This window comes from Channa argus, chromosome 6, assembly GCF_033026475.1.
Source record: "Channa argus isolate prfri chromosome 6, Channa argus male v1.0, whole genome shotgun sequence".
In the NCBI taxonomy this organism is placed as follows: domain Eukaryota; kingdom Metazoa; phylum Chordata; class Actinopteri; order Anabantiformes; family Channidae; genus Channa; species Channa argus.
This window is the reverse complement of record NC_090202.1, coordinates 12,317,198-12,605,555: the sequence shown is the minus strand read 5'-3', so window position 1 is coordinate 12,605,555 and position 288,358 is coordinate 12,317,198. Positions and strand designations below refer to the sequence as shown.

General features: G+C 38.4%; 1 protein-coding gene across 7 annotated transcripts; it reads right to left on the bottom strand.

Annotated features, from left to right (window-relative positions):
• Positions 1 to 58,389: 58,389 nt before the first annotated feature.
• On the bottom strand, positions 58,390 to 216,375 carry zgc:172282 (leucine-rich repeat and fibronectin type III domain-containing protein 1-like protein). Of its 7 annotated transcripts, XM_067508341.1 has the most exons (14): positions 216,048 to 216,375; positions 215,122 to 215,978; positions 153,125 to 153,227; positions 131,688 to 131,904; positions 130,748 to 130,899; positions 130,318 to 130,571; positions 129,945 to 130,188; positions 129,650 to 129,807; positions 128,207 to 128,587; positions 83,887 to 84,536; positions 76,420 to 76,514; positions 75,413 to 75,576; positions 73,455 to 74,527; positions 58,390 to 59,206 (listed from the first exon to the last, which is right to left on the bottom strand). In XM_067508341.1, the coding sequence occupies exons 4-11, from the start codon at positions 131,878 to 131,880 to the stop codon at positions 76,462 to 76,464; spliced, it is 2,085 nt and encodes a 694-aa protein (XP_067364442.1). In that variant the 5' UTR covers positions 131,881 to 131,904; positions 153,125 to 153,227; positions 215,122 to 215,978; positions 216,048 to 216,375; the 3' UTR covers positions 58,390 to 59,206; positions 73,455 to 74,527; positions 75,413 to 75,576; positions 76,420 to 76,461. The 7 variants fall into 7 exon arrangements, with proteins under 7 accessions (XP_067364442.1, XP_067364440.1, XP_067364444.1 ...); XM_067508339.1 differs by having other exon boundaries at positions 215,122 to 216,375; XM_067508343.1 differs by having other exon boundaries at positions 76,420 to 76,511; positions 215,122 to 216,374.
• Positions 216,376 to 288,358: the final 71,983 nt, after the last annotated feature.

Below are 288,358 nucleotides of genomic sequence, written 5' to 3'. Positions count from 1 at the left end.
CCTAGAATTGTTTGCTTGTGTTGTGGTCTTATTGAGGCCGTTTGTGCTGTTTGATGCAAGCAGTGCTTTAGAAAAGACTTGCTACTGTATGTTCTTCGATCAGAGGCTGGAATAAAATACTTGGGTTCAAAAGTTGTGTTTACTATAGAGCAACCAGTTCTGAGTCACACAAATCAAATGCCTGTGTTTCTTTGTCACACTTGAGGGATGCACACAGGGCTAAAATCTGACATAGCAAGAGCAGTTCTTCCTCAAAACCAGGCAGACCAACAAAAGGACAGAGGTAAAAAACAAAAAGCCAAACAACAAACATAATGAAAAGAAAGAAAAGAGTTTCTGCCTGGAGGTGAGAACAGCAGACAAATCCATAAGCCAAAAGGGACGTGTCCAATCAAATCTGCTAGTCTGGAGGACTTGACTAACTGTTTTGCAGGCTACTTCAGACTCCTGCTGCGGTGTCCAGGTTTCTTCTGCTTCCGAATGAGACTGTACAGCGTTCCTCCACTTCTTTAACTGTAACTATTACACTAATGGCTCAATGTGAAATTATTAAAGGATGGAGGGATGAGCACTCTGTATAGTGTTATCACACCATTCATCAGACTATAACAGTCATTTGGACAGTTGACTAGTTACTGGTTATCTTGGTCAGCTCCATGGTACTGATGAGCGCACTTACCCTGGGGATTTCTGCTTGCTTGCTCACCAAGACAATTTAGACTTTGTCACAGGCTGTTGTCAGTCACTCTCACGCCCTGAGAGATAAGTGATAGGTACTGATTTAAAGATAATTTAAATAATAACACCCAACTACCTAATGTCGAGTTTCATCACATTCACATTATATTCAACCTAAAATTCTTATCTCACGGTCTGCATCTGCACTTTGCTGCAGCTGGATCACCTACGCTCCGCATGTGTTTGTTTTCCCCCCTCCCTGGAAACCGTACTTACTAGTCATCTCCCCATCCTATTAATGTTGCTTAGCAACCACTCTCCTCCTCTTCTCAATTACTATTATCAATATATTCCCCCTAATTTCTTGTAATTTTGTGGGGGTTTTTTTAGGTTAAAATTACTTCTTTCCAAGTTTAGCCTCACAATTGCAAACTTCTATAACCAAAACGTACATGTAAGGTAATCTACATGACTAGTTGAAGTAGACGAGTCAAATAGTGTATTAGATACTTTTACCACTAAAGGGACAGATTTCATAGAAACCTAAATTTCATCTGAACATAAAAAAGCACTGAGATTGTTTAACACTGGAGTCCACAGTACAACCATAATTATTAATTAATAAATGGAATGAAAGGTCTACTAGAGTTAAAAGAGTCATACTCTTAATGTCAACCAGTATGCCTCCAGATTATATGACTCTATCCTGCAACTATTCCTCTGATGAACAGAGACACCTTTGTACACAGTAGTGTGGAGGTATTTGGTGGTAATTTTGTGCTTTTGTACAATATTTCAAATATTCTGAACAATACATATTTATATTTAATATCAACCCTTTAAAATACCTCAGAAATACCAATACATGTTGTTGGTATAATAAATACTGCAACCTCTAGGTGCGCCTTGCTATGCTTAGACATTCAGTATTTTTTTTTTTTTCAGAGGTTCAACAAAAAAAACAAATTTCATGACAGGAGCTCACAGGTATCTGCACAGAGTTTAAGTGTGGATAAGTCTAAAATCACTTGGAATACCATCTTGTTTATGGTCAGCATTAGTCATTTTTTAGCTCAACTCCACTTTTGCTTTTGGTACATTATGCATCTGCCACAATGTGTCATAATGTGTGATATGACTTGCTGTGTTGTCTCATTACTGTGAGCTGCAGGAGCCTTCTACTCGATAAAGCTTTAGATGTCGGTGTGAGGTAACCCTGGCCAGCTGGGACAAACAGTCAGTGAAAGGGAAAGAAGCTAATCAGCTCGTCCAGTCAGAAAAAAGGACATCAAAGAACGTGATGTCCGTAACTGCACATACAATCACAGAAAGTATTCAGACCTCTTGACTTTTTATGTACTTTATGGAACATAACCCATAACAGAGTTGTACATCCAAGAGTATTTTTCATTACACTGGAAACACACAGCTCCAGAGGGGCCTTCAGAAAGGTCCTGAGAGAGGAGGAAACACAATTATGGGAGAAAGAAGAACAAAGTGTAATGTCATACTGTGGTGACATATACATGCAAGGGGAAGAAATGAGAAGGGAAGAAAGGAGCTCAGTGCACATGGGTGTAGATGTGAGTGTGAACGGTTGTATACATGCAGTGTATGTCTCTCTGTGTTGGCTGGTGACCTCACTCAATGACAACTGGGATAAACTTAAACTGCTATGTAGCCTACTTCTTTAGCCTAATTCCCATCTAAGGTCCTCTGGACTTAGTTAAAAATACAGATTACAGTAAATTATAATGAATGAGACTCTGTTGAATGCACATGTGTTAAGTACTGCAAATTTAATATCCTTCCAAATTAGTTCAGTGATTGACAAAGACCACCAAGTAATCAATTTCCTTCGTGGCCATGGTTTTAAAATAAACTGGACCATACAGTGTATCCAGAAAGTATTCACAGCACTTAACTTTTTCCAGATTTTGAATGTTACAGCCTTATTCCAAAATGGATCAAATTCTTTATTTTTCTCAAAGTTCTGCTTTTTCTCAAAGTTTACCAAATATAAATGGTCAAACTCAAAAGTGTTATTAATTTTAGGAATGAGACCAATTTACAGTTTCTGCTGTTTGTTGTTGGTGTCTAGTTTTTTTCTCTCCACACTTTCTATGGTTTCATATCACTCTGACTAATTTTAGGCTATGACTACTTGTCAGTACTATTAATGTCAACACTGTGCTCCATAATCAGGTCATTAATCATGCTCTATAGCATAATGCTCTATAGATCAGGCGAGAACACACTTTACCACCAGATTTACTGGCTATATTTACAACTGTATTTGTTGCTATAATTGTAATCAAGCAGCTCCAATTACTCAGATAGACAAGCACGTGCTTTAATTTGTCAGTAAACGCAGTGTGGCAGAAACAATGCACTGCAGTTTTAAACACAGACAGTGTAAAAAGTGAAAAACTATTTAACACTATTTTTGTGGAGGCAGATAAACAATATTAACAGTGAGGGCAAAATCTGCACCAACCACACAATATGGATTTTAGACAAAATATGTGCATCTGAGCCTTTTGGGTAACCAGGTCCTTAAATAAGTTATTTTCTTTATAATTCTTTACCAGTTTAAAGGTACAAACCTTCTCGACCCTCTTGGCTAAAGGATCTGTTGAGAGACCCTACTAAAAGTAATTTTTTTACAGCTCCTTTCTCTGCAGCACAGCAACAATCTTCTTGTTGCAGACATATTTATTGCCACTGCCGAGTGAGCATGAGTAACATTACTAACTTTAAATGAGACCGGAGGTCTATCTGGATAGAAATAGAACATTTATAAAGTTTGTGCACATTCCTGTTACGCAATGAGCGAGTGGTTGCAAGTGTTTGCACAATTGGTGAAACTTTAATCATCTTAAATGTCAAATTGATTAATAACAAATTACTTTACAGTGTAGCTGCAATTGAGTAAAAAATGCAATTCAGGGGCTGATTTAATCGTTGTAGAGGGAAGACAGAAACACATCATCCAAACACACACGTCCATTGGGTGATATATTTCTTCAGTCCAAACTGTGTGATTGAGAGATTTTTTTTGGTATTGGTGTTGCTTCACAATAAGAGCAACTGAGTATCTACTTTTGTTGGCCTTGCACCTTTACTACAAGACCTTAATTCAAAGCTGTTGCACAATGATTACGATCGCAATAGATTTTTACAAGCAACCTGGTTGTGGATAAGAAAAAAAAAGACTTTCTAGAGACTGGGCTATAAAGATAATAAATAGACAAAGGTCACTGGTTATCAAAAAGTAGCTGACCACCTCAGCTGCCTTTATTCAACCTATTGCATGTTGTAGCAGTGTTTCCTTTTTTAATGTGTGATTACATCAGACAGTTGAACAAAACATGTAATCAAAACACAATGATTAATTTGTACACAGTACAAATTATACATTGCAGTACATGTATACATTTTAATAGAAAATCTGTACTTGCTGCTCCTTATGTTTTTAAAACATGCTGGTTACTTTAGTCTTAATGCATTTGAGTGGAATTATCAACTATTTTCATTTTGCATCAATGTGCAGCTGTTAAACCAATTGCATGGACAGAGATACAGTTTTTTTGTTTGTTTGTTTGTTTGTTTGTCCTTTCGGTTTTATCCCGTGAGTTCAGGGTCACCACAGCGGATCATTGTCCGCATGTTGATTTGGCACAGTATTCCTGACGCAACCCTCCCCAATTTCTACCGGGCTTGGATGAGCACTGCACAGCTGGGAATGGGCTATTACAGGTACAGTGCCTTGTCCAGAGACACTTCGACTTATAGACGACTTAAGTCTATAAGGGCGACTGCCTTTACCAACTGAGCTCCAGCCGCCCCTAGGGACAGAGATACTGTAATGTTTGTTGAACGTCTCTGTCTCTGATTGACAGCCTGTGTTTCCAATGCATGTCTGAGTATCTGCATGCAGCCAAGGACATATTTGGGGTTGGGTATTTTAAATAATATTTGGTAAAGTTAGATGGTTTGTTAATCTTCTAATTATATAATTATTACATCCATTTAAATCCATTTAGTATTTAGGGGGAAAAAAAGGGTTAAAAACATGTTTTGTTTCCTTTCTTTTTGCACAGACAAGAAAGGCAGCCTAAACAAGTTGCAGTCGGGGATGATTTGTCACTGACACTGTACAGTAAACGGCACAAGGAAGTCTCATGTAATAGCTGTGGCATTTAGAACAGGAACCTTATTATCTGACCAATCATGTTGAGTAAAGTTCAAGCTATTCTTTAAAGTAACTGAAGCACGCAGTTTTTTTTACTCTTGCACAATTGAGGAATTAATTTAATTGAAGTAATTGAAATCATAATGTTATTTTGACGTTATCTTCCTCAAATAAATACATTTATAGCCATATCTTTTGTTAGGCCGGAACAGTAATGGAGTGGTTAGTCTCTTAGCTAAAAGGTCCTCAGTGCAAATCTACTAGTCCAGCTCAGTTTTTTGTCCCTTTGGAAAAAACTAAACTACTATGGTTACTAGGTTACTATGAAACCTTTCATTTGAAAGTCTTCAAATCCAGTTAAAAAATCACTCCTCTTTGTAAGAATCATGTCCAATGTAAAGTGGATTTATGTTCATAACTTTTCTCATATACAGTATTGTCTAAACTAGCACAGGAAAGGCTTTCATCTTGTTCATTATGCTTTTCACTTTCTATGTTTGATAACCAGGCATCACAATAGTCGCAGTAGGGCTGAGCTCCAACAGTTGTTACAACCACTGGGCATGTCAGTAGTCATTTATTAGTCATTTAGGAAAGATAAACAGGAACAAATCATGCACATACAAAGACAGCACAGATAGCAAAACACAGAGAGATGGCAATGCACAAGTTCCTAAATCAAAGTAAAATAAGGGCATTAATGAAGATGCTGAGTTAATGCTGATCTTCATCAGCTGATAAACAATGAATGATCACTTGAGCAAAGTGTTGGTAGCGGTACTTGTTGAGTTTGTCTGTAGTTTTGATTTGCACACAGAGAATGACTTTAAATGTTAACAGTTTTATTGAACAGGCACTATCGTGTCAGATATGATTATATGAAACGATTTAATTCCATCATGACTTTACACAGTGTTCCAAAAATGCTACAGAATATTCTCAACTGCATATTTCTAGTCAAATATTTTGTGTTCAGATTCACACAGTCAGCAAGCACCTTCTCACCATCAGTCTCTCTGTTTTGCTATGAAATGCAACATAAATTATGGCACTTTACTAACGGTTTTGGCTGTGTGAGCATATGCATAATACGTATATTGTTTTTCTTTACTGTGATTAAAAACAACTAACTAATCTGTGTGCCCTCTGAAGTGTAATGGGCAACCTCTCACACTCACTCACCATCATCAAGTGTTGGATGTTCTGTGGACACAAACTTTTGAAAATTCAACAAAAGCTATCTAGAAATTAAGAAAAGTTTAATCATATTTCTAGTTTAAAAAAATGAAAAGCGTTCACTCAAACTGTGTCTTTAAGTGGGACTTGGCATATGTATAAAACCCTCAGCTTTAGAGGGGGCTGTTCAAAAGTAATTTGATGTTAAAATGCAAAAGAAAAAAAAAGTTTTACAATAGAAATAAAGTTATTTTCTCCTTAAACATTTACTGAGACATCTGACACGTAAGGTGAAAATCCAACACCAAGTGTGAATAATAAATGTATACAGTGATGCTGACACTTTAAAGTGCTATTTTCTTTATTTCGATGGGAACACTGCTCCCTGATCCCACAGAGCAACCATCATAACATGATCCTTACAGCCTCAAATTTGCACACTTGCACACGACTGAAACGGTTCCCCTACATTTAAAAATGCCAAAAATCAACTCTTTTGTTGTTTGTCAAATCCATTTGAAATTCAGTGGAAGGCAGCTCACCCACACCCTGCACTTACTTCCTCGAGCTCAGAGCAGTGTCACAGCTACCATGCAGGCTGTTTCGAGTATAGAAGGGCGTGTTTCTGATTTTCTATCTAGTTCAGTTACGTTTACTGAACTGGGTTGACAGCTTGAATGCTGTTACTGTCAGCTTATTAGCTTGTTACTGTTTAGCCCACCACTAAGCACAAACTCTTATGTTCATGTGTAAAAGTGGATCCAGACGTTCTTTAACCTGTGTGTGTTTTAAAAAAAACAATGGTGTTTGGGTGCAGTGCTTGATCTGTAAATATGAAAAATAAGATCTTCAAGGAAAGGACAAAGCCCTGCATGAACATCAGTGCCACCTTCCAGAGACTCCTGAGAGCTGAAAGGGCTTTGAGCAGAAGGCCTGTGTGTTAGTGGCCAAAACATTTGTGTTCACTTTCTTTATACGTGGAAATTGGACAGTTTTCTTTTCTTTTTCTTTTCTCTTCAATTTGGCATTTGTTTAGAAGGTCAGGTGACTTGTTAAGCGACTTAGTGTCTGTTAGAAATGGTTATTGAAAGTTGCTGCTGCTAAATTGCAGCTGGCAAAGCAAAATGAAACTCTGAAGATGCTACATTTATCATGAATGAAACCCTAAGGTGTAATGAATAAAATGACCAAAAATTATGAGGTGTGTGTTTTATGGAAACATGATCTTGTTCAACACTGACCACTAATAATATAACTGCCCTTTTAAAATGCTCTTCAGAACATATTTTGGGCCCACAGAGACGTTTTTTTGAAAGAGCGATGCTTGAATTTCCTAGATTTCCAGTGTTCATTTAATTTTTAATTATCCAACACATCTAGTGCCCATCTAGAATACAGTGGACTGACAGACACACACACACACACACACACACACACACACACACACACACACACACACACACTTTCTTTACTATTGACAACTCTAAATGTTTTAAAGGCGTTTCAATAACTATTACACCCCTCTCCCCCCTCTCAACTTCCGCAATTCTTTCCCCCCTTTTTCCACCTTTAAAGCCCACTCTGTCCCACAAATTCTCCCTTGCCCTGCCTCTAACACCTATCCCTCTTTCTCTTTTTCACAAGTTGTCTTTCACTCTCACCCATATACACAATCACATGCAGTTACACTCAGATTTTCGGCTTTATTCAAATGCTGAATTATTAAGGAAGCAAGTTTTAAATAGGTCTTCTCTGCATTGCTGTGAAAACACAATCTACATTTCAACCGCAAGTGTGGGAAGAGTTGCGGGCGAGTGAGCCAGAGAAGGAAAGAAGAGGGAAAAGAAATTAGGGCAGTGATTTGAAATTCCATTTTGAATATTAAGAAAGTTTAGAAAGTTGTTCATAGGCATTAAATATTCTAAGTGTGTGGATTTTTGGCACTGCTGTGTCGCTGACTGAGTATTACAGTATGTTTGCATGTGTGTGTTTGCCTCTGTTTGCTGTTGTCTATATACATGCATGTGTGTGTAAGAGCATTAACACTATTTATCTTCCAGCATAAAATATGTGTCACTAAGTCTTTAAAGTACTCTGACTTTACTTTGCATATTAAGACATTTACTTCTGTGTTTCTCAAGCCTGGACACAGTCTTTGACATTCTGTGGAAACATGTCACTATATACTGGGTTTTAGTTTTGTGAATCAGTAGTAAAGTGTACTTTTAATACTTGTGGGACTCCAAAATACATGCAGTGCCTATGTAGTGTAAATTATTATAAGTTGTCATTGTCTGCTGACAATTATGAACTGTATAAAGACTTTGTATTTGTTAATCAAAATAAATGCCTTTCATCATACTACTCTGGCAATTGCTTGATACACCAATTGAAATGTTTATCTGCCATTTATGGGTAATTTAGAGACTGTTCTAGTGTAAATTAAGACTCAGTAGATCACTTGTAGCAGCAGGCAAAAAGATAAACATTACTGTTTTTGGCAAAACCTAGTGGCTTTTTCGAAAGTAAGAATATGACACAATATTAGCAGAATGCTGGGATGGTAAGCTGGGTCACAAAACACTCCCCATAGAAGAGTGGTGTTCGAGTCCAGCATCAAACTATTGCTGTTTTTGTAACCAGTCACACGACACAAAATATGTCAACCTGTGTTGTGACATTAAGGAAGATAAACGCATAAAGGTTTGAGATAAACCCAAACCTTTATACTAAATCTAGATATTATTTAGTGCCCAAACCAACATGATATGCTTGGAGGTAATTTCAAACAAACCACTCTTATGAACAGCTGTAAACCAGCTTTAGTGACAGTTTAAGGTGAAAGCCGCCATTTTCAAGCTATTGTAAGAAATGGCATTTGCCAATTTTCAGGCTTAAACAGATGCCATGCTCCCTACATGGGGGCGCTGTTTCAACCCACGGTCCTGTTGGTCGTGTGAGAGGGTAGGGTAAAAGGACTTCTGTAGGCATAAAGGTTGGAGAACTTTTTAATAATTCATAGTTAATTAGACTTGTGAATGGTTTCACTTAAGTTATTTCCTTTAGTCTTTTGACTTTAAGACAAACTGAGCTAAGTTCTAAAACGATGGTTTTAGACCTATAGCTTCATTGAGTCATTTGTTGTAGAGCAGTTATAGTATCCGAAGGTGGACAGACACGTGGCAAAAAATCTAGGAAGAAATACACACATACACACACCGAGCACAATGGCTCTGTGAAATATGGGCAGAGGAAGAAAAGCTTAAAGCAGTTATCAAACAGAACAGGCATGTCTATCCCATTATCATATCCCTTACAGCTCACCCTTAACCCTATTCCCTGCCTCCTCAAAAACCTTTTTAGAAATGCGTAGATGCTTAGAAATGGCAACATTGCCGGTAGGATGGCTTTCATGCAGGGATGGTGGGTTTAAGCCATTGTGATCATACAGATCACCTAAGAAACAAACAAGCTATTAGAATCTATTCTGGCACCTGTAAGGGGAGCACTATAAATGATTTGAAGCTGTATTATGTAAGACATATATGAGACACTGCCAGGGATACTTACCTTTGAAAATATATTATACCATTTTAAGATGGCTCATACCAAAAGGATGGAGAGAACATGTGCTCTTTGTTGCTTTAATGTCTTTATCAAGAATATAACACAGAAATGACATAGACTGAGTGGTCATGTGGTCAAGTGAGAAACAACTGTGGCCATGCAGTGTCCCACAATCTATCAACCTTGCAGAGAAAAATAGACAGTAGCTCTGATCCTATAGAACAAAAACATAAACCCTGATCATTAATTTAAGACACGTCTGTATAATTAAATACAGTTGGATTTTATTTTCACCTCTCTTATAACAGTAATCGGGATTCAAGTACCTTCTTTTAATGGAAATGTGCCTGGAAGCACTTGTGCTGGTACTCATAATCATCTGTTTTTAAAACAGCATCATCAGTGGCATTAATGTTAGCCAGCTGGTTTGGATATGTACAAATGATATGTCGGAAACACAGCCCTGTAAGTACAACTGTGCAGTAAATGTTTATTTATAACAGTGTATGCTTGAATAATGTTAAAATACTTAAGTGGAATGGGTGATTGCCTAGAATAGTTTTTTTTTCTATCTAGTCACCGAGGCTGAAATGAAAGACTATTTTAAGTCCAGTGCATATCCCCAATTACCTGGTATGCTTCATATCATATTATATTTTGTGCATTGCAAAAATAGAATCAGTACAATCCCTTGACTTTGTGTTAAGTACAGACAATATTTAAAGCATTTAACCAAAAACCTATTCAAAAAACCCACAGACTCCAGAGAGATGGGGGAACAGGATGAGGGGAAAATGCTGATTTCTGGCTTTTAGGACTTATTCCCATAGCACTTCATTGTGGAATCAGTCAAGAGCACTGGGTTCTTAGCTGTACACTTTACCGAAGCCTTCACACAAACCCTAAACACCTCCTCTCTGAACAAAAAAAGCCCAACTGTGGCTGCACTTCCTGCAGATGGGGAGAGCTAACCTCCTCCCTTCCATATTACAGAGACTGCACAGAGAACATACTCACCAGTTGCATCTCCTTCTGTATGGAGGCTGCAGCGCCTCAAACCAAAAGTCTCTACAGTGAGTGCAGAGGAGAGGGATCAAAGACAATGAGTACTTCCTTTCCATCAATTGAGGACCTATTTAAGAAACGCTGAATAAACAGAGACATAGCATCCTCATAGTCTCCACCCACCAAACAAGTCAGATTCTGCAAAAGCTTCCTCCCCCAGGCCACTTAACTCCCACCATACTTTATGTTATGCCAGTTGTGTGTCTGCTCACAAATACCCACACAACTGTCATAACTGTGACATGTACTCTTTATTTTGACATAATGTTTCTATTACTTTTTAAATTGTATTAAGAATAAATGCACTTTTGTTCTGCTATGCACCTTATGAAAACCATTAATATGGCCACTAATAGTCTGTTTTTTCTACCAACCAGCCAGGTGATTACTTGCAGATCTGTTTAACATCTGTCCACTTGAATTTTTATACCTTTTTACCTATTCCTACTTAAATGCACTTTTTAATGTTACATTACATTTCTTTAAGCTGTCACAAGCATCAAAAATGTGTTCTACCCACTTACAATTTTTTTTTTTTTTTTGCTGTGTCTACTTCTCATCAAAAAGGGAAAGGAAAGACTTCCAAGTTAAGAAACTTCAACGACAAAATTGAAGACTGATTTAAAATGCTGACTGAAGATCTCTCAGGAGAAACTGGTTACTGCGTCCATGATGTAAAACTACCATTCCAAACAAGTTTTTCAAATATGTGTCCCCTCAATCAATGTCAAAAGTATGCCAAAAGTCAAGTAATACATAATCGGATTTACGGTTTGTCATCATCACAAACCAAGTGTAAAAAATACCCACATAAGTAGTCGACAGTACATATATGCATGTGCATTTGGTCTTCTCCCTTTGGCCAATAAACATTTCATCAGTGTGTCAAAAGACAAACTCAGCATCATCAAACATTCACCCTCACATCCCAGTGCATTCCTGCTTTTACTCATGCAAGTACATACGCGTTTCATATTCAGGATGTGAAATTAAATGTACCTTTTCCCTGAGGCTGGGCTACCGAGAGGAGGAGAGTCCTTGGATAATACTCCCTTTGCTTCATGTGTGCTTGGGACAACACTTACAGCATAAGTCCACATAAATATTAAAATGCACACACATATACACACACATACATACATTCACGGATCTGCATCGACCACAGCAGTCACATGTCCAGACACAACTGAACACACGGTAGTAGTGAGATGCATTGATGCACTTCATGTGTAGGAGTTTTATTTACCTCCACTTCCTCTTTGTCGCCCTCTCAACTTGTGTGTGTGTGTTAGCACCGTTCTGTGCATTGTTAGAGCTTTGTTATGCAACATGAAGTTCAGGCATTTTTTAAAGAATATCAATATACGCTTGAGATTTTGGTGTGATGCAGGGGGATAACCAGGGGGGCAGCAAATTAAACAGAATGGTGTATTAAGACAGGAAACAAAAGAGTGACAGAGAAAAGAAGGCAGAAGAAGAAAAATCAGTAAACAAGTTCAGAGGTGAAAGAATAAAAAGGAAAGAGAGTCAACCGAGAAACAACAGTGTAAATGTTGGCTTTCTATGAGCAGCAGCTTTTATCTAACACTCTGCAAATACACACATTTCTTTCTCTTTACTGTTAGATAATACAACAGAATAATCAACAGGTATCTGCCTCCTCTCACTGGCCTCTGGATGAGAATAAAACAATGCATGACATAGTCTTCCTCCTCCATCCTTCCCACTGTAGTTCCCCCCTCCCTCGCTCTCTCTCCTTCTTCTCTCTTTACTCCCACCATCCTTTATCATTTCTCCTTCTCTCCATCCATCTTCACCCGGCCTCCTTCCTCCCTCCCACCTGCCATCATCACTCACCTCGCCTTCCTGTTACTCTGTGTTGGTCACCTCCGTCACTGTCTCTGTAGCCCTTTCTTTCTTCCTTCTTGTAACCCTCTGCCTCCATGTTTTCCTCTATTCCACTTTAGCTTTAGATGTTCACATTTCATCACTGAACCATTTACACACACACACACAAACAGTACAACAGAGCAAACGAGAAAACAAAAACATCTTCCCACTGGTGATTCTACGTTATATAAATGATAAATGTTCTGCTGGATTTCTTGACATTTGCTGTGTATTTTCCTTATTATTTCACACTGATTCTACAATAAGAAAATTGATGTGGTTTAACAAAATATACTGTCAAGAGAAAGAAATTTCCTTTAGATAAAATTAATGACAGAATGTTACAGCTTCAGCTTTCAAATGGCTTTTCATTGATTTAATTGTTTGTGCACAACCAGAAAACAACTTCACGTAGTTACACAAATCTAACTAACTTTTTTTTTTTCAACCAATGTGTTTCAAAGAAATTTGGGACATGGACATTTTTTCACTGTATTGCATCACCCCTTCTTTTTGACAACACTTGTACTTTTGGGAACTGAGAAGACTAATTGCTTTACCCCGCAATTCCACCAGGGGCTAGCTACATCGTGATCTGGCTCCAACTCAGTCGCTGGATCACTGCATGTTTCAGAAGTGTCCCAGAAGCAGCTCTCCTCTGCTGAAGACACACACCCGGTCTGTTGATAATGGTCCGCTTCTGAAAACAGTTCAACACACCAATTGCTTTCCTCTTTTTACTCTCTTCTGTAGCTTTTTTTTTTTTTTTCAGTAGAAGGGGAAGGGTCTTATATACCATCCTGGATGCAAGCTGCAATAATAAGCAATAATATACTGTAAAACCTGATGCAGTGCCAACGGCCATTCACTTTGGGTTTTCAGCTTTGTCTCTCGCGTACACATTTTTCTCCACAGTTAATTAAATTGCACAATTTTAAAACAAATACAGGTATTATAAATAAATAAGAGCTTGAACATTCTCACTTACAAACTCTCTAAAAATCTGTCATAAAGTTACACATTCTAAATCTTCAGTCCTAGACAAAGAAATCACTGTTGCCTGTAATCAGGCAAAACTAAACTGTCAGAAGATCACTCTTTTTCTCAGAGAGCAGATAAAATTATTAGTGCATGGTAGATTTACATTGCATTCACCTGGGACTGCTAAAGTCTACATACATTGCAAAATGTTAAAACGTTTTCAGATTTTTTTTCTATAAAATAACAAATTGAATACATGGCTTGGAAAGATAAAAGTAATTTAAAACTTTAACAAGTGATTTGGTTCCAAACTGCTGCATTTACTAAAAAGTGAAAGTTAGATCAGACAATTTAGTAAAATGTAATAACACAAAGAGATGCTGTATTATACTTTAACTGAAAATACAATGCTATGTTGCTTTAGGACAGAAACTCTTCAATTTTATATTACTTGGTACAGATATTAATTGATTAACAACAACAAAAAAATCTGTTCTAAAAATCTAAAAGTCTCTTAATGTGCTAATCAACGTTTGAAGAAGAACTAAAACATACACTCAGATTTTTATCTGTTAGCCATGGCCTGTGTTGGCTGATTGAATCCTCAGTTTAATGGAACTGCCCAACTAGGCCAAAATTGACAATTTTTGATTTGCTGCAGTGAGTTGTAGAGTATTGTGTCATATTCAGCACTTAATATCTGAAGCATTTAATTTAATGCAGGTAGATACTATTTATTGCACTCTTTAAGTGCAATAAAAATCATGTTTGTTTGTCTATGGCTAAACTGTGGAGCTAATGCTTTTGTAGAACCAGTGATTGAACTAAACACACAGTCACATGTGAGGTTTATACTTATCATCTGCCCTGCCAGGCCTCCATTGACTAGGTCACTACACACACACACACACACACACATACATACACACACAACCCATTCATCTTTAACTGGGAGCTTGTCAGATATAGTACTGAGCTTCTCTGAGCCCTGGCAGATTACTTCCAGTAGCTGATTGTGCTATTTTTTTTAAATAACACAAACATCCTACAGATGCTCTGCCATGCTCTGCCATATATATATACTATGGTCTATTGACTATGGTCTATATATATATGTATATATATATATATATATATATATATATATATATATATATATATATATATATATATATATATATATATATATATATATATATATATATATATATATATATATATATATATATATATATATATATATATATATATATATATATATATATATAAAGAGAGAAAGAGAGAGAGAGAGAGAGAGAGAGAGAGAGAGAGAAAATGAAGACTTTGTAACATTAACTTCTTGCTGCATATACACTATGCCTTTATAGACACTGACTTTTTCTACATGTACAAAATGATGAGACTGCACTTCAGCAGAGTTGTTACACTCTTAGGTGTGTACTATAAATATCGCCAGGATAGTCTTCAGTAAAGCAGGGTCCCAGTAATCTATAGCCCTGCCTTGTCAATGTCTCATTGTTTGCTCATTCTCATCAATTGAAGAAACAAAAACAGAAATTGATTTTGCTCCGATAGTTAAGAGCAGAGTTTTAATTACATATTTTAAGTTAAACTACAAATTATCTGCCAAATGGCTTCCTGCTGAGTCGATCGTCTGCCGTATTCTCTTGGGACTATCACAATTTTGTATTCAGATGAACACAAGCAAGGCTGCCGTTTACCTACGGTGCTATAATGACTCCTTAAAGCAATGTTGCAATACTTACAACAATAACTGCTGATAAAGTCCCTCAGAGTTAATTACATTGTAAAAGCATTTGAAGAGCTCGGTGTCTGCTGAAAAGCATGCACTTAGTATTAAAAGTATGCTTGCCCTTGAAGGAAAATCCTGTTGTGTTCAAAGCTCTGCAGCTGGTGCATTTCATTGTGGTTAAAAATGTGATTTTATGGCATCCAGTGGACTATAGAAATGTTACTCCAAAAAATCAATCAGTGGAGCACAGTACAGCGTGGTCCTGGGCACCTATGAGACCATTACATTGTCAGAGGCATTTGTTTGAGCTCCATACAAATAGGGACATTGTTCAATCATATGTCAGTGCTTGTGTTTTCACTGCACCTAAAAATCTAATTTTTACCGCGAGTGCTGAGGAACACTGTGGGCTGCTGAATGTTACACCAATACGTTGCAAATGTTTGTGTGTGTTTCTGTGTGTGTATGTATCCGTGCTTACCAATGCTTTTTTTTCAATTTACTGTATCAAAACTGTCTACATCCTGACTTGCTGCCCACTAGAAACTTTGAACAGCAGGGTGTACTGCTGGCATTTCCATTGTCACAAATGGACCAAAGCATTTAGAAGGAAATGCTGTTTACTGCCAAGGTGGCAAAAAAAAAGAAAAATGTATGTGAGAAATACTGTAATAATTAAATGGCTTAGGCTTGATTGCAATAGCCGCTGACCGTTATCACTTAACCAGCCCTGTCCTTCATCAGTGAGCTGGTTAAAATAGGATGGCAAGTGAAACATAACAACATAATAACATGTCATAATCTCAGCACAGCTTATGAATTTCTGATTACTGTTATGGTGTCTAATGTATCAATTGTCTTTTTTATGAAATAAAGACAAAATATGTGGGATATGTGAAAATGTTCATTGTAAACCCTGATTTGTAAAAAAAAAACATCAAGTGTACATTTGCAATCCTGGCCTAGTCAACCTGGAAAGGCAAATTAAATCAAGTGTGAGAGGGAGGATGCGATTAACAAAACCTTTTTTTGTAGATAGAAGCTCACCCATAACCCAAGCATACTTATAAGGGTAGCCACCCTCACTAGTGAAGTCCTTTTTAATGATGGTTCAAATAATACTGTCAGACCATGAAATTACAGAATTGACAATGTGTGTGTCTCTGTGTGTGTGTGTGTGTGTGGGAAAGGGCTGGTGGTGGCCAAATAACAGTCACTCTGCTTGATCTTAAATTAGGACCCCGTCCATGAACAAGCCTGCCCTTCAGCTCCAACACAGTCTGAAGCAGCAGGAGGAGCACTAGATTTCTTGTCTACCCCACCACGTACGGTATATAGTAACCTCACTTCTCCATCAAATTGTCAGCCATATCAGCTCCTCAGCACCAGCCACCAGAGCCAAGAGACTCATCAGGGAGAGGAGGAGTTTACTGCCTCTCTGTGAATTGGGTCTTATAGTTTGACCTTCTGTCAAACTGCCAAATTCAGCACTGGGGGGTTGAGGAAACTTGAGGAAATTTAGTGACTGGTTTTCATGGAATAGAAACATTTAACAGCTCTTTAACAGAGCTGAAGTCTCTGATTGTTTTGGAAGAGAAATCAGTTATCAGCTATCGTGTTTTGGAAACAGTGGAGTACATTGCATGCTTTGTTTTGTTAAGCTTACTGGCAATTTTCTGCATGTAGGAGGAATTGCCAGATATAATTATGACAAATGTGTGTTATTTCACACTAAAAAGGTGAACAAAGCTTTCTTGATTAGCTGATTATGTTGTTTTTTGAAGAAGGCAGAGTCAAGATACAACAAAGCACACAGGCAGTGCCAACACATATTCGTTGTGTTGTACCAGGGTACTGCTGAAGAAGTAGAGGCCATTCTACAAATACAAGGTGACAGCAGTTCACTCCTTATGTTCCCATGTCCTCTGTCTGACTCTGCGCAGTGATTTAAAGTCGTCAGCATCAGGCTAATCAACCAAATCAGCTGATCAGCTTCTCTCTGCTTCACTCCTCCTAATCACTGGATTTAGGTCACAATTACACCCTCGTCTTGATTCTTGTTCTTTCTTGTCGAGGTCTCTGTAGGTATGCATATGAAGGTGTGTGACTGCAAATTGCATTGTGTGCATATCTGTGTGCACATGCTTAACTGAGGCTTATTTTTCACAAAGTACGGGCTAAGAGAAGATAAAGTTTCTGCAGCTAAAGTTAACTATGTCATTTTGGTTAGTGTAGCAATAGCTATGTGATAGTCATATATGCTATTTTAATTCCTGTTTTTAAAATTATCATTTTCATGCACTAAGGGTTTCATATGCAAGATAGTGCAAAAAAATCAATTTAAAAAATGCCCAAGATAATATCAACACGCTTGTTCATTTGTCACCACTTCAAATCTGGACTGATATTTGTACAGCTGTTTAGCTGTAGCTGGCCAGCGACATACATTGAAGTAGTTGTTCACACTGTGATCAGGACTGATCAGTGGGGCTTAGTGGCTAATGGTTAATATAGGCAGCTGATATCCACATTTCTTTCAGGCTGAAAATACGCTTTTTTATGCGCATTCAATAAGATAAATGTGAATTTCAAATGCAGCTTTGCAGTTCAGGAAAGCTTTATCTTTTCCACCAGCCCTCTGCTCTTCTCTTACAGCTACATTCACACCTGGAAGCTGCCCAGTACAACCACAGGCTGATCCGAGCAGCTCTGCATGAACAGCTGGGGGTTGAGTGCCTTGTTCAAGGGCATCTTAGCAAGCAGCAGCATTTTTATATTCCCCACCCACATTTATCCTGCAGGTCCTGTCTGGAGAAAATCGACAGCTTTCAACTCACAAGTATTAGCACTGCTATAAAAGTGGGTTAGACAACCTGGCCTTAAAACACGACTCTTGATTTTTCAAATATTTGCTGTTGCATCTAAAAAAAAACAATTTTCAAAAAACAAATATACTCCATTTTAAACTAAAAACATTAAGTTCACCTAGTACTTCCAACCAGTGCGGACTGAAGGTTATACAGTTGTAAAGAATGTCCCAGCAGCAGTGCCAGAGAGAGTGAAACTTGGTTTACTGCTGCTTGATTGAAACAGCAGCCAGGTGGAGTTGAAAGACGTGACCCCAACTCAACCCTCCATATGAAGGCCTTAGGGGAGCTTCAGATACTGGTACAACTTCACTAATGATGGGTGAAATGTTTCATCTCTACATCACATCCCACCCATCAAACTGCCTCTTACTTTCTGTGTGTCTATCGCCGTTTTCTCGTGTTGTCTGTCTTCCACTCTGTCCTTCGTCCTACCCTCTCATCCTGTCTCTCCCTAACTCCACTTCTCTCTCTCTCATCCGGTCCTAGCACTGTTATCTCATCTACCTTGTCATCTTGTCTCACGCCGCGGTAACTTAAGGACCCAATGATGCAGGTAGAAAGAAAGATTTTCTGGTCTGCTTCTCTCTTGCCTACTTCACCAGAGGCAAAAAGTAGCTTAAATTAAATCTCAGCTCAGTTTGCCAGAAGGCATGTGAGAAATTCTAAAGTCAACCAAAACTGGGCTTTCTGACTATCAGACAAGATTCTATGTTTGGTTAAAACCAGACACTCGCATCATGAGACCGTGAAGCATGGTGGTGGCAGCATCATGTGGGGATGTTATTCTACAGCATGGCCTTGGGAGCTCCCTAAATTACAGGGTAAAATAATGCAGTAAAATCTCATGAAACCTTGGAGGATGACCTGATGCAGGATAGAGGATGGTCTGTGGCCTACAGAGCTACAGTCTTTAAGGAAACCTTGAATTAAAGAAACAAAAATAATTGTTTTTTTTTATATTTTTGAAGTCATTCTCTGCCCAAATCTGTACATAATTTAAATTTAAAAAAGGCCAGACATTTAGATTTCTGCAGAAAGATAATTTACGTAGAAAAAAATTGGAAATAAGCTTCAATTTACATCCATATATCAGTACATACAGTACACACACACATGCACAAACACACACACAACAAACACAAACACACATGTTGGTCCCTAGGTTTTCACTTAAAATGGCAGCATGTCACGCTCAATATTTTGATAAGATCAGATCAGATTAAATTTGTACTGTTGCTAAGATTGTGTGTGACACTGACTGACAACAACACTAATGTGACATGACAAAACTTGAATGAATTCCTATCTGACAGCTGTCACATTTCCTGAGATTGGATAAAAGCTGGAGATAAGTATACAGCATTCGCAAAAAGTTGGCAAGATTGTACACTGAATAAAAAACACCTAAAAAAAGCCACAACCCTCACTTGTTGCTGTTGTATATTGTTTATAATCTCCTAATCCCTGTTTGCCCTGGTGAAAGACCTGCGAGTCTCTCTGTCATTCTCCTCCTTGGGCTAAAGAATGCTTTTCCCCTGACGACCCCTCCTTAGATCATCGCTCAGCACCTTTTACAGTGAAGGATGAGCTGTTGATAACACACAGAAGAGTCTGTACGTGTTTTAGCACTGTGCCAGGTGGTGAAAGCTGAGAACTTTTTAGATAAAAATAGAGACTACAGTGGCCTCCCGAAGCAGCTGCTCACGTAAAGGTGATTGGTGGACAAAAATCCACAGGGTTTATATTTCAGCAAGTGGTTTGTTGCCTGTTGGGAAGTGTGTTAGTCATTTCTCCTTTGTCATATCTCCGTGTTAGTCATGTCTCCTTTGGTGCTATTATGTAATCATCTTCAGACTATCTGGGTGTCCCCACTTTAATGCAGCTATAAGCTGTGCCATAATGTTGCCATAAACAGGGAATGTTGATATTATTGCATTACTCGGAGTCCTTTAAAGGCCATTTTGTGCATTTTTATAGACTCACTGTTGGTCTTTTTCATTTACAGTATGGGTATATATGCAATGAGTTTAGCAAATCAAGTACTGACATTAAATACTGTAATTGATACGTACAAAAATTGGTGTGGCAGGAATTTGCATCTCATACCACCCAGTCAAGCTAATAATAATATTAATAACAATAATACAGTTGTAATCCAGTGAAATGACATCCATTTTTAAAATTGAATGAATACTTTGAATGAATACTTTGAATGAATACAATTACCAATTGTGACGAAGAGGATGAAGTGCTGTAGGCATGTTGACTACATTTTGATCTACATAGTTAGAAGGAGAAGCTGTGTTAAAGCAGAAATCCTGAGTAATCATTTAGCTGAGCTTACTCTACAGCTTATATGAACATACAGCTGGTAATGTCTTCCCTTACATTTCTCTTAGACATGTATTTAAAGTTCTGTTTTGTTCTCATTTAATTATTTGTGGCTTGTCATATACTCAGCCTCTATTTAAAAGGCTGTATTGCTATATTTATATACATGCAAATTACTCCGACACAAGTCACACTGATAGCTAGACTTCTCTTTACCATATATCCAGAGGGAAACAAGATTTCTGTTTTCCATAATTTAGAAAATGTATGTACTCTTCATCAATAATAACACAGAAAATATCAACATCTGAGCACCACTCCTGTAATCAAAAAAAGGATAAAGAAAAAAGTAATCTGGGAAGCATCACATTATCACTGGGTCTGTGTTTGATAAATGCAGACAGAGAAAAGCCCCAAAGAATTTACAAGTGATGTTTGACTGGGCTTTTTTTCTCATTTCCGAGTAGGTGAACTATGTTTTATCAAAGTCTAGCCACTCAATGACTCGCTGTCGGGAGAGTATTCATGCTGTTTCAGTGCTTGGCATAACCATGACGGTGCATGAAATTCATTCATTCATGTGTGAATGTAATATGCACATTATTTTACCCTTCAGGAGGCAAGTAGATGGCCATCGTGGGTCTTGGCCTTTTGTTGAAATAGTAGTGGTTCACACTGTACATACATCTGCTTTTTAAAACATGAAGGTTACAGTTTTAGAACATTTGAGATCAACACGAAAATATATGACCAAATGTGCCACATACTATTTGTCATCAGTTGTTACTGCTTGTCGTAAGCTGCTGGGAACCACCCATGGGTGCCAGGCTCCACCTGCTTTAAGCAGGCTCACTGTATATGATTTGTGAATACATTTCAGTCCAAAACTTCTTATCGGAGGTGGTTTTACACATGACAGGAGTTCCAATGTGTTTATTATATTTATCACTGCTTTTTAGCTTGGGTTACTAGAAGACATGGAAAATAGGTTAACATACAGTAGGATGTGGGTTGAAATGTTTTAAATATCTAAAATTTAACCCCCCCCAAAAAAGCATGTTTCAAGTATATGTATTAAGAAAACTGGCAAAAATGTATACTAAAGCTAGGAGGATTGGATATTATTGATCCATTACTAGAAAGACAGAAATAATTGTGATTATTTCCGGATTCAACATGTGCTTCACTCCATGGTGACATAAATACAGTAGGTGTCCAATACAGCAGACTTTTGCACATAAATTCTACCGTTAGGGCATTTTTTGTTCACTTTCCTGATTTTGTAGTAATTTTGTAAAGAAAAGTCACTCCGGGCTTCCATTTTGAAAGAGTCATAAGTAATGGCTTTTTGGATTTCAAGAGGATAAGATTTTCACATGAAGTTGAAGCAGCGTGCAGTAATGTCCACTGCACCATTACCTGACTCACAAGTATAATGAATGTGTAATATTATAGTCACACAATTTAAATTCCTTTAACATCTTTAGTTTTATGCTTAACAAATAGAGATGTATGTGTCAGGATCAGATGGTACTGAAGAACAAATAATGATCCAGTAACTAGTTTATATTAATGTACATTCCTGTCCCCTTGGGTTTCCATTATGTCTATAGTCATTCAGAATAATTCTCTGTTCATAACCACCTGAATTTTCTTCCTTATTTTATTCTTTCTTTCTTTTTTTACACTGATACATCTTAAAAATAAATGCTAAATAAAAATAAGTGTACTGTAATATGAAATTGTTGTCTACATCAATACACACACTATTGTAGCTGTTTCTGGATACTAAGAGTTAAAGGTGGCAGCTAATTCAGGCACTTATTGCAGACAAGACAGATTTCTGGAACAGCTGAACAATCAGCTGTTCCAGAAAGAAAAGGTCATTAAATTGAGAATGTGCTGTTGTACAGAACATTTATGGATCTCATATGGGGTCCCAAATTATTCCTAATAGGTCACATCCACAAGTTTGCAACCAGCCTGCAGAAAGAGTGCACTTTCATCACTGAGGTCCCACGAGTATGTTTTAGTTTTAAAACAGTAAAATTAAGCATTCAGGTCCAAGCAGCAGTTTAAAGAATTGTGGGTGTTGGCTACATGAAAGCAGCAGTAGTTTAAAGAGTTGGATCAACACTGACTTTCATAAAAGTGTTTCTACATAAACCTACATGCCTTCTTATGCCTTAGCATTACCAAGTATTACAAACAAAGACATGATTTGGGCTCTTTCTCATATGCCATCTGTTTCTTACTCTGGCCCTCTTGCTTTCTGCTTACTTTATGGCTTGTTTTGTCTGCTCTGTCTTTACTACAAAAGAGATGTGGAATTTTGAGCACTCCCGTAGAACTTGGGCAATGTAAGAGGTACTTCATTATTTATCGTGTGCCGTCATGAACTACACAAGAGGACTCAGAGTGGTTTAAAAAGCTGGGCGGACCTGTCATTGAAATAGCATTAAGCTACTCCCCAGGGCCAATTGTATCATAGTGGTAAAGAATTTTAGATCTCAGCATTAAAATGCCTGCTGTAATATTTTGCTAAATTCTCTTTTTGCACCACTGACCCAAGCTGCCCCTGGAGTTTTCTATCCTAAGACCAAGCCTAAAAATAAGACATTTCTCAGTACCAAAATACTACAGCTATGACTTGGAGAAAACCTCTAGGCACCAGGAATCAGACAGTGGAAAATATGTGCTGCAATCAGCAAAAAAGCATGAAGAAACATGCACCAAGCACATACGATGAACATTCGACCATAAAATATTTAGGCAACATACAACATTCAATTTTCATTTATGGATCAGGAAGCAAATTTATTATTCACTATGAGTTTTGTTCCTTCGTCCAGCCACAACCTGCATTTTAGGTCACCGAAAAGTGACCTTTTGGAAAATTCCTTCCAGACTGAAGATAATTCAGAAACTTCTTTTTCAGTGTTGACTGAGACTGAGAAAACAAGTTTTTGGTTTGTAACATCAGGGGTGGTGTCATCTCCTTTGTTTAAGATGAGAGGGACTGATGTTGTCTCCTGTCTGTATCATGAACAATGGCTGAAACTACGCACAAATGTGAGTGAACAATTTCGTGTAAATGTTGCTTTTTTAAGGCTTGTGATTGGCCAGCATGATTTTATCAACATGTTCTCATCCCACAGCGTCAGATATGGATTCTTCCTAAGGTTTCAAATTGTGCGGCATTGTACGGCCTTTGGGATATCATATTGACGCCACAGCTACCCTTTGCTGTTACTATTGGATGCTCTAGGACAGCCACTATTTGATGTCCTGGGAACAACTGCGTTCGGCATTGAAACTGCAGGTACACTTTGTCGTATTCTATGCTCCAGGAGCATAAACTTTTGAGGCCAAAGGAAAGACTTTATATAAACAAAAATCAAAAAACTGCATTAGGGTGAGGGAAAACATTTTCACGGCAATGTTACGTGACTGGACAAAGCAGAGATTTTTGACACCTCGGGCATGAGAACAGCCTGGATTTTACACATGTGCTTTTTTTAAAAAAATGTGTTAACATGTCTTGAGATTTGCTTAAGTAGCTTACCTCATCGCCGAAATCACCCGTTGGGTTCCAAATTTTTCATATAAAATGCATAACAACATCTTTCCATCCACCCGCCATTTTCACAAACTATATTAAGTAGTTTTATTTGCTCTTCTTTACACAATGAATGTTGTTGTCTTTTATCATACATATGTAAAACTGTAGCTCCCAATATAGAGCTGTATAAACTAAGGGCTGAGGTCACTTTACTTAGTTGGATTGCTCTCGTGTTTAACCTTGACCCACCTTGTACGTTCCGGAGTCTCACTGCTGTCTTTCTCAACTCCTGCCTCATCTGTTATTTCTGACATCATCCCAACTCTCAGTCCTCTGTACCTGCCTCCATTTGTCACTTTCTCACAACTCCTAAATCACTTTGATCACCCCACCTTCCTGTTTTTTAGACTCCTGTCTTGCTTGCATTTAAAATGCAAGATAGATGGACAAAACAAATCTATCTATCCTTCATCCCGTCCTATATTCCTCCTTCTTCCTTTCCATCTCTGCTTTACTCTCTCCATGGGGAGTCGAATAGCTGTTTTCCATTCATTATTTATTTCCATCCCTTTGTCCAGCTGATCTGCCGTCACGCATGTGCACACAGACACATGCTCATTCAAATGAATAAATCTAGAGTCTCCTATGTTTTTTTTTATTATCTTTATTGATTTGTTTATTTATTTATTTATTTATTTAGAAGAAAGCAATAGTAGCATTAGATAGAGTTTGAGCTGTATTTTGATTAGCCCCTCTTAGGATACAGTTACTGTATAAAGTGACTAAATCACTACAAAAACAAGATCACAATAGAAATAAACTAAAATAATAAAGGATAAATACAAAAGAAGCACAAGGAAAAGGAGCATTTATTGAGAGGCTACATGAGAATGAACAGCTGGACTGGAAAACAGAAGAGAAGGAGAGTAAAGCCTTTGTCACACTAAATGGGTGCCAACTGGAAAACTGACAGGACCATTTGAACCATCAAGTCGACAAACAGTTTGTTGGGTGAATGTTGGGGCCTGAAATAAAGTGGTTTGTTTAGAGACTGGCTCTTCCTTCTGACTCCAGTCAAAATCCAACCACAATTTTTTAAACTTGTCTCACCAGATCAGGCCCAGAGTTAGAGAGTGGGTGTTCATCATCCTAAAATGTTTCACAGCAAAAAACGTTGGTTCCAGTTTACTACTGTACATCTTTTTCTGTCATCCTGTAAGATACTGCATTGACCGGGGTGACAATCAATACGAAGAAAGCCATGTGAGGAAGACAACCATAAGCAATGTAGCATTGATCTATATATCAACAATCCGTGAATAAAATAGAAAATAAGGAGTGCACAGCTGTGCAGTCACCTGTGTACATGTCTGGGTCAGTGCTGATGACTATGACTAACCAAAGACACAAATAAGATGTCTTACTTTAATATATCTTACACTGTCTCCAATTCAGCCCTTGAGCACAGTTAAAAATGTAATACCACTCAAACCTATTATTCATTGGAAGCATTTTTTAGAGGTCTACACATTCAATATTCAGATTTTTGTCTTATGATTATTGATTTGTTTTCTAGTGTGGCACTAAAATGCAGTGTTACTATCATATAGTGTATGTTTATGTCATAGTTTATATAGTGTAAAACATGTCATAAAACACATCTGCTTATTAACTTGTCATTTTACACAAATGTCCTCCCACAGTCTAAAGACATGCTTGTTATGTTAATTGGTGATTTCCCGTGTGTGTGAATTTGAGTTGTTGTCTGTCTGTGTATGTCTCTCTGTCTTGGCCCTGAGATGGACTGCTGACCTGTTCAGGGTGTACATCGCCTCTCTCCCAGTGTCAGCTGGAATAGGCTCTACCCCACCATTCCCCCCCCCCCCTCCTCCTCCTCAATCCTGAGCAGGATAAGTGGTTAAGCTAATGGATGGATGGATGGATGAATGTTTTAGCCTAAAAGGAAGGGGGAAAAATCTGTCAGGTTTATGAAAAAAAGATGATGGTCAAATACATCTTGTTCAGTTCTGGATGAGGGATTGTGTTTTCAGAAGACATATTGAGACAGGATGGTGAGAAAAAAGTGGTGGAAGAATTGTATTCATTTTTTCATTGATTAAAAGCATAACACATGAATTGAACATGAACCTTTTTTGCATTATAATTGCTAACCTTTGTTACATAAAAAGCAGTAATCCACTTGAGGCCAAACTAAAGTGATTTTCGAATAACTCAGAGGGTTTCTAACTGCAGAGCCTACAAACAGCTCTTAGCTGTCGTAAAATCAATGTAAAAATACCCTCTTGTGGTTTATTGCTTACAGAAAGAATTCTGCTAGCACTCTGAAATATAAACACTCTTTTGTGCCACTCTTATTCTGAGAATGCCAATTTGCAAATGCATGTGGGTTGTGTGAAGAAGTATTCTGATGTCAAATCATTTTATTGAGTGATTTAAGTAAATCTATCCCTGCTCAATTTAGTAGAAAGGAAAGCCCAGGAGAAAAGGTCCTGGCAGGGTTGGATTCTGGAGCAGTAGGGGCACTAATGAAGTTCCAGATCCAGCGAGAGTTTGAACTCAAATCATCTTCAAACACATTTAGTAAGTACAGTTTGGACAAGTACAACAGAGGAAAACATAAGAGCATGCACTTGAGAACAGTGACAGCCCTGTGTTAGCCCTGAAAGAAATACAAGCTAAAGAAAGAGATTGGATGAAAGATGTAAGAAACAAATATCAACACAAACAAAGCTAAAGCCTGTTTTAACTGTCATGTATACAATTGTTTATTTTTATGCTGTGCAGTGCAATTCTTTATTCACTAAAACCGATAACAAAACACAGCCAAGAAAAGTAATTGAAGCTAGTTTCCTAAAATGTGTGGTGATGGTGTGCGTTTGTTTGAGCCGAATCTTCGACGTCTTTCAATTATCTGGAAGTCAAACTGTTCTGATGACGATAACACATTCTGCTGCCCAAGTGACTGAACAGGGGTAAAAACTACATTTTGCCTTCATTACACACACAATGAGGTGCTTGTTTATTCTCCATGTGCACTGTGTGTTATGTTTTTTTTTAACTGTGTGGATGTGTGTTCTACACTGTTATTGTAGTAGTAGGCAAATGCAACCTCAGACGAATAACATGTAACTTTTGACATCGTGCCATTATTGATTTAAGGTGTGTGGTAACACAATGCTATGTGGGAAAGACACGACATGTCTTAGAGAAGGCAGGTAAAACTGTTCAATGTTCTACAGTGAGAAAGATTATTCATTAATGGAAAGCATTCACGTCAGTTGCTGATCTTCCCTGGACTGGACATCCCAGGACATTTACCCCAAGGTCAGAGCGTGCAAGGCTCAGAGAAATACAAAAAACCCAAGAGCTGCATCTCAGACCCTAGAGGCCTCACTGAGCATGTTAAATTTTGCTGTCTATGACAGCACAGATAAAAAAGACTGAACACATAGGCTTTGTCTTGAAGGGTTGGCAGGAGAAAGCCTTTTTTGTCTAAAAAGAGCATGAAAACAAAGCTGAGGTTCACATAACTGCATTTACAAAACACACAAAACCTCTTAAAACAATGTCCTATGGACAGATGAGACTTAAGTGGAGTTGTTTGGTCTTAATCCCAGCACAAGGTTTGGTGAAAATCCAAACACAGCAGCGGTGATAATTTGGGCCTGTTTTGCAGCCACACCAGTAAATCTACATGAGAATGGCTAAAAAAGAATCATGGCTTTGGAACGACCCAGTCACATTCTACAAATCAACCTAATGGAAATGCTGTGGCAGGATGTTAAAAGAGCTGTGAATGAGCAAATGCCCCCAAACCTTAATATACTGAAGCAATGTTAGAAACAAGAATGGGCTGATATTCCTCCACAGTAATGTGAGAGACAGGAAAGGATTACTTCAAGTTATCACTGCTAAAGGTGGATCTGCAAGCTATTGAATCATCAGGGGTTACCATGTTGAATCTTAAAAATCACTATGGGTCTTGGACATAAAACAATTTGGAATGTCCTGAAAAAGAACAAACCCCCCACAGAGCAAAGGTGAAGGTGTCAGAAACAACTTACCGCAAAATACAAACTCCAGAGATGAGCAACAAAAGTTCTAGAAAAAAAAGATCTGATTAAATTAACCTGTACCAAAGTGATGGAAATATAAGAAGGAAGGATCCGTACAAGCTGATCTGTCAAGTATGGCAGAGGAAATGGCCTCAGCTGGCAGGGCTGCTTCTGGAACAGGCTCACGGATCTTAACTTGTGGTTTGGCAGTTTTAGACTGGACACGTTTATCTGTCACAAAATGTCTTATGTTTTACATATGTATGCTTTTTTCTTATATCACTTTTTTTCTTTACCCAAATGTCTGGAGGGACTGTGAATGATCTACCAACATGCCTCCATCAGTTACAGTAGGACAATGTATCAAATGTGTAAATGTGAGGCAACCTTTCAACCCTGCTCCCTCTCACTGGAGCCTATGGGATAGAGGTGAAACCCAGTTTTGAGTGTTGGTCAGTGTCTAGTTACATCTGTGCTAGACTGCAGCAAGTCAGAGTGATTCAGTCCATCAGGTGAATCAACCTGGTGTGCAGCAACTACCTGCGCGCCTTTGTTGTTAACTGCATGACCAGTCACACAGAAGCACGGGGAAGAAAATGAGGAGAGGATGAGAGTAGTAAAAGGCGACAAACAGGGAAAAAGAAGAAAGAAGCTAAAAATAAAGTGAGTGGGTTGATGGACAAGGAAGTAAAGGGAGAGAGAAAGGAACAGGGAAGAAAGTATCAGAGAGAACGACAGGTTTGTTGGTTGCTACATGACTGAACGCAGATACAAAAAAGAGAGGTTGGAGGTGGGAGGGAAAAAGTCAGCAAATGGAAGAAAACAGTGTGAAGAAAGGAAGCACTCTGGTTAACTTCATTACTACACTTCTACACACACTGAAAGTGAGGACGGGATAGAAAGATGAATGAGGGCAAAGATAAATAGAGCAGATGCAGGTGTGCTTCAGTCTTTTAACCCATTTTTACCACCTGAGTGGTGAAGGTACAGTCATGTATGATTTAACATGAGATGTTTTTAGAAAAGAAGGTTAAAAGATTCAAAGGGACAGGACACCGAGCAGGAGCTGGAGTTTGTGCATTCATGCTCCTTGCACCTCATAAAATGAATAGTACACTCTGCAGTGAAAGTTGAATGTAGAGAAGGAGAATAGGTCAAGGAAAAGGAGGTCAGACAGGTACAGATAAAGGGCCGTATTTAGAGTCGGAGACTGAAGGCGGCCACCCAAGTTTATTAAAGTCAAGTCAAAAGACAAAAGTTACAGGTGCTTAAAAAATCCACTGTTTCTTATATTAACAAATTACTGTATGTCACTACTATCTGTTAATACTGTAATTAAATAGGACTGTAGTATTTAGTATTTAGTTTTCAATAGTTTTAGAAATATGTAATAGTATTACGTCAATGTATTTTTTCAAAACACTAAAAACACCATATGCTTCATGCATTATAGTCTTGAATACAGTGTATTACTAATCTCATCACTATACAGCAACATCACAACACTGCAGTGTGTCAGTGCAAAGCTAATAATCAAACTAATGTGGCAAAATAGAACATAAACCTTATGGTTCTACAGTTTACCTGAAGAACTGTAGGAAAACAGGAGGCAGCTGAGAATTGTAAAGAATAAGTCAAAGAAGGGGGTAACAAGAAACAGGAAAGAGTAAAGCCATAGTTATCGTGCCCATTCACCTGAAGGGGCCTGTGCCCACAGAGTTTGTACAGTATCAATGCATGGCTATGTAAACTGTTTTCGAAATGATATTAACACTGAGCATAAAATCATGACTCTGTAAAATTTGGACCTTTGTTTTCATTATTTTCATTTAGGTATATAATTGTATTAGCTGCAGGAAACTCTGCCAACTCTGTCAATTAGTTACAGACCACACAGCAGGCACATTTCACTTTGTAGGTTTTTCCTGTAAAGATGTACACAGGCTAGAAAATGTTGGTGATGTTGCATAATTTGATGATGTTGATCTGAATTAAAAAAATAAATGCAATTTCTCTTAGTATAACTAAAGGGATCATGCAGATATCTCTAAATGAACCTACAGACATAATGTATGCTGCAAGTAACTGTTGTATGATAAGTGTTGTATGATAAAAACATTGCCATGGAAAATATGAAACTGCTCTCCCTCCAAAACCTTTTATGCATGATGCCCCAGAGTATAGTGTGAAAGTGAAAAAGCCAGTAGGTTTAGATTAGTTTCCACCTGAGAGATCTGTCCAGAACCTTGGTTTAAAAGTCATCAAGGGCACAGTGATTTGCATTTCCACCTGCTGATGTATCAAAAACTGCTTTTACACCTGCACTGCAACCCTAGACATTACCTGGAGGAGCTGCATGTAAGAATGCAAATGTCCGAGTCTGTCCATTACGTGGACTTTATCCTGTGAGACCCCATTACATAGTCTGGGTGGTGTCCAAGTGAGCTCGTATGTGGGTAGCACAGTGAAGGAAGATTTAAAACAGGCAAGTGGGCATGTTGACATTTGGATCAAATATCAAAAAACAAAATTCATTCCAAATATCAATGAAAACATAATAATTTATATAAAACTCCAAAATTCCTAAAACAGTATTAAGAATCTAACAATTTCCTCCTGCATCAAAGAGCTAATGATGTAATAAAATACAATGTAACTGAATAATGATGAAAATACTGGAATTGTAGGGGAAAATGGGATAAATGTCTCTGCAATGGTTAAATTATGTTGTGATTTTTTTTTTATCTTTTTTTTTAATCCACATTCAACATTTTTGATTTGTTGGAACAAATACAAACATTTCCTATAAACTATTTTTTCTTAAATGGCAGGTATAATGATATCCTGTGTGTGTGTTTGTGTCTGTGTCCGTGTCTGTGTGTGTGTGTGTGTGTGTAAGCTTAAGTTTCAGTATATGCTTAAGTTGTATTTGAACTAAATTAACTGGATATTAAAATGCAGTGGATGAGTTTGCTCTTTTACCTTTCTCGTACAAAGTACAAAGTACATAATAATCAGTAAGTGCAGACAATTTGTGAGTTATGTGAAGGAAGACAGACAGGGCTATAGGAGGACAACAAAGGATATGGTGATGAATAAGGAGAAAGATGAAGATAGAGAATTATTATCAGACAGCAACACAGTGATGTACTGTAGAAGCATAAAAAAGTGGGGTAAAGTGAGGTAATTGAAGCAAAATTAAAAACTGAGTGAACAGCCTGTTCTTCATATCCTGAAAAGGAAACTAAATCCAGCCTGATCCCATTCCCGTGGTAATCTGCCAACAAAACCAAGATGATGGAGAGAATAATGAGATAAACAGAATGCAGAGTGAGTAAAGGGACACACATCTAGAAATTCAGACACATTAGTGTGGGTTTTCAGCTGGTGGCCCACAACTAAATAACTGAGACGAGCGGTTGATAATTAATGGACTATTATCCTGTGTTGTCACTGTTGTCAATAGTAAAAATACTGCAGAAACACCATGGAAAATCAATTTAATTACTTTGCAAATGCAAATGTGTCTCAATGCTAGAAAAATGCTGAACATTAAATCCTGATTTGTCAAAGACACAGGATGTGTTATATAAAAGTAATAAATCCAAACAGCATCGCATTACGCCATTCATTGCATCTCAAAAATGTCAGTTTTGAATTGCAAGTGTATTACCTTTTTTCTCATTATGGACAAAAATGTGCTCAGTAACACCAAAAAGGGTATTAGGTAAGGGAAAGTAAAAAATTATATTTAGGATTGAAACAAGATTTGAGATAAAAACTAGCAGTGAAAGTTGTCAGAAGCTGATGTGCAGGTTTCTTGATTCTTCGGTTGTGCTCCCCGTACTGTGAGCGTGTGTCTGATGCACCATTTCCAGTCAGCATCCAATCAAAAACAATCACATACTTACTTGTAGCAACCCTGCTTCTGAATTAAAAAAAACTTTCTCAGGGTGCAAAAATTATGTCAAATTTAGATTTCAGCATTAACAAATGAATGAACAACTGCAATGGGCAACACATGAAGTGCCAGCATCAAATAGGAACGTAACACTGCCTTAAATCTGGGAAAGAAGAAAACCAGATGGTCACAGTGATGCAGCAGAACCAGTCGGCTGGAGGAGGGTAAAGACAACTAAAACTTAGATAAGATAAAATTACTCTAAAGTATATAAAAGGACATTTCATGATTAAAATGCAGGCTTTAGATTAATGATCCTTACTCTTAAACTGAGAAGTGTGGGAGAGATTTTCTACAAATGCTTGTTCATGGTGACCAAATGCATCCTTTGAACTCTGCTTGTCTTTAGAGCAGTGCTTCCTCAGGAGGCTTTCCCAGCAGGGAACGCACAGAAGATGAGTAGTCACGAGGACTTGCTAATAAGGTTCCTTAGCACTGTGTATTCACCTGTATGTAAGTTCTGTTAGATCATTTGCATTGACTCATTCCTTTGTCCTTTAGTTTGAACTGTGAGCTGAGTGGTTAAAGGGCCAAAGACAATCTGTAAAGGGTTGTCAATCTGATTGGCCCACTCGGAGGGTCCACTCAGAGTTTATTTGCTAAATAGCTAAACACCTAAATAGAATTTGTAAGCTTTGCCTAATAACTTGCCTTGCAGTTTTTGCCATGACAATAGGCAGTCTGTAACTTTTTCACTGAAAACCTCTTACGTATAAGGTGAAGCAGCAGACTGACTGATAAGAGTAGTTTCTTATTGGGTTTGGCTTAACACATGACTAAACACAAAATTTTAATTGTTATGATGTAAATACCAGTGGTGGGAGAAGTACTGCTTGGAGATCATTTGTCTAACCACTGTTGATCACCATTTAGTCCTGGATTGGATAATTTGCATAGGTATGTAATTGATATTCCCGGATTACAAATATTGATGCATTACTGTGTAAACTGTTGGAGCAGGTGAAGGTGGAGCTGATTTTAACCACTTTATGTACTGACAGATGGGTCATCGTCATGATACATCATCATTTATTAGCAGATTCAAAACGCGGCTGGCTTTCAGCTTGTCCGTTTTGTTGGTCCTACAGTGGAACATGTTCCGCACATTGATTTAGCATTTTTTAGCAGTTTTTTAACCGGACGCCCTTCCTGCAACAACCCTCCCATTTTTTTTGGGATTCGAACCAGCGGCCTTCTGCATCCCTACCCAATTCTCTACCACTGAATTACCAGGCTCCCTCTATTTATTAGCAGATTACATTTTGTGAGAAAAAAGTGTGCATCTTCGAATATAGAGAGTTTGTAAAAAGCACTTTTTCCCTATGAAGTGTAGTTTTTTTTTTTTTGGCTTTTCCCTTGTAAGTTAGATTTTCCCCCACTGTTACTCCTTGAAAATGTCCTTGAGAGAAACCAAAGACCGAAGCAAATTCCTTGTAAGTGTTAGCATTCTTAGCCAATAAATCTCATTTTGATTCTGATTGAAGTACTTCACAAACTGTAAGTAGCACTTGAGTAAATTTGTTTAGTTTCTTAACTGCAAAACATAAGTAGTTTAAATCATGTAGTTATCAAATAGCAGTAAATTACAGTTGTACACATTATAATGATAAATACTGTGTCAAATGGGGCAAGGGATTTTAGTACTGGGGTGATCAGAATTATTCTCCTTTATGGGGCCCAAAATCTCTAGCAGCTTCTTTCAGTAGTGATGGGAAATATCATACATACTAAAAACACAGGAATGGAACACGGGTAAATGTTTGGAGATTTATAAAATGACTTCATTAGTTCAACCATGTGTTTTAGTATTTATGTGCATGTGGCATGTGTGTGGATGGTAATATGCGTGCACATGTATCAGCTGATGAAAGTGGGTGTCAGACTAAGGAGGGTGTAATAACAAGACTGCTGAGCACAGACCCAGCAGCAGGAGAGAGAGAGAGAACTAGAGAGTGTGTGTGTCCTGTACTAGTGGGAGATGAGAGTGAAATGTCAAAGAAATGAGAAGAAACAGGGAGATGGACAGAGAACAAGCACATACGAGGAAACTGAAAATACGTTAGAGGAGACAGTCATTAAAGGTTAACCCAAAGTGTTTTAATCAAAGAAACGTTTAAGATAAGATTAAATAAGATAAACCTTTATTCGACCAAAAGTCAATATAAAAAATTCTATATAAATAAAAAATGTAAATGAAAAAAACAATACAAATAAGTACAATTTTACAATCGTACAGTACAGATCAGCATACAATCACCAAACTAACATTTGCACCAGGGTTCATGTTATTGCGCAGTTTTTACAATCAGTAGTAGAAATGTCTGTTTTAGTAAATATTGGTACAATGGGAGCAGCTCTGGTTGTAAAGTCTGACATCAGCAGAGAGAAAATACCTACAATATCGCTCCTTCAGGCACTTAGGATGTAACAGTCTGTCACTGAAGGACCTGCTCGGAGATGTCACTGTGTCACACAGGGGGTGAGATTTGCAGGCAAGCAGGGATGATAGCTTGCCTACCATTCTCCTTTCTGCCACCTCCTGTACTGTGTCCAGGAGCATCCCCAGGACTGAGCTGGTCTTTCTGATCGACTTATCCAGTCTCTTCCTGTCTGCTGTAGAGATCCTGCTGCACCAGGAAACTACACCGTAAAAGATGGCTGAGGTCACCACAGAGTCAAAGAAGGTCAAAGTAGTGCTCCTTGCACTCCAAAAGACTTTAGTCTCCTCAGCAGAAAGAGTCTGCTCTGCCTTTTCCTATAAAATGTGTCTGTGTTAACTGCATTCCAGTTTATGTTTTAGGTGAACACCTAGGTATTTGTAACAGTCCACTTTCTCAATGTCTTAAGAGTGAGGGTGCAGAAGTCCACCACCAGCTCTTTAGTTTATCTGGAGGCAGCTCCGCTGGCCCCAGTCCACAAAGTCCCGGATCAGTTCTCTGTCCTCACCGTCTGTGATCCGACCGATGATGGCAGATTCATCAGATAACTTCTGCAGGTGACAGGTCACTGAGCTGAACATGAAGTCTGCGGTGTAGATGGTAAAGAGGAGCCAGAAAATTTCCTTGCGGGGCTCCGGTGTTGTGGACAACCATGTCCAACTCGCAGTCACAAGCCCTCTTTTGGTTTGTGAGGTAATCCAGCCTCTAGGTGGACAGGTGTTGGTTCACGCCCATGTGCTCCAGCTTATCCCACAGAAGCACATGCTTGATTGTATTAGAAGCACTGCAGAAGTCAAAAAGCATGACCCTCACTGAGCTCCCAGTATTCTCCAGGGGAGAGAGAGCCCTGTTCAGGAGGAATATAACAGCATCTTCAATCTCAATGCCTGGCTGGTAGGCAAACGGAAGTGGGTCCGTTGATTGGCTCAACAGAGGTCAGAGATGGTTAAGCACCAGCCTCTTAAGCGTCATCAGATGTGAGGTCTGTAGTCCCCAAAATCTTGTGGGCAAGATTTCTTTTGTACTGGTACCAAAATGGATGTCCTATACAGCTGTGGCACTTTCCCAAGCTATAGGTTCAAAACCAATATCTGCAGCATTATGCTGAAAGGCTGTTCTGCACAGGAATTAAGGGGCCTAGAGTCCTTGCCTTGGTCCTTCCGAGCTACCTCCTCACCTGGGCTCCTGTGAGGGGCAATACAAGGTGCGGGCAGTGGGAGTTGGGGGAGCTGTGCAGTGTTTTGGCTGTGAGCTGAGGGCAGTGCAGAGAGAGGTGGGGCCAGAGAACTTTCTGCGTGTGCAGAGAGAGGGGGTTGCAGTTGAGGACTGGGTGAATGCAGAGGTGGGCATCTGATCAAACTTACTGAACAATAGAAGGGTTTATCCATGGCTTGTTGTTAGTGGAACAGTCCTTTTGGCCCGGCACAGAGCACCGACTCGATTGAAATTTTTGGTTTATTGATTTATTTGATATTTGGGTCATCTGCTCACACAAAATACCTGTCTCTGCTTCATTATTTTTCTTTGGCGGTCTCTGTGTATACACTGGTCTCTTTTTGTAGGAGCCTGATGAAAATATCGCAAAGGCCAATTTAATTGATTCCATTTAAGATAATTGCACATGAATCAGTCAGGATTTAAAATGACAGATATGTACCCTAAATAAAAATAATAGGGAGCCACAGAGCTATTATCCGTAAGGCAATTGTAAAGATTGTCCTGCAGACAGCACTGAAACTTTTCTTAGCACACTTATTTCTGAAAGTTCACTGAACGCATCACATTAATTGCTGCCCTGCAACTACAAAAGGAACTGCAAGAGCTGAGTACAACTGAGTTGGTGTTTGTAAAATTGTTTTCACTGTAAAATCATTGTATCTGTCTGTGAATCTGTAGTACAGCAGTGCACTTTTAAAAAGAACCATCTCTTTTTTTCATGTTTGTCAGCATAGCAACAACAGACACTATGAAAAGTGTGCAGATCATCTGTTGTCATCTGTGATACTCATCCTATCACTTTTCTGTGAAAGAGTCATTAATTGTATCATTCTACCTAAGTAACATAATGTTAAGGAGAACAAATATAAGACCCTAGTTTTTATGGAAGTCTGGCTTGATGTCAGGTTTACTTAATGTTTATCTACAGGATCATTGCATGATTAATTTTATATGCAGGGTGGTCGTCGTCTTACACATTAACAATAACTCATTAAAGGTTTTTAAAAAGTATTAGTTTCACATATGAACTTCAGATAATGTCAGGAGAAATCAGACATGGACATTGTTGCATTTTACACATGTAGCATGAAGCAGGAAATTGTCCAAGTCAGACGTTTCCTCACGGGAAAGACAGAGTGAAATTTATCTCTAGATGTCTTTACTATAAGAACCAAGAAGAAAATCTGTCTGTCCGTCAAAATGAATGCAGTCATGGATGAGGAGCATTGAGAACATCTGATTTCCTCTGATTTCCAATGGAGATTATACTGGTAATTTGAGTTTATGGTCATTTTCTAGTTTATGCCTGAACATCACATATCAAAACAGCTGGCTAATAAATTTAACATAGGGAATATATAAACTTATGCCCTTCTCTTATTTCATACTAGCCTTTAATGAACACCATTTCCCATAAGCCCTAGATGGGGAATGGCTATAACCCTTTACACTGTTTCTGAAGCTAATAGGACAGAGGGTATATAGTGTGGTAAACACTAATTTTTTTTGGGCTGTATGTCTTTCTTTTTTTTTTGAGGCAGGGGAGGAGGTGGCTTCTTCTCCCTCACTGTGGGTAAAAAAAATTATTTCCTGTAAACATCACAGACAGCAAGGTGCATTTGATTATACACATTTGTGTTTTTCAGTGAGTGCACACTAGTATGCATCAGTAGGTAGCACTAAGTCACGGCTGATTGTCTGCAAATTAACACACATGCACATACAATTACATTGTGAGAGCAAGGCAGATTGAATGTCTTGGTGCAGAGCACACACACAGATACACAGACAGACAGACTGGGGCTTATTAGACACCTTGATATCAAAAGCACACAGAGCTCACACATCAAAGAGAAGCAGAGACCTGAGGCACACAACACAACTTAGAACACACTAGCTTACACACACCCGTGCGCGGGCACACACACAAATGTCTGCAGACAGTCTTTAAAACTCTCATTTCTTAGCCTAGACTTGACCCTCATCATTACATGTCAAACATAACCACAAGAATTGAATGCACAGTACACAATAAATCTTGTTTTTATTTGTTATATAGTGAGCACAGCAAACACACATTCATATTGCTAAAGAATTTGCAACAAGCCAGAATTCAGCAACACACAGAAATCACTCCTCTTTTTTAAATCTGCTTTTACACGAGTGTTGCAGCTTAAGCAGAGAGCAGATGCTATAAAGAATTTTAAGATATTCGACTTTGGTTGTTCTCTTTACTTCAGTGGACTAAAAGCAGATTAAAACAAAAGGCTTCAGATTCAAAAGTAGCCTTTACTGACTATTTGGGTGGCAAATAATCTTGCAAAATGATTTATGCATATTAATAGCCAACTTTATCACTGTGTGGAAAAATAACCAAGCAGGCTGGCCCCTGCATAATGAGGTGGAGGTGAAGATTTCTGACTATTTGTCACTTGGATGTAAACTTAGTAAATTAAGCCATTCAGTACAATGATCTGTAAAAGGATCTGCAAACTTTCTAATCTGCAAACTTTAAATAAATATGTTGAAAATATGAGAAAACAGTGACCCAAAAATAAAGAGATGTGAACATAAAGAAGATGACATTTTGGCAAAAGGCCGAGCGAATCGCCAGTATTCCTCTGGAGACCTACTCCATCCATCATTGGTAGAATGCAAATTTGGCTGCTGCACCAAGCTGTCATTACAATACACACCAATTAAAGGAGAGATGACGAAAACTGCTGAAGAAATTGTACTCAGAGACAGACGCTACTTCCTCCACACAGACACACTGTCTCACACACCTACTAATATAAATATGCACACAGTTACACACACACAAACACAGCAGGAGGTGGTAAACACCCTCTAATTGGATTGGTAACAAGCTGCCTGTCAATCAAAGCCCTCAGTGCACCTTGGTATTCTGTTCATTCTGGTCTAACTCTGTAGCACTTTAATCAGCCACAATTGGGATTTGACTTTTCTTCTTGGGCCATCTTTTGAATATTTACCTTTGTACAAGTTTGACCATGAAAAGGGGTGGTAAACACAGCAGTGGGGTTTTGGATTTGGTCATTGGATTTAGAAGAGGTGAGGGCATGTACTAATATTCATATGGCTGAATAATGAATGAATTAAAAGCAGTGTTGAGGCAGTTACTGTAAGCATCTACATGAATGTTAAAGTCACCTACTAAAATGATTTTATTTGTACTAGGCACTAAACCGGATAGAAAAGTTTGCCTCTGGTTTTGCCTCTGTATGAGTAATAGTCTTAATTTTTATTAGGTTATTATGATTAACTCCCCCTGGGTTCGTTTTTGGTTTCAATAGTTTAGGTTGTCAGGGAACAGACATACTCTCTATTGGGCGAAGAGCAATGTGGTTAAGATCATAAAATTCATTAAAATAATACAATTCCCTGGGTGAAAAATTTGAATCCATAGGAGCAGCACTTTGTCTGTTGGCAACATCAGATTCTCTAAACATCTCATGCTGTTCATACCTGTGGATGCTGTTGGGGGCTGGAGCAGAGGATGCAGGAGAGGTGAGCACATCAGAGCCCAAGGTGTTTCCAATGGTCAGTCAGTCACCAGAGACTGAGACGCTGTGGACAATGTTCTCAGTCCAGCCTGGGGTTCGATCTGAACAAAGCAAAAACTGAACTTAAAGTAACAAAAAAAAGTGCAATAAACAAAGAAAAAGTAATTGGGAGAGTAATTTTGAAACAACATGAATCAAAGCACAGTCCTTGTTATTTTAAAATCTGTAAAAATAACAAATGGTAAGTGGTTACAGATAATGGATGGATGGAAAATGTGTGAACCGCAAAGGCACAGGTCCACAATCACATCACAGTAGTTTGATGTGAACCAGCTTGGAACCAAGCTGTCTAACAATAGTAATCTTTCTGTACCCAGCTGCCTTCCTCGATATCTTTCAGTACTTGTCTTTCAGTACTTGTTTGGGAACCAGCAGGCCATAACAACTCCAGGGTCTGATTACTGTACATTAAAATGGGATCTTTTGATGGATCTTTTTAACAACTTTGTGCATGTTGTGTTCCACCAATCCCGCAGTTGTTGGTTCGATCCCCAGCTCCTCCGGTCACATGTTGAAGTGTCCTTAACAGTCCAGACATTGCTGGCCAGCTGCATTGCAGCTCCCCCATTGGTGTATGAGTGTGTGTGATTGTGACTGCGAATGTGCAAATAAGAAGCAGTGTAAAGTGCTTTGAGTGCCAATAGGTAGAAAAGCACAATATAAGTGCCGACCATTTAAGACCTTTCTATTCCCATACCAACATGTAGTCCAGACGATCTGTGCCATTAATAGAAGCCTATAGTTTCTTAAGACTCTAAAGAGATGCTTCATTGCATGTGGCTGTTTTTCCACAGGTTATAAATATCTTTTTCAATTGGGAACTGGTGCCAAGCACATATAGAGACCATCCATGAATCCATTAACTGTTAGCAGTTATACTGTTCAGGGTCTTTGGGGGGACTGGCTGTCATTGGATGAGATGCAGCATACATCCTTAACAGGTCACCAGTCTATCTGAGGGCCAACGCAGAGAGACATACACAGGCAGACATTCACACTCACTTTTACATCTACGGGCAATTTAAGGAGGAAACCCATGCAAGCACTGGTAGAAGATGGAAACTTCACACAGAAAGGCCACAGTCAGCCAAAGACTCTTCTAGCTGTGAGACGGCGGTGCAAAGTAACTCCACCACCATAGTGGCCACAATTTATTTTCAGTGTGGGTACATTTCCTCATGGTTCTTCCACCGCTGTAATCGGATTCAGTGTCAGAACCAACAGATTGCGTAGTAGGCTGACAACTCTGTGTTAATCTGCTTTCTCTGCGATGGTGTGGCAGAGGATGTTCCCTTTTGAAGAAGCTTTCTAAAGTTTTCTTTTTTGGTGGCTCTTTCTCTGATACTGTCGGTGCTTCATGTGGCTGTGAAGCATTTAGCTCAGTTGTGCCCTAGTTGGACAGTTCTGCCTCCATCTTTGATATAGCTTTCACTTGATTTTCTATATACTTCCTTCCTTTATACCTGGTATTCAGTAATAACACCATGTTCAACAAGTATTTGGTGGCAGGGTGTGCAAATTAATCCCTTAATTCAGGATAGAGACTTTTACCAAAAATAAAAATGATTGTTTTTTACCTAGGTTCCACCGTATCACCACAGTAACTGGGGCCTTGGCGATGTAGTTGGGTACAGTGGCTGTAATTTAAATACATTTTAGACTTTTGTTTGTTTGTTTGATAGAATTGATTTAGAAAACAAGGAAGCCTTCTTACCTGGTTGCTTTGGGATTTTATTTGGTGTGGAAGATGTGGACATGCAGAGTTTCCTCTTGTGTTAATGGTTTTGCTGCATGTCTTGCAAGTAACCATTGTTTGCTGTACATCTTCCTTTGGAATAACCAAATCACTGCCAGACGGTGGATCTAATACTCTTCCTTTTTGGAGCCAGTTGGCCTCCCACCATCTTCTCTTACTGAACTTGACTTGGATAAACTCGATTTTACACTGCATTTCTTTTCACTCCCCCCTCGCTCTTTATTTATCTCCCTTTGCTCCGTAACATGTCTTATCTATGTAAGTTACACACACTTGTCCAGGTGACTTTTATGGTTTCTGAGAGGGAGAGAGGTCATAACGCCAAACCAGATCACATACCGGTGGTTTAAAAACATCATTGTTCGTGTACATATCAGGGACATTGCAATACATCAAGAATATCTCCAAGCACTACTGGAAAATATTAAAAGCATACAATTGAGTCATGTTTCATTAGTTTTTCTTTATTTAAAAAAAGAGATCCAAAGTTTTTTACAGCTTCTGAAATGGATTTTTACAGAAAGAGCCAAGCATGCAAATGACATCTGCTTGATGGGTTTATACTTGTTTAGTAGCTGATGGAAATTCCTGGTGCGTCTGTTTTACTTTTCTCCTTTAGTACAGTATAATCTTTAGTATCAGTATAATGTCAGTCTTTCCCTTTTAAAATCAGATCTAAGATGACCATGAGTAGATCAGGCCTATGTGCCCTGATAATGAAGAAGAACATCATGAGTGCCTGTCTAAACCCTGACTTAAGAGCCTTTTTCAAAGGGGCTGTCTGCCAGCAAACTGTTAGAGAGCATCTATAGGAGGCTGCACTAATGTAAGCCTTTGTTATAGTGTAAGTGTGTTTAATGATGTGATGATAATATTCAAAAGGAAAAATCTTATTAAATTGGCAAACTGCCAGCTAACTACCCAGCTGTATTTAGAAAATTAAGACTTAGTTTATCTTCAGTTTTTGGAATATTGGTGTCTCTGAATTCTTAATGAGTGCAGTGATAGTGTGATACTATCTGTCACAAGCATCCAGTGAAAGCAGAATGCTAGTGCACAACCCATCTGGGGAGAGGAAATATCTTGTCTCTTGCTCTTTGTTTTAATTTAGTTTTGATCTGTCCCTCTACCTCCATCTGTTTCAAAAATTCAGCTGTAGAAGTCTATGAAACAAACTAAATGCTTATTTTTTTTCGTAATACCAGATTTTGCTTGAAGAAAACACAACACCTGACTTCATCGTTTGAACACATTAATAAAATAACAATCATCTTCATTATCACCATCATCATAAAAATTATTAAGTACATTTTATACAAAAAGATGCAACAAAAGGACAAAATAATTAAATAGTTAAAATATTAGAAACAAAGTAGGTGTTTTTTAAATACAACTAAAGATGAGAACAGGTATTTTGTTGCTATGGCAGGAGTGTAATTTTATAAGAAAATTTGTAAGATTGAACAAAAGATATTAGATGTTTTTTTTTTTTTCTAAAACCTATCATCCTTTGTCTAGATACTTGAAGCAAACTTACTGAGACAGGCTCCAAGGCTGAATTTTTTACAAATATCAAATGTCTGAGATTTTGAAGCAGTTGACTCTGACTCTCTCTTGCAACTTTAAATAATAGTAAAATAAATTCACATTTACAGTGCATCTAGTAATTTTTCAGAAAAGTAAAGATTAGATTTTTTTTTACTTACAGCATAACTTTTGGTCACCAAACTTTTTCTTAGAGGATAAATTGGGAGTTTATATATTGTGAGTTTGTTATGTGCCCACTCATCTTTGGCACTGTGTGTGTATTAATTGCCATGATTTAGCTGGTATGTGTATGTAAGATAAGCTAAACTGCCATGTGCCTGATCACTTGCTGGGCCTCACTCTGCATCACTGAATCTGCACACATGTGCACACATTAAATGTTCTTACAGTATTTAGCATACACTGTTTGCATATTTAACTGACTTATACATATATATTTGCTAATTATCCAGGTATCCAGCTATTAAAAGACAATTCCACTTCTCAGTGGATCTCAACTTGTGCAAATCAGTCCTGTATATTGGGGAGCTGCACGCATCTTTTTTTAATATGATTTTGGTGCATAAACACATAATCTCCTTTATTTGTCTAGAACTGAACATCTTTATCAGTCTAAACTGCTTACTTTCTTTTATTGTTTCTTTCTTTTTTTCTGAGTAATGAGAGGGCAACGGATTAAGACAAGAAAAGGAAGGGATGATGAATGTGATATTTAGGCTGAGAGATTGAGGGAAAGAAATGAGGAATAACAAAGACGAACAAGAAAAAGGAAAAAGGATAAAGGAAGAAGAAAAAGAAGAATAGGTTGGGAAGTAAAGCTGATATGAAGGTCAAAGGAGGAAAGATGGAGGATAAGACATTAATTTCTTCCCACTTCAGCATTTCCTTAACTTATAGTTAGGACACATCCTTTGGGACAGTGATTGTATACAAGGAGGGTATAGGCGAGGCATATGTGAAGACAAATTGGAAAGTGATATATTGTAAATAAAACTAATATAACTAAAAGTTTGAGAGAAATGCAAAAATAAAATGATGAATGAATGACAGAAAAGGTCAACAAAAGGGCACAAATACAAAGCCATTGCACTCCATCTGTGTGTGGACAGCTGTGCACACGGATAACACAGAGCTGACTTCTCATTACCATCCCCTCTGCCCTCCGTCATTCCCACCACTCCTCTTTCCTTTCCTCCACCATTTTAATCCCTCTTTCATCTTGACTATTCATCTTTCATGTGTTTCATCTACTGTGTGAAAAAACTATATCATGTTGCTCTTTAAAACAACAGCAGCTGGATAATCAACTGACAAGGCAATATTTTCTCAGCATGGGTTGATTGTGTACTCGGTCCAATCTGTTGTGTTTTAATGGGTAGGGAGAATTGATAAACCACATAATGTACAACAGCGCTAGTCATGAACTGGTTGTTTGTCCAGGAACATAGTTTCTTAGATGTAAAACAATACAAGTCTATGATTGTTATTCATTACTTACTAAGCTTTATCAAACCTATCATGTTCGTCTACTTCATGTTAGAGTAACAGTGAATAAGTGTGCTGGTATTATGGAGGGACAGCAACAGTGAAGATAAAGAGCTGCAGTAGATATATTTGTGTAACTACCACCAAGGACTTTAATGATCCATTTGTCTGAAGTACATTGCGTGTGACATCTTAATAAGATGATCAATATTTCTAAAAGCACAATGCAGTGATCACCACAGAGAAATTATTCAGTAATATTACTTAAATGATTATCTTTCTACTTCTTGAAAGCCATTGAAATAGACTTGTCATAAAACATTAAAGTACTGCTTTACCTTACCTCCAGGATCAAACTCCTTTTCCTTTTCCTTTTCTGCTCTACTTAGAGAGACAGTGTTATTTTTAAATACAGGAAGAGGAGGGTGGGAGGTGCAATTTGGCAGCAAAGGTGTGAAGATGTATAATTAATGTTAATTTTTCTATGATTATTTTTCAATGATTTATATAAATGTATTTTCTAAAGTGTTTCTTAAGTGAATATGTGTACCAGACTAGAGAGAGGAATGCTTTCAAGTACGAACTTGCTTCCTGATTAAGACAGCTTCACACAATTATAAGACACAGTATGCTTTATATAGATATGAATACAGTGTGATATAAGATTTAATAATTTGCAAAATCTCTTCTTGTGTCCCCTTCTTGTGCAGTAAAATCAGGTCATTTCTGTGGACCAAGAGAAGGATTGGTCAAATTCTCTCTATAATGACAATTATGGAAGTTACTTATGACTTATTTTTACTATATACTGTATATATAGACAACTCAATATAAGTCCTATCAATAGATCATAAATGTTTCACAAATGTTTGTGTGTATATATATATATATATATATATATATATATATATATATATATATATATATATATATTCACAATAGAACATAAACAACATACGTTGAAACAGATGTTGAAAACAAATGTTGAAAATGTTGAAACTTGAAAATGTATAAATATTAGCTCATTTTGAATTTGATGGCAACAACACATCTCAAAAAAGTTGTAATGGGGGCAACAAAAAGCTGAAAAAATTATTCAAATCAAAAACAAATAAGTCAAAACTGGATTTGTTTGATATTCAGACCCTCGTGTGCTTCTGCATTAAAAACAGGCATGATTCTCCACTGGACATCACTGCATGGGCTCAGAACAACTTCCAGAAATTACTGTCGGTGAACACAGTTCACTCTGTGATCCACAAATATTAGTTAAAGCTGTATGATGCAAAGAAGACATATGTGAACACGATCATGAAGCACTGCCGTGTTCTCTGTGCCAAAGCTCATTTAAAATGGTCTGAGGTGAAATGAACTGTTCTTTGGTCAGATTTGACATTCTTTGTGAAAATCATGGACACCGTGTCCTGCAGATTAAAGAGGAGAGAGCTTGTTATCAACGCACAGTTCAAAAGCCTGCATCTCTGATGGTATGGGGGTGCATTAGTGCCTATTGTTTGGGCAGTTTACACATCTGGAAAAGCATCATCAATGCTTTTTGCTACAGCGGATCATTGTCTGCATGTTGATTTGGCACAGTTTTTATGCCGGATGCCCTTCCTGATGCAACCCTCCCGAATTTCTGCCGGGCTTGGACCGGCACTGCACAGCTTGGGAGGGGAATGGGTGTTAGGGGTTCAGTGTCCTGCCCAGAGACACTTTGACATATAGCCGGGACCGGAGATCGAAACACTGACCCTGTGGTCCGAGGACGACTGCCTTTACCAACTGAGCTACATAAAACAAATAATCCAGCAACAACTGCCCAGGACTGTTGAGCAAATAGAATCCTGCATCAGACCAGAATGGGACAACATTCATCTCCTAACACTCCAGCAACTGGTCTCTTCACTTCCCAGACATTTACAGACAGTTGTTAAATGAAGAGGGGAAGCTACACAATGGTAAACATTACACTGTTACAACTTTTCTGAATTGGGTTGAATATATTTATTTTAGTAAACAAATTGTCTTTACCACACAATTAGAAACCCTTTGCTATCATTTTTCTGTATGCTGTATATAAGAGTTCGTTCTTCATTTAAGATAAGAAGTGAAGCTCTTGGAGCCATTCTGGAGTCAGCACAAAGACTGAGGCAGCTCCCAGCATTAATGTTATATTGTAAATGTTTGGGTTGGGGGTAGGCACTGAATTCAACACTAAGCTTTATCACGGTTAGCATTGTTATTACTGTGAAACTTAAAAAATTAATATAAACTAAAAAGTTTCCATCATCAATGCTTTTCAAACTACAAATAAATAATAAATAAATAAAATTCTCTAAAGTATTTCACATCTCAAACAATGCATGCTGGAAACTCTTCTTGTTTAGTTTCTTTAAAAGTCACCGTCAGAAAGTTAGAAAAACATATATAATATTAACATAAGCTCTGACAATAAAGTCAATGATGTTAGTAAAGCCAAAAATCTGCTCAGTATTGTATACTAAAGTAAGTAATACATTTAAATATACACTTTTGTAGATACACTTTTTTTTCACATCAGGCTACAATAGTCCTTGTATTCACACCACTGAAAATATGAAATTCTTCCATGTAGACCTACTCTATACTTACAGTATTTAACGTGTTTTCGCACATCTTTAACTTGTTTGTAAAGCCTTGGTCCTCTGTGTGAGAAGAGTTATTTAATCACCAAGGCAACTATTTTATTCTAGTCAATCTGGGTAAGTGTCCTTGAAGTCAAGATAGACTCAATGGCTCTATGATTCTCTTTGTGATTTCAGCAACCCCAAAAACTTCTTCTTCTCTTTTATTATTTTCAAAAATCTTTACTTCTGTCTCTTTAAAACCTCATAACGCTCCTCTCAACCATCATTTATTTTCCTGTGCAAGAAATTTTTTGCAACATCTTTACTGGATTTCTTCTTTCTTGCAACACTGGATTGATTCAGGATGTCTTGGTAATGTTGCACTTGGGAAAACACATCAGTTGGTCCAGCTCCCCCTTTCTACATTTGTGAGACATATGAAGAGACTTTTTTTAGCTAAATGTTTGCCGTTGTTACGCTGTTGGGTGTACGCAATAGGTTGGGTGGGTATTTAGGCATTTGACAACTATTGTGCACATGCACAACAATTACAAAACAGGAACTGCAATGTTTTTGATGCATGATACAACAGAAAAAGTCACTGTTCTCATTTTCAATGACTAATCTACAAAAGAAGCTTTTGTAGACAACTCTACTTCAGGACTGCTGTATCATCACTATAGGAAATTAAAGTATGCTTAAATCTGCCTAGAGCAGGCCTTAAAAAAGTCCCACGAAGTGCAAGGATGTGACTAATGGGAGAGGCCACCAAGACACCTATGAGTCCTCTACAGGAGTTACAAGCTACAGCAGCTCAGTTCACAGACTTTGGGATGTAAAAAAGTTACTTTTTATATTTGCAGATATGAAACATCCATGGATTAAAAATTTTACATTTTAGAAAAGGTAAACATAAAAAGTGTCTCAATTCGGGGGCTGCATCTTTCAAATGCTGCGTTTAAAGACCAGTTGCATTACATTGTTGTCCCAAAGCTGCCCCATTTCAAAGGCTCCATCAAATGCTGAAAAATAAACCTTGAAAAAAAAAGATACTGAATGGTATAAAACATACACAAAAAGGGTGCAAGTGCCTTCTGCCATGCGACGGGTTGCTGACCCAGAGAGCAGCAGGTGCTCAGACTGAAGCAGGAGGAAAATGTCACTGATATGGGTGATATGTCGGTCTGAAATCCAAATGCAACTGCAGCCAAACACACGCTATAAATGTCTTATCAGAGAGAACAATCGGCATAGTGCTGTAGCAGCTCGCTCAACATAGAGTTAATTCAACACATATCATGGTGATAAAAGGTCAGACTGTGCTCTCTTTATCTTTTAAACAAATTCAGTTCAAAAGAAGAGTTCAGTGGACTCAAATAAAACAATGTCAAGAGGTAATTTAAAATAAAACCAAATAAAACAAAGTGGCAAATTTGTCTTGTCTGCAACAAAATTCTGAATTCAATTCAACTATGCTTAACTAAACACTGTAAATGAAGACATTAGAACAAGAAGAATGTCCCCATCCCAAATTAGCAAAATGCAGTTTCACTCAATGTTGTCAACCTGAAAGCTCGGACACATTCTGTGTATGTAAAAAAAAAAAAAAAGAATCGAGCGAAAATTCAAAAGTAAATGGGACATTTTTCATTTGAAAAATCCTATTTTCAATTTCCCTTCATAACATACAGCCTGCTAGAAATTAACAAAGACAACAGCACTAAAAAAACGCATCACTCTTTATCTAACTAGCAACATACTGCCCAGCAGAGCAGAACACCAGCAGAAAGAGGAAGTTTAGAGGTGTTTATTGCCTAAAGAAGCAAGCCAATAAACTGATAGGATTCTGTGGATTTCTATGGGCAGGGTTATGGGTAATTTGTCACTTTGTTTATCTGAGTGAATACTACACAGTACAGTGACGCACTGAACAGTGGTCAGTTCACATGCCTTCATGTCAGTAGCCAGTCTGTTGCAGGTGAGAGCATCATCTGTATGAGCTACGCTGTTGGATGAGAACTACTCAGTCTCTTAAAAATTATGTTCCTATACAATTAATGGCAAATGCAATTACATCCTGAGCAACGTAATCACAACCACATTTCATTTCCTGTGAACATAATGAGAATATGTTGACTTGTATGGCGAGCTGCAAATACAGTTTTACTGCTGTAAAATATCGTGTTTTCTTCTCTACTGAAATATGTTCTTCAGTACAATGCCCAGTCTAAGTGACTATAGCATTATATAAGCATTTTATGATTGTGTCTAGACAATTACATGTACAGAAGCTAGTAAAAAAGATTGAGGACTGGCTTAATAGTGGAATATGCCATGTACGATCTGTCTCCAACCCTAACGTTAGTGGTTTATAGACATTAATCAGACAAAGGACTCAGGAATCATTCTTGGGTCTGTGGCTTGACAGTCCTGCACTTTGTAAACCCCCCCCTCCAAGCCACCTTCTTCACTCCCCTTTCCCTTGATAAAAGTACAGTTTTTTTGATTTAAAAAATCGGTTGCTTTGGAATACAATGATTAACTTATGTGCTAGAAAAACGCGACCGTATTTGTGGTGTACTTGTGTAGAAATGTAAATTTCGTGAGACAGGGTTGAAGAAAACAAAGATTCATAACTCAGAAAGAAGGTAAAAACTACTCACTCATATTACTGTACAGTGCACACTATGTGGAGCTCTACAATTTGCATATTTTCACACATCAGTGTATCTATAGTTGTAAGCCATTTATTTGCAGCAGTGAGGGTTCATTGTTCCAGGTAAGTAATTCACATTTTGGTTGGGCTCTCTTGGCTTTTCTTTTTAACAAAACGTTTTCTGCAGTGTCTTTTATATCCACCTGTTCACTTTGAACCTTTAAGACAACATTTGATTAATGGAGGACTGTGTGAGGATGTGTCGTGTAATTACACAGCATGGGTTTCAGCCTGCTGTACATTTGCAAACTAATTATCACTGTATCACAATACTGTATATGACAATGAATCTGTGAAAATTGTAAAAAAAAAACAAACAAACATGAAATTACTACGTTTTTCATCATGTATCAGCAAAAAAGTGTGTGATCAGCGTGCATTTTGTGTTTGCTTTCCAAATTGTCAAATTAGGATGATTTATAATTTATCAGTAAGTTTCCACGTTTTTTGTATTCATTCCCAGTGGGTTGACTCGACACATAACAGCTCATTTGAGTGGGAGTGGAAAAGAACCCCTGTCTGTTCAGCATCTGTCTAATGCACAATTCAAAAGAGGGTTAGTACTGTAGCAGCAGATCACACAGTGAAGCTCAATGTCTTCTTAATTTCCTATTTGCAGATGCATATCCCATTTATAAAGAATTAGAAACTGAAATATAGATTATTTAAAAAATTAATATTTCACATTTCACACCTTGTATTTTACATTTTAAAATTGCAAATTCAAAGTTACAATTTAAAGCGAAAAGCTTAAAATTCATGTTTTTTTAGCATAATTTCTTTTTACTTACCAAAATATCAATACCTCATTTTTCAGTTTCAAATTTTAACTTTTCATGTAAAATTTCATCTTTGAAATAAAAACATTTAGCTCCTAGTTGTCTCCATGTAACACCACTCACTGTGGTGTTACATGCCTCAAAAATGGCCACATTCCAACACACAAGTTGGAAGAAGACAGGGTAAAAAAAAGCTTAGCAAAGCTGTTCATCGCAGGGTAATGCTAATGGTTTATTCCAATATCTACTTTCAACTTTTCCTCTTTGTAAACTTTATTTGCAGCCCCTCCAGCAACAGTTCAGCCCCTTTTGCACTTGAATGAAGCCTGTTTCTTTAAGAAACACAAAGTAGATCTTCAAATGAAAAAAGTTCACGCCTAATTAAACAACTCTTTTAAGGACATCAGATTAAATAAAATACTTTTTTTTAATACATTTTATTCTAAATAAAATCAATTTTATTCAAAAATGAAATTAGGTCCTTCTCCTCAAAGATCTTATGAATTAAACAACTTCTTCATAGTGTGAAATCCAATGAAGCATTGAGATTGAAACATGGATGGCAAGCCACAGATATGGTCCTTTTATACGAAGATATTAAAAACCGGGTGAAGGGTGGTAGCAGATAAGAAATGGATGCACACACACACATGCACTGCCCTGAGATGGTTTCAGCCACAGGCAGTAGCATCTCCGTCTTCCCACCGAGTCTAATCTCTGCTCTGATTGGCTGACCGGATCATTTATCTTTGATGGGATCGTTGTGATAAAGCTGTCCTTTAAGTAGACTCTGATGACTTGTGAAACTTTTACCATTTTCTTTTATCTCTTTCATCATCCCACGTCTAGTTATCTGTTGGCCCTGTTCACTAATGTTAGTATAAAAAGTGTTTTGAAGGCCAGGCTGCTATTTAACATAACAATCTAAAACCTAAATTAACCTATTGATTAATTTTTTAGAAAATCTATATGAATTCTGTGTCAAGCAACATAGAACTAACAATCAAATTTAAATCCTCAAACATCAAATTTAAATCCTCAAACATTTAAAGGAGCCCTCATTGGTTGCTGCATTTCCATTCTCTCTAAAGAACTTACAGAGGATTGCGTTGGACATCAAATCATTTTCAAAGGTCTGGCCTCGTTCTGCCATTCTATGCTCCTCTCCATTAACTATAAAGGTAAGCTGACTTCTTATCTTTCTTTATCTATACCTGTCCACCACCTCTCAACACTAACAGTAAAACAATCAGCTGAATTTCTGTACACACTAAGTCGATGGCAGCCTTTGAGTCATATGATGCCTTACGTGCCTTCTACAAATGTGCATCTAGTAACAACAGTTAACAGCACTTCATGTGTTTGCTACAGTATTTCTTTTAGCAGCATGCATTCACTTTATCTCCACCAACTGGTCGCATGATTTCAAGATTGGGGAGGTGACATCACACAATCCCAGCATTCAGTGTAAATGAAAACCCCAACATTTTGACATGACTAGTAATGCAGCATGAATGACTTACCTGTATTAAAAATGTCATGACACTTGCATGATATCTGCAACCAAAGAAAGGAGAGATAATTGTTATCATAAAGGCATTATTTTGTTTATGAGGTAGTTCCTTAAGGTATCTGCAGAATCCTCAGAGACTCTTAAAACCCAAAACCAAACTTTTTGATCCATTTCGTGAGCATTAAAACTTCTGAAATTGTCTGATTTGTTTTAAAATACATCAGCAGTGCCATCACCCACTACAGTTTTAGGAACTAGGTCCGATTCATTTGTGAAGCTTTGGAGTCTTTTTGAAGGAAAAATTGATGAACTCATTGGCAACAATGGACCAGAATAATTTATAATCCAGATGATACAATGACTTTATGAGGATTAGGGACGTACCTTCAGAATTCAGATCAGTGCTATCAAAAAAAATCTGGGTTTATTATGTGCTTCAGTGTATTAATTTAATGTTCATCAGCATCCCTGTGACTCCAATGTGAGGTCTACAGGGCCTGTAATTCCTTGTGGCTGAGTCAGTATTTCTGAAAAGAACTCATAAAAGCACAGAAACAGGGAAAATTCAATGCATTTGCAATAATGAGTGCGTAATTAACTCTGGTGGCTTGAAATTGTAACTACCTGTTACGAAGATAGCGTAAAAAAAACTAGTCACGTGATGTTAGGATGTCTGTAGAATCTGATTGACCACAATGGTCACCCTTTTAAAGCATACAATTTTATTTTAATACAGATGAAATTGATTAAAAGCATGCTCTAAAAGAAATTCCCTAAGACACCTGAATTTATCTGCTGAGTCTCATGGCACTCATAATTCATATCACTAATACACCACAGAAAATTATGAACAGCTTCAGACAATAAATGAACAAATAAACAAACAAAAACAGATGCACAGTCCTTAGTTTTTTGCAATGTCTTGTTGTGCAGGGGTGAGATAAGATGTAATATGTAATGTCTCAGCACGATGAGACACACTGATGTGACACAAAATGAGCATGTTGCACTGGTTGGACAGGTTTCCATGCTGTTCCTTCAGGTACAGCTTCAGATCCCTGCAGCCCCCTGCTACATCCTGCCAAATGTCGACAAACACTACACACTTTGAAGAGATTTGGCCCTAATTAAGCACTTCTACTGTATGCAGGCAACTTTGCAAAATATTTTAGAGAATCCAACTATCAGATTGTTTTTTTTTCCCTTTGTGGTTTTCTCACAGCAGTTCCCTCATCTGGAAAATTTGGGCTGGGAGAGGACGGTAACTTTGGGTTTAATTAGTTGAACTAAACTTGATGAGATCTTGCGGTGTGCATTCAAGCTAAGATAAAACCAGGAGAGAGATGAGTTTCTCCCTCACTGTGAGCTGTCCTCATTAAAACACATCTGATGGTTGTCTGCAGAAGATTAAACGAAAAACGCCATGAGGTGCCCTTATTATAAATACTGAACTCTGCTGATTACAAACAATTGCCTTCATCATTCTTTACCAAGTAGGTTGTTTGATAAAAGTCCATTGAGTTGACTTGCATCAATGATGTGGGATGTTACAAATCTTGTTTGTAGTGGGTGGGGAACTGATGTAGCGGCAGTGCAGCAATGCTTCTTTGATGTTACATCTGTAGTCATTGTCTACTGCAGGAGTCAAAAAGGCAGAAAGTGAAGCTGTCATTCATGTTAACTCGTTCAGTGACGAGTCCACACGGACAGAGTCAGGTAAAGTGTAGGCAGTTCCAGTAGTTTGATACTGTGAGTCAGCCCTCTGTGATTTTCAGTTGTCGTGAAACGTGAGGACACCTGGTGGCTCAGTCAGCTGAGACGTGAACTGTGAAAGGCAGCTTCTGTGTGTGATCGTATGGAGGGAAACAATCATGGAGGGTCGAAGAGTGTAATAAATAAAAATGGAACAATTTCAACACTTCATCTTTTTGTTACTAGGGTGATGCTGTCATCATATTTTGTCAGCCAATACCTATATGAATGAACTTATCACTTATTTATGTTATCTTAGTTAATTTTTGTTGTTTGGAAAATCAAATGTCGGCAAAACATTTCCGAAACCTTTGTGCTCAGTGTGAAACAGAACACGGTTACCAAATATGGTACAGCCATAGAACAAAGGTCTGAGGAAAAACAGGACCTCAGCCTGAAGTAAGCAATAAGACCCTTATATATATTTATACATAACCTGAATTTGTCTGTCATGTTTATTTCAGCAACATCTTGTTGTCATCATAGAATCGATTGTAAATCTGTGAACTTATTACCTACATTTTTTCACTTAATGCATTTTGGACGGATGGTTTAGCATCCAGTTTTTGTACAGTAAGAAGATGTTTTTAGACACACATGTTAAATACAACCCTCTGACCAATACCCAAACATAAAGCGTGTACCTCCCACAGCATAACTAGGAGCAATTTGTGGAAAAACCTGTAACCACTAACTGTCTGAATTTCTTAATACAGCCATGGCCTGTTGTGATAATTGCAGCTGAAGTGACACTAAAATTACCCTGAAAAGAGACATCATTCTCTGTCTCATTAAGGAGATCTCTACACAGACAGTGTGTAGAAATGTCTTCCAAAAGAAACGGAACACAGTTACCAAGTATGGCACAGACAAAAAGGAGCTCTGACTTAGTCATAATTTAGAAGTTACAAAATTCAGCTGCCAAGAAGCCATCAGGTGAGTGGTGATGGCACACAGATCCATGGAGAAGTCACTCCAGCAGAGTCCCACCTCGTCTTCGTCAGACTTCAGAATAGAATATCTTTCATGAATCTTTTTGTTCAATATTAATTCACAAACACGGATGTCTTCCCATGTGAATGTATACACAGTCAACATGCTCTAAATGACTTTATGAATCTTAATGTATGTGTATATCTCTTTATGCTAATACAATGTGTTTTGTGTGTGTAGAGTTTTCAATGCTTGGCCATCAAGACTACAAGTTACTAGAAACAAAGGTTCCTGCTTTATCTTTCTATCAGATGTGAGTTCTATGGCCTTGTGGATAATTTAACTAAATTAAATTATAATATTTTTCTGCCTTTCAAGGTTTGGACTTAACAGGCAGCAGAATGAAATATTAATTTCAATCATGCTGATAATTCACTCTCAAATAGCCAAGGACAGTGTGACCAAACGCTTGTGCTCACATTTTGCGCTGTCACCTGTCTGTCTGTGTACGTACCTTTTTTGAACACGACAGAAATTCAATACGTACATGAAGCATAGCCCCTGTCGAAAACATGATCTGATTAAATTTGGAGCACCTTGCTGCATAGATTTACATGTTAATGTGCAGAAAATAATTTTCCTGAAACTTCTCAATGCTGTAAGATAGAGTTTGTAATGACCTTTCTGAGTACGTTGACATAAACATTTAGCTTAATTAATGAATTCAGTAGTGTAACTCATTATTTTGAATATACAGTTTCATGGTGATTATGATGAGATGTCAGTTTAAAAGCCTCTTGTTTTATTCATAGCCTTTGGGGAAAAAAAGGTGTGTAAATATGCAAAGGTGACCATTGAATAATTAATTCATAATACAAATAATGACTCATCAGGTTGTTTTTAACTTTGTTTTCTAATCTGCTGTGTTGATTTCTCATTATAATCATGTTCACTGCCTGCTCTAGAGCCCCAAGTGTGAAACATGAATCAAATTTTAATATTAGAATCTTTCTCAAAATGAGACCCCAGGTGCCACATTTTCTCGAGCTGCTGATAGCTCACAGGATTACAGTGTGTGCTCATCCTCCTTCATCCTTTTTCCATTTCTGTTTCTCTCTTTGATGGTGCTGCAGTAATGTTGGAGTAGTCATTCCCCTTTTCTACTCTTGTTAGGTAAGATATTTTACATTTCCTTTCATTATGGCCCATCCATTCTAATTCTCCCTGCTTCATGTGTAGGTATAAAAAACATATATAGAATGAAAAAGAAAATAGAGTTAACAGGTGGTGATGAGCAAAGGAGAAAGAGGAGACAGATATGTTGGGGAGTTGATCTGGTGCTGGCTGGCTGCCAAGAACTAAGGAGTAAAGAACCAAGGGATGGAGTAGATCTGGGGAGCTGAATGGAGTTGTGCAGAGCAGATTGGGTATTAATGTTGAGAGGAAAAACAGAACTGGCAATAGATGGAGAGATGAGGGGATTGGAGGTTAAGAGAGGAGAGATTGAGGAGGTAAAGCAGATGAGGCTGAGGGGAATAGAAAGGAGGAGAAGTGATAGCATGATGCAATAGGAAAGGAGGGATGGGAGGAAGCAGACAGATTTGGGTTACGTTCACAGCAAGCATTAGCAACTTGGAGGAAAAAATAAGTGAAATACACAACACTTAACATTTTAAGAGCTATCAACAACCTTTAAAACGTACTGCTGGTCAGTGCAAACAGAGTTTTACACACAGCTCATAGCTGTAAAGTTCACCCTATATAACAATGATGCACTGCACAGATACAGGAATGCAGTCATTACTAGAGAGAACAACTGACTGGACTGAGTGGCTGTTTTTGCAAGTTTGAATGAAACAACAACAACAACATGAACAACAACAACAACAATAATAAAAATAAAGGGGCAGGAGATGGACAATGGAGTTTAATTTATCTGATAACATCTGGCTGCTGTACCCAAAAAACTGATGAGAGCAGGAAGAGAGCAGAAAAACCATGAAATGCCATGTTGCCAAATTATATTACTGAACACTGTTAAGTTAGGGCATCACTGTCTAGACAGTCATAAATGTTTTTAAGTGACTTTTGCATCACTTTCACAAACTCAGATCTGGTGTTTTTTTAAACAACGTATTCTGCTCCTTAGCTTATACTACTATAGTAGCTAACGACTCACCTCTTCATGCTTGATGACTGTGCTGTTGAGCTTTGTGGCCAGAATTCCACCATTGATGCTGGCCGCACATTGTCCCCCGCATACTCTGCTACAAGCTGACAATGGGGGTTATGCTCCAACATTTGCAGCTCTATGCATTGCATAATGTATGGCAATGTTTGTATTTCTCATCTGAATCCAGATCAGTGAGTTGTGTACAGCAAGGGGACCTAAACTTTGGTTACATCTTAAAAGCTGAAACTTCACTTGTTGTTAGCATTACACAATAGTGTCATGTTGAAAGTACTTTTGACCACTTTGAGAAGAAATTTTACGTAGTCGTTAAATGTAGTTATGTCAACTGTTTATTTATATTTACTGTAAATTTATGTAAATTGAGTAAATTATAAAAAGGTTTAAAATATTACTACTAAATGCTGATAAATAAAACTTAAGAAACTGCCTTAAGTATATTGCTTGCAGTCAGAAAGGCAATTAATATAACTGTTATAACCGATAACTACCATGAAATTATTATCTAATGCAAATAAAGTTAATGTTTTTAGACTGCACAAGACCCTCTGAAAGTGTTCTGTTCTTTGTACTGTACATTTTTACTCCAAAATATTCAGATGTAATTACTAGTAATTTTTAAAACAATTGTGACCTATTTTTAGGGGTGAAGATGATCATTTTTATCTTGCAATAGAAAATACTGTACTCTACTGTGTAGTGTCTTACCATACTGTGGTCATGGCACTTTTAATTTCTTCATATCTTAAATGATGTGGTTTTTGACCTGAAGTAGTTTATTAAAGTTCGGTTAAATGTGATTCCTTGAGATGTATATATTATTCACATCAACAGAGCTCGTAGGATTCAGGCATTGGGCAGCTGTAGCTCAGAGAGATGTCGTTCACAAATAGTGAGGCCTGGTTCCAGCGCCAGTTCAGTGACCTCATGGAGTCACTGAACCTCAGCAACTTGCTTGGCAGTTGTCATTGTGTATGTGTGCATGTGTGAGAGATACAGAGAGAGAGACAGAGAGAGAGAGAGATAGAAAATGAGAATAAGAAAAATGTTTTGGGTAAAAAAACATTATACTTTACCAGATTATTTAGTATGTTAACTTATCATAACTATAGAAATCAAATTGAATGCAACTTAATTATCTCCAACCATGTTAAGCAAATTTGATGCAATTGTGTGATTTAGTATTTAATCAAGGCGGTTGTGTTACATTTACTTAACACCATTTAGTATTTTCATTTTACTCAACTACACTTCAGAGGGAAATACTGTGCTTTTTACCCACTATCGTTGCTTGAAGATGCACACATTTTTATTTACAAAAATCTAATCTGTAAATAAATAGAGGGGGACTGGTGACTCAGTGGTAGAGCATTGGGTTGGGATGCTAAAAGCTGCAGGGCACAAATCCCCCCCCCCCACCAGGCGTGGCCCTGAGCCTGGATAAAGTGGGAGAGTTGTGGCAGGAAGGGCATCCGGGGTAAAATATTCAGGCCAAATCAACATGCGGAAGACATTCGGCTGTGGCGACCCCTGAGGAGATGAGCTGAAAGCCATTGATCTATTTAACATCATTTAGTAGTAACAAACTATCTGACCTTTTCCATTTTACTTTAATCAATTGTATTAACCCAGTTTAATCACAACAGTTCATGTCTCAGAGTGTATACATGGTGTTGTAAAACTGGTCAACCATAAGCTGACGGGTGGAGAAGTAGAGATGGAGAAAAACAAACAGAAAAAGCAGCCTAAAAAAAACTCATCCATTTTTGTTTTATTTTATTAGAAAATATCCACACACCATAAAAATTACATGTACAAAACTATAGGATTTGAAATTGCTTTATGTACACATACAAAATATAAAGCCCAACGAAAAAGGTGGGGAACACAGGAGGGAAAAGGTGAAGACAAAACATTTGTGTTTCTTGGGGGAGTGTGTTTCTTCTGGTATGGGTCAAAGGTTAGAGGTTCTCTGTCTACTTTGTCTTCTACCACCTTACATCTCTGCAGGGATCTGTAACCATCATAATGATGATGTGGACACCAGGGAATGGCAGCAAGTGCAATTACGTGTACACACACATGAACAGTATGGCACCTGTGTAGCACATACCCTCTTTACAGTAATCAGCATAATGTCTAAACATAAGAATGATGACAGGGATGCTTGTTTTGAGCATTTGTGCTATTCCGGTGATTAATAAGAGATATCTGAATATGTAACCCTTTACAAATAGAACATTAAGTGAGAAGAAACCTGTTATCCTTCATTCTGTGTGTGCACGTAAACACACTCGTGGTAACACACTGGTGGTGATATTGAAGATGTGCAGAGAAGCTGGATGACTACCACCAAGCTGTAAACAATGCTGGTGGTACAGTCATATACAGTGTTTTTAAATAGTTTTTTTTTTTTATGTAGAGCTCTCTACCTGTGAACTTTTTTGATGGTCATAATGGTGCATACGCTTTGATTCAGTGCTGACTGACATGGTTTGGCTAACTGACTTTTTCCCACACAGGTTTAGTTGTTTTTCTTGACTTCAGACATGGGGCTTTCCTCCTGATCGCTTGGTCTGAGAGAGAGACAGAGAGAGAGAAAACAGAGAGACATCACTTTGTAGTAGAATCAAAAACATAAAACTTGTGTACTTGTGTTAGTGGTATCTAATGAGATACAGTTGTAAAAGGTAAAAATTATCTCTGAAGATTTCAATGGGCTTTTCCAAAACCCTTTAGCTACAGCAGCACCATATTTTCAGCCTGAGGCAAAAAAGATGTTTAGCCGGAAGAAATATGTTGTTTTTTCTGGGTAACACTTGTGGTGTGTATGTCACTGGCACAGCATTGCCATCATGCGTGTGTGTGTTTTTGACTTTTAAACAAAGCCACAGGGCCTGTTTTTTTGCTGTGTCATCTACAATCTACAAGTTAACAATCCTGACTAACTCAAGTCATATCATCTGCTATCATGCTAAATTGTAAGGGTTATTATTATTATTATTAATTTGTTTTTTTAGAGAAACTCTCTCAGAAATCAAATAAAGCTCAATTTCTAAATTACAATTGTACCCCAGCTGATTGTGGCAAGTGCTAAAAAGCCCTGAATCCATACAGCACCACAACATGAATAGGCTTTAAATTTCCTTATTCAAACTAATTATTATATTAATTTTGTTAAGTTATTATAGATTTATAGGATGAATGTGAAGGAAGGCAAATGGCTGACCCATCATCCTCCTTGTTAATCTTGAACAAACTTCCTTCTTTCCTCATTAGTAGTGTAGTGTAAGCATCTTAAAATGATTAGCTGTCACATTGTAAGTAGTTCTCTTGGGAGAAACCTGAAGCTATTATCCAAGAGCTCACTTAGTGGTTGGCAATACCTGTAGATACGTGTATATAATAGGACAAAGTGGCAAATTATTTACTTTTTCCATTTAATGGTAAACAAAAAAAGTAATTTTGATAAACACTGAAATATCGACACTATGCAAGTAATAATGTGAATATTGCTGTTTCAGAAGTCAGTTACATCTACAGCTACTTGTGTTTGCATGAATGATTTAACAAAGTTGCATTCCTAGTCATACATGTGTATTTACTTGTACTGTACATGGTAAATATCTCTGCAAGTGGAAAAATCCCCACACTTTATAAGCTCCCCAGCTCTGGGAACATGGAAAAATATCTTATTTTGACTAACCAGGCAAACTTTTAATTATCTGCAGCTCCAGCTATTCATCATTTTTTATCAGAAGAGTCTTTATGTGCACATGTCGATGATTGACAGTAACTGTTATTAATTTCTCTAACTCATCCCAGACTCTTCATTAATACAAATTAACAGTCCTATTTTGATCTACAGTTGCTTTAGAGAGACCACTTCACATTTTTTAGTTTTACTATGTTGCAGATTTAATTTTAAATGGATCAAATTGTCACCAATCTACACTCAGTGAGAGATTTCAAGTCTTTGATTTTTAATAAATATTTTTTAAAAATAACTATGGACATAAACATCTAAAACACAATTTCAACTTATGATTTTTTGTTACTGAATATGGTTTGAGGGGCAAAAATGGCAGTTTCATAGCTTGAACACAAAGTGTCCAAAAAATGCAACCAAGCCACTGTATATGTAACTCTGTTTCTTAAAAATGTAATTTCTAAACAACTTAACGCAAATACGCAACTCATTTAAACCTATGTTAAAAACAATACAAATATAACAAATGGCATCAAAATCAAAAAGGTTTTTTTTTTTGTAAAAAAAGTTACATTTCAGTTTTATTTTTTTGCTTCTTCAAATGAAATACAATCATAAATAAATGTCACGAAAAGCACAGTCACAATCTCTTACTGTATGTCTTTATTGAATCTATTAAATATACAGTAGTGGTGGGAAAACTCATGTTAACACTACACTTCTGATGTCATTAAATGTAAACTAGAGTCGTGTATTAGAATACCTGCACTCTAATCAATGAAACAATAATGGGAGTCTCAGAAACAGACCCTGTATTGGAAAAGGTGTCTGAACTGATGGAGGAGGTTGAGCACTACCAACTAGATTCTTTTCTGAAGTTGGATTATACTAGACTTCTGTGCCAGAGTGTGCTCCAATTATCGGGGTATCACACTGCTTGGACTACCTGGAAAAGCCTATGCCAGGGTACTGGAAAGGAGCCATATTGTCATATTGACATATTATCTAACCTCAGATCCAGGAGGGATAGTGCAGATTCTGTCCTGGCTTTGGAACCTTGGACCAACTATTTACCCTTGAAAACTACAGGAGGGGTCGTAGAAGTATGCCCATCCAGTCTACATGTGTGTTTTTTAAACTACAACAAGGCTTATGTCTGTGAGCCCTCGGGGGCGGTTTGTAGGGGGGGTATTCCGGGGTTATTGGGTGCAAGGGCTAGTGAAGGGGTTTAGGTGTCTCATGAGTGGGGGTAAAATGGAACGTGGGACTGACAGGCAGAGTCATTAAGCATCAGCAATCAGAAGACACTGTACTGTACCAAACCGTTGTGACAAACCAGAGGCTACGCTGCAAGACAGAGGCCTTACTTACAGTCATGAGCTCTGGGTAATGACCAAAACAATAAGTTTGTGAATAAAAGTGGCCAAAAATCTTTTGCAGGATGACAAGGATCAGCCTTAGAGGTAGGGTGTGTAGCTCAGACACCCGGAGGTAGCATGGAGTACAGCAGCTGTATCTTCATGGCAAAAGGAGCTAGCTGAAATGGTTAGGGCATATATATCTCATCTGGCCCAGAAACGCCTCAGTAGCTGCAAATCACTGCTGGTAAGAGGGGTGTCTAAAAAGCCTTGTTAAACCTTCTGCCACTGCAACATGGCTCTGGATAAGCAGAAGATAATGTTTGGATGGACAGTCCACAGTTAGACATATTATCTATAAATGGAGACACTAGAGGGACCGAGAACATTCTAATATGGCTGACCTGAAGCCATTTTAAAGAATGATCCAAAATTCCTCCTGAATGTTGTGCTTCTTGAGTTTATTGCTGCCAAAGGTGGAAAACCAGACATTAAAACAATGTTCCCATTATGTTGTGTTTTCAAAAAAGACTTTTACTACTTTTACTTGCGACTAAATATGCATTTTAGTTTGCAAATATTTGCATTCAGATTACATGTCTAACTTTTTTAGAAATTAAGTTTGTATTTCTTTGAGGCTGAATACCCAATGTGAGTACAAATGGACTGACAGGGGCCTCTATTATGGTCTTGCAGTTGACAATCGCTGTGAGCAAGCCTTTGTTTTACAATGAGGCAGGTTATTAACTGTGGAATTTGGTCCCATTTAATAAGTGATTCATGACAGAACGATTAATTGGTCGTTGTTACTGATAATAGCCCACCTACCTCTTCCACCTCCAATGTAACGCACTGTACAGTGATGTAATTGCAGTACATCAACACTTAAACTTGATCTACACAGTTTGAACTGACTGACAAACACTGACAGTCACGAATAGATGCACTCTGACTGTCAGTGACAATATTGGTCTCAGTGCCCACACAGTGTCCCACACTTTAAGTCTAAAGCAGTTTCAACAAAAAAAAAATGTAATCATGGTGGAACTTCACACTGATGATTATTTAAAAGCAGCACAATGCTATCTGGCCAATGAGAAAATCACACTGCGGGTTTAAAGCTAAAGTATAGGCACTGCTTGGATGTCCTCCAGCAGCTAATGTAAATTTAAAATTTTAATATATAAATTAATTCTGCATTTAGCAGTTATTCAACAACACAATACATTATTGAACATTTAATGCAAATAACCCTGCATCATGTTTCCATCTAAATCAGAAGCCTTCATTCATAAACCCATTTAAAAAAACCTTCATGTCTTGTTTAGATGGGTTATCTTGCTGCACCACAATCATGTAATAAATTAGGCATTGAGCAGCAAATAAAACCCACTAACTCTGGGGCTTTGTTCAACCTGACATTTCAAAACAAAACCTTGTTTTTCAATGCTAAACCTCCCTCTTTTACCCCTGACACTTTTGTTTGTGCAAAGCTTTGAATCCTCCACTTAACCAATATGGCACCACAGATTCCAGTCTTCAAATTCAACACTCTCAGATCTCATTATTATTTCATTCTCCACAACACAGATAAACTGCAAAGCTGCCAATTTAACAGCCAAAGGGCTGATCTAGAGCTAAAACCTTTACCCAGCACATGATTCCATTCTAACAACAGTGCAATTTTCTCTCCTGCCTGCAGAGGGTAATGGGTTTCTGCTGAGAGATAGAAATTGAAAGGTGCTAACTCAAAGTCCCTTTGTAGTTGACTGACGAGTGAACGCTTGCACTGCCATTGATTTTGTGGGTATTTCAATAAGACCTTATATGTCACTTGGAAGGCATTTTTATAAAACATAAAAAGCATATAATGAGCAGGATGTAATCACGCGAGTTTAGGAGGTGCATAGTAACACAGTGGATTCATAACCTTTAGTGAAAAAGTGCAATAACAAGATACCCTTCGTACTTGAGCAACTTGAGCTAAATTAGTAGCAGTACCTACACTTGTTTTTGTATGTATTTAAGCAAATACCTCTACTTTAAATATAATTTTAATTGAGTATTTAGTTTGTGTACTTCTACTGCCCCTGACTCCTGCTTACTTCACATTGCTGTAAAAGTTTTGATTCTGAGCTTTTGGGAAAAATTTTCATGACCGAGCATTTTACAATGCAGCAAGTGGGGCGATGTGCCAGGGGGGCACAGAGAGTTACGGGACGGACAATCAAGCAAATCCAGGCTGCAGATGGACATTACATGTGGGTGTCTATAATGACACCACTCAGTGAGTAGATGGTTGATTCTTTAAAATATCAATAAAGTAGAAAATGACAACAGTTAACTTTTCATTAGTTGATTCCATGTCATAAAATTCATACATTTCTGTAAGTGTAGTGTAAACATAGCTCAGCATGTGACTTTACTCATTCTACTTTATAAAGGGACCCCTGCTGTCCAACCTTAAAAACTTTCATCCCTAGACACAGCTTTCAGTAGTTACTTTTTGGGGAACAAAATTGCTCAAGTTAGTTTTTTTTATCTTTTTGCAGTTACATGCTGCAAACAAAATGCAGGTAAAGCTGGTGTATGGCAGAAAACAGGGAGAGGGAGCGAGGAAGAGCGCGAGGAAGTTTTACGTAGAAAAATGCATGAATCGGGATTGATTATCAGTTAATTACTAGTTTACTCTTGTAGTTTTATGCAGTTTTGTGTGCAATGACACTGTCCATAGAGGCTGACTTCACTCAAGCTTCTGCTCAGTCATCAAAACAATGATTTCCACAGGTAATGTCTGTGTGTTTTTCAATGCAAGGTTTTATAAACAGCTAATTGTGCCCAATCTTCCTTCTGTAATCGTGTTTCTTAGTTAATGCAAGAATTAACTCAGGTCAAAAGGATGAAGCTATATTGTTTTATGTTGATTTTAACAGGTACATTTAATTTTGTTGTTTTTAATTAGACAGAAGGTAAAAAATAATCAAATAAAAAATAAAAACATGTAAAAAATGTAAAAATTAAAAAAAAAAAGAAAAATTCATGTAAAAAAACATGAAAACATGTTGAAATCCCTGTAAAATCATTGCTACATTTATATCATTTTCAAAAGTGGGAGTCATATGAGAGTAAAATAGTTTAAGTGATTTAAGGATATGAGGTGCCACTGACCTTCAACCTGACACTGCAGGACTGAAAGATCTTATGGAGGACCAATCCAAGTGGAGCTCAAATGTTTTTGTAAAAAACACTATCAAAATGTGACAGCTCATTCCTGTTTTTGATTGTTATATGAGGGTACATCAAGGTAATTTAGTCACAGCTCTCCAGATGTGGTTCTTCACTGAGTGATTGGCTTAAATGTCAACGTTTTAGAATGACTGATGCATGAAAACTCCTACTGAACAACTCACGCAGTGCAACAACGCTTTAATACATGATGAGTAAGTTCATGTCGTCACAAATTCACGTCCTGTATCAAGGGGAGGTCACGGGATGCTTCAACAAAAATATTTTCGTACTTCAGCACATTTCCGTGCCTTGACGTATTTCTTCAGCTTGGCACATGACAAACAAGGCCAGAAATAAACATGCATTGTGTGTGTATGTAGCGTGTCATCTATTATTCATACTACCATGTTTTCTATCTGAGGGACCAGAGACACCTCATAGCACAATACAGCTGGAGCTCAATACACACTGAGTAATCTTCCACACATCCCACACACTGTCCTCCTGCTGTTTTCCCCTCGAATCTTTTTCATCTACTTCTTCATTTCATCCTTTATTTCCACGCCTGTTGTCTTCACATCTCCTCTCATTGTCCTCCTCCTTCTTTTAGTTCTGTCTTTTGACCTTTCCCCCTATGTTCTCTTATTTTACAAAGCTGCTTATCTTGTGTAGCCGCTCTCATTTCATTTTTCTCCAGAACAGGGCCTTTCAAGAACCCATATTTTGATGATATGGTCATTGCTGGAACATATATATCAGAAGAGCGTGTTTACCTCCACTGAACAAGCTCGAATATGTAAAGCTGTCAAAATCTACAGCATATTAGCATTTCTTCCCCATGCTTTCTCTGCCCTGCCTCCCCAACAGCTAAACCTGTTCTATTTATCCATCCTTTTTCTTCTTCTTCTCCGCACTATGCTCCTCAGTGCTTTTGTCTCACTTTCATCTTTTCGCCCCTCTCTTTTTTTTCTTACCGCAGGCACTGTTCACCTTGCCATGTTTTTGTAGAACACTCATCTTACATCAGCAAAGGTCGTACGACGCTGGGGTGCATATAATCACTGACTTTGCAAATGCGCTCAACGTTTCTCCCTCTTTTGTGCTTAATACTAAGAACATCAACTAAGCAACTGTGAAACACCACATGGAAAAATGTTGTAAAAAAGCAAAGTATGTTTTAAACTTTAGATTCTTCAAAGCAGCCATCTTTTGCTGTGGTAACAATTTCGCACTCGAGGCACTCTCTCAACCAGCTGCATGAGGTACTCGCCTGGAATGATTTTTCAACAGGCAAAACCGAAGGAGTCTGTTCATGTGCTAAACACTTGTCTGCTTTTCCTTCACTTTTCATTCAAAACCATTTTATTCAGTTGATTGTAGAGGCCGTGTCATCTGATGGTAAATTCCATCTCTCTCCTTGTAGGTCAAATAGCCCTTCCAGACTCTGGAGGTGAGCTTTGGGTCATTTCTGTCCTGCTGAGCACAAATCAGATGGAATGGCATGTTGCTGCTGAATGTCATGGTAGCTCAGGCTATTTTCTCTTTAATATTCTCTCTCCCCTTGAGTAGCAGTTTCTTTGCAGCAATTCCATCATGAAAGCCTGATTTATGCAGTCGCCTCCAAACACTTAATGATGAGATGTGTCTGCTACTTAAATTCTAGGAAACATTGATGTATACTTTTATTTGAGATGCCATTAACTGGTAATTTCTTAGGCTTGTAACTCTAATTAACTTATTCTTTGCAGAAGATCTTGTTTTACTTTTCTTGGGGTGCTTCCCATGAGAGCCAGCTTCATTGTAACGTTTGATGCTATTGCATTTGAAGAAACTTTTAAAAGTCTATGATGGACTGTTGGTTATCTGGACTTAGTTCAGTTAGAATGTTGTCCCATCTTTTTCTGATGCAAGAATCTAGCTGCTCAACAGTCCTGGACCTTTGATTCCAGATTTTCCATTTTAGGATCCAACAAATGTTTTCTATTGGTGAAAGGTCTGGACTGCAGGCAGCCCAGATGTGTAAGCTGCCCACACCATAGGCACTAATGCACCCCCATACCATCAGAGATGCAGGCTTTTGAACTGTACGCAGATAACAAGCTGAATGGTCCCTCTTTAGTTCACAGTTGCATCCATGGTTTCCACAAAGTATTTCAAATTTCGATTCATCTGACCACAGACCAGTTTTCCATTTGGCCTCAGACCATTTAAAAAGAGCTTTGGCCCAGAAAACACGGTGGCATTTCTCGATCGTGTTCACATATGGCTTCTTCTTTGCATGATACAGCTTTAACTAACATTTGTGGATTCCACAGAGAACTGTGTTCACAGTCAGTGATTTCCGGAAGTGTTCCAAGTGATGTCCAGTATAGAATCATGCCTGTTTTTAATGCAGTGCCACATGAGAGCCCGAAGATTACATCCAGGTTTGACCTTCAGCTTAGTCCCTTTCTCCCGATTCTCTGAATCTTTTGATGATATAATAAACTGTAGATACTGGGATCTTTGAAGTCTTCACAATTTTACATTGAGGAACATTTTTCTGAAATGAACAATACTTAGATGCAGTTTGTCACAGATTGGTGAACCTCTGCCCATCTTTACATAGTAGAGGCTCTGCCTTTCTGAAATGCTCCTTTTATACCCAGTCATGTTACTGACCTGTTGCAAATTCACCTAATTAGTTGTTAAATGGTCCCCCATTTGCTTTGTTTTTTTGTTTGCAGCAAGTAGTTTTCCAGCCTTTTGTTCCTTCTGTTCCAACTTTTTTGAGATAATAAAATAAGGGTTGATAAGATCTGAAAATAATTTCATTCTGTTTTTATTTAAATTTTACACATTTTTTTTGAATTGGCTTGAATTGGACTTAGTTTTACTTCTCTACCAGAAAACAATTGTAACTGATTCTTTACTCCTTTTTAAGTTATCTTTTAAGACTTATCAATTTAAAAAAGTTCATCCTTTGCGATCTCTAGCTGAAACAAAGTCTTGTTAGGTCATCTTTTTTCCTTTAGACAGTTTTTTTTTTGTTGTTCACTGTTTGTTCATTGTTAGTTACTGTTTATTTCTCTTTGTTTATGTTATTCCATGAGTAACCAGAAAGATGCCTTTATATAAAATGTATGGATGAGAGGCAAGGTAAACCCTAACAGGTCACCAGTCTCTCATCTTAGAGCTGGCATATACTGACAAAGAGATATCACACCTGTGGGCCATTTAAAGTCACAAAATAACATAACTGCGTAAGTGTCAATGCACAGTAAAAATGCATTTATACAATATCACTGCCACCAGATGTGCAGCCACCGTGTTGCTTAATCTGCCCGCATACAGTCCATGGAGCAAACTGCATCTCCTCTGCATTAAACTTGTAGTAACAGCTAACATTTTCTCACCGTGCCATTTTAGTTTCCATAAATAAAATCATCTGAATGGTTGCTAGGAGGGACTTATGACTGCTGCTGCAAAATGGCCACAGATGGAAGCTGTCACATCAAGTAAAACAAGACATGCTACAGTTCACAATGCACTGTTTTTTGGAAAGGACGAGCTGCAATATAAAACAGGAGTCCAGTCCAGGTCTTCAGTTAAGTGATTACCAGAATAAACCCTGTGAACTGGACTAAATATTTGACTTGTTTTCTTTACCAGACCAGAACGATACAGTATAACACATATTTGATGAATATATTTACAGTAATGGGAAGCACACTGGTGGGGTAAACTAAGCTTCTGCCTCACAGGTAGAAGGTCCCTCGTTTGAATCCCTGGCTGGTTGTGGCCTTTCAGTGTGGAGTTTGCATGTTCTCCCCATGATTTTGTGGGTTTTTTCCCCCATAGTCCAAAAACACGCGTGTTAGATTATTTGGGGACTCTAAATGGCCCATAGGTGTGAATGGTTGTCTGTCTGTGTCTGTCTCTCTGTGTTAAACCTTCAGACAGACTAAACAGACTCACCCAATGGTAGCTGGGATAGGCATCGCCCCCCACAGTGACCCTGAACAAATAATCAATAATCGATATTTAGAGATATAGTTCCAACATTTTTGGTAAATGATTTGCAAAAAATCCTTTGCAAGAAACCAAATGCATTCCAGAAAGAAAAAAAAATCCTGAAGTCTGCAAACTGTACACATTTCACGGTAAATAACATAAGACAGTTCAGTCAGGATAAGATGCTCTTAATGTGTCTTGGTGAATACTACACTGAGCTGCAGGTAGCGAGGAGGAAGGAGCAGTGAACAGTGTCATGGAGGAGTGAATGGTTTGTATCAGTCATTCAACATCAATGCCTGTCATCATTCACTGTTATGACTGAGAGAAAGAAACTACATGTACAATCAATTCTGGATGTATTTTATGTTCTATATGACAGATTTTCCCTTTTAAAGAAAAAAACACAGAAATTATAAAACCCAGTATTGGTGAACATGCTCTGCTGATGCAAGATTTCCTGAGTTTTACAATGCCAGATGCATTTCATCCACCCTTTATCTTCTGCTTATCAACAGTCAGGTCATGGTGGCAGCAGGTTTACTAAGGTTTTTCAGACCTCCTCTATATAATATACTGTAACTGTGTGCAACTATGTCTCCACAATCTGGTATGTTTATAATTTGCAATCTCAAATACGCTTTGTAAGGAACTTAACTGCTTATTACCCACAAGTACTTATCTCCTTGTGGATTTCCAGGGTGGTGTAGTTGAAATTTTATTCAGCTCTAAACACAGTCTATATAAACTTTCTGTGGTACTGAAGGCTGAAGTGGATGGACAAGTATCTTCTTTGAACTTTTAAATGCACTTTATGATGCAGTGCACTTTATAGACCCATTTTCATGTGGGATCTATTTTTATATCATGCTTTTAGTTTTTCTTATGCTGTCTCTCTCTCCCTCTGTGTTTGGTGCGTGTGTATATGAAGATGGCTCAAACAATCACCAACAACAACTGAGAGAAAATGTTTGTTTCTGTAAACAGCTTCTGCTGCCCGCAATTATACTTGTACTGTTCACATTGAGAGGACAAACACGTGTGCTGACACACACATAGTTTAATTGTGCTAGATGTATAAGGAGAGGGAAAAAAATGACTGAGAAATGGTGTTACTGCTGTTGGTACTGAATACAATTTCTTGTCACTTTGTTACCGAAACGGATACACTTGTCTTATTGTTGTTGTGCTGCCTAGTCGAAACGCAATAATACCCACAGTTGTATCCAGAGTATGAATTACATGATGGCTATTTGCCTGTGAAGACCACTATATATGTTAGACTGATGTGACCAGAGTGGCCGTTGTACCGTCATCAGATGCAACAGAGCACTGAAGTCTGACACATCTTCTCAACTCCGCAAAATCTGGGGATTGATCTCAGCTTTCTCAACAACAAATGCATTTTAGAAATGTAGTTACAGTTTCTCATGTCAAGTTACGCATGTAAAGTTAAGTAAAGTTTACATTTCATGGATGTTTTAAGGAGAGTGACGGTTTTGTTGAAGCTGCTGCTACGTGTGTTAGTGCAATATGCAGTAGAATTAACTGTTACTTCCTCATTAATGCTGCATGTTTACAAGAACATTTTTACTGTCAGTGAAATTAAGCTGTGCACTGCATCCTGGGTATTTTTAGTATAGACATCATGTTTCTAGTTGTAAGAAAACTCAAAGCTTAAATGTTTACATGTACTCTTGAAAGTGATTTAATACTAATAACTGAATACTAACAACAATTTTCTGGTGCATTTTCATGGTATAAGGGACGGACAAAAACAGAAATGTACTATGAGGTTTTGTCAATACAATAAAAAAAAAGTATTTGTATTTTGTACAAATGAGGCTACCTGAGCTAAGTGAGATCTGATATGGTGATGTTACTGATTAGGCAGTATACATATACACATACACAAATGTCACTTGTCTGTTAGCATATGTGCTGGGCCCATTGGACTTGGTCCCTTCTAAAATGTATGTAATCCAAACAGCCTTGCTCTCGAAATGCTAGAATTTTTAGCCCTGTTGTATCAGTATTAGTCCTTAGAATGTTGCAAAGTTGCTGTTATTATAAAAAATATGCTGTAAAATGTTCACATATGTGTTTTCTTTAAATTCATTTTTGTTGTTTTTGATTTTTAATCAATATTGTTTATGACTTTGATCTCAAGGTAGCAGTATCAAGTAGACTTAGACTAACTTCACTAAGTGCATGCTATTCTCTTTTGTGCCTGAGAACTGCAAGAGGAAAAATTACTGCAAGTCTATTGTATAAAGTACAGCCATTTTCCACTGCATGGTACTGGTTCAACTCGACTTGGCTCGAGTCTTCTTGTTTTTGGTACCAGCGACTTTTTTATTTCCACTGTCTATAAAGTACTAAAGTACCTTCTCAATGTGGCTACATAGTTGTCATACCAATGCTGCTTGAAGCTGCCGTGATGTCACCTTCAATGCAGCACACACACAACAACAATGGAAGATATTGAAGGAATGTTAATAAATGTTGATTCTCAGTATGTGGCTGCATTCAGACAAGGCTCAAGGCAACATGGTAAAAGAAGTTGGGGAAAAGTTTTCTTCATATTTCAGATGATAATATGGCTGTTGCTACTCAAAGGTGACAATGATAGTGACACTTCTGCCTGACCAATCGGTAGCCTAGAGTGTTTTTGGTATTTTGGTATCACCTCAGCTTTCCTCAAACCAAAATATAATCAAATGTGAGGTTGCGAGAAGCAGTTATTGTTAGGTTAAATTGGGATCTTTTAAATGTTGATGTTATACTCTGTGTTCTCATTTAGCTTGTGTGTCTGGTGACATTTATTCAGCTCCCGTATAGATGTAGGTGCAGTCCTAAAATGCCACACATGTGCAAATGTAAATGAGCAGGGCCCTGGACGGCCCGTCTATTACGGGGCTGAAACAGAGAAAGATAATCCGTTCATGCTCAAATTCACACCTGCATGTCTGTGGGAGGAAACCGGAGTTAATGAAATCCAGGAAGGAAGAACATGCAAACTCCACACAGGAAAGCTACAACTGGTCGACTGGTTTATTCCCATGACCTTCAGGTTGCTGAGCCCGCATGCCACTGAACTACACATACTGTATGTGTTTATTTGTAAGTTATCATTTTTGGAGAAAGAAGTTAATGTAGTGATCCCACGGTGGACATGTAGCATTTCACACCTCCCCTTTGTTAAATATTCTGCCAATATATTGTTTCTCATTCTACAACACTTACTTTAGTGTTTGTATGTGCCGGTGTGTATTTATGGGTGTGAGTTTAGTCAGTTATGTTTGTCCAAACTGAAAGTAAATTCCCTTTTTGCAACATCTACTGTAGGAAATGTAAAGCCATAAAGAGAAATAGGAACAAATAAACAGGTTCTGTTACACAGAAACAATGTCAGCGTAAATGATTAATTGTTGATAAATGATAGGAGTAATTAATGCTAATGGTAATTAGTCCATAACCTTAAACACTTAATACATATTCAGTAATCATATCACTTGATGTAAATTGAAATGGGTAAAATAGAGAATGCATGATTCTAAATCTAAGCAAATTACTAAAACTGAGTTTCACTGATGCTTAGTAGATTGCTTTACAAATATTTTGACACACTACCAGTTGAAACAATGTGTATCACGGACAGAGCATAGCCACGGGCAACAGTTATTTGAGGACAGAAGCAGTTTCATTTGATGGAGAGAACTAAATTACCAGCTGTGTTGTTTCTTTTTTGTTATTTAATGTGTAATATAACCAATCCTCCATTTAGGGAAGAACTATAGATTTCTGACATGTAACAACTACACAAAATATGATGTTGAATACTTCAAATAATGTAGTATGTTTAAGCTAATATTAACAGCCTAGGGACTAGATGAGTCCAGTTCTGTAACTTAACACATCTGCCTCTATCCATGACTAAAGAGAAATTGCTGACCCACTGTTTGTACAGAAAAACACCATCCCTGAGGCTGTGGTTTTAGATTATAACCATATCCTCTTCCACCTTATTATATTCTCTACCAGTATTCGATCACGGCCTCAGGCAGGCATAAAAAAAAAAAACCAACAAACAAAAAAAAGGAATCAGATGGACAGAGAAGCAACGAGTAGTGTGAGATAAGGAGTGACTCAGACACTAAAAGAGCAAAAAACAAACAGGAGGGGAGAGGCCTTTTGTGTCGCCTGTTGTGATATAGTCAGTAGAGAGAAGTAACGAAGCAGATCGTTTAGCCAGGGTCGCTCTCTAATTGTCTACCTGACAGCAATTAGATGGCACTCGTTAAAGCACTGCCCTCATTAGGTTACAGACCACTTGTGGCAGGGAGGAGACGCTGCAGAATATGAAAGTGTGTCTCAAGTAATGGGGTAGAACTCAACATTTGTGGACAGCCAAGGGGACTGCAAGTGGGTTACCAGATGTCACCCTAATTAATGAGCCCAGGACCTCGGGTGAGAGAACTTCTCATTTTGCTGCTTGTATGGTTCGGTGAATGGGCTAATCAGTGCATTACTCACCTGTTTAAGTGGACCTGGAGAAATTGGAAAGAGCCTGGTAAACGTCCTCAAGGTCTTCACCAGTTCCAACCAGTAGATTTTGGAAATTCACAGACTAGACCAAGAGATAACAGGCCTGTCTAGTCTAATCCGGTTTAGTCTGTTCAAATGACTGCACAGTATGAATCCATTGCCAGGGTACAACTCCAGCTCAGGGTACACTGGATCCAAGTTTGTTCAGTTCTGTCTAGGTCAAACCATTTCAGTTCAGGTTATGTACTGTATCCAGAGACAAACCTGATTGAAAAATACTAGGGTCCACTCAATATTAAGATCCAGCGCAATTTTAGCCCATCTTACATAAACTTGGCTCAGTTCAGATTAGAAGAATTGCTTTATCCCACACGGATTATATGGAGCAACTTTGAGGCAGCCATGTTGAAAGGCTAATATGTTCAGTTGCAGTGAACCCACATATGTTCATATCCAAAGTTACAGCCATCCAGACCCCTTTTCAGTGTGATATTCCCTTTTTGTCCATGCAGTGTACCGTCCTGTATGTCCAGGTTGAGTGTGATTATCTATGCATCTATTTATTCACTGCGTAGCCTGTCATTTTCATTAGTTTGTTTCCATCCTCTCTATGTCTGTCCATGCATGTTGATGCTGCCACAGATGTTGTTTTAGAACATATTTTTGTCCGTTGCATGTTGACTTCTGTATGCCTCTGTGTTTCTTTAAATACTCCCACATTAATACAGATGTTTCAAAGTGTAAAATTCCACATTTATTGAATGCTTTTCCATTAAAGGTGATTTAGATGATTGCACAACAGCTGGATCCTGCAGCAACTGGCCAATCAACAGCCAGACAAATACTGGACCTTGACTTGTTCACTCGCACAAGCCAGACATGAGAACCAGGATAAGTAGTTTAAAGTAAACCAGATGGTATAGTAAATGAATGGGTACAGTAAACAGGAGATACAGGGAGAAGAACTATAGGGCCTTTATTCTTCAGATTTTTCACCAGCTTCTTCTTCGTGGTGATGTTGATTCTCCACATCTGCCACTCGGAACAACAACATCAGGGCTCTAGACAGCAGGAGGGCAAGAACACACAAAAAAAAAATCAGTATAAGAGTAGGAAGAAAAGGACATTGAGGTTAAGGACAACACAGGATTCCATTGTTCTAAAAATGAATATTTAGAAGCATCAGGTTAAACAAAGATCAAACAAAAGGATAGAAAAAAATGGTTCAAGGAGCGATATATTTAGCACAAGACACAATTTAGCACCTGTGACATCTAAAATACACCAATTAAATTAATATTCAGTAAACCAAGGATTTAAGAGAAGTACATGTTGGGAAAACAGAAATTACTAGAAGTATTTTTTTGTTGTTTGGCATCTTGAGTTGAACCTACCTATAGGTCAGACTTACACAATCCTCTCAGGGGCAAGGTATTTTTTTTTTTTTTATAACTTCTGGCTTGACTTAAACGTTTAGGAAAAACTAATATTTAAATATTACCTCCTAAGGAAAAAATGAACAAAATGAAACAGTGTGAAGTAAAGCCTCAAATGTGAGGGGTTTTTTTTTTTGTCCAGACTTACTTCAGACTTGTCTTGGAGCCAAATGAATGAAGAGGCCACGATTAACAATTCAGTATGTTTCAGCTTGTTTGTTCAGTTTTCTTTTTTCAGTTTTAAAATATGTGTCTGTCTTTCAACATTTTCCAATATGTTTTCTTTTGTGAGAGCTGTTTTGAAGTGTCACTGCTGCAGTCGGGCGGTACAATAAATGCCTACCATAAGCAAGGTTTGCTGACAAGGGAGTGCAATGACATGCGATAGCTTAGAGAGTGATGAAGCTGTACTTGCTGTGGCAGTATATCGCCATAGCTGTTATTCCTAACTTGTATGTTTGCCAGGAGAGCATTTCTTAACCGTATTTGTCAGGAGGAATATTTCTTAACTGCATTATGTACAGCTGGTGCTTATTGTGTCGATATAAGAATGAAGCACAGTCCTCTTAATGTCTCGGTCTGTATTCATCCATCACAGCCACTGTACATCTCCACTGTCTTCACTTCCATCATCCCCCACTCCTCTCTCTCCTTCTCCTCCATCAGTCTTTGTACTGTGCAGATGGATGAAAGAGATGGGGGGTGTGGAGAGGAGAAGGCAGTGCATGAAGACGATAACACACAGTGAGTGGTGAGGAGATCAGGGAAAGGACATTAAAAATAACTAGACAGACAAAGGTGTTATAAATTAAAAACAGACAGGGAAAGGAGAAGTAATAGAGGATAGAAGCAGCATTTGCAAACGATCCATTAGAGGAAAAAAGGATGTGCAAGCACAAAGGAGACAAAGAGGGTGTAAGAAAGACAGCAGGGTATTGAAATACAATTAGGAATACAACTAGGAATAAAAACACAACAACAAAAAGGAGACTGTTAAAAATAGAAATAAGGGAGAAGCCGAAATAATAAGGCAAACGAAGAATAGAAAATATACAAGGGATAGAAAAGCAAGATAGCAAGACCGATGACCAATGACCAAAAAAAAGACAAACATAAAATACACATTGGAATCAAGGGTTATTTGCCTTCTGGTTTGCAAAATTGAATAACTAGATAGATTTTAAAAATAGTTGCCAATTACAGTTGAATCTATGGTCTAATTCTTTAATCAGCTTTGAAGCTCTGGAAAAAATAGGCAGAGAGAATCACAGATTAAATTCTTTTTTGCTTCTTTGTATTAAAGTGGAGGCATGTATCTTATTTGAGTGAAATGATTTAAAAATAAAAAAGCAAGTCCCAAAAAAAAAAGGCTCAGATTATAGCATGCTACATTCGAGTGTGGCCGCAGTAGGGACAGACGGGTGAAGATCAGTGTCACGGGAGAAAGGGACAAACTGTAGGAAAGACTAAAAGGGGGGTGGGAGGGGGGGTTTCAAGTTTCAAGTGTCAGTCATTACTCTTTTTGTGTGTTGTTGGCGCATTCCAAGACCAAGAGACCTTCAGATCTTAAAGTCTCTCCGGTTGACACTACGAGGTCGCCTGTCATCTGCTGCTGGAGGCATCCAAGAGAGAGGGAAGCAGAGAGAGAGGAGAGAAATGAAGAAAGAGAGAAGGAAACAGTGACAAGGACACGGAGACAGACAGTAAGAAACAGTGAAAACAAAGATGAAGATGCAACTACACTGCCGAGTAAAATGGGAGAGATAGAGGAAGCAAGACAGTCAAGACAGTAGGAAGAAAGTAAGGAAAAAAAACAAAGAGAGGATGAGAGAGGGAGATTCCAAGAGAGGAATTCAGAGAGACAGATGGCAGTGAAGAATGAGGCCTGGCATATGGGGTGACACTAAAAGGAGTGATGATAGATTAAAATACACGGAGGACAGACAGGCTACAGGGTCATGGATGGGCCATGGGGAAAGCACACTTCACATGCAGTCTCACACATCCTTGTTATGCTCGAGTGTTCTCCTATCCTGCCTAACGTTTTGGGAACATTTGCACTGGCTCAAGGCAGTTTAACCTTGTACACAACAACACACAAATGTGTAAACAGACCTGCAGGGATTTGATAGCTGACCCTGAGCTTGCAGGTAAATAGTGTACACAACAATTGTTATTCATGTGCCCGTATTCTCTTGTCTTACACTCATTGTTTTAAGAAGTTTTCACCCCTAAAAATGTATTACTTTCCTTTTGGGGGGGTTGTCTTTATCCCCACAATGTGCAAAGACAGTTTGTCCGCCCAACATGACTACGGTAACGTTACACACATATGCAGTGTTTGGTTGGCTGTACTTGCATAATCAAAAAACACTGCCTGGCCCACTAATATTTTGTTGGACTGTCTTTAGCTTAGATGCATTAATTATTTACATCCAGAGTTGCATTAGTTTTTCACCTAGATTTATTGATGATGAGAGCAGCAGACCAATGTGTAAAGTCTTCTCCAGCACATCCCAAAGACTCACATTAAGGTTAAGGTCTGGAATTTGTGGTGGCCAACCCATGTGTGAAAAATGATGTCTCACGCTCTCAGGATGACTGCTTGACAATTTGAGCCCAAGGAATTCTAGCATTGTCATCTTGAAATATGTCATACCATCAGGGAAGAAAAAATCCATTCGCAAAAAAATGTGGTCATTTAGTATATAGGTTTATACCAAGCAAACCCAGATCATCACACCACAGCCACAGGCTTGAACGTTAGGCACTAACCGTGATGGGTCATCGCCTCATCTTCCTCTCTTCTTACCCTGATTCCTCCATTGCTCTGGAACTAGGTAAATCTGACTCAACAAACCACATCATGTTTTTCACCTGCTACAGATCTCCCTAGTAAATTTACATGTTTTTAGCCTCTTTTATAGTAGTTTACTTAACAACTCCAATCATGTTTTTAATTATTCATATTGTTCACAATGGCAATACAGATATTAAAGCAAACAATCAATCTTCTCTATTCACATTTGAGTAGTTGTTAGGCTGCAGCCTGGGTTTGCTTGTTTGATGATGCCATCAGCCAGACACACCTTTCTATTTTTAACAAATATAGTACCATATACTCCAATTTGGCACTTCCTTGAATTTTAGCTGGTAAACTGTGCAAGCATGACAGTCAAAGTGGTACCTGTATTACAGACAATCTGAAGAGTGTGGACAATATTTGTTTTTCTAAGCGATGGAGAGGTGTGTCTGGCTGATGTGTTTTTATTAGTTTTTTGGAAAACAGTGGAGGTTTATGTCATCTTTGGCATCATGAAATAAGTAAATCCAGACTGCGGCTGACAACTAACCAAACATGAATTTGGTCCCCCATTAAGTCGGTCAAGTGTCTGTATGGTGATTGCAGACAATGCTATACATTTTGAAAATTACCGGAAGACTGGGATATGTCTTCAGGCATGAGTGATATGACTGATGATCTCAATGCATCAGTTCTGGTTGAATAAGTTTTGATTTTTTTGGCCAGGCAGTGTAAGTTTGTATTAAGCATATGATTCCTGTTATGTCTAGTACTAAACTCCCCGCAGTATTAGGTTAAAAAGCTACTTCACCATCTTTGTCACAAACTAGCTCTGAAACTCCAAATTGAAATTAGTTGCTCTGTCCTGTAAATCAGTTTATTTTTTAACAGATTTGTATTTATTGATGCATTTATTTATTTGTAATTAAGGTATAGAGAAAGATTTATTTTCGTCTTTTTTAAAGGTGCAAACTATGCAAAACTTAACAGATGTGTTAACTGATTTTAGACTTTTTGTTGTTCTTGTTCAGGTGGTACATGTGCATAAATGCCATTAAACTTCCATCTGACTTTGTTATATTAAAATATCTATACTTCTAGTTGAAAAATTCCTCCTTCAGTTCAGAATATGTCACCTGGTTCTTCACACTGCGGAGTTTGTAATCATGGTCAACCTGCTTTTCCAGAGCTCCCCCAGATTACATCATCGGAACCCCTAAGATTAAAAACAAAATCTCTGGGTGATGTCATCTGGAGGAGTTTTATCAACTATTTACACCCTAAACTAAAGCCATAGAGAACAAGTTGAAAAAGCTGATAGGTTTAGATCAATGATACTGAACAACTGCCTGTACAACATCCAGTCCATACATATGAATATGTGCAAAACAGTCTATATAAAGAAAGCAAATAAAGGAAAATAATCACCCACAATGTGTCTAATTTTGATGTTGGGTCATACTTGTGACAACCATGGGCCTTTAATGGGGACTCTCTGTGTATCTGTCAGTTGCTCTGTTCCTCCGGCTCTCTGACTCACTGCAGCTCTCTCTCTCTGATCAGATCAATGTTGCCTTTCTCTGCAATGCAGCAACCAGTGAAACACATCACAGACACAGCTACACCCAGAGAATCCCCAGCAGCCTCTGAACAAACACATGAGTATTATCCCTCATTGCAGGTTGCCCTCAAAGTGCCAACAATTCTGGAATCAAAGCCAGGAAAGAAAGACCACAAAGGCCAACGGAAACTTTTGTCTCCCTGGAAAAGTGTCAGAATAAAAATATGATAATTGCTTGGTGTGTCTGTCTTGTTGTAGTCTGAGATGCTCTTTGGAAGCTCCTTTGACTGACACACTTCAGTCAGTTAAGGCTGAGATGAAGTTAGAGCTGTTAATTAGGCCTATGGGGGAAACATTTGACAGTGTGCATATGGTGGCACCTCAGTGCTACAACAGAGTAAAATTCAAGCAAGTTCATCAGACTTTTCAAAAATCTAACATGTTACAGACCTAATTAGGACTCCCTAGCCCCACTCCTGTAACTCCAATTGGGCCATCAACCTTTCACAGCATTTCCTGAACTGCACAACAAACATCTCCTCATATTCTTCACAAGGTGAGAAAGACAACTAAAAAAAAAACAACTTTTAGTAGCTCTACAGCCAGTTAACATCGAGGGTAGCCTATTAGATTGTGAGGCGCTTGACACAATCAAAAATCGTTGCTTCTCCTCTTTCATACAATAATTACAGCATTGTCCAGCACATTTACTGTAATTGTGTTATAAATGTCAAACTAACTACTCATGTAGAAGAGTTCACAAAGGTGAAAACTTTCCCTGAACTTTCTGGCTAAAGCTGCTGGGCTCTGCATAGATCTCTCATCTCCTCCCTGCTATCAACGCAAAGCTCAATGACACCTCATTTTAACCCATTCACAGAGGCCAGTTGAATGGCATATCTGCTGCTGATAAAGTGTTTCGACTTAGCTGTTTAAGCCACTCATGTGAAATGGTGTCTCCATTTATTCGTTCTAATGAAACCTCTATTTCCTGAGTGGATTAGTGTTAAAGGAGAAGTGCACTGGAATGGGCTTAGCAGATGAAAAATCAACCAAAAAAGAAAATTCACATGCTCATGTGGATTCCTATTATTATAGCACTATTGAGCATTTCAAGTGATCTTTGTGAGCATGTGCAAGTCACTTCAAAAGTTTAGAAAAGAGAGCCAGGGCCTACTTAAAAAGTGAGCTTTATCTAATAGCCTCCTCTGGCAGTTTTATAAAAGCAATGTTCTGCCTTGCATGTTAAGGGAAAAAATATATCCTATTATAATTATGTAGCATTAGTCTTTCACTGTTTTGCTTTTTGCACTACTTGAAAAATGGATGTAACTGGAAAATTTTTTTGGAGAAAGAAATATTCCCTACCTCTGTTTGCTGACATTTTCCCACCAGTTTTCTAACAGCTCCTATCTGTCAGTAAGGTGCTAACCACTACTGTAATATGACATTATTTTTGTGCATCAAACCTGAGCATACAATAGGACACTCTGACCAGCATTCATTTGGACAGCACAGGAATCTCTTCTGTTTTCTTACGACAAAACGGATATACAGCATAAACCTTCTCCAGTCTCTATCTGGCCAAACTGATTAAGTATACAGGCAACAGTGAGTGCACCCAAAGCCGACCTACTGAGCAAGTGAGACACACACTGAGCACGAGCAAAGTACAGAAAATTGTGAGAGGGCAAAGAACTGAGCCACGGAGACAGCTGTGGTTCACGATATAGAGAGCTCATCCACCAATTGCAGGGACGGCCATTCGATCCCCTAGAGCCCTTAGGCAAGATATTGAACCCACAAGTTGCTCCCAGTTGCTCTGGCAAGCACCATGCATGGCAGATGCCATCATCGGTGTGTGAGTGTGTAGTAATGGGGGAATGACAAGCCAAATATACATTTATTGAGATAAATTTGTTTGATTTGCTGAAAATAAAATTATTTTAATAGTCCCATTTAAATATAATTTGTTCACGTGCACAAAACCTTTTCTGAAAGGTGTTCTGAAAGTCGTGTTGTGCTCTCAGGATAGATGCACAAAAATTAGTGCTATGCTGGAGAAGATAAAAAAGATTTCATTAAAACTGACCGGACAGGACAGGCAAGAGATGAATAAGCACTGAATGGAAGTATAAGCAAGTGGTAAATGTTGTGGAGCTAGTTTCAAGTGCAGTAAATTGGGGTGGGACTACATTTAACCATAACCGTAGTCCAAGTAACCCTAGTCGTTGGGACAGCTTTAGAAATGAGTTTTGATTTCTGTCATTTCTAGGTGCCAGAGGAATGAGTTTTCATCACGATTCTTGGCCGCACACTCCAAGGTCAGCCAGTTTCTTTCAGTGTGGTTTTATTGATGCTTTCCTCATATTCTGTCCTTCTTTTCATGTGTGTTTCAGCATCTTTTAATCGCTGTGAAGATATTTGTAAAAAGCATTATATAAACCTCACTTACTGGCCCTGGCCTTTGCTGAGTGCTTGTAATGCTTACTGACAATACTGATATGCCTCTTTCCCCCAGCAGACGGCTTTTACTGGTCATGCGGTTTTCTTTGCCTACAGTCTTATCTTCTAACAGTTTCTCATGCTGTGGTACATAGATTAATATTTGTTGTTATTGTGTAGCATGTGCATTAATGTAACAAATGTATATTTCACCAGAAGTCCAAAGTTTTTTTAAGGTGCATGCAGGAGCCCGGTCAAATGAAGTTGCTGTACTGATTTGTTTTTACTTCATTTTACACAGGTATGTCAGCTTCCTCAATATCTTCTTGTTCATACCTGTGTTTTATTAGAATTTAATTCAATTTATTACATTGTGCAATTTTATCTTTGTATTAACAGTTAAAATTTCATTTTGCCTTATATAAAATTATAAAATTGGTGCTGGTAGGTGACTAAATGAGTCCATAATTCTGTTAGATGATGACATGTTATATGATCATGCTTTGGTTAATTTAGGTTTATTGAACTCCGATGTTTTGATAACTGTTGATGCACAGTCTAGTCAGTTGGCCAGTGCCCTCACTTCATTCCACATTACTCACAACAGAATGCAGGTTTTTTCCACTAAAAGAAGAAGTTTCATCTGAGGCCCGGTCACAATTGCATCATTATCTTGTGTATTATTTATAGTATATTCATTCTAAATTGCATGTGTCTGCTGGGTTGTTAGCCCTGGAGGGGATCGATTACGCTCCTTTTGAGTCTAAACAAATTGCTTGGCTTTACACTGAGAGCACCCTGGAGGGCACAATCTGAGCTGTGAGTTTGAACAGCTGTACAATTCATACATATGCTTTGGTTTAATGTAGATTTAAATTTATGATAAGGGCTTGCAGTGGTCAAAATGTGTTGCTGACCATAACTCATAATTATGTTTTTGTTGCATAGATATCTACAGTAAGTCCATTTACGCTAATGTGCAAAGCTTTTTGCTTTTATCAGTTGCTGCAGGGACTTGTAGTGTGTTGCTACAAGAATGTCACACAAATGTTAGAAATAAAATCTCATCCAGTTTTTGTCCAGAGTGCAAACATTTGCAAATCTTTAACTTCCAACAGACACCTGACATTTTAACTTTTTGCAAAGGGGAGGTGAGGGTCTTGGATTTCTTCCAACCTGATATTGAATCTCAGCAAACCTTCACTAGCTTTTTCTTTATATTGAAGGAACGTTCCTTTTTCACACCCAAGCACTCTGGTTGTGTCATTCATAATGGCAAACAAGCTTTCTCGGGGGGCCTAAAGTCTCATAGTTTATAGCACTCTAATGCAGGACATACAAAGAACAGTAACCTGAATAATGTGAGCTATGGTTTAATGGACCTTCCCACATTTATCAAATTCCTCGCTCCTCGAACAGCACCACATAAAGTTTCCTTTGTCGTTTTGCCACAGTTAAAGAAACTACACAGGAAAAAAGCCCCAAAAATTGCAGTTCCTGGCAACAGGGTCACAGCTTTGAAAAGAAAAAAAAAACTCATCAGTTTTGTAAACTTCCTAGTAGCTTTGAGACCTTTGAGTTGCATCATCTTCCATTTTTCAGAAACCTATCCTGGTAATTGGCAAGAGGAGAAAACTAAAATCAATGAGCTTGGAGGATGTAAGGCTAAAGGTTAATTTAACTACACTACAGGGAGGGTAATTGAAGATTTTTGTTTCATGTGAATAAAAAAAAACCTTTCTGATACAGACTAAGAGCAGCTATGATCAGATTTGTCACAGTAAGCAGTTAACTACAACTTAAAAAAGCTGGTTTAGCTCCACAAGCAGAGGGTTGAACATGTGTCTCGGTATCTGTCTCTCTTACTATCGTACTAGTCCACCAGGATGGCATCTCTCTTATTTATTCTCTCGTTTGCACTCACTCAGCTTCTCTCCCTACCACTCGCTGTTTTTATCTCGCTCAATTTCACACCGTCAATTGTGCATTGTCTGTTTCTCATCCTCCATCTCTTTCTGTTTGACTGTTTTTCTTTTGTTCTTCTGTCTCCCTATGCTCTTTCTCTATCAACTTCTTACTGTGTTTCTCTCCACCTCTTCTAAATGCCTTCTCCTTGCTCTGATGCTTGCCTTCTCAATGTCTGTCTCTTCCTGTCTATGTCTGTCTTTGTACTACCTGCTAGCTCCTTGGGGGAGGCGGGCTCTTTGGCGACGGATGATGGCCTGCTTTTCATCTCAATAGTGACCCTGGAGGAGAAGCGGGCCTTGGTGGGTGAGAGCAACTCCTCATTGGTCAAGGAGTCAGTCCTTGTCATTATGCTCCGTCCACTGCTCTCGTCTTCGACCAGTGCCACAGTGTCTCTCAGAGTGTTGCTAGGTGACATAGCCCTGGACGGTGATAGCGCTTGCTCTTCCTGACTGTCAGTGATTTTTGAGGCAGAGCGAGGGAGAACTTGGATCTGTCCACCACCTCCTTGTCCATTGCTCTGTGGTCTTGGTGCAGCTGCCCCAATCGCTGCTTTTCCATGCCCCGCCCCTTGGTTGCTGTAAACCTTGTATCGTATCATTAAAATAATAATGAAAACCAGAACAGAGGCAACAATAATCCCTCCAATGATGATGATCATGGTACCACCCAGGAAGTGGCTGTGCAGGGCTTGACACTGGCTGAACTCCGTGTCTGTGGTGAATGACAGACAGCCCAAAGGACGGGTTGCAGTCAGCGATGTGATGACATCATCAAACACGGCCAAGACACACAGATCGTAGCTGCGTCCAGCTGCAAGATCCCGAACCAGGAAGTCATTGCTGCTCGATGGAATCATTCTATCAAAGCAAAGAACATTGAAATCAGTGCCAGGCAATGTAATAACTTTACACTAAAATAATACACCTACAGCAAAATAAAGAGTAATAGTATGTTTTATGGGTACACAACGTTTTAATGACAATCGCTTGGCTTTGAAATTAAGCAGAACAAACAGTTCTGACTGTCAGCATTCTTAGTTAAAAATAACAGGAAACTTCATAGAAAATAAAACACCTAATAACAAAATATAGTATTAACATTAAAAACTCCAATGTAGATGATTTTCTAATTATACACTGAAAAGAAAACAATTTAATCATTATTAAAACTTTTTTGACATTGATGGTGCATATCAATCTTACATTACATGCCAACAAATGTGCTGGACACAAACAAAGCAGCTCAGGTTCTTTCAGCATCACAGCGTTGGCAGCTACTACACCTGTGGCTTAAAGATTGCACCTTTCAGACACTGTTTCCATCTGACCAGACAAATGTACAATGCAGCTCTTTTGTTTTCCTCATTACAGTAAATGCCTGTAGCTGGAAAACAGAAGCAGGATCGATGCATGCGTCTCGTAATTGAAAGAAGCTATGTACATTTCACTGCAGCTATAATAACTTTTAATAACTTCTTTTTTCAGCTGCTGCACACACTGTTTCTACAGTGAAACAAAGCATCTTTGTCCACGATGAGTCCAGACATATTTACGATATGTTGGTACAGTATAAAGATGGTTGTTAATCGTTATATTTTGTTTTTTGGGGGGGGAAATGTTGCCTCTACTAATTAAGCTCACACTTAGCTCCACCCACCACCATTTTCTGGTGCCACCATTGATTGCTGGATGAAAATGATGTAACAGCATCTTCCAACAACTCTCTCTATGACATTGTGGTGTTGTCACAGTTGTTAACAGCTGCAATAGAGCTAAATCACAAAGCCAAACAGTTGCCAACACAAACTCTGTTCTGTCAAGCTCTGCTTGTCCATCCGCCCTTACCCATCAAACAGGCCACCAGGGAGGGAAAAAAAAGACTTATGGTTAAATCTGGCTGTATTTAAGAGTTCTGTTGTGTGTGCTATTATATGAGGCGATGGCACATGCACTATTATTATATATTTTTAATGTGGTGCTGCCTGTGTCTCAACAGCCACCTTATTCTCCTTAGAATTTCTATGAGAACAAGAATATATAAACTGATGGTCCTACTCACACAGATGAATCCCCACAAGAGTATAAATGGCATTTTCTGATTAAACACACTGCTGATTCTTCCCAAGGTAAATATTATACTAGTAATTTTCCCTGCCAGTATTCTTTCCTAGGGGAAATTTGGGGGAAAAAAAATCACAGGAGCAACAGTTATTCTATGCATGTTTGAGTTCTTCTTCTTTTGTCCCTGGGGTCTCCAGTATAACCAGTGGTAGTATTTGTTCAAACTGTTTTAATGAGGTGTTGATTCAGCTTTAATAATCTAAAAAGATCCTATAGTGGAATCAACATCTCAACAAAGCACGTCTGAACACAAACTAAACGATACAAACATGCAGGAATCGAGGATATATTGTGCAACTGTTACATGTTGCACTGTTTTGTTCTACCTAATAAACTGTCAACTGAGTGAATTTATCACACTGTCTTTCTGCTTCTGTACATCTCTTCCCTATAAATGTTTTTCCACCTCTGCACACAGACAGGATTTACAGTGTAGTCAGAGTGAGACTGAACTGTGGGGAGACGAGTGTGTGTGTTTGTGTTTCTGTGTGAGTGTATGTGTGTGTTAGTGTGAGCCAGCGGGAAGCAGGGTATTGGCTGGCCCAGTCTCAGTGCCAAGCTCATCGATGGCATTGAACCTCCACCAGGAAGTATATCTTGGCAGAGAGTTCTGTGTGTCTGTTTCTGTGTTTGACCTTGTGTGGTTGTAAAGTCTGTTGTGAAACGATCCTTTCTTAATAAGAAGCGAACCAGGAAACTTTAACTGCCCCATTGTCTGTCTGAAGGGGCACTTGATGATTTGAGAACAGAATGGGGCTTGAGCTCACATAAGTTATAAGAGGGCTAGTGATAGATAAAAAGGCCTGCCAATCTTATTGAACTTTAAATACAGGAAGTACAAGCTTAAAGATCTCCTAAACATGTCTGAAAAACATGCAATGACCGTTGTCTCCTTTCTTGTCTTCACAGTGAGAAAAACTACATGGTAGGTTATTATAGCAGAACCGTTGAGAAAAGGACCAGTGTCATTGAGTGAAATCTACAAAGCACATGTAAGCTTCCCATTCAATATCTGCAGGCTGACACTTAACCTCCGTCCCTAACACAACAAATGCAAAGAGTTGGAAAAATTATATACTATACATATTTGCATTATTGTAATGTTTTAAACTGTAGTGTATCCTGTGTATCCTGGAATTACCATCACACTTGTGATGTATGTCCATCTCTAAGTGACTTGATGTCACTGTGACTAGTAGTAAAGTTTAAAGTAGGACTGTGCCATACCTTATCAGAAATATCTGTAATATTAACGCCATATGATGAGAGTTTGTCATATCATGACTATATAGATTTGAAAAATGTGGACATCTTACAGGAGTCTGCAAGTAGAACAAAGGGTAAAAGGCCAAATTCTGCGTTTGAGAAAATTGTTAATTCTGAAAAAAATAAAGCTTCAACAAATCAGATGTAACTCAGACAACTCTGATTTGCAATTTGTGCCAGGAACATGAACCCAACAAGTAGTGGAACAATTTTTGCCCCCACCTTAAAAATAAACACCACTAATCATCATTGCAGATGTTACACCAAAAAATGTCAAAACTTATGAGGAGAAAAGTGTCCACATAGCTTCTGGGTGAATGTTTGTTAGCTAGATGAGACAAAACTGGAACCTTTAAGTGAGTCACGTCAGTTCACTAAGAAAGAAAAAACTAATTTTCAAACAAAACAACAACACATCTACTATGTTACAAGTAGAAAGGTCAATTATGTTCTGGGTCTGCTCTGCTGCATCTGGCACTGGGTTCTAGATTGTCAAGGAATTCTGGAGTGAACTGTACTATCCACTGTCACAAGGCTCTGTCTCAGCTGCAGGTCGTGAATCCTTTATTTGTAAAAGGCTTAATTAGGAAATACAACATTTGAAGGTGCTTTGCAATTGAATATCATCCTCAAACTTGAAATCACAAATATATATGGTGTTCATGTGTGTGTGTTATAGTGACATTTTACTTTAATATTTTATATTATTACTTTTTTAACAAAAATTGCTACAAATGCAAAGTTATTGCATTATTGACTTTTATGCATGTTTTTTTTTTTTTACGATATGTGCAGTTACTATAAACATGCCCCACATTTTTATTCTTCTTGTGAAAAACATGACCTGTGCTTAGAAGCGTGTATGTGTTCTTAGGAGCTAAATAATCCTACTCAAAATGCCCTATGTAAAGGTTAAAGTCGTGACAGATTATAATTAAATTGTCATAGAAACACAGAGGGGGAACATCAGCATTTGTGACTAAGCGGCCTAGGATGGTAACTTTCATCACTCTTTCACATTATGCATACAGTTGTTTTTTGTTTTAGAAGTAAAGGTTGGTACAATGTTTTGTGTTAAAGATAACGTTTTAACAGATCTACTTTAAGCACTAATGATGTGATACCACTGCTGTCACTGCTGAGAATCGGTCGAACAGTGTAGTATGAAGGATTATTATATCAATATAACGACAGAGACAAATTAATGAAGGAGCTCCATTGTGCAATGTACTCGCCAGTCATTGACATTTTCCTCTTTGTTGTGCTTTGCTGTCACCTAGTTTCATTTCAGTGAACTCTTTGTCATGTTGATATGATTGGTTTTTGCAATTTCATTATAAGTAGGTTACATTGTGGGGAACATGATGGGAACTACAGCGATGCTTGAAAGTTTTTGAACCAGCATTTCTGTATAACTATGATCTCAAACATGATCAGCTTTTTAATCCTTAAATGTAATTAATAAAACACAGCTAAACAAATTATATAATCAATTACATGGATTTGGAGTTTGATTTATCCTATTTTAATGCAAAATTCTGGGATCATACAATCATTTGTAAAGAGTATGTAAAGTGTCAGGTTAGTCACAACCCTGTTATGTTCCTATACAACCAAACAGAAAACATGATAATGTTTTTGTAGTGAACGTAATAACTTCATTATGTACTGATGCAACATATGGAAATGGGTGTGAAAAGTGCAGGACTGTCAATTCACAGACACAAAATCATTTCCAGAGTTCATGGAAAGGTTACGAACAATTGTGGATTTGTTTCTAAGCAGTGAAACACATTTTATTGATATGTTTAGTATCAACCGATTTGCAACTTGTCGTTTACATGCCAACATATTCTTACTATGTTCAGAGGAAGCTTAATCTGCTTGAAATTACTTTCCTCTGAGAAATCCAACGAACAACATGTGGTGGTCCCAGCAGTGCACAGAAGACCCCAAGCAAAACTCTTCAGTGCAATGATCCCACGATGGTAGAACGAGTTACCAAACTCTGCACGCTCAGTAAACTCACTCCCAATATTCAAAAAACTGCTGGAAACATACCTCTTCTGCACCTTTTTATGCACATGGATTTGTGCTTCCCTTGCACTTCATGTTTGGATAAAAGTGTCTGCTGAATGACTAAATGTAAATGTAAATCCAATTTTGTTTAAAATTCAGTTGTACAGGTAACATTACAGGTAACAGGTAACATAACAGATGTCATGGCTGGAACAAAAGAGATTTCCTAAACGCTTAGAAAAAGAATTGTTCATGCTCATCTGACTATACAGAGTTAAACACTGAACTTGTAAAGAAATTGTTTCTCACTGGTCAATCATAGGGCGGCTGTAGCTCAGTTGGTAAAGCAGTTATCTGCAGAATACAGGGTCAGTGGTTCGATTTCCTCCTGACTACGTGTCGAAGTGTCCTTGGGCAAGACACTGAACCCCAAGTTGCTCGTGGGTCAAGTGAGCACTTGCATGGCAGCCACTGCCATTGGTGTGTGAGTGTGTGTGTGTGTGTTTGTGAATAGGTGAATAACAAGCAACATAGTAAAGTGCTTTGGATAAAGGCACTATACAAGTGGCCATTTACCATCATAAAGAAAACTAGAAGCCTGCAGTGGCTAAAATAAATGTTCAGGAGTCCACTGTCAGTAGAACATTTGAACAATGGCCTGGTATACAGGTAGAATTGCAAAAAAAAAGCCAGCGCTCCCACAAAAAGAGCATAGCTGCCCATTTACAGTTTGGATAAGCCAGAAGGCTTCTGGAAGAAGGATGAGGCTCTGTGGACTGATGATACCAAAGTGGAACTTTGTGGCTTGTCTAAAAACTTTATCGCATCTGGGAAACACGGTGGTATCAGTATAGTGATATGGGACTGGCTTGCTGCCTCTGGACCAGGATGACCATCATTAATGAGAAGTACAAGCAAATTCTGCAAGAAAATATCAAGGTACTACAAACTGTTTTATTTTTTCACTCTGCATGTTGTTCGTTCAAACACAACAAACAAAGGAGCTTTTTCGTCTCCCTGTTGATACTGTGTAGAACTGCAATTATGTTTTGTAGTGCACATGTGTCGAGCATGTCAGTGTATTCATCCCCAGTTGCAGTTCCACTGCAAAGTTGTGCGTGACTGTAGTGCAGGATCTGTGAATGTAAAATTAAAACATGAACACAAACTCATTCACTGCAAGGAAAAGTACAATGAAGTTAACCTTTTGTGTGCTCTAAGAAAGTGCAGGTCTAATCTGGAAAATGCATTCAATTAAAAGAGACAAAACACAAACAGCTTTTAACAAAAGTTAGAAAGATGAGAGCACAGGATGGGTGTATTTGCATGTAATGTAACAGAGGTTATTCATCATCATTACTAACCATGCACCTCATTGCCTCACTTTGCTCACTTTGGCTTTAAGCTTCTCCTGTTGGCATCAGTAAACCCTGCACACCACTGATCAGGATCAGTGCAGATGTCTGGTCATAAATATCAATTATGTTATCACTGAAGCGGTTCAGATCAATCCCATCCAACCAGATTGGGTGAGACTGACTCTGTCAAGCTCTTCATGTTACTCAGATAATCTTTAGCAATCATTAGCATCGCTTCAACATACAATTTCTCTTACGGTTATCAACAAGGCCAAATGTGGTGGAAAACAGCTTGAAAGTCCCCCTGGTATGTACCCCTGCCGATAAGCGCTCCGTTCTTAATAGGAATCAAACTAGGAAAGTTCCACTTTCCTTGGGCTTTGCTAAAAGGCATCTGCAGATGAACAGAAAAGTAAGTGGGTGGGATGAGATAGAAATTCTAATGGGGGATGTTAGTAAAACGTAAAAATACCACCACCATCTGTCCTGTTATACTTAAACAAGTAGGATTTGTTGAGTAGAAGACTCCACAAATATTCTGAAGAGAAGTTAATGCTTAAGTGCTTTACTACTACCTTGGGTTTCTTATTTTTCTACACATACGTTTCTTTTGAGATTTCTCCGAAATGACCTCAGGAAGGGTGAGTTAAGAAACAACCTTGGAGCAATGAAGTAATTAATACCTTGCTCAAAGAGTGTTTGCTGACACAAGTAGGCTGGACTCAGGCCTCCCTACTGAAGGACAGTTTTTTATTCACTACTCTACGCTGTTGGCAGATGCACAAAAATTATCATAGTGACTTCAATTATGTCTAATGAAATCAGCATATGGCATTTAATTTGATCATTGGCCAGCATATGTTTGTGTTTTTTACATCCACAGGTATAAAGATGTGTGAGGAGTGATGCAACACTTCTGAGCCATCAATAATTAACTGGGGATGGGAGGTTTGAGTCTTGTGTAAGTGTGTCATGACATGAAAAGGGACGAGGACTGCTGGGCCAAGCAGAAATACTTTAGCAAGAGCCGTTTGACATTGCAATCATACTGGGATGGTTTATTCAGTTAATGGGTTCAACTATGGCCACACAAAAACACACTCACACACACTCAGAGTTAAACTGCTTAATGCATTTCTTCCCTTCACAATTCAGATTCACACACATAAAGACACACACGAGCTACAGACCAAAACTAATGGTTTTTGCAACTCTGCTGCACTTTCACACACATCACACAAACAGATCAACAGTCATTTATGTGTTGTCACTCCTCGGTTTATCCTGACACCCACAGGCGCACATGCACATGTGCAAACACACATATGCACATGAACATGCACCCACACAGCTACAACACTCATTTAAATACACAAACAGAAAACAATTTCACTGTTTGAAATGAGCAGATTAGTACATGCTATATGATGTGGCTCTATGTACACATGTACAAAACTACGTCAAGCATGACAGTAGTCTGATTATTGTATTTGAGTGATTGCATAAGCAGACGACTCATGAAGATCTTTTTTTTTTCTGTTAATACATCTAAGGTTCTGAGCATATGATCACTGGAAGCTTTGCCTTGCCTTACCAGTGTTTACACAGAGAAAGCATTAAATCTTAAGGGAATATTCCTTTTTGCTGATGATCATGTTCACAAAAGCATATAAACACTTTTTTGTTTTTTGCTAAAACAATTACATTGTTTACATTTACATTTTGACAAAAAAAAAAAAACATTTAGGTGCATTGGCAACTCTGGACATTAACCTGTGCAATTATTGAAACAAAATCCTAATATTAACAATACATAATCTTTAATGTAAAACATTATGTAAGTTATATACAAACATAAAAAGTGTTTATGAGATATGATATTGATTAGAAATCACTATTCAATGTCATGCACTGTGCTTGGAATTCTATTTAAATAACAGAAGCTACAAAAACGGGCATCACAATAGTGTATGAAATTGCACGTGAGTGAACTGCATATTAACATTGCACGTGCACACTGGAGGACACATGCAAGAATCTGACTGCAGGCTGCTGATGGAAAAAGAAATTGTCCTGTTGCCCTAGGACAAATATAGGAGTTCAATAAAATGAAATGAAAAACCTAAACTGCTGTGGATACTGGTAAGAGTATCCTCTTAAAATAGTACAGTACACTCTGTAGCTCTTCTGTCTTCACATAAACATGGTGAGTTGGACAAATATAAATGTACCAACACTTTGGAGCACAGTCACTCATGTTCCTGTGATTTTGCTTGAGCTTGAATACTTTTTGAAGTATTGTTTATATACAGTATATGTATGTGTGCTAGTCCTGCCCCATTTGTAAAGAAATATGAAGACCAACTGATTCCATTGGCTCATAGTGCTACTGTAGGTCGAATACTTTACAGAACACCTTTACTGTAATATTATTGTCGTTTATGACATCCCTTGCACATTTTAACAAATGTCAAACGGTGTTACAGATATGCTTGTATGACATTTTCCTCTTAATCCCATTTACTGAATTCTATTGCATAAAATTCTGGTCACATGTTTAGATTGTTTATTGTCTCCCTTTACTTTAAATTTCAACCCAGTTGCCCTCTTCTTGCAAAGTTTGGTCTCTGGTGTTAATGTTGCCTATATAAATTGCTATCTAATCTCAGGAAACAATTTTTACCCTGAGAGTCCAATGAGCTTTCACCATGACAAGTGGTGACAAGACATACTCTCATCGCAATGCAGGATTGCTATGGAAAGAAAATAGTTTGGAGCATTGGTTTTCCTGTCAGAGTGCTTTGCCACCATCAGGCCTATTTTCCCATGTCTTTCTACATTTTAATAGAGAATTTATACTGCCATGTCACCACCTTCACGAACTTTTTTAGGTTTTTACCTCCAACTGCTTTGAACACCACTGCAAGCGAACAGTAGTAATTACTGTAGATTGCTGTCATTTTCCCAAGCAGTTCTTCGCCTGTGTGCTGCAAAGAACAACTTAAATGTGCAATTCACAATGTAACTGCTTGATAACTGTCATGACAAATTCCACAGGGAATAAAACGGAATATGTGCATATATACAGTACATTGGGAAAGGTTTCAGAACACCTTCACTATTTTCCATTTTGCTATTTTGCTGCCAGATACTACAATCATTCAAAATTTGTTCCCTATTATCCCAAACACAGTATTCCATAATGACAAATTTAAGAAAGAAATTTTGAAATTTTGGAAATGTATTAAAAAAAATGATATTTGAGCTTTTCAGACCTTTCATTGGAGTCCACCTGTGGTGAATTGAATTGATTGGACATGCTTTCGAAAGAGACACACCTCTCTGTAGAAGGCCTCACAGCTTACTACACATACTCTATCAGAGCAAAAGGGATATGAAGATGAGGCCAAAGGAACTGTCTGCAGAGCCCAGAATCAGTATTATTGCAGATCTGGGAAAGGCTACAAAACACAAAACCTGCTGCACTGCAGGTTCCCAAGAGCACAGTGGCCTCCATAATTCTCAAATTAAAGACCAAAAAAAGTTTGGTGTGAGGTTTAGACAAATAATGAGGACCAAACGATGGCTAGACACAAATCGCTGAGTGTATAAAAGATTTAATGGGGATAAAGTTGACATATAGGCAATTGGATGGATGTGGTGACAGCTTGCAGGGATTCCTCCGACTCACTAGATGGTACACTAGCCCAGATCTACAGAGGAGATAAAGGTGAGTTTCCAATGGATTTACAGGTAATTAGTTTAATGAGGATATTAGGTTGGCCTGGAAGGTGCGTGTTTCTCCAGTAGGAGGGGAGGAGAATGGAGGAATAACCAGGATGACATCAGACCAAGATGACTTCTCTACGTGTAGGCGTTCTCCTCGTGGTTTGTCATAAAAGGAAGAGTTACAAGGAGAAAGACAGCAGGACATCTAATAATAGTGGGTGGAGAAGAGCTGGGATGAGTCAGTCAGAACAAGCTCCGTCTCACGGAATCCAAATTTAATCACACTGTCCAAAATCCCAAACACACAGAATTAGTCCGAAACATCCAGAGTGATACAGAATACCAATCCAATAATCCAAGACATTGCAGAGTTTAACAGAATCGAAATCTTAATTTCCAGAAATGTACTTGCTGGAGTACTTGCTGAATCGACTGAGAAGGACCAGTTTGATCTTGAGACACGTGGAATATAGGGTAAATTCTTAGTGGTCTGGGAAGCCACAGTCTAATAACTCCAAGACCAATGACCAACAAACTCTAGGACCAGGAAACTTAGGGGCCAGTTTCCTGTTCTCCAGAATAGATCAAATGTAGACAGACCTTTTCTCCAAGAGAATATCCAGCTGCAGGTGAGTGACATTTGTTGGCCAATTTTTTACAGGAGGAGACAGATTTTAAGGATGGTCTGAAAAGCTCTCTTCCCAGTCTGGTAGCATCGTCGAACAAGACCGGAAGCTTCAGCCTCTAGTGAAGAGAAAGGAGGGGGCGGGTAGCAATAAATGGTCTGGAAATGGGGTTAGCCCTGTTGCTGATGATGGCAAGGAATTGTGTGTGTACTCAACCCAGACCCTGCTCTTTGCCCACGTCGCTGGGGCTATTTCGTTGTTATTCCACACGACTCAGGACCTCAGACCGGGCTGAAGGATGGGGACAACTTTGTGAATGTCCTAGAGTGGCTCAGCAAGAGTTCAGACTTATACTCTATTGAATAGCTCTAAAGAGACCTGAAAATGGCTGTTCACCAACAGACCCCATGGAATGGGGAATAGCAGAAAATTCGTCAATCCAGGTGTGCAAAGCAAAGGTGCTTCAACAAAGTACTGAGCATAAGAGTTTAAATTTGAAAACTTATGTACATGTACATGTACATTTTTTATTTTTACTATTTAATGAATTTACAGACATTTCTAAAATTCTGTTTTAACTTTGTCATTATGTAGTACAGAGTGTAGATTATTGTGAAAAAAAGAAATTAAAAAACTGTGGCATCAGGCTGCAATTTAACAAAATTGAAAAAAAAGAAACGGGTTTGAAAACTCTCTGAATGCACTGTATTCAGACAGACAGACAGACAGATAGATAGATAGATCGGCAGGTTGAGAGATAGCTTTTTTGGTTATGTGCTAGCTGTCAAAGACAGAGGTGAACTTTAAACCTAGAAATAATATTGGTATGTATAGTAATCTTTCTTTACAAGCCTATGCATAGAACCCTATTTTTATCTTTTCTATTATTCTGTGCTGCGATCATTTAAGCAGAAACACGAAATGCTGTATGCATAAGAAAATATCTGATAGAACCCATTTTTTAGTTTTAAACCTGTTAGACCTTATTTATAAGCTGCAGTTATAGATCTTCTAATATACAGCCAAGCTACTACACAATAGATTATAGAAATAAATCAATTTGTGTGATTATGTTATGTGTTACACAGCACTCAAACACACACTCTGGGCTTTGTATTCAACACACAGTGGAGCAAGAGCCTCCATTGTGTCTTTATGGCAGAGGAGTAGTCGGCCAGAGGCAGATGAAAGCCTCAGTGTCTGTGGTCATTAATGACATTACTAGATGCAAATGGACCTGTTATCAGCATCTCTACCTTGTTAGCATGTCATTATTGTCTTGTCTTGGGTGAGAACAGTGACAGGTTTGTTAGAGGAACTTGATACAAGAGGTGCTGCACTGCTGAGTCCTATGTGTGCATGTTCACGAGTGACCACGTCCACCCTGAGCCTAGCTGACATTTTCATGCCAGGGTATGTGTGCTCACATGCACATCTGTGGATGAGCCTGACATTTTCATGCTGTCTGCATTCAGTTATGTTGACTGACGGGAGGTCGCTTTTTTTGTAAATACTGTCCATCAATCAGCCCCTGGGCACTCAAAATGTATATACACACACACACACACACACACACACACACACACACACACACACACACAGTATGAGATGTCATGAAGTCACATCCAGAGACCTGGGTTCTGACTGTTGATCTAAGCAAAACGTCAAGTGAATATTTATGATAATGTGCTCGGGCTCTATTTAAATAATTTAATGTGCCAATTATTCCTCCAGTGCTGGCAGTGCTCAACAGAGGAGGGCAAAGGGTTGACAGGGTTGAAGTCCCTTCAGCAAACACACACCCTGTCCATCCTGCTAGAAACACTGTAAAAACTGAGACATGAGGGTCACTGATTTGCAGACACACATTTAAAACAATATTTTTGATATCTAGCATGGACAACACCCCAAAAAACACACTTTTTATTTAAGAAATAAAATTGTAATAAAGATAAACATCCATAGAAACACACTATGAATGTTTGTGATTGTCTGCAGACTAGAGAAGCCATTAGTTATTCACAGGACCTGGGGGACAAATGTAGATGTCAAGAGCTTTAATTATGAAAATACGTGCCAGATATTTAATAATTCCATGTAGAATTCCTGTTTGGGACCCTGCAAACTGAGGGCCTTGTCCTATTGCCCCCTGTTAGGAGGGTAAGCCACCTCCTGTCTGTATTCCCTTAGGGACCTGAGTCAGTATTTTTTAAAGGTTCTACTGAGTGGCTGAATCAGTGAGATTGTCACTTCAGCAGTTTTATCACAGCCTTTCACTTTTTTTAATCATAGCCTCCCTCTTTCCTATTTTAAACATATTTTCCTCCATTTATTGTTCCTCTTCTATCTTCTATTATTTTTCCTTTGCAATGCCAGCCTATTCCCATTCCCAGGGCGTCACGAAGTGTTGCTTTGTCCAGTCCTTTAACATTACATGCTGATGCTCAAGGTACATTTTGGCATTACATAGAGACGCACAGGGCTGCCAGTCAAGTACAATCGAATGTCTGGTGCCTCATTTTTACTGTATGTAGGTATGTAACATGCTCCTAATTTACCCTAAAGGTTTTGTACCTAACATTTAATGAAAATGTACTGTACTTGTGCGTGAAGTCCGCTAGACCTTGATGTTTTTAAAATTGTACCAGAGCATGTAGTGGTGATGCATGTAGGGCATCCAATAGGGACGATAAAAGGTAACTATGACGTCAATATAAGACACCAAACGACGTAAAAAGGAGCGAGATTTGATGCCTTGGGAAGCATCGTTCACTGACACTGTGGGTGTGTTGAGCCTCCCTGTGCTGACACCTGTTCAACTCACCGAACCTGCTCTCCTGCTTAATTTCACTCACCTTCACCAGTTTCTCTGCATGTCTGTCCACATAATTAATTTGAATTGTCCCTCTCACACACAGACAGATCACATCTCGGTTGTGAAAACCCTGCAAAGACATTGGCACTTAAATCAATTTCTCTTTTAAAGCCACCAGTGGCATCAACCATATGTATATATATACTCATTATATATATATATACCCATTTTATACCCATTATCTTCCGCAATCCTGAGTCGGGTCATGGTGGCAGCAGATTTAGCAAGGCTTTCCAGAAATCCTTCTCCCCAGCAACATTCTCCCGATCCTCTAGCGGGATTCCGAGGCGTTCCCAGGCCAGATGGGATATATAATCCCTTCAACATGTTCTGAGTCCGCCACAGAGTTTCCTACCAGTTGGACGTGCCTGAAAGACTTCCAGCAGGAGGCGCACAGGAGGCATTCTTATTAAATGCCCAAACCACCTCAACTGACTCCTTTCAATGCGACGGAGCAGCAACTCTACTCCAAGCTCCCTTTGGATGTCAGAACTCCGTACCCTATCTCTAAGACTATCTAACCTTGTGGCTTAGCTCCCTCTTCAAATCAATGGTTCGATACAACGTCTGCATTAGTGCTGATGCTGCATCAATCTGCCTGTCAATGTCTCAATCTATTTTGGCTGCACCCCATACCCCTGCAATAACCCACAGAAAACCCCATGACTTCTCCAAGTCCTCAGACTTCTGGGCCAAACCCCCCTTTCTACTTGTAGGGCGTTTGATAGTTTACCAGAACTTCCCTGAGGCCAACCCCAAAATCCTTCCAGAGATGGGAATTAAAGATCTAAAGGATAGGGGCCTCAACCAGGCGTTCCCACACCCTCACTACACGTTTGGGCTTACCAAGTCTGTGCTCCGCTCTTCCCCCGAGTGTCCAAGACATACAGCCTCAAATGTGATGAAACCACCACAAAGTCGATCACTGACATAAGACCTAAGGTGTTCTCGTACCAGGTACACTTGTGAACAATCCTATGAAACATGGTGTTCCTTATGGCCAAAGCATGACTTGCACAGAAGTCCAATGACAAACCATAATTCGGGTTCATCATTGCCCACATGGGTGTTGAAGTCCCCCAACAGAACTGTGGAATACCCATGCGGTACTCACTTAAGGACCTCACCAAAGTATAGTATAGGAAAGAGTCCAACCCTTCTCCAGGGTTTTGGATCCAGAGACAGTGCTATGTGTAGAGGTAAGCCCAACAATACTTAGTTGGTATCGCTCAACCTCTCACACCTCTCTTCCCAATTAGAGAGGTGACATTCCACATTCCCAGAACCAGCTTAAAAATCCTTTGATCAGCATGCCTAAACTCCCTACCTTGCCCGCCACCCGGCTTGCATCTCACCCAACCCTGATTTCAACCCCTGCAGGTGGTGGGCGCAAAAAGTTGTCACTCCATGTTGTTTCTTTGGGTCGGAAAAGCAAGTTGACCGTGATTACAAACCCCATAGTATGAGCAACAAGACAACAAGATAACTGAACTGAAATGATGTCATCTGGAGGAATTTTCCAGCTAGAAGTAGAGAGATATTTTATTTCAGAAGACAGTTTAAAATTGGTGAAGGTCGCCTTCAAGTTGTACATCATATTTGAGCCTAATTTCTTTTATTGAAAGAAAAAAAGTGAGTTTTGGATTATATCTAAACACATCCAACAGTGCTTGGCAGATGCATCAAACAATTTGCTTCCTGACGTTACTTGGCTGGCCAAACAAGTGCAAATATTTCTTTGTAAGGCAACTGAAACATCCAACATATATTTGCAGCAGTGACCTCTGCCAAAGCAGATTCATCTTCTACTACTGTGGCCAGGTAATTAAGATGAGTGATCATCAGGAAGCCAGAAGGAGTTTGCATCATCTTTAGAAGTAATGAGTGGGTAGCTCATAAATTCTGATTACCTGAATGTTTTTTTAAAGGAGGGTGAACATTTAGTAGACTGTTGTAGCACCATTTTTGACTGTGTTCTACAGCTTTGCTGAGCTTTGTTGCTCTTCACCTATCACACACACCCTTTACTTTAATTTCAGCCCTTTTAACTATCATTCTCCTCTACTTTGTTTTTAAAAGGCCATCAGTCTGAATGGCCCAACCTATATTCCTCTTGATTAAACAAAAATCTTACATGGCATAGCACATACTGTAGGCCTCAAGAACGTCACGTCAGCAAGACATAATAAAAAAACCTCTTCTACGGTACATGTGCCACGACTTCTACAATCACACACAATCATTGCAGAAACTATAGTTTAGATGCTGCATTGTTGTAGATTTAAAGCATCAGAGTTTAATTCATGCTTTGCAGGGACACAGGACACAGTCCAAACAAAAGCACCACATGACTACATGGCGGAAATTACTGAGCAGACTGCATTGATGAATGTGGACTCCAGCTGCCCCCCGAACTTATACAGAAATAGTTATCAAGCTGGATCAATTATGACTTGTCCAGACACTAGCTCTCTTCCCTTTTAGTAACTGCTATACTGCACCCTGATCTTATACACATCTCGACCTTTGAGGCCTACTAACAAGAAATAACGAACTCAGATGATTTATTGTGACGTGATCAAATATTAACCTGTTAATCTTTGGATTCACTGAGCCTAGTTTATTTTTTCATCATCATTCATTTTTCATCATGCTTTTATAAGCCGTCATCTGATTTTTCCTGAAGATAACAGGAATCCAGAAGAATTTTGTGATGATGCTAAGGAGTCTTTAGGCAATAAATCTTATTTTAATTAGTTTTATAGTAGCTAAAAAATAGAAGGCACTGTCTGTCTCATTTTGTAATGTCAAACTGCTATGGTTAATGCGTCATACATGACCACTGAAGAAAGACCTTCAGCTGATGCTTCTGCTGCTGTTTCCTACATGTTTGATGGGTAAGAATAAAACTGCAGAGGCTTATGTATACACTAAGGAAGAAGGAGGGAGCACGTGTGTGCGTGCAGATATAATATTAGCTAATGTCATGCTTTATATTTTGTGAGGTACAACATGTTGGCAGGTCATATGTGGCTAGTCTGTAAAACAAATTCTGTATGTGTGGGAGGAAGTCCAGTTGTTTGCTGGACTGGATTGTTTTATTTCTGTAAAGTCTCTTCTTTTAGCTTAGGTGGAGGTGAGTAGTGGTGATTTGATAACAGAAACAATTTTTTAGTAAAAAAAATAATAAAAGGGGTGTCTGTGGAACTTTTATTAATATATGCAGTATCATATATGTGCACCTTTCCAAAAATTTAAAACGAACAAATTATAGCTTTTAGGTTTAAATAGAAAACATAGTCATTTAATGCTTTGGATAGCTGGACATAAATACAAAGACACTTTGATGAAACAATGCAAAGTACACAACTGCCTTACATCGCTAATGTGTTTGTTCTCCTCCTCCACCCTGAACACATATGTAACCTACAGTATATGTTGAAATTATTTTGGCCCCAAGAGAATCCTCTTTTCATCTCACCTAATGTCTTTTATGAGCTGTTGATTTTAAAATAGCTAATTTGCTATCATTTTCTGATAAGAGTTTTCAGTCTAGAACCTAGAAGAACTGCATCTTGTGATTTAAATGCTCTCTTGAGAAAATTGGACAAACAATTCAGAAAATCAGCATTTCCCCAGCTGATCATCTTCTAAACATCTATGGCAGCAGTAAAAAGAACTATACTCAATCCACTAATAGCACATCAAATAGTTTTTGCAGCGGTGACAGTTTGATGTAATATGCATTTGGGCAGCACAACTGTGTCTGTCCTGGTTTAATTATATTGTGGGTTGTTGATTTCACACTGAGGAATATACTGCAAGACATAAGTTTGCTGAATTGGCATGCAGTAAATGTGCAAAAGAGAACAATCTACTTACATAAAAATACACACCAACAATCTAATAATCTGCTAATTTGTTGTACATGGGTATCACGTCTATGTTAAACACGATACTTTGCAGGCTTCCACATCTATTTCCTTTTTCTGTTATATTTTAAGACGATCGTGTTTAGGAGACTTACATTTTTTGTCAAATATGCTTTTGTCATAGCAACAGAAAACAAAACTACAATCCTTGATTTTATAGTGTTTAAAGATGACTAAAGCATGGCTAATGACCTTAAGTTGTTCCCATCTCTGCATTAGAGTTGGGATTTGTTTAAGCAGCATGATTTTTATGACACTGGGTAGGCATGGTATCCATGGCAGGACACCATGGTGGAAGCCATTGTTTCCAAAAACCGCACCTGAAGTTTGTCTTATGAACAGATGAAACAATCATATATTTTTTTGGGAAGAACATAGAGCCCTTACTATGGCATAAAAACAATAAAAAAAAGAGAGAACAGGATACGGACATATAATCCCAACAGTGAAGTACAGAGGAGGGAGCATCATAATTTCAGGCTGATTCGATGTTTCTGGAGCTCTGCTGCTGGACATAAAGGGGAAAATGAATTCCCAATTTCATCAAGGTCTCCTACAGGATAATGTCAGGATGGCTGCTGAAGCTCAGAAGAAGCCGGATGATGCAGGAAGGCAATGACCCTAAACACTAGAGAAAATCTACTACAGAATGGCTTCGGAGACAAAAAATCCACCATTTGGAGTGGCTCAGTCAGAGCCCAGACCTCAACCCAATACTTAATCTCATTATCTCAAGAGAGCTGTTCACATCAGACGTCCTAGGAATATAGCTAAGCTGAAGCATTTCTGTGAGAAGGAATAGTCTAAAATTTCCCCAAAGGTTTTTGGTTTGATGTGCTGGCACTTTAAATCACCCCTGACGATAACTCATGGAAAATGCCTAATGAGCAGGACTATATACTAGAGTAACTAGTAGAACGTGGACTGTTTTTGTTTTCCTTTCAGTTTTTGTTACCTTTGGTTGGCTTGATATCAAGTACTCGCAGAATTAGGGCCTCTTGTATAATCTAACTATTCTGAACTTTGATTAGAAATCCAATCTTTGACTGAAGGCTGAGACTGTCCAGGTCTGTCACATATGATGGCATTTCTGTTCACACATGATTTCCTCCCTTTTCTTAACAGGCTGTAATTTTCTGTGTGGAGTGGAGCATTTTGCTGCTGAATTTTAGATAGTATCAGGTTTAAGCTCTGGTTCGTTTTCAGAGAAGGTCACAAATCACAATCCGTTTTTATTTTGACCTACACCTACGCTCAAGAGCTTTCGATAGTGATCAAATAAATATGAGTATGGATTTAAGCAGCCAGAATGAGGTTTATCCACATTCTGACTGGGCTTAGCTCCTCTATGTATCCATGACACAGACATGAGCCAGACAGCCCAGAGGTCCTCACAGTTAAGCTGCGGCTCCTCTACATTCAGAGGCGCCAGCTGAGGTTGTTTGGCATCTGGTAAGGATGCCAGGCCCTCATGTGCATCCCTTTGAATGTATACTGGCCATGACTGGCTGAGAGGATAGCTCAGGGCAGGCCCCAGGATGTGCTGAAGGTGCTTCCAGCTGGCACAATAGCTCACCAGGAAGCCCCAAAGGAGCAGATGCTGTGGAGAAAGCTGTGTACACTGTTATCCTGTTGGCGCCTTCAACATGAAGTGAAGACGATGTATGAAATGTACTGTCTGGTTGATTCCTAAAGATTATAAATTGTTAGACATCACTAGCCACATTTCGTTTTATGAATGGATTCAAATTCAAGCTGTTATAAAGTGCTATATATCCTGCTTCACAGCCACTGAATTTCAGGAATGAAACATGTTTAACAGTGACTAAGGGAAAGGTTTGGTCTCAAACATATAATACATGCAGACTTTTTTATGCCATTGTTTTCAGTGGTTGAATAATTAAAAGATTGCAGTCTGCATTTTCAGGTACAGTAACTCTCTTTTGGCACAACTAAGATGGCTGCAAATAAATTTGAAAAACAGTGTCATAGTAATAAGCAGTGTGCTTTGTTTCCTGAGCATGAACGTGTGGAGTGTAGATTCTTTAACTACAATAAGCTTTTGCTTTTCCTTCCAACTAGTGATATAATAATCAATGATTCTACAATAACTGAACATGTCCACAACTGTTGACGGAAATGGTAAATGGCCACTCAATGCAAGTGCTCGTTCTGGCTGCAGCATTTTAATCTGAAAAATGAAGGTGGGCTTATTTTTCTCCTGCTGAGCCCACTGTATGAAAACAGCATTGTGAACCCTAAAATGGCTGGGTGATGTGCAAAGATTGCTTGGGGATGAGGTACACACATTATAGTACTATTGAAATGGTACCTCATACCTCATCATCTTATCATGATACACAGTTAAAACCAGACATGTGGTTTTATAATTCACTCCTCACTAGGTCAATATGACTACGGGTGCATTATGTGTAGAATGACTGTGTGCATGCTGCAAGGAAATAACATCTCTCTGTGGTAGATAGAGGCTGAAAATGACATGTTGTCTCTCAGTATGGAACAGACCTCAGGGGGCAGGCTGTTGGTGGGATGCACAATGCAAAGTGAATGAGGGATGGAAGGTAAGTGGTTGCATAAGTGTAGAGAGGAACTGTCTTTCCGTTAGCTGACATGCATTTGATATACCCAATGGAAGCACAGGCTCACGGATGGGCTCTACAAATGGCACTTGTGAACACTGCTGTAAGTAGGTCAGTTGATTTAATGGTGGTGATGTTACATTTAAACCCCAAAAGATGCTTTAATTTGTTCAGAGGTTGCAGTGTGCACAGGTACTGTCACTGTTTTCTGCTTGACTAAAGCTAATCTTCACTATTAACACAGTGCCCTAAAAGATAAAATAAATCAATATTACTCTCTTGTAGACATAATATTTAAAGCTATAAGACGGTAGAAGATAACCAATATGAGATAAAGTCAGCCTTAATCCCTAGGGGTTGCTATTGTCTATCCCAAGCCAAGACTTATTCAGCTTAAACCTTTTGCAGTGATTAGCCATAACATCGAAAACCCAGGACAGGTGAAGTGAACAACATTGATTTCCTTGTTACAATAGTACCTCTCAGGGGATATATTAGGCTGCAAGTAAACAGTCAGTTGTTGAAGGTGATGTGTTAGGAGCAGGGGAAATGGGTAAGGATCTGAGTGAATTTGACAAGAGCTTCTCGAAAATGCCAGATTTTGTAGAATGTTCCTCTTATGCAGTTGCCATCACCTAGCAAAACTGGTCCAAGGTTGGACAACCAGCGAACCAGCTGCAGATTCATGAATGTCAAATTTTGACCGATTGACTGATCACCAAGATCTCCATCTAATATACCATCTGTGGGATGTGATGAGAAACAGACATGTTAATGGGATCTTAGTGGACTGTGGAGTCCATCACTCCATGACTAAGCAGCTTTGGTCACACGAGATAGATATACACAATATTTCACAGTTGGCTTTAATGTTGTGGCTGGTTAGTGTCTAGCAGTCAGTTAGCTGTAGCCCTTTGTTAGCAGATGCCCTGTACAAGACAAATATAGAGGTAATTCACAGGATTTACCTATCGTTTAACCCTGTGACTGACGAGAAAAAAATACAAAACTAATCTTCTGAATTAATACTTTGGAGTCACATTTGGAACAATATTATGAGAGAACACTTCCACATACAGTATCTTCACATGAGTGTAGGTTGACTGTAAAGGAAGCTTTACTTTGCTTCATCCATGTTAAATTTAAGAAACCTTAATGGAGGAAACTTTTCTTGTGTTTGCTGTATACCACGTTATTTTGTGCCTTTTGTTACAAGCTTCTTTCTCTATATTTACTTACACACATATAATTGGTTCACATACATTATACACTCTGCCCATGCTGCTCTCTAAAGCTGCACCCAGCAGTACAGTAGCTCTTCTACTTCTGATAATAATGAGACACTTTTGATCTCTGGAGGACAACTGTCTCTCCACATGGGTTCTAGCATCATCTACAGGTCTGGTAGGAACAGTCTTGATTAAGGAGACCTCAGCAGGAATGACCGTAAACGACAAGGTCCATCAGTAGTTACTTTTCGCATTTTCGGATGGGCAGTGAGAAGACTACATGCAAGTACCCGAGTAATCTCTGCTGCAGGTGGATTTATTCATGTGCCCTTACTTGTACATATGAGGACAATGGTCACCTTAATGTGATAAAAAAAAAAAAAAACATTCAATAATCTTTAATATTAAAAGTGTAGCCTGTGTTGTAACATCACACTCTTATTCAACACGTTGACCCCCAACCCCAGCCTGTTTTAATCCTGACCCCCCCTTCAAAATCGCATTAACACATATTAGCATTTGCTTGACTGATGCTAAAATCTGTTTTCCATTAGCATGATTATTGTATTTTATTTTTTTCTTTTCTCAAGGTGAATGTATGCACCTTCCTTTGCAGAGAAATAAATGTTACTCTCAATTCTCTCATAAAAATATACATAAATATAAACATTAAAAAGCGATATGAGAATTGTTATTACTTTGGCATTAAATTACACTTCACCTTTGTCAGCTTCATAAATTATCAATCGTTTTCAACAATTTGAGTTCAAAAATCATCTTAGATTTTGTCCTAGCAATCTCAGATATAAAGATAGAGATCACAAATAAAACGGCCATGTGCAATAAAAGAGTCAAATTGTTCGGTAAAAACACTCAAGTATAACAGCAACTAGCACTGCGTGACAGCACGGCCAGAGCTTTTATCTATTTTCCATGAAGCATGTTGATGTAATATTTATAACATTTCTTGTCACCCATGTTTATTATCGAAAATAGATGTAGAGGCAACAACTCTACATAGAGTCAGTTCCAATATGCTCTCACTGCTCTAAATGCTACAACTCTGTAAATGCAGTCCTGACAGGCCACAATAAATCAATCTAGGGATGTTTTTATCAAAGTTCAAAAACTTGTGAAACGCTTAATGCTGCCATTGTTTTATAAGATGTGCCTGTTTTAAGTGAGGAAACTACTGAGCCCCTAATTCGATTTTTTCTCTTTCTCTCTACTGCCACCCATTTTATCATCCCAGCAAACAGGAAGGGATAATCTGGGCAGAGACTGTTGTAGGATTAGTTGTGTGTACTGTATGTTGTGTGCATGTACTCTGTAAGAGCTAGATTCATGCTGAATGAAGGGAGGGGAGAACACGTGCAGGGGTGGACTAAAGAGACAGGTGGGCTGATCCACAGTCAACCACAGAGAGATAGACAGCCTCACAGAAAGAGAGAGAGTGAAAACAATTTATCAGGAAGGCACAAGACTGACAGTTACATGTAGACCTGCCTGAATAAGGTTGAGAGGCTGTCAAGTTGGCTGACAGCAATTCAAACATGCTGTATAGTGATGCCAGCAAAGAACCTGTTTTTATGACCCGTACCTTTAAAGTCAATTACTAACCTTCGTGATGCAAGGGACATTTTGATTATTTATGCATCTGCATGTCAGAAAGTAAGTATGAGAAGTAACGCAGCAAATGTTTTCCCTTTGTATAAAGCCAGTGTGAGCTGCAAAATCCACGTAACAATCAAAGGATAATAAGCATACTGTTGAATTTATTATTGGAATGAGTACCAGCCATGATCGGACTAATGGACTTAATTTTTTAAGAATCTCATCACAACAAGTTGACTCTCACTGCATTCATTCATTAGGGCCAAGCTTCCAACATCACAACATTCCAACATCACATTAAACTGATATGGTGAGTTCCACGAAATATACATAATTTACATTTTGGAAAAGTAAGTATTGCTGCAAAAATATATATTGATTTTCATGGAAAGAAAAGGTATTATCTGTGCATTCACAAATCTTCAGTGTTTTTAATCTGCAAAGATTTGCTTGCCCCAGTGAGAAATATAAAAAAAATCTATGGTCGTTGGGGGAAGAATTTCAGAGATATTTTAAAATTTAAACATGACTTGACTTGTAAACATTCTCTTGAACATGACAGTACTGATGAAATGTATGGATTGTGTTTCTGTGCCACAAGAAAAGTTTGAGCGACTCTTTATCCCACTTTTCCCCAAACTGCTAAACTGACATTTGGTCCTATACTGCTCATATCCTTGTGTTTGCTGTAGTTGTGTAAGTGTCTGTGTGTGTGTCTGTGTGTGTGTTTGTGCCTGCACGTGTGTGAGTGCACACACAGGCAGGTATATATGTTTTCTACTGCCAATCTCGTTTTGTTAGAAAGGGCAGCAAAGAGGGCCTGGAGTGTCTGCACTGAAGTGAATGCAATACATCAACTCCTGACATGTAAAGAAATAAAAATGATGTAGGTGTTGTTGACACTTGGGTAAAATGCTCCCTTGGCCATAATGATAGACAGGCAGACAAAGTTAGACAAAGAGAAAAAAATGATGTGTCAGGAAACATTTTTATTGATAGGTTCAGCCTGTCCTTCCTGTTACTTCCAAACAGTTATTGCACATATTATATTTTTACCCCATCTCAAAGGCCTTCAGGTTTTGCTACGATACTTCACTATTTATTGGTATACCACAGAACACATGTCGGACACACGTTTGGCTACCTGGACTGCCTCGCAAATTAATGATGTGCTTAAAACACATACACAGGTCCCTGTAGCTCTAGGTAAATAATGTACATGGACACACACACATTCACAGAGTCGCTCACACTGTGACAGTCATAACCACACGGGGGGAAATGTCAGTCTCTTTGTCAAGCAGAGGAGCCTGACAGAATCAATTAGCAGGCAGGGAGAATGGAGAAAACCGGATTCAATTAAACTGGCAGCTTTCCCCCATAGGCACACCACTCACTGGGCCATTATTCAACCAAACTGTGTGTGTTTCTGTGTGTTTGAAAGAAAGAGAGAGAAAAGGAGGAAGAGACAGAGAAAGAGAGAGAGACTTAAAAAAAGTGTATGTGTGTGTGTACGTTTTGTGAGTGCTATGCAGTGTGTGTGTATTTATCTTGAGGATGAACTCATTTCTCTCCATTCGCCCCAAGGTCAGCTGGCTCTGTTAGGGATTTAGTACCACACAAACACAGTCCAAACCTAATCCCTCCTTCAGCAGTCCCCACCAAGAAACACACAGTCCATAGTTCAAAGAGCAGCTTTGGTATCAATACAGTGGATTCATAGGCCACATTAGCATTAGGAGGAAAATGCCTTTCTGACACACTGGCTTCAAAACAGCTCCAGCAAGAGCAGATATTACTATTATTGGTGATTATGGCTAAATGTACAGTCACTGGCAGAGATGTTGTTAGGGTTTCACAGCATTTGTAGCTCAGCCCGGAGACACTTAGGCACAGTAGGAGTATTTACCCTGGGAGAAAAAAATGTTACATTTCACATCAATAAACTGATGTCACTTTAAATATACACCATGTAGTAAAACAGCACAATATTTGAATCTGGATGTGTGTGGAAGTTGTGTGTGACTGTACTTTGTTCAATTCCCCTATAATGTGTGTTGTCTTACCAAGCGTTATTGTAAGCTGTGCTAGTTACAATCATTTATCAGTAATCTAAGAGAATCCATAAGCATTTTGTAGATTTCGGAAAGGACTCCAAAACAAACTATCAGCAGAATTTACAGGCTTGCACTGGATTATAGTGTGGAGTTTGGCTTATCTGCTGTCATTCTGCCTGTACTGAATTAGGAACATAACCTCTAACCTTATTACTCTTCGTCTCATCTGTTTTTCAGTTCATCTCGAACCACAAGCCAACGCAGGAAAAGAATTGCAAACAAATTCATAAAATTAAAATGTTTCGGCAGAAAAAAAACCCCACAAAACAAAAGAATTGAGCTGAAATTGGTGACAAAGTGCACACAATCTGTAACTATTAGTTACACGGAGTCATGATGGAAACTTTGTTTGCAACAATCCTGTATTATGTTGGATGGAGTGTGGCAGTGTCTCGGCAGTTTGAGCAGTCATTCATTGACCCCAGGAGAGACTGCCCCCTGGCCACACCAAAGGGTCCCTGCACAGTAAGAAAAAAAAGACGGTACAATTTGCAATAAAATACTGGCAGCATAGACAACACTCTGACCCCTAAGATAAAACTCCAGCTGATGAGGCTGCTCGAGCCAGCACTCTCGCCTCAAGCTTGACTCCTGATATGAACTTCCATTTATATCCCATGTTCTTCCTACATTTATACAGTAAGCAGGCGTGTGTCAGATGGTCACATCTGACTAAATGGAGAAAAAAGCATTTGTTGTCTTTATACTTCTGTCATTTATCTCACCATTTTTAATACAGACTTGCGTCCAAACATTGTTGTGGGACTCTTTAGAGTGACAACGTCTTCCAGGAACACTTTTTTTTTCTACTTTTATGCACACATACAGGATTTAAGAAGATCTGGTAAGATGAATATGTCTGGTAGTTTACTTAGGCAGTAAAGTAGCCCAAAGCTCCTTTCTCTTCTCTTTTTTTACAAGGCTCTTCATTTTGGGACAAACCATCCACACATATAAGACGATAAAGTCACATCAGTGCTGAATTTACTGCTTTGTTGAAAAACAAAAAGCTTTTATTCAATAATTGACATGTTATTACATAATAACCAGAAAGCAGTCTGTCTTCTCTTGAAGACACTGTCCTGTAATGGTAGCTGTGAATTCGAAAACATCATCTACTGTAGGTGATATTGCTAGATTCTACAATAACGTACTTTAAATTACTTTTACTTTTCAGTTTCCTTCAGTTTCCTTACCTAACATGACAAACCTACACAACATTGTTACCTGCTGTTATTGCCTTTACTATCCCCACAAGACGTGATTATTCTGTAACCAGGATACTTTCTGTTACAGGACATATTCTGTACAATCTGTTCAGCATGTCCTTGTAAAATGTACACTGTATTTCATTGCTTATTCCCTGATCATTAAATTCCGTTTCAATGTAAATCTCATACATGTGGTGCTAGGTATTCAATATTACTTTGGACTTTATATCAGATTATACCCAGTAGTCAATTATTGTTTATTAATTAAACCCAAAAAATATACATCTTTAAATGCTGATGATCAATTTTGCTAAGATATGAGTTTATTAAGTGGTAGGATTAACTCAACCAGAAACATCTCGACAATGAAATAACATTATTTTTTAAAATTTTAATCCTAAAATAACTTTTAAAAAGGAGAAAAATACACACATTAAATGCTGATTTGTATAGAAATACTTGTGAAACAGCTACTGCCTCAATATGACAGTGACTCAATATATTCTGACCCAGTTTCCTCACATCTTAAGTCAAAGTCAACGCACTTGTCTGTTTGGTCAGAAGCCTGGATCTATACCGCTTGTCATTTTATGTGTTTATTTTGGATCCAAGTCATAAAACTAGCAGGCCAGAAGCTCATTATATTTGTTTGGATTTGTCCTTTCAGATCCTCTACTGTATTACCATGTGCAAGATTGTGACTCTGAAATTAGTGTCTGCAGGAGATTGAAAAACAATTTCAGTGATAACACCCCGATAAAATATTGAAATAGCAGTGTCTAATGTGATATATCAGATGCACTGCAACAACATTAAATCTCATAATTGTAACTTATAGTTGTCTCTGTTCCCTCTGTCTACCTTTGTCTGCCTGTCACTCTCTCCCTCTGCATGTCCAATTCACTTTGTGAGCTCTTTTTTTTTCACAGACTGTCACAAGCAGTGGTGTGACATGTTGCTATTTTTGTGACCTTGAAATGCAAGAGACGGAACAACAAAATGGGAGTTGCATACAAATAAGGCAGCACACGATAAGGCACTGTTTTTTTTTTTGTGAGCTGCATTTCATCTTTTAGAATTTGGCAATTTGTGCCTGCTAGCATAAAAGAAATGGATGCTAGAAATGTGCCACTGTGATGAAATAAAATCAATAGATATCATTAATAAAAAGTAATCCAAAAGAGTAATAAGTAAACTTCCTTTCTCTACTGCTGGACACTGACCAGAGGGCATTTATGTGCACTGGGAATATGCAATGTATCTCACCGCCAGCTCACAGCTTAACAACTAAGCAGCATGACTTGCTGGGCTTTAATCATGTCGGCCTCTGCCTGTCTGTAATCATTTTAACACGTACACAAACAAAAACAAGCAGAAACTTAACCTGTTATCTTCTGAACCAACTTTAAAAGGTTAGATTTTCAAGAGCCACTGCCACATTTTCTGGCATTTATCAAAACTCAAATCATTCCACACCAAGCGCAAAGAGAGAAAAAACGGGCAAAGAAGCGAGACAGATACAAAGGCAAGAGAAGAATCAATGCATTTAAAGTGCAGTGTTGTCAGTGGGGGGCATGTACTAGATTTAGCACCACTATTACATATATAATACAGAAGGAAAGAGATAAGGGAAATTAAAGAGAAGTGGTTTCAAATAGAGAAAACTGAAAGAACATAAATGTAGAGAGTGTGAGAGAGAGATGGAATATTATGGAATGAGCAGTGTTGACACTGGGGAGCATGTATTTAGTTCAGCTGGCGGATTAAAGCCTAATTTTACATCCATCTAAGTGGGCCATAGGAGGAGAGACTGAGGCTGAGGCTGATGCTTGTTAATGGCTTAAGAGTCTTGTAAGGGCCGGGATAGACTTTGACTTCAATGACAAGTTGTACTTGATACACACTGGAGGTTTTAGGGGCTCAGGAAAAACATGTTTTCAGTTCAATACCATCAAGTGGAAGATCCAGGCCTGCTAAATCCTTCAGTTTTAATGTAGCGCTCCATTGTAAATGGAAACTGGATAGTTGCTCAAATTTTAAAAATGATTAGTTTTCACACTGAATTGAATGCACTGTTGTTTTTGTGTTGAGCCTGTTTAAATTACAATACACAATATGTTTAGATTAGAAACTACACAGAATATTTATAAGCTAATGAACTCAATGTTCTGGCTCAGTGTTTGCCTGCAGAATCTATTAGCTGAAATGATTTCTGCCATATAGCTGTGGCCTGCACACAGACACACACACACGCATGCATGCACACACAAACTCTCTCTCTCTCTCTCTCTCTCTCTCTCTCTCTATTTTTGGGATAGAGCAACTGACTCTTACTGAGTCAAAGTGTACTGAATCAAGATTGGGAAAATATTAAGTTCTTTTTTAAGTTTTTATGGATTACCCACTAAAGCTATTATCTGCTTTTATGTTTTATGCATGTATTAAAACATAATGAATTCAAAGACTTTAATGGCCTGTTAGTATGCATTGAAGGGAAAAAAAATGCATAAAGTACAGCATAAAAGATAGAAAAGAGAAGTACGGCAAATGTAGAATGTGAGTTGCTAAGAGAAAGAAAAGAAAAAAGACAATCAAAGACAGTCAAATAAAAAATGAATTGTGTGTGAGGTTAAAATATAGGAATGTAGGCCTATTTGCAAGTACTACAACAGTGTGGTTCTGTAGTTAGAAAACCCAGGTGCTGGACTGGCCTATCTGCAGACCAGACCTGTCAGCCTCTGAAAACATTTGGCACTTTATAAAGTGCTATTCAAAACTCTTCAGCAGCTGCTGTCAAGCTACTGGAAAACTAAAGCAATTGGTCCTCTCATTTCTACGGAGGGTTGTCATGGGAAGAGGTGATGCAACACAGCAGTAAACATGTCCCTTTCCAAACTTCATAAAAAATATTCATAAAAGAGTTTTGATTTTAACATTTGCTATGTACTACTGTAAATCAAATATGATATAAAAATTATTGCATTTTAGTTTTTATTTACATTGTAAACAGTGTCCCTTCTTGTTCAGCTCCACAGACTTTAAGGTCTCTCTCTATCTACACCCATCGCACTTCTCCTGTTCTCTGACCTTGCTCTTTCTATCTCCTTGTGTATGAGCCCTGTAATAAAACACTCATATCTTTCCATGTGCGCTTTTATGAAAGAGTGTGTGTGAGAGTTCAGGGTCTCGGTCAACTGTGTAAGGGTGCACATGTAAAAACAGCATTGTACACATTTATACAGACTTTGAGCCACACATGTGTGTGTGAATTACAAACCAGTCTTTCCAAGTAATTGGGATGCTGGGTTAAAACCTGTGCAAAAACAAATCAAATGTTGAAACAGAAATTTGAATATCTATTTTTAAATATATGCTTGTTTTCAACTTGATCGCTCCATCTCCATTTATGAACTTGATAGTAATTGGATATTTCTTAATGTGGCCAGTTTTAGGGTCTTGGTTAGGACTAAGTGAGTGTATGGATAAGAACCATTCATTAATGTACTACTACTGTACTGAATGTCCAACAATGGGTGGACACTAGACAGAGATGAGAAGGAAGGCACAGAAGATTTGACTAAATAGAGTAAGAGAGTAAAATAGAAGAGTGACAAAAAAAATCCGGAATAAATTGGCACAGGCGGAGGGACGGGGGCTAGAGCATGACAGATAGTGACAGAGGAATAATTATTACTAGCCTCAGTAGTAAATGATGGATCCCACACGTGGGCATGCATGAGTTCATATGTGCACACACATAAACACTCACACACAAACACACAGTACACACTCCAGCAGAGTATAACAAACTCAAACAGGCCAATTAAAAGAGGCTGCTACTGAGACATGGGCCTATTAGCAGTGACGGGACACCGTTTTCAACAATTAACAGTGATTGCTCAGTGCCCATGTGTGATTAGCTCGGGACACGAGAGGCAAAAAAAAAACTTGGTTTTGAAACAGCACAATCAAATGCAACTTTCCACTGACTTGTTGAATACATCAGGTTTTAATATGATGACTAATAAGGCAAACTACTGTGTTACAGAGACACTGTCAAGAAGATTGGCAGCAGCGCTTCCAGCAAGTGCCCTGTTTACACTCAAATATGACACTGGAGAACATAACAAGAATGATGGAGGCATCCTTGGTACTCAATCAGCCACTTCTTTCATAACTTCACCGAAATTCACTGTACCTCCTTTTTACACACATTAAAACTTGCTCTTTCTTTGTATGCATCACCAAAATTATTTTCTTTTTTTTTTTCCCTTTACATTTTACTGACAAGGGTCTTTAGAAAAAGGCATATATCACCATACATATCATCCATGCTGCTAAAACACAAGACAGCAATAAACAGATACCACTGCGATACATTTAAATCTGAGTGCTGTGGCAAAAGTGAAAACTCAGCAACTGCTTTTTCGTTTTAGATTGTTGCTCGCTGGCAGTACTTTGTCCAGGTGTGTCCTCTGAAGTTGCGTGTATAACTGTGTGTCTATGTGTGGAGCTTTGTTCTCTCATCAGTTATTCATCTGAGTTGGTTCCACCTTCCTCTTTCAGGCTGAATGAATACGAGTTGGTGCTTGTGTTTTCAGGAGCTTTGTGACTCAGCCGTGTCTTAAAGCTCGTTCAGCAGGACCCCTGACAGCAGGTCCTCTGTGTGGAGCTGAGCTAGAGTCCTTGCTCCTAATGAGCCGTTGTTCTCTGCTTCTACCCTCCTACTATTATTTCATCTCTCTTTTATCTTTCACTTTCCTTCCACCTATTTTCCCCCGTTACCCCACCCCCTCATGTTACTCTTTGCCCTTCCACACTCCTGCACTATTTTCATTTAGTTTTACCCCAGTTTCGAGCCACCTCTCCCCTCGCTTCTTTCATCTGTCCCCAACTCTAACCCTCAACTTCAAGTTTCTTGCATCTTGCTCCTAGTACCTTCCCATTCTTCTCTCTGCTATATTTCTCCCCTCACTGCCTTGCATCTCAATAACATAAAATTAATGAGCACAAGTTAAATGAAAATTAATATATGCACCTCTTTGAAGTCACTCTGGTATCAACTAAACATTTAAAAAATGTTCATGTAAACGAGGATCAAAGGATGCTGAAGTTCTATTTTCCTGCTGAATGTCATTTGATCCAAATGGAAACAATGTTTATGGGAATGAAATTTAGAATTCACATCACACAGCACCAGTGCTATAAATACTGTTCATTATCAGCATTGGAATGGAAAAGTGAAATTCATCACAGAGTTCAAGAAGATGTTTCAGGTCTTTACATCAGTGGGCTGGAGTGTGGATTACTAATGACTTTTAATGACTCGGTTTTATAGGAAGAATATTAAACTACATTTTGAACAAAATGCCAGATGTCTGTGTATCAAGCACATAATGCAGAATGTCAGCAGCACAACCCTTTACTTAAATAAATTAATACATCTTGTTGGTAGAAACATCTCATTGCCTATGGCAACCTTTATCTCCATGCACTTGTGGCTTAGACAGATATTATAAATAACTGATTAGTGCTTTGTACTACTCTAAAGTAATTACTCAGAAATAAAAATATTAATAATAAGGTTGCTAGGTAGTAATTTGTTAACATACCTTACTGTGATTAACCATGACGAATCATAATGTTTAAGGACAAATCCACTATAAAACACTTTAACACCGAGGAGAATAAGGGAGTTGCTTTTCTGGCTCATATGAAACATGCACACAAACACACACACAAACACATAGTATAGGTCTGCCAATGTAAATTGTTCTGTATGCGCTTTACCAGCAACTAGTAATAAAAGCTAATATCAATCTATACATACAATTTTAGGTCAGATGTCATTTAGATAAAGGTCATGATTTTAAATACTGTTTGTCACTGCTTAAAAAGCCATGACTTAATAAATAGAATAAAATCTTATATATATAATGAATCCTAACAGGGTCAAATAGATTTGAAAGAAAGAGAAACTGAGGAAAAAATAAAAGAAAAAAGAAACTGGTTCGGGAAAAAAGTGTGAGGGTCAATAGCTGCTAACAGCCAATACTGGAAATCAATGTAACTTTGTATGTATGACCCAGTACCGGAAATAACTGGATCAAAGGATACATATATGTGGAGACATATGTCTGTTTATTTAGGGAATCCAGATGCAAAAGGAAATAAAAGAAGACAGAAGGGAAAAGGGCAAAACAAATGAAAGTATGAATAATGAAATACTTAAGCAAGAGAATGACAAGGGGTGTGTGTGTGTGTGTGTATGTGAGAGAGAGAGAGAGAGACAGAGAGAAAGAAAGACAGACAGAGAGAGAGAGAGAGAGAGAGAGAGAGAGAGAGAGAGAGAGAGAGAGAGATGTTTCAAATCTATAGCCACAGGAAAATAATGGATATTTCCATGATACCCAATGCATCCAGAGAGTAAAATAATAATATTTCCATTTTACATCATATGTTGTGTTCTTATTCTTTATATATATATATTATATATATATATATATATACACAACAAAAATGGAACATGCTTTGCAATAACATGCTTTTTTCATTAAATTGACAATAGAAAGCAGGAGAGGAGAAACTGAGGTTGGAGTGATATAGCTAGTGATTTTAATGAAGTTAAATCAAATGGAAATCAATAATTTTGTTTCAGAATGTATTCATAATTACTTGTTAAGGCAAATAAAGTAGTTAGAAAACAAAGTAGTAAAAATAGTTTTAATGCTGCTGTGACATGCAAAACTTTACACATTCTGTTTTCTTCCTTCTAACAGTTTGAAAATGACTTTTTTTCCCTTTATAAAAAGTATTTGCCCCCTTGGAAGTTTTAACCTTTTCTTTTCTTTTTTCAACAACACTGAATCATGGTTGATTTAATTTTTAATTACAAGCTTCAGTGACTGAGATCAGAGATAATGTACATAAAACAACTACTGCCTGGCTCCTTAACCAGTCTTAATGCCTAGTCCAGAGGTAGCCCACCCTGATCCTCTACAGCCCTGTTTGTTTTCCAGCTAGAAAACTGCATTACCCACCCACGGATTAGCTAAACCAGGTACTGTATGTCCACTTAATCAGAAGCTTGAATATACTGTACCAATTTATTCTGTCTTCCCTCACTCCACCCTCATTTGCAATCGTATGTTTCAGCTTCTGAAAGACTGAACACACCTGATCGAGGTAATCAGCAGTGGGTCGAACAAGGAAAGCTGAAAATAAAACAATAAAAAAAACAAACAAGTGGGTCGGTGGCTGCAGGGCCAGTGTTGCCTACCCCCAGTTGAGTATGATGGTCTCATCAGACCATAGCACCTCTTTCACTTGACTACTTCACTAATTTGACCTTCCTCTCTCTTTGTCCAACTCTCATTAAATGTTGACTGTGAAGAATCAGGGCAACAGTCGCTGTAAATACCGTTTCTGCCATCTCAGCCAAAGAAGCTAATTAATTTTACTGTACTCCAAGGACAATTCAGTGATTTGGAAACTTTGTTGTATCCATCTGACTTCTGCTTTTCAATAATGTTTTTTCAATAATCTTGGTGTGTTCTTATGTCTAGGTTTTGGACAGTATCCCCACCAACTGGATCTTCCAGATACACACAATTACTAAACTGAGATGTTCTCTTTAAAAAAAAAACTGTTTTACTTCTTTACTTCTTTTTTATGAAAAAAGCATAATTACACTGTCCATGATTTAATTGTGGTTTAAAAAAAAAAACATTTAAACCCAGTTTTGTATTATCTTGCTTTGTAAGTGACAAGAATTTAAAGTTTAGTTGGTGTTAATGATGAGGAAATGTATATACAAAGAACATTTTAGCCCCTGTACTCATAGATACAGTTCACAGCAGTTAAGTGCAGCAATGCGTTGGGGGTGGAGGGATATTTATTTTATCAAGAAAGGCTACTTGTAGTTTACACTTTCTTGACCAAATACAAATACTAACAGCAAGTGCTGGCATCTCCTTACTCGGTTTTCCTGATACCAGATTGGCTTGGAACTAATTCTCTGGATCCCGCCCCTAATCCTAAACATTACCACTAAAAAACCTTGACATCATCTATCAATTGCACTCCAGAGATGAAGGATAAAGACTTCAGTGAGAATGGGAAGTTAGAAGTAAGCAATGTCAATAATAACCCAAGAGAGAAAGAAATAATAGATTGCTATTGAAGGCATTACTCAAAGCAGTTGCAAATTGGACAAGGACATAAAAGCCTAATACTTTGATAATCTCATCCTGACTTACTGTTGAACTCGATTGGACTGCAGTACATCCAGTATATTGGATTTTGTTCCAGTGATTGGAATTAGTTATACTTAGTGTTTAATATCGATTCTTGATGTTTTGATATTTTCATTCTGTTTTTGTTTTCTTTTACTTTGCACATTTTTGTTACAAATAAATTCATCTTTGTAGAAATTATTTCTGTTTAGGGTGAGGTTTAGGCGCCACATTCATTCTTGTTAAGCTATGTGGTATAACCTACATAACAAAAGGGTAAAACTTTGGCTACATGAGCTACATATACAGAAATATAAATTAGCAACGGAGCATTTCCAGTTGAGCGGACATGCATGTGTGAAAGAAAAAAAGTGGGGAGCTCCACACAGGCACAATATGCAAGCAAAATATTTTATTGAGCTGTTTTCTCAGCCACAGCAACAATGTGCACTTTGTAGGTTAACAGCTGGAGTTTTTAAATGTCAACATAATTTTCTTTTGGTTCGATCAGGCACAACCCTCACCTCACATCCCCATTAATAAACTGAAAATAGTGTTAAGAACCTTCGTCATTATTTTTTGTTAGTGGCGTGCACCAAAATGAAAGATGTGAGGAATCTGATTCATAAATGAACAGTATTTTGATATGAACTTTGCTAAGATGGCACAGTCTCTCATGACTTCCCACTGGTGGAAGTCAGCATTAAACACAAGGCAGCTTAAAAGACAAATCAACCATGCTTGAATATTAAGCTTGTGCAAGCACATGAAGGAAACTCAATCATTAATGAATAGTTTGTTTACTCATATTTCATTGAACGTTGTGGGATGCAATCCATCTACTGGCTCGCATCTCTTATCCCTACTTACCGTCCAAATCCCCTCTTCCCCTTTTCTCTCATCCTCTCCAGTTTCTCTTTGCTCTGCTGCTCCTCCTCCTGCCCCACAGTCTCCTCTTCTATCCCACTGCTTCTTCCTTTCATCCTCTCTTCTCTTCCTTCCTGCCGTGTCTTCTCCTTTCATTTAGTAATTTTCTCCCACTCCCATTCCCTTACTGCCCCTCTCTCCCTGTATGTCATGTATCTACTGTAATTACTTTTCCCTCCATCCATGATGATCTGAGGAAAGGGGGTAATAGATGGATGATGAGGGAGAAGGAAGAGTACTGGAGGAAGGTTAGTGGGTTTGGGGCGTGTCACAGGATAATTAATCATTGATTTGGGACAATGATGAAAATGGCAACAAGATGCCAAACGAAGGGATTGTGGGTCAGACACTCACTTGCATTCTGCTGAGCTCTGCAAATAAATGGTAAAGCAAAGGAAAGTGAGGCAGAGAAAGGAAGTGATGGAGGGAGGAGGAAACAGGGAATAAAAAACTGCAAGTAAACGAGCACAACAAAGGTCGAAGATGTAAAAAAAAATTTAAACAAAAAGGTCAGAATAGTGAAAGGACATAAAAACAGAGCATGGAAGAAGTGGTAACGTAATGGAATTAAGGAAAGAATTAGAATGTTGCAGCAAAAACACAGGGACAAGGAGGGAACTCTGGGATATAAAATTAGGGATAAGAAATATATTTAAAAGCTTATATAAAAAACTACGAGAGAGAGAGTCTGCACCGGTGAATAAGAGGAGACGACACCATGTCTTCTGTGTCTTTAAACCTAACCTCTCTGATATGAATCATTAGTTGTGCATTTAATTGGTGAAAATACAGCAGGTAGCCTACTACCTTCATGGGTGTAGGTGTGCATGTGTGTGAGCATGTGCAGGTGTGAACAGTCATTTGTCATTATACCTTTATGGTTGGTTAAGCAGTCATCCAGCAGGTAAATTGGGAAATACAGTGAAAACTCCAACATTTTTTGTAAATGACTCTCCCTCTTTACTGTTTCTACAAAGCTGCTCTCCCAAGTTTTGGAATGGCTAATTCATTTGTTTTTGCTCTACGCTTAGGACATTTATGTTTATGATTAAAAGATGAATATTAGATAAAGGCGAAACCTAGGGCTAGATTAACAACTAGTTATATAAATAAGATTTCTCAGTAACAGTCTTTTCAAAGCAATAAGAGATTTTCAATTTTTTTTAAAATTTTTTTTGTTGTCCTTTTAGCTTATCCCGTGAGTTCAGGGTCGCCACAGTGGATCATTGTCCGCATGTTGATTTGGCACAGTTTTTACGGTGGATGTCCTTCCTGACACAGCCCTCCCCTATTTCTATCGGGCTTGGACCAGCACTGCACAGCTGGGGAGTATGCTACAAAATAATATGCTTCTGGTAGTTGGTTGTGTATAGCTTTCAAGGACAGTAGTAAACAAATACAGACAGTATAATGACAAATTACAGGCAAAGTAAGCCGGGAACATGATTGAGTTGAACGTGATTCCACACTGTTCCACAGTCTGTATCTGTACAATAAACACAGTAAGAATCGAAAGATGCATGACACACATGAGCAAGCTTTCATAGAATGCATAGAAGACTGCATACTACTCTCTGTATAACCTGCATTACACATACAGCACACATCATGCAGGCACACATCAGCCCACCCAACTTTGCTCCAGATGCTACAGTACAACCACCTGCTCCACTATTACTCCTAAATATCCTCTTACCACCCACCGACATTCATATTCACATTTACACAAATCACACAGAAACATTACTTGTGAACTTGAGTTCATTCATATTTCAGTTTAATGATGCTTGACAAATTCACTATTAATGTCATACCAGGTTCTTTAATGGGTTTCAACATTTCATACTGAATTAACAATGTCTGTTAGATTCATTCAAAATAGAACAGAGGGTATTTCAGAAGATTAAAAATTAACAATACCTATCTATTTTTTTATAGATTTGGGGAAACAAAGCTTTGCCTTTTGGATCTAAAGCAGGTCTGATCAGTGAGTCAGACAAAAAAGACATGAATGAAGAATTGTGATAAAGAGAATGAAATTAGCATTTACATTTGCTAATGTCAATGAGAGTACATATCATCTGAATAAAGAATTGGCCAGAGGTATCAATGGCATCAGATAATGCATCTGTAAAGGCAATGATGCTCCCACATCGGATTCTAATGCTTCCTGTAGTGAGTAGTCTATGCCATGAAAATAGCATGTTGCTGTTAGCTCATTTTGTGAAAAGAGTCCATGCTTAGTGCTGAATATGACACATGTGGGTTACACACTACATGTGATAGGTGATAAGGTCTTCACTACATTCACAACAAATCTTATAGCAACTTTGCTTTTTCCCTCCTTAAGATGTGCCAATTATTTGCACTAAAGGCTAGAAAAAATGGACACATGTCTACAGAATGTATGTTACAGTTACTGTATTAACTTCATATAAAGCATCTATTAATATACGTTTTTATTACTGACACACTCACATCATCTATTGTTTAAGTTGGCAGTTTGAGTAAAATAAACACTGGGCCAGATTCACTTTTTCTTTCAAGTTTTTTTCTAAAATTAGTTCTGAGAAAGGTCCTGAGACTGCAGATCCTCTGATCGTCATTAAGCATCACCACAGGCACAGTAGCAATGTTCCTTCGGTGTCATGTAATGGTTAAAACTCACACTGTAGAGATCCAATATCAGTACAAGCAGCTGACATTTGCACTGAGAGGATGAAGGTTGTCAAACGTAGGCAAAAATGGGAAAATAAGATCACATGATGACCAAATGTGAACATCCATTAATATATCACCTCTGATTGTTTGACAGAAACCTATATATCATCCTGAAACAAGAAGTGTAGTTTTAGGCAAATACAGTTCTGGATGGGGTTTACCCTGCTCAGCCAGAATGTGAGCCAAGCTGATGCCAGTTTGTTTGGGTGGATAATGTGTTGAAGCCTGCTGTGAAATCTCAGCCATTGATCAAAATGACCTCAATCTGATTATAGATCACAATTTTAATACCATGCTCATGCTTGTCCCAGAAGAATACACACCCTAATCAAAACCTACTTCTAACTGTAACCCTGAAATCAAGACTTAACCCAAGTCTGTCTTTACTGAAAGGACCAATTCATTAAGAGACACATTAAATAACAATTAGGCATTTTTTAAAATCCACACAGAAGAAGAAAATGCCATGGAGGATTAGCGGGGATAATACGAGATAACAGAGTTTAGAAGAGGCAAGTAATCAAGGAAGGAAATGTGAGGAGCAAACAGATAAAACGAGAAGCTTAATAATGAGGCACCAAGCTGGGAAGAAACCCGTCTGTGTAGATTTATCTCATTGATTCAGGTAGTAAAATGTATAAACTAACATCAATTCCACATCAACCACAATGTTGTATAATTAAAAAATGCTTTGCTACTTTTTATCTAAGAGGATTTATTAAGTTCACTTTGTGATAGCTGAGTCTGACCTAGACCATAACATACGTAATATAGCAAATTAATAATGCTATCACATAAAAGTTCATCAGCTGATCTCCACTGCATCTTTCTACAGTAACTCGGTCCTAGTGAAAAGCTGAGTGGGTGGGGGTCATTACTATCAAATCTCAGAAAGCTCTTTACAAGTTGGTCCTTTCAGAACAGCTGAGATCCGAAATCCGAAACCTTTAAAGTGGTTTCAAATCAATTAACATCTTCTTTTATGAGTAATGACCCTTAAATGACTGCAATGTGACTTAATGCCTTACATGTAACATCAATGCTTAAACAATCAATGGCTGGGGATTTTAACATAAGTAAAAATATCAGTTTAATTGTTTACAAATTTATTTTTGGAATTTTGGAAGCCCTACAATGGTGAAACAAGTTACCAAAATCTGCTCACTCCCAATATTAAAAAAACTGTTGAAGACAGAATTTCCCTGCAACTTTGCCTGCAAAAAGTAATAAGAAAGAACATCTTATCCGGCCTAACTTGCCCTGTGTCTGCCAATTATAATGTAAATGATTATGGTAAGGAAGTATCATTGATGAATTGTTATTATAACAAACGAGTCTCATAATTAAAATAATACTTTAAAAAATAAAACTCTAAACAAACAAACAAACAAAAGTTACATTTCTCCCATCCATAAATCTCCACTTTGCAATATAAGTTTGCACTCAAACCTCCAAATCCAGCAGGAATCACAACAATTCTCCAAAATGTTAGAAGTAGATATGAGTCTGACATTAAAGAACTCTCCACACTAAGCTTTGGGGAATACTTCTACAAAAATTATTTGAAGAATGTTACATTCTGTAACTTTAACCAGATGCTGCATTTCCCTAAAAATAAACTCGAACCACATTTTACTCGCTAGATTATTGCAAAAGTGAGTAGACATTCAGAAGCCGGCTGCAGACAGCAACATCTTAATTTAAAAAACTTTTAAAAAACTCACGACTCTGGGGACAGACACTTGTCTCTCCAGCAGAGGTCAGATGTCTCTGAAAATCACACTGGGTTTTTCGGCCAGTGCATATCAACCAGCTGATCCATCACGTGTGCATACACACACATTTGAAAAGGCATTGATTATATTAGCCAGGGTGGAGGGTGTTGAAGAGCGTGTCTCACGTGCAAGGTTAACTAATACACAGCTATCTAATGGTACATACTGTACACACTTACGCACACATGGTGCTATAATGGCATTGATCGTAAGTAGCTAGGGGGTTTGGAGACTGCATCACAGAGACCTATATATGTGCTAAACTCTTCAGAAAAGCTCAGTGTATTGGTGATCTTTCCAAATGGAAATGGTTCTAAATAGAGCTCCCTGCTTAAGTCAGACTTAAATAAAAAGGACACCAAGGGCAGTGTATAGATTGCAAGATCTGGAGTTAGTGACCCAGTGGGGAAAAATAAAATCAGGAATTGTATTATGCAGTAAATTTAAACTGCCGGCTTTGCGGCTAAAACAGCAGGGAATGAATTACAGGTTTTCTTATTTGGGTAAAATACCGTGTGGAAAATGACTAGCATGCTTATTTTTTCAACAGATATAAAGTATATATTTTTTGGTGTTTTTCATTTTGCATCCAATGTAGACTGTGTTTAATTTTTGATCTCAATTATTGCTGTCTCATGCCTCAAAATTATCTTAATGTTTCAGTTTAAAGATATGCTCTTTTAAAAAAATAATGTGACAGATGTTACAAACTCAGAGCTATGTAATGTATTCTGCTCAAATGACCTCTTATATCCTGTCCTCTCAGTACTCTCCTATTTTCTCCTCACCCACCTCATCTCTCCTCATAGCACTGTGCCTCACCCCTTCTAATGGATATTGACCAAAGAAAGATAGAAGAGAGGAACTTTACACACATGCACACAGACATGCTCTTGGCCTTTCTTTCTTTTACTCAGAACAGAGATGGTGCTATTGTAGCCTACAGTTTGTTACTGTCAAAGCCTGTTAGGCTTATACGGGTTTTAAGCAGTTAAATGGTTATTTAAATGGTAAATAAGGAGATAACATGTTCTTTTTACTGAAACAGTAGAAAGTAACCAGCAGTCTTTCTGAGCTACAGTATCTGTGAGCTTCCCAACAGCTGCCCGTTATTATGCAGCCTGTGCTGCTTGATATTAAGATGAATTGTGAGACTGTTAAATATGTTGCTGTTAAGCCATGGTTTATGAATCTAACTGGTGAGCTATTTAAAGCAGATACTGTTGCTTATTTAGTTTTGTTTTTGCCTCCCAATTGCTTTTTCATTGAATGTTCAAAAGTATATTGTGGTTATGTGTACGTTTAAACTTTACATCGATGCTTATTTGATTTTAAATACAAACAATGCTGGTTCCTGGATTTGAAAACTGTCTATAGAAAATGTTTTGGTAAATGCTTGTGAAAAGAGATTCCAGTTAACCGAATGGGAAGTCAGCCTTTAAAATCATCAACCAACATGCAAAGACTCGACTTTTTGTGTGTGTATCCATTTTAAGCCTGTTGTGAATGAAGCCAGTTGATGGATGTCTGTTGCTGCAGGTTCTCCAATTCAAATTATTATTGAATTCATCATTAACATGTGTGAGAGCTGCCCTGTTGATGTCCAACGAACACCCTTTCAGCAGATACAAAAGCAAAGAAACTGCTCTATCAGTTTACACTGCAACAACCACGTTATTTGAATAAAGAAGACTGTCAGAAATATTTGCAACCACAATTTGATTTCATGCTCCACAACCTGGATGAAAACATGGCTCAGTAAATTTAGTTAGTTCCATTTTACAAACAACAACTATATATATGCCCTTAGTTTTGCAGAGGTATTTTTGATGAATGATTACAGTACATACTAACCATTTTGACATACTGACCATTTTATTCTATATGGCTCCTTCACAATAAAAGGAACCATATGTTTTTCTAGTTAAACACTTAAGATAAAGGACCCAAAATAAATGAATACAAACAAATTAAGCTCTTCTTCGATTACCTAAGAATTCCATGAAGATTTAATGTTTAATTAGTTCTGTAAGCATCCATACAATCAGTTTGAAAATTTGAAGTTAAAAGTCATAGCTACCCACACAAATACACACACACGCGCACACACACACACACACACACACACACACACACACACACACACACACCTATGCATGACTAGTAAGAACTGTATTTTGTACCTGTAGAGCCACTATGCCCACAACCAGTTCCAATCTGCGTGGAAATGGCAGGTGCAGATAGACAGTTGCTATGCAGGAAAATGGTTGCCATGTTTAGAATTGAAAGAAGCTGCTTTTATCCAATAGTTAGCTGAACTGTCTGGATAAACAACTGTCCTCTGCAGCCTTGATATATCTTAATAATCACTTTTCAGTAGAGAGCACTATTTCCATCTCTGACAAATGTCAACCTTTAAAAAAATAAAAGTGTCTGATGATCTAGTGTTCCCCAAATATACATTTAACAGTTGAGCTAAATTGGAATATACGTTATAGCATGTATTGAATATATTTATGATTTCGTTCTGTAATCACAGAAGCCAGAGTAATATATTTGACACATCTGAAACAATTAAATAAAAGGGAGATCTCAGTATTCTTCTGCGATCGTATTGAAACCACCTGTCTTTCATTACAAAATATAGGAGATTCTCCCAACTGGTTGCCATGACAACACATGACATGAAAACTCCTCAGAACTGAAAATAAACAGGGTTTTCCCAGGATTTCCGAGAAATGGGCCCAATGATGTTTCCAGTCCTTTTGAAAAAAGAAAACGTGGACGGTTTTCCAAGTGTGTGCATAAGATTTAAAAGAGAATTTAACTGGCACATATACAAGTTCTCTATCATTCTCTCAACTCTTACAGCTTTAACGGCTTTATAAAAGAAGCCACAGACTGGATGAGAAGGATTGCACAGTAAAAAGTTGCCTTTTGACATGCACATAAACATCCAGCAGCACAGAAAAACCTAAAGTATGTTCAAATAAAAGACACTTTGACATATCTAGTTGCAAAGCGAAAAAAAAAATAAGTGTGTGCTTTAAAATGGTCAAAGGCTGAATGATCTGTCATACAGTACCCAAATGCAAATCAAGACAATTACCACATGCCAACGTGTTCCATAATGGTTTTATCTATTCCTCTGGAATGTCAGACCTCATCCATCCTGCCTATTCTGTCAGTAAATATTTAGCTGCTGTTCTTATGAGAACGAACATCATGAAGAGATGTGATGCAAGAAAACAAGAAAACAAAAACCATTTGGGCCATTTATCTAAGTTCTCTGAACCTTATGAGCAGGTCCACAAAAGTCTGAAATGACCGTGCTGTAAATGACATTGTTCACAAAGTTCTGCGATTAATATGATTTACCACAGAATGACCTTTCTATCTATTCAAATTCTGTGCATTAAATGAGGCTCATTTCAATGATAACATTATTAGAATTCTATGCCTGTAATCAAACCACTATCAAGAAGAATTTCCATAATGCTGTACCATGCCATGTTCTTTCCATCCATTTAAATTCTATAGACATTCATTCTCCCCTTATTTAGACATGTGAGGACAGTTTGTTGCAGGTGTGGCACCATGATGTGCACACAAATCAGAAATCATACCTGTTTTTTTTCAGTAATTTGTTAAATGAGACACTTTCTGTTTCTACCTTAAATCTTTTACCACTAAAGGTTGCAGAGGTTTGGCAGTAACCATAGTGAAAGTATCAGTTAGATTAATATCTGACAAAACAATGACAGTGTCTACTGTATTAAGTCTTAATCAAACTAAACGCCATAAAACATATTATCAAATGTAGGCCGTTAAAAGTACACAGGAAAATGCACAGCACAAGCAGCTACAGTCCACACATTTGGCCCAGGCTTTCCTCCATGAATAGTTCTGTTCCACTACAGATGTCTTTATCATTTCAGTTGATTATGCTTTTACGACTGGATGACTGGCTAATCTCTCCTTGTATCATCTATCATCTGCTCTCAACCTCACAACGGGAGCTGATGTCTGTAGAATAATTAACACACATCCACACTTGCAACCACAGTCATATGAACACACACAGGAATATCAACCCCATTAAATATTGTATTATGGACAGAAAATTGAAACATGCAGAGGGATAGATAATGTGACAGCATAGATGAAGACAGACCTGTAAACCAGTGTGTCATCCCCAGAACTGTTGTACTGAACCTGGAACATTCTGACTCCAGAGATCGGTGTTTGACTGCTCCATCTAATGAGGGCAGAGTTTCCTGTCAGTTCCACCAAAGAGACCCTCCGATCGATCCCCCTTGTCTCATTGTTTGGCAGTGCAACCTTAGAGGAGGTTAGGATGTCAGAGGGGGCAGGTTCAGATGACTGGTCCCGACTACGGCTTGTACTGTTCGCCAGATGGGGCATTGCCGTGACAACTAGCTCCACCCTTCCTGTGGATTCACCTGCTGCATTGGAGGCAATGCAGGTGAAGTTTCCCAAATCCTTCAGAGATGTTACATTGATTTCCAGGCTTCCGTTAGGGAAAACTAAAGTTCTGAAACAAATGGAAATAAATGAATCAGTTCAAACAAACAATTAATATATTACTGAAATGATTCGTAAATACTGAATAACATCTGCTGGTAACTATTCTATTTGTGTTGAACTGCAACTTGGATTTAGAGCTGCAGTTATAGGACAAGTAACTCTCCATTTATTCATATGCAACTTACTATTTCAAGAGGAACTTCCCTTCTGTTTCACACCAAGCATTTGTGTAAACTCCCCTGCTTTGTCACCCAAACAAGAGCCAATTTACAATCAGTGTTCTCCTTATCAACCCATTACCTCACGCCTGCACTTTGCTGGTTCAGCACCTGATGCTGAAGCCAAGTTCCCCCACTAACATCCATTTAAACTAAAATATACAATAACTTATATTGTGACATACTGCAATGAGTTCCAAGCTAATGAGTTAGTTAGCTTTCAGTACCTAAAATGGTACTTGTTAAAAATACAAAACTGATTAATATTCCAAAACCAGCCTTTTCTGATCAAAATATATGCAAACTGATAAACACAATCAAAGGGAAAGAATTAAAGGGTTTTTGACTTTGTTTTAATATTCTCAATGGTTTTATATCTGATGGTGTAGGCCTTTGTGATACATCCAAACCCACATATCTGACAAGTGTGCCAACAAGGTTAAGAGATGGAAATGAGAGAAAGGTGTCATGGGTGAGGAGATTCAAATTTTGACCTGAAAAAACAACCTTCTAATCCTGTTTCAGGCCCACGCGAGTCATGTGCCTACGCCCTACTACTACAGCCAAAACAACAATCATGTCAGACACACACTGTCTTTATGACTTAGGTGCACATTGGATCATAGCACTGAGCTAGAGCTGTACAGGATGCAGTATTTAAATAACCCCTCACATGCATCTGCCAACTGGGTTGCCAGGGTTCTGACACTTTTAAATATGTAACAGTACTTTCAGTGGATGTATCCCATTGCAATTGCAACTTTTTAATTTCAAAAGACTGTACAGTCTATAGGCCTAGGTACAAATTAGGTTAGTGTACATCAAATTGGAGTGTAGGAGCTAATTAATACCTGGAGCCATTAGATATGAGTCGCCCTTCTGGGCTGATCCAGTGGACTTCAGGTTCTGGGTCACCATTTGCTTTGCACTTTAGGCTGGCAGGGTGGCCCTCCATAGCCACGGTGAGAGGTGACTTACGTGTCAGAACTGGTGGATCACAAATAAACTCCTGAAGGGCACAACAGATAAGGTCAAATTAGGTCTGTGATAAATTAGTTTCATTATTAAAACCGTGTCATGGAACCAAAGTTATTTGACAACGTCTTTATTAGTTTTCTCCCTGACATAAATGAAAGATGAAAACACCTCTTCCGGTATTGTCCAGAAATACTTGGCGCTGAGGTCCGGGGGAGAGGCGCATGTCTCCAGGTCGTCTTCTCTCGTTAGTCTCCTCAGCCACAGAAGTTCACAGTTACAGTGAAGAGGATTGCCACCAAAACTCAACACCAGAGACGAAAGGGGAGACCCTTTGGATTTGGCATAAACTGGGATTCTCAAGAACAGTGGGTCTGGGGGAATTTTTTTCAGCTTGTTAGAAGTCATGTCTAGCCTGTGAAAAGACAGGGAAAGAGGAGAACGTCAGGTGATGAGACGAGGGGGAAACAGGACTATTTAACAAACTTATTAAGACCATCCTACACACAGATTCTACCATCCTTTACTCCATTGTTCCATTTACCTAGCAAGTTTATGTAGGTTTGTGAATACCCCGTGTGGGACATTTTCTATGAGGTTATGATCCATGTTTAGAGTGTTAACGTTGGTTAGACGCCCAATCGTTTCCCAGGGCACCTCTGCAAGGTTGTTGTAACTTAGGTCTAGATCCTCCAGTGTGGACAGGAAGTCATCAAAAGCATGAGGAGATATGGAGTGGAGCTGATTGTTGGCCAGGATCAGGTGACGAAGGTTGGTCAGGCCTTTGAAATGATCATCCTAGTTGGTGAAACAGTGAAAATGATGTGAGAATATTGACCAGTCCAACTTTAGATGTCTGGCTTTTAGGATCTGAGGTTTTTTTTTATTATAGTTCTCCAGTCATCTATCCAGCTAATCACTTCATTCCTATTCACCATCATTAATCTATCCAGTGACCCATCCATCAAGCTTACCTTGATCACAGTTAATCTATTAGAGTCTAGGTGGAGTGCTCTCAGTCGTCGCAGGTCACTGAAAGCTGAGGGGAGGATCTGACTGATGGTGTTTCTGGACAGGGTCAGGTGTAGCAGGCCGGTCATGTTTGCAAAGTCCTTTTTTCGCACAGCTATAGGAGAACAGAATAAAGACAAGGACGGATCACATCAACTAAGTCACGTACAGCCAGATTTGTTTTACTATATAACATTCAGACCCTTGACCCCAGGATACCAAATACTGTATGCTTTTTATCTCTGTAAAATAAAATACTCTAAGGACCTCTATTGACAGCAGAGGGAATCTGGTATTGCCCAACATGTTATGAATCTTTAAATGTGCACAGTGCAGTAGTAAACTAAGATTACTTTAGACGTAAATAACTACAGCTCTATAATATTGTCACCAATGCATCAAAATTACCTTTCCGGACCCCATGAAGGCAGTGGGTCTTTAGCTTTTGTCTTTTGTTTTAGTGAACTATAGAATAGGATTCATTTTTAGTCAAGCCTGAGAAGATTAGGTGGCTGCCTTTGGTGGGAGCTATTAGGAATTGAGATTAAAATAAAAAAGGATAAAGCAACACTTCAGTTCTTAAAAATAAGTATGTTTCAAAGTCTAAAAAAGAACTCTTTAAGAAGGGGGAGGTGACTCATGATGGATATTTGCTACACTCAACCACAAAACAAAAAAATATGAATATCAATAAAAAAATAAGGTACACACAGTATGCTGCAGAACAAACAACCAGTCATTTTGTTAAGTAAACAACCAGTCTATGCATACCCACCGGGCGACAAACAAGGGAGTGAAATAAATGGAGTACTTTGTGACTAACACACTGCTTCCAATGAATCAGTTAAATTACATCGATGTGTTCAAATGAATGGATACAGAACAGACTGGCAGGTTTGTTACCCGTGATGAAGTTCTCTTGAAGCCGAAGCTCCACAGTGCGTCGGTCAATGGCAGCAGGAACAAACAGCAAACCGGTTTTGGAGCAGAGGATAGCGAGCGATGGAGAAAGGCTTTGGCACATACAGCGTTTCGGACACGGCTGTCCTCTGCATGCTGCTGCCAGCAACAGCACAGAAAACCACAGCCGTTCCATTATGCTCCACTGGGAACAGGGCAACTGGAAGACAGAAAGAAAGGAGCAAAGAATTAAAGTGGATACAATAATCGTGTGTCGAAATAAAAGGCTAAATGCCATTATTTTATTAGAAGGTGGCAAACCTTAGTAATTCTCTGACCTCCAGAGAATTCATTATAAATGTTCTTACCATGTTCCATCTAGATTATTGTAGTTTCCTCTCTATCTGTCTTGGTAAAAGATCTCTGGAGGATTTAGAAATGTTCTAGAATGAGGCCGCTAAGCTTCACAGTTCACAGAGAGTGAACATTCAACACTGATCCTGATCCACTGGCTTCTAATAAAATTCAGGATGCAATTCAAGATTCTTGCAATCATTTCCAGGTTCCTATATGATCAGGCACCTGAGTGCATTAGAGATCTTATTTTAAAACTTACAAGTTGTTCCTCACTCTAGACTCTAAAGTAAAATAAACTTTTGAGCGTGTGCCCGCTAAACTCTCCTAGTGGAATTTTTTTTTTTAAAACTGCTCAAGACCCATATGCACTGTGTAGACCCTTTGTAGAGTACTGACTGATCATATCATTTTAAAAATATATATTATTTACAGTATACATAAATATATTTTATTTTCTGTTTGCACTTGTGTTTTTGTTCATTATCTTTATTAATTTTAATGTTTAGCACTTTGTGCCAGTTGATCTAGATAGTTGCTATACAAATAAAAGTTCCTGCTGACTGGATTCCAAAAATGGACCATGTTTATACAAACATACTTAGAGCTTACACCCCGAGCCCCCCCTCCCCTATCTGGGACAGTAAAACCATCTCTTTTCTCATAACCAACCACTCACTGCTCATCTAATGTGTGAAGCCATTAATGAAGAAGATTAAAGTGTGACAGGTGGGGACTGACTCCACACTTCAAGACAGGTTTCAACACACAGACTGGAGTATGTTTGACTCACATACGGTCTCATACGGACAGTAACATCTACAGTATACCTTCTCTGTGCTGAACTATATCAACGCCACTACTGACAGTGTCACAAGACAGAAACAGATCACCATGCAACCTAATCAGAAGCCATGAATGAACGAGGAGGTGCGGCTCCCGCTGAAGGCTCGTGACACTGCCTTCACATCAGGTGATGCAAAGGCCTACGGTAAATCCAAAGCAAACTTGAGGAGAGGCATCAAAAGGGCCAAGCACTGCTACAAGCTGAAGGCAGATGAGCACTTCTCTAACTCTGACCCCTGGCATATCTGGCAGAGCATCTAGGCCCTTATCGTCTACACGCCCAGCAATTCTATCATGACAGCTCCTTCCTCTATGAGCTAAATCACTTCGACTGGGACAACAAGGAGAAAACAACCAAGACCAACCAAGACCACTCAGACCACCAGCCCCCCACACTCACCTCCACAGATGTCTATGCTGCACTGAGAAGGATCAACGCATGCAAGGCCCTGGACACATGCTCAGGGGATGTGCTGAGGTTTTTACAGACATTTTCAACCTGTTTCTCACCCAAGCAGCTGTGCCTTCATGCTTAGGATCCACCTCCATTGTACCACTGCCAAAACCCTCCTCCCCGAAGTGCCTGAACGACTACCCTGTAGCACTCACCCCCATTGTTATGAAGTGCTTTGAGCGACTAGTCCTGGCACACCTGAAGGACAGCCGGCCACCCACACTGGACCCCCACCAATATCTATACTGCAGTAACAGTAACATAGAGGACAATAACCTCCTCCTTAACTCCACCAAGACTAAGGAGCTCATTGTACACTTTAAAATGGAGACTGGAGGCACTCATGACCCCATCGACATGGCTGTTATATGTGTCGCTAGCTTCAAGTATCTAGGGACCCACGCTCAGAGGTCCTGTCCTGGACAACTAACAGCTCCAGCTTTGTCAAGAAGATCACCAGCACTGCACTGGGTGGTAAAAACTGGCTAATACATTACTGGGACTCCACTTCCAGCCATTGAGGACGTCCTGAGGAAACGCTGCTTGTGCCTAGCCTGCAGCATTCTCAAGGACTCCTCTCACCCTTCCATACACTGTTTAACCTCCTGCCCTCTTAGAGGTGCTTCAGGAGCCTCCGGACTAAAACATATGTATATTTTGATCATTGTACTCCATCTGTATATTTTGTCCATAGTACCTCCATCTGTATATTTTTTATCCATAGTACTTCCAACTGTATATTATGCCCATAGTACTACCAAATGTACATTATGTCGATATTAGTGGCTATTTACTGTATAGACTGTGTATTTTGCAATGCTTATTGTACTTCTCCTTAGATACTAAACTGCATCCCATTGACTTGTATTTGTACATGTGTAACGACAATAAAGTTGAATGTATCTAATTTTGGATTTCTGTGGTGCATCTAGTTTTGAGATTGTCCTCCTGCAAAATTTGAAGTTGTTTATTCAACATACCATGAGGTGACATGTAGCAGCTGCAGTGAATGCTGTCACCTTGTATTTATGGTTCATTGCATCAGAGCTGTGAATAACATCACACCTGAGTTGACCGTGTTCCACCCAAGTTACCGCAACAATACCAGTTCTAGAACCTTGTTTTTAGCAAGAGCTGTATATATTATGTTTTGTCCATACAAACAAGTGTTCGCAGACCAGTAATTACTTCAACTTTATTTCCCAAAGAAGTTGTTTGTTGCTCCCCTGTTACACGAATCAATGAATTACTTGTTGACATAGCATCTGCACATACATGGATGAACATCTATGAACCAAAATCTGTTTTGATATCAGACTATTAAATGGCACTGTTCATTACATTGTAGCCAAAATAGTGCCAGTTTTACACTATTAGGCTCTAAACACTGAAATACATGAGATTTAAAATGTGCAAATACAGCAGTTTGGTTAGGGTTGGGCACAGAAACATCAGGGGTACAGTAGGTGAGGTTAGAGTAACTAAATAGAGATGTTTGATTTAGTAAAAAAATCTGTCTTGTAGTGTGTCTTAAAAATAAACATCAATATTCAAGATATCAACATTAACAGTTGTCTCGCACTGGACTCAAATCCTGGTGTCCTGTTTGCAAGTTCTTGGTTTTGGGAAGCATCCATCAACCCAACCTGCCTTCTGACAATGTCTGAAAGCTCTAATTAGTATGCCATGGTGCCTTGTTAACTACTTCCACTGCATGTCGCCAAGCAGTAAGACATATGTCTTTTTTCACAGTTTTCATAGACAATACAAACAACATACACCCATATTTCACTGGGAGACAGTCGGCCACAAAACAACAATGGACATGAATGTGGTTATGACTTATTTCTTAAGAAGCTGGGGTTGCTCAGGTTCATCTGATTTTGCAATTCAAAAACCCTGCTTTGATACGTGCTTACACTTAGTGAACCTGACATGAACCTTTAATTTTAAGTTAAAGGTTGGTCCATTTGAAATTTATGACTGTGAAACTTGTAAACTTGTAAATTCTGATGTCAAAGTATTATTGGCATGCACCCTTAGAAACAGAGAGGTTTCCAAAAAGAAGATTGGGGTGGGTGCAGGTGTCTACAAAGCAGAGGACTTTGCCTAAATCCAACTAAACCAATATGTAGTCCAGTCATATTTTAGCATTGTGTTACACTTTTTTTATCTCCACTGGAAGAGATGTTATCCATCTTTTTTGCACCTGGTGCCAAAAGTTGTGGAATCCTGCCTCCCTACATTGGGGTACACTTTTAACAGCTCTTCTTGTATGAGAGGGTGGGAAGTAATGATCTGTTTGGACTTCTTAGTTTCTCCATTATTTATGCATCTGCAGATTTTACTTTATATTTTCCAAATTAATTAATTTGTTTTGAGAAAGAAAATATGTTTTGCAGAGCAGGATATCTTCAAATGACATGTTTTGTCTGAGAAACAGTCCAAAACACACATATACTGCATTTAGTTTACAAATGAGGACACAGGTAATCACAGGTTTCAATTTACTACCAGTCAATTTTGAATTCTTTCATCTGATCTCTGTAGAGCCCATTCAATATTCACTTTATCACCTGACCTGTGGTCATCAAATCTTACATAGCACACCCAGAAGACAGGATGACGATAAGACTGGATTTAATAAACAAACAAACCTGCGGATTCGAATTTATTAAGAGACAGAATATCACCATATTTACAGTAAGGTTGCGATCAGCACAATTTGAAATCATGTTTATGTCTGTGGTAAAACAATGCAGGCTGACATTACTGGGGGTCAGCCACTAACTGACCTAGAATTAAACTATGCAACAATGTCTGGACCAATTTCCACTTTAGAACGATACAGACACAACTCACAATCCATGGTGTGAACGTGTGTACCTGTGTGCAGCCGTATATTAGACTGCCCAGTTTGACTACCAGCCTAATCAATAGCAGTAAACCTTTATACAGTGGGGGGCTGTATTACCTATCCACCCTACATTTCCTTCTGTATTATCCACTAGAGTGAGTCTGCCAAAGGTATACAAACAAACAAATGAAAGTGCGTGTAATCTCATGAGTCTGCTAACAATAGATATACTGTAATTTGATACTTTATGTTCTCCTTCCTCCCACAATGTGAGACGCAGAGCAGAAACAATGATTAGCTATAACTTATACACACAGACACTTCAGATCTATCAGGCTTTCCATTTTTCTACCTCTCAGTGCCATTCAATATAATTTTCCCCATTACTCTTGATTATTCCCCCTGCTTTACCTCCCCATTCGATTCCCCTCAGACTGCATTCCATTCACCTGTTGTTTTCTCAATCATCCCCGTGCTCATATTCTCTCCTCGTGCTTCGCACTCCATAACCCCTATATTTAGATCCATGTGAATACATCTCATGCTATGCAAACACTGTAATGTAATTTGCTCTCAATTTCTCAGTTTTATTGCTATTTATATCACTTGCTCCCTGTCCTCCATGGGCCTCTATCATTTGCTCTAGCTGTCCATCATTTTCTGTGTCTAATGTATTTTCTTTCACCCCAAAATCACCGTGCTCCTGTCTGCCACCCTACCTGCGTCTCGGCTCACCACCCCCTTTTTCGCCTCTTAAACCTTTGTTTATAAAGTATTTTTCTAGTAATCATTTATGTCCCAGCCTCCCCCCCCCCCCCCCCCCCCCCTCCCCTTCCTCAGCCTTTCCTCTTTTACGCTGGCTTCATATTTTGTCCCCATCATCCATCCCTCACCTAATCTTGCTAACTTTTACGACAGCTTTATTGAAATGTAACTTTAATGCGTTTACGTTGGTACCAACTGTGATTTTAAATGCACTCTCCCTTCACTTACTACACCCACTCATCCAGCCTGCATGTGTACATTATGAGTCTACAGTATTGTTGTTCGATTTTAAACATTTAGACACACCTCATTCGGTTCTCCCACGCATCCAGATGTTTTTTTGAGGATGTTTATTATGGACGCATGGGATTTCAATGTAATTCAATGTGGATGACAGTGATCAGTCACCCACCATTACTTACTGCTGTGCCTGTTCAGCTACAAAAACTTAAGAGCAAAAAAAAATAAAACAGATCTAAGCTTTCTGGTCTTGTTAACAGTAAACTGGACAATTACAGTTGTTGCCAATGATTTGACGACAATGCTGTTTACAGCAATCCTGTAATGCTGTTTAAATGCAAACATTGCTACAGGGGGGAGCTTGCTAGAGCTAGCCCACCTTAGTCAAGCACCATCTGTTTTGAGTCAGTCATGATACTGACTGCTTGTTCTATATTGCTGAAAAACATATGACTCAATAGATTTTTCATGTGGCACAATCTTGCCTCTAACCTACTGTCCAGGCTAACCACAAATTGAATGGCATGTTTTATAGTGAAATATTCCAGCACATGGAACAGGAGATGGTCATAAATATTTACAATCTTCCTGCGGTATAGTCAGCCTGTCCTTTCTTCTCATTTGGATTCAAAAACTACATTTTCAATTTTCAACGTATCTTATTTCGACCACTTCAGAATGTCCCACGGGGGCAGGTTTCTCATACCACACTTGCAAATCCAATGCATTGCCCAGCACCTTTATGTCCCATTTCAGTGGACAGAATTAAATATTATTGAATGGTGCTCAAAGCTTGTTCTTCTGAGAGGAATTGAGCTTTTTCTTTTTTCTTTTTCTTTTTTTTTTTTGCTTTTGCCTATGGAGAACTACAAAAAATAGCTTTAATAGTAGTCAAGCAAAACTAACAATGTGATGACACCACCTTGATGCTTTGGAAATCATTTTGATCACCAAACAAGTAATTTATTGATAAAATAATCAGCACATTATTAGATAATAAGAATAATCAGTTCTAGCCTTGGTCTTCATTTGGTCTTAAGCACAATTGATTGTGAACTAGACTTTTATATAGTTGTGGAACTCCTGTCAGCTAAATGCAGGTTAATGTAAATTTGCAAACATGTCCATCAGCTGTGGGTGTTCCATATTTTACCAAAAGCAAAACAATGTGTCACATTATATTTAATAAGAACTTACACCGTGGCAAATCCTTTATGCGATTTATGTTAAAAATACAACTAACAGTGTCTCCATGTGTAACCAAATGGAAACCACATAGGGTGGAGGGAAGAATACCAGTAGAAATAGGGTGCAGGGCTCATAGTAAGCAGGCAGCACTGCTTCCTTACTATCAATGTCACCAAAGTAAACAGTCAGTTCAGTAAGTATATAAAACCACGATTTATAGAACCAACATATACAAAAGTGACTCCAGGGGTTGAAATCTGAAATCATGCTGCATTTACGCATGTTCCTGATTTCAATTTTATCACAAACAATGCCCAGTGACTCAGTCTAGACAAAAAAACTGAGCAGAACCGTTAAATTTAGAGGGTAAATCAGAGCACACGTTGCATTTGATCACAAAATGCCAGACTGCCACCATCCATGAACAGCGGAAGCATCACTGAACACATATTCGTATCTTATTCCTAGACACATGGCATTTCATTGTGCTAAATGTCACATCATTAAAATTTAGTATAATGTTTCTTTATGTCTGTAAGTCAGAGCTAACAGACAAAACGCATCAAGCATGATTTGGCTGTAATTACACTGGATAGGTCTGTATTGATATCCATTTTCCAGAAGTGACTGTAAAAGCCATGAGAACAACATTGGGGGTGTCTCTAGCAATGACAAATGTTTATGTTTTTATGTTTTTGCAAAGTAAGGCACAAACACACACTGACAGTCTCTTTGTTTTGCTTGACAGTATGATCTCCGCTTTGCATTTGTGAATCAATCAGCTGCTCCCAGGCATAGTATTTTTCAATGTGTTTGGGGCAGATATTGTAGCCGACTGGAATGCTACGATGCTAAGTGTTCTGAAAATGTTGGGATTTGAATGTTGGCTTTGCCACAGAATGTGCATTAGCTAGTGTGAAACTAAACCCTTCAAACACAGTTATAGGTACCATTGCTGTGGAGAAAACAGCAATAGAGTTAAAAGTCTGTTGCTTCAGTAATACTTTGGAGTTCTGAAGAAAGCAGTAATTAACAACACATGCCTTAAAAAGCACCACACACATACAGGTTATAAAAGGAAAAAGAAAAAAGTTTTCTTTACGGGCCATGTTGACCCTACCTGACAACATTAAACACTATCCCTCTAGCTCTTTTCTCACTGCATTTTTCTTCACCATTTCACACCCATAAATATTATATTATTACATGTGCTTATTGTACATCTAAAAGGCTGCAATATTAGTGTTAAAAGATGTGATCAAAATATCCTAAAGCCAGGTAAACCCTTTTTATTTTATTGCATAAAATGCCTGTATAACATAATGTATCAAAAAACAACAAAATTGTTCATAGTGATTGTTCAAGTACTTCCGTAAAGAAGTAGAATTGAGCAAAGGGACGAACAAATCAGGACTTCTAAGAGTTAAACTAAGAGAACTTCAAAAAGGCAGAGTAATCTGAGGCAATTAGCTACACAAATCACCACACACATACACATATGCACACATATTAAAGAGATGGAGAAAGATGAAGAGTTGGAGAATAAATGATCACAGAAAACGGCACAATCCAGAAGATGCAGAGTATGTCAGCAGGAAGGGGGGAAATATTAAACAAGCAACAGTCAATGCGGAAGAGTAACTGTGGGAATAACAAGAAAGAAAGAATAGATAAAGAAAGACAATTAACTAAAATGTGATTTGTTTAACGACATGATGAAATTCTCAAGATGTAAGCTTAACTTTATCTAATTCAAACTCTCCACAGAATTCATCTTAGAAAGTCTAGAAAGTTACATCTGTGGAAGACATTCTCAGTCATTGGGTGGCTTGACCCACATGCTCTGCCAACATTTCAGACTGATGGGATCATGGGAATCATTTTTCAAAATGGTATCTGAAATTTTAGAAATGAGTGCAGCTCCTCTCTCAAGGTTGCTGTGTTTGGCCTAACAAGATAAGGCATGATTGTAACCTCTGAGCAAGCAAATGCCACCTCATTCGCTCCATTAATTACCAGTTGGTGGATACCTTTGCAATGGCAGGCCTTATTGCCTCCATCCAAGTCCTCGCTACGTGACGTTATGTCTTCATGAGTTCCAACAGAATCTAATTTACTGTAAGGTTCTCTGGTGACTGGCAACCTCTGCTCTCACAATCAGCAAGGCTCACTCCTGAAGTATAGCAGCACTCTAGTTACATATATCATATCCTGTAAACTTAGACTGTACATGCAGGATGTGAAGACTTTTAAAATGGAACGCTGTAATACAATCCAACAATATAGCCCTAATGCCTGAGTATTTTTTAAAAATATCAATGTTTTCTTGCACAATGAATAAAACACAAGATGGCAAATGTTGAGTGAACCCATTACTGTGCATGCACCCTTTTACTGAAGGTATGTGGATGACTGGATGCCAAATGTGTCTCTTTTGGTCACATTATTTCTAACTGCACTTGAAATCAGATCAAACTGCAAGTGATAATTACTTTTCCTCAAGTGTTATTTTTAGCCTACGTTTTAACTATATTTCGCCAACACAGCTGGGAAGTGCTTTTAAAAACCTGAAATTCATAACACTTAAGTTACAGTAGCGGCACATGACTTGCACTTAAAAATTAGCAAGCACAAAAATAATCTAATGTTGTTGCCACAAGCACAGATGGAAAGCACCTTTGCCTCAGTGGCAATTCAAATTTGTTTTTAGATCACCAAGGAGCTGCTTCTGCAAATCATAGGATTAAAACTTTCAACAATCAACTAATGTGATCTTTTAATTCAGTATTAGCAATTCATTTAGGTTTGTACATGTTTGTGTGTACATATTTATTTCTGGCCCCTCACATATGCTGTGACCATTCTGCCTTTCCCAGAGTACACTGCATTTGGCAATGGAGATGGATTACCCTGTCAGCGTCCTGGCAGAACCACTGCAGAGTGCCTAGTGTGTATAATTTACTAAAGCTGTGAAAAAGTATGAACATGTTCACATCTGTATGTGCATGTGCGCTCACTAAGGTCTTATCATAGTTGCCTCTTTAAATATGCACTGTGTGTGTGTGTGTGTGTGTGTGTGTGTGTGTGTGTGCGTGTTTGCGTTCCATCTATTTCTGCAGTGTACCCTAGCGTGAAAACTTAGTTATTAAAGACTTTGAAAGCATCATCTATCTGCCTCACACACGCACGCACACGCGCACAAAACACAGACACACATTTAAAGTTTGCTTGAATTAGATAGTCCGCGTGTGTGTTTAGGTAAGCACATGCTTGCGTGGTTGCGTGCATATACCCATGTGTGGTGGTTTAAACGTACGGGCTTGTGCTGCAGTCTAATCTTTGGATAATTTTGCAGTGATTCACAATAAAACAACTGTTTCTGCTTTCACAATAACAATGTCAACTGTCACTGAACCAAACCTCACCTCGTCTACTGCTGTCCCATTCTCCTCCTGTCACTTTCTTAGTAATTATATCTCATTATGTTCTGTTGCTTGAATGAATGGAAAGAAAAAAAGGCAAATAATAAGTGAGACTGAGACCAAAAACAAAAAAAACAAAAAAAAATAATAAAACAAAAAATCAATGCATGGAAAGGGATGAAAACAAGTAGATGGATGACAGGTGGAGACCATAGCAAGGCGAAGAAATGAAAATTTACAGTATAAAGCTAAAGCAAAAACAAAGTGCTCATACAGAATGGGGTATCTGTCAAAACCAGTGGTGAAAGCAAAGCTTTTATTGGCTGCAGAAAAACTTGGTGGGGGCTTGTAACATAGCAACAGCCAATGACACATGGATGGTAACAGTGAGGAGGTGGGAAGAGTGTGTGTGTTATGGCTGTGGGGGTGTAGTGAGAGTGTGTGTATGGGGGCTGTGAGAAAGTGCAAGATTGGTCTGGAGATCTCGCAAGTAATGAATCTGGAGTATTGCCGTCAGAGGGGGTGAATGTGGGGGAGAGAGTGAGAGAGATTCAGAAAGTGAGAAAGAAAGGATAAATAGTAACGGGGTAGTGGTCCACGGCTTATTTTTGTCCAAGATACACATTACATGCACGTTTAATCAAAGTGTCCTTGGATCATCATTCAAACAAACATACGGAGCTGCTTTTATTCACAAGTCTTCTGCCCAGGGATTTGTTTCATCATAGGCCCAGTGCGCACAGTTTTAATGAACTAAATACAACCGTTTGTCTAATTCCAACTTTCCTCAGCCCTCCTCCCTCCAAACTGTAACCAAACTGCCTCCAGAGTCCCTCATCACAAGGGTGAAAGCTTCTTTTGCTATCTCATCATGCCAAAGCTCAAAAAGAAAACCGGTAAGAAACGAGTGTGAGAAATGAAGCCTTGATAACAAATTTACTGAATAAAGTAAAACTGCGTGTTTCAGCAACCTTTCGATCACAGCAAAAACTGTTTCTATTGAAGCTATGCAGCAGCCAAGTGTGTGTGTGTGTGTGTGCTTTATATAATCACTTCATGGGAAATGAATCTGTTATAACACAGTTTAAAACAGCATGTGGTAGATTTTAGCACTGCCTAATTTATTCCACTATGGACGAATAATAAACAATGTAAGAACATCCAAACTGCAGTTTGCAGTTTTGCAATGCAAGATAACTACCAAGCATTGTTCTTGGATGACTGTTCTCCAATCCTTAAGAAATAATAATTTGACAAACCAATTCCATACCAAGGTCAGCGCACTCATCTTCTCTGGCATTTTCAACTATATCACCAGATCTTCACTGGCTAAAATTGCAAAAATGATCACTATGACAACTGCAAACTGATGAAAAAAGTGATGTGGCTCAAATGTAGATAAAGAAGAATCTAGGAGGTTGTTAAAGAGCTCCATAAAAGATGCAGAGCTGGTATTTCTGCAGTTTGAACACGCCTTTCACACATCAGCTTTTTGATTTGATGCTAATATAGAAACATTTATTGAAGCACACTTAAGTTGCTTGTTTTGCAAAGTATGTGATAACTAAAAGCTATTGATGTGAGATACTGTGAATATTTCTCACTCATGACATGAAGAAATATTTATGTTTGAAGTACTTTAGGTGGATTCTGTGTGGTACTGTGCGAGTGTCTAGACAGTGAAGTAGTTGAACTGTCTAAACTTCTCTGGGCTCCTGGAGAAACAAACACATAAAAATCTTTAAGACTGACAATCTGTTCCCCATTTAGATGTCAGACAGATGTCTTTTACCTGGAGGGCAAGGGGGTAAAAACCCCATGTACCTGCAAGGATCTGCCCTGCCAAAACGTCCTCAAACAAGAAACAAAATCCCTGTTGATTCCAGTAGCGTTGTTCTGTAGCTGACCCTGACCTTCCCATTTAGGAGAACAAGGGAAGAGACACTTTCTCTGTGGGGAGCAGTATTATAGCCTATGTGGTGTGCTGCTGACCTTCTAAAATCAATAGGAAAATGAGTGCTTTACAGTAGTTTATCTCCTTGCCAGGGCAGCAGAGTGCTCTGCTCTAACCTCAGAAACAGTGGTGTGATATATCATTCAGAGCCTGCGATGACCTTGTTCCAAATTATTTTTATTCATCTGTAAGTTATTTGACGTGATATGTCTTGCAGAAGTTTAGCAACATTAGCAGCAATTAAACCTTTTCAAAACTCAGTTTGCAATTTCAAAATTAAATAGCTAAGATTCTGGAAGGAAAATGTGTAATTGTTAAGGTAGGATGACTCTTTCTAAATCCAAGGTTTTAATTTGAACCCGAAGAAAGAAAAAATAATGACCCACTTCTCTCACATTACCTCTTTTCTTCAACCTTTTCTTGCCCTCTGCTTCCATATTCAGACTGACTGACTGTGTCACAACCACAGTGGCTCTGCTTCATCATATTCACCTGTGAACATATTCCGCATGAAATCCAATCCTGTGACCTGTGAATAAACCCATGTTTGAGTTTGGTGTGAACTGGTCAGCAGACATTATTCAACCTGGGGTTATTTTACTAAGAACCTTATACAGTTCTGACACTGCTTGGCTTTCGTAAACGGTAAGTAAATAACATCATTTTTTTGGTGTTTGTTTGACAGATATCTGTCAAGAGACAAACAGAAAACATGAAGAGAGAAAGGGGGGAGATGACATTCAACAAAAGTCTCCATTTGTTTTTTTAATATTATAATTATTAGACACCCTCCCATGTTTCTTTTCTGAAAGTTATGCTTGCCACAGACTCATGCCAAAAAAAACTAATTCGATGTAACCCGGCAAGTCTGGTAAAGTTATTTCTGCTGTTGCATCACGTGTGTTTGGGCCCACGTTGTGACTTCATGGTGCTGTGCACCATGGCCCCTGGCGTAGAGCCTGGCGTACAGTGGTCACAAATCCAGCTAGGTGAACACAGCTGTCTCTACTGCAAATACACACTTAGTGGCACAAACAAAAATATACGTCCCAGAGATATGCGGGTGCTGATACACATAGTTCACCTCCAATGTGGAACTGATGCACTGCTGAGACCTATATTACACACACGCACTCACATACACATGCTGTCTTTCAGAGATCTGAGCAGGGAAGGGAAACACATTTGCTAATGGCTCTTTTTGTTACACGACTCCTTCACTCTCCTCTCTCTTCTCTCTATTTGCTTCTTTTTTTTTTTTGCTGTTTCACACTCCGTCTCTAATTCTGTTTACTTCAATCTATTAATCTCACTCTCCTTTTGTCATTGTCATCCTCTGTCTGTGTGTTTTTTCTCTTTGTCTTTCTGTGTATCTTCTTTCCAACACTCTGTCTCGTCCCTGTCAGTACGCTGAGGTGATTGCAGCTGCTAGCACGGAGCATCAATGCTTGTCGCACTCACTCTGTTGTAATACTAACCACGGCCCCCGGTTTACTGTAGTGTTAACCACACAGTGGCCCAACATACTATACTACATATGTACTCATATCACCTGCTCTCTCTCTGCTGTGCCACATTACAAACTGCACGACTCTCAGCATCATCTGGTCTAATTGGGGCCATCTCTGTTACACCATTCTCCTCTTTCCGCTCTGATGGAGGGATACTTCACGTCAGCCTTCTTCTGTCCCTGAAACACAACTAACAGCCTCCATGTCACTCTCCCCAATGTTATACTATATAAGTGTCAGCTCCAAACATCAATAATTCTATTTTTATACCTCTGCAACATAAAGCTCGTCCAGTTGTTACGCTTTGTCCCAACCTTCTGCCTGGCTGTTTTTTGTCATTCTATAAAAATCAGCATAAAAGAGACTTTTCAAAGCATGTTTTAGCATTGTCCTTTTTCTTGTAAAACTGCATAATTTTAAAAAGCCAATAAATATATTGCTTTGAAACGCACATTTGAATTGAAATTATGACATTTTGCCAAATGAAAAGCTAAAACAGTCATGTTTCTGCTGGTGTCCCTCCCTAGCAGCTTTACACTGAAAATGACATATTTGTGCTCTTTCTCATGAATGTTTTCTTTCTGTCGCTGTGTGTTTTATTTTTTCATTAAGTGAGAGAGAGGGAATTAGGTATCAAGGGTCCCTTTGTAGATTAAACTCAGGATGTTGTGGGTGTGTATGCTCCTGATTTCATCCGCTACTTTTAGTCTTCATTTTGGAGGTTTTACAGTGAGTGGCAGTGAGAATGCTTTGTTAGGAGTAGATGAAGCAGAATCCCAGATGAAAACTTAGTGCAAAAATAGTCCTCACCAGTGTTCCCTTTGTTCCAACTCATCAAAACATAACACCTATGTTTTTATGTTTTGTCTTATGTTGTGTTTTTATTCTGGCATGTTAAACTTCCATATTTCACAACTTCACCTTTTCACTCTCTGACTCTTCCACTGTCAGAAAATGCTACAGTCAACTCCTTTTCCATTGATTTCCAACATTAGGGTGAGCATCCAAACAGGTAATTGTGCAATAGCCACAAAACTCATAAACTTTAAAGACCTGATGATAACATGTATTGTATCGAGGGAATTGGAAAAGAAAACAATTAGTCCAATGTAGTGTTTGAGCTTCACCTTTAAATCTGTGCTTTTATGTTTCTTATAACATGATGTGAGGTTCACAAACCGAGGTACCATATGGCACAATGATAAATGGGGCTTCCCTTTTTCTTCCCTGTTTCTTCTCTGCATCCATCTCTGTCTCGTCCTTACACAAACACACACACACACACTTTGTTTATAAAGCAAGAACTCTCAAAATACTCACTACTGAAGCTAATGGGGTTTGGATATCTGAAACACTACTAAATATAGAGCCTCTCTTTCCACCATGTTTTCCTCCTTTCTTACTCTCCTGGTCTCTCTTTAGCGATTCATTAATCATGTTAGACCTTTTTCTGTAATTATATAAAAAATATGTTACCCTTTTCGACCTTCCCTATTTTCTTTCAACTCCTTTTTCCCTGTTATATTACTAGTTCATGCATTTTAGCTGTGAGAGATGCATCTTATTTTGCAGACAGTAGTAGCAAGCAATTGTGCGGTTGAGGAGTAATATTATTACAGAAAACAGAAAAATGGATGGCTTAAATAGAGGGTTGAAATACTTGGTGAAGACAACAGCAACATAAGGGAAGAGGAAGCTGATTGTCATAAAATCACTGACAACAGAGAATAGATGAAACACCTAAGATAACGGAAAGGAAAGTAGGCAGGAGAGGAGAAAAGGGGTTAGAGAGACATGTGCACCACTTGGTAGTCATCACAGAGAAGCTTTCTTCATTCAGGAACTCTGCGTGCAGCTGTCGCTTCGGGGAACTGATCACACACACTCAGTCACAGATACAAACACACACACGCATACAAGCACTTTTGCTCTCACACACACATGCACTCATGCTCTCGGCTGTGCTTTGAACTGATCCCTGCCACTGGAAAGGTACACACACACACACACACACACACAGAAAGAGCTAGCTGATAATAATATTATCCTATGGTCTTCATATGGTAATATGGTTTTATTGCTATGAAGAAATATGAATATTATGGCTTTCAGAGGCAGCTTAGGGAATTACATGGCTGTCATGGTTCTCAGCTTCAATAGAATATTTAGATTTTCTATTTATCTAAGGTCTCTAGGAGGGAAATCTATTAGGTTATTTACCTTTGCTGTGATGCTGTATGTACTGGCATTTTGTATATTCATACTTATAAGTGTGTACAGGAGAAAAATACAAGGCATGTTGTTGCCTTAAGAGACCAGTGAGTGAATGTCACAGGTTTGAGGCAATGCTGTGGTATCAGCACAGTATAAACTGTACGTATAGGATATTTGTTAAAAAAATATTCCTTTACATTCTAAGTATGATATTTTTCCTGCATATATTTTTTAAAATGCAATTAGCTGAGACCAAGAGTGTTTGCTGCAAATGCAGACTGCTTTAGCAGTCTGACAAAGTCACTCTAAAACGTACTGACAACAATGGAGTCCAAATAACAGAAGGACAGGCTGTGTTCAGTCTCTGCATAAATACTAATTGAAGTTTTTAGCTCCTCTTTTTAGAGGGATTTGGTGAGTGACAGATCCCATATAGACATGTGTACCAGCATAGCAAATGCATTTTTTCCTAAGCATATGTGAACCATTTGGTTTGAAAGTGATAGTGACAAATGCTTCTACTGCTGATGAGAAGATAATATCACTGTGCTGTTTTGCATATTAAGCTAATGATGACAACACTTTTCATGTACAGAGAACGTAATGCAGCCGGCATTTACCTCATGCCTGATACCCTAGAAACAGTGGAATAAATAATACTGGTCAACTGTAGTGTGTGATAGTGATAAACACATATACAACATTTCCCATCCTCACTCAAAATAAAAGTGGTTTGACAGCTCTGCTCCGAACTGTTTTTCCTAGACTGCCAAAATGACAAGCTTGTGCTTTTGATTATCAGACCAACTGTGTTTTGACAGAATTAGATACAAAATATTGCCAGTATTTCTAAAAATATAATAACAAAGCATTTGCCATGTGCAGATGTATAGATTGTACAGCAAACCCATGTCCACAGTAGCAGCAGTGGTAAGAAAATGGATGTCTTTGATAAGTCCTACAACAAAAGTGAAATTTAATCTTTGAGTTTGACAAAGTTGAGACAAGCAATGTCTCTGAAGTGCCAAAACAATAACTGGAGATGTATACTGTTCAGTCTGCACGAATCAATCTCTTGCTGACAATGGCATTTAATTATGGTGAGGAAAACAACATGAGGTGTTGCCATTAACTGACTTATTCTGACATTTGCTTCAGTTGGAAATTGCCTTTAGTAAAAATAGAAATATACTGCACAATTAAATGCACAACAATCATTATTTTAGCAAAGAATTCTTTTAGTAGTGTAGCAGAGTTACAATGATAATGAGTAACACTCTCTTACCATCTATTGATGGATATATCTTATTCGCATTTTTCACATTTTAGGGCGACACTTGTCAACTCTTTAAAAGCAGACTTTTTTTTCAGCACAGCTCTACATATTTAAAAGCAGAATGAACGACAAAAAGTATTGAGCTGCAGAAACACAACATAGTAAATGGAAAATAATAGAGGTGTTACAGTAAGGCACATCTATACTATGCATCCGACTGTGGCGCAGGAAGGTAGAGCGGTTGTCCACCAATCTCACAGTTGTTGGTTCAATCCCTGGCTCCTCTGGTCACATGTCAAAGTGTCCTTGAGCAAGACACTGAACCCCAACTTAGTTGCTCCCGGTGAGTGTTGGCCAGCTGCATAGCAGCTCCCCCATCGGTGTATGAATGTGTGTGTGATTGTGAGTGTGATTGGGTAAATAAGAAGCAGTGTAAAGCGCTTTGAGTGCCAATAGGTAGAAAAGCGCTATATAAGTGCAGACCATTTACCATTTACCATCCCAAGAGCAAAGTTAAAAGACTCTCCTCATCCCCTGTTTGGGAGGGTTACGGTTGATAGCTGACAATGAACAAGGAGTGAATCTAAAGCAAACATTAATAAACCCAAGACAGTTAGTGACACTTTGTTTTCTCTATAATTTGACCCACTCTGATCATCAGAATTTCTATATAATGAAAAACCTTAGTATTAACAATAGATAGACCAAAAGCTTCAGTAATTACCTGGAAACACACCTGGTTTAAAATGAACGCTCAAATAAAAATTACTCTGGTTGCTCTGCTTCTTTGGCTTGTCTGACATCACAGGGGCTATGGGGGAGCTGTCATCTAGTCCACAGAATCTACCAGGTCACTATCTACCATGTTATGAATGAAAATATCATGTACCCAATACCTTCCATTGTTAATACCAAATTATAACGTTCCAGCAGAAATTCCAATGAGGATGCGTGTGTAGTCAATCAACATTAACAATTTGGTATTCTTAAATATGTATCCTGATCATCATCGGTGATTGATGCAGTGTATCAAATTTGGCCAGTGCGAGCATTTGACGTCACAGAGTGCTGGTGAGTCACAGGAATGGACACATCACTGGATGACCAGCTGCATACTCCAAACAGAATCTGCCATGTTTTCTGAAGCAGAATTACAGGCCTGTGGACAGATATGCTCCACATTTGGCCATTTGCTAAAAAGTGCACTGCTCCCTGCTTCTCACTGTTGTAGATGGATTGGGGAAAGTACTGGTTAGTTAGATAAACATGACCGCCCTGAACCCTCAGATAATGTCATTGGCTGAGCTGGTTTTCCGTCCTTTTTTAATCAACCAACGATCAGATTGTTGAGGATATTAAGGAGTGTGCATCATTGTGTGTGTAAAAAAGAAATAGAAAATACCAAAGACTTGCTCCACACTTAGTCCACCTTGTGGCTAGTATACACCCAAATAGCAATGAACGAGAGCATATGTATTCAGCAATTTCTGAGAGGCAAGATGTCAACTGCGCTTTAGCACTTTGAGCTTTCAGAAGGGCACATTGAAAAACACCATCATTCATCATACATCATATTCCTTTGGTTCCATGTGCAGTATCACCTCCAAACCATTCTAACTTCGATGTTAAGAACAACATGTTTTCAAAAGAAAAGCCTGTGTCTGACTGTGACGGCAGTGCAAAAATGTTGTTCCCATGCAAGGCTAAAACAGATAAAAGTTCAAGAATTAAAACTTAAAAAAAGAACAGAAAAAGAATAAACTGCAAACCAAACATGAAAACATATTGGCCAGTATAAAACATAAATTTCAGGCTGCACATTTAGATGTGTAATGCATGATTTCAGAAAGGGATGTAGAAATAAAAATAGGCTGTGTTAGAACACATTTCAGGAGCAATCTTGACTAATATTAAAAACCTACTTTCACTCTAAGCCTCTTCACTTGAACATCTTCATTTTAGCCTTTGTGACAGCTACTTTGCATCTTTGCTTAGTTAAAAAAAAAAAAGAACTAGCAACAACCAAAAACACAGACAGAAGTAGAAGTGTTTTGGATGTTTTAGCTGTTTAGTTCAGTCTAATAAATTGCTCATGGCAGATGTTTCTCCTGGGTGCTGGCAGCAAATAAAACAGTGTGAGGAAAGCAGGGAGGTCTGTGAGCTAGAAGAAAACAGGATAGTGGTACAAATTGTTCTGCACCCTCTGAAATGAAATCATTTTTCAAACCACCTCTAAACTGGTGTGTAAGCCAGAGTTAATATTCTGTAATAGGCTGGTTGGAGAGAGCTTCTGAAGCGGAGTTACACATCAGAGCACCTCTTCTGACCCTGCAGTAGTTCATACACCCGCAGTGTAGTTTGTCACAGTCATTTGTCTGTTTCATTTTGTACAGTATAATAAAAATTTACAGTAGCACTGGAAGATGAGCCAAAGGTCAAAATATTAGACTTTTAATATCAGGGATCCCACTGGCTTCACAATCTAATAATTATGAGCCTGTGGTTATGAAAGTGCGGCATCCAAATTTCTATAAACATGGATATTGCTGACTCATCTTGTGAATAAATACTTCTTGTTTGTGGTAGAAGATACCAGTTTGCTGACCATGTAAAACTAAGAGTAATGTTAAACAACACTTGCAAGTTAAAGGCCAGATGATGTTGGAATAGCTTTAGCTTTAACAACTCACACATGTGGCAGTTGTTCACTGTATACTGTATATACTACATGCAACAAAGCAGCAGATGTGGACCCTAAATTTTACAAATGACAAATGCACAAGCATTAAAAACAGCAGGATATAAAGGAATTTCAGTAAATACTGTCGGGGAAAATCTATCACCCACACTACCAGAAAAAGTTTGCAGAGGCCTTAGAGGTTTAAAGCCTGATAGCCTGACTTCCCTTCCCGACCGCTGTCTGGTTAGCAGCCTGTGGCGGCATATTGATGACACCCTCAAACAGAAAGAAATCCCAATGAAAAAGCTCTTAACTTTCTGTGCTTTTGAAAAAAAATCATCAGTTCTTTGCAGGTCAACAATTTCTCTTATGATTGGTAGCTTGTGTTGATCTCGGGATCTGGAATATGCTGCTTTTCACCTTTGTTCCCAGTAAGTTAAGCTGTGCTGTGCTCTCATAGGCTCATGGCCAGCGTGTCCACAGCCTTCAATCTGTTGGATTCTGCCTTGGTGACAAACCCAGCTGGTTTTTATTCAGTGTGACCTGGTCAAATATGTCGCATTCCTACACTTTAATCCCAAGCAGCTGATAACAGTTTGTATACAGAGGGCAGGTTGGGAATCAAAGCTCAGCTTTTGAAAATCAGTCTTTTCAAAGAGATCTACGTAATGTAGCAACATGTGTAGTCTACAGAGGACAAAAACGCTCTGTCATTTCTACATTCCAATCAAACTGAAACAAATTATATATGTGTATATTTTGTTGCCTCCCTTATACCAGACAAAAGAAGCTTAATAGATTAATATTAGAAGTGGCAGCACTGATGTCTTACAGTAAACCCTCCCACCAAGAGACTCTGTTATAAAATTTTAAAATGCAATTTGAGTTCAGACAATAGCAGGGAAGTGTAACAATTGATGATTTGTGAGTGTTGTACAATAACTGCTTATCTCTCTTTGATTTACATCCATCCATCTTTCCTCCATCTATCCTGGACACATATTAGTGTCTGTGTTCTGCTTAGCCATGTGCCTGCAGACCTGTCTGGCCTCTGTGCTCTTAAAGCCCCACTAATATGTAGCCAAGTCAGGGCACATTTTCTGAGTTGAAGCACACACACGGGGTGGCTGTAGCTCACTTGGTAAGGCAGTCATCCACAGACCACAGGGTGAGTGGTTTGATTCCCGGTGCCTCCTGGCTATGTGTTGAAGTGGGCAACACTGGTACTCACTCAGGTGAACATCTTGCATGGCAGCCATTGCCATCAGTGTGTGTTACGTTAAACAGTTATTTTAACTTAATGCCATTAAGCATCCATTAATAACTAATACATAAACCCCAAAGGTAGGAAAAAGCCACTGTGGGTTATAGTTCCCTTACACTTACATGTATTTCTAGTTTGTATTAGTCAAGTATATTATGAGTGCATGAATGAATTTTAATGATATGAATAAAAACACTATGTAGTGTACTTAACCAATTCCCCAGTTGGTCCCTTGAAAGTTATATTAAACTTAATTGGCAATAACTGTTTATACAATATATATTTTAGATGTAATTAAAAAGAAACAACAATGTCATGGTTCCCAGCAGAGTCTATTCTACATCTTTCAATTACCACAGTTTTAAATTCATGTAGAGCAATAAGAGTGTTAGATATGTATCTGAGTCTTTCCTACCTCTATCTGGTGTTTTGCAATTTAGTAAGACTCAACATGAAGAGAAATTGTGGTCACTGGTAGATGGGCTGAAAAAGACAGACATGTCCAGGGATCCAATCACCTGAGGAGGAGATACAAGAGAAGGGTTAGTGACATTAGGAACATGCATCTGATTAAGTGGTTTTATTTTTGCTTAGAAGCAGAGCTTTCTAAAAATACAATTTCAAGACCCTAGTAATGTTCATGGTAAGCAGAAACGGAGGAGTCAGTGTATAAGATAATTCCCCAAAACCTAGAATGGAAATACTTTTGGCACCTCTAAAATGTGGGTGCTGATGCAAAAACTATGTCATTTTTTTAACAATTCATCCAATATGGATCAAAGTACTATCAAATTGAAGCTGACAGTCTGTACTTTTGTGTTTTATTTGAGAGTATACATACGCACACACACACACATCCACGCACAGACCCAGAGGCACATCAAACACGATGCAGACACTTTCGCAGTCAGTTTCACCAGGCAACTGAGTTAACAAGCTGCAGGTTATTAGAAAACGATTACTTCTATCAGAGGCCCAAATGCGTCTCCACACTAAGACATAAAACAGCAATGTCACACAACAGTGGGACAGCTGATCATTATGTAAATGCTTAATATGGCATTCTGTACTGCAACACAGAATACCAATAAATGACAATTATAAAGATTATACATATCAGTCCTCACAGACATTCAGGCATGTCTTAGTGAATACTGACCAGTGACCAGTGAGTAGTACTATACAGTATGTCAGTGCTGTAGTTTGACTGACAAAAAGTAACACACAAACTGCTTTTGGCATTTAATGAATTAATCATCTTCTTGAAGACACTTTAGATTTATTCAAAAAAACAAACAAACAAATATAGCAATCCCCCAACCTCCCACCCTGGCACACACACACTCACACATTCAGACACATTCAGTTGAAGTTACATAAAGTTACATAACGTTACTTAGATTTTTTTCTTGAATTGTCTTACGTTTTGTTTATCTGGGCTTTTTTATGCAGCACCTTTTTCTATATCTTACTATTGAAACAATAATAATAAGTGGTATGATGCACTGGTGGTGCAGCTATGTGCAAGTCCCTTACGACAGATGCTGCAGGCTTCAGTGAGGTTCTTAAAGTTATAGTAAACTTTTGCAGGGTGGCTTCTAAAGCCACTGGGGTTTCATCCTAAAGTACAATATGTCAGTTCTTAATTGGCAAAAGTAAAAAACATCCATCAGTAACTGAATAATCTATTAAGTCTGGAAAGCCGTCGGGGAGTAAAAAAATAAATTGTAATCTCAGAGTAATAATTTGTTACCTTGTATTTATAATTTGTAACCTGAAATTACTTAATTCATCTCCACACCATAATTAATGAAAAAGAATTGTTGTGCCCAATGAATTGCTAAATTATGCCCTTCAGTTGTTTAATTTGCCTCCTCCTCCCTCTTTTGATCAGGAGCACATCTTCCCTCCACACACACACACACACACGCGCACACACACGCACACACACACACACACACACAAACACACACACACGTACTCACTTCATGTTCATTGCAGTTACTGTGCATAATCATTCATGAAGCACTCCTGAATCTAGGAAATTAAATTTTAACTACTTTTAATTACTGACATCAGATTTGTATTGTCAAAAACATTATCTTTTAAACTAAGCATATAAATTGTTCACACAATCCAGTGCTTATAAGCCAGAGCTTAACATCAATATGTACATTAGTTCAAAATAAGATATGTATAATCCAGTATATTTAAGATACAGTGTTAATGTAGGACTTATTAAATAAAATCTTAGATTTTTAAAGGCTGACTATCAAACTTTGTGGTAGCTAATAGGGATGATAAATAATGACGCCTCCTCAAAGCTAAAGCCTATTTAAATCCCAATTACTGCACATATAAACAGACAGCTTATTACACGTTTACCTTAAAGCTATTTTTCTTCTTATTCACTGTGTAAACAGTACTGAGTAGTAATATTGGCAACAGATACAATAAAAAACCTAAAGGTTTGTCTTGAATGGTCAGAAAATAAATAAGGTTCTCAAATTTGAGTCCACAATGGAATCAAATAAGTTATCACTTTACTTTTAACAAATACTTTTTCCAGACTTTGATAAATCAAAGCCCCAATCTAATTTTATCAGTTTAGTTATTCTTTTAAACCTATTTCCACCAATATTCACCTTTAAGTATTAAACCTGCTTTGAAATCCATTGCCCTGTTGCAGTTGTATTTAAGGCGCCACGCTGCTCATCTGTATGATCTTGAAAGTTATTGGTATTCTGCTCAGTTTGTCTCTATATTTAGCAACTCTTCTCTCCACCCAGCTATGTTGGATTGTGGTGAAATGACCTGTCAGTGTGCATACCGTTTGTTTGCATGAATACAAATGAAAGAGGGAGAGTGTGTAAAAGTACAAAGCAGAAAGAAGGGGGTCTGTGTGATGGTTTTGACAGTCTCCCTGATTTCTTTGAACTTCAAATTAAAAGAAGAAACGATGCATAAAACTGAAAGAAAAAAAAAACAACCTCAAAGGCCTAAATGATTAGGGGAAGAAAGACCCAAAGACAAACATATACACCACAACCAGCAACTTGTGACACCTTGACAATAGTACAAAGGCCACATATCAAATGATGATTGCTTTTTGAAACATAATACTTATTTTCAATTATTTTTAATATCAGTGACATGTTTCAAAAAAAGTTGGTATGTTTACCACAGTTTAACGTCACCTCTTAACAACCCTCTATGTTTGGGAACCTAGGAGACAAATTAGCTTTACTTTTGACATTTTTTTTCCATTTTCCATGTTTTTATCTGTTTAATAGTTCAGGGTCTCTTAGTATTCCTCAACATAGCTGTAGCTGGATGCATTATCTTTTTGGGTTGTCTGTCTGTACTGTACGTCTTCCATCCTGACTTGCAATTTTATAACATCAGGCTCAAACATCCAATTGACCTCATAAGTGAACCGATGAGTTCTGATAAACACAAAAGTAAACAAGTGTGACTTGACTGTTTCACAGAAGCCTTTAACTGTAATGCCAATTCTCGTTTGCTTCATGAGGGAGACATTTATACTGCACATACACAAGTTTTGCATCTGGACTTTTTTACTATGCAGCCATGTTGTGGTTTTAAAAAAGATTGGGTGGGCATGGGTTGATCTAAATCATGTCTGTTTTTAATGCAGTGCTGTCTGAAGGTCATTTTGCTTTGTTTTTTGGCCTTGTCCCTTGCGTACAAAAATTTGTACAGTTCTTTTAGTTTTTGATTATTGACCCCATTCTTACATCTGAAAGACTTCGCTTCTTTGGGATGCTTTTGTTAACCTGCCATGATGCTGACCTGTTCCAAATAATAAAACTAAAGATAAATGAAGTTTTCATCATAAACATGTGTAAATAGAGTTTTTTTAATTTTATATAGATAAATAGATAGATAGATAGAAAGATAGATAGAAAGATATCGATATAGATAGATATAGATATATAGTTTATGTGTTTATTTTGTCTCCTGAAAGTTTTGTATTTTATACCGTGTCTTCAATTGTTAGATGTTACACTTCCCATCTCCAGTATAAAATCTATTCTTCAGGCTAAACCAAGAATTGCCACGCATGCGGATGTGTTTTAACAAACACCCGCTGGTATTAATTATACACCAACATCATGGAGTGAAGCATAGAAATGCATATACAGTATTGTTTGTAATATTTTTAGAAAGACTCTCCAAATAGGAGCACAAAATGAATTCAAATAACAAAAAGACAACTTAAACCATGACGAGCAGCATTATTAGAGGAACCTCTCTTTAAAAGGGACAAATTTATAAATTACTTACTGTAAATATATACAAACTGTTTATGCTCAATGCTCAAATTATTTGAATGACACTCAAAAATGCCTGCTGCAGTGAACATATTTAGAATTCTGGACCTAGTGTCTACTTCTATGACAAGATTAAGCAAAAAAATAATTATAATTTCTGGGAAACTCTGGCAGACATGACCCAAATGAATGCTTCTTCGTGCTGTGGAGAATGGGTCATTACTGAATTTTTCTTGGTTTATTTATGTATTTTTACCTCAGCTTGACTGTCACCTCATGTGTCTTTGTGGAACTTTGAAAAAAATCCCAGCCAGCTATGGACTGGCCAAAATTAATAACCTTTGTGTATTCTAATTTTTTTTCTCACATTTTGTAGATTTTAGGATGCTTTTGTATGTGTGTGTGAATAAATGTATGTGTCTTGTCACCTTTAAGGATCAATAAAATATTTTGACCTGAATTGATATTGCACTCAGCAGGCTTGGATCTTGCCCGACTTTACTCTTAACTTCCATCCATCCATTATCTTGACCGCTCATCCTGTTAAGGGGATGCCGGTGTGCTGGAGTCTATCCCTATCTATAACTGTATTTTTTATCTAGTTGCATATTAATAACCAGTAGATAACGCAGGTCTAAGTGGTGCATATGAAAAGCAGCTCAACCTTTGAATCTGTGTGACGTGTGTAGACAACAAAGTGAATAAATAACAGTGATCTGGATCTAACATCCACAGTCTAAAGTGAGGCCAAAATATATCCAGCATACTCTAACAGAATAGCATCAGCATGAACAAGAGAAATGTATTTGTGGTTGCATAACTTGAAGTAAGACCTTACGGACTTACAGTGGAGATCTTTCCGTAAACTACATTTAAGAGGTTTTAATGGCCAGGGAGTGCCCTGCTCTCATCTCATCCCATTTTCTCTGCTTCTCCATTTCTCATGATACACTGAATCAGCTCTTCTTAACCCATGTTTGAGCATCCTCCTTTTTCTCATCCATTTCACTCTGTTTCTAATCTACCACACCACTTCCACCCTCTCTGTGCCTTCCTCCCATCTTCAGAAGCAGTATAATTATCTGGTCATCATTATCAGAATCATTCTGTTTCCTCATTATGAACCCATCTGCTCTGCTCTGCTTTGCAATCCAACCAACACGACTAAAACACACAGCCACATGGATATTAAGGCACACACACACACACACACACACACACACACACACACGTTCACATTTGTCTCTGTTTCTCTCTGTCCTCTTGCTGTCTCATCAGTGAAGCCACTTGAGTGACAGAACACATCAGTATAACTGGTCTGAGGTAATTATGTTGAGATTGAGGTAAAAATGTTGGGCTAATCTGCTGAGATCCACAGAGAAATGAAACACTTTTGAGCACTCTTTCTTTTTGCGGTGTTGATGTAACCAAGGTAGAATCTTCTATTCAATAATATTCTGATTACAAATACTTTAATACTTCCCATTAGCATGCAGCTTTTACCATGTGCTAATGTACACATTTAGCAGAACAATGTTTGCTGAGGTGAGATTTCTTGCAAGACTTCTGCTAAAGGACAAAATTCAGGATACAAGAAATTGTTACCATGGCTACCACTACGTTGTTAATCACAGAATCAATTTATTCAACAAAAGATTTTTTCTCAAGAAATTTATATCAACAGTGAGAATGGCCTCATTACACCTATTGTGGCGTTTATCAAAACTAGATTTCAAATTTTAATACTTTCGTTAATTAAAGTTTCAGTAGGAAACATAAATACTTATACAATGAGCATAATGCCCCAGTACAGCACAGAAGAGGAATGACAGTGACACATTCCTAGACTGTTTAAGCAGCAAAAATAACCCACTAATTTCAGGGAAATTATTTCATTTGGAGTCTATTTGTCAAGTGTGAGCGAGATACTGTATCTTGCAAATGCAAAAAACGCTAATGAAGCTAATAAAGTTACCAAGTAGATTAGAGAAGTGCAAAAATTTCTAAAGAACACTTCATATTGTTAAGTTGAATGTGATGACCTCTAAAAGCTCTTTTCTGACAGGAAAAGCATTTTAGCACACACTTCCCAGGAACAGAATTTCAGCGAACGTGTTTGTGAAAGCATAAGTGTGTAAGCGTGCATAACAGAGCTCACCATGATCCGGACACCGTGTAACATCCTCAGTTCAGAGGTTGTGTCACACACATGTGGCCACTGCACTTAAGAGCACTTACACACACATGCACAAACACACATTGACATAAATATAGAAGCTGTGTCTGTCGCACTCCCACATACGCTGTGAAAAAACTTGGCAATTAAAAATGGAGCACATCTGTAGCTGCAGTCTATGGGGCCAGAAATGCGTCAGCATACAATACTGTGTTGAGTACTGCAGAAGTATTTGAAGATGTAAATTAAGCATTTGTTTTATGTTAATTGTATTAATAATGTAAAATATATACGTTTTTACAATCTTTGAGGCAAATAAAACATTGTAGGAATAGTAAGTATTAAAATGCAGATACTGTTCAGAAGAAGAAATAACCTCTGCAACTACTGCAATTATACATGTACAGCTACTGCTTCAATCCTCTCCACCACATGTTTACAACTGATATAGCAACAAACACCTTTAAATGATTATGACAATTGTATTACAGTTGCAGTTATGCATGTAATTATAGCAAAAACACACCGTACAGTATCGTCACAAAAAAGCTTTTATGACAACATTTCTATAAAATAATAAGTAGTTATTCTTTATTTGACAGTGTCTGTGAATATCTGGTCCTGCTTTCTTCTTCTAGATCGGCCTGCTGTGTGCTGTGGAAGACTGGTCCACAGCACCAACTGCAACAACAGTGCGAATGAGGGCACAGCTCACATAAGTGTGAGCATGTTGATTGTTGCGAACGTTGCACATCCACCTGCTGAGGAGCTCTGGAAAATTGCCTGAACCCTGCCTGCATCACTCAGAGCAGAGTGAAATATATTGGTAGACATTGTCACAGTCCCACAGTGCTTGGAAGGCTTAGTTTATTGTCCCAGTTATGGTGAAATTACATCTATCATTAGGTCTCTACAATAAACATATTGGCAATACATTACACAAACTCCAAATTAACTTCTAAATAAGTTGTCTCTGTTGCTGACACATGCATACACAGAAATACACAAACTGTATCCACATGAAAATGCAAAATCGCAGGCACACATGAAGATAAATGCATTCACACACACACACACACACACACACACACAAACACACACACACAGGGCCACAGCTGTGCAAGGGATTACAGATTAGTAGAGAGGATGAAACTATCTAAACACAACAGATACCATGGAGATACATCTACAAACAAATCTCCTACATATCAGCACAGACCAACTGACAACATACATTTCAAGTGTGTTCTCATTCATGTTCTTATGGAAAGCCCACTTGATACTGTATAACACAAAATAAACTTCTTACAGCTGTGATAAACAATCGTAGCTACAAACAATGTATGAACCTGCTGATAATGTCGACTGGTTTCCTTGCTACAGTACCTGCAATCAGATTTCTTTCTTACCTACAGTATTTTTTATCAGATGTTTATTTGTCATCCTGTTTTTCTTTTTGCTATTGTTTGTAACAGAGCCATGCTGCAAAGCAGTAGGATTATGTGATCTGTTTGATGTTTTAATTTACTCTAACGTTTCTGAATCTGAGGCAGCAGGGTGGAGAGTGTATCGTTCTGTAGACTGAGAAGACCATTCATGGAATAATTCATAATAATAACAAGAAAGGCACGAATTACTATTTCTGAATTCTGATGAACAGCATGAGTTCTGGGGAAAATAGTTGTCTACAATGTAGATAAGGACATTGATAACAATTATACGTGTGTGTTTTGAGTGCAGGAGAGTTTTGCATAAAGACAGGGCAGCTGCAGTAAAATCATAGTCATTACTAAGTATTTTAAGGTGAATTTTTAATTTATTGGATAAATAAATAAAAAAAAGAAAATGTGATACAGAGGCTAAAAAGAGCAAAAGTGTCATATTATAATTTTGACAAAACCCAAATGCAGAAGGCAGGAAAGCAGTTCAAACAAGAGGTTTTAGTCTATGATCCTAACAAACACAGAGCGGGCAGGCAGAATTCAAATCCTATTTCAGTCCATGAAGATAACATAGGATAACAAGACAAGAGCATGATTATGATAATGACCATATGAAGGCTGGGGTTAAAAAAAAATCATAGAACAGGTGCACAGTGCTGAGTGGTAGCAAAGAACACGGCAGAGCTGGGAGGTAATGAAGCTGAACAACAAAAACCGAACCTGAAACACCAGCCCACTGTCATTTCTGAGGCGTAAAAAACTGCCCCTTTATCCAGTCCCTTCTGCATTACCTGCTAACGCTCAGGGTACCAGTTTGCAGAGCTTTCAGTGGAAGGATTTCAATGGAAACAAGACACCTGCTTTTTCAAGGGTTCTACTCTGGTGCAAGATGTTGTGTGCTTTAATGATAATCATATCACAAAGAGATCCAGGTGGTTACTTTGCTAATAAAGTACGTGTGTAGCTGTAGTGTCGATATCAGATGCTGTTGTTCCCATGACGTGAAGCATCATTATCTGACGCTGTGAGAGGAGAACGTGTTGGAAACACACAACACCCTAAACCTTGGCCACATTTGAAGGAGCCCTTAAAATGGCACATCCTTGTTGTAAGGATGTGTGGCACAATTGTTCTTCAAATGCAGCCTTTGAACGATGCAGCCCCTGAATTGAGACCCAGCTACAGATCGCGGCAGAGAGGGGCTGTGGGGAGATAAACAGACTTGGAAAACATAAGAGAGAGAATTTGCTGCACAGGATTGGTATCCCACATTTCAGTCTGTCTGGAGTCTCCTGGGGGTTCATTGTCAATCAAGATGACTGCCTGTGAGTCAGAAGCTAAACTCGTATTCCAAAGGAAATGAACCTAAAACACCGTTAGACTTGACACTATCACAAGTACACTCAATGTAAACATTCAGTAATGACATAAAAAAGATTTTTCACATTAATTGCCAAACCATCGACCTTTACCATTATTAATATGATTGTGGAATCAAGAGTTTGTTGACATATCAAGTGGTGTTGTGAGTGCAAAACAAACTGACAAAGCAATGTGTGTGTTGGTGTTTGTGCAGGTAGTGTCTACACTGCAGTCTCTCTGTCTGGCCTCAAGGCCAGCTTTGTGACACGGCTGAGGATGATTGACATTTGTCCCATCTTCTGATCTTTCTCTCCCCTTATCGTCTTGTTCTTGTCTCCAATCCTTCACTCCGGTAAGAGCCTTCAAACTCAAAAGACGATTCTGTGCAGTTTGGAGTCTGTGACCATTATGAAACACGCAGGATCTCAGGTTTTTGGGGCTTGTTTCTCATTTATCTACATCTTTTACAGAGTTTAAAGAGGCTCAATATCAAATTGCTAGTCTATTTACAGTTTCTCAGGAAGTCAGATCTGCTACGCCAGGACTACATAATATGAGCCTGACATACACACATCAGGCATGATAATTGATCTTTTTATCTCAGACACTGCATCGTAGCAATGCCATATCTGGAACAGCTCATGACATGTAAACACAAAGACTAGCATGTTTTCAAATCCAACAATGTGGTGAGTGGCATGACCAACAGGAGCACAGTGACAGCGTAACTGTGTAACAAATTGGTTCCTTGCACCTCCTTCCTATAACTTGTGATCTTTTTTTGACCAAGTGGTGACAAGAATTTATAACTGCATTCACACACAGTGACCAGTGACTACACCAAAATAAAAGCCTTATGTTTCTTGCACCATGAACATGTGAGCATCCAGCCCATAAGTCGTTAATAGACAACAATACAATTTCAATGGTGAAACCTCCTGGACAAGCTTCAGTCGTGATCTCTCCCCTTTCTGTGTAATGCTCCCACATGGATCTGTGTTTCTATGTTCGGTGGAGTAGAGAGCACCCGTTCATTTTGCAGAGATTTATAGGAATGATGAATGTTTATATACACATTCAGAGATGTTTAGCTAACTAGCGGTTCTTACTTTCAGCAGTGTGTCTGACAGTGATTACATGGTAGACCAGAAATAAAAAAAAAACACCACACAGCTAAAAAGCATTCTGACGGATTACGGCTTTCAACCTAAAAAAAAGCAGCGTCGCACACCTCGTAATTTCTAACCTTAAAGTGCGTCCTGTCTGATCGGGCTCTGAGTCTGCTTTCCATGTGTGTATGTGTTCGTCTTAAACACCAAGGTTTGTGTCACAATGGATTATTGGTACCCAGTTAACGACCTTCACCAAACCTTGTTATACACAAAGTTGTCCCTTCCTTCCATTCCTAGTCCAACACAGACATCCATCTGCAGAACTAATCTCACACACACATACACACATTGATTCATTCAAAAGTATGATCTTGCTCCAGCTCCTCTCATCTGAAACAACTTCTTTCTTCATCTTCCAACCACTTACAGCAGCACTATTTCTCTCCATTTAGTCTGTCCACTTCACTGGGGAGACATTATATTGTGTGTGTGTGTGTGTGTGTGTGTGTGTGTGTTCTACCATATTGAGCTGATACATTGTGATGGTTCTCAGGGAGAAAGCCAGACCACATCAGTTAACACTGACCTCTCCATCAGTGCATCTCTCCACCTCCCACATAGTAACACCACCTGTCTCTCTCTCTCTGTGTCTCAGTATTGTATCATGTCTCTTTCACTTCATCTTCTGCCTCTCCACCTTCTCAATTTCCTCCTTTTCCATCACATTCTTTACGCTATCTACATTTTCACCATCAGCATCCCCAGTTCTTCCCTTTTTTCCACTTGTTTCACAATGCTCCCCAGATAACAGCTTGTTTAGAACATATCTCAAACTCTGCAGTCTCCTACTTTAATTCACTCCCTCTTTATTGCTCCTGCATCCATCCTTGCACCTGTTTCCATTCACCTTTAGGCTCCCACACCATACGATGTTAGGTCAATTGACCTTGCTGCACTGTGTGAGATGGACCTGATTAATTCTTGGTCACACTCTGCATCACTGTGAACGTACAATATCACTTTTGATGGATTTCAGATTTTGCTGATGAACTAACTTTAACCAGTAAAGGTCAGCATCATTAATAATTGGGGCTAAAAATGTGAATTTTGACTAAGACTTTCTCTTTTGGTCTTTGATCTTTTGCTCTCCAAAGCTTTAAATTAGCCAATGATGAAAACATTTAATTTTGACTGACAAGCAGACATTTCACCACATTTCTCACAATTGTCTGATTTTGTCTATGGACAGCCCATAACCTCAAAGTGTAGATTGCTTTTACCCCTCAATGTCAATAAATAAGCAGTTTGACCTTCAGACTTTAAGTGTGTTCTGCTATCTCCACCCTGTGCAGCCCTCTCTTCCCATCTGTTTCCTCTCGAATACATTTGTCACTCTCTTACTCTGTTTCCCTCATTTGATCCCCCTCCCCTCAAATTGTCTGCCCTCCATTCCTCCCCTCCCCTCTCTATCCATTACCTCCTCATTTGTGCATTCCATACTTTATCTGTCTGAATTCCTGCTACAATTACTGACTAAATTTAAACTTCATTTTAATTTGCTTCATTCACCCTCTCCCCATGTCACCATTGGTTCTCTCTCTCCCTCTCTTTTACTTTTACCGACCTCCATCCATCCATGTAACTGCTGCAATTTCTGCATCCTCCAGCTTGACTCTGCTCCTTATTGGCCTCCTCCCCTGTGCTGTGGTCAGCGTTCATTCATTTATGTGTGTAACTGCCCCATGTCTGGGTATGTGTGTGTGCAGTAATAATGAGGGGGCTGACTGATTTAATCTTGCAACATGACCCAATAAAACTCTTATAAATGAAAATAATGTACACACATATAAACACATGCATAGATACAGATGCAGCCATGGTCGTTGAGACTTGCCATTAAGCCTGTGGCCCATTCCTCAACCCCTGATATCACTTGGACTTCATTGCTATACAATTTAATAAGTGCATTTGGTCTTTCACTGTTTTGTCGACTGTCTCCAGTTTGTTTTCTGGTCTGCCTTTCTTTACCTTCTTTCATCTTTAACCCTGCCACTATGGCTTGCTTGTCTCTTTCCTCTTTCAACCTCAACCCTCTGTGTTTTTCCAAGTAAAGACGCTGAATAGAACTGTTGTCAAAGGTTATCGAAATAACTCAAATTAACTGCCACCACTACAGCGGATTGCAATAAAATCTGTGTAATTTAGAGAAATGGTTTGTCAAACTTCAACTGACAGCTTATTTGTAATACTCATCAAATTATATTTTGCATATCTACATTTGTATTTCTCAGATACAAACAGGATGTGTGTGTGTGTGTGTGTGTGTGTGTGTGTGTGCTGTCTATCTGCTTGTTTTAGTCCTTTTCTCTGAGAGAAACCTAATCCCACAGTGTGTCAAAACCTCTATCTCTAGCAGCCTGGCTCTATCTCTGCTTCTTTATAGCCCCTTTCAACTTTTAATTAATTCACTGAATGCTTTCTGGCATGACATGTAGATTCCTTCTTTTACCAAGTGCTTTCACTAAAGCTCACATTCAAGGTTGCGATAAGTACACATAATGGGAATTTATCTGCAAAATTGTGGGCGTTGGCATAGAGACATAAGCACTTGAAAAACACCTCTGAAGCTGCTACATGTGCTGTGCTCAGTGTGCCATTTACCAAAACCTCTCCAGCATTTACTACCAAACACCTGCTTTGGAGACAAAAATGGCTTAAGGACAGCTGCCACTGTGCATTTTCGATTAGATTGCTGTTCAATACAACTGTAAAGTCAACACTTTAATTTAACTTATCCAAACTGATACTGTATTCTGCACAGGCAACCTCTTAAGCCTCAAGCCATTTTCAAATTAGAGCAGTGGATTATTTCATCCACTTGTGAAGATGAAGAAGCAGTGTATTACAGAGCTAATGAATGGAGAAGACACTAATACTGAAGCCATTACGGACAGTTCACAGCTTTTCAGGCCTATTTTTTGCCACTTGTTTCTTTGAGATAAGCTACATACTGCATCTCACAGGGGACGTGACTTCCCTGCTGAGAGTGCAAGTAAACATTTGGTTACTGATATCAGAAAGTTGGCATGGAGACAGGTGTAAGATGGAGGAGACTGGATTTGAATGCACAGATACATCTCCACAATTCAGAACAACAGGTCAAGCAAGGACAGAAAAGTAGGTACAGAGTTTTCATCTCAGGCTCATGACTTATCTGTACAAATTTTTTAGGGGATGGGAGAGACAGGCAGTCTGAAGGGATGACTTTTTTGCACCACAGGCATGGTGTGTTCGATGACGTGCCGTAAGTGTGTTTTTATAAATCAAACTATAACAATAATAGGTTTGGTCATGCAATCACAAATACAACAGTCTTGAATCCAAACTTAATTTAATTGTTAACATGATAAAAGTCTGGAGTCAAAGTGACCCTAATTATTTTTACTATTACATACAATGTCAAAAGTTTTCAGGAGGAATGAGAAAAACAGATTTAGGTTACTTAGTCATGATGTTTATTCAGCATCATAGCAGTCTAATGCCTTTATATAATAATGTTGAGAGTACAATATCAGCCTATTGTGTGCACTGTTCTTGTGAGTACAGTATAGCTGATGAGTGCTTACACAATGCAGTTGCACAAATCGTTCTCTTATCTTTCAGTACAAGCACCCTTTATGTTCACAGGAGAGCCATCGAGACTTACTGAAAGTACACAGAGCTGCTGTATTTAGCACTCGTTTCTCTGGGAAGTGGAGGAAATTAAATTCAATGATAGAAGTTTTGTGCACAAGACTGCTTAATTTTTCAGAACGTTTTCTTGGGTTTTTTCTGTTTACCATATTATATCACCAATTATTAAAAGCTCGCAGCCTCACCCTTTATTTTGCTTTTTGAACTTCTCTCAAGTTAAGTAAAAGAGTTGTAAGTGACTGTATAAGATCTCTTGCCGGTCGATGTTGGACGGCCACCCACTGTGCGCTGTTCAAGGCCTCTGGAGGATCTGCTGAAAATCCAGGAAGAGAAGTCTGAATTACTTTAAAATCTATCCACAGTCCGCCTCTGAGACACAGACTGAACAGGCATAAAGCCTCCTGTAGCGAGAACAAGTGAGAACTGATTCGTGGAGACTCCGATAAAAAGCAGTAGTATGTTTTTTTTTTTAATGTGTGACAGAGTCTGTATAGTCACACTGTATTTCCTCTGCTCAGTGTCCTTTTTGGCAAAGTAAACTAACTCATTTTACAATTGCATGTGAAGATTTGTTGCTATGCCCAGAATTCCATCACAGGCTACATTTGGTTTTGTGAGGGAAAAAAGCCAACGGATCTGACAACAGTGTGGGGGTGTTAGGAGCCATTTATTAGAGGCCAACTTTGCCCCTGAATTTTAATCTTTTCACACTGCAGGGGCACAAGTGTGTCAGAGGATTAAAGATGATTGTAAAATTCAACGATTCTGTTTTGAATTTTTAACAGCAATAAGTGGTTGCATCGTGCCCTTCATGAATTATTGGCTGTCGGTCTTGCACTTATCGACCATATTTTGTTCATCTTTTCAACCCAGACTTTCAGCTGCTGTTCTGTTTAATTTACAAGCTTAATAGCTGATTTCTTTTTCAAAGAAAACTGTAAATATATTTTTATTTTGTTTTATTTATTATTTTATTTAGGTGTTGCAAAAGTTAACTTTTTTAAAAAACATATTACACACAGATATTTAGCAATGTTGTAAGGAAAACAGCAATACATTTGAAAAACTGTTCCACGGGTGATGCACTGACTGTGGGCAGAGAATCCAGCAATATTCCTCACTGTCACATGAGCCATAATTTATTTATACATTCCTTCTCAGATTTCTACCTACAGTAGCACATTAAACTAATCATGTTTCGCTCCATCTCTCAGTGTCTCCCTATGCCTGTTACTTAAAGTTTATGTCTATCTGTCGTATTTCTGCTCATCTGTGATTGCGCCCATCTTTTAATCTGCATTTAGCTGCTGCTTCTGTGTCTCCTGAAAAACGTTGATTGCAAGGATGATGGAGACATTATGATATATACGAAAAAAATCACGTAGAAAAGGGTCTCAGTCCTGAATTGGCCTCACTCCCACAAAACACCTGTGCATGTTTCTGTGTCTCGTGTGTGAGCAGCACATGTTCTTCCAAGGCAAAGCCGAAATTTCTAGCTTAGTTTAAAAACTGCATGTTTGCTGGTAGTGGGGTGAGGCTCTCTTCTTTTCTGGCTTACAATGTGAGTAAAATCTGTTTCAACGAGAGCCGTTACACACATGTTGTAGAGACATTTGCTGTCTTGGTTGTAGTTTGTATAATATGTATATATTATACACCACTCACTGACTTGCAGTGCCAGTCTGACCAGCCTGAAGGGCAAAGTAAGTTGGTTGTTTCGTATTAAGGCCTTTTTGGTAAAAAAAGGTCTCATCTAGTCTCATCTTATGACTCTCTGAATGGTGACCTCAAAGGAGAAGGTTTTGGTTGAGGTAATTTTTTCCCCCGAAATATGTAGTTACCAGCTTGAACCTACATTACCTGAGCCAGAAAGAAATATAGCAGCCCCCATCCCCCTCCAGCACTGTTTGGTAACACCAGTGAACCACTGCTTTTTGATTCAACTTGCTCTGCCCCCTGACTTACACTGATGATAAATGATCATAGAAAAATCACACAGTATTGCTTTTCATAACTATAATTACAAAGTCAATATTACAGCAAGCTGCAATTCTGTACTAAGGACCCATTGTAACCCTCTCTTGCTGCTGTTTTTGTCTGTAACAGTTGGGAAAATGAGTGTGCACTGAGTCAACTCTACAAGCAGTCGGCCACAGACAGTCGAGTGACCACTTTCAGCAGTAATGGTTCAAGCATTAGTGATTGAGAGTCGAGTGGTTGGTGGATGGATATTTAACAAGTCCGGTAAGCAGCAGCACTGAGTAACAGGCCTACTGTAGTGCCACCGGTCACTTTTCAAATTAAGGGCTAAGTGGGGCCAGGGCCACCGAAACAAGCCAAAATCACAAAGCAGCATTTGTTGATAGATTTTCCAGGTGAAAATGAAAAGAGAAATGACAGGTTTATAATCAAGACTGATAGAGATGATAGAAGCGAGGCAGTAAAGACCAAAAACAGTCTGTTTAAGTCTGGGGGAAACAGATAAATAAAAAAGACATAAAAATAAAACATTAAAGAGAGACAGGTTTGCTCCACACTCTGTAATCTGCAGACATCCCCAAAGACACACACACAAACATTACAGTGTGTACTTTGTGTTGTTCTAATTCTGTTCTTATTTCTTATTTTGCTGTCACCTGCCCAGCTTCTTCGTTAAAACCTGTTTCTTGTTTTCCCCACTGCTTGCAATTTGTGTTTGTTTCTAACCTTTTTCTTCATCTTATTTTTTTCTAAATCTGTTTTTTTTTTTACTTTAGTTTTTTCTTCTACTCAACCATTACACTGGGACAATTTAATCCTTCAACCAGTGGCTACACAGTGTCGGCAGCTTCAAAAGTATATATGAGAAAGACAGAAACAAAGGGAGAAATTGTGTGTGTGAGTGTGTGTGTGTTTTGACTAGATGCCAGTTGGCCTGTGGTGAAGCAAGCTGTCCTAATGAAGTGATCCCATGTGGTCTTCCAACCAGTCTGAATTTGTTTTTAAACAGCAAGCACACATCCACCACTATTATTATTGGAAAACAATATAGAAAAAAGATTTGAACCAGAAGGGTAACCTAAATAATATTAAAACATTTACATTTGTATAATACAGAAAGAGAGAAGTTAGCAAGGCTTTGTAAACGCTTTATAACTGGTGGCAGCGGAAGCTACTGGTTGGTCTTGAGGGAACTTCTCATAAGATCTTTAAAAACTTGATCTTTACTTTTAAAATAAATGAATGATGCATTGTCAACAGTTCCCAAGTGGGGCCATTTCAAATAAAGAGACATTAAAAATTAAAAACATCTTTTTAATTTTTCATCACCCCATCAACAACTTAATGAAAACTAAATGATTTTCAGGACACACCTGATTATTTTACATTCTAATCAGGAGTAATTAAATAAGAAACACTAATAAGATCTTTGTTGAGTCAATAAACTAATCAGACAAGTTCACAGTTAATCTAATCAATGGTCTGATCAACTGTCCTCTGACCAAGAAATACCAAGCTCAGTACTTCCACAAAGAAAGGCATAAAACAACTGCCAATCATGCCCATGTCACATAATGGTCTGGCTTGACAGAAAAAAATGAACAGTCACAATGTCTTATTAAAGCTTTAATGAAAGTGATGATCTTTTTATAGCCTTAAGCAAAGATTTTTTTTTTAGCTGTCTAACCACTAAAGCTGTAGTAAAAATTGGGTCAGTCGTGTAAACCCACAATCCACCTGAGCTACCTCCTGACATCTCGCTTGGCATTAATAAATGTAAAGTTTCATTAAAGTTACAATGTGCAACATTTTTTATTGAGAGGTAAATCTGCGAGCTCCTGTGGAAGCCTCCTGTGACACACGTTCACTGAACAACTTCTGAAAGCATTCTGAGCGAGGTTCGCCTCACTGACCAATCAGGAGGGATTTCTGCACGATTGCAATTTCATAACTGCGACAGCTTGAAGAACTGTGAATATTGTGGAAGAGCGTAACAAGTTAATTAAGTCTATGTAAGTAAGTAAGTCAGAGCAGAGATGACTGATTCAGAGATTCACCTTAGCATTACCTCAAGTTTCACGCTCCTTTTTATTCAAAAACGACACTGCATCAAAATATAAGCTATCCACTGATTATGTTCCCTACAAAAACAATTTTATTTGCAGTTTGTTTTGCATATAATAGTACAGCTAGACAGGAATGTTAGAGCAAATGGTTGTACACACAGCTTGGAGTCAGGGGACTGTCAATACAGGGAATTGCTTAGGCTTATGGGTAAATTCCTTGCCACTTTAAGAGACTGGTAAGTTAAACATTCATACAAAATTAATCTCTTTTTAAAATAGTGTGGGTTAGGATCTTTGACATAATCCTTGTAAAATCTGCCTAGTGTTGAGTAGATATTTTTGTGATGGAGGGCTTAAACATCTTGTCTCTCTTAGCTTTGGCACAGTTCTTTGCCATTAAATTGTCGCACCAGGCTGCACTATAGAGCACATTTTATTAAACGACAGCATTTAGCAATAGAATTACTGCCATATGTTAAAAAGGCCCATCATACGGGCATAAGTAACATAATATTTTGTATGGAAAAGGTCAAAGAAAATGCTTAAGGGTTAAGTTATTTCAGAAAGGTTGATGGTGTATTTTCATCCCTCTCCTGCTGAAATAAACCTAAAGCTTATTCCCAAGTTCTGTATCTCTTGTGTCCCATTGAATTGACATAAAGCTGGGAATAAAAAAAGAGGTGGTTTTTCTTCAACATTGGCATTATTTACTATTATTTACTATATTTTTGTTCAGATAATAATCTATTTTTTATTTATAGGAGGTACTCCTCAGTTTAAAGGGGACATTCTTAATTATAGTGTATTCTTCAGTATGTGGATAGGTCAACACAGGTGCACAGATATTAACACATGTTCACAGGTTTAGTCACTGCAGTCCCCAGTTGCTGGCTTTCAAAGGGGCATGTAAACAGCTTAACAGGATCAGCTTTAACCTGAGTATGGCAAACAGCTGATTTACCACGAGCATCATTGTCAGTGTGGGCTATGCCTGGCTCAGAGAGAGGAAATAGAGAGAGAGAGAGGCCGTCAGCATTCCTACTGAGCCTGCACAGCTTTCACTGAGTGTGTATGTGTGTTTTAGAACGTGAACACTTCTGCATGTGAGAGATGAAGGAGCCCAGCAAGCGCTTCCACTCTGCCCAGAAAACACGCAGCATTACCACACTACTTAAAAAATACATGGGCTTTACATGATATATTCACGATACAGCCCCCCCCCCTCCACCCAGCCCTACCCCCACCCCCACACCGCCATACACACACACCAACTCTGACAAAGTGCTGCCATCCATGCAGTGTGTTAGGTATCTGAATGCAGCATATTTACTCAGGTAATAGTGGACTTAGAAATGAAGTTGAACTTTCTCTTTATGATGAGACTCTAAAGCTAGTGGGTTTACAGACTAAAGGAACAATTTCAATGCTTCTTCTGGTATTTAGTACATTGTATATATTATATAAATGTTATAAACCAATACATTTGTGGTCCTATGTGGCAAACTTTGTTCTTTGCGTTTGGCATTTGCATTACTTTTTTAGCTTGCTTTGTACCTTCTCATGTGTAAGTCACTTTGGATAAAAGCACCTGCCTAATGACTTAATTATGAAAATATAAATGTCCCTCTCCTCAATTTCTCCCCATCCTGGTTGTTTTCTCTCATTTGTTCTCCCCTTTTTTTTCTTTCCATCTCCAACACACACAGGCCAGCCCATCATACTCAGAGAGAAGTATATCAAGTAATATGAATTTAATCTTCAGCAGTTGAAAAGAAAATTACATATTGACAAACACGTCTTCTTTCATAACAATAAGATTATTTCAGTTTTTGAGTTATGGCCACCCCTTCCACTCTGTCAGGCTACAGTGACTTATCCCTGTTGACTTCTACTGCAATATTGAATCGACCTGACTCTAAGCTCCTTTTCCTTGCCACTACACCTACGAAAGGAGAAGGAAAAATATGCAAGCAAAGCTCTGTGAGCACTGGAATCACATACTATAAAAAGGAAGGGATGTAAACACTTTAAACTTTTTTTTTCTACTGCTGGTGATGTTTGCTGCAAGCAATATTGCCACTGTCCCTGAACTCAATGAATTCCAGTGAAGCAAATGTAGCATTGCAGAGGTGGCAAAAACAAAGGTGAGTTTGCTGAGGGGCTGACTGATGCCAATAACGCATAGCAAGACAATATTAGAAAAGGGAACAAAACTAAAGAAGATTTAAGAGAACGATGACTAAGACAGTATGTGACACCCTATGAGTATTGTGGGTGGGTGCTGCTGAAGAAAATGCTCTAACAAATCAATATTTGCTTTATGCACTGAACTGTTTTGGAGAATCAATGAAAAAATGAATAGGTGTATAAACTAGCCAGGAATGTGTGTTTGTGTCAAATTCCATCAATAAATTCCATCAACATGTTGATGCAAAAAACATAATGAAATGCATAGGAAATATAAAAAGGAAAGCTCCCAAAAAAACATTTATCACATTATGCATTTATTCCATTACTGTATATTATGTTTTCTTGTTTTTGTGGTTTCTTTTCAGCGGGGATCAACATTTAAGTCTTGCTTCAATACTATAAACTAAAACATAAGCGGGTGGAAATGAGTTGAGAATTAGAATGAAAATAATAACAGAGAGGAATTTACTGACTAAATATTACAGGGCACACTGACACTCTAAAATGTCAAAGTCGAGGTACAAGCAGTGCAGTGAATCTGACAAAGGAAGCAATGCCCCGTTTAAAGATAAAAATGTTGGTTGAAGGTGTTTATGTAATTTAAAACCTGGTCATAGAAAAATGAACTAACAAAATATTGACTTTGATGGGAGACGACTTTGATGGTAAAAGGCTTTAGAATTATTAAGTGATGGGTTGTAAAACGTTTTTTTCTACACATGAGCTCGATGTGTCAATAGCTGCTAACTAGCAGTGTTTTTTTCTTACGGCAGAAGCTGTGACGTTGCAGTGATAGTGGAATTTTGCCCTGTTTAAAATTGAATTTTTAGGGAACAAAGAGAAAAGAGGGAATGAAATGAACAAAAAGGCTTCAAAATGATTATCTGACGTCCTTTTAAAGTTCAGAACGATGTTTCATCTAGGATTAGTGCAACTACCAAAGTCATTTATTGGTTGTCTAGAAATAACCCATGACTTAGTGCCATTGGCGGTTTCAGTCTCACACTCCTCAACACACACACACACAAAAAAAAACATAAACACACGTGCATATTTACAGAGCACACATAACTAGCATCTCTTACACACACTAGCACTCACACACCCCTTCATGATCGTACTCAGCATGCAACATGAGTAACTTCCTTGGCTCAAAGAAAGACACACAAGATTTAAAAAAAAAACCTGTGTGCCAATGTGGGGGTGGGTGTGGGTGAGTTCCTGCAGGAACATTTGTGTGTATATATCTGTTCAACATATAAGGTATTAATATAACCACACTTGTTAGATATAGCTCAATTTCTCACTTAGTCCCATTTGCACTTGGGTGTGATTTATATTTTATTATCTAATGGTCCCAATGCTCCAGTCCACAGACACACACTACATGCAAAATGGTAATTTCAGGGTTAATGCTAGAGAAAGGATGAGTGTCAAAATGAGAGATGGCAGTGAGAGTTTTAACACTGTCTAATATTGAGTCTTCACAGACCTGCAAGCAATCACCAGTGCTTATACCAGCAGCAAAAGGCGGAGAACTGGGGACTTAACGGCTATGACTTTGACACAAGCTGCGTAAAAGCAAGCATGAATATATATTTCTATGGGAAAAACTAGTGTAAAATGCCAAAACTCAAAATTCCAATCTATTTCTGTAAGACTGCTGTTTTTGTATATTTTGTACCCAGGTATTTTATAGGTTTATAAAAACATATTTCTACAATATCTGCTCAGTATGCAAGGGTTTAGGTCACATCACATGTTCATGCACGGTTTTATGCACAGTTGCCTATCTGCTTGTGTGTGTGAGCATGTGCTTCACAGTTTTAGTGGCAGTATTTAGGGGAGTGTGTAAGAGCAGCCTGGAGTCAAAGACACACTGAGTTTCAGTGCCTACAATTTGCAGCCATTCTGTTGTACAACTCAGTGCTGGAGGGCAACCATTTACAAACCAATGTAATATAGCATCTCACTGTTAGTGAAATGAATGTTATCACACCACTCTGTGAATGGAGGGAGTAAAGAAATCACAGGTGGAAGCAAGAATCAGACAAAATGGAAGGCAGGAGAAGGAGAAAGCGGATAAAATGAAGCGTACTAGAAAATAATTTAAGTGAATAACAATGGCATCCCCATCCTCCAGCCTTCCACTCTCCATACGTCCCCTTTACTCATTTATATTCCTCATCTTCTTGTCTTGCTGATCAGTTTCCGCTGGATATCGATTGCTGCTATAACTGCACAGTGCTCATCACATGCCCTCTGGAATCACTCTCCCAATGTCACTGCACTTCACATTTTGGTTTATCTCCCTCTGAAGTGGTTTATATTTCTAAACAGATCCTACTGTTTCTCTCATGAAAACACACCATATCAGGGACTATTATCACTTTGCATTTTGTGGTAGATAGAAAGTGGTCTCCAATCTCTTTCCCCTGTGTGACTTAGGAACATCAATCCAGTAATGGCCTTGTGCTATATATCTTTTATTACCTGCTCAGCAGTATTATCATTATTAGGTGCTCAGGAGGAGCACTAACAGCCAATCTCAGTTTACTCATTTGTTTGTGCACTCTGTTTAATGCTTTTTGCACCATGACTGTTTAGGGATTTATGGTGCGCACTGTTGAGGCTATGCAGAGTTCAGGTATAAAGAAAATACAGGCTCTGCTGTGATGTAGACTGCAGGGATGTAGCTTGTGCCTTCGTGTGAAGAGTGTAATCACTAGCACATTCTGCTAGTATAAAAAGTTTCTTCATCATCAGAAGTAAGAAAAATGGCAATAATTGTATTGGAAGCATCCATCTTGATAAAACACACCTCTAGTTAATTAACTTTAATATGTAAAATAAGGTGTCTGATGAAAAATACCTCAGTGCTTAATGCTTGGTCAGTTGCACCAGGTGTGTTAAATTGGGCTTCCTCTTTAAATTCACAAGTGGGCAGATTTCCAGGGGCAATCTCATTTGAAAATAAAATTGGCAAGTTGCAAATACCTTGACACCGACAGCCTAGACACACTGACAGGATGAGAGATGTAATGTTAGAAAGCTGTTGTTGTTAATTTAACAAGGTGTCTAGAGAAATTAGTTAATGATGACCATTTTAAATTAGCTTGCTAACAAACATGTGCCTAATCAAACTGACTCCTCCATAAGCTTAAGCATGTGTTTATTATTGTAGGGGCAATATTTCAGTGTTCCTATTACTCGTATCAGAACGTTAACCTAAATAACCTACAGTATATGAGGACTCTGTGGACGTGCTCGTAATGTGCAGTGTTTCATATTGATTCAGATATTTGCATCTGCGTCTACCTGCATTTCCTTTCTTGCTGCAAGTTTCACATACCTCTCTCTCAAAGGGGTCCACCCTTCCTTTTGTTGGTCTAATTTCCATTTCTCCCCACGTCTTTTTGTCTTTAACATCCCTCAGCCGAGTGAGTTGACTTTCCTGTCCACACATCCACACATCCCCACAGCACTGCTTTTATCCATCTGTCCCATCTGTGTTCTCCTTCACAGTTTCTCTCTCTCTTTTTGCCTCTATAAGGCTCTGTCTCAGAGTTTTGACAGCATTCTTTCTACTTTCACTGGTTTTTAAGTCAACTTTCTTTGAACTTAACTCCATTGCATGTACATTGATAAAACAGCCATAAGCGCTGACTGGTAAAATGTTCCAATGTAGATGTTAACTTTGCGCAATGCTATTAATATGATAGTAAGTAAGTACTGAGTACTCCAGCATTTGTGACTTCACCAAGCCCACATACAGTATGTGAATTGACTAGGCTATCAACTTGCAGTATATTGCACTGGAAAACATTGTTTCCTGCCATTACTGAAAGTACATTTTCACAGATTCAGGGATGCCTAAGAGAAGGAGGAAAAGAAGCAATACAAAGATGTAAAGACAAGAAATCTGCTATTAGAAAAGGTGAGCTAGGAGAGAGCGAGAGACATGAAGTAGAAGATGTGAGGATGGAGGAGACAGGCAGAAAAAAAAGGAAGATAAAAGCAGAAGAAGGAGACAGAGAGGAGTGAGCGATGAAAAAAGGAGGAGAGTGAAAAATGAAGGGGAGGGGCAAAGTGTACAAGAACCCCTGCTGGTCAAACAGGATCAGTCGCTGTCAGGATGATGTAACCTGCGAGTTTCCCAGGTGTGTATTCACACAGATGTGAGAATGAACACCTGTCAGTGGAGGAAACATGGTTGTGTGTGCATGTGACTGTCAGGTTAATGTGTAGTGTGTGGGAATGTGTGAGTGTTCTGCAGTATATGACATTACACTGACTTTCAGTTCACGGCTCACACTCTGTTATGTGTGTTTATTCATGTTACCTTCCTGCATATTCTGCGAGAAAAGGAAGCTGTATTTTATGTGTAAAGTGAGATAGTAGGAGTGTTTTCATGTTGATCCAAGTAAGTGTGTGGTGGAGGAGGCAAGACTGATGAAAGAGCGAGAATAAGGCAGCAAAAGAAAGCAATGAGAGACAGTTATGTAGAGCACATAGGTGTAACTCACTGTTAGGTCTAATAACTGCAAATGCAAGAGTGTAGAGCCCAGTGTAGAGTGTAGAGTGTAGATACATGTACAGGAGAGGATAATCATACAACCAGTATTTAAGACCCATTTCAGTGAGAATGCATTTACACAGCAAGCTGAGCGATGCAGCTTCTTCATGATTTTTTTCTAACTGGTCTGAGGATTTGAAGCAGTCACCTTGCAGTTCACAAGGGTGTCCGTGCAATCTCTGAATCACCCTTGAATGCAGTGTGTGATTTGCCTTATTTTTGCCTGAGTTTCCACTAGTGATTGAGATAAGGATAGGGAAGTTCAGCTGTCCCTGTTCAGAAGTGCCCTGCGGGGACCCACAGGGAGCCTCATCCAAATGAAAATTCAGTCTGTTTCTCTATGTGAATCAGGCTGGGGAGGTGGATGGGGGACGTGGTGGGGATGGGCACACAAAACATCCTTGCACCTGGGTCCACTGCAGCCCAGCTATGCCTCAAGCTGGCACTAAACCTCACAGACTGCTGAAAACAGATCTGTACCCTCAATGATGAATGAGATCAGCTAGAGTAAGGTCTCAAAACTGGTCCAAGAACAGGCTTGTTGCTATACTGTAAATGGCAGTAATACGACATTCTCTGTACAAACAGCACAGAGCTGGCAAATGAGACTTGCTTTATTCACTCTTAAGTAATGCAGCCACAGCAGTGACTGTGTTCCTCTGCTTTCTGGAATTCCACTGGAGATGGTTTCCTTTCTAGTGCCAATGTCTGTATGGCAAAATAAATTGGTGCATATAAACCATGAAAGTGTCACTGAAATGCAAGCTGAAGAAACTGTCATCTGTCATTGTGTCTATCATAACACCCATCTGTTTTTTTTTTTCTGCTGCCTTATTCAGTTTGCATTTGACCACAGCCTAGTTGTCCACCAGCCACGTTTCAATTGCAAAGGATCCAATGATGCATGAAGGGATGAAAGGAAAAAATGTGAGAAGATGAGAGAAAGGTTTTTTTTTTTGAAATTGAGAAATCAATTCCTCTGAACAAGTTGAAGAGATGTCTATTAGCTGATTACTGATAAATATAAACTACACCAAACATTTCAGGGCTAGACTTCCACCTAGAATGTTCTTGTGTATCCTCATTCCTTTAGTTTAAATGTACCTCTTCAATTCTTAATTCCCATTTTTAACTCCTCACTTCTCAGACCACTGGGACACGCAGCAATGGAACCACATCAGTGTGTAAATGTCTTAAGAGACTAGAGATATATACAAAGGTTAATTCTGACCAACCAAAAAAAAAATATTCACGACCATCTTGTATCCAAGGTACAGTACCTAACTCCCCATAAAGCAGCGGATATTGTAGCCACTTTATTTGTGATTTTATCCCTTTAGTCAAAATCTAAAGTTCATGACCATAGTGGGTTCGACTGTATCAATTGATTGAGGCTTCAACCCTGGCTCCCGTTTTATCACCGCCACAGGGAAGCAGTTGCTACGGTGAAATGTTTTCTATCACACTGTTGATCTGCTCCTCTTTTGTGGAAAAGGACTTTCACTCAGTTACTTAGAGACTCAACTCAATTTCCAACCAGAAGGAACATATTTCTATTGTTCTACAAAAATACCATGACTTCAGAGCATGAGATGGTGACTCTTATCGTATCTCCTTCAGACAACAGCAGTACAGTACAGGATGTCATCAAAATCAGAAATGAAACTGGACAGTCTTCAGATGTTTGTCGTGTTGCGTTGGTGCATGTGTGTGTTTGCATATGTGTGTTTAAAATGTGGTCAGTAGACGACACATAATTGGAAATAACTGTCTGTGCCACAATCATTTCCATACACAGGGAGATATCACTGGATACATGAGCGGCTTTCTATTATGCAATTATCAAACTATTAAAATGTAATTTGCCATTCACATGGTTGGGAAAGACAGAGCTGAGACCAAAGATATAATTTCTGTACATGAGTTCAAATTAATGCAGTTTTCTAACGGTGGTGACAAAAAGAAATTGAAGATGCCTTCTGCAGCAAATCAAATCAATTAAAATTATGCAGATAATTGTGATAAGATCCCAGATGCTAAGAAGAAATAGTTGTAATTCAATTAACAACCAGATTTTCAAAAATAAATTCGGGAGAAATATTGAACATATACTTATATACACGCATTCTAGTGCTCGTGTCTAATTACAAGAATCCACCATCTTGTTTTCACATAAAAAAAGAATGAATAGCTGAACTTACTACAAACACATTTTCTGTAGGGAATATGGTAAGTCATGATTAAGACTACACCACAGACTTCTACCACATACTTAACCACCTCCAGCACAATACCCCCCACTGGCATTGTTGGCAACAACTGGCATTGCTGCTTTCTTGTAAAATGCAACAGATTACATTACATGGAATTGCAGATCAAACTCTCACATGTAATATCACACAAATAATGCTTGCCATAAATGTACTGTATGCACTGCACATATTAAATACTCTGAATCAGCCTGTCTGTCTGCACAGTGACCTGAAGAAGTTACAGCAGATGTAGATGTAAAGTTGCTTTTTGCATTTTGCTGCATCGTGCATTAATCAGCCTTAAAATACAGTCTGTTGTAAACCCAATGCCAATCCTACTTTATCTGCTGCTTGGTGTCCAGTTTTTCTGCCCCCTTACAGTATGTCCTTAGATGTTATGACGCAATTTTACGACTACAAATAAGTTTAGATTAACAGATTAGAGTGATGTGAGTACAGCTCATTTTTTCTTTGTTTATAATCATTAATGCCAATAAAAACATTTTAGTCCACTAATGAACATTCACAGGCAAATCATGTTAACTGTCAGTTTGTCCTACTTTCGATCTAGTCATGAAGAAAAAGATTTTGTTGCAATCAGACTTTTAATAATGATGACATTGGTACTGTTCTTTATGGCACACTTGTATTAGAGTTTTTGCTTACTCAACTCAAAGTTTTGCTTACTCAAAGTTTGAATGTGAAATTAAAAACATAATGTGCCATAATGTTTTATTTCATGGCCTATAATTCACTTACAACTCAACAAATCACTTGAATGATATTAGTTCAATGTTTGACCATTGTCATGCAATGGTCACAAGCGTGAGTTACACCCATCAGGCATAACATTATAACCACCTGTGCAATTTAATGCAATCCAATACAGCCAATTCTACTTTTACAAGGTTATAATTTCTCAGTTTGTAGGCTTAAAATGTCAGAAAGGTAATAATTCTACTATGTGTTTATTATTGAGGTCATAGTGGGTAGTGGAGTTGTACTGCACTGAACTATAAGAGGAGGTGGTTCTAATGTTTTGGTCACCTCAATCATTTTAAAAAGGCATTTATTTATCTGTGATACTATAAGTAGACCCTTTCCCACAGCAATTAATTCTTAAATAATGTTAATTATGTTTATTTGTATATGTATGATTATGTTTACCATCCTAATTATTTGATGAAGCTGCCCCTAGGCTGTAATTAGGGCAGCTTTGGCTTGTGCGAGCCCCCGTTTTCAGCACCACATACTCCATAAGCCTAATGATCACTGGAAGAGTTAAATTTACACAGTAAGTAAATCACCACCAAAGTAAAAATGGCTTTAAACTTCCAGTCGAGCCAATACAATTTATGTATACAGAGAATATATATTATAATGTTGACTTATTTGTTGTTTGTTTATTTTTATTTTTTTTATTTTACCTTCCCATTTAGTAGTTTGGAAAGGTTTATAGTCAATTTTATTTCATACCCCATAGTCCATGATTATGTATTAAAAACAGGAAGTTAGCTGATGAAAAAAGACATAATTTTGACTCACCTTCCTTCTCCATAATACATACACGCTGAAAAGTTTATATACAGATGAAACATGTTGGATTTTCTAAGCATACAAAATCTGGATGTGTGATCTCTGATCCACCCACCTGTCACCCTCCTTCTATCGCTCTCTCACTCTCCTCCTCCTTTCCTTAACATCTTTTTCTGTCCCTTGATGTCTGCGGGCAGCTCTGGCACACATGTATCTCTGGCAAAGCTTTTAATGAACCACACAAACTCCTTTCTTAGTCTGTCTCTTTTTCCAACATTCACAAACTTATGCAGTTAGACAACTCACTAGTTTTCTGCCACGAATACACACACAGGCATATAAACACACACACACACACAGATGGGGCTACAGCTTTATCCATCATAGGGGACCAGACCCCTGCCAGTCCAGTTAGTTTTGGAGTATAGTCAGAATGTGGCACCACTTACATAAGCAGAGATCTCCCTCTCTGCTCATCTTAGCTTCTGCGGCACAGGGTCACTTTGGAACGGATGGGCTGCTAAATCAAGCAGCCCGTTTTACCATTCATCTGCCCAAAATCTGTTAAGTACATACTTATTCCTAACTGTACATGGAGTAGGCAACATTTTCTTCAGCAGAAGTAGCTAAAAGTGCCAGGATGCTGCTGTTAAACTGAAAACAGTTTGCTAATGTCTGCGAATCAACCAGCTACTTAAACTTGATGGGTTCAGAATCATTTGAAATACATGCAGTGTAGTGTTTTCCTTAACACTGAGCTGACCGTGATTGATACAGGATCAAAGGTCATAAAAATGAAGTGAAATTCATTAAATAAAAAAAACACAAACTGACAGCTTTTATTCATCACACTAAAGAGTTTTGTTCCCTTATGTATAACAGCTAATGTTGCTGTGATAAAAGAGATTGATACTGTAGATATTCTACAAACACACACACACACACACACACATAACAAAAGAACAAATTAACACCTATCCCCTTCCGTATCCAGTATGGTACAACAAAGATCAATGAAGACATCAGGAAGATGGCCCCAAGTAATGATGTGCTTAGTGAATACTGCAGGCAGCAGAAACCACAGGAGCAAGAGAACAAGGAGCAGGAACTCTCATGGATGGACAAACCCCCCTGCAACCCCTGTCCACTCTCTCTATCTGCCGGTGGGCAATCTTAGACCTTGTAGTTTTAAGATCTACATAAGTAGTAAACTAGCTCACAGCCACAGTGAAACAAAACACTAAAGCCAAAGCTATGATGGTAGATAATACAAAACTCCTGCCCTGACCATGAAGCCCAGTAATAGCACCTGCATTATATTGTAATCATATGAGACTGGTCATAAATAATTGCTTTATATTTAGAAAATGGTGATTGATTGGATGGCTGGAGGATGGTTTGATTAATAGATAGACAGATGATGGATGGATGGAGGCACAAATTACAAGAGTGAATGCTTGCAGTGTAACAACAGCAGCTGTGTGATTCATTTATCAAATGGAATAAACTGGAGAATGTAGTCTGCATTGTGTGTCTGTATTTGTGTATTTTCTAGGGATCTGTAATAATGCTACATACTATAGTTGCTACAACACTGTGTGTATTTGTCTGAGATTTGATTATTTTGTTATAAAACATTATACTAATGGAGTGTGTGGAGAGAGAGAGGGAGAGAGATGATAGCTTAAAAGCCCACTTTGATACATCACTTATCAGTGTCTATGTTTTGTATATGTTTGCCGCTGTCTTGATAACTTTTAATGCTACTTACATTTACACAGCAGAAACATTGAAATACACTGAAAATGTGTGTGTATGTGTGTGTGTGTGTGTGTGTGTGTGTCTATTTGGCTCTGTACAAGTCTTGCCAAGCCTGAAGCCTGAGATGCTTTTGGATAAATCGTATTATGTCAAAATTCAAACAGGTTAGGGAGAAAAAACTGAATGAGAGAATTAAAGAGGACTCTCAGCATTTACGGCAAATAGTCACTGCAGTTACATGTGTACAACACAGGAAATTGGACTTGAAACCAACTTTATATTACATGTACTGGCATATACTGTAACACAATGCAGGCTGTGTAGATAGCTGGACTGATTAAAATATATCTATTCTAACTATTCATATTTTTGTATTAACAGCATATCTAAAATTTACAAAAATGTGTGTGTATACATACAATTAACACATATGACTATTACAAAAAAAAACATGTCATGTGGGTGATGAAAAGTAAGTCAGGTTTTTCAATACGAAACAAATGAAGGATTTGTTTCATCACCAGTTTGATTATAAATACAAACTACAAACAGGTAACACATTTTGAGTTTTTCACTATTGCTCTGTAGACATACTGCAAAGTTTGAATTGTCTTATATGAATTTAAATGCACTACATTTGTGTGTGTGTGTGTGTGTGTCTGTGTGTGTTGGAGATGAGGAATCATCTTAGTAAAGCAAATTGCGGAAACGTCTGTAAGGAGACTTCAATTATCGCCTAACAATAGATGCATTCATTGATTTATGCCTGTGGCAAAAGGGGTGTCTGTATACAATATGTTGGCATTTGGAGAACTTTTATGAGGAGACTGGATTGGTTCATTTAAACTGTGCACCTATGTATAATTACCATCTGGGCACTGGCCATTATATCACTTGAACTGATTGACAGTCTTACCGGACTCAATTCTGAAAGTCTTGAAGCCTTTGAATGCTAAGATTTTGTAAAAGCAAACAAAGTACATAGGCAGAATTCATGGGTGTTGTGATTCACTCTTTTCATCAATTAACTGATTGTAAATGATGGTATTATTTGTAGCAATTTGCAAATAAACATAAATAAAACTGACCAACTTTGGCTTTATGACATGTACTGTGTTTAAATCTATTTTGAAAAAATAATATGGTTTTAATAGACTGTGAATCTATCATCATCAAAGTTGAACAGGATTTTATTGCAATGGTCAATTGATTGACAGTCGAATGTCTACATTTGACATGTTTTGTATTTATCTGAATGGACCAGTTATCCATATTCTGCAGCCCCTGTCTCTGCTAGCTCTATTGGTTTGCCTGGGGATGCTGTTGACAGGCTTCTGTCCACTTTGATACACATCACCCTCTGCTTCTTTTCACCTGTCAGTGACAGGCTTCACCAGAGGGGTGTAACACAAGAAGAGGTTCAATCTGAGGATCCCACCTCAGATCTGAGGATCATCTTTATTCTGATTCTTATATTTGGTCAATTAGGCCTGAGTAAAATAGCTACTGTAGCTTTAGACCTACAGTATCATGCACAAATGAAACACAGTTTAGTAGAACATAGTAGTAGACTAGTAGTAGACTTAGCAGATCTTCATGCATTTCAGATGAAAGCCTGTATTTTATTTAAATTTGAATGAAACCACCAGTTTCAAAGTGTTGAAACCTTTATTGTTTTCCTTTAGTGCTGTATCACTAACCCGTGAAACTAGTTTGCTTGAAAAGTAGCTTGTTTTTGCCTTTAACCATATTTCAACTGCCATGATGTGTGCCCCAAAAGTCTGCAGATGGCTCCTGTTTGCTTCCATAAATGGACATAAATTGTTAGATGATGAATATTTAATTGGCATCTGGGGTTGAAAAATGCTGCTTTGAGCATTTGGGCTGCAAAAGAGCTAGGCTAGTAGTTAGCATTTACACGCCATGCCCGTTGTCTCATTAATGTGACAACACTCCGAGGAAGAACTTTACACGAATTGATATGTGTTGCGGAGAAACTATGGCAAGCTCCCCATCGGGGCAGAGCGTGTGTTTTTACTTAACATTGAACAGTGACAGGGGCTGCCAAACCACACATTTCTGTCATGGTGAACATCACTTGATTCTCAAAACACGTGGACAAGCAGCTTCAGGCTCATTCATAATGACTACAAGTCTAAGCAGGGATGCTGTCTCAGTCTGTATCTGGCTGCTTAGGTCTGTGATAGAAACAAGAAGCCACTACTAGGGCTTATACAGTACAGCTGTTAACACAGCCAGGGCTGGTAATAAAAATGACCCGTTTCCCCGCAGACATAAAGACATATTATAACAGTCGTACTGCAACAACTGTCATTCCAAAACCTTTCACAACCATGATAACACTGGTGGAGAGGCTTTTAGAGAGAAAGGAAGGGACTGAATAGAGGGGATGCAAAAAGTCACTCACTGCTGCAGGAAAAAAGAAACCAATAGAAGAGGAAGATGTGGAAGAGAGAAGTAGAGAAAATGCATTGAAATGAAGAGAAGGAGAGAGGGATACAGAGTGTGAGGAGAAAGCAAGGGATAGGGACTGAGAAATGGAGTTGCGGGGGGACGTGCTGACAGTTGCAGCCTGTTAACACACACTAGGGGATTTTGGTTTGCGCATGTGCATTGTGTGTGTGTGTGTGTGTGTGTGTGTGTGTATATATATATATATATATATATATATATATATATATGTGAGTGTGTGTTTGTGTGTGTGTGTATGGTGTGATATTTGAATATGCACTGCCAGCCGTCACACTGAGTAAAGACACATGTGACATCTCACTCTCTCTCTCTCGCCCTCTCTCTCTCTGACAGACTGCTCACAGGAGCAGGGGATGCCATTGCTGCCTAGCAACCACGTGGTAGGCTGTGGGGCCATGGCAATGTAATTTAAATTATTATTTTTTTCTACTTTGCCAAATTTCACACTTCCCCTTTGATTCAAATGCACGTCCAAATCTCGGCGATGGGCTAGACACAAGCATTTGAGCAGCTTTCAGACAGATTTCTGTGTATTTCTGTGTAAATGTGCAGAGCCAAACTATTTCCATCAGACTATGCCAAGACAAATGTGTGTGTTTTTTAACATGTGTGAAAATTTGTGTAATGTGTCAGCCTGTCTACCACATTGCATGAGGCTACACCCAGATTTTGCGACTGCACAAAAAAATTCCAATAACTTGTCATGTGCATGTGTGGCATGTCTAAGCTTGTGTTTGTGCATACATGCTGTTTCACAGAAAATAGGCTGCAGTGTGTAATGCAAGTGGAAGTTAGAGTGTGTGAACACTATAACTAATTAGAGACCGACAAAAATTACCCTTTCAGATGGCGACAGAGCCTAATAATATAGAAACATTTACAATTTTGAGCTAATGGAGATTTAACTCTACCTCAGTTATTACCAAACACTGACTAAAATAAACGTAAATTATGCAACACTACTGGGTAAATTCCTGCACCTTGCTTTGAGTTGAATCCAATGTTTTTAGAATAAATTCTCCTCTTAAGAGGATTTATTCTGCCACAGTCTTTTTTTAGCTAAGATGATACTTTTCACTCCACAGTGTTCATAGACTATTCACACTGACCCAGCTCTGTATGTACTTTATCAAGTACAACTGTTTATTTCCGCAAGCACGTAGCTTCTTGCATTTAGATAAATAAAACATACGTGTAAGCATGACAGAAGTCACGAATTTCGGTCGGTCTTTAGCTAAGTATTATAGTAGACATCTGAACCACTAAGAGTGTTGGTGCCAAATCCACATCAAGTTCCGCTGGGATTTGGATACAGTGTACGTAGTCTCATAAAAACCTGGTTTCAACGGTAGTTCAAGAAAGCAGGTACAACAGGTATAAAGGGGTCAACATACTGTAGCAGAATTGTGAACTGAATAAACTGTACTTTCTGAACAACTCTCACCCTGCTGTCACTTTATTTATTTAATAATGAATAATCCACAGACACTGTAGAAGAGCCTGAACAGACTGTTTTGATCTCAAACTGCTAATACCGTGTTTTGGGAAAGATAGTAATGGCATCACCAAAGTTTAGTTTAGCAAAGAATCCAATTAGGCAGTTTTGCCTTAGAATCAAGGTTCATTTAGGCATATTGCTTCTTTTGTTATGGGGGAACCACATGGAGTTGGTCCATGACCTATTTTGGGTCTCAACAAAAAGCGGTAAAAATCCTCCATCTTTGTGTGTGTGTGTGTGTGTGTGGTGTAAATTTAGGCTGTTACTGATCATTTCTTCCTGCAGGGCTCTGAGGACAACATGAAGCACCGCAGAGATACTGGGAAATAGAGCATAACCGGCAAATTTAGACCTTTCTTCAGGCTCCACTATAACTGGCTTCTTCCTTAAGAGCACACTTCTAGGAAAGTACAGAAAGTAATACAAAGTAAATGAAAGGCTGAGAGAACAAAACAGACACAAACAGCACACGCAGGGAAACTGAGGTCTTGATCAGACAGCAGCCTGGGATGACTTTTTATAATTATTTTTGATGAGAGTGAAGTGTTTTACTCACTGCTGAGCACTTTGCATATTTGTATTAAACCGCCCCACATCATTTGCAGGTTTTTTTTTACTCTGTCCATTCAGATGAATTGTAAGGTCCAACCTTTCCCAGTTCATTGTCAAACTGACCCCTGACCCAGTAAAAAGCCTTAAACCGAACATCATCCAGGAGAAGCTCCTGCACTGTCCTCCCCACGATGTACACACATGAATATCCATTTCTCTGTTCCTGGCGGTATTTGAGAACAGCGTCTCATACAGCAAGTGAGCTATGCATTTTTATTTCTTTATAGAGACATTTAAATGATTAATGAATGTTTAGGATATAAATGTTTGAAGAGGTTTAAACGTGTTTCAATTAGGATAAGAACAGGGATTTTTGTGGTTGCCTAGTAATGATAAAAAACAGGCAGCAAGCAGCTCTAGTACAGGTTCCCAAAAAAAATAAAAAAAATAAGTCAGTGTTTTGCACCTCACGTTTTTAACCTGGAAAAGTGCTCTGTGTGATCAAGACCTGAGAAAGAGAAGCAGTGATGGCTGACACAGGCAGTTGTAGTATTCCATAACAAGGAATCGAGTCTGTGCCTCTGTTTTACACGCATGGTAAATGATGTCAGCTTGACTGGCATTTTCTGGTCATTTGAATGATTTCTTGGCACCTTTACTTACATTGCAACTGGCCATGTAACCCAACAGTGATAAATGTATTTGTGACAGTGAGACAGCAGATCATCATGGAGTAACAGCTGGCTACCCACCACCTTCTTTTCTTGTCTTGTCTCTCTCCCTACCGCCCTCTCTTTGGGTCTCCCTGCCTTCCTTTTCATTTGTGTCAGGCTGTCTTACTGTCTACAAGTCTCCCTCCCCACAGCCTTTCTGTCTCTTTTACTTTCTCTAAAACAGTTGGTGGTGTGAAGGAGAGCCAGCGAGAGAAATCTATAACCCACTCTTGTGCTTTTCATCTCATATTCGCATTCTTGTGATGCAGATCATTTCTTTACCAATGCAATCAGAAGAAAAAGGAATAAAAATGGAGTTTTAAAAAATGATTATTCATGAATTCTAACTGAGTTTCAGTGCCTCCAGTGTCATGGAAATTGCTTAGCACACATGATAAATTTTGCATTTAAAAAAATTGTTAGGTAAGCCAGTGCATGGTTGGCGGAGCTGCTGAATTAATGGATGAACACTTGAATAGATGGATCAATGGAGAGCAAAAGGTCCAGACTGTTCCTACTTTTAATCCCAGCGTCTTCTCTCTCACTCTGTCCACTCTACTTATTCCATCCCTCCATCCAGTCCACCTGTTATGGCTATTTTGTGTATCTGTGTGTTGTGCATGTCTGTGCACACTAATCCTGTGTTCATCACATTCTCTGACACACTAACCTTAGTGTAGACTAATCCAGATGAAGCCTCTCCACGATTTGTCAACAAATCATATAGTTTTTTCTTGTGAAATATATTTTATGGATACAGAATATTTATAACGTAACGTATGACCACCTGAGCAATTCAATGCAATCAATGCAATGGCTAAGCCATAAATTCTACTGTTACTTTATCAGTTTTTAGGTTGAAACTGTCAGTAAGGTGATAATTCTAGTATGTGTCATACTGGCATTATAAGATAAGGTGGATGTAATATTTTAGCCACTATATTTAAAACGAATGAGGTAGCAAAAACATTAGAATCACCTGTTCTTATAATGCAGTCCAGTATGACTCCAATACAGCCTTTGACTTGAATAATAAACACATATTAGAATTAGTTTATAGTGGCCCTGAAAGCTCAAGGAACTGCAATTTGGTTGTGTTGTGGCTTTTGCAGCACATTGTTTAATGCTGTTTTTGTCTATTTGCATTTCTTTATCACAGTGCTTTGAGCTTTCAGGGCCATCGTATTATCACCTTTCTGACACCTTCTGTTTTAATTAAACAAATGAAAAATTATAACCTTGTAAAAGTAGAATCAGTAGCAGAGTCAGCACATCGGATTGCTTGCACATGTGGTCATAATGTTATGGCTGATCTATCGATAGTGTAGATCTTCTGAAAACTTTATTGATCAATCTCTTCCAAACATATAACAGGGGAAATTTAAACACAATTAACCTTTTCAAAAAAGAGGAATGTGTCTGAAAACAAATGTATTGCAACTTTAAGGGTAGCATATAACAGTGTATATAAACACATATATATGTATATATATCTACATCTATATATAGATATTTATATATATATAGAGAGAGAGAGATATATATATACTGTATATACATTTATACATACACTTTTACACCTATAAGGTATAAGACGGATGAGAATTGACAGCCACCAATTCCTTTGGATTGATTAAAAAAAGAAAAAGTGTTTTCTGGTCAGTATATGTGCCATTTAAGACACTACCAGTGTCACAGTCTTCTAGCTCCTGGCGTGCTTTTTCTGTGAACGGGGTAAAACACTTTTACAGCACCTTTTCTCCGTTGGTTAAAGAAAAAAAGGAGAACGAACATTTCAAATTTCCTGCAAGGCACCAAGGCACTTTGGACCATTCTATTTATTTATTTTATTTATCGTTTTTACTGGTAGCAGCACAGTGGTTATCCCGAATCTATGCTTGGTGCCATCAGCCAGCTGGCTTAACACTATTGCTGCTTTACAGAGGCCACAGTAATATGGTGTCTGAGCCAACAGGCTGACATGGTTCACAGCAGTCACACTGACTAACACACACAGAGGTGAGCAGTCTTTGTGGAGCCAGATGGTGACACAGAGCAGTTATTTATAGCCTCTCCGAGAGGAAAAAGTGTGAAGAAAAGACAGTGAAAGAAAAGGGGAAAAAAGCAATAAGAGCAGTGTCTCACAGCCAGTGGCATTGATGTCTGTGTCTATGATGTGTGCCTGTCTGCTATATTGATCTCTTGGTTTAAAATGCACTGTTTGGAAACTGACTGAGGACTGACACAGTCTTAATGGACAAACCAGTTGAACCTCTGTCACATGCAATCACTTTGCTGCTGGCAAATGAGCGTCTGTGACAAAGCCAAATTCTGCAAGCCTGATATGTCAGAATGAATGTTAATGCTCCCTAAATAAGTCGATCCACATTATTTGTTTTAGGTTCATTCAAATGTACTTTGAGTGTGAACCATGCAGTGTCAGTTAATGACTTCAAATTCAATGGCCCACTTTGTTCACATTTCCCCATTTCAGAGTGCCAAAAGTACTTAGGAGGATTAAGATAATATTCAATGAAGCAGTCTGTTTTTTAATATTATTTCGTGGTTAGAAACTCTGGCCATACAGTGACTCATCTGAAATCCATTAACAGAACACATTAAGGTCCATCATATTTTGTGTTTGTGCCTTTTTTACTACCTTCTATTTGCAGTGTTTCCTGTTATGAAAGATTAGATTTTTTTTAATGATAAAAATGAGCTGAATCTGATTTTAATACTACTGAAATTAACCACGGGCAATGCGCAGTCCAATGTGTTGCAATTCTCATAAACACTACTACAAATCTACAAGCAATCTCACATTATTTTATGTTCATTTTAAAGATAGGGCCCAAGGAGCCAAAAAAAAAGAAAAAAAAAAGAAAAAGAAAGCTCTTGCCACACTGGGGCAGATGGCAAAGTGTACCCTGTGAGGGGCATATCTATTTCCCAAACACACGGTTTTAGAAACAGTAATCCATTGCAAATGTAATTTGGCTACCGGCAGACTTCATTTGTGGAGGTTAGCTACGTTTCAAAGCTAGATTTTATTATTAAAAATTAAAAAGGTAAAATATCCCAAGGCGGCAGAGGTTGTCAGATAATGTCAGAGGTTCGTGCCCCACTCCTCTCAACCACATGCCGAAGTGTCTCTGGGCAAGACACTGAACCCCCAACAGCTCATCCCCAGCCATACAATGCCAGTCCCAAGCCCGGTAGAAATTTGGGAGGGTTTCCTCAGGAAGGGCATCCAGCGTAAAACCTGTGCCAAATCAACATGCAGACAAATGATCCACTGTGGCGACCCTGAACTCACGGGACAAGCTGAATGGACAAGAAAAAAAGGTAAAATATCCAACTTTTACATTAACATAAGAATGAATAAAAGATACAATGCCCCTTCATCAGTCTTGCTGGGACCCTGCAAGTGCATTTCTATGTTCCTTTTTTGTACCTGAAATATAGTTGTTTTTTTGTTTTTTTTTTGGTTATGTTCAGGATAGTTTTGGAATACAAATGCAGCAGCAGTTACAGCCAGAGGTAAGCCGTGACTGAGTCACACAGACAGAGACAATAGTGAAAAACAGCGTCAGTGATAACAGTGAGGAGTAATATATGACTGACAAAACCTGTTCACAAAAAAGTGTCAACATCATTCTTGTCAGGTATAAACCAGCTACACCTGATGTTTACAGAGCTACTTACAGTAGCTGCCAACCTTTAACAGTGCATACTGTATGTTGACCCCTGTCCACCACGACGCTAAGGTGGTATTAATGTTGTGGCTGATGAGTTGTAAGACACTAAAAAAGGACTGAGTAAAAATTGTAACATGATATAGATAAGCGATAATTATGATATTTATTACTTTGAGATTGATCTCTGTCCATACTTCAAGCATGAATGAAACCTGTTGATAGATGCTAATGCTAAATTCTATTGGCATCAGACCGAAAGCATCCTTTCCCTTCAAATCTTAAAAATATATAATATACTTTTAGCTTCATGAGCAGGATTATTTTTTTAATAGTGGCTTTAGGATCCATCCCTGGCCAAGCTTTTAAAAATGCCTCTTCATCAGATTTCACAGCAAGTATTAATTTTTTTAATGGAAGTTTCTTGTGCTGTACTGCTTTTAGGGGTTCTCCACTGTGTTGTTTGATTATGTCATTATTATGAAGGTTCAGGATAAAGCCTAAAAGGAGACTACATACTGTAGAATCATACATAGCCTTCATATCAGAAATCACAGCTGGTATCAACATAATAATCTGCCAGAGTTCACAAATTAATATAAATACATTAAAAATACTTTTTTTCAAACAGTTGTAGACATGTAGACATACAGAAAATGTTAAGTAATTTATTGAAATGTTTGTCTAATAATCCTAGAGACACCAACCAGTGATATGATACTTGTTATTCTGTTTTGTGATGTTTACTGTAATTAATGTTGCTATAATGAGTTAGGATCAAGAAAAATGATACATTGGAACAAGACATGCCATAGACCGAATTGACTCATAGAAAAAAATTGTGCTTACCAATTCATGAGTGTTATATAAACAGCAAAAGACTAAAAAGCAAGAACTCAAATCAGTGGCACAACAGATTAAATTTCAATTAGTTACAAGTCATTTTAAGCACACAAGTATTCCAGAGAGTCTATCTGTGGCAAATATAGCCAAGTGGAGAAAAGCTCAGGGAGGCCGGGACAGGCAGACTTAAATGTTGTTAATTCATCATTTCATCATTTTCACTTTCATTGTTGAAGGTTCATTGTTTATCGTTTACTTTAGAGCTCGGCAATAGCAGAGTAATTAGGAAGTAATCACTCAGAAATAACGAGATAATGTTTTGAGAATAAAGGCTAGAACGTAACATCATGTTAATTACCAAGCAATAACTGAGTAATAGCTTGGTATAAGCAATGGTTAGATCTAAGCTATAAGAGGTCAAAATCACATCGGTACAGGTGAGGAAACTAACCAATAAGAGTAACAACAGTAAAAATTTGAAGAGCCTTACAGTAGTTTCTGTGTAATAACTGCGGGAAATAGCTGTACAACCTCCTTTAGAATCAGAATCTTTTGCGGTCTGCATTTAACCCATGCCCCTGAGGGAACAGTGGGCAGCCACTCGCTGTGCTGGTGGAGCAAGTGCTGAGTGTATCGCTCAAGGACACACCTTGAGAGTGAGCTGGGATAGAAACTCTGAAACTGCTGGATCTCAGGCCTATTATGTGCCTATTGAGACACCTAATTTGAGGGTAATAATTGTAGTGGTAAATGTAGACCACACAAATACCACAAATGGTAAAATAGTCTGTGCTAGATTTATTCTAACTCAGGGGTCTTCAACCTTGTTCCCCTGACAGTTACTTTTACAAAATGAAAATGGCTGAGAGCATCTCATGTTTTATTCTCATAATTTATTTCAACCAAAACAAACTGATAAGCTGTTTTCCTGAACATGTGTAAAATGCAATTGTCCACAACTCATATTTTGCATAAAAACATCACAAAAAATATTTTTGTATGTTTTTTTTTGTTTTGTTTTGTTTTTGCATTTATTGTGTCTGTATGCATTTCTTTCCATTGTATTCTCTTACCGGTATGGCTACCAACGGCGGCTTTATGCAAACACGATTCATTTCATTTGCAGTCTAGAGGCAGCGGAAGGGTGAACATCTCCTGCTCTGACTGCAGCTGGGAGGTGCTGCTGTGCGAGGACTGGGCCACCTGTGAGTGCTTTGGGACGTGCGACGAGCTTATTGTTGAGAAAAGGGATAACAATACTCAGTCTCCAAACGTCTTCAATAACAAGAGAAAAAGTCACTAGATTTTTAGCTAGTCGCTATTTTGAAATAGACTCACTACAGTAGGTCTGAATACTCAATAAATATTGCAACAAAGTCACTAAGTTGGTAACTTCTGGCTCATCAAGCTTGACAGCACTGCACTGTTTGATTGACACCTAATTGTCAAATAATCGTTTTGTGTAAGTAGGGGGGTGGGACACTTTTGAATTTGATTGGATATAGATCTAAGTTGGTTTGCCGAGTGACCACTCAAATCTGACGTTCTGAATCTGAAATCTGAAAAGTTTTTAAATTTATGTAGGATTCATGGACTCTTTGGCGAGCTACTTCAAAAGTGGTCGTGTGACGTGTTGGAGACCCCTGTTCTAACTAGTCTGCAAAAGTGGACAGATGCTAATTTGATTAAAGCTACACTAGGTTGGTGCAGTTTTTACTAAATTTGGCCTTTTTTCCTTTTCTACAAGTCCAGTAAAAGAAATACCAGTGTATCTACTTTGAGAGTTAGACAATAGTGCGTGACTTCAGTGCCACAAAGACCTCACCAATTTATAATGTATGTGACATCTGTCACTATTCAGCAGCCGGGGCAAAGCATCTGCTCGCCATTTTTTATCTTAAGTGCCATATATAGCATCGGCACGTTAGCTGGTTATCCTAAGGTGACCTAGTCATTTTTCATTTTAAGTGCCTTATAGCATAGTAAGACTGAGGCTGGTTAGCCAAAGCTGAGCTAGTCTCAGACCAATAAAATATCACTTCTAGCAGCGCCACTCAAACCTATTACACAGACCCAATTATGGCTGAGTAGATGAAGACAGAGAGATGAAGACAATGGAGAGGGAAGTGAGATGAAAAAAGACAAAGCACAAAAGAAAAGAAGAAGCAAGAAAAAAGATGAAAGAGAAGAGTCAGATGAGTTGTTTATGAGCTGCCCAAGGAGAGGTCAGCTGTGGCCAGTGGACACTCGTTAATCTGTCATTACTCTCATCAGGCCTCTGGCACTTCCACGCTGCTGCTGTGCACGCATGTGTGTGCGTGTGTATGTTTGTGAAAGCAACCAGTCTGATTGGGATTCTGGCCGCTGGCTGGGGAAAAGCTGAGTCACCATGGGGACCTGGAACCAAGGAGGAGAGCAGAGGAGAGTTGCAGCTTAGAAACAAGAAGAGATGGGATGAGAGCAGAGGAAGGGAAGAGGAGGGCAGAGGCAAATAAAAAGCAAGGCAGGAGAGGAGTCTGAAGAGTAATGAAATCGTAACTCCCTTGGTGTGTGGGCCATTGTGTCCTGTTCATCTGTTCTGTGAGCCAGTTATACAAAAGGCAGAGTGTCTTGTTACAAATGAGAAGACACCTCATAATGAGGATGAGTAATTTGGCTTTTTGTGCATCTTCATCCCTTCCTCATCTCTTAGATGGGATCACAGAATCTTCTAACTCATCTCTTGTCACTCAACAGAGGCAGGTCAAATGTGACCATTTGCCTGTATGGCCTCCACTGGACCCAGAAAATGTACTTTTAAACCCATTAAAGATATACCTGTACTAAAATCAAATTTAGAAATAGTACATTTACACTTGTTTTTCAATTTGATGAACATATATATAATTGTCCTTCCTTCCATTATCATGTTCTGTCAATTGCAGCTCTAATGATTTACTCTCCAGGTGTGAATTATGTTTGAGGGAGAGCATATGCTTGCACTGAATGGGTATTTAACATATTTTCCATCAACATAATGTATTCAGATCGATTTTATCTGCAGATACAGGAGGCTGTGGAAGTTATCTATTTATTTGTCTGTCTACATGCAAACCTTAATTTTACAGATTGGTCAACAGAATCTACACAATGATCAGTCAAAATGGTCACAAATTAGCCAAAAATAATAACTAAATGAGTATGACTGTATTTGGTTCAATGTTTAAACACTACCTTAAAACATTTTGAATATAATGTATCTCACGTGTCAATAAAAGAAGAATGTACTGTAAAAAGGTTATGAAAAGGTACGTACAGGCATTTCCAGTCTTCTGATACGTGCACTCCGTCACACGTTTGCAGTAAATTTGCAGCTATTCAAAATTAGTTATATGTAGTTATATGTATTAGTTTATGTAAAAAAAATGTTCCTTTTCAGCAAATTAGCTTGGGGCATTTGGGCCAGGACGAAGGCTTCTGTTTAGTGAGGACATTCAAAATGATTTCGAGCTACTCTAAAAATAATCCCAGATTTGAGTCTTATTGGCAGCATTCAGAGATAAGAAGCCCTTGAGTACAATGATGCCAAAATTAAGAAGAATAGCCATTTTTATTTAACAGCAGGACACAGAACCACTAAAGGTGAATTTTCTCTGCAAATTATTTCACAAGCTGATTTAGTGCTGAGGTTGCAGTATAATGATGCTATGTACGATGGTGATATAGCTATAACACAAGTTCAGTTCACTCTGACTTTTGGTTGTCTTGTGCCAACCTCATGCTGACATCACGGTGTAATAACATTCTCTTCCACCTTGTATTAGTTAGTTACATTTTTGTTTATTTTTGTACATTTAAGTCAGCTGAGCAGTATAAAACATAAAGATATAAAATTACAGAAGAGTGCAAAACCATTGTACGCCAGTAAATTAAAAGCACATGTAAAAATTAACCATTTAAAACATGTGATAAATACTGCATAAATATTTTTAAACTTATTAAAACTTGTAATGCCACTTCAACAGTCAACCTGAGACACATTTCTATCATATCATCTTCAAAATATATGATAATGACAGTGGGTAAACTAGTAACTCTGTCAGGTCGGAGATCAGTAAAATACACCATGAACCACGCCAGAATGATAATGTCTGTGGAATGGATGTAGCTTAAGCTTAAGTAGGCCACACAAGTGAGCTAACATTTGCTAGACCACTAGAACTTCAGTGTCTACAGTTAATTATCTCCCCTGCACATACTTGCCTTTAAGGACTTAATATAGACTTGATCCCCTTTTCATGTTCAACCTCAGCCTCAGTTTAATGTGATTTGGGTACAGATTCATTTACTGTAGGTTTAAATTTACATTCATAATGCCCATTAATCTTTAGGCCCCAGGTGACGCCCAGGCTTTTCTACATATCTCTTCTTCTATCTTTTATACATATATATCTATACATCAGCAAGTCAAATCATTTTTTTATCCTGTCCAAAATTCAAACCCCTTCTGGAATCATTAGCACAAACGTTTGTCAATGCTTCACTCCCTCAACAGTGAACTCATTGTGTTTCACAAAGGTCAATCTGTATCTGCAGTTTGACAGCATATCAAAGTACCTGTAAAAGGTGCTTCTTTCCTTCTGTCTGACAGACATTTATGACATCTGAGTAGACAAGACTCTCACAGCTCTGGACAAGTAAAACACTTTGCACCACCGAAGACACTGACATGTCATTCACTGGCTATAATTGATTATCTTTTAAGGTGTAAAATCGGTTTCTAAAGTCTAGTATTGACGTAACGTCAGTGTAACAACTGGAGGAAGTGCAGGAATGTGCATAGGTTCAAAAGAAAAACGTATAGAGAGAGTGACTTAGAAAGAGTAAAAATAAGTGTCTCTGAGTGAAAGAGAGACTGACACATGTTGTGAATACACGCTGTATAGACACAGTGTAGGCTGTTCCAGTAGAATAATGGGAGTTGATGGGGATCAATTGGTAAATTACATGCTGCACTGATTACCAATCTATAAAGTGGCTGCTCTTACACACAACTGAAAGGAGAAGGGGCGCTGTATCTGTGTGTGTGCAAGAGATGTAGTCCACACACCTAAATACACGTGAGTTTATGTGAATGATCATTCTCATGCACTCACACACACACACACACACACACACACACACGTACACACATAAATCAGTCTGTGCATATTGCAATGTCAGCAACACTAAATAAGAAGGCAACTAGACTTGTTCTTGCTGAACTGCAATACTTCAATTGGAAATGTGTTTTGTAGAAATTTTCATCATTCATTAACACACTAATTTAGTTTGGATTCTATTTAGATTATGAACCCGAGAGTGAACAAGAAGGGTGTGAAAATGATAAGAGCATTTTGGTTTTGGTTTGTATTCTTGCGATTGCGGCTCTTCCAATTTCTCCTCCTCTCACACAAGTGCCACTGATAGTTCTTTGACGTCAGCTTGGTGTATCATAGCCCTTAGGCTTTCCATTAAGATGTCACCCCAGCTTGACAGGGGGGTGGTGACTACTTCTGTGCAATGTCACCTAGCTACTGTACATTTCCTTGGATAATAAGTGCACACAATCTGATGCAATCAAAGAGCTTTGATTATGTGTCACGCAATTTCTGTCTTCTTGAAAGCATTAAGCAGACAGGGTGCTGTACATGGATAGCTAGTCTAAAAAGAATTACCAAAAATTAAATGCCCATTGATTTCTTTTACTTTAAATAGAACATGTAAAGAGAAAGGAAATAGAACCTAACTAAAACCTGCTGATGAATACTGGCAATTTCCTAATGAAGAATAATAAAGTAGCTATGGACAATTATTAAATAATCATTATCACCAACTGTCACCATATGTAGAAGATTACAACTTGTCCAATTAATAATAAATGTGATGATAATAGTGGGGATTAAAAATTATTTGCTCTGTGTAGGCAGTTGCAGCGGTGTGTAACACAGCCACCATTGTGTGTTTTTGCGTCTGTGTACGAAAACACACATATAAACTTGCCAGCTCATTGACAGTCTACTGAATATCAATAAATATCACTTTCTCTTTCTACCACAATGAAATAATCATCACCTGGTGCTGAAGATAAACCATTCGCCTCTTCTCGACTCCACATCAGCTCTGTTTACCCTTCCTGTGTCTCACCTAAAGCAAATTTTTGGAGCTCACTTTGATTTGAAAGCAAATAAATAAATAAATAAAAACACAGAGAAGAAAACCCTATGAATGCCAAACATTTGTACTAACATCGCAAATTGGAATATGAAACAAATTCAAAAGTGATAGGGTAAAATATTTCTAAGCTTGGACTAATAATGATTTTGTCCTAAACATTTACAATAATATCCACAATACAATCTAAAACTAATATTTAAACAAGGCTAAATGAAGCCGCTGTGGGAACCAGCAACATCAGATAATAAGCTAAAGAACAATCATTAAAATTATTGCTTAATCACAAAATGTTGGTCTTGGGAGTTACAATAATGTCTGGGGGGGGGGGGGGGAATAAATAAATAATTACTTCTCCTCAAATACTTCTGAATAGTTTTGATATGTTGAGAACCTCAAATCCCATGGGATCAAAAATGCCTCACAAAGTCATTTCGGAGAACAAATGGGGAATTCAAAATGTGTCTTCCTTCCTTAAAAAGAAATCACACTCACAAGCAGAAATGGATAAAAAAATCAAAATTTGTTGGCACTAACTTCAGCTGCTAGAACATTGTATTGTACTCAATCCATTATGTATCCTCATTTAAATTAAATGTTAACTGCTGCAAAAGGCATAGAGATTGTGAGGAAGGGGACGCTAACGTGTATTGATGCTTAATTTAAATGCAAAGCAAAGTCACCCAATTTCATTGTACTGTATACGAAAAGGAATTAGGGAAGGAGAGAATAAAACACGTTAACTTTGTTACAAAGTGACAATAAAGTCCTGTGATAATTTAAAACCCTGGGGAGGGGGGGGAGGGGGGGGGGCAGCATCTGAGAAAAGCCTCCATAAAGGAGATTTCATACTCCCAGTGTCTGTGATCTTGAGCAGTGCAGTTTATATTTGGGAACGTTATTCCTCAAAGATCCAACACACATACAGCTAGTGTGGCCTGTCAGGCAGATTTCCTGTTTCATAAAAATGTAAATCCTAAATTTAAACATGAGAGTTTTTAGTGAACAATCACTGAAGTCTTTACAAGTGTCCAGCGTAAGAGGCTCAGCAGAATCCCACTCTTTAATCATTTGACAAAACTTTGTGCTCATCATCATCAGTCCCCTCACTAAATGTCTTAGAAATTATTTATTTATTCATTGTTCAGTAATGTTTTATTTAAATTCAGTTTGTTAAAATCCTATCTATTATTATTAAAAATATCTATTATATCCGCTGATAGATGGCAATTTGTCAGCAACAGCTATTCAATAGATTTGCATTCTAATAACCTGTGCTGTGCTTCTTTCACACACATTTAAAGGAAACCACAAATGCTTATAATGGATATGGTATCAAAAGATTCAAAAAAATTGATGAGTCCATTTCATGTTATGTGTAAGACATTAAACCATGATATCAGATAAAACCGCGGATAGTTTTCATTTACATAAAAATGTGGTGCCTTAACTGCATCCCTGTAACCTGAACGTTACATTTCTCAGCAGACACACAGTGACTAAGTGAGATGCCTTACTCTATTTAATTGTGTTCTTACCTTTCTTTTCTTTCATTACCATGGCTACTCTCAGGAGCACTACACAAAATCGTGATATTTTAAAATTTCTAAACCTGGAGGTCAACACAGTTTCATTACAGAATGACAGTGATTTTAATTACTTTAACTTCTGATGTCTTAGTGAGGCCACTGTAACAAAGGCAACTTTCATACTGCTGTCCACAAATTAAAACACAGTTTAATATAATAAAAGTGCACAAAACCCCAACACACTAACACAATTCCCTGGAGTTGCGGTTTTTAAAGGCTGTGAAGAGATAGCAACAGTTAATTGCAACATCTTCTTGACAGCTCCGTGGCAGCTAAAGCTAAGTTCAGACACCAGGCACAATGTGCCCAAAGCTTGGTTGTGTGCAGTTTCCGCTGTATGCTGTCAGGGAAGAAAACTTACAGCATATCGGTTTTTTTTTTTAGTTTAAATATGTTCTGGAATCTGAATAAATGTGATGAAATTTGCTCCAGTCACTACAAACTACAAACATGTCAACTAAGGTGGTACCGATAACCTGCACATTAACTATTGTGGAGCCAATTGTTTTGAAAAACAATTTGTATTTTCTTGTTGATCAGATCTTGCTTTATTGATTCAAATCACACAGTTGGAATTTGTATGCAGGGAATATCAGCCACACAACCACTTCAGAGAAATCCTGCAGGACTTTAGCTTGTCTGGCCAAGTCATTGCAAAGCCTGTTTACAACTTCTCGAAAGAGACACATTGTTTTCTAACGTTGTGATCTATTTATTTGTTGGATAATGTGCTCAGTCCTTCATTACTCATTGTCCTTGGGGAAAAACCAATAACATGATTATTTGTGAGACAACAGTCATCACAACAACCACCAAAATGTGCTGGGAAGGTGTATGCCCAACAGCAATATTACATCTCAGGAATGAATCTTGAGTATGAGTGAGCGCAATAGCCTCAACCTTTCAGGATTTTTATAGGATGGCACAGAGTGGACATGCTACAACTTTATTGTAACAGCTGCCAGCTCACTGAGTTGGCACGAAAGTGCAACAGCTGCGACTTAGACAGCTGCCAAAAACACAAATGTGGATACACTGTGTCAAGACTGTAAATGCTGGACACAATTGAAACAAAACTATAAAAGTTGAGTAAGTACTTAATACTGAGGAAATGTTTAAACCTGCACAGATAACATAAAGACTGAACTGAGGAAACCTGCACATATCTGACCAATTTGGTCGGACACTGCAGCTTTTAATGTCTGCCATCTTGGCTTCCTCAATCCTTCCCTGTGGCTGTTGTTGAGGAATTTTTGCTTTGTTATAACCTGATTCATAAGGTGGTTGGCACATCAACAGCAAATTGCCCCCGAGTTCTGTGGAGGGGGAGGCAAGTGGGAGGCCCCAGCCAGATGTCTGACCTCACACAGCCTTGGCTGCTCAACTTGTTGATGATTCTGAGTTAATCCGAGATCAGTTTGTTTCATGTCCTACAGAAATGCTGAAACATGCCACTTTTATCTAAACATAAACAATTAGACTGGCAATCTCCTCTGTATCTACTAAAATGAGCCCAATAGATATTATCTATGCCATTTAATTAGAATGTACTGAGGCATCGAAATCTCTTTTTGCTCACTGCTTTTGCATTTTGGGTAGTTTGGAGACTGTACACTGAGTATATTGTCATGTTCATGAAGCCGGTTTGAGACAATTTTTGCTTTGTTACATTATCTTGTTGGGTGTAGCCATCGTCTTTGTGTTAGCTTGAACCAGTGTGTGATTTTGCTTTTTGCACTATTCTTGCTAAACTCCAGAGACCACTGAGCATGAAAATCCCAGGAGATCAGCAGTTTCAGCGTGTCTTTCACCATGTCTGGCACCAACAATCAGACCAGCATGAATGTTTGTTTAATGCTACACAGACGACAACCTTTAAAATGTTTTCATTTTATAAAGCCTTAGCTCATAATTATGTCTTTTAAGAAACAGAACCAAGCAAGATTACAACAGCAGATCTTCAAGATTATTAGCAGGCCTCTCAGCAGATTTTCAAGATTACAACAGTTTTATTATTTAGTTTTGTTTTAGATTATTTGTTTCAGTTTAGATTTATCTCATGGACTCATTTTGATTTAGTTTCAGATTTAGTTATTGTAGGAAACATTCAAACACATTAGTTTTTTTTAACTGACAAGCCAACATGCCTAAAAAGGGACAACTGAATATTTGAACCATTCACTTCAGGCCAGTTTTTACACTAACATTATGATGCATTTTGAATATCAACCCTGTAAAAACAGACTGACACACAATGTGCACAGTCACCTGTGTTAGATTAAGGGCAGCATTTATTTCTTTCATAGCTAATGTGTCTGAAAAACTAGTATTGGTGAACAGATTAATGGGAACATTTTATTATTTTTTTCTTAAGGTTGCTACTCGCTAAAATGTGCGTTAAGGGCCATTTAAAGGTTGTAGGCTATAGCTACACGGACATTCGGTGTAGCCATGTACCATGTACCATGAGAAAACATTTAAATTATGTCTTTTAATTAATGTACCACTTGTCTGTAAAGAATTTGTGATGAGCGTAAAGGTGAGGGGACTCACCTTATTTTTAACTTGCTTATATTTTTAAAATTAAAAGTCTTTCTCAAATTTTAAATATCACGTTAGAGACAAGCCTATAGAAAATCATCATTTCCTGCATAAGTAATTTAAAATATACAATTTGGACTACGAGCACTACTGTACCATAAAAATAGAAATTAATCCTCTCTGCCCAGCCCTCCCTCTTCCTGCACCTCTTTGCTCTTCTACCATCTGCTACACTGTGCAACACTCTGCACAGCTCTTATGTTATTTGTAATTATCAATTACTTTATTTATAATGATCAAATCACAAAGGGTGAGCCTTCCCTAAAAGCCCTTAGAAGCAAATGACTGTACCACTGCCAGTGTTGCTCTGTGAGTCTGACTTATGACACATTTTGAAAAATATTTCTATAGATTATAGATATTATTTTAAAAATTTATTAATTTATACATTTGTAACTTTTGTTTGAATTTATTGTGAAAGAATAAGTCACATTAATAACATATAAAAGTGAATTCTTTTTGTTTATAATTTATTTACAGCATGAAACATGAATATTTCTTAGGGAAAAAAAGGAACCAATTCCCGTTATGAACCATGTGTCATATTCAAATAACTATTTTATGTTTCACTGGTAATACTATAAAACTTAAAATGTAAGAACTATGTGTGCACACTTTAAACAGAAACAGTAAATTAAGTCTTGTCAATTCTACACTTTACTTCTTCCGTCTGAGTAGGATGATTCAATTTAAAGCCAAATTTACTCATCTTTCAGGCATAACGTTCAAACACATATCCCATGAGCCCCTGGCATGCTTTAAGCTGCCATAGTTAAATGCTAGCAAAAATCCCTGTTTTACCTATATTCATATTGTGTGGCATTTATATATTTTATGGTACAACGTTGCTGAAGCTCCTCATTTAGCAAAGAATTTGAAGAGAAATCCTATGAAACACATTTAAGAAATAACAACAAACTCCTTTAAAACACTATTAACTGACAGAACCTGGTAGGACAGAGGCAGTCAGTGTATTAAGACCATATACCAAAACATTTAAGTAGTCTTGTATTGTGCACACACAATCACTGGGCCAGTGACTTTTACTTACTGCAATAGACAACATGAAATTTAAAACCATAGTGATGTGCAAAACGAGAACATTAATAATTTTTTGGGTTTCTAATTGAGCCATTGGTTGTTTGGAGTCAGCATCTAGCTGCCATCAGTAGTATTCCACTTTTCAGAGCTTTGCATAGTCATCAACCTTTCGCCATATTACTGTAGGTCTTCCACACACACAGCCCTCTGCAGGTGTCAATCAAACCATCATCAAATATGCAGCATGAGCCTCCCAGGCGCCTCGGAAGTAGAAAAAAAAATGACATTGTGTGTTTGTCTGTATGCGTGAAAGACACCTTGCATATTTTAGTGCAAACTTGCATAAAGTTTTTGTGACAGCTACACAATATATATGTCTGCATGATGTGCTGTGTCTGTGTGACTTCATGCATATGATCCATGATCTGTGTGATAAGCCCACAAACATATCCTTCTATCTGTATGTATGTATGCACATACATATTCAAAGTTAATCTAACTCACATTCTACTTTTGTGAAGCTCCAGCCCCCCCACATTGACTAAAATATTGCTTTACCCCTGTGTTTTTTTTAAACTGGAGTCTGTTGCTTAGGGGAAAAAATGCCATTAATGCATATAGAGGAAAATAGCTTCCAATCTCCCACCAAGATTTTCAAAACTGTTGTGGGATGATTATTGTGGAACTAAATATCCTCTAAATATTGATTTTAAACTGTAAGTGGTCCGCGTGAAACCATCACATGCTTACAGGAAAGCATTGGTAAAACATATAGTTTTCTCTAATCCTTAGTGCTTTTGTGTCATTATCCTAAAACCTCTTGAGAGTGTTAATTAATGCTTAATTGGCTGAAAGAATTTAAGCAATGGGTTTTTACACTCTCCAAATAATGTGCAAATCACAATTACACTAAGCACTTACAGTACAGAGTGCGGTGAGTGTTTAACAGGGAGTTAGAAATGCAATGTCTGATGTCAAACTCAGATATCATAGCAGTGACATGCTTTACAGAGAGCGACGGTGAGATCATTTCCCTAGTATCTCATGAGGGAATAGTAAGGAGCTAAGCACACAATGTAGTGACAGCACAGTCAATACTACAATGTCCAGTTACAGGGTTCCAGTGTTGAAGAGACAGTTCACAATAAAGCCTTGTTGATCAGATAAATAGATAGATAAATAGAGTTATTGTGGATTAGAAACAGAGCTAAGCTGCAATCACAAATAAACAGTGACTTTTCAGTTTCTTGCTTCACTACTGTGCTCTGCACAAACTATTGCTGAGCTTTATAAACTACCTGCTAGGCCCTTAAGAGCACCATTATCTACAGTTGATTACCCTCTCAAGTCTAATTATTTCTCCAACTATCTTGCAGACTATCAGGCTCATGGTGCGTCAAGTGAACCATTTCAACCCAGCATGGTCTGTCCTTTTAGCCTATGTTAATAAACACTCATTGTGTGAACTGCTGAGAGGGCTGAGGGGTTGAATGTCCCTTCCCAGCTGCTGTTTTCAAAACCGGTGACAAGGTTAGAATTTATTACTTGTAATTCTGTGAAGTAGGTGTAGCTACAAATTAGTTCATGCTGACATTCTCTCACCTAGTCTCCTTTACATATAAAACAGTGTTCCAAGGGGTATACATTACATCCTGTGTAATGGTAAATGTTCCCTGTCATTAAGTTCAAGCGGCTTGGGAAGATTTTTAAGTGCTTTGAAAGTCTGCCATAAATATCTTCTTAAATTCTACAATTCTGTTTCCATGTTAACTCATAGCACATTCTGCAGTGCTCACTGGTTAGGAGGAGAATGTCTATACTGTCAAAGGTCTGCAGTGTGCATTTCTACACTAAGTAGTGCAACAGATGCTCTGTACATTCACACAGCTGTTGGGAAAGCATTAACTCAAGGCCGCCTTGCCAGCATTGGGTAGAGCTGTTTAGCATGTATGTGTATCTCTCTCCTCAGCATTTTGGTACAGAGGCTGACAAAGCCTGTCAGATGTTGCCGAAAGCTCTGGTAAAAGCTACTAAGTGAGCTTTAAGTTAATACAAAAGACAGATGCAGAAACAAAGGGCAAATTCAGACAAAGCAACGGCAATGACTCTGTACATTCAAAACAAATAATCATATGTGACAAAAGCACACATGCATTACTTCCTGATGGAGTCACACTAGCCTGGCATGTGATCATTCAGTAATTAGGTCTTCTTCAATACAGAGTTCTTGAAAGACTGCCAGTTTTGGTTAAGTCACAATGACAATGAAAAAAAATTTGACATATAGAGTGAACTAAATTGCCACAGCTTTATGCACAAATCAGTGCACTCACACACACAAGCGCATACACGTGAGGATAATACTTCAAAAGAATGAGCTTTAGCTAGAAACACAAAGACCCATGTGAGCACATCAGACATGAGGATAATTACATGTGGTGTATAGTTGCTAGTAAACAACCTAGAAACTGAGGTTCATGTATTTCTGTCGGGGTCTCTTTATTTCACCAGCAAATTAAGAAATCAGCTCTCTCAATTTATTTACCAATGAAATGCAACAATTTTCACCGGTGAAGGTCACATTTTTTCTATTCAGTCTGCAATTAAGCTGTACAGAATGTTTTCCTCGTAGGAAAGGCAGTTTTTTCTGCTTAATCATGCAAAAACCAACCATCAAAACCTTTTTTCAATGTTACCATAAGCCTTAGTTTTGTAATGTGTGCAACTAGAGATCTCCTGAGCCAGTTTTCAGAATTGGTACTGTACTAAGCCCGATGAGAGGATTTGTTGATAGATGGTATCAACAGGTTTCACATCCTGGCCTGTTTCCAATCATTGTGTTTTTGTTACCCGTAGCACTCCAGGATGGTAGGTGTCAAAATTTGCACCGGACTGAATCGGGAGCTGGAATTGATTCCAAACACAAAATCACAAAATGGAATGAACGAATAAGTAGAAATAATAGTTTTAATTATGACATACCCCATGAAAACATTAGTAACCACAGCTGTTTTCTGACACATTTTGTGGGTTTAAAAAAACGACTGTATCAGAAACACAACAAAGAAAAGTTATGTTGTAAGCTGTATTTTGGACTGAACTACTGAAACATGCCTTCTCAATTGCATAAGCTTTATTATTTTTAGTTTGGCTCTCTTTTGGTATAAGCATGCCCTGCTACCATGCCTGCAGCATAAATTGAATGTAAGCACAGATAGCACAGCAGACAGAAAAATATCAACAAACATAGACAGATTGATAGATCAATCTTCCCTAGTAATTTGAAACTCTGGGTATGTGCAGTATCCTTCAAACACACATGCACAGACACAGACTACCTTAAATATGCCTTTCCCATCAAAGAAAGCAAATACAGTGCCTTGTAGAGGAAGAAACAGAGAATGAATGGAGGAGAGTAACACAGAGAGAACATCAAGACAAATTACCAAAAAAATGGTGGAAGCAACTGGCGGGAAGATGAAGAGAAACCAAGTGGATGAGAGTGAACTGAGTGAGACGTGGAAAGAGATAGAGTGGAGCATCCATCCATCATGCAGTGCTGCTTGTGTCAGACACAAGTAATAGATTAGGAGAGATAGAGGAGAGAGCAGACACTCCTCTTCAATCTATCTCTACTCACTATCTGGGTTCGCTTGTCAGGTCTGCTCTATCACCCCAGACCAAGACAATTACAGGGCAGGGGGGAGGGTGCTGGTGGTGGTACAGTTCCACACAAACACATGGGTACAAACAAAAAAGACTGGCACACACAAACCCTGAATGGCTGTGAGAAGACAATCCTGCCAATCAGTCATCACTCAATAGACCAACAAAAATCCCCAAACTTAGGATCTGCACTTAAATATGTGGAAAAAAATGTAAATTATAATCCATTTTAAAAATAGTTTGACAGTCATCTAGAAGTGTATAATCTTTGTATGCGTTTAGCAATACAAAAAAGAAATTCCGGATGGATGTTTTTTTTTTCAGAGAATGAGAACGTTTCAATGTATTTGTTATGCAGTATTAAATCAAATTACTGCAGTGCAATTTGCATGCTGTTAGGGTGCTGTAAACACTGTAAAAGCTGCACTCACTGTGAAAGCATCTCACTATAAAGGAACTGATTAAAAGTTTTATTATAGAGAAACTGCACAAATCAGTGTTCAACTGGGGTTGGCCATTCATTTTTATATTTAGACATTTTCTATTTCTTGGTGGATTACTTTTATTCTGCAAATTAATTAGATCTGCAGGTGCTAACTGCACGTTGAACTAACAATACATTTTTATATATGTAGCAAGACTTTCAATGTCACATCTGCCCACATCCCCTAACATACACCATAGTAATGGGAATATACCAGTGCACTACTGTGGTCATGGGTTCTACGCCTAAATGTGGGCAGACATGTTAGTGTGGCTTCAACAGCGTTGTTAAAGTGTCCAAGTTGGGACTGTTTTTCTCAGTCATAGCAATCAAAGTAATTTCTCCCATTCCCCTTTTAAAGCAATTTGCTCCACAGTGGCAAACTTGTCCAAGATTAAGATGCCCTTAATGAATTAGGCTTCTGCATACACATGTGTATCTGTTTAACACCCCTTAATTGCTGAAAAATGAACTTGGCACATTTGCAAGTTAATTGCATTTCAAAATTTTGCAATACAATTATAGTGATTCATGCATCAGAGGTGAAACTATAAAAAAGTATTATTTATTACTTTAATTACTAAAATAGCGCTACAATTCAGATCAATATTAAGTTTTATAGTGCTGTATTTGCGCAGATTAAGTGCTAAAGCGCTCAAATATGCTGGCAGTCTGATCGGTCAAATTTCCTAATTTAAAGCCTGCACATAACAGCCAGTGAGAAGTCAATGTACAAAGAGAAGAGAGCAGATATTAGATTTCTATGATGTTGTTTATGATTTGCTGGCATCAGGGAGAAGCTATCAATTTGCGGGAGACTCATGTAATTTCTGGGAGAGGTGGGATGTCTGAGACTAGGACATTTCTGTGTTGAAAATTAGTTTTTCACCATCTTATGGAGTTTTTAGGGTCACAGTCTACAAACCAGCATGAGGATGTCAATGAGGAACCAGGTGTGGGCAGCACTGGTTGGTCATGAGGGGGCCTTTTCACAGCACAGACACTTGTTAAGGCCAGGTGGGACATTTCAAGCATCCACCAAAGGATTACTCTTGGCCAGAGGACAATGACTTACATAAAGATGCCACTGACGCAGTTGCAGTAAGATGTGCAGGTCAGAAGGAACCACATTTTCTATAAGATGAAGAGTCTGTTTATCAAAGGTCAGTGTGGAAAACACTGAGCAGCAGCTTCTCATGTTTGGCCAGTGCTGATGCTGTAGAACAGGTTAGTAGCTGGTGTCTGTTGGTACAGAAAGACTGTGAGGGAAGAGGCTCACTTTTCTGGGATCTAGTGTATGGAGTGACACTGTTGCATACTGTCATGTTAGTTTTAGAGTCTCAATCTCTGTTTTTGTCAGGTATATCAATAGTTTAAGTTTAAATAAGAAAAACTGTGTGTGAGGCATCCATCTTCTATATGGATACTGCAATGTTTCCCTATTCTCCTTTGCAAAAATGACTCAGGTTCTCTTAGATTGCAATGGGATCATGGGTGAACAGCCCTTTTCAGGTCCAGCTACAAATTCCAGAATTCGATTGAGGTCTGGGCTCTGACTCATCCACTCCAGAACATCCTTATTTTCTTTAAACCTAAGTGTGTATCTTTGGCGGAATGTTTGGGGTCATTGTCTTGCTGAAAACAAATCTTCTACTAAGTCACAGTTCTCTTGCAGACTGTGCCAGGTTTTCCTACAGGAATTCTAAATGTTCTCTGTATTCATCTTACTGTCTAACTTCACAAGCTGTCCAGGGCCTGCTGCAGAGCCTCAGCCCCACACCACAATGCTTTACAGTGTTTGGTTTACACCAAACTCAGCGTCTAGTCTAAGGGTGAGGAGCTTCTTTCACTTGACTTCAGTGTCTCCCACATACCCTCTGACAGACTCTAGCTGAGTCATAGATGTCTTGGTGGCCTCCTTCATTACTCTCCTAGCGCGATCACTTGGTTTCTGAGGATGTTTACACCCGTGCTATATTACTGCCATTTGTTATGATGGATTTAACTGTGCTCCAAGGTATATTCTGTGACATGGAAATGGTCTTATATCCATCCCCTGTTTCGTGCTTTACAGTAATTTTTCCCCAGAGTTGCTTAAAGTTTTCTTTTGTTTCATCGTGCAGTTTTTGGCAAGGCTGCTGATTCATAAGTGTATTTATACTCCAATTACTTTACTTTACATTTACAAATACATTCACTGCACTCAGGTGATCTAATTGTCTTCAAAATCTGTGTTTGTTTGTTTAAAAAAAACTTAAGAAATAACAATAAAACAGAGCAGAAAACTTGCATGATGCTGTGGTGTAGCTAAGCGCGTTATATCTCTGCCTGCCTGCTCAACACAGCACCTTTCTAATACCATGCTGCTTGGCATTCAGCTCACTGCTCGCTCCCTTTTGCTCTCCCTCTCTTTCTCCTGGCACCAGCCGCCCTCCTTCTCTTCACCCCTCTCTCTCTCTCTCTCTGTCGCTCACTCTCTCTCTGTCTCTCTCTCTCTCTCGCAGCACCATGTCTCACCCGCTCTTCCCTGGTGAGGTGGGATTGCGCCACTGAACCAGCATCTGTTGCCACGCACATGAACACACAGACACGAGCACACACACAGAGACTGTGCAGACAATCAAACCCCCAGTGGACTGCATGTCGATGTGTTGACAACATCATGGAGACATATTTTGGACATTTAAACTATAAGAACAGCATTTTGCCACGTCACAGTGTTAACACCTCGAGTTCTTAAGGCAACACATTCTCATTGAGCTTTTTTTTTTCATTCCCTTCTAATCTTTTTCTTAGCCCAATTCCTCTTGCTTTCGTTCTTTTCTTGCCGTTTTCACTTCCTCCTCATGCCCTCTTTCCCTTGCTCCATGCACTTCTTTCTCTCCTTGCTTCTTGTCTGCCTGTCTCACCCAAACACAGAATTTGCTTTTAATTGACCTGCCTTGTTGAATAAAGGTCACATTCCCTCCAACAGCCTCCTATGTTTTATTTGTCTTTCTTCTTATTACCTCCAGCTGTCCTTTATATCTTCTGCCTGTCTTTCCTTGCACGTCACTCTAACTTCACTCTCCTCCTTCTTCTTGCAAACATTAGGCATTAGGACAAATAACGGAAACATGGTTGAATATCCTTACGTCAATGCATGCATATATAGGTACAGTGTTAGAGGCAACAATGCGTGAGCACCACTTGTACCTGCAGACCTACGCGGCTCTCCCCCACTGTGATGAAAGTCTATTTTCCTTCTTTCTCTAAAACTCATTGAATTTCTCTGTGTGAGTTCCATTTCTTTTTCCGCACTGTCTCTCTCACCCATGCAGACGCATCAATCAATTACACATAACACTCCTCCAAAATTTACACTTCTCTTCAGCTTCTTTTTCAGTCTGACATTGACAGAATGGGAGGTATTTTACGTGGCACCTAAAATAGACAGCTGTATTGTTAAAAATTAGTTCAAAAAGGGCTTAGATCCCTTTTCTAGCTGATTACACACTATGATAAATCACGGCCATTCAAGAGTCAAACCTCTGACACTCAGTGTTATAATTGTGCAATTCAGTATATGACAGCCCCAAATTATGTTACCGTAACAAAAAAAAAAAAACAAGGAGAAACTGGACTGTTTTAATTCCTCGTTACTAAATCGTCTGAATACCCTCCATTCTCCTCCAAATCGAGTTGTCTTCTTCTTTGTCTCATTAAACTGTAAACATGATAAAGAACCCTGCATTGTCAGCTCTTGTAGAAACAGGGAAGTGTTAAGGGACTCGCAGTTTTCAATTTTCACCTGCCGTCTCCCACCTCTGCTGCACTCAATTTGGAGGTAAAAAACACCCACCAATTTGATAATATGAGTTATAGCCACCTGACAGATGGGACAGGCAGTATACATATGACTGTGCTGTGCAAAATCACATCAAGGTTCCTCAGCAGGTTCCTCACACATTTGGACCCCTGTATCCCCTCTGGTGTGTTTTTGAAACCTTCTGCCTAAACCCCAGTGAGCCGGGGGGATCGTAAAGTGCCACTTTCACAGTCTGTTTTCATACTAGAAATTATGGTCAAACGAGTCTATAGCTTTCAACGCTGCAGGACATTTCTGCCTGTCCTGAACTCACCTTGGAACTAGCTGTGAATGTGTTACTCTGCCAAACCAGCCTGTCCTCATTTAATCCAAACAGATATTTCATGTTTAAATTATTAGTTTTACATTTTGGGAAACACGGTCAATTGAATTTCCTGCAAAGAGCAAAATGAGAAAATAGGTAAAAGCCGTATAGTCACCTGCCGCTTAGTTTGGCTTGTTGTGTGTGTTCTATCTTTAGGTTTGTGCATGTTTAGAAGAGACAAAATAAAACATGCTAATTGGTGTGGTTTGGCAGTCTTTGTGCTAAGATAGCTTCACCATAAACATGAGAGTGGTCTTCTTTGAATTTGAATTTGAATTTAATAACCTTGCAGTTGAAACTTGTTTCTCTGTTTTGTTAGTATAGTATGTGTAGTATGTGAAAATGACACGTATGGGCTAAAGTTAATGAAGGTCTTTTCAATTGTGAACACAAATGGCCTTTTTCCCATTAATAAATATAATATTCTTAGTAGCTTCGTGGATTCTACGTTTTAACAGTTTGAGCTGTTTATGATCATTACACAGATTATGTCCGATTTATCAACACTAAACAAGGTTCGGTGCCATTGCTTTGGAAAATTTGACTCTTATTACAGTGTGTACAGTTTTCTGCTCATTTTTTAAACTCCACATGTATTCTTTTGTAAATGTCACACACACACACACATTTTAAAGTTAGACCTAACAGCTTCTTTTCGATGTATTTAATCCAACTTTTACTTTTATTTTTAACCACCAGTGTGAACTCAGTTTCCATGGCAGTGTGGGACTATTTTGTTTATTCATGTATAGTGGTATCTGTGAGTGGGAAATGAAGATGCATGAGCAGATTTACTAGAATATGTGCTACAACCCAGAATATTGTGTGCATCTGGGCGCACTCACTATGACAGACATGTCCGAAACCATTGTAATTTAGCTCAGCCAAAGCCCAGTTCATTACAGCAATCCATTATTAATTACACACAAGCATGATGAGACGTATTTTAAAATAGAGAAAAAGCAAAGCAGCAATCTATGGGAATATTTGCCGAGCTCAATCTTAATGAAATCCTATGTGAATATTTGAGTTTTACTGTAAATGTCATGGCTCCAAAGGGGTCATGATCAAAGACACATGCTAATGCCAAGTGCTCCTTATGATTATACATTTACTTCCAGCGTTTGCCATTGCACTAAATCACGTTAAGATTCTGTTGACCTGTACACTATACAGTACATGAAATAACACAGTCATCTGAAAAGCACTAAATGACCATAAATTAATAAGAATTCTCTCAAGATCTAGACAGTGTTTCAAGCCACATTGAGACAAGCATTTCCATACAAATCCCCATCAAAATGCAAATGCGGGAGAGATCACTGAGAAAATTCCAGAGGTAAAGCGCAGCTGATGAGCTGACACAGCAAACTAAACTGTCGGCTGTGTGCATTTCTCATTTCAGCTTTTTGTGGTCACCCCTCTTCTCTCTCTCAGGCTCACTTTCTATCTCCGTGGTGCAGCAATGACCAACAGGCAGAAATCCATCGGATAATACCAGTATAGCTACAGCTGATGGAGTATTCTGCACTTGGCCTCCAGCAGGCAATTGTCAGAGCTTTCTTAGGGGAGCATTACAATGCCAGCTACAACACAAGCACTATCTTTTCTCATTCCGCTCCTCTCTCTCTGCTCTACCATGCCCTGCCCATCTACTCTATCCCATTACCTTCTCCTGTCGTCTCCTATTCTCTCCACTCACCTTTCCGTGAGTCCTCCATCTCTCCTGCCATTATTTCCTCTCCTCTCCCCTTCTCCTGTACACCTCTCTCCTATCATCCGGCCCATCTATTCTCCTCCTTGCTCCTTCAGTCATTATCCCATCTTCTGCCCTCTCCCCCAAACAGTTTCTTTTAAGTCCCTCCTGTCTCACTTCTGTATGTGATCCCTCCTATGCTTTTCTCTTCAGTGGTCTACTTTCTCTAATTTAAACAAACATAACTGTCTCATTTCTTTCCACCTTTGAATCATTCCCATCTTATCCCTTCTCCTCTGAACTCTCAGACCCATTTTTACCCGTTCTAGTCCCAAGGGCTGCTTTATCCACCTGCGTATTCCCATCTGCTGTTTCATCCTTTCTGTGTTCATCTCTTTCCTTATCTGTTTCAGACCTCTTCCTTACACTTTGCATGTCTTTCATCCCCCTCAGTATCTCCTCTCCCCTGTTTTGCTTTCCATCTACACAGAGGATATCATCATCTCTAAAGAGTATGAGAAAACACCAGCGCCATTATTTCCCCATCTGCCCTGTCTCCCCCCCCCCCTCTCGATTTATGTATGTGTGTCTATGTTTGTGTACTTAAATCGTTTCTTCTAAAATTAAAAGCCAACCTCTAAAAGTCGCTACGGCACGAGGAAGAAAGCCGAAAGAAATGGAGGAAGGAAATTGTGCTATCATCGGACAGACAACAAAAGTAGATAAAGAGTCACACCTGCGCGTCTCCGTCTCCGCCACGTTTCTCCTCCGGTTATCTCCCGTCTTGTGGAGCCAGGGGAAGATTTCCACTCGGCAAAGAATATGTGAAATAATAATCCTCCCGGTCAGACAAATTTTCAAACCAAATGGGAAATCATATCCACTTTCTCTGTGTCTTGCAGCGCGGGGCTCTTGGAAGGGTGTCGGGACAAGCGGGGCGTTTCAAGACAGTTCCCGTTGAGTTTGCATTAAAAACCCGGGGTGGATGCAAGACCGGTGACAGCCTATAACCTGCAGCATCCACTGTCCGCTGGTGTTCCACTGTGGCGGGACTGTGAGAGTGGGAAAAGCAACGTTAAATCGGCGCGCCGCCACCTTGCGCACTCATTTCATCTCCACATGAGCTTCTCTCTATTGTTAATCGGCCCTTTTGAGAAAAATACCCGGTGTCCGGGGGCTGAATTCCGTGCCCGGTTCAGGAGTAGTAGAGCAACGAATAAGGAGAGTGATTAATGAAACCGGGCACGACTGTGTTGGTGTAGGGGGGTCCTCGGTCTCTTTCCCTCATTCAGTCATTCGTTCCCCAGCATCACATTTCGCTCATCCACTGCTCTTTGCATTTGATCTGCACCTGGTTGTGGAGAAATAATCCTCTCTGGTTGTTGGTCGGTGGGTGATTATCCGCGTCCACAGGGCAAGAAATTGACTAATGCAAGTACAAACGGGTGGAAAAGAACCCGCAAAATCAGAGGCGCGTGGTTCCAGCCACAGAAGTGACTTTGTCTTGACCTCTCTCTTCTCTCCGCGTCGTTTCCTCCGAGGGGAGACACCGGACAACAGTGCGCGCCGCCCGACGGATGATACAGGCGTTAGCTATGGATCAGAAAGGGGTAAACCTCAGACAGACAAAATGATGGGATCTTACTTAACAAATAGCCTTACTTCTCCTGTTTGTTAAAAAGCCATGTGATCCGATCCTCTCCGTTCCCTCTCGCAGTTGCACTTTCACTCTGCGCGGCTGTTTGTCCCGGGAGGCGAACCGCCTACCAGCTCCTCTCCAGTCTCCCTTCCTCTCTCCCTCTGTGTCCGTGTCCTACTCTGTCTATTGACAAGTCGCTGCTCCCGGATGACAAGCTCGTAATAACTGATGGATACGTTATGACGACTGTGCGTGATGCCATCGCCGGGGCGTTTGCCTGAGAGAAAGTGGCCGATACAGTTTATAGTCTGTCAGGAGATACAACACCGACACGGTGAGAGGTGCTCAAAGAGAGGGGCAGGGAACTCAACAGGGCCGTGACGATGCACTTACGTCTATTTAGGTAAAAACGAAACACGCCAGTTAAATGTTACAATTTAATCACACAATCGTGGATTTTTGAAATGTGTACTCTGTATGTGCTGGAATGCAACACACGTAGAACAATATATATATATATATATATATACAATTTTAAACATTCAGTATTGTTTTCCAATCTGCTTACAAAAGGCTTTTTTCTTTAATTAATGCTGTCACGCAGCCACCAGATAAAATAAACATAGACTGCAGTGGACATCAAAAAGTCAATGCTGCTCCTCTGTCCAACCTCCAGGACTTCTGCACCTCAAGAGCCAGGAAACAGGCAAGAAGCTCATTAGAGATCGGACACCACCTCATCCAACTTTTACCCTCTGACAGGCCTTATAGTACCAGACACACCAGACCCACATGCCATGGTGCTAATTAATAGCAGACCAGCAAGTGCTACACTGCAGCTACTCATATCTCCCCTCCAAAATTCATATTGCTTTACTGGCATGACAATATTCAGTTAATGAAAAATCAGAGCAACAGAAAGTAGACACAAAGTTTCAAAGGTTTGCCACAGCTGGTTTACTTGAAGCAGAATCAATAGTTCCTTAAACACTGTAAACAGAGATCAGAAAAAGCATGTAAATTAACAGTTTAGCCCAATAGGCTACTGAGGACTAAAACATATAGTTTTTCCAAACAAATAATAGAGAAACAAATATGAACCACTTTTGTTATGATCAATAATCATGAGTTAGATCATGCAAACTCCACACACAAAGGCCAATATGCTCAAATCTACCACATTTTTAAAAAAAGTGCACACCAATTTGGTTAATTGGTGATTCTAAATTGCCCATAGGTGTGAATGTGAATGGCTGTCTATCTGTGTTATCGCTGTGTTGGCCTTAAAACAAAGCAGAGTCCTGTTTAGTGTGTACCCTGCCACTCGCTCAATCACAGCTGAGATCTGCTCCTCTAACCGGAGAAGTGATTAGGATGATACATTGATGGAGGATGATTTTTACTTTACTGTTACTGGGGATTGAAGGTGCGTCACATTACCTCTCTTGACAAGGTTCTATGTCATGGCATTTACCCCATGAATACAAAAGCAAATTCAATCACGATACTTGTAACTTACAGTCAAACACTAAATGCTTGTGAAGATATACAACGTTTTGTTTAGGGGGTCACTGATGCAGAGCTGGGTAACTTCCTGTCTGACAAAAATGATTGAAGCCTCTGATGGCTGAGGTCACTCGGTAGCTTCAGTAAAGAAAGCTACCCTCAGAAGATAACACATAAGGTAGATTAGTTATCTCACTTAAGAAATTCTGCAGGGATTTTATGGATTATAAAGCCCGAGTGTTCTGCAATGATCTGATTAGCTGGAGCTGGAATACAGTAAATTATATTGTGCACAGCTGGACAAACACTGTGTTGTGCTGGTGGCGGAGCAGGGAGTGCAGGGGAAAATAACGAGTTGATGAGATTTACAGAATAGCACAAATGACCAGTAAAAAAGATGAAAATGTAACTCTAACGCTGTCATGGAGGATGGAATTCAGAGAAAGATGCAACATCCCTATCCCCCCAAAAAAAAAGCCATCAAATGAAACATCACAATATACAACCCCAATTCCAAAGTTGGGCTGATGTGTAAAATATAAATAAAAACAGAATGCAATGATTTGTAAATCTCATCAACCTATATTTTAGTCACAATAGAACATAAATAACATAATCAGATGTTGAAACTGAGACATTTTATCATTTCATGGAAAATTATAGCTCATTTTGCATTTGATGGCAGCAACACATCTCAAAAAGTTGACAGAGATTCATGTTTACCATTGCTAACATCCCCTCTTCTTTTAACAACTGTCTGTAAATGTCTAGGAAGTGAGGAGAGCAATTACTGGAGTTTTAGAAGAGGAATGTTGTCCTATTCTTGTCTGATGCAGGATTATAGCTGCTCAACAGTCCTGGGTCTTTGTTGCTGGATATTTAGTTTTATGATGCACCAAATGTTTTCTACTGGTGAAAGGTCTGGACTGCAGACAGGCCAGTTCAGCACCTGGTTATTTGTACCTGGTTATGAGCCCTTTAGACCCTTTACAGTAACTCTACAGCTCCCAACCTGTGTCAACACTGGATGTTTCAGAAATGTTATTGCATGATGCACTGTAGGATTTTAAAACTTTTTTATTATCTATATTTTTTTGTAGATATAATCTATTTTTAAACAAGGTGAATTATTTTTATATGCCGTTAAATGGGCATTTGCAGTACTGATGTTTGTAAACTCAGCTGTCAGATCAGCCAAGCAACAAGGTAAAGTTTAGAGATCTAAGCCATAATTTATTTTCATTTAAGAGTCATTAACAATTTCCTGTTTAGAAGAAATACTCTTGTTAAAGTTGACGTGATTGGAAACAACTCATGAATATACGTATGAACATTTTAATGCTGACACATGTTGCAGGGACTGTTAGCACACTCATACTGGTGTGATTGTTTGCAGCAACAGGGCTAAATTGAGCATTCATGAAATGCTCTGCAGGGGATTTTAAAATATGGAGATACTGTATATCTTGGGTCATGACATGCCCAAAAATATTACATATAGGCTATATCACCCAGCCCTACCTAGACTAAAGGTCATAGTAATAAGAACAAAGAAAAGTTTGTGTGAACAGATAATAAGATGCAGTTTTAGAGGTTTTAGAAGTTTATTTTTGGAAATAACATGTACTGAAGTCTCTGATGGTGGCATTTGAAGCTGTAATGTGATGGGATTTCAATAAGCCTGCAGCAGCATTTTTTTAACTATTGGTCAGAACAAGAAAATGGGTCAACGTTTTGCTTGACTGTTCCTATCCACAGTAACGATGTTTTAATTAGACTGGATGTCCCCAGGGTGAAACAACATTTGCTCATTTTGGGAGCCTCAAATAAAATATAATCACTGAACTAAAGGATGTCATTGAGTTGTGTTATCAGAGCTGTATAAATATGGGTTGATTCCCTGATGGACAAAGCACCTTTTCCACATACATAAGTTAATTCACTGAGTGCATGAACAAGAAAAAACAAAGGAACGGAAAGAAATAAGAGGAGATAAGAGGAGAGACAAAGGTAAGTAAATGTAGGTATAGTCCTGGTATATAAGTATATATAACTTTATAAGCATAGGTTGTTATTTGAGGATACTGGCCAATTTTCTGCTAAGTATCCTCTAAGAACTGCCAAACGCTTCATCAAATTTCACAATTAGAGCAGAGGGCTAAAATGCCAAAGAAGCAAATCAGCCATCTGGTGTTAAGGTTTCATTCATTAAAAGAAAATCCTTTACAATAGCATTTGTCTAAATCAAATTCTCACACGGAAGGCAAATCTGGAGGTAAAAGCACAGCCCTGCTGCAAACTGGAAACCTTGAAACACATCCGTGCCTAAATAGACCGTAGGCCTACACGATGGCAGTCTACCAGAGCATGTGTGACTAATAACCCCTGAAGGCAAAAAAGAAAACATAGTCAGTGAACACAGCACTGGAGAAGAGGCTGTAATCACTCTGCTCCCAAAGAAAGGTGATGAGGCACTTTCTCCCCAAAGGAACTCAATATGCAGTTAGGTTTAAAGAATGTCAGCACTGAAGTTAAATACAGTATGTATGTCAGATCCATCACCATGTTTCACTGTATCTTTCTTCATGTCCCCTACTGTCTTTCTTGTCACTTTGTCCTCCGTGTGGTGCATGTATTTGCTCCCTGTTATCCGTCTGCCTGTTCATCTGAAAGCCCATCATCATTTGGTCCATAAAGTTACTTCACTAAACCTGCCTGTGCTCCATATGCCAGCTGTGACACCTACTGTGTTTCATAACAATAAAGTGTCTGTGAAGAGGAAGACACTATGAAGACAATGACAGAAGGACAGGGAGAAGGAGATAAAGTGTGAGAGAGGGTGGGAGGGAGGCAGATAAAGCCAGACAGCAGACTCTCCAGCACCATGGACAGTGCTGCAGTGGGATTCAGCAGCACAAGGCCGGAACAAGCTTTATCCTCAGAGAGAAAAGCCAAAAGCTCTTCTCAACATGCTCTGATCTCTCTTGCTCCCTTACACACACACTTATCTCATCCATGTATTTCTTTGGCTCCATCCTCTCTCTCTTACGGCCGCACACACACCCACCCACACACAGACACACACACAAAGGCATAAGCACACACTCCCTTACATCATTGTCTGTCTCATGACTGTCTGCTATTGCCGACCACCCCCCTGTACCCTCCACAGTTTGTTTCTCATAATTTCTCTGTGTGACTGCTCTCTTTGTGGACCATCATCAGGAAATAGTTGACAATAAGTCGAGCATGCGTGTGTCTAGTAGGCTGTCTCCAAATTTGGAAAGGGGGTGCGGATAAAGACAAAGTTCAAAAGGACAGTGCACAAAACCAATATTTAAAAGAGCATGAGAGGCTTACAAGAGGAGAGGCTTACAACAGGAAGAGGAACAAATAAGATGAAACTAATTGTACAATAAAAGAAATTAAGTAAGAAAGAAATAGGAAAAAAGATAGGTAAACAGTGTGACACGGGAGACAAATACTTTATGAACGCAAGGGAGTTTCTCATATTGAGCATAGTAATGAACAAACATAACAACCTGTAAAAACTTAACTAGAATATTCAAAGCACCATTCAGTATTTACATTGATAACTCGAAATTGTCTGTGACTGTGCCCTCCTCTAAAGACGCATTGCTGTAAATGTAAAGGTTCAGGCACTATAAGGCCTGTCAGAGGGTAAAAGTTAGACGAGGTGGTCTCCAGTCTGTAATGGTTTTTCTCATCTTGTTCCTAACTCTTGAGGAAAATCTCCTCCTGTAAAATATGATTATCTAAGATATTTGTACCAGCAGGCAAAAATGACCAATATAAACGGACAGTATTGCCTTGAGGCGACCTAGTACTAACACCTAACCACATGTTTTGGTGCCAAACCCTAACCTAAGCCTAATATGTTACACCAGCTGAGATGTCATCTGGCATTTTAACAGACACCTGCATGTGACTTTGAACAAATGGTTCTGTGGACCATATGAGATTGTGGGGACAAATCCTTTAAGGTTGTTAAAGTAGAAGAACTTGACATTTAGGGGTTAACCCCTTTGGTTAATCCCATGTGTTACAGACATTAGCAGAATGGTCCCAGAAATAAGGGCCATACAATATATGTTAGACCTGCAAATTCACCAAATAAAATGTAGTTTACATTGTAGTCAATTTCCGTAATTCTTCTTGTGTGTTTATATTTTTTTTTTAATGCAGTGTCTAACTTTGTCTAATAAGTAGAACTGCTGTTTAACCAAACTGTTAATGGCATTTTATGTTTTATAGGTCAAATTCGTACTCCAAGACATGGCTCACATAATTTAAAAAGAAGTTGATTTTATAAGGTATACACTGCAACGTCTCTAGAGATACTGACAGTAGTGTGTCTTTTTATGCTTCTTCACTCCCAAGAGTCACAAGAGAGCATTTGTCCCTGTGGTTGCATGCTGTCAGTGTATTGGGCAGGTTGTGTTGCAGGGTACTTTTAACAATCATATCTTTGTGCAGACAAAATGAGGGTTACATTAGTGCTTTTGTGCTACAATAGGTACATACACAGCTTTCTGTTCTACAGTTGCAGACATCAACACCACATATACCGCCTCAATCTTATCTGACCTTGTCAGTTTAACATTGAGCAACCAGTCAATGAACCAATCAATAAATCAGCTGATCACAAGATCAGCCCCCAAAGCTGACAGGGGATCAATCACACATTCAAGTAATTAATTGGCATTGATTAGCTGAAGCTATATGTGTAAACGTATGATTAAGAAGCCTAGAAGCCTGTTTCACAGAGAGAATTGGGGTAAGGTGAGGTGGGGGGGTAATGAAACAGCAGCCCGTTCATCGACTTTACTGATGAAGTACACACTCATCTTTATTATCTTATATAGATATACATTAAGCCTATTCATGCTACAACACACTCCCCTTTTATAAACGGAGAATGGAGTTGAAGGTTGTGCTTGTAAATAAAGACAAATCAACCAGAAGCCACAGAAAAACAAGTTGCATGACTTGAGTTAAACTAATTTTTCAGTATAAAAGGTCAACGTCTAACTTGTTGGAATCCATGAAAAAGTTTCTTTTTGGAAAGTAAAGCTTATGGGACAACCAATGTATGGTTCAGTCAGTCTTGGCAGCATTCAACCTCATTTTCTTTTATCTCTCTTTGTCTCCCAGCAGAGAAAACTTGAGCAAACACTAAGATTTCACTTTAGTGCGATTCAAAGGATTTCTGCTGGCACCTTCTGCTTTCAAACGCTGCTGGTGGATGTTGTAGTCTTATTGCTTTTGTGACCAGACCTTCCGGCACAAAGATCTTTCCTCCCTCACCTTGCCAAATTCTCTTTGTCCCATATTAGTGAAACAGAGAACAAGGGCATGCTTACCATCGACTGCAACAACATTTATCAGCATTAGCTTAAAAAGAAATTAAAATACATTGGATTAACCCACAGATTCACTCACTTGCAGTGTCAAATTGCTTAATTCAGGCGAGAAAAGAAACTACCATATGTCAAAGCAGAACAGGTCTAGAAGAGGTCTGAGCTCAGTGGTATCCTGAGTAACTGGAAAACCTGAACAAAGTCTAATGAATTGGAATATGTGGGAATGTTATGCTTAATGTATGTAATGCTGTCTGCAGTGGAGAGTGCTGTGCAGCACTACATCACACAACATGTTACAGAAATGACAATAACAAGGAGTAAGGGGTCATTTAACATTTATTTATTATTATTTGTTACAGGACATCTTAAAGAATCATTTGGGCAATTTTATAAATGTTGCAACAATCCCCAACCACACACAAAAACCAACATTAAATTGCCTCTGCTTACTTTTCGAGTCTCCCTGTCTGCAGACTGGATTAGTTTATTCATCTGTGCTGAAGACCTCTGCTGTTGTTTCCAAAAATGACAACACAATGTTCCACATGGGACATATTTTGTCATCACACAGAGCATGGTGGAGAAAATCCAGTCGTTACTAAATACTTCCAAACTAAGCATACTGCTTGTTATGCCACAATATGTACTTTTATTTTTTTATTTGTCAACTTTAGAGCTGTTTAGTTAGCACTTTACACTAATGTGGGTTAAGTGAAGGAGAAGTAGTTAAAGGAAGAAAAAAAGCTTACAGAAAGTTGTAATTCCCAATTATGTCTGCTGCTTAGTAAATAATAAAGTGGTGCAATTATTCTTTAAAGAAGTACATTACATTTGTACAGTAGCAAGAGAAGCAAGAGAATATATTAAAAAAATATCAAAAGTAATATCTAATGTATAAAAAGTAAACACGATTTCATTATTCCTGCTTATTTCTGTGAGTTTATAAATGAAAGATGTTACATCATTGTCCTTCAGCGAAGCAAGGTTACAGTTTAATGGGGCTGACATGAATGGCTCTCCTGACACATCCACCCCACCATGGCACCCTATTAGTAGATGGACAAATAGAGAGAGGACAAATCAGAGAGAACAACATGGACTAAAGGATTGGGAGAGAGGGAGAGAGAGAGAGAGAGGGAGAGAGAAAGAGAGAGAGAGAGAGACTGGTAAATCATGGCCGTTGAAACCACACTGATGCAGAGTGGGATGGACAGGAAGTGCAGTTACAGAAAGAGAGGTAGAGACCCTGACACCACAACAACATGGCCATCCATTATTCCCGAAAGTAGAGAGAGGGATGGAACATGGACAGATGATGAGACAATGGCAGTGGCAATGTATGCATGTTATGTGGTTTGGGAAAGATGGGAATTGGATGTAGAGTCTGGAGGAGATCAGTAAATGGAGGACAGAAGAGATGGAGAAAGGACACAGTGAGCCGGTCAATGTCTGTCTCCCCAGGCTCTGGCTGGGAAAGAGTGATGGAAAGAAGATTTGCAGGAGAGAAAAGTCAATAGAAAGAGTCAAGAAAGACCAAAGAGCAAAAAGAAGCACTAGTGGGCTAATTTTTTATTATGTATTTTGAAAGTCTGACTACTGGATTACATGTCAGTGTCAGATTTTAGCATCTTCCAAAAATGAAAACAGTAAAAGTATTTGAATGAATTTTTTATATAACTGTAACAGAAACTAATGTCACATTAAAAGCACAGGGTTGTTTTATTCATGTAAAAAAAAAATGTCGTTGACCAAAAAAATGTAACAAAAATCTGATGAAGTATTTGATGTTAAAAAATGTAAAGAATTATGATATGTCATGGCACAGTTTTCTCAAATGACCGTTTTCTCAATGACCGTGTGATCCTTAATTACTTAAACTTCCACTGACGACTTTAGTTAAGTGAACACTGTGAAATAAAAGCTTTTTAGAAAATTTGTTTGGCACAATTTAAAATGATTGCAATAAACAAATGAAACAAGACCAATTTAAAAGACTCAAAACAACAAATGCTACATGTATTTCCTCTGGGATTAAACACAAAATGACTACTGCAGTCTCAATGAAAATTATTCAACCCCCCAAATCCCTCATAAGAGCACACATTTGCAAATCAGGTTTTGTCTCCGGCATACTGATGCAACTAATCAAGGCCTTCATTTGTTGCAGCAGGAGTCCTCGAGATAGAACGCATCAAATACTAACTCAGGGTTTGTTGAGTGTCATGTTTGATTGCATGTTACAAACATGGCTAAGTCAAACGATTTGTCAAGTTAAGGGATAAGACCATTGTCTTTCACAAACCAGGAAAAGGATTTTTAAAAAGATAGTGAAGGATCTGAATGTTCCTAGAGACGACGGTGGAAGAATAGTTCACTGTTCAGTGTTAAAGGAACAATAGCTCCACTACCTGAACCTGGCAGGAGAAGCTATCAAGTGGCTGTGACAGTCACATGACTTGAACCACATAGAAAATCTCTGGTAGGAAGAAACTGGTTTCCGGCTATGCAACGGGTTTTTGCAGCAATTCATAATTGCAAAAGCGCCTTCTACCAAATGCTGACGAAGCTGTTCATGAAGGGCTCCAGCAGTCAATAAAAGTGTTGACTTTGGGCAAACAACTTGTAACATCTGTTATATAAAGCTATTCACTCATTGCAAACAACTGAAAGTTTGGAAATTTTGTTAAAACAACTCATTTTCGATGAGGGCTGGATAATTTTCAGTGCAACGGTCAGTTTAACTTGAAGTTATTCTGATCAAGATCTACTAATAAAATTGATTGCCAGAGTAACAAAAACTGAAGGTCAACTGTAATTGGCGATGAAACTTTATTCTGTTACGTCACACAGACACACATCCCTGCAAAGCAGTTTAGCCTAATCAAATACTGGCTTTTAGATAAATTTGCAGTGATGCAAATGAGCAATAATGTTCATAATTAGGATCAAACACATTTACTATTAATAATTCTCATTCCCATCTCTGCTAATTATTGTTGCTTAGTGCACTGTCATCTTTCCATGTTGCTCATATGTTGCCACATTTAGCAACACTGTATTTTTGTCATAGTACTCATCATATCACACACAATGACGGGAAGCATGTACACAATTAGAGTGTGTATTTGCTATCTAATATTATCAACGTGTGAGTGTGTGTGCTAGTGCATCTTGCTTGCGTGTGCCTGCAGAAGCCCAGATTCAATCAGTCTCATTAATTAGTAGCAGATATGTTGCTTCCCAAATTAGAAAGTGATGATTCAGTGAAAGTGTACCAGTGCTCTTCTGTCCTCCTCAGATCCATTAGGAGGACAAAAACTGCAGAACCAATCCTTTGATTTATTGAAACATGCCTGGACTAAATAATGTAGGAAAGTGAACCAATGCACTTTTACAACGTTTACTTAAAAAACATGAACAAGAACCGCTTTAATATTTTAATATAGTATGATGATAATGCAGAGTCGGAGGTCAACAGTATATCAGGAACAATGCAGCTGTAATGAAAATTTCATGCCTCTAATATATTGTCAAGGAACACTGGTCATTTGGGGTTTTTCAGTAGTGGAGATCAAGCCAGCAGCCGTCATGGAAACACAGGCAGTGTTAATGCAGTGCTATATGTATTTACAACTACAGTACTTATTGTGAAAGCATCAATATAAAACTCTGTCGGCAATTTGATTCAGTGCAATGCAAAGGTACGGCATAGCACAATATACACTGCCCAGCACAGCAATAAAAGCTGTGGCACAGTGAGGCATGGGATACTACAGTCTAAAATGCCCAGCTGGACTCCAGATTAAGACAACTGACAAAAGTGCACTGACCTACTGAATCACAGGTCACTGGCCTATTCTGCACTTGCTTGAAAGGCCTCTGCTCTCTGTTAACATAGCATGGCACTGAATGGCACATATCAGATCAGCATAGCTCAGACTAATGAAAAATGGTGCAGTCAGGGTTCCTCCTGTTCCTCTGCTTCTCTTAGCGTCCAAAGACAAGCTGGTCGGGTAGAATAGAAACTCTCCCTTTCACACAGGTGTAAATGTGAGCATGATGGTGTTGTGAATTAGAGTTGGCCCGGAGACAGCCAGACTGGCACATGGAGGCTTTTCAGAATGTATCCTGCCTCCAGCATGTGTATGCTGGGATAGTCTCCAGTCTCCCTATGACCCTGAGCAAGATGAGCAGAAAATTCATGAATTATTAATATCTGTTTAAATAGTTATTGCTAAGGCCAATTTACAGTAAAAACAGACTACACGCCACTACGGCCACACTAACTGTTCTGTGAGGCTCCACTTAAGCTCAGCAGTACTTTGAGGTAAACGCTCACGTCAGCATGTTAGCATACTCCTTAAGACAATACTCAAATGCTGAGCTAGAAGAAAAATGATTATCGCGTTTACCACTATAGTGTGGGGTTTTGGCATGCTAAGTTTGTTAATTAACACTAAAATCTAAGTACAGAACCATATGGGAAGTTAAGCGATACAGTTATTGTGAAAGTGAAGAATGTGTGAACTAAATTTCATCACACTCCATCACATAGTTGTTGCAATATTTTCCGGACAAAAAGTCTCATATACGGTTTTTATTGGATATGGAACATGCAGAGGAGGAAAACATACTAGGGAAAGAGGATGTCAACATCCTAAAAAAAATAATTTGACTAAAAATTACCGCTATAACATGCTACTTTTAGCATTAGAATGGAAATAATTACTCTTTTATCCGCCCAGCCCTCCCTCTTCCAGCTCCACTATGTTCTCCTGCACTCTGCTGAGGTCCACCCAGCTCTTTCAGTCTTAGTCTTATGGAATTACGATCACTGATCACTAAATCTTTCCGTCAAACAGAAATAACCTGAGGTCACATTAAGACTCTGTTAATGTGGATAAAATAATATTAAAAGGCAACTATGGGTGTACTCTTACTAGGCAATCCATATCATGCATGAACTCTTTTGACACCCATAGTCCAGTTTGTTTTACCAGTGTCATCACCAGGCCCTGCCCTGCTTGAAGAGCTAGCCCAGGGCATGGTCCAGTTAATCTTGGGGCATACACATTTACTGTGATGACTAACCATGCCCGAGCATTGTAGAACAATGCCGTGACTACAAGCACTAAGAGAACTTCTACTGTATTTAAAACAAAACTGTGGGTAAGGAGCATTAAACCTGAAAAATCCTTGGTGGTAGAAGTCTGCAAACACAATATTCAAGTGCAAATATTTCCCTTACTCAACTACAAGTAGAAGTAACACTTTAACTTCTTTATTTTAGTGGAAGTACAAAAGTTTTGTCTAAATTAATTTGACAATCTTTCAAAGGTAAACATTATGCAAAGTAAAGTTTTACTAAATTAATAGGAATAAGGGCAAAGTTGCCTTGCGATTTTATGTGGTACAAAAACAGTCTAAACCACTTGGTGTACTGACATGCGGGTATTCTACAAGAATTCATCGCAATTATTAGGTAATTGGATTTTGCATCAAGACTCTTCATCTGCAAAAAGTAACTAAAGTTGTAAAATGAATAAAGTGAAGTAAGAGCATAATATTTTCCTCTGACTTGTAGAGCAGAAAAGTAAAAGTATCCTAAAATGGAATTACTCCACATCTATATAAGGACTGAAAAATTTTACATAAGTACAGTACCTGACTGAATGAATAAAAGTTACTTATCATCTCTGCCGGAAATCAGTTAGCATTTTTGCACTTGTCCTGAATATAGATGTTTTGAATAGGTTTTTGGTTAAATAGCTGAATATAGTCAGTAAATAGCCCACTTGAAAAATCTTTAAACTTTGTCAAAAAGGTGGTTGCTAACAAATGGATGTTGGGAACATTAAATGTCATAATGTCTGTTAGGGCCCTGGCCGGATGTGATGTATTTGTTGTTTCTTTTGAGTTGTATAATGTGTAAATGTTTTTGAATGAGAGTGAGTGTTTTTCTTGTTGTGTGGATCTATGTATTTGAGTTATAGGTGCCCTGTCTGATTGGCTGAAATGGCAGCAGCAGCACCTGTTCTCTCCTCGGCCTCCAAACCTTTTTTAGCGTTATTTGTATTTTTGGATTGTTAGGCCAGAGTTTTTGTGTAGTTGCTGTATATTCTGTAAATAGTGTTAGTTCTCACTATCGCTACCTTGCACATAACTGTAAATAGTATGGAAGCTGTAGGGGTGAACTGCCATTTTCTTTCGACAGTTTTCTCGTTTTCACGTTAGGGAGTTAGGGTTAGTTACTGTCTTTTTGTTTGTTTGTTTCTTCCTAAAGGGTAGTTAGCACTTTCTTTGGGAAATAGCTTATTTTATTTGTTGTTTTGGCCTTGGTTCACCCTGAGTTACAGTGCTTCATGTTTGTATGACATTTTCTTAGTTGTAGAAAATATATTTCGTACTTAATTGCAAACAGTTGGATCCGGGACTTTGGTTTGGGGACCGGGGAGGGAACAGCCTTATTTATCCTTGTATGTTGCAACGCTAACCCCTAGACACGGGCTTAACAATGTCAAACACAAAAGACTTGTCTACTCAGCAGTCTGCCTTCACATCCTCTGTAGGTTCAGGTTCTCCATCACTATTTTTATCGGGTCACTATAAGAAGAGACCCCTTGCACTAAATCAAAGTTAGACATTTAGTGGTGGTGGCGTTGAAGTCGTGCAAGTGTGGTGTAGTTTGTTAATAACTTAAGAATAGCTTTTTACTTCTGGTGATTGTGTTTAACCTTCAACAATATAAAAGAGATGTATATCAGTGATGATCATGAACAAAATCTGTAAGCATCATAAATCTCTGTAACTAAACTCGTCTTCTACAATAACAATTCAAAAACCAATTGAAAAATCCCTTTGTTTGTTTTTTTGTCAAGGGAACCAGATAGATGCTTTAGGACGCTGTAAAGATCAGTGTAAGCACAGGCCAGGAGGGAAGAGGGAAAGGAGGGCACAATTACAACGGCCTAGTACAACCTAAAACATCCCACTAGCTTTATTGGATTTTCTTCTTAATGTCTTCTTCTGTGTATTAGCGAGAGTTAGCTGTAACAAAGTACAGTACATCCATAGGTGATACCTTGGACTTGATCTCACATGGTGAGAGTATGGGAGTTGCTCCCTGTGCTCCACAGAGCCCTCAACCCTGCTGTGCTCTGCTCTGTTCCGGGCTGTGGCGTTCTGTTTAATGCCAAGCAGGCTAACTACACTGTTATGCTTCGCTGGTGCAGAACGTCAACTGCATCTGCTACGCTGGCCTCTCTGCTTGTGCGTGTGAGAGGATGAATAAGTATGAGGTTAAAATGATCGAATAGGAGAGAGACTGAAGGACAGTTAGGAGATGAGACGCAAAAAAGGAGAAAAGAACACAAGAAAGAATGAAAAGGAAATTGGAAAAACTTAGAGTTCACAGGACGAAAAACCTAGTATGTAAACAGATTTGAAATACAGTGAAAAGCTGGTGGAGAGAGAAGTTAGAGAACATTCAACTATCCACTCCAATCTGCTGTTCCTTTTTCCTTTTTCCACTTTTTTTTTATTTTAACTGTCAACCATCTGTTGCTGCTTACATGTCAAACACAGAATGATTTTAGAGTTTGTTTGTTTTGTTTATTTAGCACAAGTCAGTTTCCCACTGGCTTCTTTCAATCTCACACATTGTCTTCTGATCTACTGATGCCCTAGTGTCTCCTGTCTCTCACATAAGCTCCATGGCAGGCTGCATTGTTGCTCCGGGGGGGTTTAAAGAAAAAAAAAACAGAATACAGAGAAACAGTACAATATGAATTCTTTTAATCTCACAGGTATAGAGAAACTAACAGCTAACAGCTGCATGTACTGTTGTCTTACACAGAAAAATTATCTCTTTTGAGATAGAAGAGACTGATAGGAACAGATGTCTAAATGGATACAGAATCATAAAGACACCCCACATGTACATAAAGAACTGCAGTGTTGGGCATCTTGTATTATTAATGTTTTTTCCCTGAGAGAGTTGAGCAGCAGTACAGTCACTGCTGTACGAGGGTCTGTTGACTCCTGCCCTGGGTCTGACTTTATGAGCTTTGCAAATAGCTATCGGAACCTTCCTGACAAGAAATGTATAGAGACTTGAGCAGGTTTTGTTAGAACACCTTAGTCACACAGAGAATAAAGGTGATAAAGAGAAAAAGAGAAAGGAATAAGAACAGAAAATAAGATCATAATAAGTTGGCCAGTGCCAACTCAGGCCAACACTCTGCACTTACATAATAAAAAGCCACTGGTTTTCTAGTATTAAAGCTTTTAGGTAAATAAAATTTTGTCACTTGTTTTGTTAACATGCTTGAGGGTCCTGCGCAGCATCTTAGCTGTTCCTAGGACTGGACTCTTCTGATCAGAGATCTCAGATGTTGTTCCGGGAATCTGTTGGAGCCTCAGGCCCCAGTGTTTATTATTACCACGGGGACCTCTTGTGCCTTCACCTTCCATATGTTTTCTAGCTCTTCTTTCAGCCCTTGGTATTTCTCAAGCTTCTAGTGTTCTTTCTTTGTGATGCTGGAAGTGTTAAGCATTTTAACCTTTAGACTTCCAGCCTGTACTCGGCACCAATTGGTTACCTGAATGTATGCTCTTCCTGCTAGCATCTTGCACCCTGCTGCTATGTGCTGAATTGTCTCATGGGCATCTTTGCACAGCTTACACCTGGAGACCTGACTGTTATAGTAGACCCCTCTACTGATCTTTTACTTAGAGCCTGTGCCTGTGCTGCCAGGATTAGTGCCTCTGGGCTGTCAGTCCAGCCTTGTCCAGCCACTGGTAGGATTTTTTTAACTATTAGCAACTTCTTCAATCTGCCAGTGGTACATACTGCACTAGAGATTGTCCTTCCATGAGGACTCCTGCTCTTCGTTTTCTTGCTCCTCTGGTTTCCGCTGCCTGAGCTTTTAACTAAGCACTTCATCACTTGGGGCCATCTTCCTGATGTCTTCATGGATCTTTGTTGTTTCATCTTGGGTAGTGGCTCTGATGCTCACTAAGTCGATTTCTTGTTCACTCCTGGCATACACCTTGATGACACTGGATTAAAACTGTGCAAACAGTGCAGTTTGGGACAAAACATCAAAAACAGTGTAAGCACTGAATAAAGTTAGTTAGTGTAAGTGAAAAAGTCACAGTTTGCCTTCTTTCACTGTATATCATATGTCCCATAACGCACATCACATTACTAGTTTCACATTAGACTCTGAACTCCTGTGGGAATGTTCTGTGTTTTGTGACCACCACAACCTGCCAACATGGAAACGTTTGAGAATCTAAATACTAAATGACAGCGAACGTTCATCTGCTGGATGTCAAATGGTTACACGTATCTGTTAATCATTTTTAGTGGCCTAAACCCAACTGAACATGTGTTTTAGAGGATGACAGTCTCAGTGGGATGTGACTATGGAAAAAAGGAAAGAGATGAATAGTAAAAGTAAATCTCAGTAGCGGGAAAATTCATTTTACTGCCATTCTTTGTCCCTCCGCCTCAGTAAAACATCATCAGTAATGAATGAAGCACTCAGGGCTATGCACTGACACTAATATCACATCAAGTAAAAATCAAAGTTCCTCTGTTCTTTCAACTCCACCACTAGCTTCAAGAAGTGACACTAATTTCTGAATCTATCTGGGAAACTGTTCAACTTTACACTGAGCAGGTCTTTATCAGGTCTGTTGCTGGTAGAGGATCATATTTACATAAATACTCTGTGTATCTTCATTCATCCGTAACTGATTCAACTGGCCTCCGCATACCTGCAACAGCTTTCCACTAGGATGAAATGCATGTGAACAGTAAGCTGACACATACATACACACTCACACATGGCTGGAAAATAATACGTATACAGAGAAAGTTTGAAATTAAATATGTAAATGTGTGTGTCATAGTGTCAGTTTTTAAACATATGTTTCTAGTTTTCAGTTTTGACAGGAGAGAATCCTTAGTCGTCCTTTATCGGTGAATAGCTGTTTTTAATACATGTCTTGCAAACAGTCAATAGCAGTTCGCTATCCATAAGTCCTGCTTCAAGGACAGCAAACATCAATACACTAAAGCTGGATCAGATACACAGAGGCATACAAACACATGGAGATACACACCGAAGTGCACACAGCCACTCAAGATCTTTTCGCATGCACAGACATTCATTTTCTTATGCACATCTCTACAACGCCCAGAGAATCTTAAACCGATTTACCCCAACTGAGCACAACCATGACGATTAGATAGGTTAATGGTGCAATGACATTCCTTTTAGTGAGGTAAATAATAAATGTCTTAAACAAGCCTGGCTGTTTTCCACCTAAAATGAGAAACAATGAACAAGACAGGGCAGATCTGCAGGGTGTGTGTTTGTTTTTGTGTTTCTATGTGTGCGCTGCTGCAAGTACTAACAGGAGGCCTGTGTGTTCACCTTTCAATGTGTTTGTGTGCATTTCTTGTTAGGAACAACTAAATGAAAGAGGTGAACAATAAGCTGAAAACAAACAGGCGATATGCTAAATAGCAGTAACACCCAGTAGGTGCAGCACACCAGCTGCTGGCAAAACAAACACTGGGTTCATCAAAGTATTGCAAGCAAGTGGACAATTGCATCTCAAATCTACACTACAGAAGTAAACACTACACTATTCTGTGGGCTATTCTTCAGCTTTGTATCACTATAATTTAGATGTGTCTGTAAACAAATGAGTGCAAAGCTGAAATTTGAATAGTCATCACCTTTTAATGTGATTCTGCTATTGAACATAAAAAGACTTACTCCTGAAGACATGGATACACGTTTTAAAGCTCCTGGATGCTAAGCTCATCACTGATTCCCAGCAGCAGACCTAAAAATGTCTAAGAATGATATCCATATATATATACATAATATGCAACTTTCATCAAGGTGAGGGTGGCTAATTGGGTGCTCCTCCCCTAAGATTTAAGAAAAAAATAACATATTGCTAACTTGTAGAGTAGATTGTGAGTTAACCACTGTAAGAAATAACGACATATGTTTGACTCTAGCTCACAGCCTTTTGACAGGCAATTTTGGCAGAAAAATCAAGTAGCAAGCAAAGTGTTTCTCCTTGTTCCACTGGGTTGATTTGTTCAGATTCACTAATGGGGCACAAATTGTTACTTCAGGGGCTGGTGCAGCCATTATATAACTAACCTAATAAAAGAGATGTCATTTTTCTTCACACACTATGACTTCTCTGTATTTAGCCATGCACCTTTACCTTTTATCCTTTGCTTAGCTTTGAACTCTGTCTTTGTTTCTGATGCCCTGTCGGACTGAATGAGGTGAACACAGCCAGCCAGAAGACTGATCATAGGTCAGATTTGTAATTCCCCAACTAATTATAACGGTTAGAAAAGGCATTTTGTCAGCATGCAAAATCTTTCCAATCCTTGTTGGAAGCTTGCTGTGCTTATTTTTAACCTAATAAGAGAAGATGAAATAATCAAGGTATGCGTTTGTGCTGTGGCCCTCATGCTTATGTATGTGTTTTTGAATAGCTGATGAGCATTTAAGTAACTTTGAGTGATGCTAATGTGTGTTCATGTTAATCTTGCAGGAAAGGTTGTAATTGTCTCTCTCTTAGCAATAACAACGTATCCACACAGCCCATCACCTTTTAATACATTAAGCACATTGGCGGGGTGAAGCGTGCAAATGTGGAGCCGGGGACACAACAATGTCTGATGACAAAGACTTAGTTGAGGCTGACAACCCCTTTTAGCAGATGACTATGCAGCTAACGTTCAAGCTATATCCTAATTTACATGAGAGATTTTTAATTTCCCTGACATCAGACATAAATAAAATGAACAGACCATTATATGCAAATATGCAGTAGCTCTTAGTAAAGTTTGAAATGTAAGATTTATATAGCCCTTATTTCAAGGTTTTCACTTAATTTTGTCATCAGGATACGAAAGCATGTGCATTCCAAAGTCATGTAATATAAGCATGTAGGTGAAGTAGTTATAATAATATAATTAGTCAAAAATGGCATTTTACATAAAAAACAAAAGCTCGTAAGATTTCATTCTGGATATTTTTCCACCAGCTGTATACACACTCATCCTTCATTACATGATATAATAATGCTGCCATTGCAAATCCCCAATAGATATTTGTCATTTCCAACAAAAACTAATGTTGTGTATGGCATAATCGGTTTTGGCTTGTGCAGTAATCTATCACTTCTGGGCCAAGCCAGTTAGGCCCCAGATATGAAGTACTAAATGAAGTCTCAGCTAACAAGACAAGGGGCATTCAAGGATACATCAGCATCTATCCCAAACCAATGTGTTGAAGAGAAGATCAAAGTAATGAATGTTCCCTTGATGGCTGGAGCCCTTCAATCTAACCCTAAACTCATTTGGGCTCTCAGGAAGCTGATTGCATCTAAAGAAATGTCTCACTGGGTTTCCTGAGACAATGTTTAGGCTACAATATTAGCTAATATAAGCCAAATGAAACTTAGCGAGGATTTAAAATTGGATCTGCTATTACTGTGAACAAGAAAATGGAAGTTTCACTTCATTTTGTGTTTATACTGCATGTTTATACTGGGGGTTCCAGATAGTAATTTTTCATTAATACAGATAATGAGACTTTTCATTTGTAATGTTTGATTTAAAAAATTGTGTGATCTTTTCATTTCCAGAATTTTTCTCTTTCACCAAAATGAGTTTAAGACTTGTTGCTGAGAGCAAGGGGGAGAATTTCTCCTGTTCTGTCACACCTGAACATCACTAATTAATCCTGAGAGCTGAGCCAGCAAAGTCCCATTTGCAAGTTTGCTTCTCTTACTATTAAACTATTGCCAACACTTCACACTGACAATAATTGAAAAGCAACACATTACACTGACAGACTTTTGACTGACTTCTGTTTAAATTCTCTTTTAATTAGGCCTAGTCCAGAGATTTTTCTTACGGGAATTAATCCACAAACCACAAACAGACATAAACTACAGTACACACAACAGGAGACAAAGACAAAATATCAAAATAAACAAACAAACTACTTCAGAGTCCAGTGTAAAGGTACTCATTTGGCTTCACAGGTTTGATTAGGTTTCAATCTATTTTTGAGCTGTTTTAAAAAAAATTACAAATTAAAAAGGCAATTAAAAGCAATTGTACCCCTCTTTCTCTGTACCTAAGTTTTTTTTCTTTCTACACTTTCTGTTGTTAAATAATGGCATGGAAATGCCTCACTTTTAATGTCTTTAAAAGTATGACATTGCAAGCTCATGTATACCACCATGTTCGTACATTTTGCACTGTGTAAAAACTGTATATTATACAGCAGAAACTATTATATAGTTTATTATATTACAGTACACTGAAAATGCCACATTACATTAAATCAACAATATTGAATTGACATTAAGATTATGATATGATTGTAAAAATATTCTGAACTAATGCAGTTTTTAAATACTGCATTACTTGCAAATATTTGCACTTTTACTTGGAAATTAAGTGTATGGACTCCTACCACCTCTGCCCACAGTGTACCACATTTTACTGTGTATAGGGCTCTGAAGCTGCAGACTGCTCAGAGTGGCCATGCTGCCCCTTGTCCTCCATGACATCATTAAGATCATCAGCATTAGTGTTGAGTCTGATTGGTGCATAGTTGGCATGTTAGATCTTATTTCCAGAAATCCTATTGCATAAGTGTTGCTAAGCCAAATGCTGCCTGACCTCCCTGATCCCTGCCGTCTAAGCAAATGATGGTGGCTCAGTGCTTAACACTCTTGCCACAGCTGCTGGCCTTTTAAATATGCAGTAAAAGACTGCCGCCGTTAAGCTATGCTATAGCTGTTAGCTGATGACAATAAGTGCTAAATCTTCTAGTCTTTTAAATAACCTACACTGTAGAAGGCTTTTGTTACTTGTGCTTGGGGCTAGGTGTTAGCTCTTTAAAATGCAAGCTGGTGGCATTAAGGGGTACGGCTGCTGGCGCTATTATTAATATGCAGCATAAGGCTGGTGATGCAGAGTGCTAAAGCTGCTAGCTGTGATGCCCAGGGAAATCCCTGCTGCTGACCTTTCACTGACAGGATGAAACCTGACACAGACACACAAATGATAATGAGGGCTGGGAGGGAGAAGGGAAGGAGATGGGAGGGAAAAATGGAGGGAGTTAGAAATAATAAAGGTGATAGGAAACACAAGAGAGGGAAGGAGGGTGATAGGAGAATTAAGGAAATAAAGAAGATGGTAAAAAGCAGCTACCGATCATGTGGTAGCTTTGGGGAAGAAAGAGAGGAAGATGAGGGGATTAGAGGAGCTGATGTGAACTGCAGGGAAAGCCTATGGCAGCAGTGTATATAAAATAAGAAATAAAAGAAGAACATAATTGAAAGAAGATGATGCAAGGAGACCAGACAAAAACCAAAAAAACTAAATGAGGCAAGTGACCTAACATGATAGCATGTGAATAAACAACATAAACAAAAGAACAAAAATGGAAGCAATAATAGTAGGTAAAATGGAAAACAACAGGTGAGAGGAGGCTCAAAGTGGAGAAGAAGATCAGTGAAGATTGGGGAGAAGAAAGGAGGAAGAGCAGGGAGGGTGAGAGGAGGAGGAGAGGATAAGAGACAACAAGCAGAGCACACAGCGATTCCCTCACAGCAGTGTTGGTGAGGCTGTAATTTAACGCTCCGTCAGGTCGCAATCAGAGACAGTGTGTGCATGTGTGTGAGTGTGTGTTGGAGAGCTAGCCGGGGGGGACAGTTAGACACACACCAGAGTTGCAAGGAGGGAGGGGTGGGGAAAAAGAAACAAATGGATAGATGAGCAGACAGAAGGGACTGGGAGGGCAGATCCCTAGGCTTTGTGAAGATTTTGTTTCTGCACTTCTCTGTTTAGAGACATGTCGCTTTGGGATGGGAGACTGAGTCAGATGAGAGAAGTTGAGAAGTAAAAGGTCGAGAGGGGAGGAAGTGAAGAGCAGTGGGAGAAGGAGATGAGGTGCGGGGAGAGAATATCAGGAAGGAGGAGTCATGGGTTCAAACCCAAATATTGCATAGAGCAGAGCAGAAAAAGAGTTCTAAGGAAAAAGTGAGGAATGAATGAGGAGGAGAAGTTAGGAGAGAGGGTTGGATAGGATATAAGAAAATTATGTTAGAGGATCAAAACTAAAATAGGAGAGGAAAGAAGAAAAGAGAAGATGAAGAAAAAGGGGAAGGGAGTCAAGGATAAAAGAGGATAAGGGGGTGGTGAAGATGGGAGAGGGATGATAAGGAGGAACAGGTGACAGTGATAAGAGAAGAAATGGAAGCAAGGAAAAAACAAAGGAGAGGCAGAAGCTCAGATGATGGGATTAGAGCACAGTTTGAAAAAAGATCAGGGAAGGAAAAGTCATAAGGGAGGTGTGAGATGACATAAGATAGGCTATGTTTCTAGAATAAGTAGAATAATTATTCAAAGGGTTCAAAGGGTTAGGTATAATGTGAAAAAAGAAGAACTTCCTGCATCTGAGTTGGTACCAGGAAAGCAAAGTGTCCATTTCTCACAGCTAAATGTGGTGCTACAACTATTTGCTTACAGCGACAGTTATAGTCAAATTGTCTTAGTTAATGAAGTGCCAGGGGATTTCCTGAAAAATAAATACAACTTTACATAAAGGTATTGTAAGATAGTTCGTGAAGGGAAGGTGTATGTTAGCACTAAGAACCTCAAATCCACAAACAGATTTCGGATTAAGCAAACACAGAACAACATTAAGGAAAGTTAGCATCCTGTGTTTGACGCCATTGGGATACAATGATTACTCTTCTTTTACATCGGATTCATTCCTCATCAGCTTCCTAGGCAGTGGTGCTGGCAGCTGTAATCATGCTGCTGGCTATGTAAGTTTCAGCCAGCAGAGGCACAAGGAACACAGGTCTGACTGGGGTTTTACTGAGCAGCTTGCAGGGATGACGATTTGAATGTGATAATTATGTGGAAAAAATAAAAGGTTAGAAATAGGTAGGAACAGGGGAATATGTTCATTAAATTGTTGTAACCAGCCATTTGATTGTTTACTGTAGCATTCTTGCTCTTAGGGATTCCGTTGTTTGCTTTGGTGACTTTCACTGCACATAGAAAAATAATGTGGAATATTATAGTCTATTATGTAGCAGGCAGCTGTTGTTCTTCCTGACCTATTGGCTAGTTGTTGACTCACATGCAGTAGGACAATCCCAGTTTTGTGGTGGTGAAACTCTTGTTCACTCACTGAGTTGTTGTATACGTCTTAGTGTTAACTCATTAAATGCAGAATACAAGCAGGTAGGTGTTTTTTGTGTCTACTATAGAATAGCTGGTCGCTCCTTTCTTAAGGAAAGATTTCAGCTCTTCAGCTGCTAAAAACTTTGCAATATTTACCAGCTAACTTTCAGTAACATTGCTTGTGTGCATTTTTGAGGGGTAAGCTACAGGGATGAGAGGAATGAGAGCAGCAAGAGTCAAATGCAACATTAAAGCTGAAAGATGAAAGGTCAGAAAACCAAAGCAATTAGCCAAACGGCGCTACAGTATAAAGCTATGAAGAGCCGGGAGAAAACTGCAGAGTCGGGTGATAATTATACAGTGCCATCATAATGAACAACCCCCGTTCACTTAGAAGTCATGGGATTAATTGTTGATGCAGAAATATTAATTATTTCAGATTAAATTTTGTACAGATCTAATTGTGTTTAAGTGTTGGCACCAAGTTTTACAAATGTGATGGATATTCGAGAAATGAGTGTGATTAGTGGGGTGATAAAAAAAATTAATTGCGTTAATGAAAAAAAGATGAATGGACAGACAATTATATTCACTGTATAAATTTAACTTGTGTTTTGAGATTTGAATGGCACTTGCAGCTTTGCTAAGGCCTCCGAACACAGGGAAACAAACAAACACACGCACACTCACACACACACACATACACACCTTTTAATCTAAATTATTTATTTATATTCACATCATGAACAGAATTTGGGGAACACATTAATATTACAGGTGCAATCATAAGTCTTGTAACCCTGCAGATACAAATGTGTTCTCACAAAGAGCACATTGCATGCCTACCAATAAAAGCTGACTTTGTAAAGTATCTTATTAACTTTTCATAGCAGTAATTGGGTATGCACGGTACAGTAATTACATAGACATAACTTTACAGATTATTGTTGACGATGAATATGTGTCCAGCTGTGTGTACGGAAAAACAATGCCAGAGACACAGATGGACAGATCCCCATGTATCGAGGAGTTGTTTCTCCTGTCTGAGACAAGTAAGGCTGTTTGCCAGCATGCAAACAATGTGCTTAATTCCACACCGCATTTAAACCAAAACATTGGAAATGTCACATAAAATGATATTATGCATAAGGGAAGCAAACACTTTGTGCTGCAGGGGTTGTCCTAAATTGCTTTTATTCGAGGGAAAACACTTACAGTAGGACCTAATTTCTTTCAATTTGTTTGATGCCTTCTACACCATGTGAACTATATCAAAGTAAAGATAATTTAAAACATAAAGATTATGTGGTTCAACATCAAAATGATTTTGCCATTTTGTCCTGTCACAATATTTTCCTTTCCTTTTGTCTACTATGCCTGTGTGAAACTCCCAACAGCTTTATTGTCATCTGGGGTTTTGCTGCTCTCTTGATGCTTAGATACACATTGGAAATATTGTAATTTTATTTTTGTTATTGTTATTAGTTGTTATTGTTGTTTCAGTAAATGAAGAACTTGTAGAAAGGCAGGTGTCAGACTCAATAGGCAGTTGATTAAATGCTGACAGAGAAATCTTGAGTGAAAATCCACAATCTTACTTGTTGCACAGTATGAGTTAATATTCGCGAGAGAAACTATTCATGTTTATGCAAACAAGGCAATTAACAAGTGGCAAAAATGTGTCCTTGTGCTTGGATAGCTTCAAGGTTTGACTGAAACAGTCACATGTGGTTTTGTATGTGAAGGAGAGCCCTCAAGACACGATGTTATAATTGTGTTGTTTTGTTTAATAATAAATAATTCATAATTAACAGATATGTTACCGTATGGCAAATGCAGATGCTGTGACTTATTCAATAGATTCTGTGCATCTGAAAAAGATAGGGAGAAGCAACATGTACAGAAATAAATACTGAAATTTCCTTATTTATTCTACGCAAAGAAAACAGGGTAGTAGGGTGTAAAAAGCCTCATGTACATACTGTACTCTTATCCAAACAGGTGAATAAAACAATGTTGCCAACACAAACACACAGACACACACATACACACACACAAACAAAAACAAATGTATACAACAGTCCCACTGCAAATTAATCATTATGGCATATAACTGTGGTACACACAGACCACCCTGTCTCAGACTCAGAAACAGTGACTAATCACATAGTGGATTTTCATATGGCTCATTTTTCATGGTAAAGAGAAACTCAGCAGTGTGATGTAAGGTCCAGATACACAGCTTGTTACAGAAGATAAAAAGAATCAGCTAAGATAACTGCCAACAAAACAGGCAACAACAACAATGTGATTTATTCTTATACCTCAGATAACTCAGACAGCACTTCCAGTGAGTTCTTCTGGGAAATTATTTTTTATGCCTTTTATGTTATGTTTCTTTATTGTCCTGATAAATAATAAAACAAAGTTAACATTGCTTCACTATTAGATGGACCAATATCACAAGAGGAAGTAAAAATACCGTCCCCTCAAAAAGTATTTTTGGAATAAAAATCAAATGATAGATGAAAAGTTCAGAAGAAAGATAAACCTCGATAATAGAAACTTCTGCATCAGTTCATGCAAAAAATTCATTTTTCTCCTTCTTTTGGCCTATCTTATCTTATGATTTGCAGTGGATCATGTAGTGCTCACATCTTTTTATGTTGGAAGCCCTCTTAAGACAACCTTCTCTAGTTTTACCAGGCTTGGGACAGGAGCTCAGATGTGTGACACTCTGACATGTGGCCAGGGCTGCAAAACAGGAACCAAAGGCAACCACTAAACCAATGTACTCTGATGCTGTCCCCTCTTACCCAAAATGTATCTATTTTTAAATTATTGCAGCATGTGTTTCTTGTTACCCAGGTTTGTCCTGTAAGTTGAATCTTTAACCAATTTTTTATTTTTTTGTACACTCAGCTTATCCCGTGAGTTCAGGGTCGCCACAGCGGATCACTGTCCGCATGATGATTTGGCACAGTTTTTACGCCGGATGCCCTTCCTGACGCAACCCTCCCCAATTTCTAAACGGCTTGGACCAGCTCTGCACAGCGGAGGAGGGGAATGGGCTGTTAGGGGTTCAGTGTCCTGCCCAGGGACACTTCGACATATAGCCGGGGCTGTGGATTGAACCACTCACATTGGGGTCTGTGGACAACTGCCTTTACCAACTGAGCTACATTTAAACAATTATTAGCTCTAAATGTCTTCTTTTGGCTTTGCTTTTGTTTCAGTTGAAAGTATATTTGTTTAAAAAAAAAAAAAACACGATAAAGCAACATCAAAATCAGAGGTTGTCCATGGGAGAAAAGACAGAAGTGCTTATAAGTGCTTAGAAGAGATTATGACAGCTATGAAATACTTAAAACTAGCAATATGTGACATTGATGTACCATTGATCCTAAACCCAAATATCTTTAGCGTGCAACAAAAAGAAATGAATTGCCCTTTCCAGTATTGGAGGGAACTGTATTTTTCGTACACTGAATATGAATAATTCTGCATATATGGAGTCTAAAAGTCTAAATGCTAACTAACTACTAACTGATAAATGGCGGCTTTCTGTGTCACTCTCGCTGGCCAACTGGAGTTGCTACCTAACTGCCACCACCCTCCAACCTATGGTGTAATTTCAAATGTGCATGGATAGTACATGGTAAAATGAAACTGCTGAGCCCACACTTGGTGGAAAACATCTCTATAACTACTGCAAAAACATATGGTAGTATATTGATGGATGGTGGTGGATTACTTTTACACAACACAGTTTAAATAACTACTAAACATCAGTCCCGAGTGATTACCTCACCTATCATTTACTTTCTGGTGCAGCAGGATACATTGGAGATGTCAGTTAGGATACATGAGGTCAATCATGTTTTTTCAAGAGGAGGTGAAGTTTTGCTTTAGAGAGAAGAGCTCTGATGCTCTGACCCGGCCAAGAGTAATAAGAGTGCAAACACATAGAAGAGAAGTGAGATGTGGTTTGTTTATAGAGTAACAAATCGAGTAACAATGTGACCTAAGACCAGGAAAACTTCGGGCAAACATACTGTATGAAAATAAAATGGAGGCCAACACTCTACAGGACTCTGGCCCATCATCTTAGCCTGTCCTCCAGATTCTGCAGCAAGATGCTGTCAGACTGCTATGGTTTGGGCTCTGGTGTTTTGATGAAGAAAAAGAGCTCCACCACTGTGCTCCACCGAGGCTGATAGGGGTCTGTGTGGGCTTCTCAAACAGACAGGGCAGAAAGTGCAGGCCCCCAGGAGGTTTGAAGAAAAATGTCTGACTCACTGCATGCAGAGTGTGCACAAACTAAAGAGACACAGTGACAAGCAAAGATAACAATCACAGCAGGAGACAGGACATTGGAAGCTATTAATCAATAAACGGATGTATTAATGGAGTGTGGTACAAAGTTACAATCCTGAGTTAACTGTTAATCACTGGTTAATAGCAGTCTATAGGTGTTCTGCCAAGATGAATTAGTCAAAGCTGTCAACCACTATTCAGCGTTTTTGAGTAGAAATTACTGTACAACCATGTAGGAGCTTTAGGGAAAATTCAAATCAATAACAGCAAGCTGGCTTGAAAAGCTAAGTACTGCTTGTGTAAAAAAGAACAATCTAAAAGTAAAGAAGGAACTGGGCAGGTGGAATAGGCTGTACAGAAAATACTGTATTAAAATAGCAGCAGAGAAGATTCTAGTACTGCAAAATTGATGACAATAAACAGAAACCTGAACTGTGAGCAGGGGTTTACTAATAATTTAGCCAGGGCTGCTATACACGTAGCTTACCTGTTAAAGTGCAGGCATCTGTCAGTGAATGCAGAAAGGATGGCTGTGAACTGTGGGCCAGGAAAACACCACCAATATATGTATCATAATATCATCTGAGTATCTGGATGCAAAGTATATTTTGTTGAACAAAAATGAGCTACACAGCCCAGTTTGGTGTTGACTCTACCCTGTAAAGCATTACTTTGTTTCAGTGAGCCACAGAGAGCCATGGAAATTACACAACACGCACTGGCAGGACAAAATCTGCTCTTCTCCAGAAAATTACTTGTTCACCAGCCCAAGGTCACTGAGCTTGATCTGCACAGTGGAAAATATTTCAAATCTTTTAATAAACAACTATGTTTCTCATGCAAAAAAAATAATAGTGTTTTGTATTGAGGCACGTGACAGATGTACGTATGATTAATAAAAGCTCTCATATTCAGATATTAATTTTCACACACAATATTGGTGGTTTGGGTATGAAGTTCCAGATGCAATAAAATAGTTCTCTCTGTTAACTTCTCAGTATAGTTGGGATTGAGGTAAATGTCCATCAGGATGGGCCTCACCAAAGCAGTGAAACGTCATTGTCAACCTTCTCTCCCGATAACATTTGACTTTCTCTAGGAGAAGCTCAGCCATGATTCAAAACTGATTGGGAACAGGTTACAGATAGAGTTCACAGCTTTCGCTTTTCCTTGGCGGAGGATTTCATGAGACAGTGGACCAGAGACAAGTGACCATTCAGGCATTTCCGTTTTATGTATACAGCACAGGTCACAGGTAATCCGACAGCCTGAGTCAAGCAGCAGATAAGCCTGTGTCCATAAAAAGCACATCTTTTTTTTAATGAACATAAATTGTGTGTGCGCGTGTGTGCGTGTGTGTGTGCGTTTTTGTGTGTGTGTGTGTGTTACCTAAGAGAGAAGGGAGGATGGAGAGAAAATACTGAATGGACAAACATTTGCCTATACATAATTCTCTTACTCCTATTTTATCAGTAATTGTGATGTTTAAATGCTTAAATACTGTCACAGTTAATCATAATTTTATCACAGGACCCCTACATTTTTCCTTTTCAAAATATTCTGCTATTCCACGGTTATGAGTTCTTACAGCCTGGGGCTGTAATAGTTGAATATAAGTTAGTTGAATAGAAATAGAAGTTCCACATCTCAAAAATGAGAATCTTTGTCACATCAAACTGGTGGCTGGAGGCTCAATAGCATTTTTGTACACTGGACCAAGAGAAGACATGACAAACAAACCGGAGCATGCCACTTAATTTAAGAACCAGATGTAACAGGTTATACAGATGTGATGTACTGTATTCAAACACAAATATTCATACAGATTCCACATTGACAACCCATAGTTGTATGTGATGATTAAGAAATAAAATCAGTGTACCTTTCTGCACAGCTGTTGGCAGCCTGCGTGCAATGTGGGCGGTCCAACTCGCACTTTCAATCTCCCACAGAGACTCGCTGGAGGGTGAAGAATGTAAAAATATGACTTATTTGCATCCACATTGGCAGGTGCTATTAATAAATGCAGTGGTATTCTATACTCAGAAATGGGCCCACGATCACTTGCGGAAAAGCATACCTGCTTTCAACCACTGAGTGATGAATATATAAAGTAACATAAGATAACATTTTTTTACTTACCTTTTTCATTCCCAGGGGGAGAATTCTTGTGATAGAGCAGCCCAGTGACAAGTAAAGATAAAGAACAGTAAGTCACAAAAAACCAACCAAACAAACAAACAAACAGAAAACAATAAGGCACCATGTGAATGACACAATAACCCAGGTAATTAGAGATATTATAAAAAATAGAGCTGCCTAATGCGATCTGCAGTATACTATACAGTGCAATAGTTTCTCTTGTGCAAGAGCCCCAAGTAGATCAGTTCAGTTACATTTCCATGCTGTCAACAGGAAACAGAGTTTTAATAATAAGCTATATGTTCGCTTTATGTTGCATTGTAAAGTAAAATGGGAAAGTCAGGGGCATTGAAGGTTACTCCTGTGATTTGCATGTTACAATGTGCATACATCCAGACTTAACTGGAGCCTAAAGGGCATTAGATCAGTCGCCTGTGGCTGTACCCAGGGGAGCCCGGGTTCACCCGTCTCCTTCTGGTGACCATCTTGCGTTGTCCACCTGGTCCTTGCCGCTGTTTGCTGTCGGCACATGTGCTCATTCATTCTGTGATAAGCAGCTTTCTGGCCTTTAAATTCACTGACATCCATTGTTCAACTGCATGGATGACTTTAATAGCCTCAATGTGAAATTAATATGACAGAGGGAGAGATGACATGAAATTAAGCAAAGTAAAGAAAAGAAAAATAGGCCAATAGCAATTACAAGAGAAGTTGTTGTTCTCAGTGCACAGTCCACCTGATAGATATTACATCCATAAAAATCTCAGGAACAATCCGAATGTGCAGCAACATCATGTGAAAGCCATGCACCTTTGTTTAAGAACCATCAGCCATAACCATATACTATGGGGCAAAGAATATGAATGGACATAAGAGCCATTTCCATTAAAATCGTCTTGCTTGGATGGTCCTTTGGCAGGTGCACTGTACATTTATGGCCCTAAAATGTGCTAATGTTTTTGTGCAAACCATGAGATTAAGCCATGAATCTATTCATTTCCACTTCACAGCGCATCAGTAGGGTCATGAGACACACCCGGAGACATTGTGTTTTAACAATCAGTGGACGAGGTCAGTCACATTTTGCTCAAATCTCAGTTAACCTCAGAGTGGCTTTTGAAAACAGCCATAGTTGGCAGTGGCCAGTGGCTGACTCAGTGTTTTTTAAAACAACTAAATGCTAAAAAAATGTCAGTTTCTTTAATTATATGCTTATTCTGCACTACTAATTAAGAATAATGGCATAAATAGAGACCTTTATTCTTACTACCGATATTAATAGTGAATGTAATCAGGGTTTCTTTGTGATGAAAAGACTTACGTTTCAAGTTGAAAAGCTCTACATATTAATCTACACAATAGTTATTTTTATTTTAAAATCTGTTAAATCAGCATATGTTAACTTTCAGGGCAGGAAATACATTACAGCTTTTAACTGCATCTTAATCCTCCAAGGTTCTTTCAATCAAGTGATGCTTTTCACAGAACTTGTCAGGTACGAAAGCTATTGCTTGAAAGAAACAAGGAGTCTGCTCAAAACGAGAAACCTCAATTGGGCAATTAAGGATTGATTACAGTTTCGAATTTGCAGAGATAGCTGTCAGTGGGATGGCACTGGTATGCTTTAGGCTGCAGAGAATCTAAGAATGACTCTATGCTGATTAGTCAACAGATTAAAGAAGTAGCAGCAGGTGCCATTTGTTCCTTTACGCTCCCAAGTCAGATAAAAAAACGTTAGGGCTGAGATCTCAGAGAAAAAAAAAAAAAAGGACATTGGGAAAGTCTAACAAACACTCTGTGGAGTGGAGTAAATGGAAATGGGCAAGCTGTCAGAATAAAATGGCTGTGGATGTCATGCTTGACAATGTGCTGCTCACTGCATTATATTTTTTTGCCATTTGGTTTGCCCTCTAGGGGTAAAAGAATCTGAATCATTCATGTGTACAGTAGTGTACAGTATCCCCTCTTATAGTTCTCATCTGCTTTAATACTTGGCATCCATATCTGCAGTGGGGTAATCTAAACAATAACTAAGTGCAGTACAGTTCAGTGATGCAGGGAGATTTAATAATCTGAATAACATGGGTGCTGTTAGTTTTGAAGCAGCAGAACAGAAGGAAAGCCCGCCCTGCAGAGAAAATTGTACTGCCATTTTACAGGCAGTGGTCACATCTCCTCTAACAGAAAAGAACGCAATGCACCAGTTTCTGTTTTGTTTGGTTTTGTTTTGGGGGATGGTGGTGGTCTTAAATTAATTATGGTATTCCTTTTTGTTTTTCCTAAACCCTTACTAAAGACCTACCAAAGTTTTCCGTGACACGTTTTAAAGCACAGATTCATTCATATTACAAGACAAGACTGATTAAATATGGACGTCTGTACATATAAGGCACATACACAACTTGTGGCTTCAATTAATGGATCTCAACTATGCTTTTCTAATGATGAAATGTTTTTTCTTAAAGAATTCTTACGTGGTAATTACCCCTCTCATTTTGATTATAGTAATTTCAACAACAATTACTGACAAATTAATTAAATAAACACAACATTATTCTAAGGAGGGTGGACACAGTGTCGTGGACAGCCTTGTCTAATGTAATGTAAAGCAATCCAATACAACAGACCTGAAATGCTTTGTGATGCTTATTATGTGAAACCGTTTGTGACACCCGACCAGAGAGATGTTTGCTCAGCTCTATGGTAATTTTCTGAGGCTGCACTTTATAAAGTTGTTTTGGATTACATTATACTAAGATACATCATACTGAGTGTATAATACTCCTCTCTCAAGTGTATTTTTGTATTGGGTCTGCAGCAGACCAAGGCCTCCTCAGAAACAGAAATGGAACAGGAGCTTTTTCAGCTCCTTTTTAACACCTTGAGTGTCTGGTTGTCTCTTAAAGTGCTGAATCATCCAAAATCTACCCAAAGGTGGGAAAACATACAAGCAGAGGGATGGAAGAGAGTGGTTATCCCACTCAGCCTCACTGTTCTCACATCACTGCTCTGTCTCTGGAGAGCACTGGATGCGCTTCCAACACTGTTGCTGTCTGGTCATTGACGAAACGCTGGCCGTCAGTGCACTCTGTAGGTCTGCAGTCCCAGCGGTACTGAGCCCATGGCTGACAACCGAGAGATTTGGATCGATGACTGTAACAATATGTGGTTTGTCATGACAATTTTTTTTTTTGTCTCAGAGTTGATAAAGATTGTCGAGGACCAATGATGTTTGCTTATCATTTTGCCAAGGTTTTAGTGAGACAAGATGCAAGCTAATAGTTTACAGTTCCTTAAAGAAAATTAGCTTTTGTATGGATTCATGTGATTCTACAGGTTTTCCTTAATGAAATCCCTCATCACTCTAAAACATGACATTGGATAAAATGAAAATATATCAAGAATATACTGACCAAAATCAGTATCACCACCGCAATATTGAAATGGGCTAAACATATTCAAAAAGTGATCATTCACAGACTCTCACTTACTGACACACACAGACAATTTTCTGTGTTGCATTTGAATATAAAAATACAAATGAGTCTTAAGAGGAGAGCGATACCTGCAATGAGCCCAACAAATGAAATACAGTAAATGGAGAAATAGTGCAAGGAAATCTGTTTTTTTACCCGCAGCGTGCACTGTACTGGACCAAAATGTTTTTGGTAAACAGTGTTGTACACATAGATGCTCACCTGGCAGGACAACCTATTATGATTTGCCTCTATCAAGTGGAAATGAAAAAATGTTAATATTTTTCCTCCTTTCTTAAATTAAGCTGCCAGCTACTATTAGTTAATTTACGAAACCAGTGAGTCTTCTGTGTTTTTTTATACATATGTATTGTTATGAGTATGTAAAAATGTAAAAACGTGTTCCACTGAAAGTAGTTGATCAATCGAAGAATTAAGTTTCAAATTAAAGTGCATAAACATTCTGACATAATAGAGTAAATTGGGGGCAAATGTAACTTTGAATCTTAACTACACATTCAACAAACTTCCCATCAGCATTAGACTTCACTTCACAGAAGGCCATTGAACCACTGTTTACACTTTCTGCGTCAACCAAAAATGTATATGTTCTTATTTCAGTTGGCAATTATCTTAATATCTACTAAAATAGTCTGCTGGAGGACAAGGTTGAATCTGGCTTTGTTTGTAAACTTTGTCAAATGAATGAATTAGGTGTCACATGCAGTCAAGCAGTGTTTCCCACACACACACACACACACACACACACACACACACACACACACACACACACACACAAAATACACTCCCTGCCAATCCCCAACCCCTATATATTCAACTTCTGTGGGAAAGACTGGATTTAGGAAAAAAGGGGCTATAATAGCAACTTTCTCACGACTTCTAACATACCGTAGAAGCTCTATATAAATGCACATAACTGAAAGTCGTTATTACTTGTGGTAAAGTTTTGCCTCATTTGCTTACAAATACAAATACCTTGGTAATCTGTTATTAATCATAGCAAGAACTGTGTTTTCATTAAACTGTGATGAAAAGATTTACCACATAATTATTCAGTCATAAGGAACCGGTGAGGCAAGGCCACAAATTCTCATCTGTGACTCTGTTCCCCAGTAGGAGAGGCTCTTCGGCTCTGATCAACATGCTAATAAACCAATCAGGTTCTCATTTGGTGCTAATCAGCCAATCAACATATTTGTTCATGTCTCCTATTTCATGCTGGGACCATGCCTAGCAGAAAGATGAGTGATGAGCCCGGGGGGTGGGGTGCATTTGTGTGCATGCCAGCATTTTGCGAACACAAAATGGAGGGTTGATGTTGATGCTTTTAGGTGATCTCAGATTTTAAACCCACAATCTCTATATCTCTATACTGTATTTCCCTTTATTGCCATGGGTTTGTTGTACAGTGTTTAAATTAAATGCAAAAATAAAATGTCCTCAACAATTCTTTGCATTTATTTGTCTACGACAAATTTGTCTAAGACAATAGAAGATTAGATATAGATAATTTAATATGGCTGAAGTTTAAAGCAACAGGTAAGGGGGGGTGTAATAAATGTTTTAGTTTCTGTGCATCTAGCATGAAACAAAGCTGCAAAATACAAACATTTGCGTTTCTATCTTATATCATTGTGGTATTAGATTAGATAACAATAGTGATAAAGATGGATGACGTTACTATTATATACATTATTATATACATTATTATATACATCACCTGGACAGGAAAAAGAATGACCTGTGAAACAAATTGCCTACATTGTTGGTGTGTCTGGCAGTGGCAGATAGGTTAGACAGTAACCCTCCAAATGGAACAGAGCATGTAAACGCTCTGCACTGCACACCCACAGAACTACAGATCTGCCAAAGCCCAGCACAGCTGCCAACTACAATACTTTGTATCCATGTATGTGAAAACACTGTCAGTGGTCAATTAACACTCCTATACACTGGAAAATAGGCACTAGGTTCGAGCTCCTGATGCTCCCTCAGCAGCCAACAGTGGAAGCTCACTGTGAAATGGTCCCAAATGTCTTTATCTGTGTTCTATACCCATGTACTTCATGTCCTGTAAACTTGGCATTGCCAGTCATCCGAGTTTTCCCAAGCTTCTCCCTGCAATGACATCCAATGGAAAGTCCTTAGGGCAGTGGTTCCCTGAGCAATTTGGAAAGTGGTGCTGGATAAAAACCGTCTGAGTGTGCGTGTAGACCTTGTCAAAAAGTCAGTTGTGAATGTCATTATGTCTTGTGAATAATTGCTTATTCTTTTTTGTGAATAATTGCCCATTCTTTTTGAATCTCCAGAGTTATGACTGAAAGGCTAAGCATTTATAGCTCCAACCTGATTGCATTTTGCCATTTGTGATGTTCTTCCAACTTACAGCTATGTCTTTAGACACAGCTATGTTTGAGAGCAAACTTGGGCGAAAGCAAAAGTCCTTAATGTCCTCCATAAATTCACATGTTAAACTCAGTCAAAACTCCTGTAATGAAACTAAACAACCATGAAGGCCAACCTCACCCAGCTGGTCTCTCAGGCTGCTTGTTTTGGAAAACATTCTGGAAACACTGCACAATGAGGCCACAAATCTTAGTTCCTAACAGATTCAATATAAATAAATCTGAACATTGTTTTGATTAAATTATTATTCAACACACATCAGCAATAACTTTAAGACAGGAAATGAAATTTTGGTAGTACTTAACAGCTCAGTAATAAAAAGATAATAAATGGTTAAAATTTCAGAAATAACAAAAAGTAGGGTTAATATCCAGATAATAACAAGGTAATAATGGGTCATATTTTAGTAATTACAAGGTGATAGGTGGTAATATTTCTTCAAAAACAATTGGTTAAGTTAAATTCAATAGCATTCAATATTTTCACATGCTTGATCCCTACCACTACAACAGAAAACCCCCAGAGGCTTTAAGTGTTGTGACTCATATGTGTATCTCCTAAAATAGCATCTTTAATAATTATTACTGAAAAAGATCATCAACACTGCCTCATCAACACTCCGTTGCACAGACCTGCAGTATCATTAGTGTCTTTTTCACTAATGTCTTTACCAGTCCAGTTCCAAGTCAGAGCAATTGTGCTATCTACTCCAGAATTTTCAAGATTCCAACCTTTAGCTTCACTGTCTGTCAAGTCCCAGCAGGCAGTAAGTTGCACATTTATATCGTGCAGCCAAGATGGAAGGTGTGTGACAGAGGAGAGACAGAAGCAGAAGTAGATGGAGAGAGAAATGAAGGAGAAAGAAAGGGTGGTGACAGTGAGTGTTGTGTTTGCACACAGCTCAGTTAAATGTCTTTTGCGCTCAGTCTCTGTCCATCCATTTCCGGTGAACTGACGGAAGACACCCAGATGGCAGGGGTGCATTTTTCTCTGTTATTCTGCTCCATTACATGAAAACTCTTTAATCTGTAGGACTGACTAACAGTGAGGCGACACAAAAGTAGAGACCAGGAGTATAAAACAACTCAAAAAAAAAGCACAAAAAAGGAAAGATATTAGTATTATTATAAAGTGATAACAATTTTTCTTTGCTGTTTTCATAACCAGTGGCTTTATCAGACTCCGTTTTATGTATTTGCTATGTGCAGCAATCAGTTGCATCATTAATCTGAACGGTAGCTACTGTGATATAGCATTATCCAAATGTAGCAATTTATTAAACCTAGTGGTCACTGTGCATTTCAATTAAACCGATGTGCAAGGGGAGGTGTTTAAAAAACTGAACAACCCTGAACAGCTAAGGCTGCTCTTTGCTGTCCTAATTAAATCAAATGTGTTTCATGACCAATACCTCCATATCCCTGAAGAGGTAGTTTCTAATAGATATTGGATGCGGATTTGAAAGCGAGGTGTGCATTGCTATTTTTCTGAATTGTTGTTTTGGTTAATGTCACGTTCCACAGCCCACGTTCCTGTGAGACCACAGGTTCCTGCATCAGTGAATCAAGATTTATTTTTTTTTTAGCTGAGTGGACACACCAAGGCTTTAATTCACCAGCATCTGGAAGAGAGCAAATTTTTTATGTCTAAAATGTATCCCACCTGATCTGGTATTTTTTGCAAGGTCAGGTGGGATTTGGATGACATTTCATGGCATTAATTACATCAAATACTGTAATTTTCTTGAAACAAGATATCTAATAAGTTTAGAAAACACTGACAAGAATATTCATTCCCCTGTATGACTTGAAGAAGTGCCAGTGTGGCATGAAATTTTACGCCGGTTGCCCTTCTTGCTGCAACCCTCCCATTTTTTTATCCGGGCTAAGCACCGGCACCTTGGTGGCTGGGCAGGGCAAAGCTTGGTGTGGTGGGGTTTAAACTTGTTGTCTTCTGCATCCTACCCCAATGCTCTTCCACTGATCTACCTGGTGCCCTCCCAAATTGCTTTTATTTTCACTCATACTGAGGTAAATGTTGATTGGAGTAATGTGTTTATTGTGCTCAATAATACAGAACACCTAATAATACCTAATTACATTCCTCCGAGTACTCTGTATTCCTCCCACAGTCCAAACACATGCATGTTGGGTTAATCGGTTAACCTAAATCGCCCGTTGGTGTGAATGGTCATGTGTTAGGGTGGATCCCACTTCTCGCACAATGACAGTCAGGAATGGGTACCATGCAGTACAGGCCCCGTTCTACAGAAATGCATTTCGAATTTAACCTGGGACTTCTATAAAACTTAAGTGCTTACATTAACTTTAAAAGACTCAAAATAGTTAAAGTCTGTTAAAGATAAATTTCAATCTTTTTTTATTTCCCCAATAGTCTATCTTCTATAGAAACACAAAAGTCTCTGCTTCTTTAACCTTGTGAATGGAGTTAACATGGAAGCAAGTTTGTACTTTACACACCCAACAGCTGCAGTTTTTTTTTTTGGCTTTATTTGAGGTTTTCGCACACAAATAATTTAAAGACTAGCTTGCAGTCTGCATTTGGATTATATATGTTCATGTGTGAATTTCTCCAGCTTTTCACTGGTTGTCATGCATAGACCATGGATTTTTTTCCCCTGCCAACATGGGTTGTGTTTGTTTTTATCTACATTGCTTTGAAATAGACAAGTGATGAGTGAAAGTGTTACAAAGAATCCCACTAAAGATCCTAAAATTAGTAGATTGTGGATAATATATATCACAATGGACAGAAATATGTATGTATAACCATGTCCTCTGGTTCATACATGAGTGTTTCACCAAACAATGTCCTAAATTCTCCTACAATTCAAAATCTAACACAACTTTTAGCTTGTACTATACTCAAGCAATAAGCTGGTAGATTATTACCCTTCACTGCAGCTATGGAAAACAGAAAAGCCGCCATTTACAGTAGCCTTGAGAGCTCGTGGCACTGCAAATCAAGAAAACGCATGCAAATAGACAAAACTCAAGCAAATTAAAAAAACTAATTCATTAATTTAACAACACAGATGCAGCATGAAGAAACGTGATGCAAAAGCCACAATACAACCATGTGCATGTTTTCTCCATTTGCAGTGCCGTGAGCTCTCAGGGCCACCGTATTCATTCTGTGGAAGGAGGACTGTACAGCGTTGCCCTCATTTCTTACAGTGTAGTCACGTTCCGAGTAGGTTTGTAGACATTATGGAAAGTATATAAAGTTTTAACAAGTACAAGAGTTATGTGAGTCCTGAAGTTTCAATTAGGACTGGTTTCAAAGATCCTGAACTATTCATTTAAATCTTTCTGAATATCTCAGGCTATAATATTATTTGGACAAACCTGCACAAAAATATTGACATTTCACTGTTTCACTTTAATTATAGATTCTAGATCACAAACAGCACACAAGTGCACAAATTGATGAACATCAATAAATCACTGTCCGAATTGCTGAAGTGTTCATGTCAGGAAGCAGATTTACTGCACTTTACCTAAATGTACACTTTTCCAAGGTACAGCAGTTTTGTCCTTTTCACCTCTCTATTGGGATATAACTTAAGGGCTTGTCATATTCACGTTTACTTTATGTTTATGAGCACACACACACCTTTAAATGTGATTAAAGATGAAAATAAATACTCATATATTTAAATTAAAATATGCCTAAATCAAAATTGTAAATTTGCAGTGCATTTTAATAGGACTAGTGGGTGTTGTCAGTGAAGGTTGTGTCTATTCTGTCTGTCAGGCTTTAATGATCTTAATTAACTTTAGAAAATAAATGCACATCACAAAGCACAGCCTCTAGCATAGTTCATTTTTCTATTACTGTTCAAATGAGGAATGGAAATACCACATCTTGTTATCTAACATTACGCATTTTAAAATACACTCCTTGATGTTTAAAAGCTATGTTTAGATATTTTATTTAATTTAATCAAATTCAGTTTAGGCATTTTGAGAATTTTATAACAAATTGCAATAATGTGTTGGTGGAATTTCAGAATCCAACTTCTTAACATTTTATGTTCAGTTGGTCAGCAGTCTTTTCTGGCTGCTATCACAAATAAAGTAGAATGGTGTTCAGTGGATTTCACACCTAAAGTCAAGGCACGGGAAAAGAAAGCTTACGAAAATTTCAAAAGGTTTTAGGCAGACCACCCACCATCCACTGTATGTGCATCATTTGAGTATGTGGGGTTGTATTTAGATCCACAGTTTCAGATCTCTGTGTGTACATATGTCTGTGTGTGTGTGTGTGTGTGTGTGTGTGTGTGTGTGTGTGTGTGTGTGTGTGTGTGTGTGTGTGTGTGTGTGTGTGTGAAAGAGAGAAATGACACTGTCCAACCCACAAAATCCATTAAAGAGATTATGAAGATGTGTGTAACCTTGCTAACAGTCGTTCAGTGTTGGAGTTCAGAATATTATGGCTGCCATTATCAGATCGCCCAGCCAACATGACAAGCTACACGTCAGCCCACACAAAGATTATACAGTAAACAGCATTTGATAGTCTCACAGAACACCACTGCCTGTTGGGATAAATATGGGCAACTGCTAATGGACTGTCACCCATTATAAGAGTACTAAGCCAAAAGTCAAGAAAGCATAACACAAAATCTGCCAAACAACAACAAAACATCCCACATTAGTATAGTTTAACTGCTAATGTCGTATTACTCATAAACAATCATGCCAAGAGCTAACAACACATTACACAGAATGAACAAAACTGATATGAACAGCGCAAGACAAATTCTAACTGAACATTGTGTACGAAACAGCAAACTAATGCAGCGTCATAAAATTGAATTGAGGTAATGGCAGTACATGGAATCACAGACACAATAGGCCAAATGCTTACAGACCACATTATGAATAAGCCCAAGAGGGAGATTTCAAAAGGGTAAATTGGAGTAATGCTAATACAGTACATCTCAGATGAAAACCACTATATAGGTAAGTATATGCACTACATAATCATATAACAGTTTACATATTATCATCTCAAAATAATAGTGTCTATCACACAAGAATGTGTATTATGTTAAAACAACCCGAGCGAGGAGACAGCCAAACAAAGCTTGAGGGAAACAAACATGTCAGAACACATTATGAAGCCCAGTTACAGTATAATGCATTTTTGGGTGGGCAAGGGCCAAAACAAAAAGGGTGAAGTTTCTTTGGGTTCCTCTTCATCGCACATTACAACAGGCCATTGCTCATAAACAACAGAAAAGCTCAATGCTGTTGTTGATGTCACACATTATGCTAAGCTCTAGCTGAAATAAAACGCATCATCGTATCAGAGACAATCTGCCCATTCTGCCAGCTATAACTACAGCATGTTGGCTAGTTTTTCAGAGCATTGGGCAGTGAAAGAGGCCAAGGCGAAATGTTGGACACTACATTCAGGATATCAGAACATCTAGACAGCATCCTTGTCAAGTGTGTTTGGGTAACAAGACAGGGCAGAGCCTCTTAATGAGAATGTAGCACCCCTGCTAATGTGATCCCATATACAACACTGAACATCAATAAGACAAGGTAGATGAAAAGTGACATGAAAGAGAGATCTGGCTTGTATGAAAGGCTTGAGCGCAATAAAAGAATAGTGATCTAAATGGAAGTACTATGAGCACAGCCATACTGGCTTTGTCCCTAATTTGCCGCTAAGGCCTTCAGCTGAAGCAAGAGAAGCAGACGACTCAGAGGAGGGTAAGGAAAGAGGGTAGAAAATAAAGAGGGGGAAATAGAGAATCACAAACAGATTGTAGAGACTGATAGGGAAGGAGAGGAGAGAGGCAAAGGAAGGGGAAAGTAGAAGAGGACAACACAAAGTGGGCTGGGGCGGTTTAATTGCTTTTCGTTATTGTTTGTCTGCTTAACATTTTAATCCATGATGTAATTATTTGATTACGCCTACTAAAATGGTATCCAATTGCTGGTGGTTACTTTTGTCCTCCACACAATTGCAAATTGAATTAGAATGGACTTGACTTTCTGTTTTAATCAGCCTCTGTAAGGGCAGATCAAGAGGTCGAGTGGAAAAAGGGGAGACAAACAAAAACAGTGACAGGGTGTTTGCATGTATACTGAGTAAATTCCTGTGATTTGATGCTACATGCCTTTGTTCCATTTCCAGCACTGCCTCTCTCGTCCCCTGAAGTCAAGCTGTTAATTATTTGTCCTTTACTTGATTCATATTGTATTTAAATAAATCAATCTTGAACAGATTGTTAAACAAGTTGCTTAAAGTAGGATTTCAACAATGACAGCAGAACTCAAGGCATGTTCTGTTCTAGCTAGAGATACAGTTAACATTTTCCTTGATTAATGATATTTTTATATCTGAACATTCAACAATGAATTGCCATAAAAACTACAATTTGCACGTGCTGAAAATTCAACTGAACCACAATTAAAATGAACAATGAACAATTCAAAGATTCTGTAATTTTTTTTTGAAAGCTTCAATCAGGTACATTGGAGCCTGTTGCACTTTTTTATGAACAAATAGTCATGTTAGTCGTGGGGGCCTGGTGGCTCAATGGGTAGAGCATCAGGTTGGAATACAGAAGGCTTGGGATTGAATCCCAACTCACCAGGTGTGGCCCTACCCAGTCACCAAGGGTCACCCTGGTGCCTGTGTCTGTTCTATTCTAATTTAGAAATGCGTGTAATTAACTTGCATTAGAGGACTAATTGGGGATCATGGGATTTAAAATTTTACACCAGAGAAGACTTCATAATAATAATTTACCTATCAATTTTCCTTCAAATTCACATAGGACATGTTCAAACAAATGTGGAGTACAGCAAAATGTGCAAAGGAGACATCTGAATACTTTCACTGTGCCACTGTCGATCAGGGTCCCAGACAGAGGTCTTTTTTTAATTTTCAAAATCCAAATAAAATCTGGACCTGCCTGAGGAAGTATAGTTTACAGTCAGTTTTTGTGGTGAGCGCTTGAGCTGTCTTTATTTTATTACCTGCAACCATTTGCTATTTTCGGATGCAGTTTTGTATGAAACAATTATTACCACTAGTAGTATCATTAGAGAAGCGCAGCTCAGATAGCTCCTTCTGTAAACTGAAGGTTTCTGACATGCATGTACAGTATGTGTGAGTATGATGGGTACAGGAAGCAGGTGAGTCTGCTGACCATAGCTCGGGAACACTGACTATATTTAGTGGAAGCAACCCCTAACTTCCACCTTGCCCTGAAACCACCTACACACACACACACACTATTTTTTCACTCTTATTTTACCTCAACAATAGCCCACACAAACAAATATTCCTCACTGATTCTGCCCTAAGCCCGCTGTCCTCTATTTGCTAATTTGTTCCTCTAGATTTTGAGGGAACACTGCTGTTGAAACACATTGTATGTACATGTCCCCGATTTCCTGTTTAGCATGTATTTTTCTCTGCAGTCTGTGTGCATTTGTGTGTGTGTGTGTGTGTGTGTGTGTGTCTCTGTGCGTAGCATGTCCTTTTGTGTGAAAAAGACAGACAGGTCTAGTGCCGAAGGCAATCACAGTCCTGAAACATTTATATCTCATTACCCTTAGAGAGAGAGGGCTGGAGAAAGACAGAGAAAAGAGACTGAAAAAGAAACAGAGAGAGAGACAAAGGGGAGAGATAAACAGAACAAAAGAACAAAGAAAAAAGGAAACAGTAGACATAAAGCAAAAAACAAAAAAGGAGTTAGGGTAGTTAGGGGAGTTGGTCAAGAAGTTGTGAGACATTAAATGACATGTAGCTCTTGTTTTCACAGAGTTGGGTTGTTCTGAGCCACTTTGAGCAAATAAATGCTATTTAATAAAACAGAGAATGTGTATTTGTGTGTGTGTTTGTGCACGTTGGTGCCTCTGTGGAAGTAATAATAATAATAAATATATTGACTTATCAAATATAAATTTAAGTAATGATAGTGGAGTCGCAATGCCTATATTGGGTCAGAGACCCTTGTGTTTATGGGAGACTGTCTCCAAAGTCGCGCCCGATAACAATTGGTTGAGCAGGTGGTGTCTATCTGACTAGTGGCAATGACAAAAGTAAAGCCGACTCTAAGCTCTGCTCTGCGGAAGTCTTAAGATCCAGGTACTAACAGTCCTTCTCATGTTTGTCAAGATCATTTTAAACATGTTTAATATTCATAGCTAACATCGGCGACAGCTGAGGGAGATCTACAGTAACTGCAGCTTTACCTGATGTCTGCTTTGTTTAACAATGTGTTTTTTACCTCCATATTCCACTGTAGATTCTACAGTCTGTGTTGTCTGCAACTCACTTTGAACTGTGGATCTAATGACGCTTCCCTGCAGTTAAACTAAATAACATTCACAATATTTGACTTGCCAGGACATAAAATGATCATGGATGCTGGCGCACATATGAAAAGCTCGCTTGACATTCCTGGAGCAACACTGGTGCAGTCCTTGGTGACATGGTTGACATAGTCTTGACATAGCATATGACACAGATGCCTATAGGACACTGCAGAACAATAGCTACTGCCTTGCTGTGCGATTACTTTCACCCTATCGCTTTCGTTGTGCCCTTCAAATTCATGACAGAACAAACCTTTCACTGTGTGAAAAAGATTCCACCACCATCACTAAAATACAGAAATCTGACTGGAAATTAGAAAAATGTTGCCCGGTCTGACGAGTCTTGAATTCAGATGGCAGGGCCGGAATTTGGCACAAAAGCATGGATCCATACTGCCTTGTATCAACAATGGAAGCTGCTGGTGGTCATGTAATAGATTGGAGAATTTATTTCTTTGCAGACTTTGGACCCCTTAGTACTGTAAAAAGTCAGCATTGATGTTGACCTTTATGACCACAGTGTACCTATCTGCCAATGGCTACTTATAGCAGGATAACGTGCCATGGCACAAAGCCAAAATCATCTCAATCTGGCTTCTTGAACAGGACAGTGAGTTCAGTGTACTCAAATGGTCATGTTCGATTGTTTATGACTTAAATTGCTGAAGTCTAAAAAAACAATGCAAAATTAAGCAGGATCCCTGAATAGCCAATCAGAACGAGCTGATCAGACATGATCCATGAATCACATAATCCATAATCGTCATTTTTGCGGTTACTCACTTTGTTGCATGGTTATGCAATAAATACTGAAACACTGAGTAGTTGAAAATGTGCATTCAAAAGTTTAAAGAAGATCAAATTAAGTTCACCTGTAAAGGTTATAGTGCATTTTAGGTGCATTCTGAAATGTCACCCAAAATTCAAATATCCCTAAGTTTTTGTGAGTAGTGTATGTTATCCTGTCTCAGGCTGAAGAGTTTTTAATAGTTGTTGGATAACAATGAAGGTCTTTAAAATAGACAAACAATCTAATTCAAGCTGCGCAATCACAAGCGACAAATCCTTAATAGAACATATTCAATGTTGGGTTAGCGACTTTATTGTTATTGTGGATAACGGCATTAATTTATAAAAGTACCAGTATAAAGTGGTTTGTGTTTTATGCATACTAATATTATCTAACAAGTGATGTCTTAATATGTAGCTAATGTTGCTGTAACCAACATGCTTTATGAACTGTTTACATAATATACCAAAAACAATACAACATCACAGTAAGAAATCAACTAAAATAACATTTTATCCTAAGAAGAACATTATAATTGAATAAAGTTACCACTCTCCGCTATTTGTTTTGTTCAGACGTCCAGAGTCTCTGGAATCACCACTGAAATCGTTTAGTGTAAACGCAATGTGTGTGTTTGTGTCTTGACTGAATGGTCTGGTGTGTGTTTTTACAGTTAAAATATTTAAATCAGTCTAACGGTTGTTTTGTCAGTTCCTGTAGAATGCACCGTGCATGCTGTAAGTGAAGGACACCTGCAGGTTCTTCAGTCTCACTTTGGGGTTTCTTCTTTTCAAATGGTATGTAAAGGAATATATAAGAAAATATGTTAGAGCTAGAGGAAAATGCTATAATAACTGTACTTATATATCATTATTCTTTATGCTATATAATTTGAAAACACCCACATAAAACCTTCACAATGTTGACACCCAGAGAGGATGTGTAATGTGTGTGGGTACAAGTTTCAGGAGAAGCACACTGTACATTTTCTATTCATCAGTGAGTAATTTAAAAAAGCTGAAGAGTCTTTATGCCTTGTAAACATGAAATGTTAAGTTTGTTTTTGTTTTCCCAAGTTATTCACTTTGCTGTAGTTCCTCTCGTACTACATGGTGATTTGTCTTAAGTGTTTACACCTGTGTTGGTAAAACACTATTTAAATTATTAAGGTACTACTTCACCCAAATTAGTGTTTTTAGTTCCAAAAACTCACCCACTTCACCCTTAAAAGGTGGATTTGAATGTGAGGGAAATTTCCTACGAATGGAACATGCCGGGTTTTATGGTAACCAAATGCACCCTTTGCACTCTGCTTTCTCACTCACACTTGCTAATTAGATTCCCGACCACTATGTGTTCACCTGTATGTGTGTCCTGTTCATTTGTTCTTCTGGGTGAACTCAAAGGCTGAACACAACTTGTAAGCTTTGTCCATCTGATTGACCTACTCGAGTGATCTACCCTGATGTGTTTCTCATTTGCTGATTAAAACTCCATATAAATATAATATAGGAGCTGCCTTTGCCTCTTAAACTTCCTTACAATTTTTGTCACAACAGCTAGGACTTGAAAAGTGGTGTGAATATCAGTTAATATCTACAGTGGCCCTGAGATGTCAAAGCACTGCAAAACACAAGCAAACACAGGCGCAGCATTAAGAAACGTGCTGCACAAAGCCACAACACAAGCAAATTGAGAAAGCCTGTAAAAAGCTCCAACACTATCGAAATAGCTCTGGCAACAACTATAAATACATTTACAAATTTAAATATCCATCACTATTTAGTGTCCCCCAGAAACCTGACAGCTGTCTACAACTGCACCTGTGTTGTCAAATTGATTAATTAGTGACTTGTTTTTTTATTTTATTTTTTATTTGCTGGTGTCGAGTCTATTTGCATGTGTTTTCTTAATTTGCAGTTTTTATTATTGACGCAACACATTTATTGACCTCCAATTTTCCCTGCACCTGTAATAAGTTTTAAAATCTGATACCTGGATTTAATCGTACTTTTAAATAAAATTTAAATTTTTTTTAGATACAGTGTACAGATTGTGCCTCTGCATTACTAATGTTTTCTTTACTATAAACGAATACATTATTTCACAACAGACAGGACTAGTACTTGTTGGTTTATAGGTATTTTGTAACAAATACTGAATATTTAAACTAAAGTATGAGGAAAATGTTCTCTTTTACAGTTTCCCGTTTATGGAACAAAACAATTGTTTGCTGTGTCCTTCAAGTGGAATAATTACATGGATAATGTTAGGGAGAGTTTGTGGTCTTGTGCACAAGGCAGCCAGCAATGATTTATGCAGAAAACAAAACAAAAAAACCCAAAACCTATTCTGCTAATGACCGCATCACATAAGGTGTCTTGTGGCCTACATTTCAAAACATTTACAATCACTTGTCTGAAATTCAATACAATGAAATGATTGCAGGCTTTACTGCTGCCCTGATGCCAGCAATCAGCTACCAGGCTACAGACCAGCTTTGTTGATTAAGCTGGAGACATCACTGCCTTTGCTTCTTGTTATATGATTTTAAATTTTTATGTGGGTTTGTATTGCCCTTTAACATTATTGAAACATACACATCACCTGACAGGATATTGTTACTTTAGTATGTTTTTTTTTTTTGCTTCAGCCATTTTTGCCAGATTCCCTCCAAGCTTGTGGTGACTGTACTGAGACTGCATGGGAATGTATCCAGAATCCAAACTCTCAATACATTGTTTTGTCAAAAACTGTAAAACCTGCAAAATAGAGAGGAGAAAAACATGATGATTTGTTATAAAGATGGTGGGTTTTTCTTTTGTTGGAGTTGGAGGCCTCAAAAGAATATAAACATATGCAGCAAGGAAAGAGAAGGGAAAAAACACAGGATAAAGCATTGGAAAGCCCTGGGAAAGTGCCTTGTTTAAGGTTTGCTCAAATGAACATGTTGGTTGCAGCAGAAGAGTGATAACATGGAGTTCAGGACACACACTTAGAACACATTCCGTTCTTAAATAATGTCCTCTGGAATCTACTTAAGGTAGCTTGCTGGGTTGTTGTGCAGAAAACATAGAGGGTTTTGTATTTTGCTGGAGCCACTTGCCATGCTCAAAGATTGAATTAAGACACGCACACTGAAGCATGCATAATTGCATAGTACTTCAGAGATACGTAGCACATCCCTCAAATTAGAGGCTGCAGATTGCTGAATACTGATGCCTGCTGATGCTGGACATTGTTGCAATACTCTGTCCAGTCAAAAGTGGCACTACTGAGCATAATGCCGTTGGGCACCACTCTAATCTGTGGGCAACAGCTTGCCTTTTTTGGGAGTTGTTCTTAAATGTCATTCACATGGATCCATCCTAGTTCATTGTGTTTTTGTTGTTACACATGCCTGACATTAGCGTGGATTCTCCAAGAAATTGATCGTCTCCTTTGTGTGTTGAAATTGTATAATCTTCACTTTATAAGGAGCTTTATTAGCATTTAATGCCAGAAATGGGTGCTTTAGGAGAACGGCCACAGCGGACCATGATATAATGGCACTGGAACAAGGCCTCTTCTTTCTCTTTGCCGAAGAATCCTGTTGTCCTGACAGTAATATTTGGTCAGTGTTTTATGACTATATTGGAAAGTTGATCTCACCTACACCTATCTCTGTCTGGCTGACTGTCCATCTCCTTTCCTGTCAGGATTTTATGGTTGATATGTCTTTCTCACTCTGCTCTATCCTTCCAGTCTCTTCAGTATTTTATAGCTATTGTAACAGCTTCCTGACCTTTCTTTTTGGTGATTACTTTATAATGAGACCACATCTCGCTCCATGGCTCACTCCTTATTGCCCAACACCTTTCCCCTCCTTTCTCATCACTATGCACACGTAATTTATCTTTATCAGGATTACAGTACTTTTATAACTTTATAACTGTTATAAATGGCAGCACAGGGGACAATGGCATAAAATGTGTGCTTAAGAAAGCAGAGCGGGGAAACAAGATTTTAATGTGGAGTTTTGCAAATGCAAAACATACTGTGTAATTTAGTGTGGTAATCCAACAGGATTCATGCTTAATTTTTAATTTCTTTTTTCAGGTGGACCCTGTGTCAGCTGGTCTACCTTTAAATCCAAAGTTGTCCATATTCTTAAAAAATTATCAGACTGGTAATGATGTTAACAATCAATTACCTCTATAATATTGCAATATAAAAGGAAGAATTTTACATATTGATGATTTGAGGCACATGGAACAACAGTTATCAATGTATCATAGATACCAATCAAAGTGCTTGTATATACAGCATATAACGTTGTGACATTAAGTGAACATTTAGCAATTAATTAATTCATTACTGGTGTGTGTGTGTGTGTGTAGGGGGCGGGGTCTGCACTAAATGGGCTGTTCAATCATTCTGCTCGATAATTGTTTTGATGATGATATATAGGTTAATCTATATGCTGGCATGGCAACAACTCTAATAACCTAATTAATATGAGATTAGCAAAGCCCTTGATAGTGATAGTGAAGCGGTGTATTCGCCTTAGTAACAACATGGTCTGTTTTCGGAACTTATCTCAACAAAACATTTTAGTTTTAACAATAAAGTACAAACATGTGGAGCAAATCATGCTCAATGACAATACTCCTCATCCAATGACTTCAATTATTTCCTGACTGAAATATTGTAAGTATAAGATAATTACACCAGTATATGAAGCTTGATGCTGAACAGATATTGGACAGGTCTGGTCAGGTAATTGAAGTGGGGGGGGTCTGGCGTGCTGCTTGCTCCTGAGGTCACAAAGTAACAAACAAATATTTCAAAATGTCTAAAACAGCATGTGGAAATCTTTAGCTGGGCCCACACACAAACACAAACAATCAACACACCTATGATGTGTCAAAATTATTGAAAGACAGACTTTTCCTTGTTTTGACTCTGACATACCCTTCCCCTCGCGTCCCCCATCCCTGACAAACACCACCCAAGGAGAAGAAATCAGAAGAGAGCAATCAAGCAGAGAGGATATGTCTCCACAGGAGGGACAAACAGGGAGAAAGAAAAGACAGAAGTGAGAGATAAGGCCAGAAAACAACAAAATGAGTGAGCAGAGAAATGCATTAAGAAAGGCTGAGGCCCAGAGAGAGCAACAGAATCCGACAGACAATATGTGTATAAAGATACTCTTATGTCTGTCTGTAGTCCTGATGGTATTTGTCAGATTATTGATTGTGGTCTGCTTTTTACGAGAACCTAACTATACTATGTCATTATTCTTTTTCTCACCTTAAGGTTTTGGTAAGTACATCTCAATTAGAGCCCTGTGTGAAAACTGTGAAACTTTTTGTCCCCATTTCCATCAGGAACCTTGGGGAATGTTTTCAAACAGATTGTGGATCCTCTCAATGAGTTTCAACGAGACCATTTTGCTTGCTGCCACATACTTTCTGTGCTTTCATGCATGTTATTTGTTACGCCATGTCTACACAGAAAATGTGGCATAAGCATAGCAAAAGCAGCATATAGGGCCTTGCGTCACACTCGTTTTTTTATATAAAGGCTCATTTTTGGGTGCATGTTCACTCAGAGAAAAAACATCCTGTGCATTACTTCTTCCAAAAATACTGCAGGCTATGTTCAGTATTAGCATTGATAAAAGAGAAGGTATGGAATATTGGTTACAGCTGTGTTTACATGTACTATAACTCTGTTTTCAAAGGAAATGCATTTGTTTACAGGCTTTCTATAGAGCGATTTAACCACAGACCCGAAAAAATAGACTGAAAAAGTGAGAATATGTTTCAGATCTACATGGCTAAAGAATGACACAGTGCAGACAGAGAGTGTGATTAAAATACAGTAGAAGCATATCAAAAACTCAGCTTACTCTTTCCCTGTGTACACAGTGTCTACACACAATGTGTACAATAAAAAATTATTCTTTAGCAGGTTTAACAGTTTTGGCTTTGCAATCTGTCTTAGATTGGTTGTGTCTGCACTACATCGATTATTGGTCACAACAGCTGCACCACTCACTTGTTTTCACAGTGAAGAACAAACCTGAACTATGTGCTGTAAATACTGAGGAACATTAGGAGCTGGCTTGTGAAAAATTAGTTTTTGCTGTTGTAATATTAAATATTGATTAGAAATTGAGAGAAAGGTTGCTGGTGGCAGGAAGTCCCCCCGGGCAGCTACTGTTGAAGGTTACCTACTCATATAGACATGTTGTCTGCTGCTTACACTAAAATATTGCACATTATTGAAATATAACGTTCCTGGGTTTCATTTAGCTTGTTGTCTCTACTGTGTTCAGTATTAGCAATGATGTAGCTACAAGTGCTTTGGCAAAGTCAGCAGATTAATGCAAAGAAGTACAGATGTTATGATTTTAAATGTGTATGTTTTCCTTACCATCACCACTGCTCTAGGGGCCAGATGTATAAACGATGTTACTTTGTCTCATTTAAATTGGCATCATACTTTCTTTGTTGTCCAAATAAAGCTTGAAAAGTTTACTTTATGCTCAATGTTTTCGGCCATGTCAGCCACAGCCAAATCTGAAATTACAACATGGCGTGGGGTGCATGTTGGTGTCTTTTCAGTGGGTTGTTCACATTCCAATCTTTGTAACTTGACGCGCACAGCATGGGGCAGGAATAGTTGAAAGTTTTCGAGCTGGAGGCGAGTGTGTGTGCGCAGGTTCATCACTGCAGACATCTACTGTTGATGACTCTGCCTGCCAATGCAAGAACACAGGGACCAGGGTCCTGTTGGCAGGGTTTACAGAAAAAATGTCCTTGTATTTCTTCTGTTGCTGCTCCAGTGGTGTAGACGGTGCTTTGCTCAGAAGCGGCATCTTTCCTTTAGGAGGTAATTGCAGCTAGTCAAGAGCACCTTGGATGCTAGTATATATGGTTCTGGCTCTGTGGTGACATCACAGGTCGCACATATATCAAAGAGTGCATCAATTCTCCCTAGCTTCTCTTTGAGATTATGCTTTTTAAAAACATACTTGTTCAATTTGAAAATCCCTTGAATTGGGGCCCTTAAAAGTAACAATTATCTAACTAATCTTAGAAATTCTCTAAAGTTTGTAGTAGCCTACTGTGCATTAAGCTTAACAGCATCTAAGCAAATTGACCACAGTCTAAATTTTTTTTCTATCATCTGAAATAGCTTTAGATGTCTGAGATTCCTCGAAAATCTAAAATTATGTTCAAAACCTTTTGAAATGTAGACTCTAGCCTTAAATTTAAAGTGATCATCTTAAAATTGCAATGAAGCCACTCTCATAGACTGTATGGATTTTAAGGGAAAAAATTTCAAAGTGTCTTTGGTCTTAACACAAACAAAGCAAAAGCAGACCGAGAATGTTGATGAGTAATTTGATGTTTAGGCACATTTACAGCTCATTCATGCTTCTTTCAGGCTGTTTATTTGGTGCTGCTGCCCACACACACACACACACACACACACACGCAATGAACACAGTGAGAGCATGTTCACCGAGACATATTTTTATGCATTCGAGGAAGGTGTGGCCAAAAAAGTTCCTATATTTGCTGCTAGTCACATTTTGGGAAAAGAAAGTCGGTAAAGGGTTATTGAATTCACTTAAAAAAGAGGCATGGTGTTAGATTACTCTGCAAACCCAGAGCCTTGTCATTTCATTAACATCTGCTGACACCACTCACAAAACATATTCATTACAAGCACAAATAATGAGCATGTATTTATCCAGGAACTGCATTACAGCATATAATTATCTTAATTAACAAGTACTCAATAAATGACAAGGACAGACCAGAGGAGGAGAGAGAGGAAACGGAGAGGTGAAAAGTTGAAAATGGTAATCAGAGGGAGGGATACAGAAAAAAAGACATGTGGTGTGCAGAGTAATAGAAATAAACTGATGAAGGGGTCAGACAGGAACAGTAACACAAGAAGTAAAATGCAATGGGGCAATGCACAGCAAAACTGTGCGATTGTGAGGCCATTTTCACACTATTCATCTGTCATTCAGATGTGGTACACTTTGATGGCATTGTAGTAATGGTATTATGTTGTCTTTATTGCATCTTTCATAAACAAGGGGCCTGGGGAATTCGATTTGGATGATATGATGGTAAGTTAAACAGAATGCCATGCATGTCTTCAGTGATGCCTGCTATTTCCTCAAGAAACACTGGGGGAGAAAATGAAAGTGAGAAAGAGGGTAAACGTGTTGAATATAGCTCAACAAAGGAGTAGAATTGCAAAGAAACTGATGTAATAAAACCCTAGCAAGCTTTAAGGACATCATTTTACCTTTCCTTTCAAGCACAAATAGAGGTTTCTTAACAGCCAGCTGTGAGGGCTTGTACACATGCAGTTTTGTAAATGCTTGTGAAATTTGTGGTGCTTTAAAAATGTAAAGGCCCCTGGCTACAACTACACTAGCAGTTAAACAGTTGGACAGGATTTGCAGTATGTTTGCAGTCCATTTGCAGTATGTTTAATAACAAATGTGTGGTAACTTTGAACAAGGAAGATGCCTAAAATGTGTCAAAAGATAAGAGAAAGGACGGAAAGTGAAGGAGCTGGAGGTAGTAGAGCAGCTTTGGTGGGGGTAAAAACAGAGATTGGGAAAAAATGTCAGGCTGGATAATCTAACAAGGGAGTGAAAAAGAGAGAGAACAATTCAAATGAAAGGATGGAAACACTATGGAAAAAAGGTAGAGTGACGGGGATGAGCGGTTGAAAAACAGATACAACAAATGAAACAGAGTTTTCGAGATGTGCTGTGGGAGTAAGGATCAGCTCGTGCTGAATTCCTCCTGTCTGGCATAAGTCGGTCACGACTGCCACTGTGCACAGTACAAAATTCACACATGCATCCAGGAGAGTCCTGTCTGCCCACTGGAGACCTTAAGGACCACAACAACCACAACGGCAAATGTCTCCAACATGTCTCCTAGCAACAGAACAGTAATTGTGCAAGATAATATAAATGAAGATGGGTCAGAGAGAGGAGAAAGCAACTGAATAAAAGACCCATATTTTTGCAATAAATCACAGATTTAGTCAGATAGTTACTGTCACTTGGCATGTTATCATCTACAGAAATTTAGATTTGTAGTGAGTCAGTCAACCAACATGTTGCTGTAGCAGGATATACAGTAAATGATTGAAATTTGCAGTTATCAGCATTTACAGTCAATTAATGAATCAGTCGGCCAGCCAGATAATTAGCAAGCCAATCAGTGTGTTAGGGTGACAACTCTGTAATATGCTGCTAACTTTCATAACAAATAACATCATCCAGGCTCTAATTAAATTACATTCCCACTGTCAGTAAAAATACATTCATATAAAAGTATAAAATTCTTTGTCTGGCTGACAGAATATTATGAAGGCAGAATAATCATGCAATTAACCATATGCAGTAAACAATTATTTAAAGCCTCATTGCACAAAATATTTCATTCAAGAGGAGGAATATTAAAAAGGACAGATTCACATCATTTTCTTCATGGGAACTGCTACAGCGCAGTGCTCATATCAGCCTCAAGCACAATGGGTGCACAGAGTCAAACTCCACTAAAGCAGCAGTTTGATGGACTTTTGTTATTTGTTACACATGACAGGAAACACAAAGGAACTATACTGGATTTTAATGTAACTATGAGAAAAGCCTTCACTCTATTCCCCATCAGCGTTACAACCTGCAGATTGCGTTTTGGGCTCTCATGTGCCCCTTATCTCTTTAAATGCTTCAGTGATCATTTGTACTACTGGTCTTTTGTAAGGACAAATGCATTGGTGACATGGAGTTTTGAAAATTCCCATATACAAAATGGTCAGAGGTTAACAGAGTAAAATAACAGCACCTCTTAACCCAGACCACAAATCAGCACAGATAAAGGACCATATACTGTAAGTGCTTTAGAGCAGCCCAGTAGCCTGATAACACTGGAGAAAACAGGTTTAACAGCCAGAATGTCAGGAATCGGTTTTAGCAAATTGCTGAATGCCATTCATTTATTACAATTATTTGCAATTATGGAGCTTTTTCAATGGACAAAATGGCTTTACCTGTGGTCAGAGAGGTGAAGACATTAACTACCCATTTAGCACATTCATTTTTGTGCGGAAGCTTCAAAATGATCTACTCAAAGGGAAAAATGTTACAGTGTTTCAGGTGTGACGCTGCCTAAATAAATGTGTCACACAGTTTTAGAGTTTTTCTGCATCACAAAGATAAGAAAAGACTGACGAATGCACGATTTCTACCTGACCACTTAGGGAGGTACAGACGTGCATTTAACCTGTGCGTCTTCTGAGTGCATCACATTATGATTGGTTTGTAAACACAATCCTTACAGCTGTAAAAAGATCAACATTAATAATTTCATTTAACTTCATTTAGACTGTGATTATATTATAAAAGTAATAGCAAAACAACTATTTGAATGATTTATTCATAGACTTAGGCAAGCATAAAAAAAAAACCTCATACGGCAAAGAGGTCTGTGTCCTGCCATAAACACAGTGCTGGGGGCACAGAAGGCAGGGTCTATGCAGGGTCACCAGGGAACTGTGAGAAAGGGCATAAAATGGTACCATTTAGTTTGGCCTTTTTTTGGCCAGAAGATAAAAACGGGCATCAGTAGAGGTAAAAATGCTTTGATTTCCATTTGAAAAGGGTACTTTTCCACCCAAGATGCAAAGGTCAGTGATGACAAGCTGTAGGCTGTAATGCTTGTGAAGCTGGGTTAAAATTGCAGCTTGATGTTGCTTTATGTACTACAGTTCCTACAATCAGATGAACAAACAAAATAAATTTACTCACAACAGCTCTGCAGTAAATAATTACCAGGATCTAATGGGGCATTTAACATTCTTATGGCTGTGTTGACTGAACTGTAATATTTAAAGCTCAGTTGTGTTAATACAGAAACACACTGTCCAACTTTTAGCTGTGAGCTCTTCCTGCAGACAGGCAGCTACACCAGATCATATTCCCTCTCCTGCAACCACACAGATGGCTCTAAATTGAAGTAAACAACCTTAGTTCCCTTTTGTTTTGTGTGTGGTAATTTGCTATACCCTCACCTGTGTGCTGCCATCCCCAAGGGCCAACATAGCTCTACACAATAACAAGGACCTAACAATGTTGACCACAGCTTAGAAAAGTGCGCTACATGAAAACAGGCAACTTAAACCATCAGCCTATGCAATTTATAGTAGATTGACCAAATGAAGCTCGAATTAGCACAAGAAGCTGGTATCACAATCCTGCTTATTCCTGCCTCCAAGGCACAAATTCTCTATTTGTTGTTGTGTTTCTCTTTAAAAAACATGCAGATTTTTATGTACAAATATCTTGATTAATGTCTTTCAGCCAGTAAATACACAAAGGCCCTGATTTCATTCATTTAAACAACAGTTGTCATCTGTTTGGACATTTGAAAAATTAACATTAGAATTCTAGATTTATAATCTGTTTGACATCTGTTGTCTTTTGTTTGGTTTTGTCTTTCTGTAAACCTTCTTTCAGCCACAATTTTTTTTAACCTTGCTGTAAATTAAATTTGATAATTATTGGATGTTGCCCATTCATAGTTCAAGTTAAAATTTTAGATTATCTTGGCCTCTACCTGTGCTACTAAACTGGCATTAACACTTTACGTTGTGCTTGGATTTAGCACCACCTCCAGAACATTTATGAATTTTAGGATTGCGAATTTTACTGTTAAGTCTCCACATTATTCTTCCTACTGTATATTAATATAGTAAAATATAGTTTTAAGTTGAACTTCAACATCAATGATTAATCACAATTTATTATTCTACTGAGACCAGGCCTTCAACAAGTAATGTAACTTAATTTTTTCATTAATAATAGATTAAATTCAATATGCCTTTGAAATATGGCGACTTTAATAGAAATTAACTGGCCATCACATTGTATTAGATTTGGTTTAGAGCTGCGTAATTTTCCCCAGGGTCGCCTGGCAGTTTGGTATTTATGGGTCAACCACCCAAACAAGAGAAAATATTCTCTTCAATGATGAAACTGAATATTCAAGATTTTAACACAGCTGGCTGAAAGTCTAAGTCCCCTTGGCTCGCAAGGCCAGTGCACACATGTACATTATGTATGATTTGCTGGAATCCCCTTCATACTGTCTCCCATCTCTCTTGTCTAATGTATTTTAAGAAATATAGCAATGTCATTTTGTAAAGTACTGCTTCCTGTATAATTTTATCTTGTTTTTGGTCGTCATGACTTACACTAAGTCAGCCTCATGCAATTATTTCATAATTTTAACTAATAGTTTCACCTTTTGAACTTGCCTGCTTATGTCATGTTTACTCATAAATGCAGACTTGGACATTCAATTAAGCTACTCTCACTGCAAGTTGCTGATGGGTTTTTTCATTGGATCTGAGAATTTCTTCATTTGATGAAAAATGCTACAAATAAATAAAAAAGGAAGTTGGAAATTGTCAAGCTGGTCAAGGTGTTTCCACCATTTGCTTGCACTGAATCTGCAATCGACGGTAAAGTTGACTGAACATAAATATGAACATATTAAAATTAATCTTAAAAAATATGAGAAGCACTGTTAGCAACTGGATAATAGGACTTAGGCAAAGCAGAGTTTGCAGTGGGCTTTGTTCCTGTCGCTTATTTTGAAACAGTTCCAAACCACAGACATTGTTCGACTACCATTAACATGTGGTTAATGAGGTTATTGGGTGTTTTCCAAGTATACAATTAGTACACAAGGGCAGTATCAGACCCGATACCCAATACTGGTATCGGTACATGCCTAGTTTGATGTAGTTTTATCTGCCTTTATTATGTTTTACTGGTCTTTTATTTGGTCAATCATTATTTATTATGTTGGCATTTTTCTTGTTTCTTATGTTTATCACAATTTTCTGCATCTTTAGGGCATTTAATCTGGCATTAAACAAAAGGTTTACTGAATATACTGTTATACTAATGTACTGAGAAGAGTCGGCAGCCAGCATATGGCGCAGCACACATGTAAAGTAACTACAGATAACAAGTCTGTGAAAACTGGTTCAGCATCATCTCAGTTCAGGTTGAACAAGTTAGTAGGATATACTGATGTGTACTGTTGTACTATAGTAGTGACTAAGGAGAATGTGTGACCATCTGTTTCCTACAGTCAAAAAAGCCACAGTATGGAAGCAGTTTTTTAGCATTATTTAAGGTTGAAATGCTTTTAATTTATACAGTTGTAGGTTATTTTGGTAATATATGAAAAGCAAGTGGATGAGAGAAGGTGAAATCTTTTGTCGGTGTCAGACATTATCGTCGTAATAAAAAAAAAAGAAAAGTTCTGCAATTTCTTTCTCTCTTAGTTGAACATTTACTGACTCCTCCCAAAGCAGCAAATGTCCAGTTGTAGAGGTAAACATTTTAACAGCTGTGATAGTCTGAGGTCTGTACCTAAGATTTTGTTTATCACACATGCGTCTTTGTCATATGTGCGTCTGTGGACGTGCTTGCTTGGACATACTGTTTTATTCTCAGTCTTTTTCATAAAAAAACAAAAAGCAAAGCTGTTTCTTATTGGTATTTTTTTATAATCTAAGCCTTTTTGATGGTATTTGCCTGTGTTTAATTGGGCACCTGGTTAATTATGAAGTTATGTTCACTTTGTCTCATGCTGCCATCTCCACTCACATGAACCTTAAGCTAATGGATAGAATTCTTTACACCTTTTAATCTGGGGTCTAAAAGACTGGGGTTGTTATTTTGGACTAGTTGCTGAACCTTGCAGCCTCGTCCTTTGTCTGGTTTGTAAATGTATCTTAGATTTTGTATTGGTCAACCTGGTATTTTCCAAGTAAACAGTTAAACTCTTGTCTGCCTTTACAGGCTCAGAGCTGCCAGTTTCTTTTAGTTGCCAGTTGATTCCCACCGTGGGTATAACTTCATTCTTAATACATTTTAACTCTTCTGCTTGTTAAGTAGGTGCCATGCTAGGATGTAAAGTGAGGTTTACAGTCCATGCTCCAATGAAAAGCTGAGTTTGGCAGCTGTAGCCAAGGGGGTCAGCAAATTGCTGAAGCAAGCTAATGTAAAACATACATCCCATGATAGAATATGTTATGCTTTGTCACTGAATAAGCTATAAACACAAGCCAGAATTTTTCTACACAGAATTGTTTACCTTATGGTGTTAAGATTTTTTTCCACACCACAAGTTCTTATTGTAACACAAATGCTTTTGTCTTTTAAATGTTGATTTATCTACTTAGGGACACAATTTATAAAAATGGTGTCAACCTGTTGCTGTTCTATGTTTATGAACGTGTGTGGGATACTCATTAAAGGCTTATCTACGCAACTATGTTTTTTTTTTTCACTTCCTGTACCATGTGGTTATTTGTGTGTGGGTGCACAGGTTTTTATGGTAAATATTTCAATGAATATTTGTGGATCACTAATTTGCCAGCTGGCGTTTCATTAACGAACGCTGACATTGACATTGATCAGTGATTGTTTGACCAGTGATCAGCAGCTTGGTGAATGGCAGAATACCACATTCATTTGTGTGAACCAGTACATACATACAGTGGCATGTTATAACATTTGTTTGTATCTACACAACCTAACATGTAACAATAACCAATGGGCAGTTTATATAAACGTACCTAGACAATGGGAATAATGCCATGAATAAATCTAAAATTTATAGTTGAAAGGGCCGATAATTGTGTTTAATTTAACTTCATTAGTGAAATTATTAACACACTTTCTACAAAATGATGTTAAGCACAGTAGTTATGTGTGAGGTGTGTGCGGCTCATGGGTGCCCAAGTCTCATTCATTACTTTCTGCTATATTTAGATGTGATAGGATCAAAATACCTGCCTGTAAAAAAGTATTAAACCCCTTGGAAGTTTTCACCTTTTTATTCTTTTACAACATTTACTGTCATTTCAATTTGCCTTTTTTGACAAACGTTTGGAAATAAAAAATACTTTTTACAAAATACTCAAATGTAATTAGAAATGTAAAACTGGACTTAAGTAATAACACAAGTATTCACCCCTCCAAGGAACCCTCTCAATATAATCACAGATGTAGCCAGCTGGCTTTAGCTGTAGGGGTAAATACTACAGGCATGAGACTTTACTATCTTGCTTTTCTGCCATAGACCGATCTCTGCAAATACAGCCTCTACAGGTAAAACACATTTAAACCTGTGTTTTTACTGTTTAAACCATTTGAAAACAATCACACAGGGAAGTATTTTTTTTGTGCACTGGCAATAACTAACTAAATAAATGAGAGGGGAGTTGGGTGTCTGAAACATCTACTCCCATCTCACCTGTCAGTCACACCTTTACTCAAAATGTGGCTTACATAATACCAAAAAAAAAAGATTTTTATATCAAATAAAAGCTGGGAATCTCCATGTTTTTTGTATTAAAATCAAATCACTTCATTTTGCAGCAAAAACAAAGTAAATGTAAATTGCCATTCCAATATTTTTGTAGGGGACTGTGGACACTGCCCTGCCACAGTGCAGAAATTATTCAGGAATGGTTTGAGAAACCATGACAAAGAGTTCAAGAGTTCACAGGTCTGATGCCTGAGGGTCCCACTTCACAACTTAAATGATATGCTGTAAGTGTGTCGTACCAGATACCAGATGCCTTTCCAAAAATTACAATCACGCCAGGAACATGTACTGTATACAAAACTTTTTCAAAATTGTCCTTCAAGATATGATTTTTATCAGAATATCTTTCCATACACCAGCAACAAATGCACATTGGTTGTGCATTTTGTGCATTTGGATCAGTATCATATGGATTGAGGCTGCAGATTACCAGCAAATGTGAAAAATGTTTTGTGACAAGTATGACATTTATAATATATTCTATTCTGCTGTAAGGCATATGAGCTACTACCATGGATGCAATTACTACTACATATGTGCGTTGGAGTTCAGTGCTCCCCGCATATTTTTGCTTATGCCATAGAACAGCATAAAAAGTTAAACTCAATTAAAAAGACACAGTAACTCTCACTCACAGCTTTTTTAATTGAGGCAGTACTGCAACAGAAAAGACAGCAGATGCAGCACTGGAGAGAAGGTTGTGATGGGATTCAGTGTTAAGCCAATTAAGGCACAGAGGCGGCAGGCCTAACCACTTATACAGGTATATAACACCTGGGAGTAGAACAGTTTGTCAGCAGAGCTTTCAAATCGTAACACACTGTAGTCAGTGTTCGTGGTGAAGTGTTGATTACTGGCTCTGTGTCGCATCAGCTCCTCACGACTTCCGGTCTTTTCTGTCATGCATACTGTCGTTAAATGGAGGCTGGCTCCTTCATTATGGATTATTCCTTGTATGCCACACCTTTTTACTACTATAACACTTACATATGATTTTCACTGCACTCTAGTAAATGCTGCTCTTGTCAGTGTCCATGTAGGAATTATGAGTAGGATACTTGTTTGTCTAAAAGCTCTGATAATTTGTCCTGTATGTTTAAACTACTGTGCCCAGCCAAGAAACCCTGCCTCGCATAGCCAAGTGTAAAAATATATAATACATTTTTTACACTTTATGGATTAAGCACACAAGCTGTAATATGCTAAATGATGAGTTTTAGAGGTGCTGGTTGAGTAGATCGATTTAGTCCCTTTTAGACGGGACAGCGTCAAGCTACAGCAGCGGTTTCCTGAGGGTCCATCTAAATATGCTCCAGAGAGCAATTACTTTATTTACCCCAAACCTCATTTGGCATTAACAGAATATTAAATTTCTACAAGACAATCCTGTCAATATAGAAAAGCAAGGGGAGAAAACACACACACACACACACAGACACACACACATAATTCAAGACAATTGAATGCTAATTGAAACCATAATAGATATTTGTGCAACAGGCTTAACCAGCAAAATGACCATATCCTCCTTATGGCTTTAGCTCAGAAGTGGATTACAGTAGACCAATTAGCCACTGTTGCTTTAAATGACACTAACAGTTTGCAAAATAACACCTAATAACATAAAGAATGGGTGACTGTCTCCCATCACAATGCTTCATCCTGTAACACCCTCACTGGATGATTAGTTTCAAATTTGATTGGGAACTATCTCATGATGTGGACCTGAGCTTTCACTCTTCTGCAACCCACACTGGAGCTAATCAGTGTGCTCTTCATCAACCTGATTAGCTGGACCTGCTGCTTCCAGCTTCTGATGCTGGAGCCAACATCTGGCCTCCACCCTCCACACCACACCTAAATCATAGTGTTCCTCCATGTAAAATCATTATGACAAGGGAGGTTGTGCCAAGCATTTACAGTATTTCATGTTAAAATCCTTAGTCCATCCCTCTTCTTTAACAGTGGGTTTGTCAGGTTTTTTAAAACGTTGTTTGGTAATACCATATATTTGAGGAGATTAATTCATTTTGCCCATAACCCACATTGAACATTCACCCCTTACCCTCTAACATCTTTGCTCTCCATCATTCTCTCATCTGCAATACATCTGTTTACATCCACCCAGTCTCCATCTATGTCCCTTCTCCACGCTTCTTAATTCAATCTGTTCAGGAATGTGGATTTGTTTATGTCCCTTTGTCTGTTTGCCTTTACGTTACTATGAAAACATACCCAGTGTCTCTTCTTTACTTGATTTTATACCCATGCGGCTCCTAAAACAAAGAGAAAAGCCCTGCTATGATCTTACCTGGTTTGTATCTAGCAGACACAAACACTTTCATTGCCACTCATGTTCACCTATATGTGTATACAAATGTGTACCCTGCATAGCGTGCAGCACAAGAGCATGTGCACATGCAGACAGAACAACATCAGACTGTTTATGGACAAGTGAATGAATCTTCCTGACAGGCCTGTCTCAAAGGGAAATAAAAGAGATGGTGGGAGCAGAGGCGTTGGGAAAGAATGGGAGCAAAAGAGAGGGCAGTAGAAATGATAGTGAAAGATGGCAGAAAGGAGAGAGGCGGTGAGAGTGACAAGGATAGGCAGAGGGGAGGAGAGAGAGAGAGAGAGAGAGAGAGAGATGAAGCAAAGGGAGTTGCAGTTGGCAGACAGCAGCTGGAGGGAATGATCAACTGAGCTGACACATCAGTTCATATCAGCAGCACAGAGCAGTGGGACAGATGGAGGGAGGGTGGGACAGAGAGCAAAATAAAAGAATGTGTGGTTAAACAACATAAGTGGAATAACTGAGAGGGACATACAGAAAGCAAGGTGAAGAGAGAAAGGAAGTGGCAGAAAAAGATACGGATGGACTGATGATGGAAGAAAGTTGGGGAAAAGGGCAGAGAAAGGTTTGGCCTGTGCCAAGTGTCAATTGGTAGAAAGAATGATGGAGAGGAAGAATAAAGGATTGAACTTTTAAAGAATAGTTCGCGGAAAAAACAGCTTAAAACTGAATGAAGATGAAGTGGAAGTAGGTAGAAGAGAGAATGACAGCATGTGATATAACAACCCTGTTGTGGAACTTGTCTATGCAACTAAAGTGCAAACGGGATTATGTATTTGTAAACAATATAATATGTGAATGATTTCAACGCGACATATTTACTACGACCTATTGTAAATTGCAGGGATGCAGTTTGGTGTGGAAGGTCCAGTATTTTGGTGGAACATAAAACTGTGTGGGGCAAGATGCACCAGCAGTTAAGAAACATTTTATAGATATGATTTGTACCCACTTTTAGCAACTTGCCATTTAATTTAAGGTTTTAGAAAAGACAATCTGTTGCAATTACTGTATGTTCCTCACAAAAACACATTAAATTTGCTGTTTAGTTTAATGGATGTGTAATTGTTAGAAGACAAGGTTGGATTTAAATTAAAAGACAAATTCATACAACTCTGACTTTTAAAGCACCATCTCCTGTCTTTTTACCTCCTTTGCATTGCATTCATGAACTTCATTCATTGACTTCTTTTGTTTTGCAAAATGCCTCATAAGTCAAAATACAATAGATAATTTGAAGAGACTGGGGCAGAAAAAAAAAACACAAAAATGGACAAAACAGTCAGAAGTGTTATTTGCGCATTTAAAATAAATTTTTGAAAATGTTAAACGCAGAGAAACAAGAGAGACTGATTCAGTTTTAAATGGGCTAAAGTTATGGTGTATTAGGATCAGAGGGATGGACAAACAAGTTTAATTTGTCACAACTTGTTTTCTACTTTTTGTTGGGGGGCTTATATGCTGTAAAATACATACTGCTGAGCTCCGACTAAAAAAGGTTAGTGCACAGTAAAGATGAACAGAATACAAAGGTACTTTGTGTAGTTATGGATGTTGTGGTATTATCAGTTATGAACAGACTGCCTGTTTATATTTTATCCCCTTTTTGAATTCTCTTCTTCCTGAGTGGAGATTTTATTTTTATTTTTAACATCCTGTATTTCCCAATTTGTAAATATGCAGATTCTGTTGTATATGTGCAACCTAAGGTTGCCTGGAAAGATGGTAACACATTTGGGTAATGTGTTGTTGGGCCTAATACTGTATGTTGCTGTAAATCATTGCACATTGCATGAAACAATGACTTGATCTTAATGAAAAGCCACGAACAAATTCAGTTCAGCAACATCAGATGAGATGTGACCACCTGCAGAGTCCATTGTATCACTGAGAGACTCCTGCAGCTTGGCATCAGATGACAATCATTTCCATGCAAGAGCCACATTTGGATACAATTAGGATTGTTTTAAGATGTTCATTATGCTTGTGATTTAAAGATTCCCTTTCGATGTGTTGGTGTGGTGGTTGGGTAACTAATGAAGCGGAGAGCCACAATAAGACAGAAAGTCATATCAAAATACAGGCTTGAGGTTCAAATAGCTTGCTTGCTGTGGTCAGATTTGGACCTGGCTAGTTTGAGTTTGGGACCAGATTCAGAACTCGACCGTACTCATGAAAATGGTGAATTCATGCTGTTCATTCAACTCCAGCCTCTCTTTTCTCTTCCAACCTCTCAGTTAATTTCAATCATCCAATTGCTGCCTGAGTTTCTGGCACCATTTAAAAACTGGCCCTTTTCCTCATACTTGTGTATCACTCATCTCTCAGGCACTCAGCACCTTTCCAACTCCTGCACTTTTCACCGAATTTACCAAGGCTGCCTACTGGGGCGGGCTCATGCTCTTTCCCAGCAGAGCATTTAGCCTGGATCTCTTTCAGGTTCAGTTGTGAGGTCTGGGTTTGAGCCAAAACTTCTCTCAATTCAATAATGCATTTTACAGTATTGTTGCTTTAATAGTGGTGTTTTATATATATATATATATATATAAAAAACACCACTATTAAACCTATCGAAAGGTATCGAAAAAAATAAACCACTTTAATAACTGGTTGAACCACCTTTGATGGCAATAACTAATTCACCGGGTTGAGACTTGGGGTCTAACTAGGCCCCAGATTTTCTATCTCTGAAGTCATTCTGTAGCTTCACTGTTAGTATGATGTTTTCCTGTTTGTATGTGGGATTCTCTTTTTAGGATACAGTAACTCTGTTTCATCTATTCACAGGACATTTCCCCATTACTTTTGTGAATTGTTAAGGTGGTTTTTGGTTAACTTCAGTAGTTAGTCTGGGTTTTTTGCTTTTAGCTCATTGAGAATTCTGTGTTGAGCCTTTGGAGTGATCTTGGCTGCGTGCCCACTTCTGTCGAGAGTAGCCACAGTACAAAATTTTGACAATTTGTCTAACTGTGCACTGATAATTATCTAAAGTCTTTCAGATTAATAAATATATTTAAAATCACTTTGCAAAACAAAAATTCTGTGGATTCACAACAGAAATTTTCAGCCAGACAAAGACAGCAGTCATATGTTTTTTGCAGTACAACAAGGATCACTACAATCAACAGAATTGCAGGAAACACACAGAACAAAGAAGATTTCTTTCTTCTGGTAAAAAAAAGATGTCATAAACAAAACAGCCAATTTGGCTCAATCAAATAAATGATGTTGTGCATCTTAAATTAGATGTTTGCTAAATTAGTATCTTCTTTGCATTGCTATGTAACTGTCATGTGTGGTGTCCTCTCTCCTAATGAGGTTTGATGTGTCATTACTACGTGACCGAAGAAAACATCTGGTCAATACGATGAGGCAAGCTGGGGGCATGTGAGGGTAATTGCATTTAATATGAGGTCTTTTATTGTGCGAGTGCAAGGACATGATGTGTGTTTGCGTGGATGTGTCCACATGTGTCCATCCATTTTAGTTTTGTTCCAGTTGAAAGGTTGCAACTTTGCATTGTTGTAATGCTGAGAGTGAAGGCACGAATACGTCTACATCCACTCCCACACAGTGGCTTTGTCTCTCTCTCTAACATGCACAGGCATCCAAACACACACACACAGACTATGGCACTACACACACAGCCCCACCTCCTTGCATTCAGCGCTGTCTACTTTTAAGCAGTTTGTTACCAATTTAGCAACTACAGTAGATGTAGTGACTAGTCACAGATCTATGGCGACTTGTTGGCAGACTTTTCTCTGTTTTCTTAGTAAACATCCTTTCATCTGGCTAAACCTCTTGCACTGTATTCAGTGTTAGTCGGACAGGACAACAGCATGTTGAGTAGCGAATGAACTGCAAATGCTCCTAATCGACCCGTCAATCTCAGTTGTTTTTGCAGTTAAATTACACCTTCATTTCTGTTAAAGCTAAAGATAACGACTTTTTCTGTCTTTAAAATATCACTATTCATGATACTTTCAAGAATCTATATTTTTCAGGGTCAGTATCATGACATGAAAAGGTCAAAGCTCTTCAGGGCTTTGCACAGGGCTACAGTGCAAATGAGAAAGGTTGGGTAAATGTGTTCTATGGGAATTAGTATTTTTAATAGTACTGTACTCATATTACATGATATTTTATTAATCATGTAACAAATTAAATCCCTGTGGTCTCATTCTACTTTACACACATCACGTTGTCACCCTTTATTAGTATCGTTTCAGTATCAGTACCAAGATATTTAAGCAGGTGTTGGTATCAAAATAAGAATTTTGGTATTGCAGTCACTGCCCCACATAGCAAAAGATGCCAAGTTCTTCAGCTCAGTGGTCCCACAATTGTAGAACAAGGTACCAAAATATCCAAGCTCAGCAGAGTCACTTACAATATTCAAAAAACTGAATGAAGACGGAACTCATACAAAAAGCTTTTACCATCTATCCTATCTTGTGTGGGTATGTCATGAAATGAGATCATTTGTTGTCAAAGTAGTTCAGCATTAAATGTTTTCTCATTGAATTAGATTTTTGTGCCTGCTTTGTGCCTCACTTGTACAGTAAGTTGCTTTGGATAAAAGCACCTGCCAAATGTAAGTGTTAAACAGACAATAGATTATAAAATAAATATGCCTAAGTCGCATGCAAGTCAGGCTATAATGGTAGGTTTTAGGTTTGTGTTTCAAAACAACTTTAGAACAAGAGCAGTGCCAGAGGACCTGAGAAGATGTAGTGGTTCATATACTAAAAGCAATTCAGGCTGGTCCAGTACCTAGGTTCTTTATAAACAAGTGAAAGACTTTAAAATCAATACAGAAGCTGACAGGCAACCAGTGTAAAGGGTTTAAAACAGGTGTAATGTATTCTCCTCCTCTGGTCCTGGTCAGCACCCGGGCAGCAGAGTTCTGAATCAACTGAAGCTGATTTATAATGTTTTGGGGTACACCAGACAGGAGGACATTACAATAATCCGGTCTGCTGGATATAACAGCATGCATCTGTCTTGTCCCTTGACCCATACGCTGAGCTGCAGCCTGTAATGCTGACAGTAGACTTAGTGCTTGTTAGCCTGTGGATGGTATATCTGCATGATTTTTGCTGGCTAAGACTTGCTGCCACTGCACTTTGGTTAAGGTTCACACTTTTTAGTCTATAAGTCTAATAAATCTTAGTTCTACTTTTATTACTGTAGAATACACATATAACACAAAACAATTGAGAATACAAGTTACTGAGATGAAAGACTTAGTGCTTTCTTTAATTGTCAGTTTTTGTAGCTATTTAAAGTGCATCCAGAAAGTATTCACAGCACTTAACTTTTACCAGGGAGGTGAACAAGAACCCAACGGTCACTCTGGAGGAGATCCAGTTTCCAAGTTTCTGTGGAGAGAGGAGAACCTTACGGAAGAACAACCTATATGGTAGAGTGGCCAGACAGAAACTACCCCTCAGAACAAGGCTCTAATGTGACAAAATGTGGAATTTATATCCAGCACCAGTAAACACAGTGGGAAAAACAATACATGTAAAAGAATTGAACTTTCTAGCACTGTTTCAAGATGAAGCCAAGTGACTGGCAAGTTATGCAGGAAAATAACATCCACATCCTTAAACCCCTCAAGATAGCTCAGACTGGTCAAACAGTCAGGAAGGAGCATAAAATCACCATTGGCACCTATTGGCACCATCATCATTTATGCTGCAGGATAATTGAAAGCATGCATGGCCTTTCTAAAGCGAAGGACATATCATTCTCGAATATTCCCTTTTTTTCATTTTTTTCCAAATAAGTCACCTTTAATAAAATTGTTTCTGCTATTGCACCATTAATCAATGTCTCTCTCAATGCAGACAGCTTTGCCCATTTCATTTTCCTTTAAAATTATTCTTATTACTAATGACTCTTATTGTGAATACCTGGGAATAATAGAAATAGGAATATATATAAGAATATAGAAATTAGGTTTCTGGCAGTCTTGGTATTGTGTGTTGCACACATTCCCCACATGGTGTCCCATCCATTACCAGGTAAAGAAAATAAAATGCCACATTGTGAACTACTGCAGCCTTGCATAGAAAAATGATTGTTTGAGCCTTCAAGTGGTCCTTACACTGTAATTCCCTGGCGGCATTAATAGCCAGGTTATTTTAGAGATATGTATTTATCAGGCCACCTTTACACTTGGCTCTGATGTATTAGAATAAGGAATTATAAGACAAGGGAGACAAATTACAAAATATAAATTGTTCATAACATGCATGGTTGTTTTTCGACATAGCACCTCTAATCTTATCGTTTTGCCAGTGCTACACTTTGTTTTTGTTCACACATTCCAATCTTTTACAAGTGCTGTTCTAAATGCCAGGATTGGGGGATTAAATATGGAGAAAAAAAAAAGGAAGGAGTGAGTATGGAATGGGACCTGAACAATTCATTAGAAAAAGTCCAAGATATGTGACAATATAATATGTGACATGGCAGTGAAAGTAGAAAATGCCACGATTGGTAAGTTTATATACTGACTTAATTGTTAGGGCTAGTAAATTGTTAGGGACTGAAGGCAGAGCTTTTGGTCAAAGTACAAAGAGAAAAAAAAACAATTCAAGAACTACCTTTGTATTTCGAGTGTATACACATCTCATTCCCAGGGCTTCTGTGTGTGTAATGCAGAGCAGTTTTCATTTTTACTGTATTTGAAGACACAACTAGTTTTCCTTTACATCCCTGACTACCTCAATCCCATGTACACTTGTTGCATGCATAACAATGCATTTGGAGATCCTTGTAACTTGTACTCTAGAAATATGTTTACAGTATTTTAAAATGTATGTTCAGATGGTCACCTGTGCAACACACACACACACACACACACACACACACACGGCTTCCAGTTTTTCTTTAAGTTCTTTCTGGTTACATAATATGGTTAAGGGATGGCAGGTTCTCTGAAATCACTGAACTTTGAGTGACACTTTCACATGTTTTAAAGACATGGACGTTACATGGTTTCATATACTGTTTACCATTTACTGTTACAGAGCAACCCCCTCTTTAACATATGTCTTTAACATATATCAAACTGCCTTTTCTTCACAAATCACTTTCTTATTACTTCTCCTCCTCTTTGCTTAGCACTCATCTCTACACATCTTTAGCTGCAATTTCTCGACTTCTCTGTTAGGGACAAAACAGTGACTAATTTAGTAGAAAGTCTTTTGAATATAAACACAATCAAATAAACACAGATTTTTAAAACTTCTGTAGATCAAATTTGACAATATTTGTATCATCAGGGATCAATGATGCAACTTTATTCATACAGTAGCTTTGAACTGCCGACTTGCAAACTGCAAGCATAAGTCCAAACAAAACATAGCTGACATTTCTCTGACAAGCAGACAAAGTTTGAATAATCCGCAATATCTTGGCAGGGAACCAATGTGCGTACAAAGTGAACTCAGCCCTTAGATGGAGTTTTGTGAAAATACAGTTCATTTTCGTAGGATGGTGCTGTCTGATGCTGGGCTTGGATTTTGAAAAGCTTAAAGGCAGCAACTTCGTCTAAACGCAGTGTTTCTTAAGAGGACTGCTGATGTTGACCAAGCTTGTTTAGCTGAATGCATCACCTCAATGAGAGGGGTGGATACCGGTAATGTGCACATTTATATACCATTTATAGCTGAAACCTAACAGTATATTTTCCTCATTAATAATATGTTGTAGTAAATCTCCTATTTATGGTATTCATTTAGTCATTTGCTGTGTTGCATTAAAATAACATTAGTTTAGCATCTTGGGTTATTTGGAGGGAAGGTTATCCAAATGGCAAAATAAATATTATAGTATTATTGTAAAGTAAAAGTAAATAAGTGAAAATTTTGAAATAATGTAGTTTACTTCTTTAGCTGTATTGGCTCAGTAGTGACAATTTTTAAACTGCCTACATAAAGTACTGACTTATTAGACTTATTACAACCAGAATTCTAAAAGTTGACTTTTCAAATGAATTACATTGGGTTCTGTTCCACCATGAGGTCAAGATCAAAGGATAAATGCTCGTATATAGAACTGATTTTAAGCGTCTTTTAAGAAGAAAGTTTCAGTTCTATTTGTTTTTGTTTTTTGTTTTTTTAACTTTGGTAGTTTAATGTAAGTAGCCTCAAAGCTGTGTAAATGCGTGTATGTGTGCATACTGTATGTTTTTATGTGCATATTTTACAGGTTGCATAGGTCTAGCAGGTGACATATAGAGCCAAAAAGATTTATCAAAGCAAGTGCCATTACACTCTGCAGAAAAGGTGCATGAGAGAAGAAGAGAAAAGAGACAGAGTGACAGACTGACAGAAATGATGCAGCTGAAGAGGTGGAGAGGGAGCAGGGGAAAGAAGATGTGGAGAGTTTGGCACTATGGGGATCTGATAGATGGGGTGAACTCGGGTGAATATCTCTCACAAAGGCTGCACTCACATAAAAAGTAGACACGTGCTCTCACTTTCTCTCTCCCTTCTTCTATTTATCTCTCTTTCTCTGTCCCAGAGCCTTTTACCCTCATATTTATCTTATGATGGCAAATACAAATTAGATGAGTCTGCAAGTAAAGCAGCAACTTCAAACTACAAAGTAGATGAGGTTGCATTTAAAAACCCATAAGCTTTCACTCACAGTGATGAAGTTTTACATGTAAATATACACTTTAACAAATAATTCAAGGATATGCTTTGTCTCTTCATTGACAGGTCTATCACTATTTCTGAAAATGATCACATAAAAAAAAAAAAAAAAAGCCAGTGGGATATGACCATATGTTAAAAAATATCTATAATCTCATATTAATTACAAACTACAAGCACTTTGTGCTTGTGCGAAGCAAGTGAAGGCCAACTTTTCTGAGAAAAAGTTGCAGTGCAGGCAAATGTTTTGCTCATATAAGCACATCATTTCGTTGTTTACTAGTTAACAGCAACAGCTAAAACCGACTTTTAAGGTGGAATGTTTTCTTTCGTGTTACTCGATGTATGAGTTCATATTGTGCATCAATCAACATGACTTAATTCCATGAGTTTTTATTGGTTCTCCTGCATGACTAACACTTTACTGATGACTGGATGTTCAAGCGGAACAAAAATGTAAATGAATTTCAACCGGATTATGCAAATACTCTTCCTCCTCCTCACTTGGCGTCTGAGCATCATGCCTATGCGCTCTGGTAGCACCACACCTGTGCTCACAACAGTCTACACTCAATTACCACCTCTGCAAGAATCATGTCACGTTAGTACAGAGATCATCTTCCAATCAGAGCCACAGAGTAGACTTTACATGTTGCTACAGCCTCACTTAAAATTGGCACAAAGGTTTTGGCACATTTTAAGTGCGGGTTTGGACCTGAATGCAGAGGAATGCAAAGTTAGTTTGAGGGTTTATTGACAAAAAAAATCATTACTAAAACTCAACAACAGAACTGATCCACAACACTTGGACTTGAAATCAGACGAGTAGCTTCACACATGAACACCAATGGGGAACATAATCACATAACCTAACAAGTTACACAGAGTCAGCTAAGTAACTTAAACTGATAACAGTTAGGAATTACATTTGATATTATAATCCCTTAAGCAGGGAAATAAGGCCATAATTACATTTGTAGGGTAACTTAGGGACAGATAAACAACTTGCAATCACTTGATTGATAAAGCAGTAGGAATGACAACAAGAAAGTATTTAAAGAGTGAATATTGACAAGACAAAGTTACTAAGTGAACAGAGTTGAACAAAGGTGAATTTGAGTGATCCTGGAGCAAAGACAGACAGGATCTGTGAATGCCATTGTGCAGACAAGGTCCAGAAAGTCAGGG

What these genes read in the sequence shown, in the direction of transcription:
- zgc:172282 (XM_067508339.1), bottom strand. Translation starts at nt 131,880, where the DNA reads ATGGAACGGCTGTGGTTTTCTGTGCTGTTGCTGGCAGCAGCATGCAGA. An exon ending in AACCTACATAAACTTGCTAG is followed by an intron (nt 130,189 to 130,317) that starts GTAAATGGAACA and finishes GTCTTTTCACAG; the next exon opens with GCTAGACATGACTTCTAACA. An exon ending in CTCCCCCAAGGAGCTAGCAG is followed by an intron (nt 76,515 to 83,886) that starts GTAGTACAAAGA and finishes GGATGCCTCCAG; the next exon opens with CAGCAGATGACAGGCGACCT.